The sequence below is a fragment of the Ixodes scapularis genome, unplaced genomic scaffold, assembly GCF_016920785.2.
Source record: "Ixodes scapularis isolate PalLabHiFi unplaced genomic scaffold, ASM1692078v2 PGA_scaffold2__306_contigs__length_199485367, whole genome shotgun sequence".
Classification (NCBI taxonomy): Eukaryota; Metazoa; Arthropoda; class Arachnida; order Ixodida; family Ixodidae; genus Ixodes; species Ixodes scapularis.
This window is the reverse complement of record NW_024609857.1, coordinates 120,483,531-120,699,235: the sequence shown is the minus strand read 5'-3', so window position 1 is coordinate 120,699,235 and position 215,705 is coordinate 120,483,531. Positions and strand designations below refer to the sequence as shown.

The window sequence follows — 215,705 nt, the reverse complement described above, 5'->3', positions numbered from 1 at the left end:
CTATATTGTGCAGAAGTATAATTTTCAGTTGCAAGTCAGCGCTGCATGTATGTAACTTATACTTTCCCACTTCAATATGTCAAACCAACTAGCCCAACACCATGCCTTGTCATAAAACATGGTCAGTTGTCATGACAGGTACGATGACTGCACAACCCCTACCAGGGTCTTTTTTTACTTGTGGTTCGAAAAACAAACTCATTTGACAGCACAGGCAGACTGCATTAAGTACCGAGAGTCCGTGGCAAAGTTTCAGTTCACCAAATTCCAATGCCATCACAACCAGAAAGTCCTCAGTGACATATTGCAGCGCGAGAAGTATACACATTGAATATTCTTGGACACTGATACTGGCATTCTTGCAATGTAGTGCGACTTCTGCCCAAGACAGACCGAAACGACCATACTTAACTTTGTTCAAGCTATTCTGCTTCCATTCTGCTTGCAAGCAGAATGCATTTCCGCTTTGAGAATGTACTGGGAACCGGGGCCCTAGACTCGTCAAACAGAAAGTTGGGGCTGAAGTTTACGGAGAGCACCGATTGGACCCTCAGACGCCGCCGCGCTTTTTTTGTCACCAAAGTTCAACTGGCACGCTCTGCAAACTTTCGGCTCAGACTTTGTCTAACGAATCTAGGGCCCCTGGGCTATGTTGTAGAACTGGTCACTTGCCTCATGTTCACAAAAAGGAATTCTTCTCGGGCATTTTTTGACAAATGCCGATGCCCTTCTTTTTTTGCACCCTAAAACTCTATTTGCGGAGATTCTCCCCTCTCAACACAGACGTTCAAGCCACGAAGCATTTCTTACGAAAGATGCAATAGTTCCTCCTCATCTTTTCAGTCTGTTAGGAGCCACACTGTATCAACCAATGTAGATATTTCAACTTTGCCCGCAACAAAATTGTTGGAAAAATATTTTCCCAACTGATCAGCCAGCTTCTGGGCATTGCAAGTTGTTTTGGTAAAGGAATGCAACTCTTACATTTTGTGCAAACTATCGCCACTGAAAGGTGTATGCTGCGTGCCCCGAGCAGACGACACGTAGGATTGTGCTTGAGGCACCAAACCTTCCAGGAGAATTTAGTATACATCGTTGTAGATGGAGAACATTTTCCTAGGTGTTCTCAAGTAAAACATGCTCACAAAGACAACAAACAGGGGATAACATGGTTCTGCGTAAACTGTCAAAAATAGGCCAACCTCTGGGTGTTACAATTTCAGCCTAACTAGTCAGAGACCTTGAAAGCCCCTTTTTGTTCTGTTGGGTGCTTGCTACAATATAATGCAAGCAAACACTAACGTGAGAAATAACAAACCGAGCAGGTAAGCTTGAATCGTTAAAATAAACCAAAACCAAGGACTAAAGAGACAACAAACCCAAGTTTTTTTGTCTTTTTTCTTGAACTGTGCTGCAGCATTTGTCGCTAGAGCCCCTACTCCAATGTCCAATTACGGCAGTCACAACAAACGACCACTAGAGTCGTGCTGCATACAATCTGCGTACGTCTGTGGGACTCGAAAAAGTTATCGTCAGAATGAAAAAAAAAATTGGATTGACTTGCATAAAAGTGAAATGTGCATTCACCACCAAGTCTAATGCATTGTCTAGGCGGAATTCATGGTACACCTTTTACAAATTTTAAATCATATTATCTTAAGGGGAGACTAAAACCCATATAGACAACTTGAAGTCATAAAAACCGTAAAGAAATTCGAGATCAGCGGAATTTCGAGATAAGCAAAGTACCCGATTTTTTTAACCCCTGATCGCGCAATGTTCTAAACAAAACTTCTAACAATCGCGGCAACATCGACTTCTCTGATGAGAGCAACTTTCCTCTCAAGCGTCAATGATTTGCACTGTTTGGGCTGTGCCATCTTCGCAGTCAATCGAGTCACGCGCCAACAACGTCACGGAATTCACAACCGATGACCGAATTGACCACTTGGCCCTCGCTCGTATGGCGCCGCGAGACAATCGAAACACCCGAATAAAAAATGACGGACAAGCAACAAAGAGCAGCAATACTCGAAACGAACAAGGGGCCTGTGCAAAACACGAGACTGACAAGACGACGACTGAACCGGGAAACAGAAGAACCCAGAAACAAAGAAAGGAAAACGAAAGACAGAGCGGAACAAAACGCTCTAGTGGAAAAGAGGCACCGTATGCAAGCTGTCCCAGCTTGCTAACAAACGTTTTTGAGTCTCACGTCTCTCCGCGCCTCCATGCATTACACCCGCATTTTCTTTTTTTTTTTTTTTGCGCTCATAATTTTTTGTAACAGCTTTCGTTGTTTATTTATTTATTTTTTGCGATTTTCGCTGACGAGATTTTGAGATATCCGGAGTCCGTCCTGAAAACCTTTCAAGATAAGCAAGGCCAAAATGCATTGTGCCTATGGGAGCTTATTCCATGACAAGGAAATTTTACGACTTAACCACTATTTCGAGATAGCCGTGTTCGAGTTAACGAGGTACTACTGTATATATAAACAAACAGCACATTCAGAATTAAGTTAATACTACTATAACTGTGAATGGCAAAAGTACAGATCTATTTTGAATGCCTCTATAGATCGTCCAAAATGCCCTAAAGAGCCAAGTGCTTGCAGTTTCGAAGGTTTACAACGTGGCCCATTGCTGTATGGCCAGTACTGGACAGCATCACCTTGTCATCATCTACCCCCGTTCAAATGCCCGAGGACCGCAAAACTGCACAGTCTTTTCATTCTTGGTCTACTCGGACAACTAGATGCTTGCCAACACTCCAAATGGAAAGCGGGTGAAGTCTGCCTTTATGCTGCTGTAGGGTTCTTGGTTCTGTGCTGGTAACATGCACTTCATTATCATCATCTGCGGCCGAGTGCCCCTTCCCTAGAACCCTACCGCTCTCCCTTGGGAGATTCAACACTCCCTCCTTGTGCCCTTGAGGCGTTCACTGGAGGTAAGCGTGCTCAACTGCCATCTGTGTGTGTTGTGTCCGGGCCGGGCCCTCCAGTGTAACTTTCAGGCAACAAGAGTGACAAAGTTTATTGGAACATGGGCCCTCACGAGCCAGCCATAATTAAAGTAGCGTAACAAAAACAAGCAGAGGCGGCGCGGCATCAGCTGTGTCCCAGCGGGGGCGGGGACTGGGGCAGCAGCACCCCGGTCTGTCCTTGGGTCAGGTAGCCTGCGCTGGAACCTGCGCAGGGCACGTCGTCATACTCTTCAATGCACTTGCCATAGGCCTATGTTGTACAGCGTGTCCCGCCCAAAACATTTACGGCATTTTTTTCGCCGCAAAAATAAACTATGTATCGGTGAATGTTCGTTCTCCGCCCAAAAGTAGCACTAGCGGTCCAAACCAGATGCCAAAGTTTTGGCGCTGTCATTTTATTAAGAAGTTATAAGTTATCAGGGGTGTCGTGAAATTTTGTCGAATCCCGATTTTGACGTCTAACCGCAAGTTTCGACTGGTTTGCCGAACCTTCGAACTTTCACGGAAGTTAAAAAAGTTTGACTTATGGACAGTGTTGCCCGGCTTCTACATGAATATTTTGAACTTTGGGAAACAAATAATTTGAAAAGTAGCTTAATTTTTATTTTATAAAAGGGTTACCAATGTTTGCACTATATAAAAGCGAAAATATACACTTTTAATGCTTTCGTTATTAATGTGAACCAGTGATTCCAATACACCCAACAAATATTGCACTTTTCCTCCACCAGGTGGAGTGTCAACTGGTTCTTTTAATTTTCGCGCATGCGCACAAAAGCCTAACTTCAGTCGAACCCTTGTCGAACACCACGTTCAAATTTCGAAAAAGTCGAACTTCGTCGAACACAAACTTGGGCAGGTTTGCGACACCCCTATAAGTTATTTTCTGAAAATTTCTATGGGAAAATGGAGCCCATTTTTGCTCGTTTCCGGTAACTGGCGCCATAGAGCTTTATGTATCCGAGAGATCTGTCGGACACCGTTTTTCCATTGAAAATTTCAGAAAATCACATACACGTATACACCAACTCATGTTTACAAACAAACCAGAGCGCCCCTAGCAGACGCCACCGGCGCCGCGCATGCGCGGTGGGGGTGTGGGCAAGAAGCTCGTCGTCGCCCATAAACAAACCACTGAAATGGGACGTTGTCGGCGTCGGTGTGAGTCCCCCTGCCCTTTTTCACGTTGGAATTGTTGATTCTACGTCTTCCTGGCGATGTCCGACTACTTGAGCAGCGTCAGCGAAATTACCGAGGCTCGCTACACCGCAAAACTTCGCCCGAATAGTGTGACATGAGGCAATTCATTCCGCGTGGACGCCGCAGTATGTACGCTAAAGCCTGATTCACATGACGAGATTTCGCTCGCAATTTTCAGTCGCAACGCCGCTCTGGCTGCAAAAGCATGAAATGCGGTAAGAGTCGAGGGAACTTTGTTTGAGCAGCGGAACGGAGGACGCGTCGTCGAGCGTGAGCGAGAGTGAGTGACTGTCAAAGCATGGTACAAAGAAAGAACTAGATTAGGCAAGCTGACCAACTAAATCTATGCTATATCCCCGTTTTACTTTTGGTGTACCAATTACCTCTGCATTTCCCTAAAATGAAGTGACATTTCTTGCAAAAATATTCAGACATTTAGCATCTTTTGAACCTGAGCGATGGGAGCTTGAAAAACAAAAGAGGTGCTTACCATCTAGCAAAAACAATACAGTGTAGACCACATATAACGTATGTCGTGGGAGTCGCGAAAATCCGCACTATAAGCGGTACCGCGTTATAACCAAAACATCAATTTTTCAGGTCAAAATACATGCCATGAGACAACTTAACCATTGTAAAATAATTTATGTTATGTTAGATGAAAAATAAAGCTTAGTTTGAGGAAAGTCTTTATTTCACCAGACTAGTACACTTCTCTCTCAAGTGTGTCACACATTTTGGAAGAAATGAGCGACTTTTGCCTAGGGCAGCCTTTTAACGGTGTCGCGGACGGACGTTGCGAGCGTTCAGGATTGCTAACCCTAATCACTTTTCTCCGGTGATGAAAACGCGTGAAAATTCGCATCCTTTATACGGTACGCGCCAGCAATGCCTTCAACTTGAGCACAGGCATGAAATGCTCCAAAGAAGAAATCCGGGCGATGTTCGAAAACACAAATGCTTAGAAAGCACCACTGTAGTCAAAGTAAACAAACACGACGACACGGGCGTTTCTGCCGTCTTGAGAGTGCCACCCCGAGATCGCTGCACGAGTAGGTGGATCTTCCCTTCTAGTACGTGCTGGGTTATCATAGCGACACGCAACGAAAATTCACAGTCAAGGATAGCGCTTTTACGCGGAACGAACGCCGTCTACGTCGACGATTGCAACCGACGCCATGTTTGCGGATAGAAGCCGGCCCGCGACCGGCATGCAATGCGTGCGAACACTTCTCCTCGACCTGCAATTGGTCTGTCGTTGCGGTTGTTTCCAACACGACCAACTCTGGTCCACGACCAACTTTATGGAGTTGGTCGTGCTCTGGCCGTGGTTTCCAGCGCAGCGGAGGGACGCACGCACGTGAACGACACATGCGTGCGTCCCTCCGTCGCCATGGCAACTGAAGCCTCTCTCTTCGCTCCTTGCCCCGCGAGTGCCGCTTGCAGCCATCGCCGTGCCGCAGGCGCCGTTATCTAGTGTCGCACAGGGAAGCGTGCTCGCTGCGCCGGTCGGCAGGCTGTTCCAGAAACCGCACTATAACCGGTATTTCCCTTCGCGCGCCTGCATTTTAAGCGGTATGTAATTACATGGAGTTCTATGGGAGGTGAACCGGTGGTTTAAAAAAACCGCGTTATACCCGGTCCTGCACTATAAGCGGTTACGTTGTAAGTGGTCTATACTGTATGTCAGATTAGCTCAACTTTTAAGTATGGTTTATATGGATCCGGTGCATGGCAACTTTGTGGACAGGGGAAATTCCTTCTTTGGTTGTGCTGTTAAACCCACAAACAAGCTCTCTCCAAGGGTCCGATCCATAAAGCAGTTGGATGCGATGTGAATGGAAAGGGCACTCACTGGGCAGGCATCCGGCGGTGGGCGTGGCAGCCACAAACAGGTCGTGCCTCTGGTCCCTGTAGTCGGACCAGATGGGGGACTGCCCCAGCAGCCCGGTCACCTGCCAGGAAGACGCGGTCGGTCAGAAACCGGAGCTCCTGCACCCACCTAAGTTTCTCCAAGTCCATGCCACAAAAAAGAATATGCAGGCGCAGAAATTCTGCTATACTGATCAGAAATTGGCAGTCTCTTTGGAATTTCGCAAGAGCATTCCAAATGCAGTGATGTGATTGGCCTAAGCCATTTTGGAGCACCTTTTGGAGCAGCCAAAACGGTGTTTTGGAGCAGCAAAAGTGGCTTTTGGAGCAGATATTCTTAGAACAATAAACATATTCGCTTAAAGTGCTGGACGAATGAAGGACACTTCGCTCGCCGCAATAAACAAATTATGGTCAAGTTCGACCACCTGGGAGTCTTTCAACATGTAACTGAAATGCCAATGACATGACACATTTTGCAATGCTTCCGTTAAATTATACATATATATGTACCGTTATAGATAAATAGGAACCAAACTGCACATATTAAAATTTATTTGAAAATGACCAGATTATTAGTAAATATCACAGCATTAGGTTGACTACCATAGTTATATAATATAATAAATAGGAGCTGTCTCCGACTGATGAAACACGTAACTTCTGCAGTGCAATGCGAAATTGTACACAAGACAAAGGTGCATTACGACTAGCGGGTGCTTTTCTTTTTGCTTTTCGAAACTCTCTACAAGGCTGCTGCAAGCCTCGCTTTGCCTTTGGCTAGTAATGAATTCCCACTTTCAATGTCTTCAAAGAGACATTGAGACATCCCACAAGTGGACAGTGCTGTGGGCGTTGCCGAGCAATTCCGAAAAACCGCTTGCCACCGTTTTACTGCTTCCCGACGTGCCAGATTTTCGTCAAAAGTAAGCAAACGTAAAACAATGGGTTGCAAGTGTCCCGGCTGGTGCCTCTGTCGTGCAGTCATGTTCGCGTGCACATGAGGGCAACCTCGGCAGGCTTGCATTTGCACGTGCTTCGTCGCGCGAGCGGAGATGGCTGTTCGATCGAAACAGACACCCTGCCACTCCGGTCCGGCGACAACTGGTTCCCAAAATTGTATGCAAAATGTAATTGTCCAGCATACGACGAAAAAACAGTCCATCGGCACGTGCTTGCCAGGCCGGCAGGCAAGGTACAAGCTAAACACACAGAAAAAAAAAAAAAAAGAACCTGAGCGAGTCAGGTCAAAACAAGACATCGCGAGTCAGGGTCAAAAAGTACTTGTAGCGCTTTGTACAACGACTGAAGCACTGAAGCGTCAACACACGCCTGCGTCTATCGTTAAAATTTAAAAAAAAAACAAAAAAAAAACGCGAGACGAGACACGTGAACGACGAGAGCGTGAAACGAGGGGTGGCGGGAAAAACTATGCAAGACCGGATGGACAATTGATACAGGGTACTTCTTGCTGGGCGGCCGCTTGCACTACCTAGCTCATGCATGCTCAATTACGGTACTCAGTTTAGTTTCGGTTTTGAAAGATGACCAAAATTGAACTTTTGGCGCAGGCTTGGCGCAGATTTACCCATATTTTGGAAAAATGTAGCAGGATGTAGCAGGGTTAGCCCCTTGGTGCAGTTTGGCGCAATTGGCGCAGCAATCACATCACTGCAAATGTGTAGCATTTGTAGCGCTCCCCGTTTAACGGGCGCAGCAAGGAGGCCATGAAAGGGCACGTTGCGAGGGTTTTGAGAAGGTATAGAGACGGCGTCCCCCCTCCGTTACCTGGTCTCCGCTGCCGAGGTCGCTGGCCATGGCCTTGAGTGCCTGCACGGCCAGGGCCTTGGTGGCGGCCGGGGCCCACGTCTGGCCCAGCAGGGTCAGCAGCTGCTCCACCAGGCCACTCTGCACGGCCTGCAACGCAAAAAGAGAGCGTCAGCATCGAGTCTTTAAAGTAATTTTATGATGCAGAATGTGTTTATGGGCAGAGGAAGTGTGACGTGACGTTGCGCCCCAAACTGCCACATTCCCAGCAGACTTGGTGAACTGTGAACCACGTTGTTCGTTGGTGCCACATGAGTGTCACGTGACACCAACCAACCATGTGCCATGAGGTCAGGTCATGTGACACCAGTCCATGCGATGTTACACCATGGTGTCATTAAAGGGGCAGTACACCAATCTTAAAACTTTGGCCAATTAATTGCAGGAATTCATCTATTTCACCTATAAAACTAAGAAAAGAACTGAAAACTATTTTTTCTTGCATGCGCTACTATTTATAAAAACATAAACCGGTAGTCCCTTTGTCGTACTAGCGTGGCAAAGGCGGTGGTAACACAGATTGTGACATGTCAGTCTGGGAAACAGCGTGCACACATGGAGACTCAATTCAATTACTCAATTTCTAAGTGAGAGCTAAAAAAAAGGAAATAAACTGTTTCTCTCTACCTGCACCACCTGACGGTATAACAGGTTTAATCCAATATAATATAAAAAAATGAGGGCCATAATTGGCCAAACGTTTCTTTAGTTGTTAAAGCCAATTAAAAAGAGAAACAGGGAGGCAGCTGAACCTTGGCATTGGAACGAACTTGGAACTTGGCATTGGAACGAACTTGTCCAAAATGGTAGCATGCATAATTTATCAAATTAGAATAATAAGCTGGTAGTAAAGTGGTACACACCGCCCGAGTGCCGGCCGCTCATTGTCTAACCCGTGCCGTAGAGTGTTCGGGGTGGCGACATCTCATTGGGTCGTGAAGAATAGCTGGAGAAGTACTATCACTACATCACCGTTTTGTGTACGAGTTGGATAGACGTGCGTTTGTCTCGACCACAAGCAAGCGCACGCTTTTTGAGGCATTTCGCCACCAATGGTGGTCGCTGCACTTGACGAGTAGCATCGCTTTCCCCGTTGTTGAGCAACCGCGCGGCGCCCCTTTGGTGCACCGTGTGTTTTCTCCGCTTCTCTGTCACTTTCTCTCGCACTCTTTCTCCAGAGAAGCCCAAAGCAAGCCCATAATAGGAGCAGAGGGGTGCCAAAGGTCTGAACACGTGACGTTTTTCCCCCGCCGGAAGTAATACAAAGGCATTCAAGGAAGACGTTCGGCTGGCATTGGCCTCCGATTTGCGAGGAGACGAGTGCTGCATCGGCATTCGGCTGGCAGTTGGCCCGTCGACTTCTATCCCCGATCGAGGATGGAAATGGTTAGCTGCCAGCAATATAACACATTCCGTGTTCAAAAATATGAAACAAATCGAAGGTCAGGGTACGCCTCAACTTGCACAGTCTTTCGAGTGAGGTACGCAGTGAAGTCGCTCCGCATACCATGTTTGGGTCTATCTTCAGGGCTTCCGACTCTCCCCCTGTGATTGTTGACTTTTCGAGGTTCGATTTGGCTAGGACAGGTCACCATGCCCCCTTGGCATCGTCAAAGGTCGCGGCGGGCGATTGAGACAAAAGGCGGTTCGCCGCAAAGAAGATGGGGAGGGTAGCGCCGAAAAGGAAATGGTTTTGTTGACTTCGATCTATGGCACCACCAAAACTTGCGAACTCCGAACAATGTCACACCGCGGTTCCGACAACTGCCACGTGTGGCTGCACATCTGGGGGGAAAAAAAAAATTATTTCCGAGTAACAATAATAATCCCTGGAGAAGGGGAACAAGGAGGAGAAGGGACAAACATAAATCTCCCAACACAGCTACCATAGGTGACTGGTGTGTGACTGAAAAAATCCGCCCGGTCCTGGTATCGAAACGGTGACCTCTCTATTTCCAGAGAAGCGCTCTACCAACTGAGCTAACCGGGAGTTAAACGTCAGTAGAGCAAACGGGTTTTGATGGCTGCCACCAGTCTAACACCAAAAAGGGTGAACGGCCTGTATTTTAAGGTTATGATAATAATGCAATTAATGCAAAGGTGCAAGCAGTATGTAGTGAATCTCATCCAGTTCACTTGCACCTTTGCATTAATTGCATCATTATCTCGTGTTCTAACCCTTTGCGATTTTGCGTGAGAATAGCAGTAGCATTTGGGGGAGGGTGGAGCGTTTTCCTTCACTTGTGTTGAGATAAATACAAGAAATATAAGCTGAAAGTTCATTCAACGTTAAAATTGTTGCACTGCCCCTTTAAGGCGATTTGCTTTCTTAACTGGCACAGGCAAAAATGGCCAACTGTTCAGAGTAGAAAGGTGCATGCAGTCAATCGACATGCTTCGCTCTTCTCGCATGCAAACGAGGCCAGCCTAGAAAGGGAAGTTTGGTATCCTCGGTGAGACCGTGGATAGAACAACCGTATGAGTCAACAATCTAATCTCAAATGTCTTTTAGTAAGAGAAAAAAACTGCCTGCCTCTTTGGTAGTTCCGAGTGCACTCTAAACGCAGAGCATTTACAGGCTCTCTGCGACATCATTGTCACCTGATGTCAGTGTCATGTGATGCTACGTCGTGTGATGTGGCATTGGGTCATGTCACACGACACCATAACACCAGTGTCGCATAACATTATGATGTCACATGACGTGACATCATGATGTCACGTGATGTCAGTGTCAGGTGACGTCACTGTGTCGCTAACACAACAGTCGTGCCAACAATGTCAATGTCACGTTAACGCTGTCCGCCAAACCTAGTGGGACGCCCCTCTTTCAACAAGGCTCTCTTCTCCATTGAGGCTACATCCTTCACATGGACACGAAACCAAGAACTGGCCCTAAAAATACTAGGCATTTAACACAACAACCAAAGAGAAACGTGCGACAGCTAACTGATAGCGAGGAACAATCTGTTGACGATGACAAACTGCATGTTGCTGACGCCGCACCGAGAACATGAAACGGAGAGAGCGAGCGTCTTTCTCACCTGCTGGACCAGGGCCGGCACTTCCCTCTGGAGCAGGACATGCAGAAGCTGGCAGGCCAGCTGCACCACCTCGGGGCTCTGCCGCTGGCGCAGGGACTCCGCCAGTGAGGACACGCACTGCGTCGCTGCAAGGGCCTGGGCACACGCCTGAGGGAGGGGAACCACGCTACCGGCATCACCTTCGTGGCCAACATTTGCTCCACGGAATGTATGTAAAGAATCGAGGGGAAAAAGTCCCCCTTTTTCCCATGCATTTCGGCTGCCTTAGACCGACGAAGGTCAGAGACGGCGGGTTTAGATTGCTGGTGAGGCCCTACTAGACGCAAAGCAGCTGCAAAATACGACTTGCAAGATCGGTGCATAGTCTTAGTTGAGAAAACACTGGCATCATGCATTGTATATATAAGAAAGTTGACAAGCATTCAAACCACTTTAATGTGTCCCAAGAAAATGAACACAGCCAATGTTAAACTGAAAAAAAAAAAAAAAAGGAAAAGAAAAGAAAAGACGTTTGAGACGGGGGAAAACAAAGTTTTCCCTATCTGCGGGAAAATCAGAACAAAGTTTGCCTCCCCTGTGTCAGGGTTTTCTTCAGCATGACTGTGCGCCAACTTGTCTAGACGATGACTCATTTCACACCTAACATATCGTCTGCCTTCATTTCCACCTTTCCATCGCTCTCTTCCTCGCCCTTTCTCTCGGTGCCATCGATGCCAGTGCTCGCGACTTGCCACACTCTGCTCCTCTCTTCACCCCCTTTCTGCCCCAGCAAGTATACAGCCTCCAAAGGAAGCTTTGCCAAGTTGGAAACATTCCCGGGCGAGCGTCCAGCCGGTGCGCCCTGCAACGTGTCCTCACCTGGCTGTGCGCCGCTTCGTGCAGCAGGCGCAGGCAGCAGAGGCGCGCGGGGGCGACGGCCAGCGCCCCCTGTGCCAGCTGGGGGAGGTGGCCCATGGCGGGCAGCCGCTCACGCAGCGGGGGCTGGCGCTGCAGGACCCCGCACAGGGCCTGGCACAGGAGTTCCAGCTGCTCCGGCTGCACACACAACCGGACCTCTTTCAGGACCCACCCTGTTTCGCTCAAAGCCGCACTTGTTGCTTTGCAACGGAGATCGGGAATGGGCTGGTCGGTTTCGCGAGACAGTCGTGAAACTGCACTGTTGTGTTATGTACGAGAAGCTGCCGAGGTGCGAGATAACGGGGCATCCGCACGTAAGCGCAAACTAACTACTGTTTATTTTTTCTATTCACTCCATAGCGCAGGGGTTCTCAAACTTCTCAATCTCGAGGGACACCCATCTAGCTAGACTGATGGCCGAGACACCCCTTCCGATCTTGGCACCGATGCAGTGAAATGGTGGAGAAGCCTACATACCTGGCAAACAATGATGCCCATTACTAGGGAATGTTCGGCATACAGTTATGAATGGGCAAACGGCTCGGATCTATAACAAATGGTGCCTAAAACAGAGAAGTACTTTACTTAGGGACGGAAATGACAAAGAAAATTTGGGAGCTTGCGTGAAACCTCGAGGACACTCTGGCAAACCCCCGGGTTCCTAGGAACCCAGTTACAAAACCTATGCAACAATCGGTCACCAAAGATGGGGGCAGAAAACGTGAAAGTAGAAAAAAAGAGAAAGAAAAAAGTGAAAGCCGTTTACAACTCCCTGTAACGCCGAACTGGAGCGCAGCTCTTGAGGAGGAGGGAAGGGCACTGAGGAGAGGGTAGACCCCTCCACCTCCTTCTCCTCCTCCTCCCCTCATTCTTTAATATGCTCCAGGGGGGTCACCTGACCTCGGGGAGGGGGGGGGGGACCACGTGACCTTGAGGCGACCTCGGGGGGTCACGTGACCTTGGGGGGGGGGGGGGTCACGTGACCTTGGAAGGGGTCACGTGACCTTGGTTACGCGGACGGCGACGCCGCTCAAGCCGCAAACGGGCACCTAAGAGCTGCGCTCTAGAACATAGATAAAGAAATAATATGTAGCCTCTCAAGTATCTGCGGCAGCAAAGCACCGGAACGTGCCCCGGTGATCGCGGCGTAGGTATTGACGCTTTCCTTTTGCGGATGCCCATGAGACCAGTTTAGAAAGCAAAACTGGTCCAGAATGTTTGTGACCATGGGTTGCAATAGAAGAAGCATGGTCTCGCGCTAGCACTTGACCCTGGCATCACGCAGACATTGATGCCCATGGCGTCGCTTATTGTAGTTTGCTTTAGGTAAAAGTTTGTCTCACTAAGGTGCGAGCGTGGTTGTGTGGCCCAACACGTGTAGGGCGCATCCAGTGGCAGTCTGTGATATGCAGTTGGGAAGACGAATGCTAGAAATAGGAAGTCAACACCCCATTCCTGCAGAAGTTTGACAAGACAGGCGCTAGTGAACGGTCAGAAAAAGCGTCGAAGAGAGGCTGTAATATATACTTCGTTCACCTTTTAGCTGAGACTGCTGCCAGTGCCACAAGCACGAGAGCTCGAGGTCGCTGCTTTGAAGCGTTCTTCTGCAGAACGAGCACTCGCCCTAGAAATGCGCATCTCAAAGTCAGGAACGTGGGCTAGCTCGCACTTGTAACTTTGGCTGAAGTCTCAGCTTAAGAGTGAACAGAGTATATCTGTGCAACATTTACAAGCAGAGCTCAGTCAAGAATTAACAAAAAAAAACCTAAAATCGGACTTGTACTTGCTAAAACATCTAGAGAGTATTCCCAGAAAGTTTCATTAGTATACACTGCATAGTTAATTTTTTATAAATTATTTTCTGTTCACCGATGCTAAAGAAAAGGTAGAGGTTAGAGCACTTTGGACTAGGGGTATGCGAATACTCGAATATACGAATTCCAATCGAATTCCTAGTATTCAGTCACTCGAATATTCAATATATTCGGCTAAAAGAGCGCGGTTGGCGCGGAGCTGAGAAAAAAGACGTTCTTCCTCCTGATGTTAGCGCCGTGATGTTAGACAGACCATGCAAGAAACACCCCTTGGTCCTACCATTCCCCAAAAATCTAATGCACAGATTAGAAAAAAAGAAAAGTAACGAACGCCACAAACTTTATAGCACATACATTTACTCATAATCGTGACACAATCTACCCTTGAATCACAACCGAAACATCCCGTTTGCACCGCTTCCAGAGAGGAATTGTTGGGAGGCCGGAATTCTGTGCCATGCCCAATTCTTTTCACAAGTAAAGACCCTAGTTTCAGATTGAAGCGCCGATGTAGAACACACTTGCCGCAATCACAGAAATCGGCGACTGCATGATCACAGAAAGAAAACCACATTAACCACGCCGGTGAAACCAGCTGAGTTGTCGTCATCATTCTTTTTGGAACCGCAAGCTGCAAGTTCGAATTTGGTACGAAACAGAACGGAAAAATAGTGTGCCTAGATTTGAGAGTATTTCCAACCGTTTAATAACCACGTTTGAATGACGAAAAAGTGACGAAAAGACGAAAGCGTCGATCGAGATCGGGCAGGCATGGCAAGTGTCGTCCCTCTTCCGTTTTCTCGCCTTCTTTTCATGCGACAACACAACACATGCGCACTTACGAGTCATGACCAATCTGCGCTGCAGCAGTCTCAGTGGTTTCAGTTTCGCTTACTCCCTCTTTTAAATCTAGGCTCTCTAAAACAGGATAGATGGATGGAGGAACGGATGCGTAGCGACAGTTGGACGGTGACTTGCGCCACCTAACCACACATTATTATTTCTTACTTCAGATTATATTGTTTAAGGCTGTTTACTCAGATTTAACCCCTATCTGTTTATTTATGTGAAATGAAATCCTGGGTGCCCTTTTCTTCCATAACATTGATACCAAATATCACAAAATTCCCCTTTTCTGAGATTGATAAATATAAAAAAAGGACATTTCCGGTGTTAGGTTGTGCTTATAACTAGAGGTGTGCGAATATCAAAATCTTTCGAAGCGAATCGAATCGAATAATAAAGGTTACGAATCGAATCGAATCGAATATGTTCGAATACGAATAGTAGTTTCAAATAAGGAGATATTTGAAAACAAATATTTTCTATTTGATGTGAATTAAACAAGAATGCTTAATAAAAAACACAACTGGAATTTTTTTTCAACAAACGTTTATGAAAAGGTTACTTTTATTGCAATAAGAAAAATGTCACACATGTGACTGTTAAAAAAAAACAGATGAAAAAAAGATCAGTCAGTAAAACACCATTCCTTGAGTGAGGTTAGAGAACGTAAATGAAAGTGCAAAAGTGAAGGCAGGTCGGCAAGCCACAAGGCAGTCGGAGATCGCATCGCGGACGAAAGGAGGCACTTGAGCGTAAAAACAAGTACACAAGCGGTGGCGGGTCCGCAAGCCGCAATACAAAGTCGATGATTGCGTCTCTACTTTGTGCGATCTCTTTTTACGCTCGTGAACGCAACCACGTGAACGTAAACGGAAGTACACAAGCGGAGGCGGGTCGACAGGCCACAGCAGAGTTTCAGATTGCGCGATCGCGCTGCGCAACCGCACTGACTATCCACCATCTCTTTCCGTGTGCAATAGTTCTGTCCATAGAGGGCGCCACAAAGATGCAATAAATTAAGAATATGTTTTTTGTTGGCGAGGGGGGGGGGGGGGGAGTCTCACTTTTACCAGTGAAAACGGGTAGAAATAAATAACAAAAGGAATACTGGCAAACTGATGAACTGGAAAATCAAGCGGAAAATAGCACAAGCCAGATATCACCGATAGCCGAGGTGAGCCATAAATCCATATCCGAATCCATAGCACCTTGGCTACTGTAGTCACTGTAGGTAGGAAATCACGAATATACGGTTGTGCTACATTAAAAATGAATGTGGACAGGAACGTATACAAGACGTCTCGGGCGGACGCCCGAAATGTCGTGCGGTCCGTCGCGACGATGCATGTGCCGTTGCAAATCGTAGTCCTTCATCCTATCTATCGCAGCGTTTGCGCCACGACCACTTAGCCAACACTGCAATCCGGACATCACGGCAAGCAAAGGACCAGATCGCGCTACCGCGTGCAAATAACTTTCCAATCCTTCCTACAAAAAAAAAAAAAAAGACACTTAGGTTGGTTGTGTAGGTTTGCCAAGCTTGAAACCATACTGCGCAGTCCAAAAACAAAACAGAGAACTCGACCGCAAGTTGACACTAATAAATGAGTTCCGCGTTATTCGTAGTTTTCGAAGTATTCGAAGAACTCGAATAGTTCGAACAGCGAAAGGGCGAAGCGAATCGAATCGAATAGCAAGCATTATTCGCGAAGTATTCGAAATTTCGAATATTCGCACACCCCCACTTATAACAAGAAAAAAAAAAAGGCACGCATGGCTGTAACTTTGGGTTTTCTCGTGACGCTTAGGGTAGATAGATTATGTTTGCGCCATAAAATTGGATCTTTAGTGTACAATGCCCATCAGCAGCTGCTTTTTTTTCACCAGAACTTTTATACATTTGATCTTTTGTTCCATACGAGACGCATATTCTGCACCAGGCGCATACTCTGCACATATAATAATCTCATTCACAGCACACTTTAAAAAATTCCTACAAATAAAATCACTATTCAATATTCGATTCAATATTCAGCGTTTTTTTCTTAATTTGATTCGGCATTCAATTTGAAAGCTACTATTGGGTATTTGCACACCCCTACTTTGGACACATTTTTCTCCATTCCACTTTTTGACATAAATTTCACTTTAGGAAAACTATTGTTTGTTAATGGGAGAAGAGGAAATACTCACTCATTCTTTTTCCTAACTGGAATTTTATGGGCAATGCAACTGTGGAACTGTTTTTTGACTTAGTGGATGTCTTTTATAAAAGATGTTAAGATTTTGTCGACAACATAAAAGGCAAAAAATTTATTAGTTTTTCACTGCAATATTAGCATAAAAGAAATAACTTTTTTGAAATTTTGTTTTCACAGTTGCACTTTCCCGGCATTCTGCTGCAGATTTAGAGTAGAAAAATGTTGGGTATTATATTAGTTTCCTAACGATAGTCTTTCTAAACGAAGTTGGTGTGTTCCTGATAAAAACAACTATAATTTATTTTACAATTCATGTACATAGATGAAACTTTGCACAGCATTTTGCCTTGCAACTGCCGGGATATACTTCAAATTTCATTCATATTAAGCCATAGGTTCAAAAGTTGACCCTTTTGGGTAGTGTCCCCCCCCCCCCCCCCCCCCCCTTAGCTAAATAAGGTCTTTTAAAATATGCCAATTAATGAAGCGCAGAGGCACAGAGCAAAGGATAATTCTCAATAGGTGCGTGAATTTCCAGGTCACAGGACAGCCCCTGCTGACTGTCTACCAGCTGTTGTTTTGAAAAGTGGCCATTCCGCTTGGTATCTCTCCGTATCAAACGTTCGTGCTGCTGTTTTTGAGGCAGCGACCCAGGCACCACATGAAGCCCCTATTGAAAGGTAGCAACAACCCCTCTTCACTCTTTCCTTCTTCTTTGTCAATATGCGCTCCCTTAGAATGCACCAATGTGAGCAACATTATACTCTGAAAGCTCCCAAAACTTTTGTTCACATGACCAGTACCGACCGACCCAGTGTGCTTCTTTCTCAACACAAAGGCAGCATTTGCTAGAAGCCCAGTTTCCCCCCACAAATATTTCCTGAGCATTCAATATCTGCCATACCATTTTAGAAGATTTACCGTCCTACCCATTTCGAGCGAAGATGTTAATGAGATACGTAAGGGTCGCTTTCTATTTTCAATCTTCCGTCCTTCCGGTGTTTGGTCGATCTCAAAACACGCTCCCCTGCCCGGCTGCTTTGCCTATTGGCACCCTTGTGGAAGCAAAAAAGGTAGGGGTGTGCGAATATTCGGAACTTCGAATACTTTGCGATCTTAGTGCTTACTATTCGATTCAATTTTCTCCGACTTTCGTTGTTCAAAGTATTCGAGTTTTTCAAATTTTTCGAAAACTACAAATAACGCGGAACTCGCTGATTAGTGTTAACTCGCGGTTGAGTTCCCTGTTATGTTTTTGGACTGCGCAGTATAGTTTCAAGCTTGGCAAACCCAAAAAGCCAACCTAAGAGCCTTTTTTTTTCTATGAAGCACTGGAAAGTTATTTGCACGCAGTAGCGCAATCTGCCGTTTGCTTGCCATGATGTCTGGAGTGCGGAGTTGGCAAAGTGGTCGTGGCACAAACGCAGCGATAGATTTGATGAAGGACTACAATTTGCAACGGCACGTGCACCGTCATGCACAACGGTGCAACGGCGGAACAAATTACACTCACTTCTGTCGTTCCTCCAGTCACTACAGCAACTACAGTAGCCAATCACAGTAGCTCACCTCGGCTATCGGCGATATCTGGCTCGTGTTATTTTCGCTTTATTTTCCGGTTAATCAATTTTCCAGTATTCCTTTTAGAGACGAAGCTCCTTAGGGTCTAGCCTTGTCCGTCCGGCGTCCGTGTTCACATCGATCTTGCTGGTGTTCGTGCTTGTGCTCGTGAGCTTACAAGCTCGTGTAGGGCAAAAAAAAAAAAAAAAGAAAAGATTAAAAAAAAAAATGTTTGCGCAGTTGACAGGATTTGAACCTGTGCGGGGAGACCCCAATGAATTTCTAGTCTATCACCATAACCCCTCGGCCACGACTGCAGGACGAGTAGGGGGCTGAGATGTGGTAGTAACTCAAGAGCTGGGGATGTCATGGATGAAATGTTGCATGTAGCCGGTCAACATCTATAAAGGAGAGGGCACTGCGGTCAAATGCGTATATAATCGTGTAAAACTTTGCATGCACTGCCTCAACGTTTATAGACGAGAGGGCACTGCGGTCAAATGCGTATATAACCACGTTCCATACCACACATTCTCTTTCTGACAAGGATGAAAACGAACGAGAAGCTCGGCATGCTGCGGCTCAGCGTCTACACAGACAAGCACCACCAGAGCTTCGCCCCAATCAACATCATTCACCACGTGGAGATGCGGTCAATTTTTTTGTTATTTATTTCTACCCGTCTTCACTGCCAAAAGTGAGACCTGCTCCCTCAATGGAAAAAAAGAAAGTATTATTATTTTATTGCTTCTTTGTGGCACCATCTATTGACAGAACTATTGCACACGGAAAGATATGGCGGAAAGTCAGTGTGGCTGCGTGGCGCGATCGCACGAGCTCCAACTCTGCTGTGACCTGTTGACCCTCCTTTACTTGAATACTTCTGTTTACGTTCGTTCACGTGGTTCCGTTCACCCGCGTAAAAAGAGATTGCACAAAGTTGGTGCAGCTGCGTGACGTGATCTTTGACTTTGTATTGTTGCTTGCCGACCCGCCACCGCTTGCATACTTTTGTTTACGCTCACGTGGTTGTGCTCGGCTGTGACGCGATCTCCGACTGTGTTGTAGTTTGCTGACCCGCCTTCACTTGCATACTTTCCTTGAATGGTGCTTTACTGACTGATCTCTTATTTCATCTTTTATTAGGCACATGTGTGACATTTTTCTTATTGCAATAAAAGTAAACTTTTGAAAAATGTTTCTTGAAAAAAAAAATTCTAGTTATTTTTTATTGAGCATTCTTGTTCAATTAACATCCAATAGAAAATATTTTATTTAAAAAATGTTCTTATTCGAAAATATTCGAATCGATTCGATTCGTGACCTTTATTATTTTATTTTATTCGCTTCTGAAGATTTTGATATTCACACACCTCTAAAAAAAGGCGAAAAGATGGGAGAAAGTCACGTTTCCCAAACTGCGAAACTGCTATAACACGTTGGGTCAGTGCCTCCTATATAAGTTACACTATGCCTGTCGGCTTCTCTCCAAGACATGTCCAGGCCCGATGCTTCACCTCACAACACGCACATACAGCTAGGTAGCGCCGCCTGGCGGACATTCGTTTTGTCTATTTTTTTAGCATGTTGTATTTACCTTATTATTGAAGATATATCATATATATGTTTTTTTAACAACATGCCGAACACTGTTCTCGATGTGACCACTCTGATTCAAACGAGTTTCACTGAGACAAAATACGAAACTAAGAAACAAGCACGGCCAGGCCTCGCTTTCGCAGCGCGAATGCGGAGAACGCTTGGCCGCTTGACCGTCTACTTTGGCGGCAGTTTAGGGCTTTGGCAGTCGCCTTGAATCGCGCGCATAGAAATAGTTGGCGCCAGGACGTGTGCAAGTGAAAAGGTAGGTAAATAAGAAGTAATATTCCGTTGAAAACAGCGAGCTGATCCCGAGCTGTCAGTCAAAAACATTTAGATTTCTTGCTGTCGGTGCTGCTGGGGCGACATCATTGAATCTCCTACGGAAGAGATGGTTGGCTTCACTACATGGCAGGTTTGTATGCCTAAATGGCTCCACCGCACGGCAGCCACACATACTATTTGCCCTCTCCCTTCCGCTTGCCAGTGCTCGGAGCTGACAGGCATAGTGTAACTTATATAGGAGGCACTGGTTGGATGCATGAAAGCCATGGAGATTGGAAGCTTCTGGAGGCAACATGACACCACCAGAGATGAAGCCATAAGTGTAGAGGGACACGCCCCCCAACGATGATCAAAACCACAGCTGTTTTGGCCATCATTGGAGGCGTGTCCCTCCACACTTCTGGCTTCACCTCTGGTGACGTCGTGTTGCCTCCAGAAGGTTCCTACCTCCATGATAAAAGCACTTTGCCACTTGCTAGTAAACTTTCACTTCATTTTTTCACCTCTGCAATCACCATTTACATGTCTCTCCATATCCACCCCACACCCACTCTACGATATGCACCGCTGTGGGCTTCCTCGGCACAAACTGCCAGCCTTTCTGGGGTGTTGCGGCTGTCCCAAGCCTAATTAAATACCACTAACACCAGAGTCGTGAGCAGTTTAAAAATTTCGAGCGCATTTATGCTCCCTCGTAACGTGTTTCACGGTGATGGCAGCTCGCAGCTCGCGTAAATCACCGTCGTTGCGGCGCTGTCGTCGCCTCTTTGCGGCGTCCCGAGCACGACTCCAAGAATTCTCGTGCCATTTCCCTAGTTCGCTCGCGTACCTCGTGTGCGTACTTTGCCTACGACGAACGTCCTCGGCGCGCCGCAACTGATATTTGCCTTCTTCAGATCCGCACCCACTTTCCGAAGTCTGGCCACACGGTAGTACGTTTGTCTGCCTGAATGGCGAAGCTTGATGACAGCCCCCGCGAAGCGGCAGACACTTCCGTGTTCGCGCCGCCGCGTGCTAACGTTTCTGTCGACGACGCTCACACAAGGTAGGCTGCGCTGCTTTGATCCACTAGGGGTGATGTCTGGAGGGGGAAAGGTGCAGGCCTTGTATTCTTGGCAGAATTGGTACAGCCAACACCTTCCCACTGACAAGGTGAGAGTGGCAGGGCAACTCTTTTGAACGGTTGGCCTCCAGCACACACTTGAGGCTCTTGAGATGCCGAAGCATTATTAAAGATAGAAAGAAATAGAATGAATATTGCCTTTAATTCTCGGAAATTTGTCCCGTTGATTGCTTAGTTGGCAAGGCGGTTTATTGTAACCGATTGCTGGCATCCACGGGTTGCCGGTCCAAACTTGGCTCGGCGGACGAAAATGTTTGTTTTAGAATAAGCTCCGCAGCGGCATCTGGGAGCATTCGTGTGATTCACGACGTCACCGGGTATTTCGGCAAAGGACGCCGGCGGATTTTTTCCGGGAGTTTCTCACTGTCGACTGTCGCCGTAAAAAGGCGGGATTGTTACGCTCACGCTTTTTGTATCGCGATTCATTCTTTGGCGTCCTCGTCAGCAAAATTGCAATGCCATTGGCCCCACATTTATGACGGCGGTGTCCTACCTGGTGTGGCTCCCTGGCCAGCAGGGCGCAGAGGGCGTTGAGGCCCTCCGAGAGGAACTCCACAGGGCGCCTCAGGGACCAGCCGGGGTTCTGGACGAGCAGGCGCACATACACCCCGGCCACCACCAGCTCCCCGGGATCGCGCTGTACCAGGTTTAGGTCGTCGGGGAGCTGCAGAAAATGGGTCACATGGTAAACGGTGAGGCAGTGGCGAGATGTGTGGTTGGCCAAGTATGCGTGTGATCAGATTAAATAAAATGGTGCAAAGAAAAGCTGCAAAGACAAGAAGTAAAATTGCGAGGCAAGTTACCCTGCAATTGTGTTGCTACGTGAAACGTTTGCCAGTTTGATAATTTAGACCCATGTTACGGATAAAAAAAAACAGGGCGGGGATGGCCAAAGAAACACACTTTTCGTCTAAGGCTCGTCAAATTATGAGGCACTGGAGAAAACCAGCCTTCTGCGTTAAATTCTTATTTCAAACTTTCTGTTTGTGTTCCACCCATCGAAAAGCAGGCAGGAAGGGCCTCAGCACGCCTCTCATATCGCTGCACCACAGTGTTCTTCTGCAGCATAAGGGCCGTCTGCTTTCATCACCATGGCAATGAATGCCAAATGATTTTTTCGGACGGTGCTTGTATCACTGGGGAGCATATTAACCCAACCCACGCCCCCCATTCACTGCAACTGTTCATTAGAAAACTATTAAATTTTGGCTAGCAGACGGCGTTCAGAAAATGGTGTCAGCTGTCGTTGGCTTCACGCGGCGGTACCATGCAAGCTTCCATTCGTTCGGTATTCGTTGCCATGGTGACGGCAATGAAAGTAGATGGCCTTTACGCTGCGGAAGAACACTGCGCCGCAGCAATACGAGGTGCGAGCTGAGGCCTTTTCTGCATGCTTTTCAATAGGCAGAACGTAAACAAAAGGAGTTCAAACTAAGAATTCAATGTATAGAAGGTTGTTTTTATCTAGCACCTCATATATCAACAAGCCTTACACAAAAAACATGTTTTTAGACCGGAGCTTCGAGATAGTTTTTTTTTTACAAAAACATGGGTCTAAAGTATTAATGTGCCAAATGTTCCTGGTTTACCACTAGTAACCTCCAGGCATTTTTTCTAAAGCTGTGTCTCCAGGTCCCTCCACTCCTCTCCCATTGCCTCCACCCACTCCTCTTCATCCCATTAGCTTTCCCCTCAAGTCTGCCTGTCCCCACAGAATATGAAGAACAACGGGCTGCAGCCGGTCACGTGTCAATTTTCCCGCTGAATGTAGCGGGTAAACTGAATTTATGTGTAGGCCACGTGACGTCTATTTTTCTGCTAAATTTATCGGGAAACTGAATTGGTTTTGACGTCATGCGATGTCAATTTTCTCACTAAATCTAGCGGAAAAACTGTACTCATGTGACGTCACAGGGCACGGCTTCACGAAATCCCAATCAACTAGCCAAAGAATGTTTCACATCAACACAGCGCTGTGTTTGTGTGGGTCTCTTGCTCGTCCTTATGTCCTCTTGTGTGACGTCCTATTTATACCAAACAGTCGAAGTTCTATATTCTTGCCACCTAATTCTTAAAGCAATAAAAGGCAAGGGGAATTTCCTCAGCAAATGGGAATTTAGACCACTTGCAAATCCATAACATGCAGCACAATCTCAATGCCAGTTACATTTAGTGTGTGACCAATCGAGAGGCCATCAACCAGATTTAAGACCAATGCGCCCACGATTTGTAGGACAGTGGTTGAAGAGAGTATGAAGCCATCTTTTTATTTTTGCTAACTATATTTAGCGACAGGTTAAAGGGGTCATGAAAAGAAAATGTATCTGCCAGATTTTAATTTTTTTATATTCATTAAACCACAAAGACGTTGATTCCTTGGTATTATGGCAAAATATTACATATGGATTTTATAAACTGTGTTTACAAATCGCGTTTTTTGGATTGTTTGAAAACAACCATGCGACACCCCTCGGCAGTACGAGCAAGAAAACATTGCAATAACTATATGTAAAGCTTGACCAGATATTCAGTTTTATTTAATCTTCAACTATTAAATTGGGGGTGATAAAAACTTTCAGCCTGTCCAATCTGGTGAACAAGGAAGACCAGCGAAGCTGTACTATGGTGGGAATGAAGTAATGGCCGGCCGCAAGTCGCCAAGCCAGAGTGGGAAGGCTCGAAAGGTTGCCGCCGTCGATAATAGATAGCGGATGGCGGTAGCTGCCCAGAGTTTTGTGTCGAGATGTGTTTGCACACGAACACGATACTGAAAACACTGGCCCTTAACAGCTCCACTGTAAAACATTGAGTTATTTATTGACATTCTAGTATTAGCTGCATGCCACTACATCACATGATTGTAGTAAAGTTTTGATTTCAAACACATCGAAGTTGTCTCTCGCTTGGTAACCATCGAAACCACGCTGACCGTCCCGCAGCGGCTCGTATTCCTTGTGGAACGCGGTTGTGGAGCCCGAGTGTGGATTATAATTCAAATAAAACATAAAGCTAAGCAACAAAAAAGTTTGAGCCCCAAAAGGATTCAAACTCGGAACTTTGCAAAATCAGTAGTAAGGAAGAACACGCACATGTGACCTCTCGACTATCAACATATTCGTTTTGGCCCGCCTATTTTTGCGGGCGTAGCCATAGGACGGAGTATTTTCGTATTCCCCACAACCAGCAGTCACGAGTTTTTCATTAATTTCCCTTTACACTAATCACCACAATCTTCCTCGGCATTAACTTGACATGCTGCTCCTCAAGTATGTAAAGGTGATTCATTTCGCTTACGTTTCCAGCCTTCTCGTCCTTTTTCTGCAATTAGGTTGGCACTTTTCAGGTTGAAGTGAGAATGTATTTGTGGCTCGTCATTTGACGATCATATCAGGAAAATAAAAGTTGCACCAGTCCAAGTTACAAACGATTCCCTCACAAACTTTTCTTTGTAGCACATGCGGTTGCACAAACAACGTACGATGTCGGCGTACGGCTCGAAACCTCAAAGCTGGTTAGAGTAGCCAGAGCTCAATGGGGTCGGCCATCTGAGAATTATCCAAGCATAATATTGGACATCGGATATCATTCGTTGATTCACGTGCGCAACGTCATTATGCCGCCGCTGTTGGAGTGATATCCGATGTTCTGGCTTTGCTCCTCAAGTCCAGTCTACGTCACTATCTTGTGCAGGCAATAAAAATTCCCCATTGGTTACCTATCATGACGCACAGTCACCGACAGTTTTTTCGGACTCCGATAATTCATACTTGTTTGATAATTCCGACCTAAAGTGCCTTACCCCATAGAAATAGTACATATTCACAACTAATGTTTCGTACAGCTTGAAGTCCGAAAGTTTGATTATTCGGACAAAATTGTCGCGAGCGACCAGCGGGAAACATTACCAAAAAGCGGCCATTTTGAATTCTATGTTGGCTGCAAATGGATTGGCTTGGTTTGGCAGCGCTACTCAAGTACTCCCGAGTCCTACCGCTAGGTGACGCTATGCTATCCCTGTTTTTCCTAGGGAGGCTCTAGTGAGGGTGGGTGCAACTCAACACCTGGAGAGCGTTTGCAATTTAATGGCGGCGCCTGAGGGAGAGGATTCGGGAAAGGATATGCGCCAATGTTGCCTGCACGAGAGCAGACGCCCGCTCTGTTGCAACTCTGTTGCTCCATGCGCCTTTCCTCCTCTCGCCTCCCATTGCAAGCAACGAACGCCTTGGCGCAGCCTCTCTCGCTTCCTTCTCGCTCCGAGAATTGCAAACGTCGAGAGGAGAAAGCAGGGTTGCCAGACTAGCAGCAACGTCCAAGATAGCGGCATTTACCATTTTCGTGTTAAAAAAATACTTAACCTATCGCAACGAAACTGGTGGCTATGGAAAAGTTATCATTTATACCCTGCGTAAATTATTCAACCACCTTAATAGGCTTTTATGACCTGAGTTAGGAAATAAAACGACCCTTTGCCCCATAGGCTCCCAGCAAAATTTAGAAATTACAGTGTAGACCGCATATAATGTATGTTGCGGGAGTCGCGAAAATCCGCACTATAAGCGGTACCGCGCTATAACCAAAACTTCAATTTTTCAGGCCAAAATACATGCCATGAGACAATTTACCTTTGTAAAACAATTTATTTTATGTTAGATGAAAAATAAAGCTTAGTTTGACGAAAGTCTTTATTTCACCAGACTAGTCAACTTCTCTCTCAAGTGTGTCAAACATTTTGAAAGGAATGAGCGACTTTCGCCTGGCGCAGCCTTTTAACGGCGTCGCGGGTTGCGGACGGACGTTGCGAGCGTTCAGAATTGCTAACCGTAATCACTTTTCTCCGGTGATGAAAACGCGTGAAAATTCGCATCCTTTATACGGTACGCGCCAGTAATACCTTCAACTTGAGCACAGGCATGAAATGCTCCAAATAAGAAATCCGGGCGATGTTCGAAAACACAAATGCTTAGAAAGCACCACTGTAGTCGAAGTAAACAAACACGACGACACGGGCGTTTCTGCTGTCTTGAGAGTGCCGCCACAACATCGCCGCACGAGTAGGTGGATCTTCCCTTCTAGTACGTGCTGGGTTATCATAGCGACACACAACGAAAATTCATAGTCAAGGAAAGTGCTTTTACGCGGAACGATGAGCTTCCACCACGCCGTCTATGTCGACGATCACAACCGACGCCATATTTGCCGATAGAAGAAGCCGGCCCGGCCGGCCCGCGACCGGCATGCAACGCGCGCTAACACTTCACTTCGACCTGCGATTGGTCTGTCGTTACGATTGTTTCCAATGCAGCATTGAACGCATGCACGTGAACGACACGTGCGTGCGTGCGTCCCTCCGTCGCTATGGCAACTGAAGCCTCTCTTCGCTTCTCCCCACTTCTTCGAGCAACCTCCTTGCCCCGCGAGTGCCGTTTGCGGCTCGCGCCGTTATCTAGTGTCGCACAGGGAAGCGTGCTTGCTGCGTCGGCGGGCTGTGCCAGAAACCGCACTATAACCCGTATTTCCCATCGCGCGCCTGCATTTTAAGCGGTATGCAATTACATAGAGGTCTATGGGAGGCGAACCGGTGGTTTAAAAAAGCCGCGTTATACCCGGTCCTGCACTATAAGCGGTTACGTTGTAAGTGGTCTATACTGTAAATGGCATCCATATCCCATGAGTCCGATCTAGCAGTTGCACCCCCCCTCACTTGAGCCTCCCTAGTTTTTCCATTTAGCTGCACGTCATCATCATCATCATCATCATTTTGCTTTGCTTTCTTCCATCCCTTCGTGCCTCCGCCCCACTTTCGCGTCGCCAGTCGCCATTTTGTGCTCGTTGATTTGCGCCTCATCCCGTTCGGACACCGCTGGCTTGGACGTCATGGCCCCATCTCTTCTTCTGCCGCCGCGATGTGTCGTTAAGAAGCGCAGAAAGTATGCGACCATAACGCTATAAAAGAAAGCAGAGATTCTAGAGCTAACAGAAAGTTGCCGAGGCGTAGCTGTACCCTAAAACAAGGCACGCAGGCATAACCTGAAGCAAGGCATTATTTACGGCTTTTTTAAGCCCACCTGGAAGTAATAAAGGCAAGCTTTTCAATCTGCTGATTTTTCGGACTGCTCTATTATTCGGACGTTTTTTTGGTCCCTACGAAGTCCGAATAATCGGTCGGCGACTGCATTTATGGAACCAAGAGGGAAGTTTCCTGGAAAACCGAAATTATCTTTTTGCGTTAATAAATGAATCCGGACATTAAAAAAAATTAATGTGGTAGTATAACAAAGGACAAGGATTCCAAATAGACATATAGCTCAGAATTAAAAAAAAAAATGTTTCAGAACCCTTCAAAAACTCTTCCCACAAAGCCATCCACTCTGGGAAACTGGAATTACCAAACACAAGCTCTTGGCATTGACAGTGCAACGGCAGTATTTTGTTATCGGTTATTTCTTTGTATCGTTCCAGAGTGTGCGTGCAGTGGGCATCGCATACTACAAAAAACCCTATATATAAAGACGGGTTGTTAATGCTGCAGCATAGATCAGCAGTACCGTCTCCGCTTCCCACGGAGCGGACCCAGGTTCGATTCCCGCAAGCGGTGGGCAATCTTTTTCAAGGATTTGGCATGATCAACAACGGACACCCTACAATGTAAACTACAACAACGACAACAACTACAACATCAACAACTACATCAACAACGGGTGTCATTTCTAGTGGTGGGAAAAGCCCATAAGAGCTATTATTGTAAAAAAATTTATGCAGGTTTGCTCATTCGAACAAATGCTATGAAATACAGTAGCTTTACAGGAACATCGTTAGTGAAAACGATTAGGAAAGGAATAGGTACAGTGATAATATGGTTGTACTATGTCATACATACATCGAGGACGACGTCAAGGCCAGCGTCTAGCACAACGTCCTAAAGAATGGTATCAAGAACGACGTCGAGGTCCTCTAGGACGACCTCAAGGACAACAACAAGGACAACATCAAGGACGGCGCCTAAGACGCAGACGACATCAAGGATCGCATTTAGGACGACGTCCTAGAGGACGACTTCAAGGGAACATCTAGGACAACCTCAAGGACAACGTGAAGGATGGAGTCTAGGATGACCTCAAGGACGACATCTAGGATGACGTCGAGAAGAACATCAAGGACAGCGTCTAGGACGTTGTACTAGAGGACGACGTCAACAATGATGTCTAGGACGACCTCAAGGATGGCCTCTAGGACGACATCGTCATGTCAGCTTCAGCTACAGCTGCAGCTTACGCGACTGGTGCCTACGCGAACGGAGCTTACGCAACCAGCGCTTAAGCGACCGGTGATTTCAACCTTATGCTTCAGCCATGGGTGTTACATGACCTTGCGTGTGGTTGGGTCTAAAAAGCTACCGCTTTAAAAGACATCCCAACATAAACAGCACGAGACAAGCAAAAGCCAACGAAGCTGCCATACCGTCACCTCCTTGGTTTGTGAACTGAACTGTACAATGCACCGACGCACACAAAGGAAGATTTGTTCACCACTGTCACAACTATCCATTGCCCGCCTCTACGAGCGTCCCTCACCTTACAGAGGGCATCTGGGTCCTTCCTGTGCAGCTGCAGCTGCCTGCAAAAGTAAGGAGACCAATCAGCACGGGTGGCACTCTCCCCGCCGCCACCGGTCTACTCACTCCTGCGCGAGGCGCTGTACTCCACTGCACAGGCGCTCACGGCACTCCTCGTTCCACACCAGCTCCGGGTTTTCTTGGTTGCCTGTGACAAGAGGGATTCGGGGCTCAGTTTACCTCTACACATTGAAATAGATCTTGGTGCATGGACGCTCTTGTCTGCCCCAAAATTGTGAACAGTCAGGTGTCCGCCTCATGCTTGCCTCAAGCGTCGGCGCTCGACATAGACTGGTAACAATATTACCATCTTAAAACGGGATTCAAAAGAGGAACTCTTAACTTAAGGGTGGACGCTACCCAAAAAAATGAAATTCTGAAAAACAAGTTGATTTTGAAAAATTACATATTTACATTCGCCAACACCTAGAGTATTCCCAGAAAGTTTCGTATGTTCACACTGCACAGTTATTTTTTTATAAATTATTTTCGGTCCATCAATGCTAAAGAAAAAGGTTCAAACAGTTTGAACGTGTTTTTCTCTGTTCAATTTTTTGGCATAAATTTCACTTTAGGAAAATTATTGTTTAGTAATGGGACAAAAGGAGAGGCTCACTCATTGTTTTTTCTAACTGGAATTTCGTGAGCAATAATGCAACTGTGGCATTTTATTTTTTACTTTGTGGATGTCTTTTATAAAGGATGTTAAGATTTTGTCGACATCACAAAAGGCAAAAAATATATTTGATTTTTCAGCATATTGTTAGCTTAAACTATATTACTTTTTCGAAATTTCGTTTTTACAGTTGCGCCCTCCAGGCATTCTGCTGCATATCTGGTGAAGAAAAATGTTGGGTATTATATTAGCTTTTTTTTTTCTAGTTTTACTAAGCAATGTTGGTGTGTTCCTATTAAAAACAACATAATTTCCTTTACAATTTATGTACACAGACAGGGTTCTCCCCAGGAATTTTTTAGGGGTGGACATAACCACCATGCGAGCAGCACAGAGCTCGGTTCCTTAGGAACCTGAAGAACCTAATCCCCTAGTTCAGAACTGGCACAGAGCTCAGTTCCCTAAGAATCAAGAGCCTAGTCCCCTAGTTCAGAACTGACACAGAACTAAGTTCCCTAAATCTGTATCACCCAAGCCCCGAAATAAACTTGGGTGGCAAAGGAAGGCAAGCCCCGAATAGGGGAACCTAAGGTGTGCAGGGAGGGGCACCCACCCTGGAAGAGGTGCAGGGCCTCGGTGGGGCTCTGCCGCATGGCGTCCAGAAAGAGGGGCGGCAGGAAGCGTTCCAGGTTGCGCTGCAGGCGCGCCCCGTGCAGCTTGTCTGCCGCCATCTTGACCAGCAGCTCCGCCGTGCGCTCACGCAGCGACCCCTGCTGGCCGTTGCACCACTGGTCCAGTAGATACACCAGCGCCCCTGGGCACAAGGGGGACACACGCTGCTACACGCACGCACTTCCACGGCAAAGGGTGCGTCCAACGGCAAACAGTTGTTGCACTAAAACAACCACGGTAAAAACAACCTGCCCACCTAATTTTGTCTCACTTAAGTCTCATGTCGCGCGTGTGAAGACCCATTCACGCGAAAGAATTTGCACATGTTTTCTTATGTTACTTGTATGAGTTACCGGGACATCCATGCTTCATATGTTGCATGCAAAGTTACTCCTTAAACTGGTTGCCATGCTTTGAACGAAGCATGGATGTCTCTACAACTCTTGATATGAGCAGACATAAGCTCTGCAACCTAATGCAACATAAGCTCATGATAATAGAGTTCAACTGACTACAGTTAAAACTTGATCTAACGATGCCGACGGAAGCCACGGATTGGTTTGTTAAACCGGGAACTTCGTTAAATCGAAAATGGCATTTCTCGGGCATTGAATTCGGTAAACCTAGCTTTAATGTAGCGGCTTTTAGAGAGCTAGAGCGATATTGGACTTCCAAAATGTTCGCACGCTAAAAAATCTGATTTACGCGCGTATGAAATTCGTTTCCAAAGATGACCCGCACCGCTAGTGCGTGAAGGAAACCTTAGAACTCTCAAGAAAATGAGTTTAAGAGTTTCCTCACACCACAATCCGTGCCCCTCCATCGGCAAACCGTGAAGGCCAGCCTAGGCTCGTACTGAAGTCCACGTGCCCCACCAGAGATGCAAAAAGAGTGCACTTTTTAATCCAAGCATGAATGATTTTCGTGTTTTCTTCGAAAGCAAGCGCTTTTTTTCCTTCGAAGCTTCCTTTCAAGGTGAAGCAAAAATCAACGATGGAATAAGCGCACGGCGTCGTCTCTTTCTTAGCATCCAACAAGCACTCGTTGTACTCCATCGTGTGTTGGTTGCTCGAAGATCACGAGACACGGAAGCACCAAGTAAAAAGCTTGAACTGGAGGCGCGGCCACTGAAAGACCTGACTACCGCTCTTGTCTTGGCAACATCCTGCCATTCATATCCGCCACGCCCGTCGTTAGGTCAAACTGGAGGGCGAACCAGCACCGAATGTAACCGAACAGGTGGCAAACTTCATCGGTGCCACCTGTCGTGTGCGACATGAACAAAATGCCATAAAACAGCTAGCACCATTTATAGCATAACTGACAAAAAGCCCGAAGAGTCAGGTTTCTTTTTCCGTAAAAACAAAACTGAGGTCACGCAATCTTATTGCTGACATGCCAACAACAAATTTTGAGGCATTCTAAACGAAATACCTGTGAAATTATCCCAATTTGCACTTATTCTTTTTCCAGGATTGCCTCGTTAAACTCTGGTTGACTGTCAAATTTATTTAATTATTTTGACTTCACCAGAGCATGGAGCCCCATGAGAATTTGTAGGGGAATGATAATTTAAAGAAATCGTAACTTTCGTAAAATCGAGTTTCTAATCATTTCTTCTGTGAGAATATATGCTATCTGGTCAAACTAGAAACCAGCTATGTGTGGAATTGTTTAGGCCAAGTTCGGCAAGCGGTGGCAGTTCCACTCTCTTGGGAAGACTATACGTCAGGGTGACAGCTGTTCGGGAACAATGGAAATATTACTCCAGAAATTCGTAAGCAGAACAATGATAACTCAATAGCAGTTTATTTGAAATCTTGACCAATTCCTAAATCTTTAAGGGTCTCGCAATTCCCAGGAAATAATGACCGGATAATACAAGCCTTCGGCACACACCTACCCAGTTAATTTGCCACTTTTGTACGTTTGGTTCACGTTGTGGCCGCAAGGTGACACAGATTGAAATCCCAATTCGGCGACGAAAACAAACGTGGCCAACGATACCGGGCTTCAGTTCTTTCATTTCTTGTTTTGCTGGTCCATGCACTTGCGCAGTTCTGTTGCGTCCCCAATTTGCAGATACAATAATTTCCCGAGTCGTTACCCACCAAGCGTGAGGTTGCACCTCTTCCCGAAATCGCCCCTGCCCACGCCCCACCTGGTGGGGGCATCCGACTGCTGCCAAAGGACTTGCCAGAATCGCCAAGGTCACTAAAAAAGATTGGTTGCTGGCCAGTTTTAAACCTAGCTGTACAACCAACTAGGCTGTGCGAACACTTTCGCATCCATGTGCGGAGGAGCATTTGGCTAGTGCAGTTAAAGGAACTCTGCTCTTCCATCCCTTTGAAACAGCAATATCTTTTTATTCCAAGCACTTCCAACTAAGACCCAGCAGCAGAAGGAAGTGTGACAAAGCGTCTGCCGTGACACTCACCTTTCCCAATGGCCTCCTTGACCAGCTTGCTGTTGGACATGAGGGGCAGCAGCGCATCCATCACCGCCAGCCGCACTGGGGACAAGCACAAAAACGTGCACAGCACGGTAAGGCTCCCTAAACCACAAGGAAGGAGGGCCGTTCCACGCTGCCCCGTTCCATATCCCGCAGTTCTACTACGCAGGCAGGTGTCAACGTGTCCCAAACACATTTTATGTGTCAGCAGGGAACTACAGTAAAACCTCGTTAATTCGGATCTCTTGGGACCGGCAAAAATATCCGAATTATCCGAAAGTCGAAATATCAGGTGGACAAAGAAAACTGTGCAAAAACGTTCCTCTGTGACATACCTTTATTTTTGGAAGAAATCTGTAATTGCCGCCTGCTTTCTTGACGAAATTCAAGCTGAGACGACAAGCTTCCTTAGCGCGGTAAGGTGCTCCACCGCGCTCGTACTGTCAGGGGTATTGTAGCAAAATTCTTCGAGCACAACAAGAGCCTCCGCGGCCTCTTGCACAGTGCGACGCGGCGGCGGCTCCTCACACAGACAGTCTCCCTCTTCGTCCGAAGCGTGCCCGTTGTCACATAGGGCATCCCTGACGACCTCATCGTCACTCGGCTGACCGGCCACAACAACATCGTCATCAATCGCAAGGTAGTCGGCAAGTTGCACTTGGGCAGGAAGGACACCGTCGAAATGGCCGTCGTCGTCTTCAGCGACGTCTGGGGTCTCCACCTCCTGACAAGCTTTGGACCGGACAAAGCCGCTGTGCTTAAAACAGTTTGCGATAACCTCAGCAGGTGTGTTGTTCCAAACGTAAGACAAAATGTGGATTGCGCTGAGGAGCGAAACTTCGTATTCCTTCGCAGTTTCGATGCACAGCAACATTCGCTCCAATACGTGCTTCCTGTATCTGCTTTTCATGTACTGAATGATCCCTTGATCCATGGGTTGAAGGGCAGCAGTAGTGTTCGGAGGCAAAAACACGACCTGAATGCACTGCAGTCCCGACACGTTGGAGTGGGCGCTGATATTATTGACGACCATCAACACCTTGCGCTTCTTAACGCGGAAGCGTCCGTCTAGCTGGTGCAGCCAAGCTCGAAAAATTTCAGACGTCATCCAGGCCTTCCGGTTCGCTTGGTAGTCCACGGGAAGTTGTTTGAGATTTTTGAAACATCTCGGCTTCTTCGCCTTTCCAATCACATGAAGTGGCAAGCGCTCCGTACCGGTCATGTTTGCTCCGAGGAGAACTGTGATCCTTTCTTTACTTCTTTTGCCGCATGCACAGGGGTCTCCTTTCAGTGTGATGGTTTTGTCTGGTAAAGCTTTGTAAAACAACGCTGTCTCGTCTGCGTTGAAGATGTCGTTCGGCTCATATGCAGCGAGGTGCTCGCGAAGCTTGACATTCTTCCATTCATCGACTACATCGCCGTCGACGGCACCTTTCTCTCCGCACACGTGTCTGAAGGCCAGTCCATGTCTGTCTTTGAAGTGGGCAAACCAGCCTTCCGATGCTTTTAATGAAACAATCTTCATCTTCACTGCATACTTCTCTGCTTGCGCGCAGATCAGAGGACCACTCAAAGGCAACTGCGCGTCCCGTGCGCTGATGATCCACCGCAGCAAGGCCTCTTTGAGTTTTGGGTGCTCCGCCTTCCGCAGCCGCTTTCATTTCACGTTGAACTGCTCGCTCTCGAAAGCCCGTAGGATCTCGGCCTCATTTTTCACGTACGTGGCCAAAGTGCTTCTTTTGACGTCGTACGTTTCCATCACTTGTCGTCGAGAGACGCCGTCCTTCAATGCCCTCAGTATTTCCACTTTCGTAGCTAAATCCTTGGCCTTGTACTTCAGCCGCTTTGCTGGCGGCGCCGCCATGGAAGTTGCTGCACGCGGTGATGACATGCGAGGAGCAGAGCGTGCGAACCAGTGCGTTGAACGCGCGGTATTCCAAAGCAAAACTGGCGCAAAACACGGAAGAAGAGGCCCGAAAAAAAAAAAAAAAAGAGCACGTGCGTGCTTCGGATGGATAGCGGTCATACCCTTCAGAACGGGCGGTAGCTTGCACCACCTGCCGTCCGAATTAACCGTAGGGCACCCATCTGCCTCCGAATTAATGAGCGTTTGGTGCCATTGACTAATACAGATGTTTGACGGGACCGGATCGGCAGTTCAAATCATACGAATTTCCGAATTAGCGGGCGTTGAATTAACGAGGTTTTACTGTATTCGAGTTACCCGTTGAGATGTTATTAAAGCTTGAAGAGCTTTTTAACCGGAACCCGCTATTCCCAGAAATTCGTCTCTATGTCCCCTTTTCACTAAATATAGCGGAGAAATTGACGTTATGTGACCAATACACCAATTTACTTTTCCCCGCTAAATTTAGCGAAGAAATGGATGTCATGTGACCAATATATGAATTTAATTTCACTGCTAAATTTAGTGAGGTAATTGAAACTCATGTTACCTATACACTGATTGTTTCCAATTGATGTCCTGTGACGTATGCACCAATCAAGTTTCCCATCTACGTTTAGCGGAGAATTTTGTTGTTGCATAGCCTCTACACCAATTTTGTTTCCCCGCTAAATTTAGCGGAAAAATTGTTGTCCTGTGACCTATATATCCAATTAATTTCTTCCGCTAAATTTAGAGGGCTAATTCACATTGTGTGACCTATATACCGATTCTGTTTCAAACTGATCTCATGCAACGTATACAGTAATCATGTTTCCCATCTAAATTTAGCGGGGAAATTTACACTGTCTACCCTGCACACATCACATGGCACCACTTACACTTCCCCTCGCTCCCACAACATCCTCGTTCCCTCACATACTTCACCTTCCCTACATCTTCCTCTCACCCTCTATCCACTCCGCCCTCCTCCCTCCCTCCACCCGTAAGAGGCAACACTATTCAAATAAAATGGGCGCTGTTTATGAACTAGGTCTGCAAGTGTGGATGGCAACATGGACAGCAACAATCTTACCCCCTAAAATGCTCACATGACCGTGATCGCTCGTAGTAGTACTTACCGTATCAATGCTGTTAAGGTCAAACACAACAAGCAAAGAAGCAAAGAAGACACCTCTGAACTGCTTGACAGTCATAACACGAACGATGCCACAGCCTTTGTTCTGGTACGATGCCACATCCCAGGATACACGATACATAAAGCGCAAGAAACGGAAGAACGAAATGAAGTACAGAAAACACAAAGCTCGAGAAGACTGTGGTACCATCTGGAAAAACAGTGAGAAACTAAACGTGGCTCGTACTTGACGTCCTTGCACAGTGCCGGGTGTCATTTCGAATTGCTCTTGCCGAGAAAAAACTAAGTGGGTGGTGCGAAATGTTTGCTGCGAAAGAAACTCGCTCGGCAGCAAAGCCGCCGCAATAGCTGCTGATGCGACGTCAATGCGAGACATATGTAGGCAGGACGTCCTGGTGCAGCGGGTGGCTGCCCACTCACTCTGGGGACTGCTGGAGGCGGCCAGGGTGAGAAGCAGGTGTCCCAGCACCCCGCAGGAGGCCACGTCCTGCACGCAGTCCTGGCTGCCTGTCAGCACCTGGATCACCTGCACCGTGGCCAGCTGCAAGCTGCCACACCCCTCCAAGCTCAGCAGGCAGAACAGCAGGCGCAGGTGTCCGATACACAGGGACTCCAGGCCTGCGAGTGGCGGGAGACCCAGTTAGTGGAGGTCTGCACAGGTACGGGCCAGCCCGTAAACCAAGGGCCAGCCCGGCCCACAAGTAGGGCTCGGGCTTCACGACTACATTCATGAAGGGCCCGGGACAGGCACAGGCCTTGCATTCAAGTCTAAAAGGCATGCCGAGGCGGGCCAAGCTGGCCGTTACTTCTTTTTTTTAGCGGCAATGTTTCGCAGCGGTAGCTGGTAGTGCCCCTTCCTGGCAAAAATGTACAGCCCTTCCACTTGACGTCAAGATAGAGAACCAGCGAAGCCATTTTCTTTACGATGCCTGGGATGATGCCTAGAAGATGACATCTAGACAACCTCAAGGACGACTTCCTGAACAACCTCAAGGACGACGTCTAGGACGACTTCAAGGACACTTCTAGAACGACCACGAGGACAATGCCTGGGACGACCTCAGGGACGACGTCTAGGAAAACCTCAAGGATGACTTCTAGGATAAACTCGAAGACAATGTCTAGGACATTCTTAAGGATGACCTCGAGGACGACATCTAGGATGACCTCGAGGACGACATCTAGGATGACCTCAAGGGTGACCTCGAGGACAACCTTGAGGATGATCTCAAGAACAACGTCTAGCATGACTTCAAGGACGACTTCTAAAACGACCTCAAGGACGACACCTATAGGACGTCTGGCCTCTAATGGTAATTGCTGTCAATACTGCTGTTGCAACATGAGCCTTAAGACAAAAAATTCTAAAGTCAACATACTTTAGTTAATTAGCAAACTTACCGTGGCAGTTATCCCCTCATCTAATGTCCACCAAGCCTAATACATGATCAAGACAGCACTGGTCTAACTCTCACCCCTTTCTTTTTTTTATTCCGTTCGAATTAAAATTAGTCATCCCGTATAGGGTGTTATGAATATAAGAGGCTTATTCTAATATTAAAAGAAAAAACGTTCAGCCTTTCCACTCTCGTGAAGAAGGAAGACCAGCGAAGCTGCACTCGATACACCGTGTGCTTCTTCTTCGTCGTCGTTTGTTTTTCGCGCTGTTTTTTACCTTGAATTCCCACCGACACGCCCAAGTATCCATTCTTCTATTATAGCTGGAGCCTGGAAAGGTTGGCGCCACCTACGAAGGACGGCGGAAACCATACTGGTTGTGTGCTTGCCGCCGTCGCTTATAGATGGTGGTAGCTATCCAGGTAGGTTTGTGTCGAGATACCGGACACGATCCTGGGGAACCTAGCCCTTAAAGGGTAACTGCAAAGAAAAAAAAGTGTATTTTTAAACAGCCCAATTGGAACAAGCATGTCACAAAACAACTGTTCCGCCAAAAAAAAAAAAAAAAAATTTTTTTTTACAGCAATATCTATTGCGCGAGACTGATTTTAGTTTGTGGCTATTTCGTCCGTTTTAAATCGCACGCCACAAAGTTGGTATTATACATCACGGAGTGGCTGCTAAACGTCACGGAGTGAAGTATTACAGCCACTCCACGCACGTCGAAAGAGCGGGAGTTTCAAATGTGGAGAAGTTGTGACCCCGACTAAATTACGCCCTGTGGCGTAAATATTGCTAGACAAAATTTGTTTTTTTGCGGAATATTTGTTTTGTGACATGCTTGTCCCAATTAGGCTGTTTAAAAAAGCACTTTTTTTTTCTTTGCAGTTACCCTTTAACAGCTCTGCTGTAAAAACCAGCCCTTGCGCGCAGCAATCTCGAACTTTCACCAACGGTATATTTTAGTGGGTCATCTTACCCCATGCAATTTTAAGGCACAGAGACCTTCCTAGAAAAAATGAGACCAGTACTCTTGACATCTTGAACGGCAGGTACCCACCCAAACAACAAAATTAAAGGGCAACTCCACTCCATTTTTACAATTTTGGGGTTATGATCTGTTTAGTGGAAGTCGGCGACCTTGAATCACGAGATATAATTTGTTTTTCGGTAGTGTGTATAGTTTTGTAGATATCGCAAATCTAAGTATCGTTCTGGCGGCACAGCGAAACCGAAACTACGGGCTGAAGCAGCCTGGCAACACTGATACTAGTGGCGCGTCATTGGCATGACCTAGTTCTCGTTCCGCGCTCCCGAGCCGACGCACCGACAATGTCGGCTCAGTTGCATGAGGAGATTAAAAAAAACAGAAGGTAAGTTGCACATTTTCTTTTTTACCGCTTCACTTTGTTAATATGCACCAAATGTAGTAGGCTTTAGCGTGTATTTATAAATTTGCCGGCCAAAAAGCGAATCCGACTGCAATAAATATGACGCGGTCAGTGCCGGCACAGTGTGACTGTATTTGTTTCTTGCTCGTGGACCGAGAGAAAAAGAAATAATGGGAGATATATATGGACAGATGTATCCACAAGCGGTCTAAGTTGTTAAAGCTAAAGTGCCTTTATGTGCACGCTAGTTAGATCAGCCGCGACCTGCTGCGTCCGGCCGATCGTGCTGGAGCAGCCGGCGGACGGTACGCGAACAGCGACGGCACCGCATCGTTCTTCAAGACGCGTGTTTCGTGGAGAAACACGCAACAGTCAGCAGCCGCAGATACCGTGCGTAGGTGTCTGACATAAAGTGCTGGGAACAGAGCTTCGCGTTGTAGCTCGGAGTCGACGGTCTTCCGAAGTCTATCCGGCGAACGGCACCGACCCACACCTTGTGCCTCTTACGGTCTCTTGGGAACTTGTGGAACCGCAGCTCCGGGTTGCGCACCGGATTGTTGGTGCAACCGACAGCACCACAAGTAGTGCTCAACAGTGTCCAACACGAGTCTGGCGAGTCTCTCTGGCTCCACGACTTGCGCGTGAGCGAGCAGCACCACTTCGCTCTCTTCCGCGCTGTCGCGGAAGCAATGCTGGAGTTAAATGAACTGCCTGGACGCTAATAAAAATAGGAGAACACAGCATAACGTGGTAAGCACCTCTTAACGTCAGCAGAATCGCAGAATGCCACGGGAAACGTTGCGTCCGCGGCGTCCGTACGAGAACGTAGGACTAAACCTACGTCATTGCCCAGTGTTGCTTCACTAGCTCACCCGGTGCTAGCATTGCTCACCCGCTTTCGGACCACTAACCTAGCCGGGAGAACATTTTTAATATTGGTTTTAATCGGTAATGTGGCGTAGGTTTGACGTGATATTTTGTGTATGACCGTATTTTGACCCCCTAAAGCGATATCAGTCATTGCGATAGGGTCGACTTTTTGAGTGGAGTTGCCCTTTAACCGGGAGTAGTGTGCCTAGATTTGAGTGTTTTCAACTGCTCGATCGGAGTCACATGGTTTATGGGCTGTGTTTGCAATATAAGCTGCGATGAGAATACAAACACATCAGTTGTTTGCAAGCGTTTCTGCCTTGCTCTGCCTGCTATCCATCTTGCCACATGACAATGCATGCATGCACACATGCACTCAATCTGCACACAAGACGTCTCCCCTTAAATTGCAAGAGCTGCACACAGTTCGAGTTGCTCCCTTTCTTAAATCAAGGCTCTCTAAACGAGGTTAATATCTGTGGCGCCACCTCCCGACAGGCGCGGCAAGCGGGCGACGGTCTCGTCTGCATTCAACCGAGTGTTGTCTGCTTTTGACAAAGTCCCGTCTGCTTTCGACCGAGTGCCATCCGCTTTCGAGCCGTCGGCTTTCACCCGAGTGCCATCCGCTTTCGGCCGAGTGCCGTCGGCTTTCAACCGAGTGCCATCGTCTGCTTGCTGAGCCCAGACGCCAAATGGTGCACGGATGGCTCTCTTGCCTGGGTTGTTGCGCAGCGCGTTATGCAGGGCGAGCAGCGCCTGCTCCGACTGCTCAAAACGGTGAGCCGTGGGTGCCTCCGTCAGGGACCGCGCCGAGTGCAGGTACTGGGCCTGAGACCCTACAAAGTCCAGCAGGTCCAGGATGAATTGCCGGGGGTTCTGCGATGGACGCCACAACAAGGCACCGCTTAGGCTTCAGCCTCCTCGGGCTGTTTGCACAGGCACGGGTTCCTAGATCCCAGGCACCCTCCCAAGCACCCCGGGGGTTCCCCAAGCTCACAATTTTTCTTGGTCATCCGTGCTCTCGAGGAAAGAGTGAGCTTAAGCCCAGGTTTGGAAGATCTAATTCCATTAATCCATGAATAAAAAAAAAAATTTTTTTTAGCGAATCCAGGTTTTTGCAGTATTTATTGCCTCAATGCCAAAACCAGGCAGGGTTCCTCGGTTGCCAGTTGAGAAAAAGGCGTTCCTTAAGATAGAAAAAGCTTTGAGAAAGCTCATGTGCAGGTATTTATATCCAGGAACAGCTATAGACCAGAGCAGGTGCTCTCAAACTTTTCAATCTCGGGGAATCGTCACCTGCCTTGAATGGCAGTGGAGGAATTTTTTCCACTACCAGCATTAATGCAAGGAAGCGGTTCACAGGCCTACAGACCATAAACAATGATGTACAGTGGGTCCCAACAAACAATTCACAGTGTTTTTTTTTTTATCCCAAAAATAAACTATGCATCACCGGACGCTCATTCTCTGCCAAAATCTGGCTCCAGTGCTCTGAACCAGATGACAGAACAAACTGTTATTTCAGTCAGAAGAAGTAATTCCCTAATAATTTTAATGGTAAAATGGAGCCCGTTTTCGGAAACTGGCGCCATTCAGCTCCGTGTATTTGAGAGGTCCGTCCGACTGCCATTTTCTTATTAAAAATTTGAAAAAATCGCTAATAAATTTTGAACAAGGCAATGGTTAGTTCTGAAACCTTGGCACCTCGTTCAGACTGCTGGGGCTACATTTGGCCAGAGAATGAGCGTTCGGCAATGCATAGCTTATTCTTGCAGTGGAAAAAAAAAACCTGTAAATTTCTTGGGGGGACACCCTGTACATCCCAGGGAGTGTTAGAATCTTAGTTGTGCGTAGAAGGGTGACTTAGGTCTGCTAAAATAGTGCTTGAACTGAAAAACACATCAGTTAGGAAGATGGTCAAAAAAATTCAGGGAGTTGGGGGACCCTTGAGGATACTCCAGAGAATTTCTGGGTTCCCGGGAACCCAGTTTGGGAAGCAATTGTCTAGGTTCACTTTCTAACCACGAGGGACATGGGCAGAGGAACCCTTCCTGGTCTCGATGTTGATGCAATGAAACGATAAACGAGCCTACGGACCGTGTAAGCAATAACGTGCATACTAGAGAGCACTCCTCTCCTAGTTATGCATCAGTGGGTGGTTCCGATCTGCTCTAAATTAGCGTTTAAACTAAAGAAACTCTTTATTTGGGGGCTAGAGAACCCATAAGGGTACGCTGGGAGAACCTCTGGGTTCCCAAGAATCCAGTTTGAGAATTTATAGTCACTCTAGACACTGGTATATCCAAACATGACCTGAAAACAAATGATAAAAAGAAAATAAGAAACAAAACACAATTACTTGTACAACTGGACAGTTGGGGCACTGCTAAAAGCGCACTCGCTCGTGAAAATTTAAGTTGCAGCACCAAACATGTAGAGATTGTTCTCGATTTGTAGGATGAAGAAAAGAGGGCGTGGGAATTGTGCATACTAGAAAGATAGACTCGTGACTGTTTATACTAGAGATGGGCAAGATATATGAACAAAGAAACCGTACTAATCAAATGGGAATAAAGGTTAGAAAGCTACCGAAAAGCAAAGTTTAGTGGACTCTGCATACAAACTTCCGGTCTCCTTGACCCCGGTGTGGTACGTTAACTGTCGCACCACCCCACCTCATCCTTCAGAATTTTTCATCTCACGAATGTACCAAAAAACAAAATGCATCCAATCAAAGGTGCTCTCAAGGCACGTGCTGCCATGTGGAATGTGGTATGACATTCTCAGACACGGGGTTGGTCCTTGGGCTCCAGACGTCCCTTCACCGTTTTAGCGATGTGACTGGTCAGTCATTTTGGAGCACCTTTCGGAGCAGCTAAGAGTTTGTTCTGGGGCAGCAAAAAACACTTTCGGAGCATAAGCACACATTAGATTTTCATTATTAGCAGTGTAAATATCATGTAAAAATTTGTCTACTTTGTCTTTTTGCTTCCGTGCAACCTTTTGATGGCATCTCCAGCATGACAGCTTTGATTCCCTAGTTGGCAGTCTAACTGCATATAGAAGCACAAGGCACGGTAGCAAGACGCTGATTGATGAGGGAGTACATAACTGCTCTGAATGGTTATTTCAGGTATAAAATCATACATGTATTTACTCGCACAATGAAAGCACTCATGTAATGAACGCACCCCCAAGTCGGCTCTCAAAATTTCGACTTTTTTTTTTCACTCGCGTATTAAACGCACCCCCAACTAGGACGTCAAAAATTTGACCCCCTCCCCCCACGCGCGCGAAAGATGAACACACTTTTCTATCTTGGTGCAGCGAGGTTGCAAATGCATGGGCAGCGTGGGCAAACAAAACGCCTTGCAAAAGGCGTTAAAAAAAATAAAAAAAGATCCAACTGAAGCAAGAAAGAAACATGGAGAGGAGCTTTTTTTTTTTTTTTGCACAGCCCAGTCTGAACTTTGGGGTCGCGCGCGGCGCACAAGGAGATAAAAAAGATAAGCGGAGAAGCCCTCGCCTAAACAACACGTAAGCAAGCCTAAGCAAACACAACAGTTTGCCAAAGGCGGAAAAAAGAAACAACCCACGGAATTAAGAGAAAAACAAAAAAACAAAGAGGAGCTTTTTTTTTTTGCTTTTTTTTTTTGCACAGCGCAGTTTGGTTAGGGGTCGTGTGCCGGGCGCAAGGAGATAAAGAAAAGCGGAGAAGCCGTCGCCTCAGCAACGCCTAAGCAAACGAAATAACTTGCGAAAAGCGGCAAAAAAACAAAAAGAACCACGGAATTAAGAGAAAAACAAAACAAAGAGGAGCTTTTTTTTTTTCTTTTTACACAGCCCAGTTTGGTTAAGGGGTCACACGCCGCGTGCAAAGAGATAAGAAGTTTTGTCGATTTTTTAGGATAAAAGGTCCGTTCATTATGCGGGTAAATACGGACGCAAAAATTTTACTTCGCGTAATGAATGCCCCCCCCCCCCCCCCCCACCTTTGCATTGATTTTTCGGAAAAAAAAGTGCGTTCATTCTGCGAGTAAATACGGTAGGCAATATAGTATATTCCACTCAAATAATGTTAGAACATAACGATTTCGAGCACCCAAATTGATGTTTTCTTCAAATTCTGAAGGTTGCAATAAAACTGCAGTTTTGACTTTAGATAGAAGACAAAGCTTTTGCCATATGATTATGTACATCATGACATTTTATTAGCGGAATTTCATAAGAAAATCTGAATATAAATGATAAATATGCTTTCATAAAAAAAAAACAACGAACCCGTTTAGATTATTCTTAGGCTTGATTTACTGCTCCAGCAAATTTTGTTTTAATTTACTGTATTTACTGTGCCATTGAATGGATAGACAAGCACACTCAACAATGCTACCTATCCATCCAAAACAGACATAGAGAATGAGAAATATTGCAAAACACTTAGGTACTGTCAATGTTTGATACAGAGTTAAAATCAATATGATGTTATTTGAGGCGATACAGTGTAGACCGCATATAACGTATGTCGCGGGAGTCGCGAAAATCCGCACTGTAAGCGGTACCGCGCTATAACCAAAACATAAATTTTTCAGTCAAAATGCATGCCATCAGACCACTTACCTTTGTAAAAGAATTTATTTTATGTTAAATGAAAAATAAAGCTTTAGTTTGAGGAAAGTCTTTATTTCACCAGACTAGTACACTTCTCTCTCAAGTGTGTCACAAATTTTGAAAGAAATGAGCGACTTTTGCCTGGTGCAGCCTTTTAACGGCGTCGCGGGTTGCGGACGGACGTTGCGAGCGTTCAGGATTGCTAACCCTAATCACTTTTCTCCGGCGATGAAAACGCGAGAAAATTCGCATCCTTTATACGGTACGCGCTAGTAATACCTTCAACTTGAGCACAGGCATGAAATGCTCCAAATAAGAAATCCGGGCGATGTTCGAAAACACAAATGCTCAGAAAGCACCACTGTAGTCGAAGTAAACAAACACGACGACACGGGCGTTTCTGCCATCTTGAGAGTACCGCCACAACATCGCCGCACGGGTAGGTGGATCTTCCCTTCTAGTACGTGCTGGGTTATCATAGCGACACACAACGAAAATTCAAAGTCAAGAATGGCGCTTTTACGCGGACCGATGAGCTTCTATGCCATCTATGTCGACGATCAAAACCGACGCCATGTTTGCGGATAGAAGCAGCCGGCCGGCCGGCCCGCGACCGGCATGCAACGCGCGAACACTTCTCCTCGACCTGCGATTGGTCTGTCGTTGCGGTTGTTTTCCACCGCAGCGAGGGACGCACGCACGTGAACGACACATGCGTGCATCCCTCCGTCGCTATGGCAACTGAAGCCTCACTCTTCGCTTCTCCCCGCTTCTTCGAGCAACCTCCTTGCCCCGCGAGTGCCTTGCGGCTCGCGCCGTTATCTAGAGTCGCACAGGGAAGCGTGCTCTCTGGGTCGGTCAGTCGGCGCGGTCGCCGGGCTGTTCCAAAAACCGCACAACCGGTATTTCCCTTCGCGCGCCTGCATTTTAAGTGGTATGTAATTACATGGAGTTCTATGGGAGGCGAACCGGTCGTTTAAAAAAGCCGCGTTATACCCGGTCCTGCACTATAAGCGGTTACGTTGTAAGTGGTCTATACTGTAATCGAAAGTTGTTAAAATTCGCACAAGCCTACCGTAATGATCCGGACGTGTAGCAGGGCCCAAGTTATGTTTTCAGTATTAACAAACCGAAAAAAAAATTAAAGACATTTACAATTCCCTGTAATCCCGAATTGGAGCACAGCTCTTGAGGAAGGGGAGGGAAGGGGAGGGTATGCCCGTATGACGTCACGAGGGTGACTTCACTCGTGGCGCTCGTGACGTAACACGTGACCCTAGTGACATCACTTGTGACGTCACTGGTGATTTTCGTGACCCTCTTGACGCCACAAATGACCCTCGTGACATCACTCGTGACATCACTGGTGACCTTCGTGATGCTCGTGACGTCACTGGTTGCCCTTGTGATGTCACTTGTGACCTTCGTGACCCTTGTGACGTCACTGGCGACCCTCGTCACTCTGGTCACACAGAAAAGTGTAGTGCTAGTTCTGGGTCACTTTTTAATGCTGGTACGACATTTTTTTTTTTATCAATTATGCGCAATGTCCGCGGTTAGAAGGCCAGCCTGGAAGGAGCACATAGAAAGTGTGGATGCAATCCCCTCGGAGATCCGTAAAAACCGGTGTAAAAGCTGCCTGTTTCTTCGGTACGTCCCAAAGGCACCCAAAAAGCATAGCACTTGTAGGTCATCCGCGATGTCACGGTGACACGTGGCATGATGTCACATGACCACGTGATGCAATGTTGGGTCACGTGACACCATGTCACAGCATAGCGTGACATTGAGGCTACGTCCACTCGAGGGTATTTGGCAATGGGAAAAAGATGGACACAGAAAGCACTCACCTCCAGCGGGAAGGTGGGCTGCTCGTTGTAGACGCGCACATACACGTCACCCACCACCAGCTCGTCTTTGTGGGACGAGTAGAGGAAGTCCGCTCCGCGGGACTCGTCGCACTCTCCCTGCGATAGAGAATCACAACTCAGTCCAGGTCAACTGGTCAACTCTCGCACTTGCAGGAAGGCCCATTTAAATAAAAATATTGCAGACTTACAGATTTTGCTGGCGATACTACAGCCCCTGAAAAGAAGGATGTACTTCTGTCCCGATACATTAGGGAGTTTTAACGGATGGTTCTGATATCTCCGATGGCAATACCCGCAAACGATGTGATGAATCCGCAGAGGCGTCAGTGGAGTATAGGGTATCGTTGCTGGAGTTATGGGAGCAATCCACTAAAACTACCTAATATGATAATAGTGCCACGAAGGGACCAGGAACAAGGTGTACAGATAGGATGTCTACACAAATGACATCTCCAAGCTTCCCGCCTTTTTCAGGTTTTTCTGGACTATTTTATCGAAACTCCCTGACCAAATTCTTGGGGAACGGGACAAGTTTGAAGTGCAGTTTTATGTGACAGTGAAAATATTGTGATGGCCACAACTGGCAGTGGCCAAGCACTGAACAACCTTTTTTTTGTCAATCTCTTTAATACCTTTGCTGAATAGATGTCTCACTTTAAATAAACAATTGGAAAAACTTGTGTCCTCAAGAGGAGTTTTAAAGTTATGGCTGACCCTTTGCAGCATATTGTATAAAACTGCACATACTACGTACATTGATATTTATTCAAGAGGAACAACCAACAATTCACCATTTTAAAGGTGCAAACAAACAAACAACTGGGCATAATGAAGTGCTCCAGAGTAAAGATTGATGACAAATGCACACATGAAGTCATAAAAAAATTGGCTGCATGTTTGGTCATTCTGCCGAACGCATTTCTAAGGTGGGTGGTAATCTTAGTTTGGACGGTGACTAGGGCAGGATGACCCTTAGTTTTTCAGTGCCTGGGGTGGGTGGTGCACTTAGTTCAGGTGGTGCCAAGGATAGTCTTTGTATGGAAACAGATTACGTCACACCACTGTCTCATTGTGACGCTGCACGTGCTTCCCTTCAGCATTACCCAAATACAAAGCCTTTGCACCAAATTTTCTTGGTTAGCAAGAGAGGGGAAGTGCTCCTTCCTGCCCTTTCCACCCCTCTCTGCTCAGTGCACTTTCTCACACCACCTGCTTCTGCTCCTTCCCTTCCTACATACTGGGCCCGTAGCTCAGTCAACAGCGCACTCAACTTCCATGCCGATGACCGGGATTCAGTCCCCGGCACCCGTTACCATTTTTTTTTTCTTCAAGGTTGTTTAGGGGTTATGAAGTGAGTGACCTACACATTTCGTACTTGCGTAGCTTTTGAAGTTGGTTGGCCTTATACGCTCCATGTAATAATGGTCCGAAAATATCATTGACACGTGCAATGTGGATGAAACGTCTTGGGAGGGCATCCTTCCAACAAAATGGGCCCGGCATGTCCACGAGTGTGGGATGGTATTCCGGGCCGTCCCATCGGTGCTGAGATATGAATGCGTCGCTGGCACAAAAATAAACAGCATGCGAAGCGGCAGTGCAAAATATATCTGCCGTGCCGACACAGTGCCGACACAGGGCATGGTCTCCCGATCACGTGCCGTGTCGACACATGATCGCGAGACCCGATTTCTTGTGTCGTAAGGTGCAGGTCTATTGTTGTCACTGTTCCACAAAACAACAGAGAGTTGAAAAACCAGGAAACTATCCCCATGAGACACAATGCATAACTATTGAAACACTTAACGACGCAGCCATTCATACTGTCAACCCAGAGCAACTGTACCGCTTCAACCTCAAAGCACACAGACAAACACGGCGTGGTCTTGTTTCACTGGGATGCTTGCAGCCTAACTCCAATAACGGCTGCGCGCCGGCGTGCCGGTTGCGTCGCACGGAGTGTGTAAATACTGCTTCAATATTTTGAGGCCTGTAACTACGCCTTATCCAAAAGTTTCTTTTTTTTTTTTAAGTTTTTTTTATGAGAGATGCAATAAGTATCTTTTTTCTAGGTCAGTTGTCCCTTAGCTCTTCCTCTTTTCTCTAATTTCTCTTTCCAAGAAGCAATGTAGTTGCGCTCGATGCACAAAACTCACACAGCACACAACCTACATCGCACAGAACTTACTTTGCAAGCAACCTGCATTACACAAAACCTGCATCGTGCAAGACCTACGCTGCTTGATACTTCATCAAGCAAAACCTACAAAGCGCGAACTACATTGAGCAAAAATACATTGCACACAACTGCATCGTGCAAAACCACACTCTGCTTGACTTTATGGCATGAAAATTCATTACATTAAACTTCACAACGCTCATCAGGTTCACAAGTTTAACGCAACTTCATGGCATTCATCTTCACAGTGCAAAATTTTAATGGGATAACTTTCATTGCATTCAGCTTCATTATGGTCACAAGTTAGATGCAACCTCAACCTCAATGCATTACACTTCACAGCATTGAACTACATTGCATTTAACTACATTACAAAATATCAGATTGGATCAGATCCTATCTCATGCTTCACGCAGCAAGCGACGCCCAAACTATGGCGGCCACCAGTGCTGTTTAATGGACTTTTGAAAAGTATATTACAGGCTGTGCTACCAAATTGCGTGCAAGTTTATTGAGAGACACTCAACTGTGGTGCAACCACACTGCATGCAACTATGTTACGCCCAACTTCCCAGCAAGCACCTCAAGGAAGGCTCATACGCACCGATCGCACCATGCTCCTTTGCTGCGTCTTCAGGTAGTCCCTGAGCTCTTGGCGGGTGCCGTTATCCCAGATCAGGTACGGGCTGTGGGTGTTGGCAGTGAGCAGACACAGCAGCTCCGCGGGCGTCAGCAGGGCCATCTTGCGCACCAAGTACGGTGTCAGCAAGGCGCCCAACACCCCACGCACACCAGGGTGCGGGGGTGACGACTGCGCCCCAGAGAGTAGACCACCCAGGCGGCCACAGGCAATCACACTCTGCTCTGCCAGCTGGTTTAGCACCTCCTGCAAGGATGGATTGCTCGTTGCAGAGTTCCTTGCGTGACAAGTGGCACATAACATCGACACTGTCACGAATAGAGGTGACAAGAGGACAAAGCATGAACTGAAAATAAATGTTTAATAGGCGAACTTGCGCCAAACAAAATAAAGAATGAGTGTCGAGGCAGCAGAAAAGCGGGCGGCGATTTGACGGCGTAGCAGCAAGCTGCCAAAAGCCTTGTACGCACAAAGCAGTACAAGGCTTTTGTACTGCTTTACTGCATCAATGCCAAGAATGGGAGGTCAATTAAAAGAAAGCTCCCGCAGTTTCTCTAGCTAACCAAATGCATTTTAGGAATACCCAGGCTCCACTCTTCCTGGCACGCTATTTATTATATCATAATTAAAAAAAGCCATTGAGAAAACGCCAATACTACTAATGTTAAAATTTTCCCGTGCTCTCCAGTCGGGCGACGTCGCACGTCGTATACCTTGCAAGTCGAGCGGGCAGTTAAAAGCTCGACATATTACACATTCTTCTTTTTGTGTTGCTCGTGCAACACGAAAAAGTTCATTCGACTTCGGTTATACGAAAAAGTTCAGGGCATTCATTTCGCACCTTCAAACTTTTTGTAACCCACAGGAAACAAACTGTGCTGCCCCCGTATTACACTTGGTGTCACATCTTTGGCATTGCCGGCAAAGCCTTTCAACTTCCCAGACCAAACATAAAAATTAATGCAACCTCACAAAAAAAAAAAAAGATTATTACAATTTCTAATTTGGATTACTACTTCAGATAGGGTGACCACCTTCTCGCTAGCGAAATGCGGGACACGCTGACCGGGGGGGGGGGGGGGGTTAGAAGAACTGTATTATATTTCGAAATTTCGACTATGGCAACTGCAAAAAAGAGAAAAAGAGCTTAGTGTGCAGTCGGACTGGTGGTAATTTACCATGATGCCTTTCAACCCGAAACTGGAAGGAGGAGGAAACATTTGTTTCTGCTTTCTGCCCCAGTCCCAGGTTAAAAAAAAAAAAAAACAAGAAAAAACCACGGAAAAAAGTAACAATTCGAGGAAATTTATCAACACACGCCACGAAATGGGGCTCTGCTAACGCATTTAATATCCTGTCTTGACCGAAAGCATATTATACAGCTGAAAATTGTATTGCGGCAATTAAGCTAATAATTTTCACTCCCAGGGATATATTTTAAGTTTTCATGCCCTATATGCTGACCAAAGGGGCCTAAGTTGAAAACATAAAATCGAAAGCAGCAGAACTAAATGCATCAAATGGATAGAGGAAGCAGTAAATCTTTTAAGGCTTCTGGTTTCCTGTCGATTCTCAATTTTTCCAACATTTTCCTTATGTTGTTATGTTTATTTCCTTATGTTGTTATTTTTAACCGTTTTGAGTTGCAGTTTTCTTGCCTTAATTAATCGTCTTCAATAATATAAAAAAAAAAAAAAACTTTTTAGAGCAATTTTTTTTGCATTGGCACAGCACAATTTGAAAATTAAAAGAACTTATTTTAAACTTTTGGTGAGCAATGTTTTTTGCAATATTTTGCCACCAAGGGAAGGGAGGCACAATGGCGCATGCGCGTCAGTTCTGTAAGAAAGACGGTCGCTTCCCGCTATGCTTGGATAGAAAATGTTGTACCATCGCAATTTACATATCGGTCACCAGGGATATCTCCACGCTTCCCCGTGCCCCGTTGTTCGTCAGCGCCATGAGTTGCGTAGTAACTTTTACGACAATGACAAATGCGGGACATTTCAAAGATATTTATATTTCTCGCGGGATGCAGGACACGAGCCCTCAATGCGGGACAGTTCCGCGAGTCGCGGGACGGGTGGTCACCCTAACTTGAGATGTGTCTGTTAACACGTCGAACCAAAGTTTAGGCAAGTCAACGACTATCGAAGTTTCGCCGGAGATGGGCGTTCCTCGTGACTTAAAGGTGCGAGAACCCCTGATTTACGGGACAACCCGCCGGCAACCTCGAAATTGCCGGGAAAATTGCCCGGAAAATTGCCCAGCCCAGAGTGGGCCCGAGATCCGTCGCCGCTTCTGAGAAAAAGCGGCACATCCGCATGCCCACCTGCTGGTTGCTGGAGGCCGAAGAGTCGACGCCCCCCTCGGCCAGGGTGTAGTCGTAGCGGAACATGAAGAGCAGCAGCGGGAAGAGGGCCCCGGCCTCCAGCAGCAGCGTCTGCAGGCAGGCATCCACCGCCAGGGCCCCCACGCAGCGCACCAGCACCAGGGACAGCTCCGAGAGGTGCTGCGAGTGCACCAGGACACACCCGGTTCGGCCCCGCCATGGCCCTCATCGCAATCATTGTGACCGTGGCAAAGCAAGTACCATATTCTTCTGAACGTACTCCGCACCATATCCGTACTCCGCAACCCGGTGCATAGATCGCACCTGGTTCACGCTCTGTGCATCAAAGATTTTTGTGCACAGAAGCACACCTCGAAAGATGCCCGCTTTATCGATGCGCGAATGACTGGCATCGAGCAGAGATTGTCGTAGACGTAATCTGTCATTCACCAAATTGCCAGTGTAATTGTCGCAATGAACAGTCTTAAAAAGAAACAAATACTTTTATGGTCCACAGCACATGAAATTTCAACTTTGAAACATGTACAGTTCACGAAAAATGGCTCAGAAAATATGGTACTATATTACCATATCATTTTGCAGATGAGATGAGTGTTTAATCTAAGGGGAAGTCATGCTTTACTCCTTTCCAGCACTATCGTGGCAAAGCCAGTGGTAATGCAGATTATATTGAGTAGCTTCACGGTGATGTTCCATGGACGAATCGATATACAATTTGTCCATTGACGGCACAAACATTGTTGCGCAAAGTGTCTCCCAAAGAAAACCCTGCCCAGGTTAGTGCTCGCGCAAGAGGTAAGTGAAGTTCGCATTCCTAGTGGTCGCACAGCCCAGCCTTGGGCTGTGCGACCCTGCTATTTTGTCTCTCTCCATTACCTCCTCAGCACGCACTTGTTTTCTCTTACCCCTCCTCCCACACATTCTCCTACCACACCTACAAGCACACTTGCTGTTACGTGACAACATCTACCCGCTCAATAAATAATTTGCCCAATGTCTCCAATTGACAATGTGCTCGATGTTGTCCCATGCTGAGTGTAGAGTATCCCAAGCGATGACCAAGCATATCTAAGTCGGAGCCCAAGCAAGACACTGAAAAGCATCCGAATATTTTTTTTTTTTTAATGGCACTTTTAGTCCCAAGGCCCGTGCACCCAAACCGTTCCCCAGGGCCATGCTCTTGAAAAGCGCGGGTAAGCACGTGCGCCTGGCCACGCTATCTCTCGGCCACCAGCCGAATCATGACACCAGGACACTACATGCTCCGCTAAAGAAACATCCTAGCAAAGTCGCAAGGTATTTTCTATCATACTGACTCCTACCCGGGGAGTTCAAGGGAGATTTACAAACCCTAGAAGTCAACGATTCCATAAACGGTCAGATTTCTAATTTGACCTGATGTACGACTCATTTATCTGCACACTCGAACTGCGTGTTTCTCAGAGGCCACGTAGAAGTCGAGAAAGAGGCGCATCAATGCCACTCTACTCATATGAACATTCGGATGTGGCTGACAGCCCAACAAGCCGGTAGTTTACTCGGCCCTTGCCAACCCACCCGCCACGCACTGTTCAGCGGGCGCAGTGGAAATGCGCGGCACGCGTACGCTTGTCAAGCGTCAAGTGCTCACCTCGAAGTAGAGTCCCCGGCAGATGTCTCTTGCCAGGCCCTCCATGCCGGCCAGGGCCTGGCAGCAGGCCGGGAACTGGGCGGCCACGGCCAAGCAGGAGGCCGTGTGGGACAACACCTGGGCCTCCAGGGAACCCGGCCCAGAGCTCTGGTTCAGCACCTCCACGCTGCGGGACACTGCACGCACCAGCACCTGCAACCAGAAAACATTACGGTACATTTATATGTAATTTTACATTTATATGTAAAATGGATGACCGGACAAGCGCCCATCCCCCATTTTTTGTGATTATCTCTGAAGTTTCGAGTGGACGCTTGCCCAGTATTTTACGGTAATGTAGGGGTTCTCGAGCGCTTCAATTTTGGGGAACACTGTTCCCTCGACTGAGAGCCAGAGAACCCTCCCAGCCTTGGCAATGATGCAATACACCAACTCATCTCTGTTACGTCACAGCGCAGTGGTGGCGCGTCGAACGCACTTCCGGTCTAGGGCTGTGGGCGGATGTCCCCATGTGAGACGTGTATTCCTGCATTGTTTTGAAAGGAACGAGACAAAAACCTGCCTTCTCGTCAGAACGCTGCGACTGGGGCCGTAACAAAAGAGTGGAGAAAAGTTTGAAGGTCAGTTTTCAAGTGCTCGGTTCGTCCGAGGACGTGGAAATGTGCCGTGAAAAGAGAAAACCAGATGCCGTCGGACCACGATTGCTTGGGCGGGAAGCACTTTGAGTTGAATTCACGGATATCTGTGGTCGTCAGATTTATTTGTTTTGTTCCAACATGAACGCCGGAAAACCTCCAAGTTGTACCGACCACCTGCGAACTACGTTCAGCGTGCCTTCAAGTTCAAGCGGCCGCGTGATCGTTCAAACTGTCGTCTGCTCTTTTAGACGACACCGGCCCGTACACCAAATGTTTGCCCGGTACTTGCAATAAGAAGCAAGTGCAGGCCTCAAAAGACTTAAGTTTGAAGGTTGGTAAGCAGGCTCGATGTAAACAGTAGATACAAAGAGATGTTGATCATTGTTACCAGTGGCGATCACCGACTTGTTACGCCTGATTCACTTGGTTCGATTCTGCTGGCGATTTTCAGTATCGACGTCGACCATCTCAGCTACGGTTCACGCTTTTGCAGCTTGAGCGACGTCGCGACTGAAAAATGCGAGTGAAATCTCGTCATGCGAATCAGGCTTTAGCGCACATTCTGCGGCGTCCACGCGGAATGAATCGTCGCATGTCACATTATTCAAGCAAAATTTTGTGGTGTAACGAGCCTCGGTAATTTCGCTGAGGCCACTCAGGTAGTCAGACATTGCCAGGAAGACATAGAATCAACAATTTGAATGCGAAACAGGGCAGGAGGACTCGCACCAACGCCGACAACATCGCATTTTAATTGTTTGTTTATGGGCGACGGCGAGCTTCTTGCCCACACTCCATCGCGCATGCGCGGCGCTGGTGACGTCCGCTAGGGGCGCTCCGGTTTGTTTGTAAACATGAGTTGGTGTATAATGCAGTTCAGAAGCCTACAGACCTTGCAAACGATAATGCACCCAGTACAGCCGGCATATAACGAACGCCGCAGGAATCTGAAACCAGTTTGCTATATATACATTTTTCGCTATATGTGAAATTTGGAAAAAGAAAACGAGAGATCAGCTGCTTTAGCACGAGATTTTAATGCGCTCCGAAGTAGCCGTCGATCTGCGACTATACGCGCTTCGTAAGGGACGCCTTCCTGATTGTTCACCGAATTGCGTCAAGGTGCGGGAAAAGACTGTCCGAGTTCGGCCCGTTTGGCACCGATGTGTATGTGGAGGTAGCAACCGAAAGCGACGAGGATGTCTATGACTCCGCGAGAAAGTTGGTGTCTGCCGAAATGGCTCTCGCTGTGGTGGATACTCTCCGAGAGTACTTCGTCGGTGCCAAACGGGCCGAACTCGGACAGTCTTTTCCCGCACCTTGACGCAATTCATCCGAGGAGAGACATAATTCACAACATCCGGGGACAGACATGGTCGGCAGTGATAGATTTAGTAGTCGGGCGTAGTTTCGTAGTCGTAGTGCGGGAGGGGAAGTCCGCGTCTTTGCTGAGAGTAACTTTGGCGTAGGTTTGTAGTCGGAGAGAAGCGAAGTGATCAAGCGGAAGTCCGTAGACAGCAAGAAGCAGAAGAGGAATGCGGCTGTGGATAAGCCGATGTGCTCCCACCTTGCGAGACTAGGGGACTAGGTAAGGAAGCAAGGGTGGCACGATTGAAGTATTCTGGCCCACCATCTTGCCCATACAATAGACAAGATGGTGGGCCGGGGCCCGGAGGACAGGAAAGCGAGGAACAAAAATGTTGAAACCCCGAAATAGCCCGCGTGCAAGCGCAGAGGTGCACATTGGTGCGTACTGCAGAAGAGGCGAACTTGCCATGCAGCGCGAGCTTCTCGCTCGTTCGAATGAAGCGTGGCGGGCATGTTAGTTGCGTTGTCGATATGCGACTGTTTTTGCGTTTAGTTCCTATATCCATATTTCACTAAATTAAATCCGTTCATTATATTGTCTGTAATATCCACATTCTGCTTAATTAAATCCGTTTGTTATATCCATGTTTCGCTTAAATTAGATCTGTTCATTATACCGTTATTTCCAAGTTTGTTATAAGTGGGCTGTACTGCACTCGGAAGCGTGTGGTGCATTGTTACGCATCAATGAATGGTTCAAATCTTCTAAAATAGTGCTTTCAAATTCCAAAAAAAACACCTTACTTAGGAACTGGGACCGGCGAGAGGAATTGAGAACAGATGTGCCATAAAGATGAAGGAGGATTATTATGGGAGCTATTTGGCACTGCGAAAAATTGTGAGCTTGGGGAATGCTCGGGTTCCTAAGAACCCAGTCTGAGAACATGGCCCAAATGATTATGATGACAAAAGCGACCTGTATAGCACCCACATTAACGGTAAAATATCCAGAACTGCCCGAGTGCTGATCGTGACGCTCATGAATTGCGAGTGGTGAGGGGAATGGGGAGGACTGGTGGCAGAGTTTGTTAGTTCACCCCAGCTTGGAGCACGTGGAGTGAAAGCTCGCGATGTAAAACCTAGGGATTCTGGGTTCAATGCCCACCCCTGCCCGTTTCGATCTGGATGAGCATCGTACCAACGTGCAGTCATGTATAACTACTGCGTGGTGCACGACCTCGGGCTAGCAGTGGTACAGTTGGACCTCGTTTTAACGAAGTCACCGGGACCCGCTAATTATTTCGTTAAATCGGGTCCCTCGTAAAATCGAGCAAGGGAGACCAAGCGCATAGGCTACGCGGGGAATCCAAATTTGTTTGTCAAATCGAGAAATTCGTAAAATCGGGTTTCGATAAATCGAGGTTCAACTGTACTGCACTGGTTAAACTTCTCATCTACGACGTGAACAAGTGCCACTATACCTCGAAGGCAGACCGAGATTACAGTGTCTAAAACACGAATGTCAAATTTGTTTTCGTTTTGGAGTGGTGACAGCAAAACGGTAGTGGCGCCGGCTGTCAGTAAGGAGCTTACCTAGGGATAGGCGCTCGCAATTTTCAAAGGGCGCAGATTGAAGCCAGGGGATTGCTACATACTCGTTTGCCACAAAACAGAAACAAGCTGTTTCACCCATTCTTTTTTCTTGACATGTGGGGGCTGGGTACTGATTCTTGTCTGCTATTGTTTAACAGGCAAAAAAACATTTTATAGAAGTAGAATACATTTTTAAAGTTTTCTGCCTTTCGCAGACTTATTTTAGGAACCGGGAAAATTTTCAGTGGCAATTTCTGATAAGCAGACAATGTTTTGTTTTGAAAATAATTTCTATACCCCTCCCTTCCTCCCTCCCTCCTCCCTCCTTCCTCCTCCTCCCTCCCTCCCTCCCTCCCTCCCTCCCTCCCTCCCTCCCTCCCTCCTCTCCTCTCCTCCCTCCTCCTCCTCCTCCTCCTCCTCCTCCTCCTCCTCCTCCTCCTCCTCCTCCCCTCCCCCCCCCCCCCCCAACCCCAAAAAGGTAACTTTCTTTGTTTTGCATGTTTGCAGAGTGTCAGAGACAAGCAGAAATAACATAGTACATAGAAATAAAATTCAATAAAAAAATTAATTCTATACAACCGGAATGACAAGGGGGAGACAAAAGCACGACAGAGGTTAGGTCAACAATACTCGAAAGCGTGCTAGTGCAAACAACAGTTCATGAAGAAACTTTGGTCCCCACTAGCACAGGAACATCAAGTTTAGGCTCCGGCCTCTGAACAGTGATAAGTCGAGAGATACTGAAACTTGCAGAGGCAAAAGATGGGGGCATTAAAATACTATTATATTATATCAGTGTTTCTCAGCCATCGATGTTTCGTGGACCCCTTGTGGATCGGCGGAGATGATGAAGGACCCCGTTTGTGGTGAGGGGTAGGAAAAGGTATAGGTTAGTTATGATAATGATTTAGTATATGGATACAAGTAAGGGCTGGTGTGAAGCAGACTTCCCTCACTGACATACACACGAGAAAACTCACCCAAAATTGGAGCTTTTCTTCTTAATGGCATAAAAAGCAACTTTTATTGCCAGGCTTGGCTGACGAGGCAGGGCTTCGCGGACCCCTAAAATGCCTTCGCAGACCCCAAAGGGTCCACGGACCCCCATTTGAGAACCACTGTATTATATCATTATTCGGCTAATTCAACCGCCACACCACACCTTGTCAAAAACAGGCCGCACGAGCAAAGCAAAGGAAAATTTAGTGCAGAAGCGACATGCTTTGGAAAGCGGGCCGCTGGAGACCAGGGCATACCTGGAGTCCGCCTTCCCTGCGCAGCTCCTCTACGTTGAGGGGCGAGCAGCGCAGTGTGTGCAGACAGGCCTCGGTGGCCACTCCCAGGAGGGGCGTGGCCTTGCTTAGCAGTTGGGGGTCGTCTACCTCCGCCTCCAGTGTCTGGATCAGCAGCCCATAGCCGGCATACTTGTACGGACCCAGCTCTGCACAACAGAGAGCTAATGTCATAATCTAGAGAAAAAGGTGTCATGTAGGATTGTCCGCATATTCAAATTTTCAAAGAAACGCCGGACACACACGTCCGGCAAGCAAACAGCCCAAAGGAGCGACTTGTGTCCCAGGGGCCTCACCCGTGCCGTGTCTGCTGAACAGGATGGCCTGCGTTTTAAGGATCAGCTGCAGGTTCACTGGGTCCGGACCCTCCGAGCGCCGTTGTGACTTGTCCGAGAGGAACTCGTACGCCTTGTTCACTTGCTCAAAGGCCTCCTGCGCCAGGACACGAAACGGTTCACAGTAAATTCCCATTAACAGTTATCAAGGTCACAGTAGAATTGTCCTTCACTATTGTTACCGTCTTTCACTATCGTCCTTGAGACCCCAACAAACTCCCATTTGAAAACTTACCTATGCAGAAAGTGATTGACAAACACACGAGGATTCACTTTATGATGCAAAAACCTTCATAAGCCGATGCTGCAAAAATTTTTAAAAACAATTCTGCGGGGCCAACGAAAATGTTTGTAACATTGCTTTCTTCATTCTAATATTTTAGATATAGAACCTTTCAGGAAACGTTTCATGGGCATCGCCATCTTGACGTCACGTGACCCTGCCGCCATAGCCGACCTTCAGTTTCTCGCCATTCCTCCGCGTTGTGTGCTGTATCGGCCACTACCAGAGCTTTGTTTTCGCGTTCTTTTACGGTCCGCGTTGAAATCGTGTGTTTTCTTTAGGTCTTTTCGATATTTCGGGCTTTCACTTAATCATTTTGATACCTATATTTAAACATAGCTCTTGTATTTTCTTATTTATTAAATGGAATCGGACAGCGAATGGATCGACGATACAAGATTATACAGTATAGACCTCTTACAACGTAACCGCTTATAGTTCAGGAAAGGGTATAACGCGGTATTTTTAAACCACTGGTTCGCCTCCCATAGAACTCCATGCATTTACATATGCTTAAAATGCAGGCGCGCGAAGGGAAATACCGGTTATAGTGCGGTTTTTGGCACAGCCCGCCGACCGCGCCGACGACCGGAGCAGCGAGCACGCTTCCCTGTGCGACACTAGATAACGGCGCTGATGGCGCGGGGCGAGGATGTTGCTCGAAGAAGTGGGGAGAAGCGAAGAGAGAGGCTTCAGTAGGGACGCACGCACGTGTCGTTCACGTGCGTGCGTCCCTCCGCCCTTCCGCTGCGTGGAAACAAAGAAACAAATAACCGCACCGACAGGTGCGGTTATTTGTTTCTTTGTTTCCACGCAGCGGAAACAAAGAAACGATCGAGGAGAAGTGTTCGCGTGCGTTGCATGCCGGTCGCGGGCCGGCTGCTTCTATCACTTCTATCCGCAAACATGGCGTCAGTTGTAATCGTCGTCGTAGACGGCGTTCATCTCATCGTTCTGCGTAAAAGCGCTATCCTTGACTGTGAATTTTCGTTGTGTGTCGCTATGATAACCCAGCACGTACTAAAAGGGAAGATTCACCTACTCGTGCAGCGATGTCGTGGCGGCGCTCTCAAGACGGCAGAAACGCCCGTGTCGTCGTGTTTGTTTACTTCGACTACAGCGGTGATTTCTAAGCATTTGTGTCCTCGAACATCGCCCGGATTTCTTATTTGGCGCATTTCATGCGTGTGCTCAAGTGGAAGGTATTACATCGTCCGGATTTCTTATTTGGCGCATTTCATGCGTGTGCTCAAGTGGAAGGTATTACTGGCGCGTACCGTATGAAGGATGCGAATTTTCACGCGTTTTCATCTCCAAAGAAAAGTGATTAGGGTTAGCAATCCTGACCGCTCGCAACGTCCGTCCGCAACTCGCGACGCCGTTAAAAGGCTGCGCCAGGCAAAAGCCGCTCATTTCTTTCAAAATGTGTGACACACTTGAGACAGAACTGTACTAGTCTGGTGAAATAAAGACTTTCCTCAAACTAAGCTTTATTTTTCATCTAACATAAAATAAATTCTTTTACGACGGCAAGTTGTCTCATGGCATGTATTTTGGGCTGAAAAATTGATGTTTTGGTTATAGTGCGGTACCACTTATAGTGCGGATTTTCGCGACTCCCGCGACATACGTTATATGCGGTCTACACTGTAGCTTCAGAGACCATGTCAGTTCATCCCGTTTTAACGTTTTTCTCGCTAATTAAGGGCAGTCAAAACCATTGCGGCAAATGCAAATTTCAACTGACGCAGTAAGGCTATCCAGTCATGCTTCTCGTTGCATGTGCGCGCTCGTTTCCGTAAAGCCGACCCGCATATCAGCGATTGAGCCTGCGACGAGACGAGCGACGGCGACAACGACCTCTTATACAATCTTGTGCGCAACAAAGACAAGGACAAAAGCAGAGAAGAGGACACAACAAGGCGCAACTTTCAACTGAATTTTATTGAAAACGTGTTCCGGTATATATAGTCTCAACCATCGACAACGACGAGAGTCAGCGACAAAGATTTCTCACTGTTGCCTGTTGGATCGCTCGGTTTTTTGGGTTTCTAGAAAACCTCGCTCACCGTCTTGGTCGCATGCTCCCGTCGATTCCACGCGGTTTGCCTCGTCGCGCGACTGCCCAAGCGACAGCGAAGCGGGTCACCGTCGCTTGTCTCGTTGCTCGCCGAATCGCTTGCATGCGGTTTATACTTAATATTGAGGCTCCAATGGTTAAATGCTGTGTGCATAAAAATTAATTGAGTATAAGCCGCTTGTGATTTGGCGAGTGACCAGATAAGCGACGGCGACCCTCTTCGCTGTCACTCAGTCAGTCGCGCGACGAGGCAAACCGCATGGAAGCGACGGAGCAAGCAACCAAGACGGTGAGCGACGTTCTCTAGAAATCCCAAAACCGAGCGATACGACGGGCGACAGTAAGAAATCTCCATCGCTCGTCTTGTCGCACGCTAAATCACTTACATGCGGGTCGGCTTTTTGGAATGAGCACGCACATGCAGCGAGATGCACGACTGTGACAGCCGTCTGCGTCAGTTGCAATTGACATATGTCGCAATAGTGTTGACTGCCCTTAATTAGCGACAAAAACGTAAGATTGGGATGAACTTAAACGGTCATTGAAGCCTCATAATCTTGTATCGTCGACCCATTCGCTGACCGATTCCATTCCATAAATAAGAAAATACAAGAGCAATGTCAAAATATAAATATAAAATGATTAAATGAAAGTCCTAAATATCAAAAAGACCTAAAGGAAACACAAGATTTCAACGCGGAATGTAAAAGAACACGAAAACAAAGCTCCGGTAGTGGCGTGTGCAGCACACAACGCGGAGCAACGGCGAGAAACAGAAGGTCGGCTATGGCGGCCCGGAAAGCGCGCGCTGCCAACTGGTGGCAGCTAGAGTAACTGACTCACTGAAAGCATCTATAAATAATTGCTCCTTTCCTGCACCATCATGGCAAAGGCAAGAGAGAAGGAGAGAGAAAGAAGGCTCGCAAAAGAAGAAATACTAACGTGTATGTCATAGCCAGAGGCCGGACGTTTACCGTTAGTTGGGGGGGAGGGCAAAAACACAATAAATTGTGCGTTGCCTCTTGGTGACGTTGCACAAGGGAATGTGGCACAAATTTTGTTCCTAGACGGTGCGAACATCATTGTGCGTAGCACCTCTGAAAAATTTGCGGTTGAATTTCGTCAATATTTAAATTGAACAGTCATTTGCAGAATTGCGTTTTATGAAGAACACTGTGCATGCCAATTCCAGTCTCGGCCTTCCAGGCATGTGACGCCGTGTCTAGTGTCACCACATGCTCCTTTTAGAGCGCAGCTCTTAGGCGCCCGTTTCCGAGTCGAGCGGCGCTGCTGTCACTGACGGCGTAAGCGTGCGTTGCATTATGGAACGTTTCCCATTATGCGATGGTAAAATTTTCCTGCTAAATTTGGTAGAAAATTTAGCGGGAAAATTTTACCCTCGCAACATTACACGGAACGTCACGTGTGACATCACACATGACGCTATTCAACCCGGGGAAAATTATTGCATTAAATTTAGCGGGAAAATTCCTACGTTAAATTTAGCGGAAAATTTTACCATCGTGACATCACACGTGACGTCACATGTGACATCACGTGAATGAATCTGACATCACGTCAAATTTAGCAGAAAAACTTTTCCGCTAATTTTAGCGGAAAAATTTCCTTGCTAAATGTAGCAGGAAAATTGACGTCACAAGACCTTAACACCAATTCAGTTTCCCCACTAAATTTGGCTAGGAAATATTTGCTAAATTTCTTACTAAATTTAGCAGGAAAATGTTGGCAAATTTCCTGCTAAATGGGGGGAGCAGGAGAGGAGAAGGGGAGGTTACCGGGGGGTAGGAGGGCATACCCTCCCCTCCTCCTCCTCCTCAAGAGCTATGCTCTAATTCGGCATTACAGAGAATTGTAAACGTCTTTCATTCTTCTTTTATAGCTTTGTTTTCTTGTTTGCAAAGTTGTAAGAGCAGACAAAGTCTTCTCAAGCATCTCAGGGCCCAATCTCCTGTCACTTTTTTTTTCTTTCACAGTTGCATCATGTGGCCAGCGGTGCATGCGGCACGGGTGTTTGGCAGCCGGTCAACTCTGTTTAATCATGGCACACTTCACGTTTCAAGGCTAAATCAGTAAGCTTCAGCAAGAATGCCTTTCTGCATTAATAAAACCCTGCCGAAGCTAACACTCCGACGAGAGTGGGACATATAGTTTGCACCTCTTGCAGTTGCACAGCCCAGCTTTGACCTTGCTATTTTGCAACTCCTCATTTCCCCCAAAATATGGGCTTGTTCTGTGCCCTGCTGTCTCCTGCACACTCTCCCACCATATGTGCGAGCACGCTTGCCCTGCACCTCCTAGAAAATAAGGCTGAAGCGGTGAATTTTTTACATCGCCTACAGCTACATGAAGAAGAGATTGGACACAAATGCTGCTTCAGCATTGGACTTCAGCTTCAGCACTCGTGTTCAATCAGTGAAATCACTAGCCTCAGTTGAATGCAGATGCACTACAAGCATTTAGTCACTGCTTTGGGTACCTGTAGGTGACACTGAAAATCCAGCACTACGAATTTGTTACCTAAGTGATGGCTGTGCGCATCTATGGCATTGTAATGTGACAGGAAATTTGGCTAGTTCGTCATTTATAGGCCGTAGACTTTCTGGTGTTTGTTTATAAATCGACGGATACTGTGCGGCATTCATTCGTCTTTTAAATAAAGCTGTATTTCAATAATCTATTTTGGATGGATGTTAAAAACAGTGATTATCAGTGAAAAATGGAGTACAATTAAAACTGCTTACGTGTAGGACGGCGAAAGCATTATAGTCCCGCAGGTGAAATGTTTTCGAGTAATGTTTCTACACTTATTAAAGTTTAGGATGACGTGTAGGACAACGCCGAGGACGACCTCAAGGATGGCGTCTAGGACGACTTCTAGGAGGACCTATAGGATGACCTTAAGGATGATGTCTAGGACAACGTCAAGAACGACGCCTCAAGGACGACGTCTAGGATGATGTGAGAATGACGCCTAGAAGACGATATTTAGGACGACGTCAACGGCATCTAGGATGACCTCTAGGGCGACGTCTAGGATGACGTCGAGAAAACTACCTCTAGGATGACATCGAGAGGACCTCTAGGACGACCTCAAAGACAACGTCCAGAGAACAATGTCTAGAACAACCTCAGAGACGACGCCAAAGACGGTGTCGTCCTTGAGTGCACGATTGAGCGCCACGTGCTTGATGACGTGAGGGGGGGACACATATCCACGTGCCTTCCTCACGTCAAACAGCTGTGCATACTGCTTGACAATGTTAGACCTTAAAGCCTAACGATAAGCCTAATGTCAGGCCAGCGCATACCCGCATCCCCCCCTCCCGCTGCGCTACAAGCAGTTCGGCTGGCCCTTTAGCAACAATGACACCGTTGCTATGGAGCCATATGACGTGTCGTAGCCAATGGGAATTCATGGCTCATTTTGCTGCTACAGACAACGCCTGCTTCGCTCCATGGGACAGTTAATTCTTTTGCATTAAAACTCTAATGAAGAATCGAGTTGAGGTCTATGAAGGGAGGGCTTTGACAAGAATATCCCTAGCTGGAGCAAAAATTATCAGAAACCAGTGTTTTACATTTTGCATTTTTGACACCAACGTTTACCGTATTTACTCGCACAATGAACGCACTCGCGTAATGAACGCACCCCCCAAGTCGGCTCTCAAAATTTCGACTTTTTTTTCACTCGCGTAATAAACGCACCCCCAACTTGGACGTCAAAATTTTGACCACCTCCCCCCATGCGCGCGAAATGAACGCACTTTTTTTTCCTGGTGCAGCGAGGTCGCGAATGCATGGGCAGCGTGGGCGAACAAAACGCCTTGCAATGCAAAAGGCGTTAAAAAAAATTCGCAAAGGTCCAACGGAAGCAAGAAAACAAAAACAAAGAGGAGCTTTTTTTTTTTTTTTTTTTGCACAGCGCAGTCTGGATTTTGGGTTCGCGCGCCGCCGCGCGCAAGGAGGTAAGAAAGAGAAGCGGAGAAGCGCTCTAAGGAACGAAACAGCTTGCGAAAGGCGGCAAAAAGAAAAAAAAAAAAAAAACCCGCAGAACTAAGAAAAAAACAAAGAGCTTTTTTTTTTTCTTTTTTATTTGCACAGCGGAGTTTGGTTACGGGGGGCCGCGCGCCGCGCACAAGGAGGTAAGAAAGAGGAGCGGAGAAGCCCTCTAAGCAAACGAAACAGCTTGCGAAAGGCGGCAGAAAGAAAAAAAAATAAAACAATCCACGAACTAAAAAAAAAAAAAAAAAAGGAGGTTTTTTTTTTTTTTTTTTTTTTTTTTTTCCTTTTTGCACGGCGCAGTTTGGTTAGGAAGGGTCGTGCGTCGCGCGCCGCGCGCAAAGAGATAAGAGGGAGTTTCCGCCAGGGGGGTAAAGGTGGGTGAGGAGGAGTGGCAAATCCCGTGCGCCGACATCCTGGGTCCCGAGTGAACGATCGCGAAAGAGAGCGACAGAACACGAGAGAAAGAAAGCAACGTTGCCATGGTAAACGCGGTAAACGCGAAGAGTGTAAACTCTCAGCAATATAAACAGTGATAATTTAACGTTGTAAACTAAATTCTGAGCTATTCTAACGCTTATAAAAAGCAATAAAGTCATTACGCTGCATTAACTTCCCTTCTGTCGAAATCTCGGAAATCTGGTGGTTGCGCAGTTTCGTATTCCTCAACCGCGCCCAGCCGCGCCCCACCAGCGAAGCCGAATATATGGTTTAGTTTAGCGTTAACGCGAGGCCGTACATCTGCGCGCTATGCAAAAAGAAACCTTCGAAAGGACCGCGAGTATTTTTCCACCGGTAAGTTCGTGGATTGTTGAAGTTCACGAAACTGCTCTGATGATGTAACCGTGTTTGGGACCCAGAGGGTCTGCCTGCATGGTCCGCCGCTTGCGGCAGCCAGAATGTATGGGAAAATGGCGGACCTTTTCCTCTAGATTTAGTATATGATCTCTATGGTTTCCGCAGACCGCGTTTCCCCCTCCGCTAAGCCCTCCGCAACGAAGATGCCGCTACTGCGCCTGCGCGCCGATGGCCTTGACTGTAGAGTTCCCGCTATCGTAGCGGGTTGCGGAGAGCCGTTGCGGGACGGCGAAAACGATCTACGAAAACTCCCTAAGAAAGTTAAGCGGAGAGCCTTCGCCTAAGCAACGCCTAAGCAAAAAAAAAAAAAAAAAAGCTTGCGAGAGGCGGCAAAAAAAAAAAAAAGAAACTAAGAGGACAAGAAAACGAGTTGTTTTTTTTTTTTGCACAGTTTAGTTTGGTTACGGGGTCGGGCGCCGCGCACAAAGAGATAAGAATTTACTTCGATTTTTCAGGATAAAAGGTTCATTCATTATGCGAGTAAATACTGACACAAAAATTTTACTTCGCGTAATGAACGCCCCCCCCTAACTTTGCATCGATTTTTGGGGAAAAAAAGTGCGTTCATTCTGCGAGTAAATACGGTATTCATCGGTATTTTTCGGTTCAAATCGATTTTGTATTTTTGACACAGACAGATGTTTGTCAGTTAAAACTGGGAAGTCTAGAGCCTGTCATATGTATACCGTAAAATCCTGGGCAAGCGCATACTCAAAATTGAGAAAATAATGTGAAACTGGGGGATGGTTGCTTCTTAGGTCAACAATATGTGAAGATATGTTTTCTGTTTCTTTTCTAAATGTTACAAAAATTGAAGTGTGGGCACTTATTGTGGAATGGGCGGATGCTCAGTATTTTACGATAGATCCAATATATCAGCAATGCCAAAAAAAACCTAAGGATCCAGGAATGTGCATGTTGTTCTTGGCCCCTGGTGTTTTCCCGGCACTGTCGTTACGTCTACAGACAATGCCGCGGGACTCACCCTGCCGTCTGGGTTCTTGTCCGGATGGTACTTCTGGGCCAGCCGAAAGTAGGCACGCCGGATCTTGTTGTCATCCGACCTAGGGCAGAGCGGGCAATTTCTCTTCACCTACGTGGCCCTTCCTTTCCGGACTATTCGGAAGGGGCCCCGGCAACTCACAATTGACCCTCTGCCTTCTTCAGTTTGTGGTACTAGGAACGAGCAATGTAATACTATTTGGCAGCTTTGGTGCAAACAGGACAGTTACAAAGTACACGGCACAATACAGTTAACGTGAATACAACATCGGCGGTCTTTTTTGTGTTTCTTTTACAGAATTTTTATGGCTTAGGTTAGTTCCCCAAAAAAACACTTTCGGCTACGCTAGCAAATTGAGAGACATGCTTTTAATAATAAAAAGAAATGCCTACGTTTTTTTTGTTGACAACTTCCCAAACGGAAAACGATTCATAAAGGGAATAGGGAAGCGTCTCGTTTCATCGCAATCACAACCTGTATAGTGTCCTACTGGTCGTGTCGGCATCTGCCCCGCCCACCTGTCGTCAGCAGACAGCTTCAGGGTGCGGCAGGCGTCCTCCAGGGACAGCTCGGGGGGCTTCCGCTCCAGCTCCTGGCGCCAGCGTGCCAGAACCTCACGCAGCAGAACCACCTGCGCAGATGCAACCAATGTCACACTTGCGAGTCACGGTGCAGAGTCGCACTCAAATTCAAATCATTTCAAATAATTTTATTTGCATCTGCATACACGCAGCTGCCGTAGCCACGACTAACAAAGCAAATCTTTGTTGGCCTTTTTACAGCAGAGCTGTTAAGGGCTAGGTTCCCCAGGATCATGTTTGGTATGTCGACACAACCTTGCCTGGACAGCTACCACCATCTATAAGCGACAGCCGCAAGCACACAAGCACACAACCAGTATGGTTTCCGACGTCGCTCGTAGATGGTGCCAACCTTTCCAGCTAAATAGAAGAATAGATAGTTGGGCGCACTGGTGAGAATTCATCGTAGGAAACAGCGCGAAAAACAGATGATGAGGAAGAAGCACACAGTGTATAGAGTACAGCTCCGCTGGTCTTCCTTCTTCACGAAAGTCGAAAGGCTGAAGGATTTGGTCTGTGGACCCGTGCCCACTAAAGAGGGGCGTGTAAATGCTGCTTCGAGCCGAAGGGCACTGTGTCATTCATAGCTTGGGCACTGTCGAAAGGGCCTGCATGTTGCGACTTTCCATTGCCCTGGGGAAGCCAGGAATGACGTGGCACTATTTGATTTAGAAAACTTTGAGAACCCCTGTCACTAACAAAGAAACATGGAGTCCCCCTAGCATTTTGTTACGAGTAGTGCCATCACCTGTCAGTGAAAGTCTCACCTGGCAAAACTCCCCGTCAAGAATTTGACAGAACTGGGGCAATGCAAGGGGGTTGATGGTGGCACTCGTCAGACATTGCTCCCACTTGCCCCGACCTCTGCCAATTGCTTCCTTCAGAATCGTTCTTCAAAGTGAGGCAGTCGACCGTTTATTGGGAAAGCATATTGGAAAACACACTACACTTTCTTCCAATGTGCACCGCGTGAAGTTAAATGCGTGTCAATTTTAGCAAAAGATATAGGTGGCGCTGTCTGTCGAATGCAACAACAAACAAGTTGACCTTAATTTGTGTTCACTAAGCAGCAGCAGGTTTTAACTGTCTGGGCGAGAAACACGTCGACACAGATTTTCAATCATGGCTGCTTGGAAACAAAGTAAAACACAGCCACTAAATGGGGTATACTTAAAGTATCGACACGCTATTCCCCAAATACCTCGTGGGCACTGCCATATTGTTGCCTACTGCAGAGCGGGCACAACTGGCGACGGTTGCGGTCTGAAAGTGCACTGCGGTTTGAAAGTGCAACTTCCTGAGCTATAGATGCGGTGTCAAGAAGCTCGCGCGATACCGATTTGCTCTCTCGCGGACTGTTTCAACATTTCTGGAGTACAGAAAAGTGTTTTCTATGATTTCAGATAAAGCTTCGGACAACTGGCAATGGTGATTTTAAGCAACGAGACGGCTGAAGTGTCATTGCCTTGTAGCATAGGTTATTGAGAAACTCTAGCTCCAGCATTACCCCTCTCGCTCTCTTCGGTATCACAGGAAAAAAAAAACATTGCAGGGCCAAGCATAGGACCTTGCATGCAGCCTTTTGGTATTATTCCAAAGGGTCGAGTGGCAATCGTTACGATTAGAAAATGCGACTTCTTCATCTTTAGGAACAGTGTCAGAAAGCTCGGTCGACATCTTTATGCTTTGCCACGGACTGTCTTAGTGTTTCTGGACGACGGGAAAGTGTAGCTGCCATTTATTTATTTAATACTACATCTCCTTTTTGTAGGGGGGGGGGGGGTATGCAAGTACCCCCCCCCCCTACAAGGAAGTATTAGGGGAGGATGCTACCCAAGGGGTCAAATTTTAAACCTTCAGCTTAATATAAATTACATTAATCACATGTACTGGCAGTTGCGAGGCAAAATGCAGTGCAAAGTTTCATCTGTGTACAAAAATTCTGAAAGATATTATAGTCGTTTCTATCTAAAGTAGACTGACATTGTTTAGGAAAGCTATCATTAAAAAACTGAATATCCAACGTTTTTTTTTTTTTCACTAGATACACAGCAGAATGCCTGGAGGGTGCCACTGTGAAAATAAAATTCCCAGAAAGGAATTTATATTATGCTAACATTGTGCTGAAAAATCTAATAAACTGTTTGCCTCTTATGTCATTGACAAAATCTGAACATCTTTTAAAAAAGACATCCACAAAGGAAAATAGTATACAATGCCACAGTTGCATTATTGCCCATTAAATTCCAGTTAGGAAAAACAGTGAGTGAGCCTTTCCTTTTGTCCCGTTACCAAACAATAGTTTTCCTGAAGTGACATTTATATAAAAAAATGAACCGAAAAAAATAAAAACTCGTTCAAAGTGTTTGAACCTCTACCTTTACTTTAGCATTGATAGACCCCATAATAATTTATAAAAAATAACTATGCAGAGTAAACAAATGAAACTTTCTGAAACTCTCTAGATCAAGAATTATCAAACATTTTTTGTCCAAGGGAACTTCAGCAAGCCTCAAAAAGTCTCAAGGTTGCAGAAAACTGGCAACAGTGAATCTAAACCCCAAGATGGCCGAAACGTCGTTACTCCGGAGTGTAATTCTAGAGTAACTCTGGAGTTACTCTAGAGTCGGCTCGGTCAAGACGTCCAGTGCACTCCATCAAAACGAGCGTTGTGAACTCACAGGCTCTGCTATGGGCCAGTCCGGGAAGCGGTCGGTGTCGCACAGGTGGCGCAGGTAATAGATGTTGCAGAAGAGCTCGTGCTGCAGCTGCGGGTAGCGCACCGCCGGGATGGGGCAGTACTCGTACTGGGCCCGGGTGTTTGACTTGAGCCGGGGAGTGAAGTCCCCCAGGTGGCTGGCAATCTTCTCCATCATGAAGCGCCTGCACACGGCCCACGCCCCCTAGCACACAGGCTCTCAAACTAGGATCGCCAGAATAACCCCAGGAGCTCCCCGAGTGCCTGGATTTCCTTGACGCTTCTAAGTAAAGTGTTCTTCGAGTTGAGAGCTGTTTTTAAAGTCCTCGGCCATCCACTCAAGCGGAGCTATGACCCAAACACTCCCTAACATGTGAATTAATGTTTACAAGGCACATTGGCTTCTACAACATTTTACTGCATCAGTGCCAAGACCGGAAAAGTAGAGGTGTGCGAATATCAAAATCTTTCGAATCGAATCGAATAATAAAGGTTACGAATAAAATCAAATAGAATATTTTCTAGTCTTGTGCGAATAGTGGATTTTGAGTCCGAAGCGAATAGTGCTTTTGGCCGAACATTTTCGATTCGAATATCGAATAGTTTTTCCACGACTTTCACTACCATTGCGTAATGCTTAGACGAAAACCCAGCTAAACCTGCAAAGGTTATTCCACTTTTTCATTCATAAGCTAAGCTTAATCTATCTATATTTCTCTATCTATATAAACGACGGACTTGACATACCACTTGGGTGAATTTTCAAATCTTGATATATAAAATATTTTCTTTAATCTTAAGTTAAAAAAGAATGAGTCGCGCATGATGAACACAGGTTGTAAAAGCATCTCTGCCTAACATAGTATACTCTTCCGTAAAAGCTTAATTTTGAAACTTTTACTACAATGTAGATATACACATTCACAAAGTTTCCATTCATTTTCAAATACAGTCGGCACGGGTGCACCGTTAAGTGCGCTTCTTAGCAAGCACCGATGTAATGTGGAGAAGCAACACCCGCGAAGCTCACTTCCGCGGGTTTTGCTTCTCCGCAGCGCACCGGTGCTTGGTGAGAAGCGCACTTAACGGGGCTAACCCGCCGTAATCAACACTTCGAAAAACGCGAATAGTGCAGTTCTTTTCGAAGCGAATATCGAATAGTGTATTATTTATAACTACTATTCGAAATTTTGAATATTCGTGCAACCCTAATATTTTCGAATATAAATAATAGTTTCTAATAAGAAAATTTTTTCAACATATTTTTAACTTGATGAGCATTAAACAAGAATGCTCAATCAAAACACAACTAGAATGTTTTTTTCAACAAACACTTATGAAAAGATTACTTATATTGCAATAAGAAAAATGTCACACATGTGATTGATAAAAAGTGCCGGTTCGCTCCATGGAACAGTTAATGCTTTTGCATTAAAACAGATGAAATCAAATATCAGTCAGTAAAACACCATTCAAAGTGCAGTTACAGAACGTAAATGAGAGTAACAAGTGGTTGTCAAGCCACAATACAAAATCGAAGATCGCGTCGCTCAGCTCCACCGACTTTTACAATCTCTTTTTACGCGGGTGAACGCAACCATGTGAATGAAAACGGAAGTACACAAGCGGAGGCGGGTCGCAAGCGACAGCAGAGTTAAAAATCATGCGATCGCGCCGCGCAGCCGCACTGACTTTGCGCCGTCTCTTTCCGTGTGAAATAATTCTGCTGATAGAGGGTGCCACAAAGAAGCAAAAAATAAAGAATATGTTGTTGTTTTTTTTGTTGGAGGGAGCAAGTCTTACTTTTACCAGTGAAAACAAGTAGAAATAAATAACAAAAGAAATACTGGCAAACTGATGAACCGGAAAATCAAGCGGAAAATAACACGAGCCAGATATCGCCGATAGCCGAGGTGAGCTATAAATCCATATCCGAATCCATAGCACCTTGGCCACTGTAGTGGCTATAGAAAGGACTGTAGTGAGTGTGGTCCACTGATCTCTATGATGATTGCCTGATTGCGTTTGCCCGGTTCCGCGAATGCGGCACTCTGGCGGCCATCTTTTTGGTAGAGTTATGTTACCTCTTGCCAATGTACAGCTGGTTCAGCCACTATCATCCATCCATGGCAGACAGCGTTGTGGCAGTTGTGGTGGCAGGCTGCCATCAAAATAGCGTGGGTGATATTTTGTGCTCGACTGAAATAGTTTGACGAAACATATTTATGAAACCCGGCGTGAACGTTAGCCCGATCTTAGAGGACCCGGTGAAAGTTTCCCGAAATCGCAGCACCGGGAAAAAGCAGCACAGCACGCAACAATAGCCGCATGGAAAGAAGCGTCGAAAGCAGACGCCGGAACGGGGTCTGCTTTCGAGGCGAGCTGCGCTTTCGTAAAACTTTCGCCGGGTCCTCAAAGATGGGGCAACCGTTCACGCCGGGTTTCAAGAATCTGTTTCGTGGAACAACTTCAATCAAGCACGAAATATCACCCACGGTACAGTGTACTAGACCCACGGCTATGTTTATGGTAGCCTGCCGCCATAGCGCTGTCCGCCGTATTACCACGATGGCTAGAGATAAAATAACTCTACCAAAAAGATGGCCGACTGTGGCCACGTTCCCGTCCATAGGTCAAACGCGATCCAGCAAATAGACATAAAAATCAGTGGTGTCGTCCGTCGCGTTTGTGCTTACGACAATGCACTTGCCGCTGCAAATCGTAGTCCTTCATCAAATCTATCGCAGCGTTCGCACCACGACCACCTCGCCAACTCCACAATCCACACATCAGGGCAGGCAAAGGACAGATCGCGCTACCGCGTGCAAGTAACTTTCCAGTGCTTCCTACAAAAAAAAAAAGGCACTTACCATAAAATACCGGGCAAGCACCCACTCAAAATTTAGAGATAATCGCAAAAAAATGGGGGATGGACGCTTGTCTGGTCATCAATTTTACATATAAATGTACTGTGCATATTTTCTCAGATCTTACAAATTTGGGTATGGGCACTTAGTGTAGAATGGGCGGATGCACGGTCTTCTATGGTAGGTTGGCTTTTTGGATTTGCCAAGCTTGAAAACATACTGCACAGTCCAAAAACAAGACAGAGAACTCGACTGCAAGTTGACACTACTCAGCGAGTTCACCGTTATTTGTAGTTTTCAAGTATTTGAAGAACTTGAATACTTCGAACAGAGAAAGTGCGAAGCGAATTGAATTGAATAAAATAGCAAGCATTATTCGCGAAGTATATGAAGTTTTGAATATTTGCACACCCCTACGGAAAAGGTTCTTAGGCTGTCAATTGAGGGAGATAAGGATTTCTTGAGACAGTAAAGTTTTGAAAACCCTCCCCCCCCCCCTTTGGCAGATGGCACAACTGCTACTTCAAACCTGCGTCCCTTTGACATGGCGATGTAGGTCCGAGGCGAACCTCATTATACAAGGCAAATCCTCAGTAACTCCCAAATCTTAAAAAAGAAAAAGAAAAAAATCTTGCGTGGGAAGGCAAATCCTCATTAGCTCCCAAATACAAAAAAAAAAAGTATCTTGCATAATAAGTGGAGTTTATGGAGTGTCATGATTCCCGAGGCACGCTGTAAAATCGGCTGGAGAAATCGACACTCAAATTATCGCTAAAGGTGTAATTTGGTGGTGGATATCACCTGGCGAAATTTCATTTATTGCCAATTGCTGGCGTGCACTTCTGACAGTGGGAACGACCGAGCGGATTGGCAAAGAAGACAGGATGACGACGATAAACGAGAAATCTTAAATAGTATTCGCTTTTTACAGCTTCTATTTCGAGTATGCTTACCGCATTTTATGCTACGCTGTGTCATGGAACAATGAAATGCACAAAATCTTATTAGAGGCACAGCCAACCTTTATTTCTAACTAGCCAACTTGCAGCCCCATGGCATTCTGTTTTAACCGGTAGTGTGACAGCTAAATGGAGTCTTGTCGGACATCGCATGAAGACAGGACAAGTGATGTTTCGGTAGTTTCTGCCCACAAATATTTAGCCTGAAAAAAAATGAAAACCGTTCACAACTCCCTGTAACGCCGAATTAGAGTGCAGCTCTTGGGGAGGAGGAGGGAAGGGTACTGAGGGGAGCGTATACTCCTCCTCCCTTCTCTTCCTCCTCCTCGTCCTCCTCCTCCCCTCATTCTTCAAGCTCCTCCCCTCCTATCCTCCCATCTTCCCTTTCCTCCTTCTCCTCGCACGTTGCATCATGGGAAATGTCCCATAACACACTGCGCAGTGACGGCAACGCCGCTCAAGCCGGAAACGAGCGCCTAAGAGCTGCGCTCTAAAACAGGGCAGGCAATCTTTTGACAGTAGGCGACCATCCGAGAGCAGGTGTTCATTCAAGATTTTACCATACGGAAAAAAAAAAAAAAAAAAAAAAAAAGTTTCAAGCCAAGCTTATTCTTTGTAACTGCCAGACCATCATATCAAGCTCTCAATATAGCAAACACAAGCTGCATCCGTGATGTCGGCATTGTGCCAGGCAGAAAACTCCATTTTATGTGCTGTCGTGCGTGCACCGTCCCGAGACCCCAGGCAAACTGCGTGCTCTTGGTTCTTGTCAGGTGGCAGCGTCGGAAGACACAGCTACACATTCCTCAACACTTGACTTGTGCGTACTCAGATGTAAAGCAACCCACAACAGATAACCTGCATCGATTTAGTCTTAGGCAGGGACGTTGGCAAATGCGTGCAGTGTGGGACCAAGTAAATAAAAAGTGTACATGCATAAAAGCATGCGTCACTATGTGAAACAATAACTATCACCGCCACTTTTTCGCATACTGTGGCAAAAAACTGTGAATATTTCTAAACTCCTACTTTTGTTATTGATGGGCTGTACCACAGACACACTTGGCTACCTCCAAGCTCGGTCTTTGTCACCTTATGTTTGTCATGGAAGCCAACGTCTCGGCTGAAAAACTATGCGGTGAGGTATGCCCTGGCCACCCCGTCCCATCCGGGGAAAGAGCTCCCTTTTGAGGATGTCCACCCACCTCATCTCGGCATTCCAGATGGCCTCCGGGGTATCGAACTCCCCGAGGAAGATCTCAGCAAACTTGGCCGCCCCGTGGTTCTCTAAGTAGCAGACCATGGCCTCCGGCAGGATCTGGCCCAGGATGCTCCTCTGGCTCAAGGTGCTGCCCTGCACGACGGCAGGTTACCGACAAGTCACCACCGAGTCACCATCACCCCACCACAATGCACGTGTTCACCAGGAGCCCCTGTCCCCTGGCTAGTCACTGAAAGAACTATGCTTCGGTGTGAAGGGCTGTCCACATAGAACACGACTTGCACCGCGTGCAGCAAAAAAGAAGGAATTGTGCTCTGCCGTTCTTTTTTTGTCGTAAATGTGGATATGTCCTACATCTTTCACGGTTAAGTTGGTACTTGACTAGAAAAATAAAACTCGCATAGATTAGACTGCAGTACCAGATGAACCCAGAGAACATCCCGGGAAAAAGCCGTGACTTGTACACCAAAAAATGCGGTACTATAAGAGTTTTGTGCACTATCTGAGTCTCACACACATTAGATTAGACATTACAGAAAGAGCAATGTCCCTTATTCAACGAAAAAAAAACGTCCGTCTCTTTAGGCATTGTAAACGCATAGCATTTGAAGACCTTTGAATCTCGCCCACCCGAAATAAGCCTCACACGCCCGTTGCACATTGCACCAAAAGGATTGTCCGTGAACTGGTGCCCAAACTGTCAGTCAACCGCTGTGTAATGGCAGCTAGCTTCGTATCGCTGCTGTGCCTGGAGCTCTCATTTTGCAGTCGCATGGCTCGCCTCTCCCACTTCAGCTCGCTACCCCCGCTGCTGTCGCCCCTGCTTCGCTTTTCTGATACACAATCCTGCAAGCAAGAGCCTTCGTAGTGGTGCAGGCAGTTTGCCTTACTGTCCCTAAGCGCACACTGAGGGAAGTCCTCATATGTGCAACTGGCCACTGCACGCACCATTGAGGCTATGTCCCAGGCTTGCACATGAAAATGTTAAGAGCTGGCCCGATAAATGCTACATATTTAAAACGCTCGCGTGACCGGGCCTTTCGCGGCAGCCAGACTTCCCTCAACCGTTTCGGTAAGGTGTTTGGAACGCATCCTTAACTGGAGTGTCTAGCCTGCTCTTCCACCCATGCGTCGAAAGAGGTTCCGAAGTGGCAACAAATGACGTTGCAAAAGCCGGACTGTTGTGCTGTCGGATGCCGCGACCTTGGTGCTTGCGCATAGAAGTTCCAGGAAAAAGCACGACAGAATGAAGGCGCCGCTGTCGTCGTGGCATCTCTACACACTTCCGGAAGTCAAAGCTTCCGTGGACTGTCAAAATGGAGAGTGGCCTGCGGTGGAACAGGCGTGAGCCACGTCCACCACCGCCGCTGTGACTCCACCAAGGTCACGATCGGACACGACGTGACGCGTCTACAACGTCCTCAGGCAAAAATCGAGATGCCACTTTTTAGGGTGCGGTGAACGCATCGGTCGAAAAAGCATTCGGGCGCCCTAGTCCCGGGGAACGACTTGCCTCGTCCAGCCGGAAGGCCTGGCTGGTGTGTGAGTAGTGCAGGAGCTGGCCGATGCCCAGCAGGTTGGAGCCCGTGTAGAGCAACACGAAAAAGAAGAAGCCCGTGGTGTAGAGCTGCTGCACCGCAGGGTTGTCCTCCATCACAGACAGGAGAAGCACTGCCACCTTCTCCACCAGCACGGGGTCGAAGGTCAGCAGAACCTGCAGGAGGAAGCAACCGTTTCTGCACGCTGCACCGACGACACGTACGGGGTGCGGCAATACGAGCCGGCACAGCGGCGTCGGAGCTGGGGTGGTGCAAAAGATGGTTAAAAAGCGCAACAAAACAAGGACAATAAAGACGCAAAGACGACAGGACGGGCGCTAACTCACAACTGATTTTATTAGAAAAAACACTCACTTTTATACACAAGATCGTATGCCAAACCCACACTGCAACCAATCACCCCTCTCACAAGCAGTTAGTATCTAGAAACATTACTTCTTCCTGGAGCAAAAAGAGAGAAGGCATTCTAACGCATTTGTCATCTTTCCTTTTGATATAAAATGCCTCTATAATCTCTCTCTCGGTCTTGTCTTTTGATTTCTTTAAAAACTTTGTTTCAGCCAAAAGAGGCTTACAGTGAGCACATCGCCTCCAGTGGTCTGCCAGGTGTTTACGCGCGTTGTTGCGCACAGAAGGGTTATGCTCACGTGCCCTGTCGTTAAAACAGTGGCCGGTTTGTCCACTATAAACTTTTCCACAGCTTAATGGAATCTCGTATACAACATTGGTCACACATTCAGTGTACTGTACAGCGTGCTTTTTTCTGCTGTACAGTACACTGAAAGTGTGACCAATGTTGTATACGAGATTCCATTAAGCTGTGGAAAAGTTTATAATGGACAACCCGGCCGCTGTTTTAACTACAGGGCACGTGAGCATAATCTTTCTGTGCGCAACAACGCGGGTGGACACCTGGTAGACCACTGCAGGCGATGTGCTCACTGTAAGCCTCTTTTGGCTGAAACAAAGTTTTTAAAGAAATCAAAAGACAAGACCGAGAGAGAGATTATAGAGGCATTTTATATCAAAAGGAAAGATGACAAATGCGTTAGAATGCCTTCTCTCTTTTTGCTCCAGGAAGAAGTAATGTTTCTAGATACTAACTGCTTGTGAGAGGGGTGATTGGTTGCAGTGTGGGTTTGGCATATGATCTTGTGTATAAAAGTGAGTGTTTTTTCTAATAAAATCAGTTGCGAGTTAGCGCCCGTCCTGTCGTCTTTGTGTCTTTATTGTCCTTGTTTTGTTGCGCTTTTTAACCTTTTTAATCAGTATGAACCAACTCGCCCAAACACAAGTTTTAATTGGTGCAAAAGCCGTGAAGAGAGCCCCGGTTATGATGAACTGTTACAAAATATTTGGTTTTATTTAGATTTATTTACCAAATTGTCATATGCGTAATAACGTTTTATAAGGAGCGCAGCAGTCACTAACTAAAGTCTCAGCCTTCCAGACCCGCACCACCGCGTCAGCATCGCCATGTCCTCCTTTTGCAGTTTCTCTTCTCATTGTTTCTTTTAAGTTTTGCAGCTGGCAAAGCCTCTTCAAAGTCTTTTAAAGCCCTCTGTCCTGCCTCGTCTTCATTCTTTTGCCTTTGTTGTTCCTTCTTTCTTTACAATAGACCCTTTACGAAATAGCTGCTGGCAACCGTAGAACGGCATGTTTGACTACAGTAATATTCAGAGTCATCGCCCATCCCCCTGCCGCCTGAAATTCATAAAAAAAAGTGGGGTGGCCGTGTCTCGGTGCGGCTGCACAGGAGATACATTAAACTCGAATCTCAAATTAATTTCATTGTTTTATGCAAGAAATGCTCATGAAAGAATGTTTTACTATCACAAAGTTTGCCAATTGCATACGTGCGATGAACACCGCCGATCAGTACACAGCACAAACATAGTTTCGTGAAAGCATGTTTCTAACACTGCTATGTTCTCTTCGTGAATAAAAAAAAAATGTAAACAAGAAAATAGAACAACCAAGCAGGCACAACGAGTGAGAGAGCGAGCAGACAATAGAAGCGACGAAGAGCGATGCCGAAGAAGCGGGGAAGCCGGTGATTGTGTTAGCATATTCTTTGAGGTTGGACCAAGTCAGGCACTCTGTCAATCGCAAGCAAGGAGCAGACTTTTGCGCAACTTTCTGGCTTGGCGCATACATGCGTGCGTCCGTGCACATCGTGCAATCAATGCGGGTTAAGGCGCCGGCACCAGGAACACTGAGCTCGAAATGGGACGCTCTACAAACGTCTGCGTGCAGGCTTTTGAGGAAATGTCTTTTTGCTCGTTGGCCTTGTCTATAACACTGCATAACCTTTCCAAACTGCTGTTGCGATGTTCCGGGGGTGAGAGCGGGTTCGCGGTGACCTTACTTTGGTGGAGACGAACTTTGACCTTACTCTTAGCGGTTACATTCCAGGACATGGGGTGTTCGCTGACCTCGCAATCCCTGAATAGGTTACTTTGTAAGCAAGACAATGTTTCATTCTGTTATCTCCATCGTTTTCTTTTCGCACGCATGCACTGCAACTTCGGGGTCGTCGAGATCAGGAAGGAAATGCGTAAACAAAGAGAAGAGTCTTTTCCTCCTTTGTTCTACTTTGTCACAGACATCCTCCAACTGTAAGGTCTGTGGATGCATCATTCGGGAAGGATGAATATTCGCAGATCACGGAGTCCGCTCCGCAATGGTGTGTTTGTAGGGGTGGGCAATCACTCTGCATCTTTTGAAAATTGGTATTCAGCCAAAATGCGATGACTCAAAGATGGGCAACGACTCGGGATATTACGGTAGGCTAATGTCCCGCTAGAGCGACAAACAGAAACAAACGACAGCGACAAGCCTCAAACACATGCAGCATGCTCGCGATGGTTCCTTTGGCAGGAGTTTAGTCGTTTTGGTGCTCGTGAACTAAGCACAAGTGATTGAAAACCTGCCAAAGGATACCCTTGCGTGCATGCTGCTCATGTTTGAGCCTAAGCTCCTTTATTCTACAAAGCCTGTCAAACCACGAAAGAGTCTAGTTTTGAGGCTTGTCGCTGTTGTTTGTTTCTGTTTGTTGCTCTTGCAGGACTGAGCCATAAAGACTACAACAGGCAACACTGTTTGTGAGGTGTGCTGCCATGATATGTCGGCTATTTAAGCAAATAGCCGACATATCATGGCTATATCACTATAGGCAAAGTTAACAAGTACAGTCTAAGCTCATTACAACAGACATTTGGCTATAGCATACTGATTTGTGAAGTTCAGTTGATTTTCCTCCACATACCATTGGCTCAACTTCATATCTGTATACAACATACTCCTTTTACAACAGACCAAAATCTTGGTCAAAATCAAGGTCTGTTATAACGAGCTTAGAATGTACTATGCCACCCCATAGACGAGCGACAGTAAACAGTGGCGTAGCTACACATTTGTCACCGAAAACCACCTCGAGCCGCCATCGGTTCAAGCGGCGACATTGCTTCGTGGATAAACCCCCAATTCTGCATTAGTGAATGCCATGAGTTACATACTCTATGGTTATGTTTTCGCAGCTTGTGTATCGTATACCCCTAATTTTGTGCCTTTTTGCAACAGAAGTGCCTGCCCTTGTCACTTTTTATGGCGACCATCAGTTTCTTGCACGCAACCGAATCTCTCGGAAAGCAGACAAGAATACCGTGAAAGAGTATAACAGGCAGCAGGGTTCATTAGGATCAAGTCCATGCTAATGTGTTCTCATGTTGGTGACACCATTCATGGGCCTGGCAATATCGTCGTTGCAGCGCAACATGAATGTACACCTTTCCAAGAAACGCCTCTAAGCTGCCACCATGTTGCTGATGAAGATGCAGCCGGTAAGACTCTTACGCCCCCTATCAGCAAGAAAGTTTTGCCTATGTTTTGCGATTCTGCAGCGCGATTCTCCACCTATGTTTTGCGGCTCTGCATTCCAAGTCTTTCAGCCTCTTTTGAAAGTTTGCATGCCGTACCCTTCTCATCTTATCTTCCGCTGTGAGAAATAGGGCCTGTAAGTGCCTGCCATTCAAGTGTTTCTGTTCGACATTCATAAGAAAGAAAGGGAGAGAAGAACATTGAACGGCACCCTAGGCGATTTTGAGAACAATGCCAACCGTTCTCCCCACTCCCAGAGATGATCTGTGTAAAGCCCTTCTTGGTCATCGCCAAAAGTAGCTGTTTGGGTTGGGGTTGGGAACGGAGCAGTAGCGTTCGTACCTTTGCCTTGGTACTGGTGTGAAAAAGGGAGCTTTCCCCAAAACATTTCTCAAAACAAGGTCCTTTTGGATTCCATCCGATCGCCAAGATGTGACTGTTGCAGACACAACAAGTGTTGTGTTATTTAAGCTCTTTCGAAAAAATTATTTTCAGATAACGCTGCACCATGTGGTATATACAATGTATTGTTAATGTTAACATGTGCTAAATTTCATGTCAGAGTCGTGTCATGCACATCGGTAAACACATTATTTGTGCGCATAAAATATGCACGCCTTTCGGCTATCTTCTGTTTTAAAGTATTGTCGACAGCTAAGCGCTTTGTCGATTGACATGACTGAGTGAGCGGTGCCGTCAAAACTCTTAAAATAAAACAAACATTACAAGCATACCCGCCCTGTCTCGCGCATACCCAACAAAAATAGCTTACAGTTTGTTTTTTGTTTCAAAGTAACAATGCTTTCTCAATGTCCTCGTAAAAAAACATACACCATAAAAAAAAAAAAATGACCGCATCTTCACGTGGTGAATGATGCTGATTGGGGCGAAGCTCTGGTGGTGTCGATTTTTTTTTTTATTGCTCACAGGTAGTGCTGAGCTCCGGGTTGCGTTTCGACTTCATTATTACTACTTTATGGTCGGAGAAATGTAGAGCCAGTGGTTCTTCTAGCGGATCAGCTTAAATCCGCTAGAAGTTGTAGGAATTCATCTCCACCGCTTAAGTCAACGGTCCATGTCAGAAAGAGAATGTGTGGTATGGATCGTGGTTATATACGCAGTTGAGCATTTGACCGCAGCGCCCTCTCGTCTATAAACATTGAGCCAATGCATGCAAAGTTGAACGCAATTGTATACGCATTTGATTGCAGCACCCTCTCCTGTATAGACGTTGAGCGGCTACACGCAACGTTTCATCCATGACATCCCCAGCCCTTGAGTTACTACCACATCTCAGAGCCCCCTACTCGTCCCGCAGTCATGGCCGAGTGGTTAAGGCGATGGACTAGAAATCCATTAGGGTCTCACAGCACAGGTTCGAATCCTGTAGACTGCGCAAACATTTTTTCTTTTTTTAAGAAGACAGATGGGATGGCAATCGATGTGAGCACAGACGCCGGACGAACCAGGCTAGCCCCTAAGAAAAAAACAGCGGGAAAAGGCAAGAGTTTAGCTGCCAGCAGTGTCTGAAATTGCGCCTATCCAAATGAACAGTTCGTTCAGTTAGGAAGCAGGTTCTCCCGTCCCCGGGGCCGAGTGGTTTTTGGAAGGGCGTATAGTAAGGGTGTGTGCGTGCAAGTAGCTTTTGCAGACTGTGTGTGTGACAGTGCTGCATGGTAGGCCAGCTATGCACTATCCAGAGTACACTTTCAGTCATCCAAACAACATCCCAAAAACATTTGCCCCACCAACTGTCTACGTGCAGTTTGCATGTGCATTTCCTTCCTGCTCAAAGCAGTGAGATTGTGCTGTTTAGACTGATTTGGGAGCTATGATTCCTCACCTTGTTTTTATTATTACCATTCACTCCTGTCTGCTTACAATGACATGACGTAACACGAAGCAATGAACAGGTATTTACGAGTAGCGTTGGAGCTGTGCCAGGAACACAAGTGCTTCAAACACTCTCACCACATAAATGGTGGCCAAGAGTCTTAGTGAAAAAATTTCCCAGCTAAATTTAGCAAAAAAATGTTCCCGCTAAATTTAGTGGAAAAAGTTCCCCGCTAAATTTAGCAGAAACATTTCCCCGCTAAAATTAGCAAAAAAATTTAGCAGAGAAATTTTTCTGCTAAATTTAGAGGGGAATTTTTCTGCTAAATTTAATGGGAAAATATTGCGAAAATTTTTCCGCTAAATTTAGCGGGGATATTTTCTCATAACAGATGGCGCAGTTACACGTGCAGTTACGCCGACAGCGACGCCACTCAAGCCAGAAGCGGGTGCCTAATAGCTGCACTCGAAAACTACAAACTATTAGGACCAATCAGCTAGCAGCTTGGTACCAAGAGACCCCGCCCTCCGTACGAGTGTATATCCATTCTCAGAGACGTAACCAGGCACTCACCTGCACTATATGCACTAGACAGGAACGTTCAGATAGTTTCCGCTTGGCCCGGGGAAGTGGTCGCACCACTGCGCCATCTGTTTCTCTGCATAGAGAACGAGGCAATGTTGAAAAGAAACACTCTACAGTCGATGACAGGTTAAGAGTTTAGAGGAAGCTCCACTATAGCAAACACAACACTAAAGAGCAGGTCCCCTCCTTTCCAGCGTTTGTCCCGCTAAAGTGAAAAGGGATGGGAGGAGCTTCCTTAGAACCCTTAACCAGTCACCGACTAAAGTACGCTCGAGCACAGCTCCCGAGACATCGCCCTGTTGGTGTGACTTCGTGGTTTACAGTAAATGAGAGTAGGTAAACAGTAAAAAAAAACTGCCGCGAAGACGACATCTGTCGGCGTTGTCAAATTGCCAACAACTGGGATGCTAGATGCACCACTGTAGTAAAGACAATGTCATAAGGCTGTGATGTCTTAAGATTGAGAGGAGGCGATTGGCTGGCAGAGCGATAAGAATCCCTTGGAATGGCATTTGCCGCCGAATTTATGACTTGCCACCGACTGTAGTTCTAAGACGATGAATTGGGGTCAGTGCCTGAGGGGAAGTGTATCGTCTGGCGAAGCATTCTTAAGACTACGCTGCACTCCCCGAAACCGGTTAGAATTTTTGTAAGCATCTGCACTTTCACTGCACTCCAACATGAAAGAGGCTGCGCAAAATAACAGTCTGAACAGTGACATCATTTAAGCAGGGTAGAGCTATAGACCAGCCACAGCTTCTGGACGACAAGACTGTAGTAGTCGGCTTTCCCCACCACCTGCCAGCAGCCAGCATGGGTCGCATACTGTAATCCCTTGTCAACTCGAACTAGGCTATCTTGAAATATTGGTCAAGTCAAAAGATTTTCTTGCCATGAGATGAACTACCATGGACTCGTCGCTTATCTCGAAAGGTTTTCGGGACAACCTCGGATACCAAAGTCTGGCATTATTGCAGGCGTGAAAACGCACAAAACAACAAAAAAGCTCCGCAGTCACATCGGCGTGCGTCTCAAAGACCTTTGTTGTCTTACTTTTTTTTCTTCTTCCCCAAGTCTTGGCTCGGCGTTCGCTGCCACTGTTTCTTTCTCCCTCGCGCTCGATGTTATCTTCCGCTCTGTCTTTTTCATTCGTTTCTTTCTCCGTTTTTTGTGGATCTTTTCAGCCTTTGCAATCTTGCTTCCCAGTCTCAAGGTCTCAACTCGCAAGCGTTGCTTGTTGATCATTTTGCTGCAGTCGTCTTATTCTCCCCACGGTACTGTTCTCTTCACGGCGCCGCGTGAGCAAGTGTCTAGTTCATTGGCGCGATTGTTGGATGGGTTCCATTTGCAATTGGTGGAATAAAACTTTGCCACCCCACTCGCCTCGAAACTCTGCTTATCTCCATTTTTTTTTTCAGTTCTTACGACTCGGAGTTAACGAGGGATTACTGTACTGGACATGAGCGCTGCATCAGAGTTTGGCCAGGACCCGACACAGCACTCTGCCCAATTCGTGCCCCATGCTGGCATCTCTTTGCTTCGCTGCAACTCGGCCAAGGGCGAACGGCCCCCTTGAGTCAATCGGAGCGACGGAGTTAAGCACATGACAGCCCGAAGGTACAAGGGCGAGAGCGTTCCCCAAACAGTTGGAGAAGAGGGGAAGGAGGAAACCCCCCTCTTACCAGGACACCCTTTTGTGCGTCCCAGAAGTCGCTCCTCTCACCCTAGGAGATCGGCCCGTCGCTCAAAATATGTACAAAGGCGGCGTTCCTCTTTTACCAACACCAGGCGGTGTTCGACTAGATTTCTGTTTCGGCTAGCTCACTTTGGTGGCCTCGTTGGCCCCATCCCCTCGCCTACCTGGAAGGGTAGTAGCTGCAGATGGTGATGAGCATGCTGAGCACAGTGGCCGCCAGCTGACCGTCGTCCAGCAGCGCGCTGCCCGTGGCCGCCAGGCCCCAGCGTAGCTGGGCGATCTTGTGCAGCGGCCGCCAGCTGCCCATGCCGGCGGCCCAGCACTGCGAGCGCTCCGTCAGCTGGCCCTCTGCCCACAGCGCCTTCATCTGCACGCGCGGAAGGGCAGACGCTCCTTCGGAGACTCCGCGGAAGGCATGGCTTTGGCTCGCTTTGCACTCTGCCTGACAAAGCCATTTCGGTAGGTCGTGGGCTTTCAAACTATGTTCCGAGGAACGCGGGGATTCCCTGCAGTACCCTCAGGGGGTTCCCCGAGCTCACAGGCTTCCTTGGATGCCACTGGCCCTGTGTCGAGTGTTTTTCTAGTTTAAACACTCTTCTAGAATATTTGAACCAGCTACCAGTGCATAACTATGTGCTAAACACTCCCTGGTGTGCACTTAATGGCTTCAATTGTAGGCTTTTACACTGCTTTGTTGGATCAGTACCGAGCTCTCGAGGGGTGAAAAAAATTACAGGAGGACACTTAAGCTTTGCCGTTAAGAGTGGAACGTGATAGCTAAATATACACCCCCACTCGTTCCCAAGCGGTGCAAGCGTGTCTGCGTGGCCTAGTCGGTAGCCTGTCTGGCTCGGAACCAAAGAGTCGTGGGTTCGAATCCTGCCTCTGCCTAAAATTCTACGGATGTTTTCTTTAAGGCAAACAAATTCCTTTATGAAGTGAAATTCTTTGAGACATGTGGCGACCTTTAATTCACATTACATGTCATGCTTTTAATCACTTTCATTCCACGCGTGACGTCACATTTCACGCGAGTATTATGGATTGTTTGAAATTCCCGCCAGAGATCATGTGGCTGTGACGTCATGACACCAACGACCAATCAGGATTTTCCCATCCGCCGCTGACGCCGGCTTCTTTGCGACACAAGCTCCTTAAAGCTGTCGCTTTAATAGGTGTTCCTTGAGATAGAGGAGTTTGAGAATTTTTGCTGTAGATCACGCAGCTTCCAATAATGCGCCAAGATATGCGTGAATATCTTAACCTTTCAAAAAGAGTAATCCCACATTATAACAAAGTCGCTTCTCACGCATTATAGCTTTATTTGAAGCATTAGACAGGCCCAGATGAAATGCATGTGCCTTGAACTGAATTATTGTTATAGCCATGAAATTCAACTTTGCTTTGTAGGGCGAATTGGTGAAGGCATGAGGAGCTGGGCAGTTTCCTAAGGCGGCAAGTTGAAGTGTGGCCCACCGTTACAATGTTCTAAGAGTGAAAAGATGTTCACAGCCGAAAGTCTAAACTGGTGAGTTCTGAGCTCGGAACAGCTGCCGAGTGTGCGACACTCGATTTCTGATTTGAGTGTGGGCAGGTCTCTCTCCCTATGGCTTTATGGCCTACAGATGTTTTGGTAAAACGTTCAGTGTGCAAATAATGCAAGAGCTGTTTAAACCTAAGGGTAAGTTGCTGCAGAAAAAAAAAAATTTCAATGAGCAGGGTTGACGGTTATCATAACAGAGTGATCCCAGTTTTTAGTGCAACGAGAGAATCATATTTGCCTAATTAGTTGTCATAAGGTGCACGGTGTGCATGAAGTATAACATACTACATAGCACACAGCACAAAATGCACTTGCATGGCGTCCACACTGCGGGTATCCTTCTCCACATTACACCGGCAGCCACTCAACGGAACTAACAAGTTCACCCAGACAGACGTAGAACGGCACTAACATTGCAAAACTTCCTACTACACTGTCAGCATTTGATAAAAAAATCAATTGCATAGTATGCTATTTCAATCAATGATTGAAATCTTCAAAAATTCGCACGTGCCTACCGCAACGGCCTGGCAGCAAAGCGGGGCTTCATTTGTTAGTTCAGTTGTTGAGGAGTAATTAACTTTTGTCGCAACATTGGCGCAAATTCCTCACGGTTTAGTGAAATGTAGCAGGACATTGCAGAGCTTGGTGCAAATGGCACAACAATTAAATCACTGCACAGGTGTCTAAAAGTGAGTTCAATGTCGCCTTTAGGGGGGTCCCCATGGCTCCTCACCAGCCCAGGAACAGTCTCCTGCTCACCTCGGAAAAGCTGAAGGGCCCCTTGTGGTCCTCACCAGTCCCATAGTACCACTCCTTCTCCGTGTCTATCATCATCTCTGGAGATGCCTCAATGACATTCATCTGAAAGGGAACACAATCAACTGCAGATGGAGCAACCAAGGCCCAAGGACCAAGAAAACCAGGAAGAACATAAATCATGAGCCACTCCACTCTGTGAAGGTGGATGACCAGCGAAGCTGTTGAGCACAAGACACAGACACGCCCCAAGGAACCGGAGTATACACGACTCGGGAAAGAGGCGGCGGAGGTGGAGAGGAGTATAAAGTGGGGCATACATAGTTGCGTTTAAAAATTGCTGGTCTATGCTCGGTCTGTTGCCGGAAACGATCCACCAGAACCTAACCCTCGCTAAGTCCTGGATTTGAATAAGATATCGCCAGAATACCGAAGTCGAAGTTTTTTGCGCGACACAAGGGTCAATCACAAGCAAGTAGACACGGACAAGCACATGGCATTGCGCTTGTGCGTGTTCAGACATTTTTACTGCAACTACGAGCTGTTATATTAACACTCACGAAGTTCCATTTTTGCTATACCAGAGGCTTGCATGTTTAACGTCCCACTCTGCGGGAGCGCTTTCACTGTAGCGCTTGGATGCACTGCGGCAAAGCACGATAAATAAAACTGCAATGCTTACTTTGCAGTAGCCGCTTCCCTGCAGTACACAAGAGCACGGTGAGAAGCGCACTCAACAAAGCTAACTTGCACGCCAGAGCAGACTAGAAACATAATGCAAAAATCCCAAGTACTGTCAGTGTTTGACAGTGACGGGGAGGTCAAATAAGATTGTAGGTTATTTGTGGCTAAAATCGAAAGGTCCGAAAATTCGCAAAAGAATACCATGATCCGGACGTGTAGCGTGGCCCGAGCCATACTTTCAGTATTAATAAGGTGAAATCAAGTTTTAGTGCAATGTTGGTGCCAGTTCCTCACATTGGGGCTAGATGTAGCGGAATGTAGCAGAGTAAGCCCTTTGGTGCAGTTTGGTGCAAACGGCGCAACAATCACATCACTGACATCAGTGTTAGCCGAACATCTTCCTCGAGTGCCTCCGTGCTGCTCTCAATAAAAGTAAACCATCATGTGTTCAGACCTACGGTGGCACTCTGCTCCGTGAAAAGAGCACGCTTTGGGCTTCCTCAGAGAAAGAGCGCAAAAAAGAGCAACAGGAAAGCAGAAAAAAAAAAGCAGACTCCATTGATGCAATGGGTTAAGGCAGTTTCGAGTGTTTGGTTTTAATGCGAAAGCATTAGCTGTGCCATGGAGTGAGCCGACGTCATCAGCCGCACCAAACGGCACCTAAATTCCCCTCTCCCAAAGGAGTGCAGTGAAGCCGCAATCTGAGGCATCCCAGCTTTGAAACCGCGCGAAAACCACGCATCGCCTCTCCAAAAGGATTGAAGTAATGGATTATGCTCCCATTGGCTGGCGCATGTCATCAAGGAATGAGGCTCCCATAGGCTCTCGTGCGGCGTGGTTCCAACAACCACTACCAGAGAAGCCCTCTCCATGGCGGCGCAGCGCACGCAGCGGCCCGGGGAGGTGCGGCGGAGCGGGTCTGGCCACAAAGCCCATTCAGGCGAACTCGCAAAAGGTTGTACAGTCGAGCTCAGCGCAGCTCACAAGAGCACGGGCTCACCCGTCAGCCACTACCTTTGCAGTACTGAAACGTGGCCGCCCACGCCACTACGCCGCACACGAACTAAGGGAGCGGAAGAATGACATTCATGCTTTCGCATTCAGAACTCATAAGAAGTGCTTAGGTGTCCTCAGACTCCTTTACAGCGGAGCAGTTAAGGACTAGTTTCCCCAGGATCATGTCCCCTGCAAAGAAATTTAGACACCAAACTTTGGACACCTACCGCCATCTAGGAGCGACGGCAGCAAGCCACATATCCGGTTAACGCCGTCGCTCATAGATGGCAGCAGCCTTTCCACTCTGGCTTGCCGACTTGCGGCCGGCCATTGCTTTCCGTTATACAGCTCCGCTGGTCTTCCTTCTTCACTAAAATGGAAAGGCTGAAAGTTTTTTTGTTTGTTTTCTTTTGCCACGAGATGGTGTCAGGGCTCTGCTCGGTGCTGCCGCGTTCCAATAGTTCCGTTTTTCGCAAGCTCTGTCTACTGCATCTCACACGTCGACAGGCTCTCAAAAAGTCGCATTTAAACTACAACCGCGGAAGATGGCACCAACAAGTGAGACATCCACGAAGCACTCATGCACTTACCTTGCACAACACAGGGTTACTTCACGCCATCCAGTCTCCACATGCATACACAGCTCTTCCACACTAACACATCACATTCTGTATTACCACTGCCTTTGCCAGGCTAGTACGGCGAAGGGGGACTTTTTGATACTTGCCATACAATACAATTTTTTACGCAGCGAAATTTCAGACTCGCTCAGTCATTCCAGTCTTTGCAGAACTGTCACTCAATTAACAGTTTTTAAATAACAATGACTAAAATTACAAATGCCAAAGAACTCGTTGCTTAATTTTTCAAACTCTCGGTTCCCATGGCTAGTGTCGATTGCATGAACCCCACTGCTGCCGCAAACCTATTCGGTGCCATCTTGGATTCTACCTGTAACTTCAGTTACATCTACATACTAAAGAAGCCGAACTAAGGCCATAGTCGAATATTGTGTTCAAGTTTAGCCAGGTCCTTCCCTTCTATAGTATAGACCACTCACAACGTAACCGCTTATAGTGCAGGACCGGGTATAACGCGGCTTTTTTAAACCACCGGTTCGCCTCCCATGGAACTCCATGTAATTACATACCACTTAAAATGCAGGCGCGCGAAGGGAAATACCGGTTATAGTGCGGTTTCTGGAGCAGCACGCCGATCGACCCGTGCAGCGAGCACGCTTCCCTGTGCGACACTAGACGACTGTAACGGCGTTAGCCGCAAGCGGCACTCGCGATGCCAAGGATGGCAAGGATGTTGCTCGAAGAAGCGGGGAGAAGCGAAGAAAGAGGCTTCAGCTGCCATAGCGAAGGAGGGACACATGCACGTGTCGTTGACGGCGCGGGGTGTTGGAGCGAGCCCAACCAGCTGTTCGCGCGCGTTACATGCCGGTCGCGGGCCGGTTCCTTCCATCTGCAAACATGACGGCGGTGGTAATCGTCGACGTCGACGGCGTGATGGGAGCTCAGCGTTCCGGGTAAAAGCGCCATCCTTGACTCTGAATTTTCGTTGTGTGTGGCTATGATAACCCAGCACGTACTAGAAGAGAAGATCCACCTACTCGTGCGGCGATCTCCTGGCGGCACTCTCAAGACAGCAGAAACGCCCGTGTCGTCGTGTTTGTTTACTTCGACTACAGTGGTGATTTCTAAGCATTTGTGTCCTTAAACATCGCCCGAATTTCTTATTTGGCTCATTTCATGCGTGTGCTCAAGTTGAAGGTATTACTGGCGCATACCGTATAAAGGATGCGAATTTTCACGCGTTTTCATCACCGGAGAAAAGTCATTAGGGTTAGCAATCCTGAACGCTCGCAACGTCCGTCCGCAACCTGCGACGCCGTTAAAAGGCTGCGCCAGGCAAAAGTCACTCATTTCTTTCAAAATGTGTGACACACTTGAGAGAGAAGTGTGTCAGAGAGAGAGAGAGAAGTCTGGTGAAATAAAGACTTTCCTCAAACTAACCTTTATTTTTCATCTAGCATAAAATAAATTCTTTTACAAAGGTAAGTTGTCTGATGGCATGTATTTTGGCCTGAAAAATTGATGTTTTGGTTATAGCGCGGTACCAATTATAGTGCGGATTTTCGCGACTCCCGCGACATACGTTATATGCGGTCTACACTGTATATGTACAACTTTAAATCGTGTCTGCCATATCGAAGCAAGTGTACTGCAAAAATGGGCATAAAACCAATATGGGTTCTGCGTGGTCACAGCGGTTGATGGCATTACTTTGTTGTGCGATGAAGGAGGCCCTCAGATTTGTAGAAGGCAGAAATGTTAAGGGGCAATGAATGCGATGCAGCGTTAGTGCGTGCTGCATAGCATTCACTTGCTTAGTAACTACCGTATTTACTCGTATAATGAGCACACTTTTTTTCGTGTAAAATTGACACATATTTGAGGAGGGGGGGCGTTCATTACACGGGGTAAAATTTTTGCAGTTACACACTTCGTGCAAATGTAATATTAGGTGCCAATATGACACGGCAAGGCTTATGGCACATCTCCATTGATGGAAGCACACCCAGGGCTGGGGGGGGATGCATGCCACAATAACCATGCTTTTGTAGCATGAGCTACACTGGCCGAGGTTGAGCAGTTTCGCGTGGCTCCCAAAGAGCCGTGCTGCGCATGCGCGAGGAGCAGTGACGTCACATGGCACACAGCTGGCGCGCCAAAGCCGCCGCCGCCGTCGCGCGCGCCTCGCCGGTCTGCGCATTCCAGAGGAGTGACGTCGTAGCCGCGGCAAACGCACTGGCGCCGCCGCGTGCCCAGCTGTGCGCCCCCATTGCGCAGTAGCCAAGTCTGACGCTGCACCAGAGCCGCTTGATAGCGCCTCTCATTTTGTGCGCATAAGCTCACGCTACGTACATCCTGGCATAGCCGAGCTAAGCCACAGCAATTTTTAAATTGCAAACCTTTTTAGGGCGCTTTCGGGTGCCTTTTGCCGAAGGAAAAGCGCCCTACGAAGCTCACTCAGCACAAAAAGCAACACGACCGTTCTTAGGTGATATATATTGCTAGTATCTGGCGGGCACAGTCAGGTATAATCCATGACTATGCGTACAAGAACTCGTACGAAGTCCAACCCCCGACCACCGATGTCGCTCGCATAAATCAAGTTTCGTTCACGGAGACAAGAACTTGTACGAAGTCCAACCACCGGCCCCGGAAGCCCGCTCGCACCGGTCAAGTTTCGTTCACAAAGAGGCTACCAGACACTATCAGCCTACAGCGCAGCAGCGTGTTCTGTTGTGGATTGAATAAATGCATTTATCCCGAGTATGTGAAACTAAGCCTAACCACTTTCACGATTTCACTGTCCGGAAGAGGACCACAGACGACGGCTTGTTTGTTGACATTAATGCATCTGATAAGCGAAGAATGTCCGGGGCTCGGCAATTCCTTGACCCAAGCTTCGTCAAGTGTGCGTGACACTTGGTTTCACGGTCGATCACTTCCGAAACTACCGCAACTACCAAGGAGGATAGAAGGGTAGTAGAGGGCATGACGCCAGCCGCGTTGCCTTCACAAGCCATGCTCCCTTGACGCCTCGCCTCTTTCTCATTTTCCTCCTTACTCTCCTCACTTATCAGGCAACGTGACCACTTCACGTGACCGTAGCTAGCCTTCGTCTAGCTATGGGGTACTAGAATACACCACAGTCTAGCATTCGATCTGATAAAACCTACCGGACGGAGCGTGCGCAAGCTTGCGAGGAATCCTTCTACAATCAACCATCCATCTCGCACGTGACATGTCACGCGCAACAATCGCCAGAGAGGTCTACGGTCACATTGGCAACAACATCGTTTAAACTTTTTATGACTAAGCTTCACCCATAATGCAACGTGCCCTCTCCTAGTACTTCTAACCTCCTTGGCAACTACGCACATGTGGCCATTACGTGAGCTGCCTGGCTTGGCTTGACTTGGCTTGACCACTTGGCGAAAAAAGAAAACTGGCTTGGTGGCTTGCTAAATTGGACGCAATTCGAGACTCGGGGATCCGAAAATTGGAGGTGTGTTGATTATGGGAGGGAAAAAAGTCAAAATTTTGATGCCCGTTGTGGAAGGTGCGTTCATTATGCGAGTGCGTCTATTACGCGAGTAAATACGGTGCTGGACAATGCCGAAGGGGTTTTTTCAGGTGCACAGCAGATAAACTTTGGAACTTATACAGGAGGCAGAATCAGTAGAGCAAAGACGTCTCTCAAAGCAAAAGAGAACCTTCGCAGGTAATTCACCACATTATGTCAGAGTTAATTCCACACCAGAACTTGCTGAGAAAAAAAAAAATATTTCTGAGGACACCTAAGCACTTCTTATGAGCTGCAAATGCTTAAGCATGAATGTTGTTCTTCCGCTTCCTTAGTTCATCTGCGGTGTGTACTGGCGTGGAGGCCACGTTTCGCTACTGCCAAGGTTGCGGCTGCCGAAAATATAGAAGCCTCAGGCGCTGCCATGTTCCTCGGTGCTGAGAGGAGCAGAAGTGGATGTCCATCAATTTCTGTGCTGCGAATTGTCAAGTTCATGCAAAGAACTGACTACAGTAACATAATTAGTACTTCTTAGCCAGAGCCTTTGAGTAGCTCTCTCCCTACTGAATATGTTTGAAATGTATACATGTGTTTTTCTTACTGCACCCATGTCCTGCATTATGTGTGGTGTCGATAAATTGGTACACAGTCATGTAGACCGAAAAGTAAAAATAGTTGAGAGAGGTTTTGGCAGGATTTCTGGAGAGAGTACAGCGAGGACCCGAGCTTTCAGGCTGAGACGCCTCAGCTGACCTCACCTGAGTGGGCACTAGTGCCCGTGCTGTGTGCAGGTGTGCCAACGTCACCAGGTCAACCAGGGTAGTCAGACCATTCACATCCAACAGGTCCTTCACGTTTTTCTGCCATAGGGAGAAGGAAGCACATCCATTACTCCTCTAAAATCTCTAGGAACCTAGCTTCAAAACTTTAAACAATGCTCCACAGGAATGCTCTTAGTCATAAAGATAAGCATCACTATTGGGGTATACTGTCCATAGTGATGCCCTTACACGCTACCATCGCTACAGGTACTGCCAGGGATGGTCAAGCTGCGGTTATTCGATAGAAGAACACACTAAAAATTAGACAAATGCAACAACCGACTTTAAAACTGTAATCTACGTTCACTTCCCAGACATCTACAAATCATATATCTTGTTTCCAGCACAATTTTTCATTTGGGCATTTGTCACCGTGAGTGAGGTTCCCACCTGGTTCAGCATGAGCTTGCTGAGGAACAGCAGGAGTCTGTCCCGTTCTAGTCGATCCATGCACTGTAAGGAAAAGGGTCTCGCTGTGACACCAAACAACCAGCACACGTGCTCTGTCCTCTACCACATCAGTGCCCCTCGAAATCCCTTGCAGTGTGTTGAATGTGGACAACCTCTTCCCAACAAGGAGGTGGCATTTCAGCGAATTTTGCATTCTGCTACTGAGCATGCATGTCAGACAGATCAATCAGCCCATGCAGACTTCCAACAGAATTTCAAATTTCCCGCATAAACGTGAATAGACATGAAAAGTCGAATTAAGAATGAAGATACTACCAACAACTCAAAGTAATTAAATATTTAATGTTAAAAATGTGTACTAATCAAACTCAAAGGTCCTGAATATATTTTAAGAAATGCAAATCAAATAAATTAAAAAGGTGTACATTTAAAGGGGTTATGACACGCCAAAAATAAAATATGACATAACTACTCAGCTAGGACCCATTGTATGTTCCTATGATCCTGCTAAATTTGTTTTGAAAAAGGCGCGATAATTTCGTGGATAAATCGATTTATATGCGGGCCCCCCGGAGGGGCAGATTCAGGCGGACCTGGAGGCTGATGACGTAGCCAGCCTCCAGCGTGGTGTCTACTTGCACGCACTCACAGACTCGGCTCTTCTTGGCATATCAACTCTCAGCTTCCTCGTTTACCTTCCACGTTTCCAGCATCCGGTCTGTGACGATTACGTCTACGGCATCGATCGCCTTGTCGAAGTGTTCGACATTGATCGCAGCAGCGATGAGAGGGATTGCTATCAAGAGATGTTGGAAGCTGTTCATTTTGACTGCGACCCGCTGGCGACGAGCTCCAGCGACGACGAGTTCGCCGTCGTCCGGGAATATCTCGCAGGCGCATGCAGGGTGGAAGGTCAACCGGCCGGGGGGTGAGAGCGAGAATAGCTTTCAGTTTACCGAGCAGTTTGAGCGGTTTTGTTCGTACCGCGACGAAAAGAGCTTGGGCGATCATGGGGGCGCCTAGAATGAGAGAGTGTTCATGGTCACGTGGTTTATGGACACCATGGTGTGACTAACTTGAGCAGTGTTGCCTGGTCGCCAGATGAAAATTATAAAAATTCGTAAATTGAATATTGCAATTATCAGAGCTCTAAAAATTGCGTAACTTGGTGTATATACTAAGTAGCCTATGAGTAGGGGTGTGCGAATAGTGAAATTTCATCTCGAATCGAATTCGAATCGAATAGTGTCGAATAGTGGCCAAAAATTCGAATTTCGAATCGAATACCGAATATTCAAACTTGTAAATCGAATTTGAATCGAATAGTGGTCAAATATCAACTTTTATTCTAAATACACAAAAACACTGCTTAGGTAGGTAGCCTGCGGTTAGCGGGACACAGCTTCTTGTGAACTACAAGTTGTCATGCAGGAACACAAGCTGCTCCACGTGTGCAGGCTTCAGGTTTTCTCTGCGCGTTGTCACTGTGTTGCCCGCTGTGGAGAACATGCGCTCGCTGGGCACCTCTGTAGCTGGGATAGGGAGGTACCTCAAAGCAATTTTTGCAATGCCAGGATACAGCGCAGCTCCGTGTTCTTTCCAGTAGGTTAAGGGGTCATCTTTCCTGGGGAGCAGTGGTTCATTGAAGTACTTCTCAACCTCCTGGCTGTAGGGTCTGGCATTATTGCATTGGCTCTTTTGTGAAGCCAACAGTTCAACCGTCTCCCAGACTGTCACTGGGATGTCCTTGGAGCTGGTCGATGGCTGGCAGTAAAGTTCCTGCCTGCTGGACTGCTGGGAAGAGTCGATGCGACGACTTCGATCAGCAATCTCCGCCGCCAGCAGCTCAACAGCCCGTGTATGGTCGTACGACGTGGAGAAGAAAATGGCCTTAAATCTTGGGTCACACAGAGTGGCCAGCACCAGTTCCTTCTGTTCCATGTAGAGAGGAAACCGAGATTTCAGGCTCTTAAGCAAGTTCTTTGCAAAAGCTACGACTTCGCTCTCGATGGCAGAGTACCTCTTCAAGATTTGCTCTGCCCCATAAAGAAATGGTATGGCAGATGAAAGGGTTCCATACTTTTGGCCGCCCAGATCAATGGTCGCATCTGCAATAGGCTTCAGGATCTGGACCAGGCTTTCTGCAGCATTCCACTCACTTCCTGAGAGACAGGCGACGCTCGTTTCTGATGTTGCCATTTCAAGTGACACGGCATCTTTGAGCTGCACCAGACGACTCAACATTGCATGCTCGCTGTTCCATCGAGTGTCGACGTCTTGAATGAGGCTTGTGCTAGGCAGCTCCATGTGCCTCTGGCAGTCCTTGAGCCGTTGTGTTGCCTGGGCACTGTGCTTGTAGTGTCCCACTATGGCTCGTGCCTTTTTGCAGGGCAGAGACACAGCAGGAGTTTCATCTTTGGCATCTTTAATTGCCAGCTGAAATGTGTGCCCCATGCACTGAAGAGGTGTCCACTCCATCTGGCGGACTGCGGCTTGGATGTTGCGGCCATTGTCTGTGACCACGTACACAGCCACACTGTTGAGGTTAGGAGCCCACTCCTGGACGATTGCAGTTAGGCAGCTCTGAATGTTGACTGCAGTGTGGCTTTCTGGCATATGTGTGCATGCCAATGTGAAGGCCTTCATAGCAAAACCTTGTGTCATGTAATGACATGTCAGGGAGATGTACCCTTCATTGGCCCTTGAGGTCCACATGTCTGCAGTGAACGTGATCGACTCCAACCCTGTTCCAAGGTCCGCGGACATTTCCGCCTTGAGCGTGTCCACTGTACTCTTGTACAGCTCAGGGACTATCGTCCTGGAAAACGTAGTCCTGTGAGGGATGTTGTACTGCGGCTGGAGATGGTGGATTAGCTCTTGAAATCCCTTGTTCTCGACGATGTCATATGGCTGGAAATCCAGCGCGATCATCCGCGCGATGAACATAGTGGTTTGCTTTCTCACACTTTCTGAGAGCTGACCCTTCTGCTTGTTCAAGGCCAGCAAGGTTGGCTGGCTTCGATCTTCATCTTTACGTTTCTTCTGCTTCACGGACGACTCAAGAAACCGCAAGTAGAGCGCGTGATGCTTGCTTTTCAAATGATTAACAAGCGGGCTCGTTGTGCTGGAGGGTGTTTTCAGAGTCGAGTTGCATGCTTTGCAAACTGCAGAGCACGCAGTTTATTTTTCAAAAAAAGTCCATATGAAACTTCGCTTCTTTTCTTCATTGGGATTCATACCAAGAGGATACCGGGCACAGCACAAGAATGAACAAATAACACCTAAAAAAACAGCAGGAAATGGCTACGCGGCGACGCGGAAAGGACGAACCACGTGGAACTACGAATGTGACAAACCAAAACGGATAGATATGTGGTAGCGTGAAATGCTGCCACCTCCGTATCAGGCGGCAACTTGCGCCACCTAGCCTAAACCGTGGAAAGCTGGATGTAGCGTCTTGCGTCATTGAGCCAGTACCGCTAACAGCTAAAAGGTTCTGTTTTCATTAAATGTCTTCGGTTTTTCTTGATGCTCTATGACAAGCTCTATGATTAAGTTAATTTGTGTTTTAACTAAGTTTGTAGTGTACATAACTGGCAGCAGGTGGGAGGCGTTGCGAAACCGCGAAACACAACTTCAAAATGGCGGCTTGTGTGGTTTGACGACGGCCGTGGAGCTGCGGCGCAGAAGCTCGATCACGACGATTTGGTTTAAAGGAATACAAGGAATGAAGCACTTTCTCTCGAAACGGTAAGTCAGCCAAGCTTCCTGGAACGCTAGCTTGGTTTAAATCTAGCAGAGGCCTGTGAGCACTACGTCATGATACTGGCAACGTTCGTGAATAAATCCAGATTTTTCTAACAATACTGAAATCCGAAGTGTCGAATTATTAGAAAACTCGAATAGAAGAAATTCGAAAGTCGAATCGAATTATTCGGCCAATCACTATTCGATTCGAATTCGGAACTCGAATATTCGCACACCCCTACCTATGAGCATTCCATTTCAAGAATAATCTATCCGTTTAATTTTCGTGTCATAACCCCTTTAAGGGGTACCAGCACTGAAGAGTGAGAGCACATTGTGAATATGAATGGAACAGTTCTAAAGAATAATGCTAATGTTTATAATAAAGTCCTTATTACTACTATTAAAGACGAAGACGGACAACCACTCTTTCATTTAGAAACAACATAAAATATTTGGACATAAGAATTCAGCAGGTTAATCTCGATACGAGATGATTGAAAGGAAACTGTGTGCACTACACAACGAGCTCCATGCACTCCGGAGCAGAGCCGACAATGCGCCAGTGTGACAAACGACTTGGCCAAAAGCGAGAAGTCACTAGGACGACTTCCCCGTGCCCACCTGCTCCAGCTTGGCGAGCATGTTACGGGTGTCGGAGAAGGGCCCGATCTCCTCGTGGTGACGGGCGTACACTAGTGCCATGGCCTGCAGGCACTGGCAGCGGCGCTCCACCCGAGACGCCAACAGGAAGCTGTGGTACAGGTCGTTGAAGAACTCCGACCTGCAGGGGGGGTACACCACCAGGTCAGTCGGAGCCTTAGACTTGCCCCTCAGGATTATGGTGCTAATCGTGACTGATGGCATAAAGGAGAGTGAAGGCAAAAATAACCAGAATTTTAACTTTTCGTGCGTAGGCTTTGTAGCTACCAGTCACACTGCCAGGTATTGCAAGCATACAGCTTTCCACATCAGTCTGCCAAGTGCCGTAGATCTAGGTGGATTGGACGATTTCTTGGGCTGCTTTTGTTTATGGTGTTAGGGTTAGCACCCCCTTAATTCGTCACCACATCCAAAGCCACACCCAATCGCTATCATACTCAGACACACAGTCCCGTGATTTTTCATTGCTTCGCCCGCCCTCTCCGATTCCCACTTTTCCCTAGGCGCTGCACTTCCCTAGCCCCGCAGCCCCCAAATACCCTCCTGGAAACTCGGGACATCGTCCCTAACAATGGGTTCGAGCAATACAGTAAAACCTCGTTAATTCAACCCCCGCTAATTCGGAAATTTGGATAATTTGAACTGCCGATCCGGTCCCGTCAAACGTATGTATTAGTCAATGGCAGCAAACACTCATTAATTCGGAAGGAACGGGGTGCAGTACCGTTAATTCGGACAAATTCGGCAGGTGGCGCTAGCTACCGTCCGTTCCAAAGGGTATGACCGCTATCTATCCGAGGTGCACGCATGGTTTTTTCGGTTTTCCCATGGCTCTTCGCTCTTCCGGCTCTTCGTGTTTCGCACCAGTTTTGCTCTGTATTGCCGTGCTTCAGCGCGTTGCTCTCCTGGCATGGAAGCGGCAGAAGCCTAGCTGCAACGGAAAAAGGGTAGCACAAGTGACCGACGACCGAAATGGCAAAATCTCGACACGTGGGGTTATTGTTCCTGAGCGTGCCGATAGCGAGAGTGACAGTCACGTTTCATGCCTCAATGCGGGGATCCTAAAGCCCGCCATTTTAACAGCTATCTTATCCCTCAATTTTTCGCCGGCCACCCCCGCGTTGAAAAATGCAACGTGACAGGCACTCTCGCTATCGGTGCGCTCGGGAAAAATAGCGCCGGGCGTCGTGATTTCGCCACTCCGATTATTGGTCAGTTGTGCGACTCGTTTTCCGTTGCCGCTGTACTAGGCTAAGAATTTAGCGACGAAAGTGGAAACACTGAGGGCCTTGAAGGACGGCGTCTCTCGACAAGTGACGGAAAGTTACGACGTCAAGAGAAGCAGTTTGGCCCCGTACGTGCAAATTGAGGCCGATATCGAGAGCGAGAAGTTCAGCACGAAAAGAAAGCGGCCTTGGAAGGTGGAGCACCCAAAACTAGAAGAGACCTTGCTGTGCTATATTGTCAGCGCACGGGATGCGTAGCTCCGACAGTGCGAGTGCGGTGGAACACTCGACCGTGCTAAGGAAAGTTGCCGTCTCCGCCCAAGTATCGTCCAGAAAACAGGCGGTAATAACAGATTTCTTCTCAAAATAAAGGTATGTCACAGGGAAACGTTTTCGCGCTGTTTTCTTTGTCCTTTCGATATTTCGACTTTCGGATAATTCGGACATTTTTGCCGGTCCCATGAGATCTGAATTAACGAGGTTTTACTGTATTCTTTGATTTTGTGATGGATGACCACAGGATGCAGAGTGTGTGCATGAAAAGAAAACAGCAGCTGAAATGGTTAGTCTTTGAAAACCATGCTTTAGGCAGAACACAGGTTTATTCTAAATGTCAACCAATCTGGTTGACCTTTCATGAGCAAGATTTATACAAACATAGAAAGAGATCTTAGGGCAATCAATGAAGATCGTCGAAAGACCGCCATAACAAGTTTCTGAAGACACTGACTCAATACGGACTTCCTGCCGGCGAATTTGAAGAGATTCAGAAATGAAGCGTGTGTGACAGAAAGAGCCGGAATTCGAAGAAAGTGGATGAGGGTTGTCTTTCCAGCAATTCCTGGCAAAAAGAACAACAATCTGGTGCTGGAGACACTGAGACGTATACGGGAGCAGTATATCTGGCCTGGCACGTGCTCCGATATCTCTCGGTACGTTCATTCATGCAAGTCCTGAGAGATGCTCAAGTCACATTACTAGGGATGGGCGAATATTCGGTTATTATGAATAGCCAATCGAATTCTGTTCTATTCGGCATTCGCTTGGAATCGAATTTAAGTATTCGACAAATTCGAATTATTCAACAATATTGAATTATTCAACAATATAGGATTATTCGACCTTTCTAAATACAGTCAAACCCGACTGTATCGAACTCGTTTACATCGAATTATTTCTTATATTGAGAAATATTTTTGCACAGTAATGTTACAGTGATAATATATAGCAAAAACTATGGTTGCATCGAACAAAAATAGCAGCCACTGCCGATATATCGAACTGCCAAGAGCGCCGTTTTGCTCTGCAAGCTGGCTTTCCCTCAACGCGACTGGCCGCATTGGGGGAAAGCCAACTTGCAGAGCACACTGGCTTTATTATTTTTTATTTTTTTTCCGGGCTGCCACGTTGACTGCAGGGAAGAAAAGAAAATATAGCTTTTGCGGAGGGAGCGGAGAGACGGTGCTCCGTGCTCCCTCTCCCCGCTCCCTCTGCAAAAGAGAATATTATTTTTCCCTAACGCAGCCACCCAAAAAAAAGAAAAAAAAAAGAAAAAAGAAAGCCATCTTGTTTTGCTAGCTGGCTTCCCCCAAGGCAGCCACCTGGTGTAGAGGAGAGCCAACTTGCAGAGCAAAACGGCGCTCTGCAGGAGAAGGTGCTCCCGCTCGGACGTGCTCCGTGCTCTCGGCATAGTTCGGCACTAATGCTCGAATATAGAAGGCAGCGGCCTTAGCGTTTTGGAGTCCGTCGATAGCGTAGAAAAATATCGTTGTCACGGATGCAATGAAGAAAAAACAGCAGAAAATGCAAGACTACGTCATTGGGTAATATTTCAGCAGAAAGTGGATTTTTCAGAGTCAAATTCATTAAAACTTTTATATTGAATTACCCGCTATATCGAACTGGTAGATGTTTTCTTGCGAGTTCGATATAAATGGGTTTGACTTGCCCTGGCTTGGATTTCCGGCCAGGTGGTGCAAGCTTCAGACCATTTTGACCATTTCGTGCTCCCGAACACAATACATTTGAAATTAACAATTGCAGTACTTCTAATACCAAATAAGGGCAAATGTAAAACCATAGTTTAAACATATCTTGTAGTATTTGTTGCTTGTACTATTCGAACTATTCGATTCAAAATTATTCGGCCAAAATCACTATTCGCTTCGAATTCGATTTGAACCCAAAATCCTCTACTCGCCCATGCCTACACATTACTGTAAACTTGGAGGCATCACCAATGACGACACATGGGGAGCAGAGCCCAAGGCCATATCAAGCGTGGACAAAATCGCCACCAACAACGCCTGTGTCAAGCTATGTCGGCGCTGCGCCTGTGACGCAGTGATGCGACGACGACTGTCGAGAGTTTGGACTTGGGCAGTTCAGTTTTTAGGCTCCACGTCCGATCTGTTGGCTGCGGACATGGTATTTGATGACATGAGTGTTGGTTTGAGATGTGTACTCTGTTGTGTTCCAGGTTCTGTGTTGGCAAAATACAGTTCATCACCATCAACAGCAGCGAACCGTTCCTTGCTATCAGTTTGCCATCGCACGTTTTGTTTGGTACTTAGAGTAAAAGGTTCCACATCAAAAAGGCGACTAAAATGGTCACGCTTTCCGCGGTGTCACCGAGGGCACCACACACCTGGACCCTGTTAAGACTCAAGCTTAGGCCAGTTAATGAACGTGCACGGCACGAATGGCGCAAACAAAAGACCATCTTGAGAGAAAGGAGTGTGCAAAGAGTGCTCGTTCATACGCTCCCTTGTTTGTTTTATCTTGCTGGTATATGTACCATAGACTTATCAATAGATACTTCAGTTGCAAGTCAGCACTGTATGTGTGCTCCCCTCCTTCGTGGTTGTCTTGAGTGCGCTGTTCTCAGCTTGATAACACACCCGAAGCGTCGTTTCATTTTAGGCCCATCTCAGGAGCCTGACACCTGGGCAGGTGTTCCCAGAGACCCGGGGAGAGGAAGCGTGGCACTCACGAGCGCCGGATGTAGGAGGCCCCCGGCCCCTCCGAGTTCTGGTCCTCCTCAAGCAGGAGCCGCAGGAAGTAGTCCCCAACCCGGACCTCGTCGGCTAGGCTGGCATAGAGCACCTCAAACTCCCGATGGTTCCAGGACACCGGGGTGCCTTGGCTCAGCTCCTGGTCGTGGCTGAAGGTGCGCAGCTCTGCCTCCAGGGCGTCCCTAAGCTCCTCCCGGGTCTGCCAAAGTTCAGAGAAAATTGACGGTCATCTTATACCTAGTCCTCAAATGCACAAAATGACGTCAAGACGCAACTTCAACAAGGCAGAATCTTTTTTTTTTTATTATTATTATTATTAGATGAATGGATTGAAAACGATGCCTGGACATTAACCTCAAAATTTGAAACTTGGTATTGACCGCTCTTTTCCGTACGTGCCGCCTATCGCTCTGAGCGGACAACACTTCACTTTTGAGTTTGAAGTTCTTTTAAAGCCCTTTCAGTAATCTCAAATTGTTTGAAACAGTGTGAGGTCGAAGATAATGTGCAGTGGAGTTTTAGGGGCGAAGCTCCTTAGGGTCTAGCCTTGTCCATCCGGCGTCCGTGCTCCCATCGATTGCCATCCCATCTGTCTTCTTAAGAAAAAGGAAAAATGTTTGCACAGTCGACAGGATTCAAACATGTGCGGGGAGACCCCAATGGATTTCTAGTCCATCGCCTTAACCACTCGGCCACAACTGCGGGACGAGTAGGGGGCTCCGAGATGGGGTAGTAACTCCAGAGCTGGGGTTTTAGGGGCGAAGCTCCTTAGGGTAGGGTCTAGCCTTGTCCATCCGTCCGGCATCCGTGCTCACATCGGTTGCCATCCCATCTGTCTGTCATGGATGAAACGTTGCATGTAGCCACTCAACGACTATACAGGAGAGGGTGCTGCGGTCAAATACGTATATAATCGCGTTAAATTTTGCATGCATTGGCTCGACATTTATAGACGAGAGGGCGCTGCGGTCAAATGCTCATATAACCACATTCCATACCACACATTTTCTTTCTGACATGGGCCGTTGACTTAAGCAGTGGAGATGCATTTCCATGGCTTCTAGCGGATCCAAGATGATCCGCCAGAAGAACCAGTGGGAACTCAGCACTACCTATGAGCAATAAAAAAAGATCAGCACCATCAGCACTACCTATGAACAAAATCAGTATCATCAGCACCACCAGAGCTTCGCCCCAATCAACATCATTCACCACGTGGCGATGCGGTCATTTTTTGAGTGACGTGAGGGGCCACGTGGCGCCGGTTCTGTGTGAAAGGCTGCCCCGGTGGAGTCACAGCTGAAACTACGGTACATAGACACCAAACCCAGTTGTTTCGAATGTTCGACGATTTCTTTTTCAAAGTCTGAAAGGTCGTCGGGCACATAAAAAAGAGGACTTTGTCCAACTCCCCGACTCACCGATTATCCTCAGTGCAAGGTGTGCCGAACGCCTGGATGCTTTCCAAGGGAGGATAAAAAGTCAGGAAACGACTTCACTCCAAGCTCCAATTTTCAGTATTTAAAAAAGAAGGGCCGTAGTGCATTTGCAATTGCATTAACAAACATGTTTTACGAAGATAGTTATTAAATATATTAGAAAAGTCGCTTACAAAGCTTCTAAATTTGATATTCGATTATGTCACAAATTAAAAGAAACGAGGAGGAGAGAAGAGAAAAAGAACAAAAACTAAAACTTTTTTTTGTTGCGTTGTATTTTTTTTTGTTGCATTTATGACTACAACTTGCATTGTTTTAGACAACCACAAAAAAATATGACCTTTGGAGCGTCAGTGCCCCCTTAAAAAGCAACTGATTAATTTTGTTAAAGGGACCGTGCAATCATATTTAAGCATCTACCTTTTTTGCGGTTTCCACGTCTCTTGAAGTTCGGGCAAGCCAGCGGGCACGGAGAGAGTAACTAAATATCAGTGAGTCATATTTTAACAGGACGACGCAGAAACCTCCTCCACCTACGAGGGCGACCCGCGTTGCCGAAAGTGTGCAGTATGTGACGTCTTTGGTCCTGGGCTTACTACTGGTCAGAGCCACTAAAAACTTGTTTTTAGTTGAAATACAAATATAAGTGGCACGAACCGTTTCAATTATTTATGAAAGTAGTTTTTGTTCAGTATTTTAGATCAGAAAAGAAACAAATGCAGTTTAGAAAGTACGGAAATAAGAAATGACCTCTCGACATACCCGCCACCAAGCGGTAAAAAAGGCGGCGCATACTAGAAAAGTATAGTGGGATCAGGCACCATTGAGGGGCGAGCATAGAAAGGTCCCGGATATACCTACGCGGCAGCGCTGCGGTCGTACGGACTGGAGGATCCGACCGGTTCCCAGCGTTCCGAAAGCCTTCGGCGAGTAGCTTTGGCTTGCGGTTTGGCCTATGGCGGTATAGCAGCGCAAAGTGGCTCCCGTTCTGAACTGATCTTTACCCAGTGTTTGCTGTTGTTTGTGGCCAATGAAGTGTCGTGCCGAATTAGTGTTTAATCGCGCAGCAAATGCAATGTGAGCAGCCCTGGCTGCCCGCTTCATTCAGCCTATTCAGAACATGCTTTGGTGGCGCCCTCTCGCGCCGTCGACACAGAGTGCGGCAGCCGTGAGCACTCGCTGAGCTCACTACCCCTCCTCTAGTTCACGGCCACTCAAGCAACCAAAAACGTCATGAAGGAGGTTATTTTTAGCTTGTTTTTGTAATTTCAATTTGCCTATAACTTTTAAAATACCGCAAAATTCGAGAAAAGAAAAGTTTCATCAAGTTACTACGTTTAGTGCGCTCAGGTTCGGTGCAAATTAAAAACCAGTAAAAAAGTCCTTGCAGGGCCCCTTTAAGGAGACATCACAGTTGATTTGGGCAGGAAAGAACATATTGTTTATTAAGCAACGTCACGCAACCTGATGCCACGCGACATTAGGCGAGAAAAGCATGTGGCGGGACGTCATGGTGACGAGCTGAGGTGTCTCGCGACCACGTCGCATGATACAACGTGACTTGATTTGGCATATAATTATGTACCGATTCAATCTTCTAAATAAATTCAGCGGGAACACTTCCCACGTGACCAATAAAGTCACACAATGTGATCCAACCTGAATCAGAACACCAATTCCATTTCCTCATTAATTGTAGCAGGTAAATCTATGCGAGGGCACATGGACGGGCAAATTTCTGTGAGCAGGGGCTTTCGTTATAAAAAGTGCTCAACAATTTAATAAATCTGGAGAAACATACCGTATCCATCGTGTTCCTATGCATTTTAGCCGCCATAGAATGACAGGGCATAAAGAAAATGCCAGTGGTTTCGGGGGGCCCACATTGCTGGTATGGCTTTAATAGGCACAAAGAACCAACAAAATATTTCATCCGAGGTCGGTATCCAGCCTTGTTTAGCTTTATTTTGCAAGGAAATGGAGGCTTCAGGCATTGCATAAAGGAAAACTAAAGCTGACAATTGTCAACTCTACCATAATGTCCTGTAAGAAGGCCCGCCCAAAATGAAGAGATAAATGGTGCTAAGTATGGGGTGGGCAATCTTTGAGGATGCAACGGCAAACTTTTATTAAAAATTAATGATAAATGCCAGGGCTTTCTGTGGCCTTCAAATAGACACCAGGCCTTCTGATAAACACCAAGGGACTTCTGAGGCAAGTGCAGCTTTTCAGCTGCACTGGCCACAGAAGTTATTTCCAATGTCATGGCTTAGATATCTCCTGCAAGCAATCAATTAGCATTGTTTTAACCCTACTTCAGGAGGTGATCTAACACCAAATTGAAATAGATGATGTTCGAGCCTAATTCCCACTACTCCCACATTTGTACATTTCTACGGACATCCCGTGCCGCGTCGTCGACCTTGCCGACGATACAACTGGCTTGCTGCTAGCAAGCCGAAACGCAGGCTCACGAAGTGAAGAAAGGCACTGCCAGAAAGAGTCTGCCGACCAAGGATGGTCCACCCACCCTGAAGTTCCAGATGAGGTCGGGGCGGGCGTGGTCCTGCCGGAACTGGTAGTAGAACATGGGCCAGTTCACGTCGGACTTGACCCGCTGACGGCGCTTGCGCAGCACCACGGGCCTTGCCTGCTTCTCCTGCATACACACACATACACGCAGCACTGCATTGTTCAAACATCCCGACTAGGGAAAACAATGGATGAGTAAGCAAACACTCTCGACAGATGCTATGTAAAAACAACTCGGCTGCTCGGTCCGTTTGGGTATTCTGAAATAAAATTTATTACTTTATTTTATAATTTCTTATTATATTATTATTTTTGTTTAAAGCCTGCCGATCTCGCCGGCACGTTTGCATTCGAATAAGATCATTAAACCTTCCAGACCAGCTGTGCCAGAAGCTCAGTGGCAATCGGGGAGAGACTGAGGAGTGGCGCTACCTAGCGGCCACCTCGGAAACTAACACCGTGCGGCAAACAAAACCTCCGACCGCAGTCATTAGTGCATTCGCAGCCGTGGACGACCACAACGCGAAGCTCAAGAAAGATGCATCACTATTCTTTTCTCCTAAACGCTTTTAGATAGAAGGAATCTAGTCCCCTCTTGCGTTCAATGTCATCGAAGGCCTCTTGGAAGGCAAAACAAGCACATGTGTGGTCATGCACGGGCGTGCCTTTTGCATTGTAGATGCAAAAGCATGAATGTCATTCTTGCGCGCACCCTAGTGAAGTTGCCGCGGCTCGCCGACATCGGCCACGCTGTCGCTCTGTCGGCGGCACGGAATCGGCACGCTGGCGGCACAGGCATGCAGCGCCATGGGGTGGTGCTAATTGAAACTGACGTGCGGCGGCCTCTTTAGGCTTCATTTACTTGCCGTTCTGCGTGGCTTTTTGCGCGGCTTCAAAGCTGGGATGCCTCAGATCGCGGCTTCATGAATTTATCTGCCGTTTGGCGCGGCTGATGACGTCGGCTTGCTCCATGGGGCAGTTAATGCTTACGTATTAATATGCAGAGTGTGGAAACAATGCAACGTACACTAGGAGAGTGCAGGCAACGGATGTGTTTGCCATGCAGCGGTTGCTTGATGTGATTATGATGAAACTGCACCCGCTATAGTTCGATCTCCTTGCCAATGGTATTCAACTGCCACCCCACCGATACAAGTTCAAGCCCCGCCGGAGTTCAAACTTTACACGTATAAACTTTATATATAACCTTAACATATCATAAAAGATATTCTGCATTAAAATTAATCGCTTGCAAAAGTGCCGTAAGCATCTCATTCTTGCTCTGCTGCTCTGTGGCAGAGGCATAGGAGGTCTTGAAGCCACCACAAGCCTTCTAAGAGCAGCCAAATGCTTGTAGAAAGATTTGTCATGTCACAATAGAAAAAAAATGTTTTTTGTTATTGCGACATAACACAAAAACAAACAAAAATGTTTTCTTGCTACATGGAAAAAAAGAAAGTATTTTAGACACTTCCAGTTATTTTTTAGAAATTCTGGGTGCACTAAATGCAGTTCAAAGAGACAAATCAGTCGATGCTTTAAGTTTTGAGGTTGGTCCCAGAAATGGGTACAAGTTACAGGTATGCGACCAAAATATGTAATGCTCAAACTTACCCCACAGTGGAAGGTTACAATACTGTCGCTTATAGTACCGTATTTACTCGCAGAATGAACGCACTTTTTTCCGAAAAATCGATGCAAAGTTGAGGGGGGCGTTGAGTTCATTACGCGAAGTAAAATTTTTGGGTCCGAATTTACTCCCATAATGAACGGACCTTTTATCCTGAAAAATCGAAGTAACTTCTTATCTCTTTGCGCGGGGCGCCCGACCAAACTAAGCTGTAAAAAGAAAAACAAAAAAAACTCCTCTTTGTTTTTTCTTTTTTTTTTTAGTTCCTTGGGTATTTTTTTTTCGCCACCTTTCACAAGCTGTTTTGTTTCCTTAGGCGAGGGCTCTCCGCTTATCTTTCTTATCTCCTTGCGGGCGGCGCGCGACGCACGAACCCCCGTAACCAAACTGCGCTGTGCAAAAAAAAAAAAAGAAAGAAAAAAAAAAGCTCCTCTTTTTCTTTTGTTTGTTTCTCAGCTCCCTGGGTTGTTGTTTGTTTGTTTTTTTTTTTTTGCGACTTTTGCAAGCTGTTTCGTTTGCTTAGAGGGCTTCTCCGCTCCTCTTACCTCCTTGCGCGCGGCGCGCGACCCCCGGTAACCAAACTGCGCTGTGCAAAAAAAAAAAAAAGAGGAAAAAAAAAAAAAAGCTTTCTGTTTTCGTTTTTTCTTAGTTCTGTTTTTTTTTTTTTTTTTGGCCGCCTTTTGCAAGCTGTTTTGTTCGCTTAGAGCGCTTCTCCGCTTCTCTTTCTTACCTCCTTGCGCGCGGGGGCGCGCGAACCCAAAGTCCAGACCTGCGCTGTGCAAAGAAAAAAAAAAAAGCAACTCTCCATGTTTTTTTTTTTTGCTTCCGTTGGATCTTTGCGAATTTTTTTAACGCCTTTTGCAAGGCGTTTTGTTCGCCCACGCTGCCCATGCATTCGCGACCTCGCTGCACCGGGATAGAAAAGTGCGTTCATTTCGCGCGCGTGGGGGGAGGCGGTCAAAATTTTGACGTCCGAGTTGGGGGTGCGTTTATTACGCGAGTGAAAAAAAAGTCGAAATTTTGAGAGCCGGCTTGGGGGGTGCGTTCATTACGCGAGTGCGTTCATTGTGCGAGTAAATACAATAGCTGCAGAGAATCACAAAGCACTTTCGTTTCACACTTTCATCACACCTTTTGTAACGTCGGTTACGTAAACTTCTAGACATCGGCGCTACACCTGCCATTCCGACCAATTAGAACTCCCTGCCCTTAACACATTCTGCGTAAAAGGTCTGCAGATTTCTGCCACAACGCTCAAACAATTGATGGTGATAGCTGTTATGGTGCCTAGTAACACCCACTTTTATGCACATCCACTCTTTATTTACTCGATCATACGCAACACAGCCTCGTGGTCAATGAAATATATGTACGAAAGCGAACACACTGCATGCACGAGTCCCTGCCCAAGACTAAATCGAGACAGGCACCGAGTGTTGGGTGGCTTGACATCTGATAGTACGTGCTAACAAAATTAAACAGTCGGGAATGTGTAGCGGCTTGGAAACGGAGCGCTCTGCCTGGCACAATGCCAATGCCGCGAATAGAGCTGGCAAGTCCCTATAATGGAACCGTAAAACAATGTGTTCGTGCGAACCCACCTCGACGTGCTCCGGGTGAATGTGCTGGCGCCAGTGCTGCAGGAAGCGTTCCACTTGGCGCTCCACGTGGCGCAGCTGCTGCGCCATCTTGGAGGGCACCTGGTGTCCGCCGCTGGGGTGCTCCTGCGGTGGGGGGTGGCCAGACTTCATTGACTGCGATCTAGCCACACCAAAGACGTTTCAATAGTCCGGGACCCTGCACAATGCCACGCACTACACCACATGCTCGCCCTCAGCGTGGTCACCTGCTGAAATACTTTGAATAATTCAGTTCAAAACACATGCATTTTAATAGGGACCAGTCGAACTGTAAACCTCGTTATAATGACGGGTTACTGTAAAATGAAAGGCATGAGGCGTTCGCACAGCACAACGAAAGGCTAGTACAATCAAAGGTTAGTACAATAAAAGGGTAGTACAAAGAAAGGCTCGTAAAACAAAAGGCTAGTACAGTCGACTCTCGGCAATTCAAAGTTGCTTTATTCTAATTTTCAGTTATATTGAAGCAGGGGTGTGGTCCTAGGAATTACACATACAAGTTTATGAAAAACAAATGTGCGGTAGTTCATACTTAAACCTCTGGGACTGGTTAATTCTAAGGATTTTTTTAAATGCTCGAGAATTCCAGCGACCCTGGGAGCATAAAAATGCCTCGTGATTTTGGTGACAGAGCTCAAACCACACCAGTGGATACTTGATCACCTTTATCTACCGTGTGTGCGGTCGGGCAAAAGAGGGAACAAGCGTGACACGCGACTAAGCTACCAGGCAGCCAAGCCAGTTAAGACAAGACAAGACAAGCCAAGCCAAGCAAGCATGGCTGTGGAGATGGGCATCATGGTGGTGTTCTCACAGAACTTACGAAAGTGAGCTCGGCTTTTAGCTTCTGCAACACAAACTGAACAGTTTGGTTCCGTCAAGTATTTTGGAAACGTTTGAGTTACGGTAGTCAAACCTCCATTTGGTTTGAGGCATTACCCGGTTCTAGGAGATGTTTTATTCATTGAATATATTGATGTCAACAAATGTGCCGTGGTCAGACAGTGACATCGTGCAAGTGGTTAGGCCTAGGAAGGATCCCATCGCTTTCCGTGCCGACTCAGAAACTGCTTGTGGCATCGCGGAGTAAAATTTTGCATTTTCTTTGGCGAAGAAAGTACTGAGGCTTCCTAAGAAAAGCTTACAATTTCTACAGCATGCTTAATACTGTGCGACTTTGGTGGCAGAATGACAAGTGGCTCCGTTAGCAGCCGTAACCAAAGACCAACTTCACCCGGTAACTAGTGAATAAAAAAACACATGGTTTAAATCTGTTCTATTTTAATTCAAAGTATGCCAAGGCAGCAACACAACCCAAATGCATTTTTTTTTATTTACCAAACAATTGGACGTAATATTTACAGATCACCCACAAAATCTGAAGCCTAAAAATAACATATTTACAGGAAAAAAAATTTTTTCACAAAGCCGAATTTGAAGTGCCAGTGCTCTTCGATGATGTCAAAAAACAAATTTGCCACATTTTTTTTTTTTTTTTTTTCTGCTGCTTTTTAATTAAGAGTGTCGTTCATTACTCCCTCTTCTCTCCTAGTCGATCAAGCGCTTGCTCTTGACTTTCGCCCTATGCTCTGTGCCAACCACGTGTGCGTAAGCAGACGGCACGACAGTTGCGAGTTTCTATATATCGTTGGTCCCCCGTTCTGCTTGGGCATTCCAAAACACTTACAAAAGCGGTAAGGCTGAAGACGAGGCGCGGCAGACTTAGATGAGCGTGAGGTGCAAAGTGGCACCGGTGCTGCGTCAAGGATTGTCCCAGCACTAGCATGTCTGAAAGTGCCCCTTTCCGCAAGCTTCTAAAGAATGAAGCGGAGAAGGCGTGGCTGGAAGCAATTCCTGCAGGACAGCTGCTCGGTGCATGCAACGCGATATTACCAGCCTGTGTTATCAAGGTGCCACAAATCTGAAGCAGGCGAAAGTACCGACGAGTCGGCAATGTCTTCGTCGGGATCTTCTAGCTTTCGATCAGGCGTCTTGTATGGTACCAGACCCAACCACTGCCAACATTCAATTAATTTCTTCCGAAAGTCCAAAGGGCCGTTCGATACCGAAAAAGACACCCAACCTTTTGAGCCATCGCCAACATTGCGATCACTTGCGGCTCAATCGTCAAGCAACACCATTTTGAGATCAGAGCGAAGATGGCAAAGAGCCGACGTCGGAACGTCTCTTTGCCATCTTCGACACCTTCCAAAAGTGTTTCCGTCACGATGGACATTTCCGGAATTTTATTATGACATTTCGAAACCAGCATCGTCGTGCACGAGCCACGTTTGTGCAAAATGTGATTTGTGCATGTTATAATTTAAGGTGATAGAAATACAACTTTTGCAAACTCAAACTTTTTGCATATCCAACCATCGATGACGTTGCGGCATGTGATCAGAAAAACGATCACAAGGAGGTGTCTGGCAGGAGAGGCTGCGCTTTTATAAAAGGCACAAAAGATATTCCGTAATATCCCGAGTCATCGCCCACCCTCCTGCCGCCTGAAATTCATGAAAAAAATACTGGGGTGGGCCATGTCTTGGTGGGTGACCACAAAAAGTTTAGAAAACGCTAATAAAATGCCTACTTTTCTCTACGTACTCAGCGTGGCTGCACAGGATATACATTAAACTCAAGACTCCAATTAGTTTTATTGTTTTATGCAAGAAATGCTCACGAAGTAAAGTTTTACCATTGCAAAGTCTGTTGCTTGCATATGTCAGATGAACACCACCGATTGGTATACAGCGCTAACGTTTGTTTTGTGAAAGCACCTATCTAACACCACTAAAAAAAAAGTGAACAAGAAAATAGAAAAGCCAATTAAGCACAACGAGCGAGCGAGCGGACGAAAGAAGTGACGAAGAGCGATGCTGGGGAAGCGGGGAAAGCTGGCGATCGCGTAGGCAAATAGTTTGGCGTCTGGCCAAGTCAGGCGCTTTCTCAATTGCAAGGAGCAGTCTTTTGCAAAACTTTCTTGTTCGGTGGGTACATGCGTGCGTCCATTTGCGACATACTATCAGCGCGAGTTGAGGCGGCGTTGCTGCGTGGCGTGGACGGCACCACAAACATGGAGCTTGAAATGGGACGCACTACAAACGTCTGTGTGCAGTGTTCCAGAAAATCTTTATTTACCTGTTGGTTTTGTCTTAAAGGGTAACTGCAAAGAAAAAAAAGTGTTTTTTAAACAGCCTAATCGGGACAAGCATGTCACAAAACAAATCTTCCGCGAAAAAACAAACTTTTTTAGCAATATTACGCCACAGGTCTGTAATTTAGTCGGAGTCACAACCTCTCCACACTTAAAAACTCCTGCTCTTTCGACGCGCGTGGAGTGGCTAGAATACGTCACTCCGTGACGTAGAGCAGCCACTCCGTGACGCATTATACCAACTTTGTGGCGCGCAATTTAAAACGGACGAAATAGCCGCAAACAAAAATCAGTCCCGCGCGATAAATATTACTGTAAAAAATTTTGTTTTTGTTGGAAAAATTGTTTTGCGACATGCTTGTCCCAATTAGGCTGTTTAAAAATACACATTTTTTTCTTTGCGGTTACCCTTTAAACATGCACAACCTTACCAACATCAGTCATGACGTTACGGAAGAACGGGAGGGGTCACAGTGGGACCTTATTTAAATGAAGACAGACCTTCCATCTTTGATCTTACACTTCGCGGTTACATTTCAGGGTATTGTGCGTTTGCTGACCTCACAATCCCTGAGTGGGTTACTGCTTGTGTAATCTTGCTGACTTTTTTTTTTTTGTTCAGACAAATTTTTTTGCAAGCAATACAACGTTTTATTTTGTAATCTCTCTCGTTGTCTTTTCGCATGGATGTACTACGACTTCAGGGTTGCGGAAATCGGGGAGGAAATGCGTAGACAAAGAGAAAAGTCTTTCCCTCCTTTATTCTACTTTGTCACAGACATCCTCCAACTGTAAGGTCCATGGCTGCATCATTCGAGGATGGTGGAATGTTTGCGGATCGCAGAGTGCACGTTGGGGCATTTGTAGGGGTGACCGTTCACTCTGTTTTCTTTTTTGGAAATTGATATCCACCCAAAAAGTGGGGTGGGCAATGACTCGTGAATGGACGATAACTCGGGAGATTGCCGTGTATTTTTTTATATATATTAAATTATTTTGAAGCATTTAAGGCAGTAAAAAAATATAGATTTCACGGTTTCAGTGCCCCTTTAAGTTGGAGCATTTTGCCGTCTCCGTGAGCTGAGAATTATTGAGAGTCGATGGTATGACGAAAGGCTAGTGGAACAAAAGGCTGGTGCAATGAAAGGCTAGTACACTCGAATCTCGTTATTTCAAACTCGAGAGGCGCCGAAAATTTGTTTGAATAAAGCCAAGTTGGAATTATCAGGAGTCTCCTCGCATAAAGATGCATAGGATGGGACCTACATGTTAGTTTGAATTATCTGCAGGTTTGAATTAAGAGAGTTTGAATTAATGAGAGTCGACTGTACACAATGAAAGGCTAATACTGGATACAAACAAAAGCACTTCTGCATCATCCCCCTCGTATCGGCGACCGCATTTCTCAGACCGGACACATGCAAGAGTCCCGGTAGGAGACGCCAACACCACCTAGAAGACAAATCCTGCGCCTTTACCCCCAAGCGTCGGCACTAGCAGATCCCCACAGTGCCGCCTACCGCGCGTCAGCATAGCCACCAACACGCCTCACAGCGTCTCACGACGAGCGTGACGGATGCATCTGCCGCAATGGAGCGAATCACGTCGATCTTTGGTGCATTTGCCGCTCAAGTCGGGCCAGAAATCTACCAATGGAGACGTCATGCACGGGCCTAATCTTCTAGGCGGCACTGGAAAGGCCCCGAACGAACGACCAAAGGCACTCACGGTTGCCAGGCGCAGGTTGTCCCGCTCGGGCAGCCTCTCCACGGCCTCGGCGGGGGGCTTGGCGGGGTCCTCGAGGAAGGCGAGCAGCCCCGGGGGCAGCATGCGCTTGAGGGCCCCCATGGCCTCCTGGTGGCCGGCCACCCAAAGCCCCACCAGGTGGCGGCTCAGCTGGCGCAGCGCCAGCAGCCGGGAGTCGCCCCCCGCCCCCGAACAGGGCGTCGTGCAGGTGCCGGGCCAGCGCCGCTTCCGCCAGCGCCAGCTCCTGCATGCGTCGGGAAGTCCCCGCGTCTCCTTCCTGGGGAGAGGAGAGTCCAGCTCCAAAGGTTCAACAAGTTGCTAATGAAAGGAACTCAGCCAGAGCCGAGAGGCACGAGTGTCACGCTCTGTTGCACTTTCCGGGGATAGGGAGGACAGTGCCCGCAAAGCATACCGCAACACGATGGAATGCGTTGCAAAGCACCAGTATGCGGCAAAAGCGGCGGTCACGCATGTTGCGAGCTGCAAACGTGGCTACTTTCAGACGGTGTTTAAAATTTATTAGATAAAGTTTGAGAGCGCGGTTCTTACAGGGGCGTAGTCTTATGTGCACAGAAGTCGCTATCTATACAACTTTGAGGTGTCTCGAAGTCTAATGTTGATGCAAGCGTTTGCTTAGGTGCCTTCTCTAGAGTAGTACAATGCACTTCTGCCAAAGACACTCACCTCAATGATGGCTCTCATCACCATTCCGGCTCCTTTGACTATTGCTACAGATGGATGCTGCAAGGAAGAGACACCCATCAGACCCCCTCCCCGGTGAGAACAAATCGAGAACGGTAACCAAAGAATAATCCCTTTCGGAAAAGAGGCAGCCAAAGGAGCGACCGTGTCCGTGACTGTCGTCCCTCTATCCCACGAACATTCAAAATTTTCAATAGAAATATAATATCTGTGTATTCTAATCACATTTAATTCAGAAACTTTCTATTCAATCTTTCTACCGGATCCACGGAATTGAGACACCCTGGTACCTGGAAAAGACGGAACATGATGCGGCCGTGGGAGGCCACCAGGTCGAGGAGGGAGTCGAACTGCGCCCCCTCGGTGGTCTCGCTGTACGGGTGGCACATGGCGAAGGTCAGCAGGTCCAGCAGGCTGCTCACCACCAGGGTGCCCGTTCCCCTCTCCTGCACACATGCACATTAGACCACATGCCCCTTTCGACCTACTGCGGCACCAGCCATGTTACGGGGCTGTGGTATGTGCCAATGGGCCGCAGAAGTATGGTGCCCGAAACGCATTTTTGATTGGTGTGTTTACTGTCACTGACAGATTTTTCAGACTCGGAGGGGACCCCAAAATCGTCCGAATAATGAAGCAGTCTGAAAAATCTATTTCAGCCAAAATATCAGATTTCCGCACATATTCCCGCTGCGCATTGGCCACTTTCCGCTTGTATGATGTCAATTTTAAGTTCCCGTGCAACGTCCACTTTATGCTGCTTACTTTTCACTTGTTTGTTGATCTGTTTGATCATTAAGCTGCACTTTGTCGGCGCCTTCATTAGCGCAAACAGCAAAGTTGAAGCTGGTGCTATTTGGCACTATTTGAAGATGTTTAGTCCATCAAGCCCGCTTAAAGGAGCTGTGCAACGATTTTAACGTTGAAAGAATTGGCATCTTCTGCTTTTTATATTGTTCACCTTGTCACAAATGACAGAAAACACACCTCCTTTTATCGAAATGTTGCGAATCCGCCGCGCAATAGCGAAGCAAAACAGAATATTCCCCGACTTGCAGCCGCGAGCGGCGGCCGTGAGAAACATGCGGCATGACGTCAAAGGGGGGTCTTGTAGAAAGATAGCAAGTTGTGCGAGTACCTGCTCGATAAAAGTTAACTTTTCTATAAATCTTGTCGTTCCAACATAAATACAAATGCGTCAAAAACTTGGTATCACCGACAAAACTTTTATTATACGGTGTTTTAGTGGCGCCATCTATCCTAGGTCCACAAAACCGTCAGCTCTAACTGCTACCGCGAACAGCCGCCAGAAGCCGGAGGGGGAGGGGGACAGGGCCAGGCAGGAATGGCCGGACCCGGATGAGACTTTCCTCCTTTCACCATATTGTTTGCGCCGCGCCTGCCAGCATGTGGTCACGCGGTCGCGAGCGGATGAGTTCTCGCTGCTCACAGATGGCTCTAAAGAGAGAACTTTACCGGAACCTCGTGCCTGCCTTATCAACGTCACTGCGCACGTGACCCGGAAGACGGTGTACGAGTTGAGAGGCGGAAAAAACCTGGATCTTTTTCCTTTTTTTAAATAAAAACTAGGGTATCCAGGCAAAATCTGTTTTTTGTAGCTCACTTCAGATGTGTCAGGCATCAACTTCCACAATTATTTAAGCAAAGCCCTGAAATTGTTGCACAGCTCCTTTAAATACTAAACCTATTGGCGAGAACCTTCGCGCTCAAAGACCACAAGACTGGCAGACAACCACTCTTCTCGCGGCCGCACTCGAAGAACACAGACCACGAGAAGAACTGGAAGAACCATAAGAATGGGCAGACGGCAGCCATGTTGGCTATAGCGGAACCGGAAAACCCAACTATAGCCTCAACCCAGCTTGTTTATTGCGTAGGACGTGGTATCGAGGCTACAGGGAAAAATCAAAGCAACTAAAATGGCGGTGACTAAGCTCACGGCGCTATCGCGGCAGCTGTTTTGTGGCTGTAAACTGAGGAAATCACGCAAATTATGTCCAAAATATCGAGCAACAAGCTTTATGACGTCCAAAATTTTGGTCAATGTTATACATTAACTCTATGGGGCAAGTGACGGTTCGGCGAAAACGTCAGAATAATCAAACGTGTCCGAAAAATCGGTGTTCAAGAAATCAGTCAGCAACTGTAGTGTCCTATCCCACCCACGCATCGAAAGTGGTCCCGAAGTGGCAAAAGATGAAGTCACAAAAACCAGAGTGTTGTGCTGTCAAATGTCACTACTCTGGTGGTTGGGTGTGAAAGTTCTGGGAACACTTTCAGCCTTTCCACTCTGGTGAAGAAGGAAGACCAGCGAAGCTGTACTATGGTGGGACGACCTCAAGCATGACTCTCGGACGACCTCAAGGACAACGCCTAAAGGACGACGTCTAGGACGACCTGAAGGACGACTTCTAGGATGACCTCAAGGACAACCTCAGGGACAACGCCTAGGACGACCTCAGGGACGAAGTCTAGGACGACCTCAAGGATTACTTCTAGGATGACCTCGAGGACAACGTCTATGACGACCTCAAGGACAACTTCTAGGACGACCTCAAGGACAACCTCTCGGACAACCTCAAGGACGATTTCAAGGACGACGTCTAGGACGACCTCAAGGATGGCTTTTAGGACGACCACGAGGACGACATCTAGGACAATGCCTAAAGAAATCCAGCCTTTCCACTCTGGTAGACTGGAAAGGTTGCTGCCATCTATTTCTTTGCCGGGGACACGATCCTCGGGAAACTAGCCCTTAACAGCTCGGCTGTAAAACGCATGAGAGTGGAAGTGTCGCCGTCGTCACGGCGTCCAGACTTCTGGCTGCCGCAGCTTCCGTGGGCTGTCACACTGGAGACCGACCTGCAGTGGAACAGGCGTCCACCACATACACCACCGCTGCTGTGAAACCGCCAGGATTGCAGACAGCGACGACATACTTTTATAACGTCGTCGGGCGTAAATCGAGAGACCACTTTTGTGGACGTGGTAACGCACCAGTCGGAGACGGGTTCGAGGCACCGTAGCATAATGAAAAGAAATATCCAACGGGACGTAGCTTGCAATCTCTCATGAGCTCGTATCGACTGATATTTGGAGGCCTCGGAACACCACCCGCAACATCATCAAATCAACGCGATGACGCAAGGCGAATAGGCAGGTAGCCTTCCCACGAAGGCAAAGGTGGCTACGGGCCATAAAAAGGCAACTAGACAACTGGTGGAGGAACATCGGTCTCAGGCGGTAATGGGACTAAAGCTCCCAGGTTCGGGCATGGAAGCAATTTGAGCTGAACCGATACAAGGAGAATAGCCACATCCCTATCGTAATCAACATCACCATGTCCTTATGCTATAGACCCTTTTTATGGCAAACGCCACAAAACGGTGCTCCAGTCTTTGACGTCCCAGAAAACTTCCAGTTCATAAAAAGAATAAACAAAGCCCACCTCAACATCGCAGCTTGAAATGTTGATGAAACATTTAATTACCCATTCTCCAGGTGAACGCCAAAATAACGAAGAAGCGCGAGATTTGTTAAAACTTTTCGAATATTCTTGTAAATCTCTTCCAAGATGTTACATTGTACAACCGAAGGCCCTCAATAAATCTCCAACTTCGTTGTCCGTTTTAAGTCGCTTGGGATGCAAGCGGCAGTTCATATTTGTAAACAGTAAAAGGGTTTATATCTCATGCTTCACATTTCTCGATTCACACACTTTGAGCTTCATGTGCATTGTCATGGCCGCTCAGTGCTTGGCCGGACATGGAATATAAAGGGCAAGGCGCATGAAAGGAGACATGCGGAGCGCAAGATGTGATGGGACAGAAGACCCAAGAGCGTAAAGTACAAGTACCACTCTCGAGAGGCAAGTCTGCATGAGAGCGAATGAGGACTGAGCTCGAGTGAGTTCGAGTGAGAGAGGAGAAAGGGACTTACCACGTGATGCACCAGCAGTGACATGAGTAACTCGAGGAACGGCTTGGATGACAGCAAGGCTGTCTTGTTCATCTGCTCTTGGTAAAGGTCTCCATTGTCGTGCATTGGCTGCGATGCAATTCACAGACAGAAAATGGCTCAAGACTCATTCTCTGCTCATCGCTTGGCACAAAGTACTCCCTCTCCGCGACTATTTTCAGTAACTGTCTTTTTAACGCAAAGAAACGTTAATGCCAACCAAATGCCAGTGCAACGCTCGTCTCCTCACCAATTGAACATGAGTGCTAGTCTTGTTTCCGGCTGATTGATTGATTGATTGGGTTTTAGCAGTGCAAAAGCATCTGGCAATAATGCACCAGGTGCATCCACTATTGCTGGGAGAGGGTTGAGGAAAAAAAAAAGCTTTAGTGGCAAATAGTAGGGTAAAACAATGGACATGATCTCTGTATAAGTGTAAAAGGTATGGACATGACAAAAGATAAAGTAAAATCACTGTCAGTGTAGAAGGCTAATTGCTTTGAGGAATTAAAAACACAGGAGTGTAAGAGTGTAGAATGAGAGGTTCATCGCCAAGTAAAATCATCAGATGTTGAGGAGTATGCTCTTTGCAAAGCTGTGAAAAGTGGTTACAGCATCCTAGGTCATATGCATTACATTCAACTAGAATATGAAGTATAGTCAAAATACTATGGCAATGTTTGCACTCCGGGGCATCTTCACCATGAAAAAGGCGCCCATGTGTGAGCCGTGTATGGCCAATCCTTAGACGGCAGAGTAACACCCGTAAAATTGTTCACGGCGCCAGGCACTCTCCCATTCCTTCCAGAAATGCTTCACCATATGCAACTTCTTGTTTATCTCAATATCCCACTCATGTTGCCATCTCTGCAGTGTGCAGTGTTTAACCATTTTATGGAAATCCTTCAGAGAAATTTCTTTGGGGTCCACAATTTGTGTGGCAGCAAAGCGTGCAGTCTGATCTGCCTCCTCATTATCCAAGATGCCAATGTGACCTGGTACCCAACAGAACATAATATCACATCTGTTTTTGATTGCACAGATTACCTAGTTTACCCTGAAGGCAGGAAAACAAAGGAGTTTGTGGGCATTTTCAATGAGACAAGAGCTTTTCATCAGCTTAAAGGGTGTCTGTACCATGGAGCGACAAAGCTTTTTCTTATATTTAACAGCAGGAAGTAGACTGTGCAACTCTGCCGTTAAAATTGTGGCAGAGGGGTCGAGTTTTTTTTACACTGCAAACAGACGGTCCAATCATTGCACAGCCCACAAAGGATTCAGTTTTGGTACCATTTGTGTAAAGGCTCGTGCGGTGCTGATAGTGGCCCTGCAGTTAAAAAAACTCTTGCACTTCGTTCGGAGTGTCTTTCTTACTCTGTTTTGTGAGTGTAAAATCACAATAAATGGCTAGCGTAACCCAAAGCAACTACAGTGCTTCTGTATTGCAACGCGCAGTGTTTGGGCTCAAGGCCAAAGAGTTCTGCTGGCATAGTATTCCTCAAGGCATAAAAAGGAACAAAACTTGGCTTATTTTGGGAAGTCCTTTGAAACCTAATTTTTACAACAAGGTCATCTGCAGGATGGAGAGGAAGAGACCTTACTCGGAGTGAATACATAAATCCTAAGGCAAAACATATTTTCTTAAGAAAAAACTCCTTGGCCTCTGCATAAAGGCTGGAAACCGGGGAAGTGCAGAAAGCACCGACAGACAGCCGCAGCCCCTGAATATGAATAGGATCTAACATTTTCAATACCGATGCTTTAGCTGAGCCAAACTGACTTTCATCTGGTGTCCGCCCAAACATGTCTGTTTCAGAAGCATTCTGCTTTGAACTTCTGTTTGGGCCTTGACAAGAAGATTACCAGAAAGCTTTTTTGCTTTGAAGGCTTTCCCAATGATGGCATCAAGGCATTGAGACACAAGGAAAGGTGAGAGCTTAAACAGAGGCTCTTCTTCATCTAGGGCTTGACGGACAAGAAATCTTGGGAACTTTGGTGGTTCAGATGCTTTTTCTAAAGTAAGTACGGAGCAATACCTTTTAGAGGGGCGCACAGTGTTGGGTTTAAAAGAGGAGGCAGCCATATAAGAATGCCAAGAATGTTCAGAATCTGTGGTGCACCGCCCACCACTGAACCAAAGAAGGGGATAAGTAATGTGTCATAACAGGAGTGGCTTGGCTGACACAGCTACCGTAATATCCCGAGTCATCGCCCATCCCGGAGCCATCGCCCACCCCATTTTTTGGGCCAATATTGATTTCCGAAAAAACACCGAGTCATCGCCCACCCCTTCAAATACCCCAGCGCGGACTCAGCGATCCGCGAACACTCATCCTACCCGAATGACGCGGCCGCGGACCTTATAGTTGGAGGACGTTCGTGACATAGTAAAACGAAGGAGGGAAAGACACTTCTTTTTGTTTACGAATTTCCTCCGTGAGCGACCCCAAAGTGGTCGTGCATCCGTCCGAAAAGAAAACGATGGAGATAACAAAATAAGAGTTTGTTAATGTAACCGCGGAGTGTTAGGTCAAAGTCTGTCTCTGCCGAAGTAAGGTCACCGCGATCCCGCTCCTTCTTCCCGCTTGTCGCGACCGCGGTTGTGCAATATTTTAGGCAAAGCCAACGCGTAAATAAAGCTTTTCTGGAACGCCCCACACTGACGTTTGCAGAGCGTCCCAACCGTGCATTGATAGCCCGCCGTGTACGGACGCACGTATGTACGCACCAAACAAGAAAGTTGCGCAAGAGCTTGCAATTGACAAGGCGCCCGACTTAGCCCGACGCCAAAGTATTTGCCAACGCGACCGCGGGCTTTCTTGCTTTCCCAGCATTGCTCTTGGTCGCTTCTTTGGTCCGCTCGCTCGCTCGCTCGTTGCGCCTGGTCGGTTTTTCTATTTTCTTGTAGGCTTTTCTTTCTTTTTTTTACTAACTAGGAGAACATAGTGGTGACATTCTTTCACGGAACAAACGTTCGCGCTATATGCAGATCGGCGGTGTTTCTAGCGCGTATGCAAGCAACGGACTTCGCTAAAGTAAAATATTCTTTCGTGAGCATATTTTTCTATAAAACAATGAAACTAAATCGAGTTTTGAGTTTGATGTATCTCTTGTGCATCAGCGCTAGATACGCAAAGAAAAATAGGCGGTTTTTTCCGCTTTTTTTCAAGTGTTTGTGCTCACCCACCAAGTCATGGCCCACCCCACTCTTTTAATGAATTTCAGGCGGTAGGGGGGTGGGCGATGACTCGGGATATTACGGCTGCCAGTGCTGCCAAGAAACTATAACCAAGTGTGGATCTGGAAGAGGGCATCTCTCACCACCTAAGGTTAGCCCTTGCCGCCAAAGATGAAATAAGAAGGAAGATGAGAAAGAAAAGAAAGTTGAAGAAAGGAGAGGTGGAGAAAGGCGACTCACTGAACCATTCCGGTCGGGCCAAGCCAAGACACCCGTCTACGAGAAGCAGGGGCCGAAGTGGTATACTGCCCCGCCAGGGGGGCCCCGAAGGGTTTAAACATGCCCCGGACTTGGCTCAACCACCAGAATCCCCTTTTCTCTGGACACGGTTTAAGCCATGCACAGCCAGGCTTGGGTTGGCGAACCCATATGGCTCAGGGTTTGTGGTGACGGCACTCATTAAGCACCTACTAGAGCACGCCCAACTTCTTCCCACGCTCACCGTTGTGTGCACCGACCGAGCCAATGCAACGGGAATGTGTCCGTCTCGAGAGGAACAAGAAAGGAGAAAGAGCACAGAGGCCCCTGACCTGCATCAGGGCACAGAGCATGTCGACAGCTGCATAGGTCACCCCCGGGTCGTCTCGCTTGAGGGCCTTCACCACCAGGTTGCCGATGCGCTCGCGCACCCTGCAATTTGCACCGTGACAATGGCCACACCGGTCACCTCTCGCAATAGGATTAGAAATTTTTATTTTTTAAAGTTCTATCGAATTCGCGCTTAAAAATCCCCGTGCCACACCAACGCTGCACGTCCCGGTGCCGCATGGCACAATGCGACACGGTACAATTGATAGAAACCGCGCCACATTGAGTTGAACTTGAGGGTCTTACGAGCCAGATCGAGGAGGGGCATCTGGCACGCTCCAAAGGAAGATCAAGGGTTATAATTTCGACTGTATGGTTACGCCGCACCTTACTCGCAACGAGCCTCTGTCAGATTGCACGGACCTTGACTGGGATTCGATCCCATCAGCCGGAAATCCGTAAGCCTGCACCTTATCTCGGAACTATCAAGGTGGCTTGACCGCGTGTCTGCCACTTTGAGCCATACTCTGATCAAGTTTCGGCACGTTTGCTGCTTGGGGCGCCTCAGGGATCGACTAACAATGACGTAATGTGCAGGCCCGTCTTCTAGGTGGTACCAGATGAATAAATATGCCTAAACCCTTTTAACCGGGCGACGGTTCGCACCACTTAGCCGAAACTTTTGATTTCAACAATTAGAGGTAACACTATCTCGAAAAAAAAATTCTGCTAAAAAGTTTATTTTGAAACATGCCATATTTACATTCACCAACATCTAGAGAGTTTTCCCAGGATGTTAGAATTGTTTAAACTGTGTAGTCATAGTTGTATCATTTATTTTCAGCCTACTAATGCTAAAGAAAAGGTAGAGGTTTGAGCCTTTTGAATCCGTTTTTCTCCGTTCAATTGTACGACACGAAGTTCACCTAGTAAATCTATCGGTTCACTATGAAACTGACTTCATTTTGGCAGATTATATACCAAACTTTTATGGAGCCAGTCACTATAAACTTAGATTTTGCATTTTCATAATTATTTATTACGAAAAATTGTAATCTGCAAAACTAGATAAATAATTAAAAAATATATCTTAATTTCTTTTTTTTAGCTGGAACATGCATATTTCGTGAAATTTCTTTTCATAGTAACCGGCAACACATGTTCCAATATCCATTCCACCAGAAAAATATCTGGTTATCAACAGCATTTCGCAACGACAGATTCATTGAGCGAATTCCATGCCAAGCTATGCTTTACTTTGTTCTGAAGGTGTAGTACCTCATAAAATTGGTTCACAGGGCTGAAACTTTGCATGCCCACCTCCTATATGGCTTCAAACACCGCGTGCAAATTTCATGCGAAATGAGTGGGCGGTTCAAAAGTTGACATTCCCAAGTTAAGTCCTCCCTCAACTTTGATTAAATTTGGAATTAAAAATAACGAGGAATTTTGTATGGCGACATCGCAACAACTGTGGCCATCTAGCGGGCACTACACAATTCTCGTACGCACATGTTTGCTCCACAAATATTGTATATCAAGCAGATTGGCAAGGCCGTGGTACAGCTTTGTGGTAACGCGCCCGCTTCACTCTCAGCGGACCCAGGATAGAGTCCTGACAGCGATAGGCATTCCTTTTTAAGCAGTTGGCAATATCAATGGCAGATGCCCCATGCCCTATCATGCCAACTACAGCATCAACAACATTAACAACTACAACAACAATGGACATTATTTCCAGAGGTGGGAAGGGCCCATAAGAGCTAACGCTGTAAAAGATAGTTCACTTCTATACTTAAAATTGCACTGCAGTAAGAAACCTTCTTGCTTGGCAGCTGTGTGCGAGCATGCTTGTGTCACACTTGTGCCAGTATGCTTGTGCGATACATTTATTTAAAAAAAAAAATACATGAGCATGTAACGTGTGCAGTTTTCAAACCCAGGATTGTCTCGTAGTCCCTTTAGAGCCTCCGCTCCGATTCCAGCTCAGTTTAGTAGCAGAATGACAATTATGTACGACAATCTGCACATGGGTATCTTACCATCAGTATGCCATTGCATAAGTAAGGTATAGTACTCATTTTGTGTACTTTATCCAGAAATATCATCCCTCAAAGCATAAAAACGTATTATCCAAGTCATTTTTGTCGCCTTCTTTGCAGTCTTTCTAGCGTTTCGGATCTGTTTACATGTGCCGAGCCGTATGCAAACTTCCAGAACCTTCTGCTAGGTAGTTTCAAGAGCCGTGCTGCCTTTGATGGCCGTTCAGAGTCTCCACCACTGACCGAGCTGGTTGAGGGTTGGGGGGTGCAATGCGCCAAGAACATGGTTAGAAACTTATCTAAACTTGAGTATGTCGGTGAACTTTTTTTAACGTTTTGTACTGTATGCTCGCTCCACTCTTTGTATCTATCTATTTTTTTTTTTTGTAAAAGATTAAGACTTATAACTGTCACCTAGTTTTGGCACTGTGTAAACTGACTTGATACTCACGTTACACGTTTCGTGTGAGCATAAGGGTAAAATCCGATTACTTGCCGCATCCAATAATTAAAGGAAGATCCATTGGTCGATGCTTAGAGAATGCATTAGCACGACCCTTGGCAGACGCCACACACGTCCCCCTTTGGGAAACGCTAATGCCGCCCCCTTCACTTTTTTTTGTTTTGGCTTTCTCTACTGCTTCCGCTACTTTTTGCTGCCCCTTTTTGGCTTCGTTATGGGGTCACTGTTGGCGTTTCCCAAAGGGAGACGTCGGCGGCGTTTCACAAGGGCCATGCTAACGCATTCCCTAAAAATCCACCCATGAATTGTCCTTAAATTTTTTCTGGTGAAGCGCAGAGCCTGCTTCGCCCCAGCCTGTCAAAGGCAGACCCGCGTCAACTTGCCGCTTCTTGCGCCGCATTTTGGCCAGCCGAGCTAGATGCTGCGTCCGCTCATCTGTCTCGTTCTCCCGCCTTGCACGCTTAATTAGCAGCGGCATCCGCTGCCTGGCACTGCTTTCCCTGTTCACCGGTTTCCCGCGTGTGCATTGGCTTCCGCCTTGTGACGTCGCCTCCCTCTCGCCTTTGTCCTTCAATGCTCTCCTCCTGTCTACGCGGCGCGCTTCCCTTTCCGCCGTTTTGTCTGCAGACGGATCACGTCAGCTTTTCGCTGTCATGTAGGTACCAATGCTGACGCATTAATAGTGGCGTCTGCCTCGTGATCATGGCCAGTGGTGCATTAAGAGGGGGGGTCAGGATGTCCTGACCCCCCTCCCCCCTTGAATTCCGCACATGAAAACATTTTGGTCGGGGAAAAGGGGAGGTGGGGGAGACGTCTTTACTCAAATATCTGATACGCTGACCTCCGGTAAGACCTGCATTCTCCCCTGATTGCGGTATTGATTGTCATGATGCTGGATGTGCATGCTAACTTTCCCTTCCTTTTTTACCTATTCCACTGGACCCACTTACGTAATAAATAAAAAATAGAAATGAAGAACACGGCAAGGATCACTCAAGCAATGAAATACGAGTTGCGTGCACGGTGCTGCCAGTGAACCAGGCAGGACACCTGCCTGGGGACCTGCGTGAATGCGGCGAAGCCTGCCCTGCAGGCCACCAGCCGCCTGATTGCCTGGAATAGTGGCTCCAGGTCCTCTTGCTGAGAACTGTCCCAGTCCAGGATGGCGACCAGCCCATTCTGCACCTGCTTCTCCTTGTTCTCGGAGAAAAAGCCCTGCGGACAAAGAGACCCTCCTTAGGGACCCCGCAAGGGTCGACACTGACGCTCCCACAATGCAGTCAAACCTCAGGAGTACCAGAACAGACCATCTCAAACTTTTCAATACCAAGGAGCCCCCGTATCTCTCGACTGATGGCTGGAAAACCCTTCCCCGTCTCAGCATTGATGCAATAAAGCAGTACAGGAGCAAACGGGTCTCTAAACGCTAGAGCAGGGGTGCACAACTCAAAAAAGAAGCGGGCCAAAAATTGTTTATTGGAAACTGTGCGGGCCGCACCTAGTGTGGCACGTTACACCTTTTTGCTGCAGACAGTTTTCAATGTCTGGCGTCATCGCACTGGTTGCCGTCTTCAGCACATCTTGCAGTGTCATGTCCGTCATAGAAGATCGAAGACTGATCTTGTTGAGGGTCATCAGTGAGAACGTCTGCTCACAGACATACGTGCTAAAGTGATGCAAGCTTCAATCCGTGGTCCACAAGGTTTCCAAACTTGCTCCTATCAAGGCTTCTGTACAAGTCAAGCAGCTGAGACTCCCGATGCATGAAGTAAGGCAACGGCTCCGTTTCTCTTTCCCATCATGGCTAGGGCTCCATCGGGGCAGACACCTGCGAGTTTTTCCCATGATAGCTTGAGCTTCTCGATGACGTCTTTGACCTCCTTGCTGATCTCTTCTCCCGTAGTCCGTCCGTGCATTGAGCAAAGCTCTGCCAGCTCCTGAGTCACTTCGAAATTTTCGTTCACACCACGGATGAAAACAAGCAGCTGTGCTGTGTCTTTGATGTCTGTGCTCTCATCCAAAGCAAGAGAGTAGTAGACAAAATGACTGCAACTCCTCTTCAGCTGTTTTTGATAGGTCGTCGGCAATTTCATGCACACGTCGTTGTACTGTCATTCTTGATAGGCTCAGGTTTTGGAAAACCAACTTCTTGTCCGGGCACATCTCCTCAGAAGCAATCATAAAACATTCCTTGATGAAGTCGCCATCAGTAAACGGACGACCTGAACGAGGGATCTGTTGAGATATCTGAAAAGACGCCCACGTGGCTGCTTCAGATGTGTTATTTGCTTTCGTAAAAATACTTTGCTCAGCAAGCAAATTCCGTTTCAAGTCCTCGGACTTTGTTTTTCTCTTCGAATCCGAAAGAGTGCTGAAGTCGCGGGCATGTTTGGTCTCGTAGTGGCGTCGAACGTTGTATTCTTTAGGAGCCGCGAGAGACTCTCGACACACAAGATATAAGTACTTTGATGCGTTCTCAATGAAAAAGTGCCCCCATGTCCACTCTTGGTTGAATTTCTGGCCCTCCTGGTCGATTTTTCTCTTCTTTGGAAGTGCACTCATATTCCAAGCACGGCACGACTAGCTTTTTTTCTATCTGCAACAACCTGTCACTGATCATGACCCAACAGGAGGGGAGAGGGCTGTAGCCTCTGTGGAGAGAGGGAGGAGGAAACGGGATGAAGAAGAACTGGAACACTCACAAACACAGGGACGCGGGGTCGGGTCATAACAACGCACTGGATGGCTGTACAGACTTTTGTATTGTTGTTTTCTGTGAGTCTAGTGGAGAGGAAATATTTGAATTGAGAACGCAATGTTTCCCCCCAGAAAAGGGGACTCTGAGAAAAGTAGGTCAACGGGTTTGAATGCTTTCTGCCAAGTCAACGGCCGCAGTGAATTGAATGACACGGTGAGCGGTTTCTGCGCTCAGCTGGGCCGCGGGCCACACAGAAAGTGCCTGCGGGCCGCATGCGGCTCGCGAGCCGTATGTTGTGCATCCCTGCACTAGAGAGTGGTTGGCCAGCCCATAGTTATGAATCAGTGCTTGGCTTAGATCCGCTACAATAGGGGCGGAGATGGTCGAGGAAATTAGGAATGTCGGGAACCCACACGAGAGTACTCCGGGGAACCCCTGCGTTCCTAGGAACCCAGCTTGAGAACCCATGATCAAGACCAATAGGCTCCCAGGGCAAGCATTCCAAAGTGAAGAAATTTATACGTCGAGGGCAAGATCTAAGATAGAACGCAGATTTGGTGAAGCCTCGTCTGGTACTGGCGTCATCTTCTGATAATCTCGGAGTGTCGGTTGAGCCGCACTAACCACTTTCCTAGCACTTTTTTTTTTTTTTTTTTAGAGGCGTTTTAGAACAGATTTGATGTCTACAATTACTTTGTCCTCTGTTCTGCTTGTAAAAAAATCTTTAATTATGAAGTACTCCGCATCTCCAAAGACGAGCGTGCGATCTCTACCATGGTCGCTCTAGCCATCACCGGAAAAGCCTAACAGAAGCTTTTGTGTGCAAATCCAATGGGAGACAGAGTTGGACTACAATGAAGATGGTGCCTCTTGCTCCCTCCCATCCTCCACTCATTTCACCCAAATAAAACCCACACAGTCAACCCGTTGGAACGTCCCGGGGGTTCGAGATCGAGGGAACGGGGCAAAAGACGAGACAGCGCCTTTTGAAGCGACACTCGGTGCACGAAGGTAGCACACAGTTTGCTATGGAGTACATTTCAATGCTGGAAAAATGCTTGTACGAGGCAATATTATGAGCCGAAGTGCAGGCAACCATAACAGCTTACCTCTAACGAAGGAAAATAAAATTTGATGTGCACTTTGCATGCATCCTTTGACCTTAGGATAATCCAACCCAGTTTGACGCGACCCCTCGGTGTTGAATTGACTGAGGTGGACCGAGTCACATTTATAATGCAGAAATGCATTCCTATCGAAGCTATCTTCGACTTAGTCTTGAAAGGTTAAGCGTGACGCGGCGGCCATAATTCAAGAAAGTTGGCTGGCTGCCAAACAGCTGCACCATGAGCTCGAACAGCGACACAAGGAGTGTGAAAGAAAAAAGAGGCTAAGGAAGAAAAAAAGACAGCAGAAGAGACAGGACAAAGGGCTTCGAGACGCTTAGAGAAAACTTCGCCAGATCGATAGCTTAGAGAAAAATATTCCAGGCTTGATCATGCCGACGAAGACCAGGGAGAATACAATGCGTATCGCACAAAACTGACTCCGTGCATCGTTTAATAAATTTTTCATTCTTTTTATTATCTTTTTTTTTTCTATTTGTTATGTTTACGTATAATGTTCTTCATTTATTTTAATTAATTCAATGTTTTATTTATTTAATATTTTTATTTATTATATTTCTTTTATTTCATTTTTATTCACTATTATTATTTTCATCCAAAACTTGCCGCTCTGGCCGGCATGTTCGCATTGAAATAAAATCATTTAACCTTCCAGACCAGCTGTGCCAGTAGCTCAGCGGCTGCAGTATCCGACTGTCAGCCCACCGACCCCGGTTCGGGAACCGCCGGGGCTCAAACTTTCTATATAACCTTAACATCTATAACCCTCCCAGCGTGTGAATTGTTCATGACATTCGCCACGACGCTCAATCATGACGATTTTCTAAAAAAAAAAATGACTCGTAAAACACATTCTGCGTTAAAAAAATGTTACTATAGGAAATTGTGGCAATGCTAGACACGACATTGCGTCGCTAGAAGGCCGAGACCAGAGTTAGCGTCCGCTGCATTGCTTTAAAAATGTGATTCTGCATACGACGGTCTGATCAATAGGTAAAAAAAAATACAACTGCAAATTTTTTTTTTTTTTAACACAGAGTGCGTTTTATGCAGCTTTTTCTTTAAGAAAATTATTGTGAACAAGCGTCATAAATGAACGTCATAGTGAGTAGCGTCACAGACATTAAGGGTATCCTTATGTCTAAGACAGACAGTAAGGGTGTACAGTCATCCTTAGACATTGAGCGTGTACAGTCATCCTACAACTGCAGTCGTTTACAAGACAGTCTGTGTTCTGAAAATTTTTAGCATCTAAATCCAAGCAAAACAAAAGTTCTGTCAATGTCTTGAAAACGCGATATATTATCTTACACTTCCATAGTACTCCTGTCTGCCACTATCACACAAGTCACCGTGGTTTGTGACCTTGGGATCTTTGATGCCACACTTTCTTTTTCTTATCATGTCACACAAATTGTCTCCTCTTCCATGCAAATGCTGGGTTTGTTATCTCGCTTGTCTCGTGACTTTAAGAATGCTTAATGCATTGTTCGCTTATTTTTTGTCTAGTACGTACTAAACTCGAGTTTGGTACTGTGATATGGAACTCTCCGACGACCTCCGATACGTCACGAATTGAAACCGTACGGCACTGTTTTGCTCACAGAGTGTATGACTGGCATTTTAATAGGTGTTATTATGATTATGAATATATTCTTAACACTTAGAAAATTTATTGACGCATACACTCTCGCGTGATATTTTATTTTTACACAAAGTGATCTACGGTCAATGTCATGCTGACCTGTTAACCTCTGTCCATTTTCACGTGCCTGCTATCTGTAGAAAACAATACAGTATGTATTCTATATGTCCTCGAAGAACACACTGCCACCGTTAATTTGCGTGCAAATTTCACTAACGACGTAGCATCACCATGTCTCAATATTTTTCGTGACTTCATTTCCCTTCAAGCGTGATCTTGATATGCTGCTGTATCATGCCTAGGACAGTGTCTCAATGAGTCACTCTTTTTTTTTTTCTATGTGTGCGTTTTTACATTAAAACCTTACCATTGTTTTGGGGCACTAAAGAAATAGAGCAATATCATTATTATTATATCTAAAGTTAATATATAAAGTCCAAACCCCCGGTGAGGCTTGAGCCTAGGTCGATGCAGTGGCAGACGGATACTATAGCCACTTAGCTACTAGCACACATGGTCTGAAGGGATGAATGTTTTCATTTGCGTGCAAAAGATGCTGGCAACGGCAGACAATCTTGGATAAAAAAAAATTAATAATATAAAAATATTAAACATAAATAACAAATAAAAAAATTAATTAATAAAAATAAGATAATAAAGTAAAAATAAGATAGATAAAATAAAACATTCCAGCACAAAATCTGGTTTTGTCAGCATGATTGAGCCTTCATAATTTTTATACGAACAGTTCTGTAATCTAAAAATTTTATTTGTTTTATTCCAACGCTTCAGAGGTCAGTCATAGAAAGAAAGAAAAAAAGAATCCAATGCTCGCAGCTTCCAACTTTTAAATGGTGAAATTTCCTCTCAATGGAAAGAGGGAAAAGAGGGGGCAAGAAGGCAGCGGAGGCACCGAGACAGATTTTTAAGGCAAGAATACAGATCGCACGACCACGGCCTACCCAGACAGTTTGTCAGTCTAGAGTTCCCTTCTTACAAATTCCATTAAGATAGGAGAGATCCTGATATATGGGGCTCGTAAGTGGAGCTCCCATTGCGGAACACTTCTGCCGTGATCCTGCTGAAGCGAGGAATACTTCCGTGTCACAATGTTTCACGTTGGAAGCAAGCAAAATCATGTGCAGTACAAGCCTTCCACAGGGTAAAGACTAGAGCGACCCGACGTCACATTGCGGCTGGAAGGATCTCACTATGTATAGAAGTCCCTACCCATGGCTGTGCCTCAATTGAATGTTGCATTCTGCCTTTTGCATAAATGAGTTGAAAAACAAAAAATAGCATAAACATGTTACAAATACAATTTAGTAAACACAGTTATTCAGCACAGCAGTCCCAAGCTTTTGAGAATGACATACAGTATAGACCACTTACAACGTAACCGCTTATAGTGCAGGACCGGGTATAACGCGGCTTTTTTAAACCACCGGTTCGTCTCCCATAGAACTCCATGTAATTACATACCGCTTAAAATGCAGGCGCGCGAAGGGAAATACCGGTTATAGTGCGGTTTCTCGAACAGCCCGCCGGCCGCGCCGACGACCGGAGCAGCGAGCGCGCTTCCCTGTGCGACACTAGATAACGGCACTGACGGCGCGAGCAGCAAGCGGCACTCGCGTGGCAGTTGCTCCAGAGCCGAGTCGGCCGAGTTGCTCGAAGAAGCGGGAAGAAGCGAAAGGCTTCAGTTGCCATAGCGACGGAGGGACGCACGCACGTGTCGTTCACGTGCGTGCGTCCCTCCGCTGCGTTGGAAACAAACAACCGCAGCGACAGACCAATCGCAGGTCGAGGAGAAGTGTTGCGCGCGTTACATGCCGGTCGCGGGTCGGCTGCTTCTATCCGCAAACACGGCGTCGGTTGTGATCGTCGTCGTAGGCGGCGTTCATCTCATCGTTCCGCGTAAAAGCGCTATCCTTGACTGTGAATTTTCGTTGTGTGTCGCTATGATAACCCAGCACGTACTAGAAGGGAAGATCCACCTACCCGTGCGGCGATGTCGTGGCGGCGCTCTCAAGACGGCAGAAACGCCCGTGTCGTCGTGTTTGTTTACTTCGACTACAGTGGTGATTTCTAAGCATTTGTGTCCTCGAACATCGCCCGGATTTCTTATTTGGCGCATTTCATGCGTGCGCTCAAGTTCAAGGTATTACTGGCGCGTTCCGTGTGAAGGATGCGAATTTTCACGCGTTTTCATCTCCGGAGAAAAGTGATTAGGGTTAGCAATCCTGAACGCTCTCAACGTCCGTCCGCAACCCGCGACGCCGTTAAAAGGCTGCGCCAGGCAAAAGCTGCTCATTTCTTTCAAAATGTGTAACACACTTGAGACGGAACTGTACTAGTCAGGTGAAATAACGACTTTCCTCAAACTAAGCTTTATTTTTCATCTAACATAAAATAAATTCTTTTCACAAGTGTAAGTTGTCTCATGGCATGTATTTTGGCCTGAAAAATTGATGTTTTGGTTATAGTGCGGTACCGCTTATAGTGCGGATTTTCGCGACTCCCGCGACATACGTTATATGCGGTCTACACTGTACTCCAAAATGTTCTACTCTTAGCAAATTTAGATTTATTTTTGGGTGACAGAGTTTGATGTCTTGAAAAACAAGATCTCAGTGCTAACTTTTTCTCCATTTGTATTTGTCTGCATTCACGCAAGTTCTGCAACTCTTCACACCTTGTGTGATGCCCATATGGGCCATTGGGGTTTAATAAGTGATGACGATGGTGAAATACAGGTTAGACGCCTCTGACATAAAGGCACCTGCGAGACCCGTGCCTCGAGGCCTTTCCATCGATGTCCTTTCAGAGTGCTCACCTCTTTGGAGGCTGTGTGTAGCAGCCCACTGTAAGGCACATTGCTGTTGAAGCGTTCTAGAAGCTCCCGGTTGCTCCAGCCAGCTGCAGTGCAAGGGAAATGGCACTAAAAGAAGGCAGCTGAGACCGTCCAGGGACACACGTGACCTTTTTCAAAGCAACACAGGCGCTAAAAAAGCTATGTTAAAAGTTAAAGTAGAAGTTGTTTATTTAAGGTCAAATAGTTGCATTGGAGTACCCTCCAGCAAAGTTTTCTGAAAAATATTGTTTAAAAGAAATTCCCTTTTTATCTTGAAGTGAATAGGCAATTCGAATGAAGACAATAATCAAAACTAAATCATTTAAGGAAGGATACTACCCAGAAAAAAAAAAATTCTGCAAAAAACATTGATTTTGAAAAATTACATATTTACATACATCTACATCCAGAGTATTCCCAGAAATTTTCACTAGTTTACACTGCATAGCTAATTTTTTATAAATTATTTTCTGCCCACCGAAGCTAAAGAAAAGGTAGGGTTTGGAGCACTTGGAATGCATTTTTCTCCATTCCACTTTTTGGTACAGTCGAAGCTCGTTAATTCGACTCTGACGGTTCCTCGAAAATAGATCGAATTATCGAAGAGTCGAATTATCGAATATCGATCAAAAACGAGTAACGACGTACGTCACGAGAAGCGGCGAAAAGCCAACCGCGACGACGGAGTTTTATTTCGAAAAAAACGCCGATATTTTCTGCTGCCGCATTCCCGTCAGACGCTTCGCAAAAACAAATTTCCGCATATCCTCAAAGTGCTGCCACATCGTCCCGTCGGTGTCTTCAAACGTTGCGAAGTTCGCAAGTACATCGAGCGCAGCGGATGCTTCGGCAGGAGATGGGCGTGGCGGCGGCTCTTCGGCGTCACTCTCGCAGCTGTCGTCCTCCTGACCCTCGGGACGCTGAACCGATGCGATGATTTCGTCGTCAGTCAATTGACCGTACACAAGCACTCCATCATCTATCGCAACGTAATCATCGAAACTAACGTTTTCGGGTAGAGTGGACATTAGAGCACTGCACTCTTCGTCAAAGTTTTCATCTTCAATTGTGGTTGCCGATGTTGTAGCCGATGCAGTTGCCGATGTAGACGTAGTAGCCGATGCAGTCGTCGAACTCGCGGTATTTCCATCACACGAGAAACCACAGTGACAAAAGCAGTTCGCGATGACCTGGCTTGGCATATCCGTCCAAGCTTTAACAAGCATATGAATCGCCGCCAACAGAGTGACTTCATAGCGCTTACCCTGGTCCAGACAAAGCAATATTCTTGCCATGAGATGCTTGTGGTACAAGCCTTTCAGGTGTTTGATTATTCCTTGATCCATTGGTTGCAAGAGTGAGGTGGTTGCGGGTGGAAGGAAAATCAGGCGGATCATAGACAGCTCCGGCATTTTTGTGTGCGCACTGCAGTTGTCCGCTACTAACCCGACCTTGCGCCCCTTGGACGCGAACTGGCGGTTCAATTTTTGGAGCCAATCTTGAAAGATCTCACGTGTCATCCATGCTTTTTTGTTGAAACGGTAGTCCGTTGGAAGCCGCGGGATGTTCCGAAAGCATCGTGGCGTCTTGGATTTCCCGATCACCAAAAGAGGCAGACGTTCCGTGCCTGTCATGTTGGCTGCCACGAGCACGGTCACCCGCTCTTTACTGCGTTTTCCCCCAGTGCAAGGATCCCCTTTGAACGTTATCGTTTTGTCGGGGAGAGCTTTGAAAAACAACGCCGTTTCGTCGCAATTGAATATGTCCTCTGGCGCATACTCCGCAAGAATACGTGCGAGCTCCGACGTCTTCCAGTTTTCACACAAATCTTCATCCAGATCGGCTCTTTCACCACACACGTGCTTAAAAATAAGAGAGTGCCTCTCCCTGAATCTTGCGCGAGCCATCCCTCGGAAGCACGGAATCCCTCGATGCCCAAACGTTCGCTGAACTGTTGAGCCTTTGCGCGAATCATGTCTCCAGTCATCGGAAGGTTGTGCGTTCTTACTTCTGTCACCCATTTGTAAACGGCTTCTTCGAGTTCTGGATGGGCTGCACTCCGAAGGCGTTTTCTTGAATTCACAAATTGCTCTTCGTCAAAAGCTTTCACGATTGCTGCTTCATTCCTAATGTAGGTAGCAAGCGTGCTTTTCTTGAGGTCATACTCATACTTTTCGGCAATTTCTTTTCTGGTCAATTTTCCCTCCCTAACTTCGTTGAGTATGTCAACTTTTGTTTTTAAATCATTTCAAGAGTACTTTCCTCGCTTTTCTTTCGACATTTTCCGGTATGAGCGTTAAACGCCGCGCACTCCAAAGAACAGAAACCAGAAACCGCGTGACAGCACGGTCACTCTTCATCGCTCGCTCATTTTTTTCCAGTCTCCTTCTCCATCCTCCCGACGTTCTTTCTCACTTCATCGCTCGCTCATTTCCCTCTCGTTGCTCCCGTCTCCTTCCGCGCGACTCCCCACGTGATCGGGCCGGTGCGCTCTGACTGGGTCTTATCTCGACTAATCAAATCGGCCCTTTCTCCAGCGCGATGCGCCGGCGAAAGGGCGCCTGTCTGCGCGGGCGCTCTTTCGCGGAGCGCGCCCCGGCTCGAGGCGTCGGGGGCGCCGCCGGGCATCGCGCGTCTGTGGAGGTGTCGCAATCAGGCGCGGGCTCGCTGCAACGGCTGTTTGCCAAAATGGGTAGGGACGCGTGTTATGTTCTGAGGCGCCGTTTTAACCTTTAAACTTATAGTGTTAGCTTAAAAAATATTTCCTGGTTACGAAGATGCTGGCTCCCGGGACGAATTATCGGGTTGGGGATATTTATCAGATCGAAATACCGGGGTTTTCTGCCTATTGAAGCCTGTACATTTCTGACGGTGCTAAACGGAAGGATCGAATTAACGCGATGATCGAAATAACGGGAGTCGAATTAACGAGCTTCGACTGTATAAATTTCATTTTAGTCATTCTATCGTTTGATAATGGCAATAAAGGGACGGCTCGTTCTTCACTTTTCCTGACTGAAATTTAATAAGGAGTGTGCCTGTGGAGTTTGTTTGTCACTTTATGGATGTCTTTTATTAAAAATGTTGACATTTTGTCGGAGACACAGAAGACCAAAAAGTTGAGCAATTTTGCAGAAGAAAAAATTAATAGAAATCAATGACTTTTTTAGAAAAACTTTCCATACACACACCTCCTAGGCATTCTGCTACATATCTAGCGAATAAAAATCTTGAATATTGTGATAGTTTTCCGACGATAGATTAACTAAACAATGTAGGGGTGTGGCTGATAGAAGCTGCCCTAGTTATCTTCCCACTTAACCGACAGACCTGAAATTTTGTTATGCACCCTCTAGCATGACCACCAGCCTACTCTGTAAATTTCATTAATTTTAAGTCAAGGGTTCAAAAGTTGACCCTCCCAGGCGGTTTCTGCCCTTAAAAAGCTTGCTAGAAAAAAGAAAAAAAAAGAAGACGGTAGTGATAGTCAAAACATTAGTTGCAACAAGCACCGATTCCTAGGTTTGCTAATAACAATGAACAAAAAACAGAAATGTAGAGTACATCAAATGTATGCAACAAAGCAAAAAAAAAAAATGAGGATCAATGGGGCAGGTGGGAAACACAGTGATGTGATTGGTCTGAATAATTTTGGAGCATTTTTTGAAGCAGTTAGAAGGATTCCCTACCTCCACACATCCCTACCTCCACAAATATTTTACGTCAAGATTCATGTGTTGGCCTGTACACCAAGAAGCATTGTCTACTTTGCCTTCCCACTTCTGCGTAACTTTTTGGTTAGCCTCAATTGCACGGCAGGTTTGATTCCCTCAAACATGTAACTGGCTGCTGCCTGTAGAGGTACCAGGAACGGCAATATGCTGAATGATGACGCAAAGTATGAACTGTCGTGAATGGTTATTTTAGGTACGAAGCCAGAGATAAACTAAAATGTGTGTTTTGTGGAAATCATTTTAGAACAGAATGAGATTGAGCACCCAAGTTGATGTTTCATTGAAGTCCGAAGGGTTGTAATAAAGGTTAAAACTGCAATTAATAATTCAGATAAAAAGAAAGCTTTTGTCGTTTGATTAACATCAATGAGATTTTATATGCGTGACTTTGTTCATGGTAATGAAGAATCTGCGTCTGAAAGATTAACGAGTCTCAAAAACAACCCAGTCAAACTCATTAAGGCAATTCCCAAGCTTTCATCCGCTCCTCCAGCTGAATAAGTATGAATTTACTTTGTTTACTGTGCCGTTGCACACATGGAACCTATGTAAAAGTAAGAGTAGCTAAGCCAGAGTGTTGACATAAAAAAAAAAAACCTTATAAAAAAAGTCTATATTAACCTTCCATCAATACATATGTATCGCCGCTAAATCTCGAATTTGAACAAAAATTTCGTCAGAATATTGCAGTCTACCATATATACTACTAGCCACATGTGCAATCATAGTTTTTTACTGCAAGGCAGAGTTGCTGCATCGGTACTTATTTAGTTCTTTTTTCTTTTTTAATATATTCGATGCTTGCGTGCACAACGCCTCGCTCTGGAGGAGAGCTTTCCCCTTAGCACGTGGCTGCGCCGCGCAAAGCAAGATACGATAAATTGTGATGCCTACTACACAGTTCTCACTCACCGTGCACCTTTGCATGGTGAGAAGCGCACTCAATGAAGCTACCTAACCTACCAGACCACAAACACGAGAACTATTGCACAACAGTGTTTGACACAGAGATCACATCGAGCAGTATGTTAACTAAGGCGATAATCTAAAGTTTTGCAAATATTCACAAGCCTACCGCAATTATCCGGCAGTGTAGCGGGGCCTCAGCTACTATACTTTCAGTATTAGTAAAGTGAAATTCCATTTTGGTACAATGTCAGAACAAATTCATTACATTTTGGCCAAAATGTAGCAAGATGTAGTGGGGTAAGCACTTCGACGCACTTTGGCGCAGCAATCACATCACTGGGAGCATTCATTTCACCACTAAATAAAGAAAAAAAAAAGATTAAAAAACGTCTACTTTCAAACAGGGGCCAAATGATAAACATGAAAATTTAAGGTGGCTACGGGGTAGAGTGCCGGCCTACAGATCCCTAAGTGGCGGCTTTGATTCCAGGCCAAGGTGCCGGCAACCTGACGAAGGCTTCTTGAGGAAAAGGGGAAAAACATGTAACCAAGATTTCGGTTGCATGTACAAAAATTCTTGGGTGGTCGAAATTAATCCTCGGTCCTCCGCCAGGGCATGCCAGGTGCCCTTCGTCGGTTTGGCACGTAAAACCCCCAAATTATTACACTGTGACTGTAGAGCATGACCGGATGACATGATTCAGAAAAAAGAAGGTTGCATTGGTAATCTCGAAGGATGTTTCACAAAGAAACGAAAACCCCATCCACATTTCAGGGCGCCTCCAGTCTCTGCCCATTCCAATACCAGAGGGCGGCCGGAGGTGCAGGAAGCGCAGGAAGGCGGCCTCGACGTCCTCCTCGCTGGGAGCCCAGGGTGGCCCGATCCGGCGGCCCCTCGCCTCCCGCTCCAGCCCCATGTGCACGTTGCCGTTGCCCGAGGCCCGCACCCCGTCCAGCACCGTGGCCAGAAGGGCATCCCTGCGATGTAAACGACGCTCACCCTTAAAGGAGCTGTGCAACAATTTCAGGGCTTTGCTTAAATAATTGTGGAAGTTGATGCCTGACACTTCTGTAGTGAACTACAGATAACAGATTTTGCCTGGATACCCTAGTTTTTGTTAAAAAAAATGAAAAAGATCCAGGTTTTTGCCGCCTCTCAACTCGTGCATCGTCTTCCGGGTCACATGCACAGTGACGTCACTTGAGTAGGTGCGGAGTTCCGGAAAAGTTCTCTCTTTAGAGCCATCAGCGAGCAGCGAGGACTCATCCGCTCGCGACCGCGTGACCACCCGTCCTTGCCTGTCCAGTGCTGTCCCCCTCCCCCTCCGGCTTCTGGCGGCTGTTCGCGGTTTTGTGGACCTGGGATAGATGGCGCCACTAAAACTCTGTATAATAAAAGTTTTGTCGATGATACCAGAGTTTTGACGCATTTATATATATGTTGGAACGACAAGATTTATAAAAAAGTTACCTTTTATCGAGCAGGTATTCACACAACTTGCTATCCTTTTTACAACTACCCAAGTGACGTCACGCCGCTTGTTTCTCATGGCCGCCGCTCGTGGCTGCAGGTCGGGAAATATTCCAAGTTTTGCCTCGCTATTGCGCGGCGGAATCGCAACATTTCGATGAAAGGAGGTGTGTTTTCTGCCATTTGTGACACAGTGAACAATATCAAAAGCAGAAAATGCCAATTCTTTCAACGTTAAAATCGTTGCACAGCTCCTTTAAAAAGACACCAACGACCTCCAGAAACAATTTTTTTTTTTTTTCCAAACAAATTCGTATGGTGTGAGGAAATTAGTATGGTGTGAGGATAATACTCAATCAATATTTTGCTCCAGAGTCACGTATATTTTTAATAAAGCAAAAAAACTCGACTGCTCGGTACCGAAACATGTGCACGCAAGCTCATGGCCGAGACACGTGGGCAATGCGTAAAGACGAGGCAAGAGGTAGGTAGAGAAGAGAGATGGCAGGAAGTCATGTGGCTACACCAGACCGCTTTTTAATGCAAAATCGTTAACTGTCTCATGGAGCGAGCCACGCCAAACGGCACCTTAAATCTTTTCTCCGAGTGAAGCCAGCTCCCAGCTATGAAACCCCGCAAAAAGCTAGCCAACAGCACCAAAATTCCTGATCCCAAAGGAGCAGAGTAAAGCTGATAAATTTTTGGCTTCGGTCCCATTGGCTGGCACGCGTCTAGGAGGCTCCAATTGGCCGCTGCGCGTCAGTTTCAACGACCGCTCACCCCATGGCGCTGCGTGTCTGTCAACGCTCTGTTAGCACGGAACGTCCAAGGTCAGCGCGCTCAGGAGAGCGCGCACGCTGACCAGCGACGAAAAGTATGCAGCAGACGAAATAAGGGAGCAAACAAGCGGCTTTGCATGCTTTCGCATTCACGTCATAGGAAGTGCTTAGGTGTACTTCGAGGCTTTTTGTTTCCCTTGCTTCTTCGGCGTGCAAAGCGGACGACGACAAAGAGGAAGTTGCGTGAATCGTTTGTCGTGCGATTGTTTTGCACTTATATCCCTTCCGCTCGATGTTCTGCGCTTGAATATCGATTGGTCAGTACTACCATGAACGACAGTTCCGAAGTAGCGGCCCCAAGTCCCCCGCAATGTTGGTCTGTCGTGTGCCACCGTTGCGCCGTCCCGCCCGTGGTACGTTGAAACATTGAGAATGAAGTGTGCATGTACTTCCCGTGATCTGCTCAACGTCTATTTTCCGATCGACGTATTTTTAATTTTTTGGAGGCCACAAAAATGGGGTTTGCGTTCATTTCTATTTTTTTAATATTAAATGTGCCCCTTAGATGATGCACAACTTCTAATATATTTAGTACACACAGTTTGAATGCCACGTGACCACGAAAAAGAGAGTGAATACGACTGAAACCGACCAATTCTCGACCAGCCGTTTTCGGGAGGAAAGGAAGTGAATTTTGAGCCGCAAAAGTCCTCCAAAGTACTCGTGAATGGGAAAGGCAGAGAGTACAATGCCTGGGACGAGTCTGTGACCGGTGCGCTTAGTGTCCCATCCCACCCGTACATCAAAAGCAGTCACGAGGTGGCACCTAACGACGTCGCGGGAGTCAAGGTGTCGCATTGTCAGATTTCACAATGCTGGTGGTTGGTACTAGAAGTCCCGGTAAAAAGTAAAAGCGAATGCGAGTGTCACTGTCCGGTTCCAACTCCCGGCTGCCGAAGCCTCCGTGAACCGCCAAGCCGGAGAGCGATCTGCAGAGGAACGGGTGCATGCCACATTCAACACCACTGCTCCTACTGTAACATCGCCTGGATCACGGCTGGCGACGACGCGACACCTCTACTACGTCGTCGGGTGAAAATCGAGATGCCACTTTTTAAGATGCGGTAATTGCAGCGGTCGGAGATGCGTTCCAGACACCGTAACAGGGGTGGAAGTCGTGCGGTTCAGCTCGCTCGCGACGAAACTTGATCGTCACATTCCAGGTAGCTGCGAGCTCGGGAGCAACAACGACGACTGAAGTTTCCGTCGAAACTTGACCCTTCGATTGAGAAGACTGGCGACGCGTTGAAGAGTTGCTCCGATAGTTCTGGAACGCGCGAGTTGACGGAAACTCGCGATAAAGGGACGCTCGTTCGGAGCAGACACCCACCTGTCAGTGGAAGTGTAGTGCCGCACGTCGCCCTGCCCGTACTCCACAATGAACTGCTGCAGATGCTCTCGGCAACGCACGATGCGGCACACCTGAAACACGGTCGATCGGTTGGGTTTTAGAGGAGTAAAGACCAGCGAGGCCACAGAGCACCAAGAAAAGTAACTATGGCAGGAGAGAAAGAAAAATAGAAAAGAAGAAACCTTCGAGAACACTAAGTAGGCATCATGCGAGAGAAAGGTAATTTAAGGAAGAAACAGAGTGACCACTTAATGCCGCGGTCGTCGCAATATTCCCAGTAAAATGCCAAGTCCGGTTCAGACCCAGTACAACACGCAATGAATCACTGCCGTGCCATTTTGCATAATAAACCCCCGCATGTTCGTTGGCCAATTTTCATTTTGCGTAAAAATACAAAGCAACATTGCATGACAAGTTGGAATGGCACGGTGTGTCCTCAGAGCGGCTAGATTCCAGCATGCGTTTTCCATCATGCTTGGCTGCGCGCTCGAGGTGCACAAGAAGCCAAGCATTGTTGAAGGCAGTCCTCCTTGCCATCCTCACCTTGACAGTAACCATAGCAGTCATGTTGCAAAGACTGAATTTCTCATCTACATTCTACATTCTCAAAGAAAGACCGAGCTTACACTGCCTCGCAAGTTCCACAAGACGACAACCTGTGGGCATCCTGCTGGCGTATACACCAAGGTTTTTAGAATAACTATCTGGACAGATTATAATTGTCATTGACGTGTCCCTGACATGCTTTTGACAGTGGTAAAGAGCTTACAAAATAATTTTGACCGTTGTTTAGGAATGCGTATGAAACGACCGTAAGGTCCCGAGAAATGCCCATCTGTAATGAAGAGATAAAAGGTAAAAAATATAGGGAGGGCTATCTTTCAAAATACAACGGCGAAACTTGATTAAAAATTAGCAGTAAACCTGCGGCTGCGGCACCCACTACACAAACTCAAACAAAACAGGAGCGAGACTGCAGATTGAGGACATGGCAAACTCGCATTGCAGTGCAGTTTCTCAGCCTCGAGAATGTTACCACAAGTGATTTCAAAGACACATTGCTCTTTGTGCATTACGATAATCAAAATATTTTGATAGCTGGCTCGTGCCATCATTAGTGGTAGCATTACACTTCTGACAGCAGCCTGCATCACTGTGGGTTGTGGTGGCACGCACACAAATAAGAAACGCTACTCGTGGCAGCACGAAAATTATGATGGCTGCATGTCTCCACTACTGCCAGCCAGGTGGCTGACAGCAGTGGAGCAGTTTCTGAATTCTCATTTGCTTGCAAAGTAAATTACCAACAACTACTTCATGGTCTCTAATTTCTGGAATCGCGACCCAATGAACTAGAGGAGAGACATTACCACAAACAAGATCTAGAGTTGTTGCACACGATTTACCATATCTTGCGGCGATGTCCACAAAGCCCGTTATTGCCAATTAACGCTTCAAAAGTTGAGTGGACGTCGGATTTGCAGCGTGAAATCGGAAATGTATTTAACCCAATCGATTTCAGAAAGATTAAAAATGAGCAGTCCCGGGCTAACCCGCAATACAGTAGTGGCAAAAACTGCAACATGTCGCGTCAAAGTCGTCGGGCATCGGCATCGCGTTCACACGCTGTGGGGTCCTGACAGCGAAGTCTCAATTGGCTTCGTACTCCCGAGCATGCATCTCGCAGTTTTCCCAGCAACGGAGGGCGATGCGCATCTACGTTGCCACCAGCGCATGTTTTGGCGTCTCGCAACGAGCGCGACACTAGCGCGCGTCTGTCGCCTTGCACCATACTCTTGTCGAGATTCAGATCGTTTGCAGCTTGGGGCGGCTCGGACATCCACTGACGACGACGTCACGGGCGGGATCGCCCCCTAGGTGGTATTAGATGGACGGATACGGCTGGACCCTTTAATTGAGCAATGGCTTGCGCTACCTAGCCAAAGCTTTTAACTTTGACAAAGAATTAAGATTAATTTTAAAATTATTGAAGAACGACAAAAAATATTTTATTGCAACGTCGCAGCAACTTTGGCTATCTAGCAGGCACTACGCGAGACTCGTGTGCACGCATTTGTTCCACAAATGCCGTATAGCGTAACTGCCCAAGAGATGCCCCACAAAAGAAAGATTACCCACCCCCTTATGGTGACTTTATTAGCTATTTCTCCTGAAACACCTAAAGATGGCCCACTTCTAGTAGTCGTAGTGTTCGGATCAATGATAGCCTCAGCGTAAATGCGGCTGGTTAGCTGTAGTGGCACGTAAGCGAATAACATAGCTGACTGGGAAGTACTCATCTTCGCTTCATTTCCCCTCACCACAATAAAGAGTTTGACAGGGACAGATGACCTAAAAATTTAATTTTTTCAACTTTTCTCGATTGCACACTGAAAGTTAGCTCACTCCTAATTTTTACCCGATTCACTTTCAATTTTAGGTGGTCTATCTCTCAAGATATTACGGTATAAAATAGATTGTCAAAGCTATGCTGCAGCCTCGGTGCTAATGCGCCCACTTCCCGCGCAGCAGACTTGGGATGGCATCCAGCGAGCGGTGGAAATTATTTTTTTAAGCAGTTGGCAATTGCAATGACAGATGCCCTGTGCTTTATGCCCTACTATGCCAACCACAACATCAACAACGAATGCCATTTCTAGTGGCGGAAAGAACCCATAACAGCTACCATTGTAAATTGCTGCCCACTCCAATGTGATGAGGTAAGGCACTGATAAGGCACTGGACAGCATCCTAGTGGCTTTTATAGACTCCAAGGAGGTTATGATGATAATGCAATTAATGCAAAGGTGCAAGCGAGCTGACAAGAATGCACAAGAGTGCACTTTCAGGGCTGAACACGCAACCTGAAATTTTAGACAGAGTATTTCATCGACACACTGAAATAAACAATTTGCAAGGCGCACCCAGTACAGCCAAAAACAAGCTGCACGTTCTATGTCGCTTGCCTTCATTCGCGAGAATAACAAACATTTAAAAAATTGAGCAGCCCTGTGTTAATTTACGGTACAGTCACAGCAATAGCTGCGAGACATTACAGCGAAGTTGTTGGGCATTGGCGTCACGTTCAAGTTGAGTGAACAAAAGTGCTCTAACAAACTAGACATCCGACCACTGTGTTCCAAACACTTTTTTTCCTTTTTTGTTCCAAAGCACAAGAAAGCGCGTCTCTTGGCACGAGCTCTTGGCATTGACAGTGCTACAACGGCAATTTGTTATCGGCCATTTTTGTTTTCCAGAGAGTGAATGCAGTGGGCATTGTGCACTACAGAAACCCCAGGTATAAAGCAGGTTGTTAACGCTGCGGCGTAGGTCTGTGTCAACCACCTCCGCTTCGCATGCGGCAACCCAGGTTAGATTTTCCATGGGATGCGGGCAATCTTTCTCGACAATTTGGTGACCCCTATGCCCTACTACACCAACTACAACCATAAACGTCAGAAGTCATTTCCAGTGGTGGAGAGACCCTATAGCAGTTATTGCTGTTATTTTTATTCGAGAGGACCAACAGTCTGAAAACTTGTCCACTGGTTCACCGGGATAACGTTTTGGGCTCTTGGGGCCCGGAAAGAACCTCGGGGGCAGGAGGGGAGACTCACGTCTGCCAGCGGACGCAGGGTGACCACGGTGTAGCTCGAGGGGTCCCGCTCCACCAGACAGCTCTCCGTCAAGCAGAGCAGGCGCTTCACCGGCTCCTGCGAGGGGAAGGACCCGTGACCCCCAAGCGCTCAGGGCTTCCCGCCTAGGGTGCTCCTCTCCTTCTAAGGCACTCGCTGCTGGTGCTTCATCGAAGTGCGTCGAGAAGTCTTTTTGAACATGCTACTGGCCGAGACTCTTAAGGGAGGAGATCACCCGAGAGGGCCATGTTTTAAACGCTCAGCTCAAAATGAATGAAATTAACAGCGTAGACCGCTAGTTATGACGGAGAAAGCAGTGAAAAGTTGGAGCTCTGTGCACCAATCGCGAAGAAAATTATGGTCATTTTTATCGAGGATACACCTACATTGTTTAGTCAACCTAGAGTGTCAAATGTTTAGTCAATCTAGAGTGTCAAAAGCAGAATGTCAAAGAAAAGTATGACCGCAAAAAACGTTTTGTACAGAAGCCGATTTTGGCAGAGTGGTTATGGCACGTATGAGAGCAGTGCTGCTAAAAATCGGTAAGAGAAAGGTGACCAACTTGCACCCAAAGATGCCAGCGGAAGATACGCACTCTGAATTTATCAGACGAGTTCTCCATTAGAGACTTAGTCCCCAATTGAAGCCCCAGCGTAAATGCAAAAACTTGCTTGAGCAGTTCTTCCAGACCAAAACTGTTCAAAATTATTTCCACAATTTTAAAACAAAGGTTCTCTCGACGTCCGAGTGAATAAAAGAAAATTATGCAAGCTTGATCATGCTGACAAGGACCAGAGAGAGCACAGAACGTGTCCCACACAAACCTCACTCCGGGTCGCTTGTGCTAGATTTTTTAATGTTCTTATTATCTATTCTTTTTATTTTCATTTAATTTTTCAAGATTACTTTCTTTTATTGTTTGTATCTTTTTTTTATTATTTACTTCTATTTCTTAATATATAATATTGTTTTTTTATTAAAATGTGCCACTCTCGTCGGCCCATTTTCATGCAAATAAATTCATTTACTCTTTCAGAGCACCTGTGCTAAGCGGCTAAGTGGCAATACTATCCTACTGCCACCACATCGATCCAGGTTCGACACCCACTGGGGCTCAATCTTTATATCTTTATATAAGACCTTGACATAGTGTAACACCCCCAGCACGTTGTTCTTTCATGGTGCTCATTTGTGACCATTCTCCCATACAAAACCGACTCACAAAACACATTCCACTTTAATTCTCTGTACTCTGTTTGTCCCCAAGCTGACAGTGTAGTAAAGGCTACCTGCTTGTTGTACCAGTCGTACGTCTGTCATTTGCCACATGATCTCGCTCCCGCCCATGCCCACGGGGCGCAAGATCGGGTGGGGAGGTGTACGCGGTCGACTGATCTGGCAAATGCGTAGCTCCCCCCCACAATGTCGCCTAGGGGTAGACAGAGTATAGGACGGAAAAAGTGGGTGGAAGCCGTCAAAGTGTACAGATCGAAAGAACACGGTGTCACACAGTCCCAGAACTGCGCGTCAAAGAGCTTCGAAGACCAACCTTGTGCCTCGGTGTGACCTTGTGCACCACGAATTCGCAGAGGGAGGTGAGTGCCTCGTCCGTGCTGCAAGCAGAGCCCATTGTGAGTCACCCAGGATGCCATTAAGCTCCCCACCCCCGCTCCACCATCCACAAACCACCGCATTCCAAAAACTAAAAAGCGTGCAATGACTCCCAACATCGGAAGCATGTTACAAGAACCGAGACGCTCGCCCGCTTTTAGGGAACCGAAGGCAAGTCCACCCTTGCCGGTTTGGGAAAATAGGGTCCAGCAGGAATGAAGGATGTTACTGTGCTCCCCTCGCAACATGCTACCGTTGCACCACGATAGTGGCAGCAGATTTAGCGAGATTAACTTTACAGAACGGACAAGTGTAGAACTTTCGGCAAAAACAACGATGGGGTATCTTGTTTTTTCGCAATGCCCTTCCTGCAACCAAAAATAAGCCTGCGTTTGTGGAACTCCGACGCTTACACGCCGACTCCCGTCCGACTGACTGGTGTGGGAGTTGTCTCGAAAAAGCAGAGGCGACGCTGGAAAGAAGCATACAAGGTTTCCACCAACCTTTAAGCGCTCAACTTTCGCTTGCCAAGACCTTGTCATTATTTGCAAATTTCTCAGAGTTCAATAAACTTGGCAACAAACCAACATCTTTTATGTTCTTAGACCACCCGATGCCGTGGGCTGTAAAGTCGTCTTTCGTTAATGTTTTAACCCCATCAGGCACATAGCCAGGATTTTTATTCGGGGGGGGGGGGATGTCCATGACAAAATGCCGTACGAGGGGAGGAGGCCCCAACAAAATGGAAGATTTGGGGGGGGAGGGGGGGGGGTGCCAGGCCCCATGGGCCGCCGCCACCACCACCACCACTTTCCCCCACCCCCCGGCTACATGCCTCAACTCCATTATCATACACATTGCGCATTATGGACAAAATTTTCGGGGACCGATCTGTCCTCATACAATTATGCTTCGTTATATAAAAATCTGTAGCCCAAATCACAGACAACTAGTCTGGGAATGAACTGAGAATATAGGAGTGTCTTTGTCTCGTTAATATGGAGACGAATGTTTTAAAGTCTGTCCATAAGCACAAAAAAAGAAAATGCGATTTGTGGAGCCTTTGGTTCACAGAATACACCCAGAGCTCTGTTCTTGCCTGTTGTTGGTTGCACTTCCCGAGAAAGAGATAAGGTCTGGACAGTACAACATTGGTAATATTTTTCTGGGTTTTTCTGGCAAAAGGGTCACTTGACCCTCTCTCCCTATGTGTGTCAAGGCCACGGATGACAAACCGGAAGAACATTCATAAATGATATCTACACCCCAAGAAAAAAAATTAATGATTGTGTTTATATAACGTGCGGTCAGTCTGCCCTTGGGGTGCGGCGACACTGGTTTACACTCTAGATGAAAACTTTAGCCAGCGCAGTAGCACTGTTACCCCAGGGTTTTTAACGTGCATCACGCAGTAGTGATACACGACCGCACGCCGGTACAATGCTCATCCGATCTGAACGGGCAGGGGTGGGGATTGAACCCAGGATCTCTGGGTTCTGCAATGCTAGTTTTCGCTCCCCTTGCTTCGACCTGAGGCGCGCCAACGCGCTCGGCCACCGAGCAGTGTGTGGAAGGCAAGGCACTTCCCTTGCCACTTAGAGGGAACTGAGACTAAGTCAGGCATTAAGAGGGAGCAGCCAGGGATCTCGACCTCGACTCATTATTACGGACAACATGCATCATGGACCATTTTTGCGGGGAACAGAGGTGCCTGTATTGACGAGACACGGTTGCACCCCGAGCGTGCCGCCGCGGGGACCCGGCCAGCGTGCGCCAATTGCAGATGGCAGACGAGGACCGACCTGAAGCGCCCCAGGCGCACTTGGAGTGCAGACGCCAGGCTGATGGGTTCCCTGAAGGCCACGGAGACCCCCACGTGCTGACCGGCACAGTTCACCGCCTGCTTCATCAGCTCCTCCCGCTTCTCCACCACAAACACGTGCTGCAGTCCCACATACCACATCGACACTGCGAACCCACAGCCACCGAATCGCGGGGTGCAACGGTCTCCGCAAGGACATTCGCCGGTACGCTACCAAGAACGTGTCCCCGACCGGTGCGCTTACGGCGTCCTCGTTAGTGATCCCTCAATTTCCGTCTGACGACTTCGCAGAAGCGTCGTGCTGCTGCCTGCCACAAAGCTGGCAGTAACACTGCGGCGGAGCAAGACACGGCAGAAGCAGCTTTTTTGCTGTAGGTACATTTCTGGCTCGACATTTCACAAAAGTTTCGGCAGCCAGAAGTTGGGACGCCGCCGGAATCTTAAAATTCAACAGCACGACACACCATCTCCTGTGACCTAATTTGTTGCCACTTGAGACCGCTTTTGATGCATGGGCAATGCCAGACGATGAACGCACTGGTCAGAAATAGGCTCCAGGAAGCGTACCGTTAGTGCCCTGTTCCGGAATGGTAGTGGGTTCAAGACCAGACACACCCTCGCCTCCAGGCAAGAACCCTTAAACTAGATTCTTAGGGACCCAGCATTTCCACTTGTGTTCCCGGAATTTCCCAAATGCGGCGATCCACTTACACGGTCAATGGTTTGCAATCTTTTGTATACGTAAATAATCAACATTATTTCACTATGCAAAAGGAAGCTGTTAGTCTCTTTCTAAGGTGCATATTGGTAGACCAGAAAAGAATGAACAACTTATGCGTAACAGGTGCGTTTTACTCGCCAAGCGGGTTTCGGTCGAATATGACCGTGTGTGTGCTTACTTTCGTTTTCTCCAGTCGTTGAAGCTGAAATGTATAACCAAAAAATAATCACGCCGTCTTAAAAAATAAATTTTTTTTCCAGCCTCCAGCATTTTTATATCATGACTAATGAAATCATCATATGACAATGTGGACGACTGCGGCGTTCATTTTGGCAAAATAAAAAAGGTAACCTGTAAGCCACTTTTATTTCATTACACCATTTTTCTATCGTAACATAAACACTATACAATGACCCAATATCAGGGTGGAAAGAAATCATAATTTTCTTAAAGGGCAACTTCGGTCAAAAACGAAATCAAAATGATTGGCATTGCTTTAGTGACACAAAGCATGCTTACAGCCAAAATATTACGTCAAGGTAAAGCCACATACTCCACTAAAACCGATTTTAAAGATAAGACCAGCTGCTCTTTAGCGGGCGGCAAGCAGGTTAGCTTTTAGTCAAGGAACACTGGCGCAGCACCCTTGCGACGTCACGACACAGTCGCACATCTGATGATCACTGTGTTGCCATCCCTATAGCAGATAGTTTCGGTTTTGCCGTAGACGCCCGAAACCAAACTTTAAGCCATGATAATTATAAAACTACATGCAATATCGAAAGAAAACGTTATACTTTGTTATTCAGAGTCACTGCTTTCGCTGAAAACAGTCGTAATTGCAAATTCAAGTTATTGACCAAAGTTGCCCTTCAAGATAAAAAAAAAACAAAAAAACATTTGATTTCAATAAGTTTATCTCGATTTAAATCATCGCAGCTAGAAAATAGCAACTATTTATCACGACAGGCATTTTTTAACACCAGATTGGTTGATCAATCTACCCATCACTAATCACAATGTGGAAGAAAGGATTACTGCAGATTTAAAGCATTGTTTAATTAAATAGAAGCTGAAACACTTCTTGAAAAAAAACGAGTTAGAGTTAAAGGTGAATTCTGGCGTATTTTTATCTCGTGAATCTGAATTCATTTTCCCCAAAGATGTAACTAAAGGCGAGAAAACACGAAAAACCTCCGATCGGTTCTGTCATCATACTAGGATCTTTGGGCCGCCAAGCGCGTGTAGCTCGTGAGGGCAGCGTGCAATTGTAAGCTTGCAAGGCATATTTTTCTGCAATGACGCCAGTCGTGACATCTATTTCTGACCTTTTTGAAAATAGCAAGAGTGCAAGTGCATAACTTTGAAGGGCGCTGAAATTGTGCGAGAGCAGGGATTCCGAAAACTCCTAATATGACGTCACGCCCCGGGAAGGAGGGGTTTCAGCGGTACTTTAGAAACTACCGTAATTTCTGCAGCCTCTGTGCACCAAATTGGAAAAAAATCTCGATTTTCGTGATTATAGTGGCCAAATGAAGATGATTTAGGTGTTTTTTCTCAAATACATAACCGCTTCAGTTTCCCTTTAACAACTTTTTATTGATGTAAACCCTGCCATACTACAACAAAAACAGCTTAATATTTAAATAGCTAAAAAACTTTTTCTTTTTTTTTTTTTACATTCTAATTTGCTTGCAATGCATTACATCTCTAGCTATCATTACATTCTTTTGCATTTTGACTTGTTTGCAATAGGACGTTATCTAACTGACAAACGAAGGATAAGGAAGAAAGCTCAATGCTAAGATTTGCTCCGAAGAGCACTGCTTTTTTTCTCAAATTTATACTTGGCTGAAGCCTGGTATAAATTAATTGTAAGCAGTTGTCACTGCAAAAAGGGAGCGCTCATGTACTGAACATGTGGAACAATCAATTTTTTTGCATGTTTTGCAATAATTGTATTAGCAGCTGACATCTGACTTGCTGGGTAGACAAGGGCAATTTCAATTATTTTCTTAAAAAAGTCACTACCACTTTGTGTGACATTACAGGTTGCATCTTTACATACTATCTAGACATGTGCAGTTGTGCACACTCTTAATTTTGTCAATTTGTATAACTTATCAGTTGCATCTTTTGCCTGCTTTCATGTACGGTTGACAGGTGATTACTAGTAAAGGTATATGATGATGATTAACGGGTTTAATGGCGCAAAAGCGACGAAGGCCACGCTGCGCCATTAGTAAAGGTATAATAGCTGTGTTACAAGTCGCATTGTTTATACGCACTAGTCGGGTAGTTTCATTTATTTGGATTTGTTAACATCATTTTCGGTTTTGAAAGTAAAAAAGTATTTACATATTTTCTTTTGTTGTTTTTTAATGGTACACACATATTTGAAACATATTTGATATTCAAAGATTTTTTTTCTCTACTATTCATATTATTCATATTCGAAAATTTCAATATTTGCACACCCCTAATTATTTGATTTCAGTACAGAACAAATGCAAGACAGGCAAACAGTCAATAAAAAGTACATGGGGGATTTCTGCGGGAAAGGTGTAATTAAAATCGCCATAGTAAAATAGTAAAACTAGTCCAATTCATAACACAATTTAAATCGGGACATAAAGCCCGATTTAAATCTTCTCGATTTTTATTCTCCACCCTGCACATCATGCTCTTTGAAAAATCTGTAGAACAAAAAGGCTTAGCTGGATGGTCGTCTACAGGAAAAAAAAAGCATGTTTCTTTTTTTTTTTTCTTTCCATTCGGCAGACCTCAAAATTTCATCCTTTCAAACAATACATGCACCCGCTACGAGCAGAGCCATAGCTAATCGTAGCACGACACGTTAAGAACCCTATTCATGCGGTCCCTTCAAAGGTCAACGTGCCCTTCAATATTAAAGCTCGTACACACCCCATGTCCAACACTCCATGCCTATCTATAGAAAAAAAAAAAGCATTTTTCATTTCTTTCATTCAAATAAGGTAAGCTCATAACTTCATACTTCATAACCAATCTATGCAGTCCCATCCAAAAGCACACGTGTCATCGGATACACCCCGTACACGCCACATGTCCAAAACCCCGCGTCCAACCCTTCCCACCACCCGTCCCATTCCCCCTTCCCGACACTGTGCGTCCGACACCCAATGTCCGACTCCTCCGGCGTCTCACCAGGCGGTCGAAGGACCCCACGACGAGGGCGAGTCCGCCTGGTGTGTCCGAGAGTGCGACCAGCGCCACCAGGTCCCGGTACGGGTAGAGGGCCACGGGGGACGGCGAGTGGGGCTCCAGCTGGGACAGCCCCTGGGGCCCCACCTCCAGCACCACGGGAATCTCCCGCTCGGACCAGTGGTGCTTGCGCCCCATGTAGCGCTGCAAGCGGGTCGCAGCCTCTTACCACCGTGCCTCCGCTACGGTGCCCACAACGCGTCTCAAACCGGTGCGTTTACCGCGTCTTAAAAGGTGCTCCCTCCATTTTCGCCCGGGAACGTCGCAGAAGTGCTGCGTCGTCGCTGGCCGCAATGCCGGCAGCACCGCGGCTGGCATTGCGGTGGATGTGGACGTGTAAAATGCCCGTTCTGCTGCGGCTCGACGGTTTACGGAAGCTTCACCAGCCAGCAATCGCGTATCCAGGAATTCTTTCTTTTTTTTTTTTAGGGGGGGGGGGGGGGCGGGGGGTTGATGTCTAAATGGGGGTAAAAAATTACAGGAGGATGCTCTTAAGCTTCACTTTCATAAGTGGAATGCAATACCTAAACATATAAACCCCCTCTTGTTTCCAAGTTGTACAAGCATGTCTAAGTGGCCTAGTTGGTAGCATGTCTAACTCACAACCGAAGGGTTGTGGGTCTGAATCCCGCCTCCACTTAAAATTATTCAGATTTTTTCTTTAAGGCCAATTAATTACTTTAGAGACATGCGACGACCCTTAGTTCACATTACATGTCACGTTTTAATCACTTTTATTCCACGCGTGACGTCACGTTTCACATGAACGTTCTGGGTTGTTTGAAACTCCCGCGCAAGGTCATGTGGCTGTGACGTCATGACCCAATGGACCAAACAAGATTTTCCTGTTACAACAACACCACCGATGCCAACATTTTGTTTTCTATGACACGAGCTCCTGAACGCTATCGCATTAAATGCAGGTGTATATTGTAGGGTCAAAATCCTTAAAACATACACTTATAATCTACACCTATAACATAAATATTACACACAAAGGCGTGGTCAAAATGCAGATGTATAATATGGAGTCGGCTGCATTTCTAGAGCACCCCCCCCCCTTCCCACCGGCTACGTCGCTGGCAGCCAAGAGTTGGGACACAGCGACGACGGCGACACTCGCATTCTCTCGCGCTTTCTTCCAAAATTTCTACGCCCAACTACAGGGATCTGCGACGTCCGACGGCATCGCACGCCAGCTTTTGCGACGTTGTCCATTGCCACTTTGGGACCGCTTTCGACGCGTGGGTGGAAGAGGAGGCTAAACCCACCGGTCGGAGAATCATTCCAGCCCGTCTCCATCGACGCTTCGAAAATTATGAATATCCAAAATTTTATAGAAGCGAATATCAAATAGGGTCATCCACTTTACACAGTAGGGCTATCCGAGAATGTAAGGTCAAGGTTGATGCATCGAGCCTATCTGTCTACAACTCTGAGCTACTCCACTTTCCCACGGCGCGCAATCTATCAATGAGAGAAGCACTACTCTAGTACACCGGGTTCGACTGCACCGGAACTTGTGCTGGGAAGCAGGGTAGGGGGAGGGGGCAAAAGATGTTACCAGCCAGCAGCAAACGTGCAACAGCTGCACTGGAATCCTGTAGTCGCAAAGTGGTGCATTGCAGCCGCCTAGCCACGCTCTGCCGCTAGAGGGAGTACAATGGCAAATGGTTCCATTGGCTTCCACTGTGCCTGAGCCAATAGCATTTTGTTAGCTTTATTGTACGTGCAGCATGACCACACCACGAAATAGGAACTACAAGATTAAGTAAAGCCAAGAAAAATATCACACAGCTGTCAAGCTGCCACCTTTTTTATTAATCTGGAATGAAGAAACTATATATGAAACAGAGGTGGCGAGCTAAAAGCATAGGTGGTGCCGTCTGGTGGCAGTGCATTCCACTATTAATAACAATATTTTGCCCACTCACCGTGCAGTCCTCGCGTGGCTCGGCAAACAGGTGCTTGAAGTTCTGTCAAAAGGGAACACCGGTCAAGAGATGCACTCAGTCAAGGGACGCACCGAGTCAAGCGACGCAAAGAGTCAAGAGGTGCACCATCCTACCGCCATGTTACCGACATAGCGGTGGGAAACTGAATTTCTATCGTAAATCCGAGCACAGTCAAAGGCTAAAAAACATGCAAATGCTAACACGCAGACCAAAAGAGCATCGTCACAACGCCCGTCTGCATTCTAGTGGATTAGCCACCAAAGGAAAACAATCAAAAAAAGGCGCTGAGACCCGTGATGTAGCACTTCTGGTGGTTCTCAATTGAGGACATTGGCTCTAAGCCTCCACTGAGCTCTGAAGGCATTTCCTCTCCCTCCTCTGTCGTGCACGCTCTATTATTCCTTTTGTTGCTCTCCCACACTAAACCACCGTTTTGACTGCCCCAAAAGCAAGTGGCACACCTCAAAGCGTGTCGTCTCTTCTCTGCATAAGGAGGCTTTAGGTGTCCGAGCAGACTTACCAGCGCCTGGGTGATGATATCGGCCCGGTGCTCGGAGGAGAAGCGCATGGCGCCCTCGCCCTTGCGGCCCTTGCGGAAGGTGATGGAGAACTCCATGCCGCCCTTGCTGGGCAGGATGGAGAGCAGCTCCCCGTACGCCCACTGGTTGGTCACCTCCATGTTGTTCAGGTTGTACGTGCGGATGCCCAGGGTGCCCACCGAGAAGACCCGCTGGTAGCTGCACCAGGAGACAAATTCGAGCCGGCACTCGCAGACCAAACTACCTCAGAGCTGGCTCTCACGGAGCAAGCACAGCTCTCAGCTGAATGGTTGATGATTATTAGGAGTTTATTGGTGCAGCAGCAACGAGGGCTGTAGTGCACCAAGCTAAACGTAATTGGAGCATACTGTAGCAAGAACTACTCTGAGGCTACAAAGTTATAAATCATATAAACAGTTTGTTTCAAAAAGTCAAACACGGCTGAGCAGAACCAAAGGTTTATCGCCAAGTAAAAGCGAGGCATAAAATGGAACTAATTTGGTGACCTTTAATAAGTTCTGGGAAACATGCTTGACGTAGTGAACATAGACAAACAATGCCATAAAATGCGTAAAATGGTCACAAGCTCTCCACAATGGTCACAGTGTAACATCTTCACCACGAAGCAGGTGGAGTGACCTATTCTTAGACGGCACAGAAGAATCTCCACGCGACGTCCCCTGTTATTAGAGTTCTCCCAAATGCCTGGAACGGCCTTGTGCTCCAATGTCGAACGCGGCACTGGAGGTAGCCTGCCTTCACAGTCGCAGGAAGAGCGGTACAATCAAAGGTCAAGATAACATGTTTGGTCTTGCGTTCTGTGTCACCACAGCGAATGGTGAAGCACCGTGCCACCACACTGCCTGGCACCATACTCCCTGGCTGGAAGGGCCCTCCACCAGCTCAGTGTCAGTCAAATCGAGCAAGTCGTACTCAGAAATGAAATTTTGGGTGCTGTTTAGTTTGCGATGGGGACTGACGCTGACTTTATAGTCAGATGCTAAAACAGCATCATTTTGCTGCTTGGTGGTCTGCACAAAAAGATCACCAGATGCCATTTTCTTTGCACTAAACTTCTGTCCAACAATTCCTTCAACTACCTTGGTAACTACAAAAGGTGATAGTTTGATAAGTGGGTTATCACTTTTAAAGTGTAAGACTAGAAAGCTGGGGAATTTCTCAAAAACAAAAGACCTTTCCTTATTGGCAGGTACTTTGATGCAGACCCTTCTCAGAGTCTGATCAGAGAGAGGTTTTAATGCGAGAGCATTAACTGCCCCATGGAGCAAGCCGACGTCATCAGCTTTGAAACTGCGCCAAATGGCACTTTAAATGCTTTCTCCAAGTGAAGTCAGCTCCCAGCTACGAAACCACGCGAAAAGCCTAGACAACGGCAGCTAGCTTCCCCAATCCCAAAGGACCGAAGTAAAGCTGATGAATTCTGTAGTGAGTTCCCACATATTTATCACTGTGGAACAGGCTGCCTCTGCAATCTGCGGTATCAGTTCCCTTGACACTCGAGTTTGTAGCGAGTTCCTGTGTGTTTATTCTAAGATCTGGTATTGGTTTCCACATTATGCAGTTGACAGCAGGTGCTGTGGTTTTTGTCAATTACTTTGTACAGACCTTTGCTTTTTCCTTCACAAATATTGCCCACCCGATATCTTTCACCATTTGCCTTTTCAAAAGGGGCGAGAATTCGCACGAAATTTTACGATAGTACGCGGAACGAGCCTTCAACTGCTGTCCCGTCCAAGGACAGCAATCTGACACGTCACTTCACAGTCATCGTGGTAGCAGCAGTACGAGCAGGGGCTCAGCAGCTGAGCGAGTGCAGACGGTGCTGCTCTCGAAGCACCTCGAGCCTGGGAAGCTAAAATTTTTGACAGCTGGTTGGCAGGAAGACTATGTCTCAGCAACGAGTCCACTGTCCCCCTTGCTGCCGCCAACTGCAACAACAGTTCCGAGAATCCCCCACAATGCCGCGGGCACCATACATGGTGCCCAATTGTAGCCATCTAGCAGCTCGAATAGCGGCAACTTTTGCCATATGATGGTGGCAACAAAAATGTATTACTCAATCCGGTGCCGTCACTTGTGCACGTCAACGGGTGAAGATGTTGCCCCCGAGGTTTGCTCGCTCGGTTCATTTGTTTCAATGGCTACAAAAAAAGAATCGGTACGTGCAAAGCGTGCCGACTAGGGTCTGAGCCGAGTGTTTTGAGCGTCACACTGTGCCGCCATCTTAAATAAAATTGTTTTCGTAAGTTTGGGTCTCTAACTACTTTTGTCGGCCGCCAGAAGTACCAGAGGTACTCGAAGGCTGTTGCTGATTAAGGGCTTTAAGGAGCAAAGCTACTATAGGTACTGGAAGGCCACAATTGGTACACCACAGATGCAGGTGAGGACAGCGAAAAAACTAGAGACTGATTTTTGTGAGCAGTCTGCCAGGTTTCATCAAACATTTGCCAAAATATTTTGTGTGAAAACTATATGCATTGCACAGAAACAAGACATGTACCTAATTAAACATGAGAAAGGTACATAGAAAGGGGGGACGGACAACAATGAAAGTCATTGTGGTCCGTCCTCCCTTTCTAAGTATCGTATCTTCCTCATGTTTAATTACTGTTACCAACATGCTCGTTTAGTACTTAAGACATGTACTGTGTCGGTTACCTTTACTAGGCCTATTTACTGAGGTACACAGCATTTAGGATAATTAAGCTTTTAATTAAATTTGCATAATCAACTTCTTTATTTGTGTAAATAAACAGCCAGTTCCGATTAGAAGTCGAGTTTAGAAAAATTTCAAGTGCTTGCTTAATTTTTTTGGCTCTCGAAAATTGCACTTCGACGCGGCTGCCAAAAGAGAGCGCGAGACCCAGCAGCGACAGGAAGCCAGACGCCCTTACACGACGGCCGACTGGCATTCCAGGCAATCCGTTCGATTGAAGTGTGTAATGCGTACAATAGATTGTGATTTCAGGCAGAGAGGAGCAAAGGTGTTCTAAATGCTATGCATTTAGTACACCTATGAAAAATGCCAGTGAGACGACCAATCTTTTCAGAAATGCACAGTTTTTGCAGAAAAAGTGGCCGACGTTCGGTGAAACAGCGGGAAGTCGGCAAGTGAGACGAAGAGACGCTTGCACAAAGAACGGGAAGAGGTCCCAGGCAGAGCGGTCCCTCGTTGTGGAAGCACTCACCGGCCCTTCCAGGACACCTTGGTCACGTAGTAGCAGGCGACATCCACGTTCTGGGCCATGTCGGCCGCCATCGTGTTGCCTCCGTCAGTAGCCTGCAGAGGACATAGACCCTGCTCACACCTTTCATTTGGCTCTGTAGAGTCACGGCACTCTACGAGGCTCAAAGACCTGTCACTTCAATCTAAATGTTAGATTGCAGCCAAAATGAATGGGGCCTCCTTGCGCACGTCCACCTATAAATAGTAGCCACGCCATTAGATTGACATGTTTGGATCTGTCGTGTTTCAGGGTAAATTTTGGCTTTAAACGATTTGTTGTGTTCTTTTCACTGCCTTATAATTATTTGTTTACAGAGGCAGCTGTTAGCTTCCCAGCAAAATCACTCGAAAATCTGCCCCCGCCGTAGCTGCTGCCCACAACTGCAGCTCTGAAACCGCGGCCACTGTCGCAGCCTGGAAGATTCTCCTGTGCAATCTAGCACATCTCCTACAACTAGTCTACTAAAGCAAATATCCTAAAGCACATCCACTAGAAGTCAATGTCCAACAGGATATTTCCTGACAATACAACAGCTGCTGCTGTCAATCGCAGCCCACTTTGTGAGGTCATTTGACTTTCTTTAATTTATTCCAAACCCGACGTTGCCTTGGAGCTGAGGCAAAAGGTGACAGTAGAGGTCGCTTGGCTAGGCTCCTAGCACCAGACCACATTTACAACACAACCAACTGCAGCAAAATATAGGAACATGAAAATTGCACTACACTCGTATATGTAACCCCCAAAAATTACAAAACAATTTTACAAACAATTACAAAGGACGTAGAAAATACATTTCGGATAATTTCCTGAAGGTTAGCAGACGAAAAAAGTTCTATTATACCAATTAAACCAGGTAAATGTGTGCTTTGAAATTATGCATGTGAAAACCCTCCTGCTCAAGCCCCTGTGTAGCCTGCAGTACTGTGAACTAAAAGGAAAAAAAGCCATCCCGCTCACTGCAATTTAGCAGCATGAACACTGGACCAGCATTAAAGATAATCATTATTTGATAACTTTTCTGCATCATCGGCTGCTTCAGCTAAACTTGTGAGCATGGTTGCAAGTCCCCCGGAAGATAAGCTCGGGGTATCAGCAAACCGCTTTCCCCCATTGCCTGGCTTGTCCGTTTGTGAGACATTTGTCCACGCACCAGCGGCACTTTACCACCTCCTTTTTGTTCCCAGAAGAGCTGCAAGGACACCACAAGCGAGTTGTGGTACATCGGTTCATTTAGACCGAGATGCAACTTGTCGAGTCTTAAGTATGGCATTTGCAAAACCATTTTGCTCTATAGCAGACAACTTTAGTAAAAACACTTTTGATCATCTTAGACGATCGAAAGCACTTCCTCCGTCCTCCCGTCAGGCACAACGGTTTAAGCCAGTCACAACTGACCACACTAAGCCCACGAAACAATATGGCTCCACATTACTCCAGAGCGGGGGTCACCAAACATTTTGGCTAAGGGGCGGGATTGGGGGATCTGTCGCTGTCTCGAGGGCCGGACAATGAGCAAGTATAAACGAGGAAATACAAAATATGAAAACATAAGTAAGCATCTAAATGAGCGTTCAGCTACACATTGCTGAATGCTCATCCTCCGCCCAAAGGTAGCACTAGAGGTCCGAACCAGATGCCGAAGTTCGAGCACTAACCATCTTATTCAAAAGTTATAAGCGATTTTCTGAAACTTTCAATGGAAAAATGGGGCCCATTTTAGCCCGTTTTCGGTAACTGGCGCCATTCAGCTCCATGCATTCGAAAGCTCCGTTAACCATCATTTTCCCATTGAAAAAATCACAAAATCACTTAAAACTTTTATATAAGATAACAGTTTTCAAAATTTGGCATCTGGCTCAGACCGCTAGAGCTACATTTTGGTGGAGAATGAGCATTCGACTATGCAGAAATACTGGGAGGGATATTCTACCCTCACCAGAAACGCAAGCAGACGACAAATAGCTCCGTTTGCACGGGGGGTGGCTTTCCCGCAGCATTTCAAGCTCTCGCTACTTCTTGCTCGGTCAGCGCGAGGACTGAGGAGGTTAAAAATATTAGAAGACGTTCCCCCCCCCCCTCCCTCCCTCCCTCCCTCCCTCCCTCCCTCCCTCCCTCCCTCCCTCCCTCCCTCCCTCCCTCCCTCCCTCCCCCTCCCCCTCCCTCTCCCTCCCCCCCCCTCCTCCTGCCCCCCCAGAGGATTGCTTGCAAAAGCTAGGGGGACATCATCTGGTACATATAAGCACCTCGTACGTTGATTGTATTAAATGGCTCACCAGCAAAAGTAAAACTTTCTGCGGCCACTTGATTCACTATTCACCGCCATTTTCGAAAATAACTGATGCACCCCATATCCCAGGGGCAATGCATAGCAGTTTTAAGAAAAGACACTGTAGAGGGGAATGAAAGGGCATCATGAAAGATTCCGTTAAAAGTTCTTGCACTATACTTTGAAAGTACATTGTATTTATAGTACTTTGCTTCAATTATCGGGCATCCGCGAGAAAACCAATCCTTGTTTTTCGCACCGCGAAAATAAACTAAACATTGCAGAGAGCACCAACTCCTTTGGAACGTAGCCCCAGCCGTTGGAGCAAGATGCCAAATTTTCAGCACTAAACATTATCTCATTCAAAAGTTATAAGTAATTTTCTGAAATTTTCAATAGGAAAATGGGGCCCATTATTTTCACCTGTTTTCGGTTTCTGTTGCCCTACAACTTCATGCATTCAAGAGCTCAGTCGGCCGCCATTTTTCCATTCAAATTTTCAGAAAATTGCTTAAAACTTTTGAATAAGGAAACGGATGGTGCTGAAACTTTGGCACCTTGCTCCAATGGCTGGGGCTATGTTCTGACGGAGTTTGAGCTCTCCGCAATGTCTAGTTTATTTTTACGGAGCAAAAAAACAGGGTACGGTTTTCTCGTTGATGCCCATACATTGAATTCAGTGTACTTACTACTTAACCTGAAGTACATCACCTCTTATTCACTTTGTACTTTACCTGAAGTCTTTTTAAATGTACTTTACCTAACACTGCATTTCGCAGACGCCATTGATGATGTCATGAAGACAATGTGTTACACAACAGGGAACTTACATCATCGTAAATGGAAGAAAGCTGAACTTGGCAACCCGGCTCAATATAAACTATGTTTATTGTCTCCGTTGTCATGTGCACAAGTTCCGACAAAGCGGCCTCGCAGTGGAAGTATTAAAGTGGCAAAAGGTATCGGAGTGTTTCCTCTCAGAAAGGCTGTACCAGAAATGCACTTACAACTAAAACCAGTAAGAGCACACTGACTCATGAGAACTCTATTATGGCTGCAAAGATGATTGATCCTACTATTTCAACCCTTTCGTAATGTGTCCCCGATGGAGCAAACCTCTAATAACTGCGAACCAATGGTGCCACGGATGACAGGGGGTTTAAGACCACAGTTTGAGAATTGCTGCTATAAAGTGTAGCCATTTAGTTGCCACCAACCAAGCACTAAACACAGCACTGTTCCTCGGCAAATTCAACAAAATTATCTGATCAGACACTGCCCCAGATGCCACATCTGATTAAGAGGATAAAGACAAGGCAAAAATAAGGGGCAACGCCATGATAACGACAAGAGCATGTCGCTCTAAGAGAAGGTCCTCGAACCAGCCTAGGCAAGCACCAAAACCTGGAAAGATGTTGTGTGGAAAAGCATGGCAATGAAAAGCAAGGGTCTCAACCCATTCAGGTTTCAGACATGACATACACTGTATTCACGGGTGGCATTCGGTCCGACATGTTACTATCTCACTTGCAGGGAGACAGATATGACATACTCGATGTTGACGGCGCACACTGACGACAGGACTGCACGGCGTTCGTTTTTCCCCGTGAACTAGCTATTTCCTGTGCGAGGAGTATAAAAGAAACAGAGGCAAAACCCTGTCACGTTTGACATGCTGCGAGTGGACACTTGTCACGTGTATTCTCGCAAGCTTTTTTAAGATTTGCCACATTTGTGCAGGGCCTGAGCGCATCCTGACAGCGAGCTATCACGTCTTTCTCAACTCCCAAGCGTCCATCCCTACGCAGGCAATGCCGGACCAACGTCCGACACCTTGGGCAGGCTTGGAAACTCGGGGGACTGTGCCTCGCTCACCCGGGGGCTCCCCGAACCCCCAGAAACGCGCAGGGTAAAGGGGCTACTCGTGTGCGAGGTTGAAGTCGGCGCGCGTGCTCGGCAGAAGCCTATGCAAACAAATGGAATATGAACACCGCCCCCCTGACACCCATAACCGAAACCTGGCAAACGCTGCAGCTGGCCCGCCTCCAAGCGAGTGGCACGACGCTGGACGCCTCATGAGCGACGGGCCGGCGACGATCGTCCAGATCGAGGCTGTCCGAAGCAAAAGCCGTGCAAGTCATATCGTCATATCTAAACGTAGCTTGACGTGTGTGTTTGTGTGAATGTCCCAAGGGGGGTTTTCGGCGAGCGTCCATCGAAGTGACACCGTCTGCCCCAATCCTTTTTTTCCGTTGTTCTGCGAGCATCAAGCGAGTGCGTCCCTGGGTAGAGTTGCGAGAAAGCTGTGACCTGCTTACCGGTTATTTGACGCCACCGTACCATAGTGCAAATCGGCGGTTCTTGTACAAGCCTCCTTTTTAACAGGTGAATGGGTACTTTTTCTAGAGCACTATATAGCTCCTACGGAGCAGAGTACCGCAATCCTTTGAACCCCGTGTTTTGCCGACAACATGGCCGACAGAGCAGCTCGGCGCGAGTCACGTGGTACTCAGGGTTCCAAGAGGCGGCCCGCCCTATGGGAGAATACATGGAGATCGACATAACACGGCTGATTAAAAAAATAACGGCGAGTTCACACTTTTCAAAACTAGCCTGTCGTGAAGTTAGTAAAGCGCTGAACACTCTATCAAAGTTTGAATAATATCGGATGCGTGTGCAAATTTTGAGAAGGCAATTTCCAGGGCAATGGCGTTTGAAGCAGACGATGTTTGCTCGCAGCGGAGATGGGCTTTTCGGGTTGGCCGGAGCGGGTCACGTGAATGGTGTGACGTCGCCGTGTCGTCTGCTGCATGATGCCGCTCAGGCAATTTTTTAAAAAAAGTTACGTCCTTGCATGGCACAAAACTTATCGCAAATTATTTTAAAATGTTTCATTATTATGTCAAAAACGATTGCCATTCCGTACATCCCCACAAAACTGAAGGAACAACGATTTTCTCACGTTCTCCATGCATTTCTGACCGCAGTTGGAACCTCCGGGCGTTCGCCGCTAGTCGCCGAGAGACGGCGTTCTAGATTGCGCTACTCTGCTCCGAAGGAGCTATATAGTGCTCTAACTTTTTCCAGAGTTGGATGCATCATGGGTACCCCCATTTCCGGCTCAGATAGCGTGTAGTTTCGTTTTCGAAATTGGAGGGTGCTAAGAGCGGAAGTCGCCGCTTTTGTACTCTGGAGTTTCCCCAAATGAAGCGATTGATCAAATATATTATAAATACCAAGTTTTATTAGACATAATTTTATCTAAAACAATAAAAAAAGCCCAACTTTGCCCTTTCTGATAATGGAAGCCTGGGCTTCGGTCAGAAATTCCAAGCGGCGGAGTGCCGCCGCTTTTTCGTCCGGCGGCGGCGTGTAGACGACGCAGCGACGCAGCGTTCGCACCACCGCCGTACTATCCTCCTTGGCCGTACTACAGCTATGGTGCCCGGAACGCGTCTCCGACTGGTGTGTTTACCGGGTTCAAAAAAGTGGTCCCTCAATTTCCGCCTGATGACATCATAGAAAAGTCATGTTGTCGCCTGTTGCGACCCTGGCGGCGCCCCAACAGTTGTGGTATAAATGGCAGACGCCTGTTCTGCTGCAGGTCGCTTTCCACTGTTAGGGTACCACTGTGACGGTTCACGGAAGCTGCAGCAGCCGGAAGTTGCAGCAGCCGGAAGTTGGGACGCCTAAACGGACGCCATGAAGAAAGCGACACTCGCGTTCGCTCGTGCTTTTCGCCAGCATTTCTACGGCCAACCGCCAGGATCACGACAGGCAACAGCATGACACTCGCGTCATTTGTTGCCACATTGGGACCACTTTTGCTGTATGGGCGGGATAGGACGCTAAACACACCAGTCGAAGACGCGATCTAGGCACCATATACAGCCGTACGAAACGAACGGTGGCGGCGCGGAGCGTGAAGGAAGTATTTGCGCGGGGAAATTTAAACTTTATTATTTCACGCTATGCCAGACGGGTGCAGCTGTGGCCTCCACTGTCGCAGCGAAAAACTAGTGACACGAGTCGTTGAGGCAGAATGGGGAACTGGGTTTGTGCAATATAGGTCTGTCTGGGTAGAAAGTGAAACTTGCACAGAGCTACCGACAGATAGCACCGACGGGTCGACGCCGATCGCGCGTAGAGAGCCTCAAGTAGGTTACCAGTCAAGGAGGATAGAAGGGTAGGAGAGGGCATGACGTCAGCCGCGTAGCCATAGAGTAATATACACAAGGTAAAGGGCGGACACTGCCATAGGCCCCAGCGGCCCAGATAGACCAGTGACAGGTAGCGCTCCTAGCGGGCGGTATTAAGTGTAATCTGATTCCGTTTCCGGTCAAGTTAGTTTCGGTTTCGTTTTGGGCGTTTCTGCCCCGGTTCTCCGGTACCCTTCTCTCTCTTTCCTCCCCGCCTCGCTCGGTTCTCGGGAGCTCCTTGACTCCCGAAGCCGCTGTTTTTTTTTGTTTTTTTTTTTTTTAATACTGGCGCATTTTTGCTTTATTTTTTACGATAGAGTCTGTGCAAAATGTATCAAACAATATTTCAACTTACTTCACAAAGCATAAGTATATATATTGTTCTTTTTCTATTGAAAAGCATTGAAGTTACACAATCGCCGCTTTGACTCCTGGCTGGTGGAGCATTTTGGGGTCAACAACAGTAAGTGGTTCGAACACATTTTATTGGACCACATTCATATATACATGATTTACTTCAGAAGCTCTGTACGTTTCATACGAAAGAGATCGATACTCACAAGAATAAATGAATATGAAGGACTTCGGCATATCGTACACTTCGTAATAGATTCTTAGCGGAACCAAGTTAACAAAACTTTTCCACGGAGAACATGCTGTATGATACATTCACTTTCACGCCGACACGGGTACGGGAAGTAAGTGCAAAAATAAATAAGACATCGCTATCATTACCAGTCATAAGAGTATAATAACAGCGCGAAGCACACGCCGGATAGTACAAATTCCCGATTTCCGGAAAATATAAAAAAACACCAATTTGCATAGCCTCAAACTCACTGCGGGCGAGCCATTACCAAACAATGAGAACTCTATTCGAAATCTGACAAGATTCAATTCCCCGAAATTGTTCAGAAAAGAAATATGGCTTCAGAAAAAAGCGGCTAAAAAACTATGGACAGTGGATACAAAAGTGGATACATTTTCTTTCAAATATTTTTAGCCTCTATACACTATTCTCTATCAAAATTTTGTAGAAAGTGGACAAATATTTTTGTTAGGGAGCCGTGATACACATTCGCTGTAAGGGAAACAAATATTTGGAGAGCAAGCTGCACCGCCCACTTAAGCACTTTTTGTTTTTGGTTTGGAAACCGCCTCTGTTAATACACTATTAACAGTTAAACCTGTGTCGTTCTTATTAACCACTGAAGAGTGCAAGCGAACTTTGTCCAAATTCAGGTTAAGAAATCAAACATGTCAACACAAGCGGATTCTGCAAAACAACTTTAAAAAAAACCCTTTGTGGTACTCCTCTGGGCAAAGGCTAAAACCACCCAGACCTCAAAGTGTGCTATACTAGGCGGCACAGACTCCTCGAACATGTGTCACACTCTCTATTATGGGAAGAAAGTGATTTTCTAGTTGCTGAATAAAATGAAAGGCAGCCTGTGATGGTACTACTAAGTTCCCGAAGAATTTTCCAGGCACGTGGTATGCTTTAGGAACAAGACAGTACTGGTGAGGCCCGGTCAAGTTATTAGACTCATCCGATAGCAGCTGAGAACAGCCACAGTTGTAAGTTGTCTGCTCAAGCAAAAGCTTGATCAAATAGCCCCAAACGTGATAAAAAAAAGTGGACGAGTCATCAATTATGTTAGACCTGATGTCTGATGCCAGCTCAGAAATATCCTCTAGTGGCGGGAAGTTATCAATTGAAAGACATTCCACAATGTCTGAAATTAAACTTTCATGGTGCGAAGATATTTGCAACTCCTTTAGGAGGTCAGCCTTGTCATCCTCTACGTTTTCATTGTCCGAAAGTTTGAACAGTTTTTTTATCCAGAGGTGCTTTAGTCCTGAGGTGAACTGATCCACATTTGGGTTTGTGTTGCAGCCCAGCATTTGTCGTATATAGCTCCAAAAACGTTCTCAAGTATGTCTTGCTGCAGGCGTCGTGTAAGTAAGAACTTCAAGTCATGGCTGCTTGAAAGCTTATCACAGAGCATGAGGAAACTTTTTATAGTAACTTGCCACCCAATGATGGCTTATGGCTGCCTCCTACTTTGCAACTGCCATGCTGAAATCCATCCGAGTTACTGGTGAAAAAAATCAAGTATTTCAGATTCTCCCTTCAGATTGGCATGACGCAACTTCTGCCCTGTCTTCTTGAATTTTTTAGCTATTTAGACAGTTAAAAAGGTATGCACATCCTATCACAGAGAAAGGCTGTAGCCATGGCCGCCTCAGGAAGTTCCTTGGCATAAACAAGGGATATGATTGCAAGAAAGAGTAGACCTGTGGGGCACAATTTTCTTCCATGTTACAGAAAGGTTCTTGAAAAAATGTTTCTCTCAGTAAGTTTCGGAGCCAATTGCAAGCTCATCTCATGGATAGAACAATAAAGTTCAACAATAGAAGACCACTCAATGACCTCATTTCAAATGCAAAGTTTGTGGGCTTGGAGATTGCTCTTGGTTGTTTTGGGAAGGTGTGGAACATCAAAGACAAAGTAAACGTGTTCGTTGTCAACTTCAAGAAATGGCGTATCACCACACACACCAAGCTGATGTTTGAAGCCCCCTAACCACAGACCACAGCCTTTACTGTAAAGCCAACAGTCTTAAAGGGGCGGTGCACTGATATTTTTATTTTGCGCAAATACCACTTAGAACGAATCCCTGACGTTAATGATCTGTGAAATACCCTTTCGTTTTCACCACACGCAATCCAAGTCGCAGAAAAAAATAAAGAAAAACGAGCAGAGTTCACCCCTCAACTCGAAGCCATAACAAGCGGCCCCGTGATCTGGAGCCGATTATATGCCGCCAATGTTGATCATAGCCATGCGCTGGGGTTGGCAAAGCACAGGACACGCGCTGAGTTCAAGACATTGTTATGGTTCGGCTGTTGTCGTCATTGCAGCGATTGGACACAGGACACTACCCAAATGTTTCTCGAGCTATCGATTATCACGAGCCCAAATCGAGTCTCCACGCCATGCTCGGGTCCAATCTATGAGCCGTATTCAAATATCGTCACTGGGCGGTACTGCTACCGCCCAGCTACGTCATCAGGTTTTTCGAAGGAGAGATTGAATGAAAACACTCGGTTTTGTCCTCGAACTTACAGCGCAACAAAGGAGTTTCTTGGTCAGTGGCGTTGCGTGCGAATATCCTTGAGTCCCACTAGTGCCGGTAAGCTTGTGTAAAGTGAAGACCATTCTCATTGAATATCGTTGCACCGCCCCTTTAAGCTCCCGAATGAAAGAAATGAGGAGACTGCGTTAAACAGAAGACGTTGTTGGAGTGTGCACAACAGTGTATGCAAGGGGCTAAACGCACCTCCTGGAAATTTCAGACAGCATAACAACCAAGGCTCTATCTGCAATGTTAGAGGTTCGTTCAACACCGTCATCTGTAAACCCATGGACAATGTCGTGTGCTGGGTCGTAAGTTAAATTCTTTTTTTAAAACAATCTCATCGGAAATCAACATGCACACAGGTTCAAGTGTAGCCAGACAGCCCGGCAGAAACAACAGCGCGAGAAGCTCGAACCGATCGGCTGCCCGAATTCACGCCGAGCATGCGAGCACGCGGGCGGTCATGCGTCACCTTGATTGATGCAAAGTCGACCGAACATAATGCAGCAGAAACCACAGATGGACGGCACGCACGGCACAGACGAACGACGCAGGGACGAGCAAAGGCCATGCAGAATGATGCAGAAGCGACGGCGTGCAGGCAGGCAGGCCATGGCGGGCGCCATTCATCACGTGTTTTTTGTGACGTATTTGATTTAAACTATTTAGCCGTTGTAAGTACTTTAAACAATTTTAAAGCATTGCCAATTAAAAAATAAATACTTTTCACAGAAAGAGTTTTAATTAATTTTAACCAAATTGCAGAAAAGCGCCACGTAGCGGAGGGTATGAAACGCACTATCTGGGCCGCGAATCGGCTCCTGTGTCCTCTCTTTACGTTTACTATATTACTCTATGGCGTAGCCTCCACAAGCCATGCTCCATTGACGCCTCGCCTCTTTCTCATTTTCCTCCTTACCCTCTTCACTTATCAGGCCAACGTGACCACATCACGTGACCGTAGCTAGCCTTCGTCTAGCCTTTGATCTGATAAAACCTACCGGACTACAGTGAACTAGAGAGGGCAACTGTAACCGAACGGAGCGCGCGCAAGACTGCTAGGAATCCTTCTACAATCAACCATCCATCTCTTATGTGACATGTCACGCGCACCAATTGCCAGAGATCTACGGTCACGCTGGCCACAGCATCGTTTAAACTTTGTATGACTAGGCTTCACCAATATTGCAACGTAGCTTAGGTCCGAGCGCGGTCAAAGTTATGAGCCGAAGAGCCAATCAAACAGCGAAAAAGGCACAACGTCATGGCGTGCTCTACGCAGTTGATAGGACCAGCCGGTATTCGCCGCGTCTCTGTGCACTGCTCTTCCGCCAGCTAGTCAAGCGCAGAGAGCACGCCATGACGTTGCGCTTTTTACGCTGTTTGATTGGCCCTTCAGCTCATAACATCGGCCGTGCTCGGACCTAAGATGAACCTCCTTGCTACCAGTGCACTACAGGCTCTTTAAATCGACCGAAAAGATGTTTTCTTAACCTATCGCGCTACGATTTTGTGCGGCATTGCCCACAGGTGGTGGATATTTTCTATAAAATTCGCCAAGAGCGAGCTTACCTGAGGAAAAAGTAAAAAAAAAAAAAAGAAAAAGGCTTAACTCCTATGGAAACGCAGCGAAGCCACCGGTCTTCCAACAATAGGGCACCGTTTGGCACGGGAGACAAGAGATGGCGCAAGTGGTCGCGACGCCAATTGCCACCGACGAACGTGCATACGGCGCCGAGAGCCGGCGTCTTTAGAAGACAATCTTGTAGACTCAAAAGCGGCGCGAGCGTTTTCGATGTCAGGTGCCAATGCATGATTTTATCATCCTTACTAATAAAACAGATTGAATGAACACATAATCGACTAAAACAATACTTTGCCAAATTATTGTGACCGTTTTTTTTTTGTTTTTTTTTCGGGGTACTGATGTTGTTTGCTTTGCAGTTTGTTGTTCTTACTGTGCACTTCTGTTTTTGGTTCTGCGACTGTCGCCACCTGCGGAACGCGCGCCGCTTTTGAGTCGAAAATATCGTCTGCTAATTACACTGTATGCTCGTTTGTTGGCGGCAGTTGAAGTCGCGACCGCTTGCGCAGTTTCTTGACTCCCGTGCCAAACGGTGCCCTATTGTTTGAAGACCGGTGGCTTCGCTGAGTTTCCATAGGAGTTAAGCCTTTCTCTTTCTTTACTTTTTCCTCGGGGAAGTTCACTCTTTTCAAATTTTATAGAAAAAATGCACCACCTGTGGGCAACGCTGCACAAAATCGTAGCGCGATAGGTGAAGAAACCGATTTTTGCGGTCGATTTAAAGAGCCTGGCCGCTATTTCAGACACCCTGTAGAATACGGGGTTGTGTTGGGACCGGAGCGGCTCGCGTGAGGCGTGTGGTATAGATCGTGATAAGTGTCGGCGCGTGCACCGCGTGCACGCGCATGTGCGGCGGCACGTGCGGACTGCAACGACTTTCTGCTGCCCCGTCGACTGCAGCATGGCGATTGTTGTCTACACGCCCAGTCTAAGAAGTTCTCATCGTCGAGTCGCGTCGGTCCAAACACTCCCCCTATTCTAGTGCACTGTAGACAGGCGCTGTCTGAGCCGTGTGTGTTTTCTACTTCGTCCTTGTTGTTTTTGGGCTTTTAGCCTTTGAAGTAAGATAACACTGCTCGTTAGACACCATTTTTGTTCCGATAGGATAAGTATATTTTTAACGCGAAAAAGGGTACAATCCGACATCTTGGACGTTACGGCATGTCTGACAACGCTGATTTTTCCTGCGCGTTTGCAATCTTGGTGGTGAAAAGGCGTAGGGGTGTGGCAGAGGGGCCTCTCCTTCTCATCACGCAGCACGAAACCCGCAACGCAAGAGCATCCGAACTGCGCAGGAAGGTATTTTTCTATCAAGTTGCTATTTTCTATGCTTTTTCTCTAACCTTCATGGTTAGAGTTGAACACACTAACTGTTACTTGAGGCTCTATAATCGCGCGTAGTTTGAACGCAAACATCTTTGACAGAAATCTGCTTGGTTAGGCAAATAATAGACTAACTGAAATAGAAATCTCTAACCAAAGTTTAAGAAGAAAAAAATTTCCCGACGTTCCGGGACCAGCTCGGTCTTTTGGTCACGGGTGACTGTGGGTTGGTCGGAGGGATCGAGCCGCTTATGTAGGCCGGTTGTGATTGCGGCATCTGGATTTTTCCGCGAAGCCACGAAGTCCTGACATAGACGCTTGGGGGAGTGAACGATGACCTGTCGATGTTATCTTTTGTTGTCTGGATGTACCAGGATTCTAGGTGCAGACGCTTACGGCAAGGCCGACACTCCAACCACGCATACCATTTAACATATTGTTACGGTGCTGGAAGGAGCGATGGGAACGGGGTGCAGTCCGAACGATAGATTTAATTCAAAACTGCCCGCTGCAGCACCTGTGTGCACGAGCCACTGCCGATGGCCTGTCGTTGTCTTGGTCGCCGTCTATGTATCATTACCCCCGCCGTTGTTGGCGGTTGTCTCGACCGTATAGTGGAGGGGGAAGTTTGGTGGAGAAGAGGGGTGTTCTAGGGCGAGGGTTTGATTGGGATGATGGTAGGGTTTGATGCGGGTGATGTGAACGGTGTCCTTCGAAGGTGTCCGTCGGTCAGGTGTTGGGTGCAGGAGCTGTACCTGGTAGGTGAGGTCCGACAGCTTGGCAGTGATGCGGTATGGGCCGGCGTACCGGTGGAGGAACTTTGTGGCCTTGCCCTGTTGCCGACGTGGCGTCCAGAGCCACACAAGGTCACCGGCGGTAAGACGCAGGTCAATGTGTCTCGTTGTAACGTTGACGTTGGCGCTGCTGTGAAGCCATTGTGCGTAGGCGGGCGAGCTGTCGCGCCTCTTCGGCACGGCAGACAAGGCGGGCGACAGTGTCCTCTAGCTGTTCGTTATGGTTGTAAGGAAGTAACGCGTCGAGAAGTGTGGTTGGGGATCGATTGTGTAGAAGAAAAAATGGAGTGTAGCCGTGTGTGTCTTGGAGAGCAGTGTTGTAGGCGTAGGTGACGAAGGGAAGTACACTGTCCCAGTTCTGTTGATCGGACTGGACGTACATAGAGATCATGCAGAGATATTGTGCGATTGAAGCGTTCTACTAGACCGTTCGTCTGGGGATTGTAAGCTGTAGTAGGTTTATGTACAGTTCCACAGAGGCCTAACAACTGTTGAACCACTTCGGACAGGAAGACTGTGCCTCGGTCGCTGATGAGATGCCGAGGAGGTCCGTGCCGCAGAAAAACTTGTTTCAGAAGGAAAGCGGCGACATCTTCAACATTGGAGGTAGGCAATTAATGGTGACGTCTCGGCATAGCGCGACAAGTGGTCAATTGCGACAATAACCCACCTGTTGCCTGATTGCGTAACAGGAAGTGGACCTAAAAGATCAATCCCCACGCGTTCAAATGGATAATGGGGAGGGTGAAGAGGATGTAGGCGTCCGGCGGGCGCGGTGGTGGGTCGTTTCCGGCGTTGACATTGTAGACACGATGCAACGTATTTGAAAATATCACGGTACATGCCCTGCCAGTAGAAAGTGTGTCGGACACGCATGTATGTTTTGAAGAACCCCATGTGTCCAGCTGTGGGGTCATCATGAAGCGTACGCAATATGTCGCCACGGAGATGCTTAGGAACAACATACAGGAGTGGCGAACCTTGCGGGTCATAGTTCCGGCGGTATAACATTCTGTGTTCCAATGTGTAGATATTGGTAAGGCGTTTTTCCTTACGTGTCCGAGGAAACTTGTGTAAACACTGAAATACTTGGCGGAGGCATTTGTCTTTTTGCTGTTCTAAAGCAAAGTCTAAACTTGAGGTCAAAGCGATTACTTTGATGGGCTTAGAAGGGAGTGATAGGTCTGAAGCTATCGGATTTCTAGACAAGCAATCAGGTGCTTCATGTTTTCTACCAGATTTATAAAATATAGATACATCGTATTCTTGAAGTTTAAGGGCCCATCTGCCGAGCCTTCCGGAAGGATCTTTCAGGTTGGATAACCAGCATAAGGCATGGTGATCTGTAACGATCTTAAAGGGGCGTCCAAATACGTATGGTCTGAACTTAGCAACTGCCCAAATAATCACGAGACATTCTTTTTCTGTTATTGCATAATTCATTTCAGGTTTAGATAAAGCACGGCTCGCATAGGCAACGACATGTTCTTTGCCTTCGTGTTTTTGAATGAGGACAGCACCAAGACCGTATCCACTAGCATCAGTGTGTATTTCGACTTCAAGCGAGGGGTTGAAATGGGCCAAATGGGTTGTGTTGTAAGCGCGGTTTTGAGAGCATGAAATGCACGTAGGTGGTGCAGGGGGGCCGATATTTCAGCGAAGCCACGAATGAACCGTCGGAAATAGGAGCACAGCCCGAGAAAAGAGCGCAAAACCTTTTGATTCGTTGGTGGGGGGAACTGGGAAACTGCAGTTAATTTCTCGGGATCAGGGGATATGCCCTGGCGGTTGACCAAGTGGCCGAGGATCTTAATTTCAGTGTTTCCGAATACGCACTTCTTAGAGTTCAGCTGGAGGCCAGCGTCGCGAAATATTTTCAGCACAGCCGTCAGGCGAGACAAGTGTGTGTCAAAAGTGGACGAGAATATTATAACGTCATCTAAATAGCACAAACAAGTTGTCCAACGCAAGCCTCAAAGCAAAGAATCCATCATTCGCTCAAAGGTAGCAGGAGCGTTACACAATCCGAAGGGCATAACACGGAACTCGCAAAGGCCATCAGGAGTAACGAAAGCTGTCTTTTCACGATCTTTTTCGTCTACGCTGATTTGCCAATACCCTGAACGGATATCTATCGAAAAAAAGTAGTTGGCATCGTGTAGGCTATCAAGGGCGTCATCTATTCGTGGAAGAGGGTAAACGTCTTTCTTGGTTATTTTGTTGAGGCGCCTGTAATCAACAGAGAACCTCCATGTGTTATCCTTCTTTTTAACCAGTACCACCGGAGATGACCAGGGACTAAATGAATCCTGAATGATATTTTTGCGCAACATGTCACTCACATGATTTTGTATAACTTCGCGTTCTTTGGCAGAAACACGATATGGACGACTGCGTAAAGGCTGGTGGTCTCCCGTTGCAATGGTATGTTGAACAATTGACGTTTGTGTCAGGGGAGTAGATTGAAAGTCAAAGATATCAAGAAAAGAGCACAGTAGCTTATGCAAGGCGTCACGTTGTGACTCAGGCAAATTGGCGTTAATGGTCTGGCGAAGTAATTTGTGGGCATCCATGGAGTCGGAAATCAAAGGTGCGTTGGACATCAAGCAGGTGTCGCTAACAGCATTGATGTATATGACGCCGTGAAGCGTCGTTGTAGCAATGCATGAACCAGCTGGAAGGATTTGGTAGATTTTTGTGGTGTTTGCTACGAGAACAGTAGATATACAAGAACGCGATCGCGTGAGAGCAAAGGGCAGCGCGAGACCTTTCTGAAAGAAAACTTCTAAGTTCGGTTCAAGTAAATAATCGGAGTCTGGAAGGTCTGCAGTTAACTGAATAAGCGCTGCAGTGAAGGGTGAAATTCGAGTGTTACTTGTTGCACGGAAAGAAACACGGTTGTATGAAAGAGGTTCAACGCCAGTAGTAACTTTGCTAAGGTATAGCGATTTCGTCTCGCAGTCAATAAGCGCACGTCGAGTCGCTAAAAAGTCCCAGCCTAAAATAACGTCGTGTGAGCAACTCGGTAGAACTGCGAAAATGTGACGATGAGGTTTATTTTGAATTATAATCTCGACAGAAACTAAGCCGAGGGGACAAATCAGTGTCGTGTTTGCGCTACGAAGACTACCGTGTTCCCAGGGTGTACAAACAAGTCGCAATCGTTTCCGGACACGGTCAGAAATTATAGAAATAGACGCTCCTGTGTCGACAAGTGCTGTGAAACTTACCTTCTTAATGATTATGTTTAATAGGTTTGAAGAGGAGGTAATCGGTGGGGGATGTTGAGGAAATGAAGGAGCAGCCGTCCCCCCTTTAGCTGCTTCCTTTAGTTTTCCGCATCGTGAAATGAGTCGGGCAGCGTTTGGGGTCAACCCGCATCGGAGAACGTCGCCGGTATCCTGCAGGTGAGGGGCTTCGGTTTGCACGGGCGCGATATGAAGGGGAAGCTGAACGCCGTGGGTTACTAAGTAAGTTTTCTTCTGCGTCCTGATGATAACTGTCGGGATGATAATCTCTGTACTGTGGGAAGGATCGAGGATTGTATGCCCGAGAAGTATCCGCGATGCGACGGCGACAGAATCTTGCTATGTGACCCGGTATGCCACAGTAGAAACAGGTGGGTCGTCTGGTGGCCGGAGGGGAGGAGAACTGGCGGAGCCATGGCCTCTCGGGGTTTTGGACGAATCTGGGGTTGTAGTCGGCTTGAAAACAATTTGGTGCGCCGTAGGCATGCGCTGGTGAGGCTGCGCAGATAGTTTCTTGTGGTGATGGTGCTGACTGTGCCAACTCGTTCCGAATTAGGGTTCATATGCCTTCGGGTGACAGGTCAACGGGTTCGCTTTGGAGGACTCGGCGAGAGGGTGTAAAGAGAATGGCGAGCTCTTCTTTGATGATCTGCCGAATAATGTTTTTGATGTCGCCTGTCAAGGGTGGTCCGGACGACGCGACGCAGTTCTGAAGCCGAGAGATGGTAAAGGGGGAGGCACCTGCTTCTGTGGCCTTCCCAGCGTTGGCACTCTTCCTGAAGTTGGGCCACGGTTGTTGGATTTCGTGAGACCAACAATGCAAAGGCGTCTTCGGCAATTCCTTTCATAATGTTTTCGACCTTTTCCTTCTCAGACATGGTGGGGTTCACACGTTTGCAAAGCGCCAGAATGTCCTCGACGTAGGTGGTGATGGACTCACCTGTAGATTGGGCTCTCGTTGCGAGTCGCTGGGTGGCGTTCTCCTTGCGGCTCACGGGACAGCCGAAGACGTCCGATAGCCGGGTCTTAAAGGCATCCCATGACACAATCTGTTCTTCATGATTGTCAAACCACATTTTCGCCGTGTCGCGGAGGTAGAACACGACATTGGCAAGTTTAAGTGTGTCGTCCCAAGCGTTATGCACCCTGACTCGTTCGAATGTGCGAAGCCATTCGTCGACGTCGTCGCTTCCGAAGTCAGCGAAGGTGGGAGGATCACGCTGACGGTAGGGTATGGAGCCAGTACGGATGGCCGGAGCCGCCGCTTGCTCACCTTCTGCCATGGAAGGCGGTGTAAGCACCCGATGACTTCGAAGATGCGTGATGGCAGAGCCGTAGATGGCTTGGACGAGGGACTCCCGCACCTCCACCAAGTATGTTACGGTGCTGGAAGGAGCGATGAGAACGGGGTGCAGTCCGAACGATAGATTTAATTCAAAACTGCCCGCTGCAGCACCTGTGTGCACGAGCCACTGCCGATGGCCTGTCGTTGTCTTGGTCGCCGTCTATGTATCAATATATACATGGGCGGTTTCATGCATTTGGATGCAGGCAACGAGGTGCAGTCGTATTTTTTATTTTGCTTCAAATTTTATATTACGTGGCGCGTGTTCAAAAAAGAACAATCCTTTTTATTTTAATGTCCTCGTCCAAGCCATCTACGGCTCTGCCATCACGCATCTTCGAAGTCATCGTCTCAAAGTCTCAGACATGTTTAGTCTTTGAGAAAAACAAATCTCAAAAAGCGGGAAAGAACAACGAGGTTTTGACGATTGTCGTGTGTTGCGTTTTTGAATCACTCTCAATCTCAAAGTATTCAAAAGAGAGTGTCTATATTTTTTTAGTGTGATATATATGCAAGTAGGTAAGACGACATTATAACTACATTTATTATTCGTCGCTCCAATCTTTGTAATAATCCCAAAACATGCCTCCGCGAACAAATGTAACCTAAATTGCGGACTTTTTTTTTTTTTTTGAGAGTCGACTATGTTTCGTATTGCTTTTAAAATAATACCACGTGTAGAACCCACCATCGGCATTTGCTTTTTTTTAGCATATTTAGAGGCTTAAAACTCAATACCAAGGCAAATACCTCTAACGGATGTATTCTGGCTAAAAGAAGAGTGTCAAGAGAACGCGACGCGAGACAAAAAATAATTTTTTTTTTTTATACAGCGTGCTGAAATTGAACGAAAGGTGAAAACCCTCTCTGTTTCATAATTTATTCCTCAGTACTCGTAAGTGATAAAAACACAAACATTGACTAATTTGGGAAGCGATGAAAGGCTCTACACGTGGGATTATTTTAAAAGCGATACTAAACATAGTCGACTAAAAAAATCTTTTAGGTCACAGTTGTTCGCGGAGGCATGTTTGGGGATTTTTACAAAGACTGGAGCGATGAATAATAAATAGTAGTTATAATGTCGTCTTACTTGCATATATATCACATTAAAAAAAAATATAGACGCTCTCTTTTGAATACTTTGAGATTGAGAGTGATTCAAAAACGCCACACACGACAATCGTCAAAACCTCGTCGTCCTTTCCCGATTCTTTGAGAATCTTTTTCTCAGAAACTCAACATGTCAGGACATTCAAATAAAAAAAGATTGCTCTTCTTGGAACATGCGCCATGAAACATAAAAATTTGAAGCAAAATAAAAAATACGACTGCACCTCGTTGGCTGAATCCAAATGAAACCGCCCATATACATACTAAAGTAATCCTCCTTTTTGGTAACAACAAAAAAACACGGCAAGTAAATTTTAGCTTTGAAGGGCGGATAATTTCAACCTTCACTAAGAGGTGTTACAATGACGTTAGCGCGCCGATAGGGACTTGATAAAATCAAGGTAAATCTATTGCCTGAAGCATTCGTGATATAATTCTGTTAGGAAAGCCTATAAAAATTGATAAGCGGCAGAAACGAAGAAACCTCGCTTTTTCTGGGGCATATCAGAAATCCGCCAAGAGTTGTCCTTTCATTGGCGTGCCCCTTTTTGTCCAATCAATTTGGGGGTTTTACGTGCCAAACGAACGACGGGCATCTGGCACGCCCCAGCGGAGGACTGAGGGTTAATTTGGACCACCTGGGGATCTTTTGACGTGCAATCGAAAGCTCGGTTACACGACGCCTTCTCCGCAATAAGCCTCCGTCAGATTGCGGGCACCTCGGCCGGGATTCGAACCCACCAGATGGGATTGGCGTGCCCCTCCTTGTGTTTCGACGCGCCAAAAACACATTTTGGAAAACTTGCTGTAACTCCCCGTCGGGGACTAGTACCGAATTTAGCACTCTCCTGGGTCGCTGAACTGTACACGAAAGAGTCGTAAGGCACTTAGGCATCCCAGTTTATAGTTGGCCGCATGTGCACGTAGCGACCCAGCATCCGCACTCCCCTTGTGGTATCTTGTAGGAGCCGCAGTCAAAGTAAACCGACAAACAGTGAAGTCTTGCTTATTCCACCGGGAATGCAAAAGGTGGAAGACTCGCTCACGCTCTCGGAAACGGGTTATCTTCTACCCTTCGCTAGATACAATAACAACACCTCTTCGACGCGCCGCCATAGCCATAACAACACGCCGCCATAGCCACAACAAGGCGCGCTTGCGGTGATTACGTCAAACAGTTTTATTTAGACAGCCGACGAGCAGTACAATTGTCTGGGGGTCGTCACAAAAGACATATATGCATGACTTTTGTGAAAATTATGGAAACGTTCTTTTATGAAATAAAGAAATCGAGCAACTTTTCGGCGTAAGGGCAAGGGTGGCAAAACGAGACATGACAGATTTTTTTTTTTTTTTTTGAAATGACAGAGTATACACGTTTGCAAGTCCGGCTTCAGGGCGCTGCCATCTTGTTTGGCTGGGGAGCGCTTGGACGAGTCAGAATCCGATTATGAAGGTTTGCTAAGGCGTCGTAATCGGATTATAACCGCGCCCAAGAGCGCACCCCACTGAGGAAGATGGTGGCGTCCTGAGACCGGACTTGCAAACGTGTGTATTAGTGATGATTTAAGTATGTTACAAGCTTCCTTTGTGAGCTAATAACAAAAATCATGAGCCATTCCCCTCTGTGCAGGTGGATGACCAGCGAAGCCGTTTAGCACACGGCACAGACCCGCCCCGAGGAGCCGGAGGAAACTAGACACGCGCGACGGGACCGCCTGCCCCAGCAGAGCGGAAGAAAATTAGGCAGGCAAGCGCTTGGAACGACGACAAAGAGAAGGCGGTACGAGTGTAGACATGGCAATGAAAGAGAAGGACAAAATCAAAGTGAACGCGAAGGACAAGGAGAAAGTAAAAAAAAAAAGCTTTTTTTCGTTTTTTTTGTGTTTTTTTTTTTTTTTTGTTTGGTACGAGCATCGTTTGGCACCGCACGGTTCAAGGGGAACAGCTACAATATCATCAACCTTCAAAGTTTCAACAACAAGTTGTTGAAACATTGAAACGTGTTGTTGAAACTTGTTGAAACTTCAATGTTCCAACAACAAGTTGTTGAAACTTTGAAGACTGATCAGTTTGGCAACCATGGCATGCTTAGTATTGATGTTCGGGACCATTTCTGTTCTCTTCCCCATGACTTTAAACTTGACTCTGTGAAAATCTGCATTGAGGAGAATGATGAACTATCCTTAAAAAAACTCGAGTGGAGTCTCTACAGAGTGATTTCTTGAACTGTTTACGTTTTATTTAAATTCTACGTTCATAGGATTTCATATTTATGTTTTTCTTCAAAAATCCGTAGTGTGTACAGGCTCGTCTGTAGCGCCAGTCCTAAGTGATCTTTTTCTAGCCAGAGTTGAAAGTTCTATCGCATTAGACCCCTGCGTTGACAAAGGTGACAAAGGTGTTTACGCCTTTTTCCTTCTTTTTGATAATCGTGTGGAACAGGATGTAGACGGTAGTGTTATGAACATTTTTGATCAGTTCAGCTTTGGTCTCAGGTACACCTATGAAGAGCATAGGGAAGGCGTCTTACAATTTCTGAACCTTTCGGTCTCACAATACGTGGGGAGAGGGACCTTTCGGTCCCTCTCCCCACGTTCAAAAAAGAGCATGTTACCTTACGCGTTTGCACACTCAGAAATTGTAAAGAGGGGTTACAGTAAAGAGTCAAAAGAGTAAATGGAGGAGTAAGTTCTAGGCGCGATGTTGAGAAAAACTGGGTGGTAGTGGTACCGTACTTACACAAGGTATCGCATAACCTAAAACATGTAGCTTAACGATATGGCGTACCAAGTGTTTTTTTCTGCTGCCCCCCCTCCCCCCCCCCCCAAAAAAAAAAATGGCGCAAATTCGTTTAAAGGTTTATCTCGGCATAGAAAAAAGTATCCAGACACAAGTGCAAAAAAAAAAAAAAAAAGAAAGAAAAGCCATATTTCACCGTTTCGTTTGTGCCCTGTACCTCGTGCGTGGTGTACAGCATCACGTTGTCATGTGGTAGAACTTACATCGGACAGACTGGACGGTGTATTAAGGGGGCCCTGCAATCATATTTAAGCGTCAAACCTTTTTGCGGTTTCCACGTCTCTTGGGGTTCGGGCAAGCCAGCGGGCACGGAGAGAGTAACTAAATATATATTTAACCAGACTACGCGGAAACCTCCTCCACCTACGGGGGCGACGGGCGGTGCCAAAAGCGCGCGATAAGTGAGGCCTTGGTCCTGGCCTTACTACTGATCAGAGCTCCTAAAGCTTTTTTTTTATTTTTTTTAGTCGAAATACAAATATAACCTTATGAAAGTAGTTTTTGTTCAGTATTTTAGATCAGAAAAGCAACAAATGCGGTTTATAAAGTACCGAAACAAGAAATGACCCGTCGACATACCCGCCACCACGACCGGCTTTATTAGGGGCGACCAGCTTACTCCGCGTTTCCGTATGGGAGCGCGCGAACGTCTTGGAGGGACCGAGTGTTCCGCCAGGCGCCTCAACACCAAATGCGCGGCGGCCGCTATGGAAGGCAAGGGGAGCGTGTGGCAATAACGTTGGTTTCAGATGATTTTTGTCGCATTTAATAGGCAGGCGCTAATGCTAGCACATAGTGTATATACAATAAGGTAAAATGAGTCACTCTATTATAGTTTTCTCGAGCAAAATAGTTAGCATTGTGAGCTAAGCATCAGTAGGGTGTACGACTGTACAGGATGGTGCATTCAGTCCACCTGCTGGAGCCCACTCTTAGAAAAAAAGAGTATCGATAGTCCTCCCTAAGGGGAGGACATCGATGCCCTTTTTTCTAAGGGGAGGAACGGTCTTGTAATTTATGTCCCTTTAGAAAGGGAGAAACTTTCGTCCCTGAAGCACAAGGAGGATAGAAGGGTAGGAAAGGGCATGACGTCAGCCGCGTAGCCTCCACAAGCCATGCTCCCCTGACGCCTCGCCTCTTTCTCATGTTCCTCCTTAAAGGGGCCCTCCAATCATATTTAGGCGTCTACCTTTTTTGCGGTTTCCACGTCTCTTGGGGTTCGGGCAAGCCAGCGGGCACGGAGAGAGTAACTAAATATCACTGCATCATATTGTCACGGGTGGTGACCAAAAATAACAAATAAACAGGAAGAAATAAACGTTTAATGTGGCGAACTTGTGCCAAAAATAAAAGAGTACAAAAGATAATAATAGAGCGTCGCGGGCGTCGAAGTCGGCGTGGCAGCAGAGTCGAACGCTGAAGCGAAACTGACTCGACAAGGTAGCGGGCGGCCTCTTATCTAGAGTATGTCACTATCTCGAAGATTCGGCGAAAGCGGCTCGAGCGTCGCGTGATCGGGGCGAGAATGAACACGCACTTTCTAGAAAACAAAAGCAGGAATAAATGATAGAAGTTACGTGCGGTACATGAATAGACGAGAACTTTCTGGGGGTCCGTGACCGAGCGTTGCTTTCTCAGCCCTGCGCGCGGCATTATCCCCCCCTTTAAAAGTGCATCGTCCCGATGCAGCACAAAAACGGAAAACAAAAAAACAAAAAAAAAAAAGGACACCAGAATTGCTAGCCGGAGTTCACAGTCCACAGTTCACTCGTCGACGAGAGTGGAGAGTCCTATCGTTCGTAATACGGCTTCAGCCGGACGACATGCACCACCTCGGGTCGCGGCTGACGTCTTGCAGATGGGCGCGTTCCGTCGGGTAGAACTTCGTAGTTCAGATCGCCGAGGCGTCGGATGATCTTGTAGGGCCCAAAGTAGCGCTTCAGCAATTTCTCACTGAGGCCGCGGCGACGGATGGGCGTCCATACCCACACCCTATCTCCGGGCTGGAAGTGGACGTCCCTGCGACGAAGGTTGTAGCGGCCGGCGTCGACGCGTTGCTGGTCTTGAATCAGGAGTCGGGCGAGCTGGCGAACTTCTTCGGCGCGTTGAGCAACCGCCTGGGCGTCGTCGCTCTCGTTGTCAGATGGCTCATGGGGCAGCATGGCGTCCAGCATCGTCGTTACCTTCCGACCATGTACCAGCTGGAAAGGGGTGAATCCAGTGGTCTCTTGAACCGCCGTATTGTAGGCGAACGTGACGTAGGGCAGCACCTCGTCCCACGCGCAGAACTCCTGCGCGCGGCAATATTTTAACCCGACGAAGCGGAAACCGCCTCCACCGATGGGGGCGATTCGCGGTACCGAAAGCGCGCGAAATGTGACGTTTTGGTCCTGGGCTTACTACTGGTCAGAGCCGCTAAAAGCTTCTTTTTAGTCGAAATACAAAATATAAGTGGCGCGAGCTGTTTCAGTTATTTATAAAAGTACTTTTTGTTCAGTATTTTAGATCAGAAAAGAAGAAAATGCAGTTTATAAAGTACGGAAACAAGAAATGACGCGTCGATATACCCACCGCCAAGCGGTAGAAAAAGGCGGCGCATACTAGAAAGGAGTAGTGGGATCAGGCGCCGGCACGGAAAGGTCCCGGATGTACGTGGCGGCGCTGCGGTCGTTTACGCACTGGAGTATCCGACCGGCTCCGAGCGTTCCGAAGGCCTCCAGCGAGCAGCTTGTCTTGCGGTTTGGCCGTTTCGCGGCATGGCAGCGCGAAGTGGCTCCCATTCTGAACTGATCTTTACTTCGCGTTTGCTGTCGTTTGTGGCCAACGAAGGGTCATGCCGAATTAGTATTAAATCGCACAGCAAATGCAATGAGAGTCGCTCTGGCTGCCCGCTGTATAGAACCTATCCAGAACACTAGAGTTCCTGTATAGGCTCCCTAGTATACAGGAACTCTACAGAACACGCGTTGGTGGCGCCCTCTCGCGCTGTCGACACGGAGTGCGGCAGCCGTGAGCGCTCGCTGTGCTCACTATCCCTCTTCTAGTTCACGGCCACTCAAGCCAGGACCTACGACGTCATGAGGGAGGCTATTTTTTGCTTGTTTTTATAATTCTAATTTGCCTATAACTTTTAAAACAAAGCGAAATTCGAGAAAAGAAAGGTTTCATTAAGTTACTACGGTCAGAGCGCTCAGGTTCGGTGCAAATTAAAAGCCATAAAAAAGTGCTTGCAGGAGCGCCTTATAGAATACATGTAGATTTTTGACGTTTTCGAAAAATTCCTACATGAGAACCACTCTCTGTATTTGCTTGAAACTTTTACGATAAAAAGATTAATACTTAATTGTTTCATTGGCGCAGATCATGTCTCTCAGTATTTAGTACAAATATATATTTTTAAATCGTGAAATCGACTCAAAACGGCAGTTTTGACACTTCTGGGTTTAATGACGTTTTACATAATCTACTAATTTTTAGAAAACAGTTGTGTTCGTGCAAGTGCCTCTAAAATTTAATACGGAATCGATTGGTATCAAAATAATTAGCGTGGGTTAATCCGTTTCGGAACTACAGCGATATTTCCTAAAACGAGTTTCTTTCTTTCGGAAAAGAAAACAAAGAAAATTTTGGTGTGTTTTGCATTTTGTTCTCTTCCCGCTAGATGGCGGTCTCTGTCCGAAGTTTGCGTAGTTCGGTGCACACATTTGTTTTTTTTTTTTGTATTCATACGCGAGACTTCTTTCGTTCGAGCGACAGCGAACGCGGTTCAGTTCAACGCTGCGGCGCTTGGCGTTTGGCTTGTTCGAATTTTTGCCGTTCGGAAGTGTTGCGTTCGCCTCTGGCGTCATGGATCGAAAGCAGGCTTCCTACGGCAAGCGAAAGCTAAAGAGGTCCCTGATTGAGAATACCCGTAAGCGACAGTGTGTGGAAGCTTCGCACGTTGAGGTTCCTGGTGAGATCGAGCCATCGTGTTCCAGCCCGGATGGGTTTGTTAGCGAGAGGAGCGATGGTGGCCCTTAAAGGGACACTGACAGGGTATTTATGCTCGCCGAGGTTTTTAGTTGTACGTGACATATGAGAGCTCAACTACCCAGAACAGAATATGCGGCTCGAAATTCGGTTTCTTTCCGCCCGAAAACCGCCGATCAAGAATTGGCTGGTTCGAGTCTCGCTCACTCTCTTTTCCGCGGTCACGGGCCGTTTTCTAAGGTATCGATGCGACCACCAAATTTAATCAAAGTCGTGGGTCACTGAAGGCAGACACTCAATATTAAAAATAGAAAAAAATATGAAACCCATTTTTTGTGGCTTCTAAAAAGCTGTAAATACGTTGATTGAAAAAAAAAGTTCCACAGACAACCGGAAGCATTCTGTGCGTTCGTCGTTTCGCCTATCGTGGGACTCGCGGGGACGGCGATGGTAGCGGACGACGGGCGTGGGACCTCTATTTCAGAACTGTCGTTCGCGGTACCGGCGAATTCTGTCTACCGTTAAAAGAGAAATTTGGGACTGATCAAAAGAATTGGTATTCATCCCGTACGACACGCCCGGCCACCAAGCCGATTTGCACGAAGACGTCGCCGTGCCGTCGCTCCCTTCTCGTGGCTGAAGACATCGCTCGCGCAAACGTCAAGCACGACGTGTCTACTTCGAGTTGAATATGCACGCGTACGATGTCTTTACTAGGTGCGAATGTCCCCAAAGCGTGGTGCTTCCCGACTTCGACCCGGGAGTGCTTTTGCTAGAGGAAAATCGACAGCAAACTTTCCAACTTACCGGCTGAATCATTACTAAGGAAAGAGATCCACTTGAAAAGAGACCCACTAATAGCTCAGTGGGAAAGACGTCCGCTTCTCACGCGGTAGGACCGAATTCGAACCCCCGTGAAACTTTATTTTTTTTTTCAAACATTTTCCGATGTTTACATATCTTTTTTTTTACAATCATCACTGCAGAAACAAACAAACAAAAAAAAAATAACAAACAAATGTTGTGGACGATACTTCGCTGAATTAAATGGTATGGGATTTCCGTTTTGACGCCTGCAAACTCAATGTAATCACTTTCCACAAAATGCAAGGAGCATATAAATCAGGTAGCGTCCGCTTTCCGAGGTGCCCGTATATGTTCTACAGGAATTGCAGCCAGCCATTGGTCCCGATCCCATTGATCTTTCGGAAACTCTGTCGCGCAATGCCACTTTTTTTTCGGATGCAGGACATGTGAGCCAGCTCTTCACGCAACATCTTGGGTGTATTCTTTTCAGAGCAGATCATGGAAATTCACCACGGGCACTCACTACTCATCTCCAACTCCTCAATGTACAAAACAACTCATCTTGGAGTACAGAACAACGAGCGGAACAAACATAACTGCAAAAGAATCGCACGGCGAGCAGTTCTTTCCCGCACGCCGCATCGCACGCCGCATGTCGTGTCGTCTGCTACGGAAAGGAGAAAAAAAAACAAAAACGCACGGTCGGGTGTAGCCACGTGACTTCCGCCACTCACTCTCTTCTCTCCACTTCTCCGACCTCCGTCGGGTTTCGGTTTCGAGCAGTTGCGTCTTTGACTTTATTAAAAAAAATACGCTACTCTGTTGCAAAATATTAATTGGGTAGTCCTCCGACACCATAATAAAGCGCCTGGCAAAAAATAAAAAAAATTTTTTTTGGGGGTGTCAGTGTCCATTTAAGCCGCGACCGTGCGGGGCTCGCCGTAAGGTGTTCTTCTGCGGCCGTATTCCGCGCTCGTATACTGTTTCATTGTGCACGCCGAGGCGTCAGTGTGCGCGTCTCGCTTTCCTGGAACGCGGTGGATAGGTCTCCGTGTTTTCGCACGTGGCAAATTCACCTTGGAGCTATGGGTCGAAGACAACCGTCCTATGGCAAGTGGACCGCGAGGTGTTCCACAACCTCGTGGTCCGTCAATGCGTTGTGCTTGTTTGTACTTCTTTTTTTTTTTTCTGACGCAAAGCTTTATTTTATCGTTATCTTTCACACAAACGTCCTTCCGCCTTGGAGTCGTGGAAGTCGGGGATGAAATGCGCACAGAGTAGATCGTTCTTTGCCTCCTTCATATTTTTCACGGACGTTCTGTGAGCTCCGTACGGTTCGTGGTCACCGCAATCTGAAGCGGGGAAAAGCGGGTCGCCTGCTCTGTAGTCAGGGTATTCCTAGGGGAGGGTGATAACTCGCTGTTCTTCTGGAAATTCACAAATTGCCCAAATGGTGACATTGGTAATAATTAGGGTATGTTTTTTCCGGTGTTTATTTTTGAGCAAAAAGTCAAGGCATGTTTTTCGGTGCTAATTTTTAAACACCAGTTTATTATGATTGAACGTCTCGTGATGACGCTAAGAAGCGTTGATAACCGAGGAAGAAAAATGCGATTGGACAAGAACATTTCCAATTCTATTCACATATCTCATATGCTCTTCTCGTGGGAGCATCTATCCCGACGAAAAATACCTAAGTCATGTAGCTGTGAACGCATAATCAGTGTACAATATTTTGGCCTAGAGAACTATTGCACACGCTCGAACGCGCTTCACAGCCCAGTAGGCGAAGTTGGTGGCACCCAGAAGGCGAGTTTTTGAATGGTCTGTAGTAGGCAAAAGAAGCAAATAACAATCGACGCATCTCAGTTCCCCAAGCGAAGAGGCGCGTTTCTAAGGTCAATGGTTCCGGACGACACTAATGTTGTTGACGTTGTCTTCCAAGAACCACACCGACCTATGAATAGGCACTGGAAGGATGGAGGATTGACGAGATAAAATGTTTTACAAACTTCTACAGAGGAGGCGATTCAAAGAAACTAGCCGTCGCTAAGGGCGGGAACAGTCGCCGACTGGAGTGTTTTGGTTTTACCCAGGCCGAATAGAATATTTCGAATCGGCCGAGTTTTTCGGTTGTAACCAATTTAGTATTTTCGTCACCGGGCGGATGTTTATCAACTCAGAATAATAAAGTTTGTCCTGAAAATTATGTTTTTTTTTTTTCTTGGTGAATAGAGGTGATGTGTTGAGTTCAAAACTTCGCATTATCAAAATCACAAACATCGAAACGCTAAACACCGGATAATGAAGTTGCTAAAAGGCCAAAGCGCCGAAAGGCAACCCTGAACTGCAACAATATTTATCTTCGACTTCAAAACGTATTTTTGTAAGGCAAACTGGACGAGGGCAAGAAAGAAGGAAGAATGAAAGTGCCGGGAAGGGAAAGGTAGTTCGGAAGACTAGAGTGGGAGGAGAATAGGGAGCTTCAGCAGATCGTGTCCGCAACCCGCTAAGCGCTAGTTTAGCTTTGCGTCATCCGCCCCGAGACCTTGAACTATGCAGAAAAGACTGGAGGCGTGCATGCTTATTGCGAGAAAAACGGCCTGCTAAATCTCGCTATCTCCAAAGCTGACTGGTAACGTCACGCAGAGGAAACGGCGGCCAAACGTTCCGGGCGTTGAAAATCAACCTCCTTTCGAGATATGCTCATGAAGGTGATGCATTTGTTATGTTTGCAGCGACGCACAGCAAACGCCTCAACATTCGCGATTCCTTTCAAACCCTGGCCCACGCAAATGATAATCTACAACGCGGTCAAAAGCGATTTCTTGGGCACCCCGATAAGTCGTTTTTGTTCGCACTGCGGATTATCGGTTTCCCGAAGTTAGCACAAAGAAGTTCAAAGTGGGGAGTTCCTGTGTGCCTAACAGAAAACGAAGCACCCTAAGCTTCGCTTAGTGAAGTGGCCTACTAATCTTTAGGGTCTCGTGCCTGTTCTGGAAACGGGGGCCGGGGGGGGGGGGGGGAGAGAAACTCTTGACCGTTGTTGTTTAGACCTGAGTGACACACGAACCCCTCTCGTAACAAGAGTCGTAGCAAGTTTCTACCTCTCTCCTATAGACCTTTGCAAAAAGAGCGCTCTGGCCGACGCCATTTTGCGAATCGAGCGACCCCTATCAGCCAGAAATTTCTGGCACCCGCCTGAGCTGTGGAAACCCGGTCAGCGTGACTCCCCACCAGCATTTTGCATTCGGAGTTCGCCGGCTTTTCTTGGAAGTTTTTACTTTATTCGCCTGTTTATGATGCTTACCCTTTGTGTGCTATCTTCCACTGTGAGAATCAGAAAATACCAGGGCTCGTAGCCTGCTCGGCCTTCGCAGGAAACGAACGAAGAGAGCGAACGTCAAGCAGCCCGCGACGCAGGCAGTTCGACGTTCTTGGAGGATTATTTCCGTTGAGATAATCTCCAAAAAGCCTTCCCGGCTGTGTTCCGGGTCTTCGCGAAAAATAGCTGATAGGGTCGGGTCCAGGGTGTGGGGACAGAATAGTTCATTTGCTTTGAAGCTGTGCAAAAAAGCTGCTCTCTTCTACATGTTCCCCAAAACACGCCGGATTCCGTCCGATTGTCGTGAAGTGACTATCGTCGACACTGTATAGGAAGCGAGCAAGCCGGCCGTGTCGCGGCGGTCGCCTATTGTTCGCCGCGACCTAGCGGTAGCCGCCACAGGAGCATCGGGGAGCAATGTCGATGAAGAGCACGGCGGGCAGTGTCCCCGTCGTGATTACGAAGGAATTTAAGGCAGTTACGAATTCGGAAAGTTCCTTCGGTAGCCGGTGCCGTCGGCGCAGAATCATCGGGAAGTAATAGCAACGAACACCACACAGGACAGTGGGCGATTACGAATCCGGAAAGCTTCTTCGGTAGCCGGTGCAGAATCATCGGGGGGAAGCAATGGCGATGAGCAACACAGCGGACAGTGTCCCCGGGGTGATTATGACGGGGTTTAAGGCGGTTACGAATCTAGAATGCTTCTTCCCTGGCACCAATATGAAGAAGGGAAAACTCCTTCGTGAATCTGGCCGCGTGTACGACGTGAAGGAGGTCCGTTTCGACGGACAAGTGGATGTCACGGAGCGCCGTACTCCGCTAACGAAATTAAGCGCGCCCGCAAAAAATGTAGTTGGCGTTGAGTGGACTGTGGTAATTCTGTACGTTTATTTCTGAATCAGCTTGACAATAACTGGGCGATTTTTTTCGCGCCGTTACGCGATTCCCACTGTAGGCTGATGGAAACATCCAAGGGTAGGCTTAGGTGGGCGACCGCATTCCGCTTCTCAATTCCGGTGAAGTGTTTGCTGCATACTTTAGAGTTTGCCGTCGGTGTAGATGCTGTTCCATTGTCGCTAGAATAGAAAAAAAGTTAATTGTATTATTTGTCAGCAGCTTAAACAAAGCGCGAACTGGAAGGTAAGAAACGCCACTAACCTGCATGGACGCACAAGTCGCACCCAGATCGCGCAGTACTCCGCCTCGTACGGCTTCGAAGGGACGATGTAGTACTTCGTGCCGTGCGCGACCTTCGACGTACTGTTGCAGCCGACCACGCAGCAATTGTTGCGGCTTTTTTGGTGCGGAATAGCCATCTCAGAAATTACAGCGCTAACCCACTACAACTAGGGGTGTCGCGAACCGGCCGCGGTTCGAGTTCGACCAGGTTCGACTTTTTCGAACTTTTAGTGGAAATTTCGACGAACCTTCTATTGAGGTTCGACTCGTGTGCACATGCGCGACAGGATGGCCAGTTGGCTTCGGATTGAATGATAATGACTAAGAGATGAACTGAGTGCAGCGCTGATTGGTTATTTCAGTTAATACAGCACAAAACAATTAAGTTATTAACTTCTGTGATTAGAATTGGTTTCTTTAATTGTGATTGTTCATAAATTTAAAAATAACCCTTCGCATAAAAAAAGTTTCTCCAAACTTAGACATGCTTTTATAAAGGTCTGGCCACACTGTCCACAAAGTCGAACCGGTCGAATTTGGTTAAAAGTTCGAAGGTTCGTCGAACCGGTTCGACCCAGTCGAACCCCGAAAGTTCGACCAAAAAATCTGGTTCGACAAAAGTTCGCGACACCCCTAACTACAACGCACAACCAACGCAGCGACTGGCAGAACCTCCCCGATGCAATGGACCCGCTTGCCGCTAGGGGCGCCCTGGTCGGGCTTGAATTAGATGCGCACGGTTCCTATATTGGATATGCTGTGTTATTTGAGACCTTTCTCAAATCCTGTTCGAATAACGCGGCACCGTGGGGTACGTACAATATATGTTGTTCGATTGATGAGACTCATTGAATTTCATGTTGTGGGCGGGGAATATCCATGCAGTCCGGATATCCTGTGTGGTCAAATATCTTGACCTAAATAGATTGACACGGCTGAGTGTACGGTGCCGTAAAACGATGAACATAAAATGAAACAAACATTCCAGTTGCATTTGTTTTGTCGCGCACAGACTCGCCAAAAACAGCTTTCCTTTTTGTTGTTTTTGTTCCCAAAAATAGAGCACTGCTTTCTTAAATACCTCTATAAATTATGTTCGCCAGAGAACACCAAATAAAAAAGAAAACGCGGCATTTCAGCCGCTGCCAGCCTCCGGAATTGCGCCTACGCAGGCTGCCACAGCCCACTGACGAGAACCTCCACAGCTCAGCGCAGTCGGGCAACACTGACATACACTCTCAAAACCAGGGACGCGCGCTGTAAATCGCTTCGTTCGAGACTGCCGCTGGAAAGGTCTATACACCATTCCATTTAGCGCTCTCTGGGCGGCACCATTTTGTTCGACCGCAGCGCCCTCTCCACACGTCCGGGGAGTTCAGCGGGTTCGGCAGTGTAAAACGAGAGAGAGAGCACGCGCCCGACTCCGCTAGCAGACGACAAACCGGGAGGGTGCCGTTCTCCATCTTTGGGCTGTATCGGCGGGCTGCACGGAACATCGACCTCTCGGTCGTGGCTGCCATTGTGAAGTGGTTTGCGTTCTTAGAATATTTATGGCTACTCCTAAATCAGCCTATGGCTCTCTGTTGTTCTATTTTGCTAAATGATCAACTAGCATATCTTTTTTCCGTTATTTAAATAGCAGTGGAGTCAGCCGGCAGTACTACCCTCAACTACTGCGTGTATTGCGGCAGGAGAGCATGTTTTATTTATTATTTCAGACTTCCACTCATGGTCGCTAAAGGCCTACACCAGTACGAACTTTGTATAGTAAAAAAAATAAAAAAAATATAGCAACCGGATTTACTTTTCGCCAAAGAGACCGGCCAATCTGACACAGTTTTCCCTATTTTTTTTTATTTGCACGCTGGTAACAGCGCAATTGGACCCTGAGAGTCTTTATCTAGCATACTATTACACAACTGGCATACCAAAATCTGCGCATCTGCGCTTGAAAGTTCCAAAATGACGCGATTTTAAACAGAGTTTGCACGCCAGCCGGACGCTAACTACAGCCCACTCGGCGGAGCGGACGACATCCGGGGTGAGAGGGGGAGTGCATTTTTTTCTTTTTTACCCTCTCTGCTATGATCCTAATGGAACGGTCGCTACACGTTTCACTAGGAGGAGCGGAGAGAGAAAAAAATGCCCTCCCCCTCTCATCCCGTACGTCGTCTGCTCCGCCGTGTGGACTGTATACCTAGCATCCAGCTGGCGCTCAAACTCGGTTTAAAATCGCGTCACCGACGCCGACAACATCGCATTTCAATGGTTTGTTTATGGGCGACGGCGAGCTTCTTGCCCACACCCCCATCGCGCATGCGCGGCGCCGGTGGCGTCCGCTAGGGGCGCTCCGGTTTCGGAGAGGGTAAAAAAGAGAAAACAAAATGGCCTTTCCCTCTCACCCGCATGTCGTCCGCTCCGCCGTGGGCTCTACCTAGCATCCGGCTGGCGTGCAAACTCTGTTTAAAATCGCGTAATTTTAGAAATTTCAAGCGCAGATGCGCAGATTTGTGTATGGCAGTTATCGTGTAATACTATGCTAGATAAAAATACTAACAGGGTCCAATTGCGCTGTAACTTGCGTGCAAATAAAATAAAAATAGGGAAAACTGTGTCAGATTGGCCGGTCTCTCCGGCGAAAAGTAAATCCGGTTGCTGTACCTTTTTTACTATACAAAGTTAGTACTGGTGTAGGCCTTTAGCGACCATGAGTGGAAGTATGAAAATGCAAATAAAAACGGGCTCCCCTGCCGCAATACACGCAGTAGTTGGGGATAGTACTGCCGGCTGACTCAATTCTGCTATTTAAGTAACGGAAAAAAGATATGATAGTTGATCATTTACCGAAATAGAACAACAGAGAGCTCTAGGCTGATTTTGGGGTAGCCATAACTATTCTAAGAACGCGAAGCACTTCACAATGGCAGCCACGACCGAGAGGTCGATGTTCCGTGCAGCCCGCCGGTACAGCCCGAAGACGGAGATTGGCAACCTCCCGGTTTGTCGTCTGCTAGCGGAGTCGGGCGCCTGCAATCTCTCTCGTTTTACCCCGCCGAACCAACAGGCCGAACCCGCTGAATTTCCCGGATGTATGGAGAGGGCGCCGCTGTCGAACAAAATGGTGCCGCCCAGAGAGCGCTAAATGGAATGGTCTATAGACCTTTTTTGCAAGTGCGCCGCCATCTTGAATTGACATCACTTCCAGTATGGGCGAAAACATTGTTTTGCCGTCACCACGCCAATAGAAGGCATTTAGGATATAAGCGTAACCGTCACCCATTCTCGTTTTGCCTCCCCTTTATTTTTTTACTATTTGCAGGTTGAAACGTTGGATTATTTTTTTCGTCGCCCACACCGGATACGCCTATTAGGTGGCTGGAGACGAGAGTACACAGAAAAAGTCTATAGACGCAGTGGTTGAGTTCCCGGCTGACTCCACTGCTATTGAAGTAACGGAACAAAGATACGCTATTTGATCATTTACTGAAATAAAACAACAGAGCGCTAAGGGCTAATTTTAGAGCAGCCAGAAATATTTTATGAACGCGAACCGCTTTATAACGGCAGCCACGAGCTAGAGTTCGATGTTGGGTTCAGCCCGCCGGTAGAGCCCAAAGATAGAGAACGGCGACCTCCGGGTTTGTCGTCTGCTAGCAGAGTCGGGCGCGTGCCCTCTCTCTTGTTTTACCCCGCCGAACCTGCTGAACTTCCCGAATGTGTGGAGAGGGTGCTGCGGTCTAACAAAATGGCGCCGTCCTGAGAGCTCTAAATGGAATGGTCTATATATATGGCCTCGGAGGACCGCCGAGCTCGTCAAATAACCCCAGCGAAGCACAAGGGATCGCTCTCTTGCGGCAACACAAAAATATTCCGTAATATAATTTGTACATTCGTTACTTTCCCAACACCATGGTGCCTTGTATTTTATCCTTTCCTCGTTCATATTTTTTTTTCTGCGCATTATGGTTGTTATGGCGACAGGTGCGACTTCACTCTTGATTTTTAACGTTAGCTGAGAGCAGATACCCATAAATTAGGGTGGGTAATGACTCAGGATATTGCAGTGCGTCCCGAGATTTGTTTTTATATAGTAAATAGACTTGTTTTGTGGAGTTAGCAACCCACCGCAGTTCTCCAGCCGTAATGTATTTGGAAGGCTGCCATGCAGTGAGGGAAAAATGTGACTTCGGTTACCGCGTCTAGTTTAAGGCTAGCGGGGCCAAGACAGCAGCGGAGAGTGGGGAATTGCGAGCGCTGACATCGTCCGTCCCGAGATACAGAACGAGGCGATGGAAGCGCGCTCTCTTTGCGTCTACGCTTTGCCTTTGTTCAACTGTTCGTCAGGGTGAGTTGTTTCTGATACAGTGACTTTCGCCGGTTGTTTCTGCGGAAATAAAGCAAAAGGACACTACATATTGTCATTGCAAATGATATTTTTCCAGCTTTTGCGTTTATGACAGCGAAAACCTGCTATTTTGTCTCACCGGGACCGACAATGTCTGCTTCTGTGCATTGCCAATTCGAGGCGACTGCAAAGCATGGAAAGATGCTGGGCCTTTTCCTTCATATCTCTATGTTCGATGTAGACCATCGCGATGCTCGTAAGAGCATCGCGATGGTAAGAGCCATCCATGCAAAGTCCTACTTTTGTCTCCCGCCTGGCTCTGTACAACCAGAGCTCGTCAAACACCACACACAAATTGGGAGCGTTCGCGTTTTTGCAGCAGCATCAGTTCTTCTGAAAAGGCTCCTTCAATAGATCTAGAAATGCTTTATTATTTTCAACCGCATAAAAACGCGACGTTCCACTTGTAAAACATCCAACAAGTGAAAAATGTTCGATGGCATCAGTCGGATATTCATTACTTCCATAACATCGTGGCACCTCGTATCCTAATCTCCCCCTGACCATCACGGTACACCTCACCAAATCAGGGCGCGGCGACCGCAGCGACGCTTGTGTTCGCTCTCGGGGCTAATACTTGTGTGCAAATATACGTGTAACAGTTTTGCAACCATTTCGTCGTTTACCCTGAGATTGGGTTTTTTTTTTGAAGAGCAGAAGTAACAGAAAAAACAGACAGGTCTCAAACTCAGCTATACGTTTATTTCAACAACTTCCTCTTATATAGTTCGTTTTCGTCGTCAACAACCAATCACATACGACTTGTCCTTTGCACCGTGACTTTACAGGTTTCACTCTATCACAAAAGAAGCGGACACTCCCAACGTTTGTGATAGAGTGATACGTTCTTTTGTGATAGAGTGGAACCTGTAAAGTCACGGTGCAAAGGACAAGTCGTATGCGATTGGTTGTTGACGACGAAAACGAACTATATAAGAGGAAGTTGTTGAAATAAACGTATAGCTGAGTTTGAGACCTGTCTGTTTTTTCTGCTCTTCAAAAAAAACCCCAGTCTCAGGGTAAACGACGAAATGGTTGACTTCCACCAGCTAGCCTGTACTTTGACTCTTTACTAGTTTTGCAACGTTGGAAAGCATCGGAATGACTCAGGATGACTGCGGAGTTGATACTCGGGGAAGATAAGAGGGGGACTTTGGTACCTGGGGGAAACAGACCGTGGTATTTCAGACAGGGGAACAGCCGGGGGACAAACGTGCTACAATCGCATACCCTTCCAAGGTCATCGCTTGGGCGACCACACGCGCCCAAAAAAACCTTTCTTCTCTTTCTTTAGGGGGGGGGGGGGGGGGGGAGAGAATGGGGGTGGTTTAGGCGCTGATTGTCTTCCTCCTTTGTGGCTTTTGACAGACGCACAACGAGACTGGCAGAAGAAGCGCATGATTCATTTATTTCGATGGAGGCGTTCTTTCTGTGTATGCGAACATGATTTTTTTTTTTCATTTTAGTTGTTCTTGCCTTGACTCGGGTCCCAGTGGGTGCGTTGTCGTTGTATGCCCACTATCTTCTTTTTTTCTTTTTCAGTTTATGTTAGTTTTTGCGCTGATAGGGTATCAAGGTAGACAAAAAGAAAAAAAAATTGTGCCTCGACAAAAAAAAAAAAAAAGTTGTTGCGATCAGGAGCGTTTTCAGAGCCCGGAGCACTTCGCCTTCGTTCCCGTGACATGTCGCTGGCTTTCGCTTAACGCCCCTAAATTCTGAAGGCCACTGTGTCCTTCAGGGAAGACGATTTTAGGAGCCTGCAATGTTACCACAAGTGTAGGATTGAGAGCGTAACCCATGCACTTGAAGAGACGTCGCGATTGGCCTATAAAATAAACTGTCACTTTGTTCTCGCTCGTGGCTTCCAAGCACTGCGCGCAAATAGTGAGATATTGTATAGTCATAGCTGATTAACACGATGCATATCTGTAACGCACAATACATGCCTTGCAAGTGACGTCACACTAGGGAACATCTAGGGAACATCTAGGGAAGGACAGGGCCCCGCGCCATACTGGTGGTTGACTTCACATGCGCTAACATGCACCATATTTTCAACAAAGGTACCGTGAACGTAAGAAAACGTGCTGAGGTTACGATAAGGTCGTTTATCTAGTACGTGCGGAAATTTTCGGCATTGGTGCGATTGCGCTACGAGCAGAAAGTTTCGAAATGCCGCCGACGAAGTTTTGACGCGAAGGGATGCCGTGTCGCCAAAAAAAGAAAAAGCTTAATTGCGGGCTTCATCATTTGACGAGCGGCTCTAGGAGTCGCTTGTAGAAAGATTGTTACGATTTTGCGAAATACTGGTAAACAACGCAATGTTACCGTCATAATCTGAACCCTGAGACAAGGATAAATCAAATAACGGACAAGAAACTCATTGTCTCGGGGTTTATATTATGATGTTTCCTAACCGGCTCGCCTGCATACTTTCGCTCCTTGCAAAGGTTATCGTATCGCGGACGGCACAAACCGATGACCCGGCGGCGGCGGCTCGGCGAGCTTGCACATGGGGGCCGCCGCCGACTGATCGCAGTCGGGCCGGGCTCGCTGCGCGACACTCGCCCGGATTCGGCCGGGAGCCCCGAAGGTGCGCTCGAAGCGTGAAAACGGCGTTATGCAACGAAGGCCAAAGGCCATATACACCAAGAACGAGCAAAAGCCGATGCAAAGGCGTGCGCGAACGTAAACAACGGTAGAAAAGTGTCGTCGTTCGCCGCTATGAAATGCGTCCCGCAAACTCGATAATCCGCGGCCGCATCCCTTTCCTGCCGCTCGTACTTTATCTAACTTGACGGCTACTCTGTCTCGCGGGGCATGCCGACGAAACGATCGGACGATCATCGGGATACGGGGTAATATCTACAGCCGAGCGCGGCGCAGTTTACCATTGCTCTCGCTGCGAAGGGCCCTCGAGTCAACCACCAGCATGGTAGACACGGGTGTTCGACGTCATCAAGTGACGTAGGTGCAAGGCATGTATAGTTTTGCGAAATCAAGGTTTCGCTGAAATGGATAACTCACACGTACGACGAAAGTAAACCCTGGAAAAGGGGAACAAGAGGGACAAAGGACAAACATAAATCTCCAAACACAGCTAGGTGCAGGGTTTACTTTCGTCATTCTTGTCCAGCTCGCTTGCACCTTTGCATTTAATTGCATTATAATCACACGTACAGTTCGACGCGCAATACCTTTGACGTATTGACTCGCGAGAGATGCCCCCGACACGGCTAAGTCTGGCGGTAACCGGACAAAAGCTCACCGGACAAAAGCTCACAGGACAGGAGCTCACCGGACAAAAGCTCACCGGACAAAAGCTCACCCGTTTTTTGACAGACCCGGACAAAAGCTCACCCGTTTTTTGACAGACCCGGGCAAAAGCTCACCTCGATTTCTTTTTTTTTCCTACCCGGGCGAAACACGGCTGAAATAAAGTGCGGACGCAATGGACATTGAACCATTTTTAGGAGAACTTGTACCTCATCCATCATTGAGTTGCGAATTTTTTTTTAAAAAATACTTTGAAAGAACGGGAGTTCGGCCTTTTGGAAAAGTACAAGACAGATGACCAATTTAGAAAATTGTGCGGGATTTTAGATAAGCTCGGGTTCCTTCCACCACAGCTTGTTCCACAAGAACTATCCACCAGGGAAAAGTCTACCGGTGACATCGGCTACCTGCTGGACTACTCTGATTGCACGTATGTCAACGGCCGCTTCCGTTATGCTTCTGTTCCATCTGCGGCGGCACCCAGAGCGAATTCTTCCCTTCGCCTGACTCTGCGCCGACGGCGACCGGAGTTTCCCCCGGTACGGTGGAATATGTACGACACCACTCGTGAACATAAAGACCGGATGAACACCTGCGAAGATAGAGTACCGGGTTCCAGAAGCTCGTTGGCCACGCCCATCCAAGTGTCTTGACCCTGATTGAATGCCTACAGCAAAATCAGGCGCTCGTTGCCACGGCATTGACAAAAGCCCGGAGAGGTGAGCCCACAGTAAAGTGGGTGCGAAAAATTACTCTGCACCTGCAGAATCGTCTTAGAAATATTTGCGAGGGCTTGCATGTACATCGAGATCTCCCAAGGCTGCTGGAGCTAGTGGGGGACTGCATTCGCTTCTAACCAATCGATAAATAAACTTGTTTCTATTAAAATCAACAAACCATGCGCCTGTCACATTTAATTTATCGTTGCCTTTTTGTGTCGCACGCATGCACCCAAGTTGTCCACACTCGTGTTAAGGCCAACATGAAATTTTCTCGTGGTGAGCTTTTGTCCGGGTCTGCGAAAATATGGGTGAGCTTTTGTCCGGGTCTGTGAAAGAATGGGTGAGCTTTTGTCCGGTGAGCTTTTGTCCGGTGAGCTTCTGTCCGGTGAGCTTTTGTCCGGTGAGCTTTTGTCCAGGATTCAAGTCTGGCGGTGTTTGAGACCTAACATCTGAATTTTGTTGCCGTACCTGTTATTATTTCGCCCGCATTTTGCACCATATCGAAATGAAAGCGCATGATGAAAGTGACACTCGTTTTCCGCTCGATGGAAATTTCACGCCAGCTCGTTGTCTTTGCTGGTACGTTGAGCGTTTTCCAGCGATGAGGAGCGTTCATCAAGAAAAAAAAACAAAAAACAAAAAACGTACGATTTCATCCTTCGTGCACTCATTACTTCTATAACACCGAGCCGCCTCGTATTCTTTTGTTTTTCTTTCATGGTACCAATTTCTTTCTGCGCATTATGGCTGTTACTACGCTAAGTCTGTCTGTACCTTCGAATATCAACTTAGGCTCAGATCAGGGACGAACCAGTTTAAATCACCAACATATAATTAACACGGTAGCAAAGTAAATCCATCATATCGATCGGAAATACGGTTTGACACATTTCATCTGAACACATATTGTGCACAGCGAACGCAATAGCAAGTCAGCGCGCAAAGTGCCGCCACACCACGCTACCATAACATCTAAGCGATTTTTGCATAGCACCGAGCACGAAACAAAACAACAAAAAAACAGTTTTCATTCAGATAAACGAAGTAAATTTATTTAAAGCCCGTACGCTCCGCACCTTCAGTCTGCTTAAGGTTATCAATAGACTCGACCATGTCATTTGTCGAAACAGATAAAAGACGTTGGCAAAAATGATTAGACTGAATAAGTGAATCTAACGCACGTATTTTCCCAACCGACGGTCGCGCGCCTTCAATACCCTTTCCAATTGTCGCTGCGCACCTTGGACACACTTTGGGGAGAAACACATATTTACTTCGCCGCCCGAGGTCTTTATTGAACGTGTATACATAGCATAGCCTCCTCTATTCGGAGAAAGCCTGGCACGCCGCGATAAAAAGTGGCCGCCGAATGTGGGAGAGGAGGGGCGGGGAATCGGGAGCGGAGGGAAGCTTGTCTGCTACACTCTAAGAAAAAAAGGAGGAGAAAGGTAGCAACAGCGACTGTTCCTCCTTGTCGCGGACAAGTTGCCCAGAGAACGGAGGAACGGCAGTTCGGATGAAACGAGGAGGACGAGTTCCTCCTTGTTGAGTTGGCCACATAAACAAACCCAGACCGATGAAAGGAAAGTTAAAGTCCTTATTATTCACCGAGACGTTTTCGTCCTTCTCCAGGCAGATCGGAGAAAGCTTTCGCCCTCCCGACTCATCTTCTTTCGGTTTCGTTTTTCGAGCACATCGCGCACGTTGTTTAATAAATTTATGTTGAGTTGATTGAGCTTCAGCGGCAGCGAAGGCCGCCTGTAATTCCGTCTTCTAGTTCAAACGTGCAGAACATTTCGGTTGCATTGACGTTTTTACCACTAATGTTATCAAACGAGCTAACGAAGCCGCTAGAAACAGCGAAGTTACGGAGCAGTGCCAGCAGCGCTACATACACTGGGTAAGACGGCCGTCTCCGATTTGCGGGACACACGCGGAACTACAGCAGCGAAACCACGAGGAACTGTGTCGACGTTTTCGACGCTATGGAAATCGCGGGAACTGCGTCCAAGGCAGGCAGGTTTTCCTGCCGGCTGCCTGGGTGCCTTCCGTGCTGAGTTCGGTTCTGTTGTCCCGTGCCGAGTGCCAACCGGCGTTCAACGTGATTCTGTATTTCTGCTTGTCAGCAACATCGTCAACGTGGTTCTGTATTTCTGCGTGTCAGCGACATCGTGATGGCAGTGCTGTGGGTTGTGAACAGAAGACTGGAATTATCGCCGATGTGACCGTGTGTTCGCGTATCAGTGGTGTCACAACAGGATGAGATGACGTACACTGTCGGGCATTGGTGCCGCTGGTCGGGCCGTGATCGGAGGGGGCGGGGTGTCGCAGGATGACATTCCGCTTTACATTAAAGAGTTTAAGGCCGCTTGAGGGATTAGGTGCAGTCGATCGACGTGTGGATAGTCATGTTGGAACGCTGGTCTGAACGGTAAGCTCCTATCGTACAGTGGCCAATGTGACTGTCAGTCCCCGAGAGCGATTGCGCTCTAGGGAAAAGACTGAACAGTACGAAATTATGACGGAAAGTACGTATATTTACAATGGAAGTTTAGCATTAAAAAAGAAACAGGTAAAATTGAAAAAAAAAAACACGCTATCTTTTATTGAACTGTTTAAATATACTACGGTTCCTGTAGAAAGTACCCTCCAAGTGGCGCGCTGGGATGAGCGCTAGAAGTTTTCGAGCTCGCAACGGCGTAGCTCCGTACACTTAACACCTGCCGAAAGTCGCGGCTTTGACTGCGTTCAAGTTGATCGAAAAGCGATTCCTCTGCCCGTGAAGCATCACTTCCAGCTGAGTGAATATCCGCTCTACAAAGATTAATTCAAGACGGCAATTGCAGCCGTGCGCGAACAGCACAAATAGAAAAACAAACACTACAATATAAATACTGGCTACGAAGGGCCGTGCGGGAAAACAAACTCATGGCTTGGAACCACATTGGAGCGGCTCAATTTATTGGCTTTTAAATAATTACGGCATAATCGAGCGTTTTCATTTTAATAAGAGATTCATCCACTGAGCCATTAAAAATAGTCTGAGATGTATGACATTGCTGGAAAAAAATTAACATGTTCGGAATATTTGTTATTGCTTAGGGAGTCACCGAAAAATTCCGTACGCTCAAAACGACCAGTATAAAAGACGGAAACTCAGGGTTCGGGAGTAGTGATCGGGGTAGAGATTCGTCGTTTGGCTTTCGAGGCGAGCAGACGTATCGCAATGAGCTCCGTCGGAGCGGTATCAACGGCCGCTGATAGCCGTGGTTTCAAGGATGAACGCAGCAGCGAGGACTACAGGATTATCATGCCCCCGATCCCGGCGGGCGAGCATCTGCTAAATTCTGTCTTTTTGCACGCCGATATCGGAGCAAGACCGTACCGGATCGAAGATTTCAAGGCCGGGCTGGAGAACGCAGGAGTGCTCAAGGACATAGCTGCGTTTGGTTCATTTCAGATGAACTACGTTTGGCTGGCGACCCTGAAGACACCCGCTGCCAAAAAGAAGTTGGCTGACGTCAAGGCCTTCGAAGTTAAAGGCAGGCAGTGCATCATCCTCGACCCGGACCGGGCGGAGGTGCGCCTCAAGTTGCATTGGATTCCGTTTTACCTGCCCGACGATTGCGTAAAGCGAGGCCTGGAACCTTTCGGCAAAGTCGAGGAAGTTTCCCGAGAGACCTGGCGCGTCGGCGGATTCGAGGGAGTCCAGTCGACCACGAGGACGGTGAGACTAACCCTAAAAGAGGGCGTCACCATTGAGCACCTGCCGCATCAGCTCCGGCTCGTTGGCTGCACTGCGCTGGTCCTGGCGCCAGGACGGGCACCGCTCTGCCTTCGGTGCCGCAAGACCGGCCACATCCGGAAGGAGTGTCGTGTGCCCCGCTGTGAAGGCTGTCGACGCTTCGGGCACACTAGAAGCGAGTGTGTCAGGACATACGCCGTCGTGGCTCACGCGGGGGCGGAAGAAGACCTGGCGGAACACATCATGGACCAGGTCGAGGCGGAAGCGGCGACGGCAGAAGCCGGAGGGACCACCATCAACCCCGAACCTCGGGGTCAGGGTGGAACATCCGCAAGTACTTCTTCAGCCCAACCCCAGGTACCCTCAGCTGAGGTGAAAACCCAAGCGAACGTCACTCCAACGCAAGAAACGGCAGGCAGCGGGCCTACTCACCCTCTGCCGCCCCAAGAACCCGATGGCAAAGAAGACGAACACCGGGCACACCGGGCGTCAGTAGCCCCCGCCCAAAAGGCGGACCGCGAGGACGACGGCGTCCAAATGGAGGCCGTGGACGGCTCTGCCAAGCGGCCTCTCCCGCCATCAGCTACACCGGACGACGAGCACCCAGAGGGGCTCCAGAACACGGTGCTCGAAAGGTGGAGAACGGTCATGTCCAAGAGGGGCAAATACCAAGGAGGAAGGCCTCGAACCTCGGTGGAGGTCAAGCCTCCGGAAGAACCGCGGTGAGGCGTCCAGAAAAAAGAACACTAGGGTCGTGAGTGGGTTTTTTTTTTCTTTGTCAGAATGACAGTGTAGTTGCACGGTTTTTGCTTTAATCTCCGCAAATTTTAATATAGCCCTCACATTTGCGACCCTCAATATACGTGGTTTAAATTCGAGGAAGAAGCAGTACCAGTTGCAACGCTTGTTATCTGACGCGAATCCGGATTTTCTTGCAGTGCAAGGAACTAAAATGGAAAGTGATAATGACATTGCGATTGCGCTAAAGCCTTTTCTTTTCAAATATGAAGTGTGCGTGAGTCAGGCGGTTGGTTTTTCGGCGGGATGTTTCCTTTTTCTGAAAAAATTCATCAATCTCTCGAACTTACATGTGACTACAGATGATCGCGGACGTTTTATTTTATGCGATTTTAATTTGGCAAGTGTTCAGTGGCGGGTTATATGTGTATACGCACCGAATAATGCGAGAGACAGAGAACAGTTTTTTTCAGTTTCTACACAGTTACGTATACTGTGACAGAACAGTTGTTCTGATGGGTGATTTTAACTGTGTTTGCGATGAGAGCGATAAGTCCTCGCAGACAGCGATAAGTGACAACAGCGTGAGCGATTTGAGAGACATGGTAATCTCTTGTGGCCTGGATGACGTAGGCGGATCGTGCGCACCAACGCATAGTCTGCGCTACACCCATTTTCAAGCTTCTTCCCACGCTCGTCTTGACCGTATTTATTTATCGTGCGACCTATTACAACAAGTGCGTGAGTATAGCGTCCAACCAATTTTTTTTCTCGGACCATTGCCTCGTAAGCTTTAAAATAGGGAAAAAAGAAAGCGCAGCCTCAAAGTTCAATTGGGGCCTCTGGAAGACCAACAGAACACTACTTAAGGACGAAAAGTTCATTGATACTGTAGACGGACTACTGCGTGACGTTAGCAAAAGGGGCGGCGACTTAGGCGAAATGTGGGAAGTATTAAAAGAGGAAGTGAAATTGGTAGCGATCGAAAGATCGAGCAACATTCTTTTTCAACGCAGGGAGCGCGAAAAACAACTAAAACGGAACCTGGAAGCACTTCACCGCTTAGAGAGCCAAAAACCAGGAACAAGCATGGAAGATATACGAAACATTAAAGCAGAGCTAGACAAAATATACCAAGAAAAGTACAAAGGGGCAGTAATACGTTCACGGTCTGAGAAGTACCTATTGGGGGAGCAGCCAACCAAGCGAGCTTTGTCCGATGAAAAGAAATATGCGTTGTCAAAGGAAATCCGTGAAATTGAGGTTAATGGGGCAATAAGCAGGGATAAAGAGGTCATTCAGCAAGGCTTTGTCGACTATTATAATAAGCTCTTTGGCGAACGGTCGCCTCCTAAAGGTTTTCAAAATCTAGATGACTTCCTTGCTCTCATGCCCCAACTAAGCGAGGACGCGAAAACATGGCTAGAAGGAGACATAACCATAGGAGAGATCGAGCTAGTTATTGATTCGTTAGCGCGACAGAAAACGCCGGGGCCCGATGGCCTGTGCGCGGAATTTTATCAATGTTTCAAAAAATCTGTCAGCCCCTTACTGCTTTCGGTATTTCAAGAAGCCTACAAAAAGCATAAATTGCCACGTTCATTTTCTGAGGCCCATACAATTTTTATACCGAAGTCGGACGACGAAGTCAAAAAACGCAGTGTAACAGGCTATAGGCCTATTTCGTTGTGCAACACAGACTATAAAACATTTACAAAAGTCCTCACGCGCCGCCTTCAGAAAGTCATCGTTGACCTTATTGGAGATCACCAAACTTGTGGCATACAAGGGAGGTCTATACGAACAAACATACACGTAGCAAGGAGTACTTTAGAAACAGTGGGGGGTAGCCGCGTGGCCATGATTCAGTTGGATTTCGAAAAAGCTTTCGATAGGGTTCGGCACGACGTGCTGAAGCGGATTTTATCACACGTAAATGTTGGGGACGTAATTTTGGAAGGCGTGACCATGGCTTATGATAACTGTGGTACAAGACTGGTAATAAACAATTCTTTATCAAGACGCATAGAAGTCAAGACATCGGTGCGACAGGGCTGTCCTTTGTCGCCTCTACTTTTCTCATTATACTTAGAACCTTTTTGCCTGAAAATTGCAGCCTGCAAAAGTATTCGAGGCTTCACCTTAAACACGGTGGAAGTTAAAGTATCAGCATATGCGGACGATGTTGCCGTTTTTTGCAGTGATAAAGAAAGCATAGAGGAAACTGCGAAGATCACAAATGAGTATTGTGATGCCACAGGAGCCGCGGTCAACTGGGGGAAGTGTTGCGGGTTCTGGCACGGCAATTGGACCTCAAAGCCATTGTCTTTTGCAAGAATTGACTGGACAAGCACTCCAACCACCTATCTCGGGGTGCCGTTACAACACTACAAGGACAGCACACCCTATTGGACCGAAGTTTTGGAGGATTTAAAATCAAAGACCGCCACGTGGGTTACTCGGGATATATCTATTTTCACCCGTGCCACGGTATGCAACATCTTCCTCATAGCGAAGCTATGGTACGTTTTACAGGTTCTGGCATGTAAACGCATAAGCATCCAAAAGTTCCATAGAGTTTTTGCCACTTTTATATGGAAATCCAGCTGGGAGAGGATGCGAAGAGACAACCTCTTTCGCCGCGTCAAGACCGGGGTACTGGGACTCGCGCACTTGTACGTTAGACAACTAGTTTCACGTTTCTGTTTTCTGCGTGATCAGAACCACCCGTTTCTGCGCACTGTTATCCAGATGAAACCAGCTAATTCCCTGCCCGCCATGTTAGTTACCAGTGATTGTGGTAAACCTCTGAGTCTGGTCGGATTTTTGAAAGAAGTGAAGGATGCTGCTTTATTTTTACAATCGCGATTTTCTCTGGAATACCTTAACAGCGTCAAAAAAAGAAGTTGTCAAGGGATTTAGTTGAAATTCTTTTTCCCACGCCCCTGTATCGCTCAGTTTATAGCCATTGTCCGGGACAAGATGTGTTGTGTCGCGTCAAAAAGATAGCCGTTCCGCCCGTTGTCAAATCATTTTTCTTTAAACTTCATAGTGGTACATTGCCTGTCAAACCATGGTTGGAGGAAAAGGGTCTTTTCGTTCCTTGGTCGATTGATTGTCTCCTGTGCAAGACGCCAGAAACAATAGAGCACATTTTCATTTATTGTTGGGACGCGGTCTTCTTTTGGGACATACTACAGAGAACGTTGAAAAAGGACTTGGTTATAACGCACGAAGCAATTCGTTTCCTTCCAGTCGATAAAGGGGACACGGTCCCCTATGATATGTTTATAGTCCTGGGTCTGTTTAGTCTATGGAAAACCCGAATGGAACTGCGTCATGCAGACCTGCACGTTAAACAGGCACGTTTTCATTTTATTGATGTGGTAACTCAGGTCCAGTCTGTGTACTGCAGGACTCCTGACACAGCGCCTGACTGGGCACACTTGTTTGAATTGTGTAAAAATATGAAGGACTTTTAGTTAGCCCATGAGTTTTTTGGGCGGTTTGTATGAATATTGACATGGCATTTGTATGCTGCACACTGTGTCCAATAAAGAGAAAAAAAAGTAGTGATCGGGGTAGTGTGCTGTTGTATTGATGTTTGTATGTGCGATGCCTGTGCATGCGCTCAATACATGTTCACCTGATGCTTGTAGTGTGCGTAACGTGTCTACATGTGTTGAGATTCCCGAAGAAAAGGAAGCACAGTTGTGGAGTAAGAAAGTAAATATTTTTTTGTAAAACGAATTGGGCGGTACCTAGCACCACCTAGCCTAGCTACTTGCGATTACTCTGCTTGACCCAGCCATCTGGTGGCAAGCGATTTAACATTCTTTTACGCTACGCGGCTACCATAGAGTAATATAGTAAACGTAAAGAGAGGACACAGGAGCTGATTCGCGGCCCAGATAGTGCGTTTCATACCCTCCGCTACGTGGCGCTTTTCTGCAATTTGGTTAAAATTAATTAAAACTCTTTCTGTGAAAAGTATTTATTTTTTAAATGGCAATGCGTTACAATTGTTTAAAGTAGTTAAAACGACTAAATAGTTTAAATCAAATACGTCACAAAAACCACCTGATGAATGGCGCCTGCCATGGCCTGCCTGCCTGCACGCCGTCACCTCTGCATCATTCTGCATGGCCTCTGCTCGTCCCTGCGTCGTTCGTCTGTACCGTGCGTGCCGTCCATCTGTGCTTTCTGCTGCATCATGTTCGGTCGACTTTGCATCAATCAAGGTGACGCATGACCGCCCGCGTGCTCGCATGCTCGACGTGAATTCGCGGAGCCGATCGGTTCGAGCTTCTCGCGCTGTTGTTTCTGCCGGGCTGTCTGGCTGCACTTGAACATGTGTGCATGTTGATTTTCGATGTGATTGTTTTAAAAAAAGAATTTAACTTTCGACCCTGCACACGACATTGTCTATGGGTTTACAGATGACGGCGTTTAACGAACCTCTAACACTACAGATAGAGCATTGGTTGTTATGCTGTCTGAAATTTCCAGGAGATGCGTTTAGCCCCTTGCATGCACTGTTGTGCACACTCCAACAACGTCCTCTGTTTAACGCAGTCTCCTCATTTCTCTCATTCGGGAGCTTAAGACTGTTGGCTTCACAGTAAAGGCTGTGGTCTGTGGTTAGGGGGCTTCAAATGTAAGCTTGGTGTGTGTGGTGATAAGCCATTTTTTTGAAGTTGACAACGAGCACGTTTACTTTGTCTTTGATGTTCCGCACCTTCTCAAAACAACCAAGAGCAATCTCCAAGCCCACAAACTTTGCATTGGAAATGAGGTCATTGAGTGGTCTTCTGTTGTTGAACTTTATTGTTCTGCCCATGAGATGAGCTTGCAATTGGCTCCGAAACTTACTGAGAGACACATTTTTTTCAAGAACCTTTCTGTAACATGGAAGAAAATTGTGCCCCACACGTACTGGGTGTCTCACTCTTGCTTGCAATCATATCCCTTGTTTATGCGAAGGAACTTCCTGAGGCAGCCATGGCTACAGCCTATTTCTATGATAGGATGTGCATACGTTTTGATTGTCTAAATAGCTAAAAAAATTCAAGAAGACAGGGCAGAAGTTGCGTCATGCCATTCTGACGGGAGAATCTGAAATACTTGATTTTCTCCACCAGTAACTCGGACGGACTTCAGCATGGCAGTTCCAAAGTAGGAGGCAGCCATAAGCCATCATTGGGTGGCAAGTTACTATAAAAAGTGTCCTCATGCTCCGGGATGAGCTTTCAAGCAGCCATGACCTTAAGTTCTTACTTACACGACGCCTGCAGCAAGACACACTTGAGAACGTTTTTGGAGCTATATACGACAAATGCTGGGCTGCAGCACAAACCCAAAATGTGCATCAGTTCACCTCATGACTAAAACACCTCTGGATAAAGAAACTGTTCAAACTGTCGGACAATGAAAACGTAGAGGATGACAAGGCTGATCTCCTAAAGGAGTTGCAAATATCTTCGCACCATGAAATTTTAATTTCAGACATTGTAGAACGTCTTCCAATTGATAACTTCCCGCCACTAGAGGACATTTCTGAGCTGGCATCGGACATCAGGTCTAACATAAATGATGACTCGTCCACTTTTTTATTACGCTTGGGGCTATTTGATCAAGCTTTTGCTTGAACAGACAACTTACAGCTGTAGCTGTTCTCAGTTACTATCGGATGAGTCTAATGACTTGACCAGGCCTCACCAGTACTGTCTTGTTCCTAAAGCATACCAAGTGCATGGAAAATTCTTCGGGAACTTAGTAGTACCATCACAGGCTGCCTTTTATTTCATTCAGCAACTAGAAAATCACTTTCTTCCCATAATAGAGAGTGTGACACATGTTCGAGGAGTGTGTTCCGCTTTGTATAGCACACTTTGAGGTCTGGGTGGTTTTAGCCTTTGCCCAGAGGAGTACCACAAAGGGTATTTCAAATTGTTTTGCAGAATACGCTTGTGTTGATATGTTCAATTTCTTAACCGGAGTTTGGACAAAGTTCGGTTGCACTCTTCAGTGGCTAGTAAGAACGAGACAGGTTTAACTGTTAATAGTGTATTAACAGAGGCGGTTGTCAAACCAAAAACAAAAAGTGCTTATTAAGTGGGCGGTGCAGCTTGCTCTCCAAATATTCGTTTCCCCTTTTTCCAGCGAATGTGTATCACGGCTCCCTAACAAAAATGTTTGTCCACTTTTTACAAAATTTCGATAGAAAATAGTGTATAGAGGCTAAAAATATTTGAAAGAAAATTTATCCACTTTTGTATCCACTGTCCATAGTTTTTTAGCCGCTTTTTTATGAAGCCATATTTCTTTTCTGAACGATTTCGGGGAATGTTTAGGGACGTTCAATCTTTCCAGATTTCGAATAGAGTTTTCATTGTTTGGTAATGGCTCGCCCGCAGTGAGTTTGAGCCTATGCAAATTGGTGTTTTTTATATTTGCCGGAAATTGGGAATTTGTACTATCCGGCGTATGCTTCGCACTGTTATTATACTCTTATGACTGGTAATGATAGCGATGTCTTATTTATTTTTGCACTTACTTCCCGCACCCGAGTCGGCGTGAAAGTGAATGTATCATACAGCATGTTCTCCATGGAAAGGTTTTGTTAACTTGGTTCCGCTAAGAATCTATTACGAAGTGTACGAAATGCCGATCGAAGTCCTTTATATTCATTTATTTTTGTGAGTATCGATCTCTTTCGTATAAAACATACAGAGCTTCTGAAGTAAATCATGTATACATGAATATGCTCCAATAAAATGTGTTCGAACCACTTACTGTTGACCCCAAAATGCTCCACCAGCCAGCAGTCAATACGGCAATTGTGTAACTTCAATGCTTTACAATAGAAAACGAACAAGAAATATATATACTTCTGCTTTGTGAAGTAAGTTGAAATATAGTTTGACACATTTTGCACGGACTATATCGTAAAAAATAAAGCAAAAGTGCGTCAGTATTAAAAAAAAAAAAAAAAGAACAGCGGTTTCGAGAGTCAAGAAGCTCCCGAGAGCCGAGCGAGGCGGGGAGGAAAGAGAGAGAGAAAGGCACCGGAGAACCGGAGCAGAAACGCCCAAACCGAAACCGAAACTAACTTGACCGGAAACGGAATCAGATTATACTTAATACCGCCCGCTAAGAGCGCTACCTGTCACTGGTCTATCTGGGCCGCTGGGGCCTATGGCAGTGTCCGCTCTTTATCTTGTGTATATTACTCTATGCGGCTACGCCATAATTTCGTGTTACCGTGCTGAGGTAAGCCAAGACGTTGCTTCGGATTTGCTTTTTTTTTGAGAGAGGCTTTTGGTTTTGCGGGCGAATGATTTTCACTCCTCCATGATGTGCGGTTGACGCAACGGTTGACGCAACGGTTGACGAAGGAATTGTGGCTCGAGGAATAGCAAAGGTAAGACATAAAGTGCGCGAACTGGGTGCCGGTTGTCTCCGTTGAAAATCGCAGTGCTGACGATGAGAAGACTGAGTGACTGCATGCTTTCGAAACGTAAGTTTCTTTACCTGCAGGGGTAAGGAAACTTCGGAAATAAATACAGCTCGCGGAAAGCTCGTGTTACGTTTTTATTTGCTGCTCCTCTCGCTTCGTACAATAGACTTAGTGTTCTCGTTAAGCCTTATCGAGCGCGATTTGCTCGATTCGTGGCCGCCATAATGAGATGCAGTCGACGGAGGAACTTTTGCTCCCTGCTTAAGGGACGAAAGTTTCTCCCTTTCTGAAGGAACATATGTGTCAAGAGCGTTCCTCCCTTTAGGGAGGACTATACTGACCCTTTTTTCTTAGGGTGCCTACATGTCTGTCTGTCTCAGGGTGAAGACATCCATTGTTGCCCTGGATGTGTCAGCGCGTGACGCTCTCGAGCGCTCGGTGCGTGACTTGGGCGGTAAAATGGCGTCTATGCGTTAGCCAAAGCTACGCGCTCGAGCTAACTGACACCGGATTGCGCGCACTTCAAAATGCATAAAAAAACGACTGGGCGGAAAAATGGCTGAGATGTCACCACTCAAGCAAAAGCGCGCGTGTGTATGAAGGCACTCTATTTTTTCTAAGAGTGTAGCGCCACACAAAAGCGAGCGGCCAAACGCAGAAACAGTATTTTTTTTTCTCCTCTTTTCTTTTTGGAATCGCGGAGAAGAGAAACTCAACGTCAACCCTTTCCTAGGGTGCCAACATGAAGGCACTCTAGCTTACCCAGTTTTGCTGCTTTTCTTTCATTGTTTCTTTTCTCTCTCGATTTCGTTTTTTTTTTCTTTCTTTTTTTTTTTCCGACTTGAAAATAATACATTAAATTATTTTTGTACGCTTCATACTTTTTTTTAGACATGCGCTTTTTCGATGATTTTTTTTTTTTTTTGTGTTCGATTCGTGCATAGACCGTCGCGCAACGGGCGAAATCTGCGTGAAGTGGGCTTGCTCGAGCTACAGCTCACAGGGCAATGCGTCCCCCGCGCTCTGACATCGTATCGTTTGCGGCTTCACTTCCTGTCGTTCTTTCCTTTCACGTGACATGTGTTTTGCAACAAGAATGACATTAGATAACGGTGATTTATAACTTCTCTATGTTCTCTTTGTTTTTGGCTTGTTTTATTTTTGCATGGTGTGATGACTGCAATCAAAACTGATACCGTACTAGATTTACGCGTGCGTGGCGCCAGTGATAAAAATAAGGTAAAATGGAACGTTATTGTTTAGGAAACGAAGGGGTAGGGCCCCGCCACACTAGCGGCCAAACTTGCCGCAACGGCACGCCGGTAGCTGGCATAGCGCGTGGCGCTCAACCGTGCTGCTGGGCGGCGTGCCGTTGCGTCAACGTTTGCCGCTACTGTGGAGGGGCTCTTGGTGACATTGTTAAAAGTTGCAGATGTGCAATTTAGCCTTTGCAGTACGACTGCTAACCTGGGTCTTTAACGTGCATCACGCACGAACGCGTGCCGGTCCGATGCTAGTGGTACATATTTGCTGTTCGACACCCCTCTGTGCAAGTGCGCGAAGAACGACGCAAGGCTAAAGACAACCGCTTAAAAATTTACAATCTAGATGCTGATTTTTTTTCCTTTTGATTTGTATGTCACTAATTTGATATCTACTTCTAGCCAGAACAAGAGCAATAGGACACGCTTGTAATCATACTTTTACACTGCTTAGAGAAAGCACACGTTCACATTCAAGTTTGCTGATTTATCGATCATATAATGTTTTATAAAATATAAAATAAATGCATTTGTTTTGACTGCTGGAAAATGTGAGCTTACTCTTCAGCAGGGTAGTCCTTGATCTGTGCGTAGCATGTACTAACACACAAATGGACGATCGCCGAAGTAACCCCGTCACCTTGAAGCCTGTTGTGGCGTCGCCGAGTAGTTTTAGCAGGCCCTGGAGCCGGCCAAGTCTCCAGAGAGAGAATGTTGGAGGCCCAGCCTCAACTGCATTGGCCCGAGGCGTGTCGTTGTGCTCTTGCACAACCAACTCTATTGCGTCAAAAACGTCTGTCTGAAAATAAAGTAAAATGCAGTAGGCCTCTTAATACTTATTCAAACGCGAAACTTCATGTCATTGTGGTTTTAAAACAGCACAGTGAAGACGCTGCGCCAGAAGACGCTCAACCAAGACACACGTGGCAAAGGTAGCCAGCAAATGTACTCCAGCGTACAACGTTGTCAAAGCTACTGCCGCGAGCACTTGACTTCGTCCAGCGTCAAATTTGTACGCGCTCTCGTGCGAATGAAATGCTAAATGCACTAGAGGTGGCCCAACGCTCGCGCCAGTCATGCCCAGAGCGAGCTGCTACTTATCGTGCGTCAAGAACGGCAATCTTGAAGGTGTGAACACTCTGAAGAAAGTCAAAAATCAAATTGGACGTTCGTGTTTATACAGCGTAAGGTCGGTCTGCCAGGAGGGGGCGACACTGGTTCACGCTGTAAATTCGCAATTTTGCCAGTGCAGTACGTCTGATAACCTCGGGGTTTTAAAGCGCTCACGCAGTAGTGATACACGATCGCACGCCGCCGGTACGATGCTCGTCCAGGTCGAAACGGGCAGGGGTGGGACTCGAACACTCTGCTGAAGCATTGTACAAACTCGCCATGACCACGCGGTCAGCAGAAACGGCACTAGTATGGTGGCCAGAAGATAGTATGATACCACCTATAGACCTTTTTCGTCTGCCTCCGTCTCCAGTCATGTACTTCCAACTAGGGTGCGGGCGGGGGAAAAAAAAGAGAAAAGGGTTAACGCTTCAACATTGAAACTATAAAAAAAGTATCGGCAAGAAGAAACAAGAAAGAGTGACAGCTGCGCTTAGAACGTGTGCACCTTTCAATGGCTTAGCGAGAGCAAAACGATGTTTTCGCCCATACTGGAAGTGACGCAACTCAAGACGGCGGTCTTGCAGAAAAGGTCTATAGACGCTTTACAGCAGCTGTGCATGGGCGCCGCCGTAACCGCCCTTCAGTTTTTGTATTCGCTTATATTTTTCACTCTGTTCCATCATTACCACAGGAGGACAGGTTACTGGCATTTTAGATGCGACGGTGTCTTTTTCCCCAGCATTTGCCTTTGTGGAGGCTCGCCAAAGCCCGCTTCAGTGGTTTGATATCTCGGTAAGACAATAGAAGGTCGGCAATGGCGTCTGTAATCTGGCGCGTGTGTAAAGCGTCTATACTCAGTAATACATGGCTTCCACTGATGTCGCATCAGTCCAATCAAACGTAGAGCGTGTGCGCTTGCGCACCTTGAACGCCGATTGAAGCTGTCACGCGGTTCTTCGAAGAGCACGTGCTCATAACTTGAATGGGCGCTCGAGGTGCGCGAACGGGCGTTCTACCAGTGACTGCATTGCCACAGAAAGTTTGACCCCGAGTATAGTCTCTGCTATGTTTATAGCTACTTGGGATGACATCAGGCAGACATTATGTACAGCAATGCCCACGTATCTAATGCAAAGCAAATTCGCTTGTACATGAACATTAATAATATTGACAGTCAGTTTACACATACCTGAGTCAGGCGTTTCAGTGCGGCCAGAATAGAGTTCCATCGAGTCCCTGTAGTTGGAACCAGGTCCTTTCCGCAAAGCTCCTTGAGGCGCCCCGTCCTGTACGAAGACCGCCGAAAGATGTTTACCACCCGGTTTACAACGTCAATGAGCCCCTTGGCAACCTCCTCATTTCGAAGTGCCCCGTTCACTGCTAGCTGGAGAGTGTGAGCTCCACATCTGATTCGATGGCATGGAAAGAGGGCGCCGGAAACATCGATTTTTGACGTGGAACACTCCACTGGGCTGGTTTCCTCTTTATGGATGTCCACATCAGCACCTCCATCGACATGCACTTGTCTTTCATTAGCATCGACATGTTAAAAGCCTTGCTCATGTTCGACGTATTGTCGCAAACACACCCGATCTGATCTTTCTGGACACCGCGTTTCAGCAGCTCGTTCTTAAAGGCTTCCCGAATGTGATCATTAGCATGATGTCTTGGAAAGTGCTGAAAAGCTAGCGTACACGTTCTTAGTAACCAGTTAAAACAAATTAGAGTCCCTCGTTTTTCTCGACCACAAATCTACGACAAAGTGCAGTGACTGGAATGCGCACTGTGCGAGATATCCAGAGAGAGCAGGAATGGCAACTTTATTTGCGAAGTGCTCAAGAACACGACTCATTATTCTTGGTACATGACGTTTAGTTGGGGCTTGGGAGATTCAATGAGCCTGTTGGATCCCACGCCTCTTGTGAATGACAGTGGGAGGCCGTCGACGGCAATCATCTCGGCGAGGTATGTGAAACTTCTTTTGGAACCCGTCTGACGGAGCCAACTTCTTTTTCGCCTGTTGTTGAAATAGTGCCAGAGTGCTGTCCAACGTTCGTTGTTTCTTGCTCTCTGATGCTGCTGCGTAGTCTTCTTTGTAGAGCACATGAAGAAAAAGGAAAAAAAACTAATTACACTAAATATAATGACTTGTGTGGCATATTTATCTCAGTCACTTCAAATAATTTAAAGACATGCCATTCTCTTTAGCGGCCTGACTGGTCAAAACTTTAAATGCTAAAGCTTAATTAAAAGAGTGAATGTTGCACGAGTGATTACCCAAGATGAAGAGATGAACGTATTTCACACATAATAAATAGCCACTGTCAATGCAATAGACCTAATGTTTACAAAACCACAGCCCAGCGACCGAGCAGTCTTCACAGTCCAGCACGTGCGTGTTCGTGGCTTGGGAAAGCGATCAAAGCACGCGCCAAACGCACGAATACTCAAGATGGCACCCGCCACACCCCCGCAGGGGGCACCTGTGAAAACAGGTGTTTGGAGACTGGCGTCTCCACGGACCCCGAGCCCCGCAGGGGGCGCCTGCACCTTAGGTGCTCGGTGCTTGGTGAGTAGCGTCACCACGGACCCCAGCCACGTGGGCCACCATACCCGCGCGGAGGGGGCACCTACTGTAGGTGCTTGGTGAGTAGCGTCACTACGAACCCCGAGCCACGTGGGTTCGCCCACCCACGTCTGGCTGTGCGTGGCGTACCCGTGTCCGGGGAAAAGGGGACCCTGCTGGTTGAGCTGAGCCCGGGGTATGTTTGGACCCTTCGGGGCCTCCCGGGCGAGGCAATACACCGCTTCGACCCCTGCTTTTCGTAGACGGGTGTCCTGGCTTGGCCCGACCAGGATGATTCAGTCAGTCGCCTCTTCTACCCTCTTCTTCCTTCTTTCACTTTTCCTCCCACCTCTTTCTCTTTTCTTCTACACTCTCTTCCTTCCTTTTTCACCTCTTTAGGCGGCAAGGGCTAACCTTGAGTGGAAACAGGTCCTGCCCCTGCATCCACACTCGGTTATAGTGCCCGGGCAGCACTGGTAGAGTAAATGTGTCAGCCAAGCCTTTCTTGCTATGGCACATTACCTACCCCCTTGTTGGGCTCCGTGGTGGGCGGTGCACCTGGGCACTGAATCTCCTCCCATCTCTCATGGGTTTCAAAGCAAAACCTCCCTGTGATCGGGCCCTGAAAAGGGTCCGCACCGAAGTCCCTCTGAAAGACATGACCTCATCTTCCCCTACATTCCCCAAATTTTAGAGCGCAGCTCTTAGGCGCCCGTTTCTGGCTTGAGCGGCGTCGCAGTCGCCGTTGGCGTAACCAAGGTCACCCAAAGGTCACGTGACCCCTCCCAAGGTCAACCCAAGGTCACGTGACTCCCCGAGGTCACCCCCCGAGCTAACGTGACCCCTCCCAAGGTCACCCCAAGGTCACGTGACCCCTCCCAAGGTCACCTCAAGGTCACGTGACCCCCCCAAGGTGACCTCCACGTGACCCCCAAGGTCACTTGACCTTGGGGGGGTCCTCCCCCGAAGTCACG

At 46.9% G+C, this 215,705-nt stretch overlaps 1 protein-coding gene across 1 annotated transcript; it reads right to left on the bottom strand.

Annotated features, from left to right (window-relative positions):
• Positions 1 to 3,017: 3,017 nt before the first annotated feature.
• LOC8024614 (dnaJ homolog subfamily C member 13) lies at positions 3,018 to 163,030 on the bottom strand. The gene is given in 50 exon segments (XM_040215655.3): positions 3,018 to 3,189; positions 6,041 to 6,140; positions 7,846 to 7,974; positions 10,929 to 11,075; positions 11,787 to 11,963; positions 21,747 to 21,917; positions 28,825 to 28,867; positions 28,932 to 29,013; positions 30,095 to 30,295; positions 32,591 to 32,665; positions 36,070 to 36,267; positions 40,025 to 40,184; positions 45,767 to 45,883; positions 48,571 to 48,852; positions 50,939 to 51,118; positions 52,590 to 52,781; positions 57,385 to 57,569; positions 57,717 to 57,852; positions 65,982 to 66,060; positions 66,518 to 66,630; positions 69,262 to 69,463; positions 74,310 to 74,458; positions 75,840 to 76,040; positions 82,172 to 82,256; positions 84,044 to 84,246; positions 86,185 to 86,286; positions 92,721 to 92,822; positions 93,174 to 93,236; positions 97,566 to 97,725; positions 101,823 to 102,043; positions 105,814 to 105,942; positions 109,047 to 109,169; positions 113,971 to 114,171; positions 114,173 to 114,265; positions 114,673 to 114,729; positions 114,981 to 115,136; positions 118,651 to 118,758; positions 122,437 to 122,536; positions 125,994 to 126,154; positions 133,246 to 133,328; positions 138,712 to 138,884; positions 141,547 to 141,638; positions 145,185 to 145,280; positions 146,752 to 146,815; positions 148,616 to 148,755; positions 152,543 to 152,743; positions 154,534 to 154,575; positions 155,075 to 155,291; positions 158,303 to 158,394; positions 162,926 to 163,030. Coding segments are annotated over 49 exon segments (6,642 nt in total). The 5' UTR covers positions 158,374 to 158,394; positions 162,926 to 163,030; the 3' UTR covers positions 3,018 to 3,109.
• Positions 163,031 to 215,705: the final 52,675 nt, after the last annotated feature.